Source organism: Pogoniulus pusillus, chromosome 25 (genome assembly GCF_015220805.1).
Source record: "Pogoniulus pusillus isolate bPogPus1 chromosome 25, bPogPus1.pri, whole genome shotgun sequence".
In the NCBI taxonomy this organism is placed as follows: Eukaryota; Metazoa; Chordata; class Aves; order Piciformes; family Lybiidae; genus Pogoniulus; species Pogoniulus pusillus.
In genome coordinates, this window is record NC_087288.1 from 18,402,574 (window position 1) to 18,679,284 (window position 276,711).

General features: G+C 53.6%; 9 protein-coding genes across 22 annotated transcripts in view; 1 reads left to right on the forward strand and 8 right to left on the reverse strand.

Moving 5' to 3' along the window:
• Nucleotides 1-3,762: 3,762 nt before the first annotated feature.
• Nucleotides 3,763-61,266, reverse strand: PARP1 (poly(ADP-ribose) polymerase 1). 2 transcript variants are annotated; one of them, XM_064164613.1, is made up of 23 exons: nucleotides 61,072-61,266; nucleotides 55,798-55,960; nucleotides 54,841-54,959; nucleotides 53,344-53,558; nucleotides 44,973-45,069; nucleotides 42,724-42,840; nucleotides 38,896-39,072; nucleotides 36,929-37,070; nucleotides 32,828-32,968; nucleotides 31,597-31,839; nucleotides 29,891-29,959; nucleotides 27,692-27,824; nucleotides 24,509-24,704; nucleotides 20,879-21,007; nucleotides 17,919-18,002; nucleotides 16,152-16,274; nucleotides 15,086-15,214; nucleotides 14,643-14,741; nucleotides 12,813-12,965; nucleotides 11,156-11,283; nucleotides 10,569-10,630; nucleotides 7,792-7,906; nucleotides 3,763-4,649 (listed from the first exon to the last, which is right to left on the reverse strand). In XM_064164613.1, the coding sequence occupies exons 1-23, from the start codon at nucleotides 61,189-61,191 to the stop codon at nucleotides 4,568-4,570; spliced, it is 3,036 nt and encodes a 1,011-aa protein (XP_064020683.1). In that variant the 5' UTR covers nucleotides 61,192-61,266; the 3' UTR covers nucleotides 3,763-4,567. The 2 variants fall into 2 exon arrangements, with proteins under 2 accessions (XP_064020683.1, XP_064020684.1); XM_064164614.1 differs by lacking the exon at nucleotides 61,072-61,266 and adding an exon at nucleotides 56,080-56,236.
• Nucleotides 61,267-66,652: 5,386 nt separating this feature from the next.
• LOC135186411 (hydrocephalus-inducing protein homolog) lies at nucleotides 66,653-126,998 on the reverse strand. Its single transcript, XM_064164056.1, has 66 exons — nucleotides 126,714-126,998; nucleotides 126,428-126,610; nucleotides 125,720-125,854; nucleotides 124,637-124,836; nucleotides 124,120-124,244; nucleotides 122,851-123,053; nucleotides 121,614-121,637; nucleotides 121,393-121,554; nucleotides 120,320-120,419; nucleotides 118,551-118,669; nucleotides 117,699-117,922; nucleotides 117,505-117,572; nucleotides 116,274-116,509; nucleotides 115,344-115,444; nucleotides 114,498-114,633; nucleotides 113,193-113,357; nucleotides 112,104-112,256; nucleotides 111,215-111,453; nucleotides 110,344-110,599; nucleotides 107,732-107,875; nucleotides 107,068-107,211; nucleotides 105,501-106,009; nucleotides 103,890-104,061; nucleotides 102,848-102,973; nucleotides 102,106-102,315; nucleotides 101,161-101,298; nucleotides 100,196-100,373; nucleotides 99,627-99,766; nucleotides 98,793-98,932; nucleotides 97,714-97,850; nucleotides 96,815-96,942; nucleotides 96,507-96,698; nucleotides 96,014-96,151; nucleotides 95,244-95,483; nucleotides 94,109-94,283; nucleotides 92,605-92,772; nucleotides 91,681-91,961; nucleotides 91,175-91,274; nucleotides 90,808-90,972; nucleotides 89,950-90,140; nucleotides 89,539-89,722; nucleotides 88,946-89,087; nucleotides 87,289-87,430; nucleotides 86,073-86,618; nucleotides 85,333-85,643; nucleotides 85,002-85,184; nucleotides 84,674-84,793; nucleotides 83,451-83,610; nucleotides 83,167-83,339; nucleotides 82,530-82,728; nucleotides 81,805-81,904; nucleotides 81,150-81,249; nucleotides 79,981-80,149; nucleotides 79,157-79,395; nucleotides 78,248-78,350; nucleotides 77,430-77,634; nucleotides 76,858-77,093; nucleotides 75,835-75,986; nucleotides 74,354-74,546; nucleotides 73,930-74,035; nucleotides 72,733-72,996; nucleotides 71,955-72,097; nucleotides 71,043-71,261; nucleotides 70,587-70,727; nucleotides 67,928-68,103; nucleotides 66,653-66,964 (listed from the first exon to the last, which is right to left on the reverse strand). Exons 1-66 carry the CDS (start codon nucleotides 126,996-126,998, stop codon nucleotides 66,775-66,777), a joined length of 11,826 nt encoding a protein of 3,941 aa, XP_064020126.1. The 3' UTR covers nucleotides 66,653-66,774.
• Nucleotides 126,999-134,756: 7,758 nt separating this feature from the next.
• On the reverse strand, nucleotides 134,757-137,935 carry SMIM26 (small integral membrane protein 26). Its single transcript, XM_064164074.1, has 2 exons — nucleotides 137,737-137,935; nucleotides 134,757-135,407 (listed from the first exon to the last, which is right to left on the reverse strand). Exons 1-2 carry the CDS (start codon nucleotides 137,852-137,854, stop codon nucleotides 135,226-135,228), a joined length of 300 nt encoding a protein of 99 aa, XP_064020144.1. The 5' UTR covers nucleotides 137,855-137,935; the 3' UTR covers nucleotides 134,757-135,225.
• A 2,592-nt stretch (nucleotides 137,936-140,527) lies between these two features.
• SEC23B (SEC23 homolog B, COPII coat complex component) lies at nucleotides 140,528-165,364 on the reverse strand. 5 transcript variants are annotated; one of them, XM_064164615.1, is made up of 20 exons: nucleotides 165,271-165,364; nucleotides 163,221-163,456; nucleotides 162,001-162,058; nucleotides 161,100-161,186; nucleotides 160,670-160,906; nucleotides 160,211-160,305; nucleotides 159,348-159,492; nucleotides 158,728-158,886; nucleotides 157,043-157,158; nucleotides 153,534-153,657; nucleotides 151,529-151,609; nucleotides 150,107-150,196; nucleotides 148,811-148,917; nucleotides 147,966-148,119; nucleotides 146,589-146,666; nucleotides 145,960-146,121; nucleotides 145,567-145,653; nucleotides 143,194-143,349; nucleotides 142,615-142,680; nucleotides 140,528-140,978 (listed from the first exon to the last, which is right to left on the reverse strand). In XM_064164615.1, exons 2-20 carry the CDS (start codon nucleotides 163,439-163,441, stop codon nucleotides 140,889-140,891), a joined length of 2,313 nt encoding a protein of 770 aa, XP_064020685.1. In that variant the 5' UTR covers nucleotides 163,442-163,456; nucleotides 165,271-165,364; the 3' UTR covers nucleotides 140,528-140,888. The 5 variants fall into 5 exon arrangements, with proteins under 5 accessions (XP_064020685.1, XP_064020687.1, XP_064020686.1 ...); XM_064164617.1 differs by having other exon boundaries at nucleotides 165,296-165,314; XM_064164616.1 differs by lacking the exon at nucleotides 165,271-165,364 and adding an exon at nucleotides 165,251-165,270.
• Nucleotides 165,365-172,265: 6,901 nt separating this feature from the next.
• On the reverse strand, nucleotides 172,266-195,136 carry POLR3F (RNA polymerase III subunit F). Of its 3 annotated transcripts, XM_064164075.1 has the most exons (9): nucleotides 195,028-195,136; nucleotides 194,042-194,159; nucleotides 192,124-192,191; nucleotides 187,832-187,899; nucleotides 184,845-184,957; nucleotides 182,191-182,334; nucleotides 178,407-178,514; nucleotides 176,054-176,245; nucleotides 172,266-172,961 (listed from the first exon to the last, which is right to left on the reverse strand). In XM_064164075.1, exons 1-9 carry the CDS (start codon nucleotides 195,099-195,101, stop codon nucleotides 172,884-172,886), a joined length of 963 nt encoding a protein of 320 aa, XP_064020145.1. In that variant the 5' UTR covers nucleotides 195,102-195,136; the 3' UTR covers nucleotides 172,266-172,883. The 3 variants fall into 3 exon arrangements, with proteins under 3 accessions (XP_064020145.1, XP_064020147.1, XP_064020146.1); XM_064164077.1 differs by lacking the exon at nucleotides 182,191-182,334; XM_064164076.1 differs by lacking the exon at nucleotides 178,407-178,514.
• A 5,115-nt stretch (nucleotides 195,137-200,251) lies between these two features.
• DZANK1 (double zinc ribbon and ankyrin repeat domains 1) lies at nucleotides 200,252-232,289 on the forward strand. 6 transcript variants are annotated; one of them, XM_064164621.1, is made up of 16 exons: nucleotides 200,252-200,554; nucleotides 201,412-201,565; nucleotides 202,945-203,062; nucleotides 204,003-204,099; nucleotides 205,059-205,183; nucleotides 206,852-206,937; nucleotides 208,709-208,826; nucleotides 210,623-210,736; nucleotides 214,659-214,751; nucleotides 217,489-217,611; nucleotides 218,841-219,005; nucleotides 220,467-220,695; nucleotides 222,778-222,881; nucleotides 226,749-226,820; nucleotides 227,903-227,999; nucleotides 232,234-232,289. In XM_064164621.1, the coding sequence occupies exons 1-16, from the start codon at nucleotides 200,344-200,346 to the stop codon at nucleotides 232,248-232,250; spliced, it is 1,923 nt and encodes a 640-aa protein (XP_064020691.1). In that variant the 5' UTR covers nucleotides 200,252-200,343; the 3' UTR covers nucleotides 232,251-232,289. The 6 variants fall into 6 exon arrangements, with proteins under 6 accessions (XP_064020691.1, XP_064020690.1, XP_064020693.1 ...); XM_064164620.1 differs by lacking the exon at nucleotides 232,234-232,289 and adding an exon at nucleotides 230,483-230,731; XM_064164623.1 differs by lacking the exons at nucleotides 227,903-227,999; nucleotides 232,234-232,289 and adding an exon at nucleotides 230,483-230,731.
• Nucleotides 232,290-232,768: 479 nt separating this feature from the next.
• BIRC5 (baculoviral IAP repeat containing 5) lies at nucleotides 232,769-235,370 on the reverse strand. Its single transcript, XM_064164627.1, has 4 exons — nucleotides 234,808-235,370; nucleotides 234,594-234,703; nucleotides 233,929-234,046; nucleotides 232,769-233,537 (listed from the first exon to the last, which is right to left on the reverse strand). The coding sequence occupies exons 1-4, from the start codon at nucleotides 234,922-234,924 to the stop codon at nucleotides 233,454-233,456; spliced, it is 429 nt and encodes a 142-aa protein (XP_064020697.1). The 5' UTR covers nucleotides 234,925-235,370; the 3' UTR covers nucleotides 232,769-233,453.
• An 8,106-nt stretch (nucleotides 235,371-243,476) lies between these two features.
• KAT14 (lysine acetyltransferase 14) lies at nucleotides 243,477-270,815 on the reverse strand. Of its 2 annotated transcripts, none has more exons than XM_064164629.1 (10): nucleotides 270,557-270,815; nucleotides 267,940-268,058; nucleotides 265,787-265,908; nucleotides 261,207-261,388; nucleotides 259,681-260,097; nucleotides 257,083-257,654; nucleotides 255,523-255,659; nucleotides 254,859-255,034; nucleotides 249,819-250,009; nucleotides 243,477-245,285 (listed from the first exon to the last, which is right to left on the reverse strand). In XM_064164629.1, the coding sequence occupies exons 1-10, from the start codon at nucleotides 270,810-270,812 to the stop codon at nucleotides 245,112-245,114; spliced, it is 2,346 nt and encodes a 781-aa protein (XP_064020699.1). In that variant the 5' UTR covers nucleotides 270,813-270,815; the 3' UTR covers nucleotides 243,477-245,111. The 2 variants fall into 2 exon arrangements, with proteins under 2 accessions (XP_064020699.1, XP_064020698.1); XM_064164628.1 differs by having other exon boundaries at nucleotides 259,681-260,100.
• Nucleotides 270,816-271,083: 268 nt separating this feature from the next.
• The window catches only part of LOC135186681 (protein PET117 homolog, mitochondrial), a 5,685-nt gene continuing 57 nt past the window's right edge, over nucleotides 271,084-276,711 (reverse strand). Inside the window, exons 1-2 of the mRNA XM_064164630.1 lie at nucleotides 276,607-276,711; nucleotides 271,084-271,235 (exon numbers count right to left, since the gene is read on the reverse strand). The exon at nucleotides 276,607-276,711 is cut by the window's right edge and continues 57 nt beyond it. Coding sequence (XP_064020700.1) covers nucleotides 271,086-271,235; nucleotides 276,607-276,702 — 246 coding nt within the window. The 5' untranslated portion in view covers nucleotides 276,703-276,711 and the 3' untranslated portion in view covers nucleotides 271,084-271,085. The remainder of the gene's footprint in view (nucleotides 271,236-276,606) is intronic.

The window sequence follows — 276,711 nt, forward strand, 5'->3', positions numbered from 1 at the left end:
CTATATTTCTCAATTCTTGCAAAGCTTTTTTTCAGAATGGGGAATTCGGCATGTCACTGGGATCCCACACTCCCCTACAGGGCAATCTATCATTGAGAGAGCACATCAGACTTTGAAATCTCTTTTGCAGAAACAAAAAGGGGGAGGAGGGATTTCAGTGACACCTGAAGAAAGATTACAAAAGGCTCTCTATGTTTACAACTTTTTGAATTGCACAAGGACAGATGATATTCCACCAATAGTGCGGCATTTTGCAAATAATCACCTTTTTGAGCTTCAGGAAAAGCCACCAGTTTTAATTCGTGATTTAGAATCAGGTAAAGTCAAAGGTCCTTATCCTTTGATAACATGGGGAAAAGGATATGCTTGTGTTTCCACAGAGTCAGGTCCTAGATGGATACCAGCAAAATATGTTCGTCCTTACAAGGGATCGATTCAAGAAGATCAGACGGACAAGGACAAAGTAACAGCTTTGACTCTAGGATGAAAGTTGCAGTTATTGTGATCTTGGGAATATGGGAGGTTGGATTAGTTGTTAGTTTACTTTAGTTAATTTCACTGAATTAGAATTGCTTTGTTGAGTTATGGTTACTTTTTAGAATTTCTTTTTGTAAAATCTTTTGTGGGATGGGGACTAATTGGATTTATTTGTAGTGTGTAAAAATGCTTTGTTATGTATTGCTTATAATATTCTTGCTACTTATATTGCTATTATGTATTTTGCTGTGTATTCAACGAATGATTGGTTGTGCTACTGTTAGGTTCTCCTTTGTATAACAAAAAGGGGGAGATGTAGGAATAAGGGAATGGCCTGTTAGCAGGGAACAGCTGCCCGAGACAAAACAAAATACAGTATAGACCTTGGGCATGCAATGTGTGGGTCAGACAGACCTCAGAAGAGTAAGATAAGTAAGATCCTGCGGTCAGGACTGCTCAGATAGTTGCATAGCAACTTATATCAAGGAGCAGAGAAGAAAGTAGAAACAGCGTCTTCGGCCTGAGCAGAGTATCAGCCAATCATATAGTAGTTACTAACTTTTACTGTAGTTCTATCCAATCAGTGAGTAACATGCTAGCCCTTCTGATACAATATATACCTGCCTATTTTTCTAATAAAGTGGATTTTTGGCTTGCATCAAGCCGTTGCCCCGTCCCTTCATTGTGGCACAGCCTGACATTTATTTGCAAGTAAAAAGACTCACAAGCTCTTGGTCAGATGCATCTACTCCACAACAGGGGAAATAAGCGTGGTGAGAGCCTAGAATGGGTTGCTCAGGGAGGTGGTTGATGCCCAGTCCCTGGAGGTGTTTAAGGCCAGGCTGGATGAGGCTGTGACCAGCGTGCTCTAGGGTAGGGTTTCCTGCCCATGGCAGGGAGTCTGTAGGTGACAGAAGTGTTGGGTAGAAGGTTGGACTTGATGATCTTGGAGGTCTTTGCCAACCTGAATGATTCTGTGGTATCTGTGATATCCTTGTGGTCCCTTCCAACCCTGAGTGATTCTAATGAACTCATTTGTTTTCAATGGGCGTAACAGGAAGAGTGAGAGCATAATGGACTAAGTTAGGGGCCTTACCACATATATAAAACCCACTTAAGCAGAACACTAAGTGGGATATAAATTGGCCACAGCAGCATATCAGCAGAAAATTATGCCCCCAGAACTCACAGAGGGAGGTCTGGAACAGTCTTCTAGATAGAAAGCCAAAGCAAAGGCCTCAGTAGTTACACTGCATGACTCATTTAAGAATATGAGTACAACTCTTCATGGTATTGAGAAAGTCTTTTTTACATATCAATATCATTTGGGTTCATTTTTTCCCCCTTTTGATTAAAACCAGAAGGGGGTGGCAGATTTCATTAAAGGCTGTGCCAATACAACTTGGTTTATAGACTTGGTTTGGTTGGAGACAACCTCTAAGATCATCAAGTCCAACCACTGACCCAAGACCACCGTGGCCATTAAACCATGTCCCTAAGTGCCATGTCCACACACTCCCTGAACACCTCCAGGGATGGTGACTCCACCACCTTCCCGTGCAACCTCATGACTGAAACAGAGGAATGGGTGACTTGTGCTGTACTTTCTCAGCAGGTCCTTTCCTGCATGAGCCTGGGCAAGTCACAAACAACAAAGAGACTGCCAATCAGCACGCCCTGGCTGGCTTCCTTTGGTTTACCCAGTTCATACAAACTGCATGGACTATCTCAGCATTCACCAGCCACTGTGCAACAGAGCCTGCAGCCATGCTAAGTAGAGATAAAATGGTTAAATATTTATACACTGCTGCTTTCTCTAGTTTAACATTTAGATCAGAACTCATTCCCCAGCATCCTTCCTCTGGAAAGAAAAAAAAGGCAGAGGATGTCATGGGACCCAATGTCTTCACAACTCATTCCTTTCAAGTAGCTTTGACAGAAATGGGGCTACCTGTTCATCCAGCTCTGCTTCATGCTCCAAAAGCAATGCCTCCAGTGCTTGTCACTGTGCTGCTCTTCTTGGCCTGGCCCCAGGGAGAGGCTGTCTGTACACTCAGTCACAGTGGCACCAGAGCCTGCTTTCAGCAGCAGAGCTGCTCTGCACTCAGACAAGCTGGCAGCAGAAGCTGCACCTTGAAGTCACATCAGATTTCACTGTGCAACAGTCACACCTATGCTCCTCAAAGGGCACCTGCTGCCTCTTCATAAAGTCCTGTCCCACTGTATCTTTTCTGCTGTACTGGTGGGGTTAGAGCCAGCTGGGGACACACTTGCCCATTCTAACTGGGCACTACATACACATTGTAAAGCACTGCTTGGGTTAGAGCAAAAGGGAACTGTGATCCACCTCTGGTACAAGTGACAGAGGGAACATCAAAAAGGATCTACATTTCATTCCTGGTCTCAAACTGAACTGTAAGCTGCTTTTTGGCAGGGAGTTTTTAAAACCCTAACCTGCCTCCCAAGTAAACTGAACCAGCTCTTGTGTTCTCTTGCAGAGACTGACAATATTGTATTTCAGTGACTTGCCACAAGGTTCTGTTGGAAGCAAAATGATTAGACACTGGTTAGGCTACTGAAGAACCAGAAGACTGTGCTGGTTTGAGGCTAATTGGAGTATTTCCACTCAAAATCCATTAGCACCTACCTCTATTGATTCTTTTGTGTTCAACTGTCCTCAAGCCATACAACTTACCCAGATCTTCCACATTTCCTTCTCTCCCCAACAGCAGCTTTGTTTTCCATCTACCATTCCTCTTCTTCAGTCATCCTGGAAACAGCTGCACCACAAGCAACCACTTTGGCTTTGGCTTCAAACTCCTTTTGTCAAAAGGCACTGGGACATGGCAATATTTAAGGAAGCCATTTGCTGGTTCCATGCAGGTTAGCAAAGACTGAAGCTGCTGCCATCAGAATAAGCTTGATCTGTCTCTTAGGAATGGAACTGTCTCAGTGGAGGAGATACTGAATGCACTGTCAGTACAGAGTCATCCCTGGGGATTTGCAACTTGCCCTAACAGCTCAGGGAAATCAGTAACTTTTGAAGAGAAAGAACTGATGTTGCTCTGTTGTCAAATACTTTTAACCTGCCCCATGACAAATTGAAAGTGAGAAGTAACAAACGTGACTAAATGATTTGCGTTTCGAGATAGGGAATTGAAGGCTACCCCCAGAGCGACTGTGAAACTCACTCCTGGCCATGCTAAGTGAAGCTTGAGCCCAAACACAACTTACAGCTTTGTTAGGACTTGAGTCTACAACAACCAACTTACATCACATTGAAGATAAGATATTTAAAGGAGGTTTATTTGGGCTAATGCTAAATCCAAACAGCCACAAGTTCCATTTTCCACAGTTACCGCACCAAGGGTTGACAGAAGTTTTGGTGGCCAAGTCCAAATGCTCATTTTTCACCATGACTTCCTGAAATGGGACTACAGAGTTCAACATTTGGCATTTAATCTGTGGAGATTATCATGTTTGAGAACATTCTACCAAACAGCAGGCAGATGACGGCTCAAAATCAAACCAATCTGGGAAGTTTGGAAACATAAAACTGTTAGTATGAAATTAGCTTTTATTTATTTAACATCTTTTCCTTTTTTAACCTGAAAATAAATGCACATTTAGCATTTTATTCAAATGAAAACTGAAAAGGGGAAAAAAAAAACAACCAAACAAACCACAAAACAAAAGCATCTTAAAGAAGAAAGAATCCTAACAGCTCAAACACCACAAACATCCTCAAGTTCTTTCTCCTGGCTGCTGTCCAGCTCTGTTTGGCTAAAAACACAAGCTTGGAGGGGGAGGGTTTGGGGGGGGGGTGTGTGGGGAGTCAGTTTAGTCAATTAAAAGAAAGTCCCCAAATTAGAAGTGGTATAAACCAAAAGCAGATACTTATTCCTACCAGAATTCAGGTCCATGTCTTGCCTCACAACTTTCACTAAGTGTTGTACTAAACAGGATTCAGTAACATCTTCCGCGGTTTAGCTCTTGGTATCTTGGTAAGAGAAGTCAATGCATAAGCATGTCAGAAGTCAACTCTATAGCATAACTACAGTATAACTCTAACAGGGCTTCTAAACAGTGTTCACCAGAGTGATGTCTTATAGTTGAATTTCAGTTTCAGCAGGTACTTCAGGTTTACCTGAGCGACATCATATACAATATATCTGGGGAGAACGTTAAGGAACAACTGCAGTGGTTACAACGCAGGAAAACCTCCTCACACAGTCAACCTTCACCTTTGCACTTAAGTTCCCACACAGATGCCTGTGTGGTTAAGCAGTTCTAACAGCTCAAACCACAACACTTTAGATTTTACTTTTCTTTTCAAATCTGAAGGTGTCCTGAACAAGAATAGTTAGAAACAAGCAGCTAACAGTCACCTGGAGAACTAAACGGTGGCACAGCATGAATCCATCCATTACCTGTGAAGCAGCATGAAAGGAGGTGAACAGATTCAGGGCTGCAGCTCTTGGAGATTTTTTTGACAGCCAGAGCTATAAAACACAACATCTCTCTTGCTCTCTAAGCAGTGAAGCAATGCAGCCTAGATGAGATCTGCAGTGACACACCTGGAACCTAAAATCTCTCTTGCTCTCTAAGCAGTGAAGCTATGCAGCCTAGATGAGATCTGCAGTTTCAGACCTGGAACCTAAAATCTCTCTTGCTCTCTAAGCAGTGAAGCTATGCAGCCTAGATGAGATCTGCAGTTTCAGACCTGGAACCTAAAATCTCTCTTGCTCTCTAAGCAGTGAAGCAATGCAGCCTAGATGAGATCTGCAGTTTCAGACCTGGAACCTAAAATCTCTCTTGCTCTCTAAGCAGTGAAGCTATGCAGCCTAGATGAGATCTGCAGTTATAGACCTGGAACCTACAATCTCTCTTGCTCTCTAAGCAGCGAAGCTATGCAGCCTAGATGAGATCTGCAGTTACAGACCTGGAACCTACAATCTCTCTTGCTCTCTAAGCAGTGAAGCAATGCAGCCTAGATGAGATCTGCAGTTTCAGACCTGGAACCTACAATCTCCCTTGCTCTCTAAGCAGTGAAGCTATGCAGCCTAGATGAGATCTGCAGTTTCAGACCTGGAACCTACAATCTCTCTTGCTCTCTAAGCAGTGAAGCTATGCAGCCTAGATGAGATCTGCAGTTTCAGACCTGGAACCTACAATCTCTCTTGCTCTCTAAGCAGTGAAGCTATGCAGCCTAGATGAGATCTGCAGTTTCAGGCCTGGAACCTACAATCTCCCTTGCTCTCTAAGCAGTGAAGCAATGCAGCCTAGATGAGATCTGCAGTTTCACACCTGGAACCTAAAATCTCTCTTGCTCTCTAAGCAGTGAAGCTATGCAGCCTAGATGAGATCTGCAGTTTCAGACCTGGAACCTACAATCTCTCTTGCTCTCTAAGCAGTGAAGCAATGCAGCCTAGATGAGATCTGCAGTGACAGACCTGGAACCTACAATCTCCCTTGCTCTCTAAGCAGTGAAGCAATGCAGCCTAGATGAGATCTGCAGTTTCAGACCTGGAACCTACAATCTCTCTTGCTCTCTAAGCAGTGAAGCAATGCAGCCTAGATGAGATCTGCAGTTTCAGACCTGGAACCTACAATCTCTCTTGCTCTCTAAGCAGTGAAGCAATGCAGCCTAGATGAGATCTGCAGTTACAGACCTGGAACCTACAATTTTAACTGTAGCTCTATGACTCCTTTCCAGCAAAGTCGTTAATGTCCTCTTAATTTCCCACTAAAAGCCCAAAGTGGAATCACAGCATGGCTGGCAGTGCTTGCACATTCTGTGACCACACTGCACCATCATCTTTTTTTCAGAGGGCAGTTACAGCTCACATATTTGTTTCTCAACGCTTTAGGCTTCAAACTTACCTCTAACCCAAATGTTAGATGGAAAGCATCCTCATTAAGCACAGTGAGGAACAAAACTAATGTACATCTTATTACCTCTCTTGGTTATTATTAACTCTACTATATTTTATTGTCTGATCAAGATACAGGTTATATTTAAGAGAACCCAGGATAAAACCAGCATCATTGTAAGTTCTGTTGCCAACACAGCTTGTAAGAAGCAAATGGCTTACCAAGAGAGAAGAGAGTTTCTACACAACTCAGAGGCTGTGTTAATGGGCCACTTGCTTCACTAGCACTGTGACCTCAGACATCACTCAACACCTTTTGGGAATGTTGAGCACAACAACATGAATTTGGGGCACTTCTGCCTACAAAGGCTCAGTGGCTGCACCTCTGATAGGCATCTGAGCTTTACTTCAATACTTGCAAAGGGTCTGGAGAACATAAACAGAAGTTATGTGGTGAAAGACTCCATCAAGCTGGCTCCCCTTACCTCCTTCTGGTCAAGCTGGCCAGCCAGAGCACCACAAGGGAAGAAAACAGACTGTGGCCATGTGAAGCAACCACAGGTTGCATTCCCCTTTCCTTGTGCTGACAGGTCTCTGAGCAAGACACTACTTTGGTCTCTACTCTCAGGCAACCAGTGACAGAACAAGACGATGCAGTCTCTAACTGTGCCAGAGTGTGCCAGTAGGGGAGGTTAGAAAGAAGTTGTTCATGGAAAGAGTGATTGGTGTTGGAATGGACTGCTCGAGGAGGTGGAGGAATCACCATCCCTGGAAGTGTTTAAAAGGAGATTGGCTGAGGCACTCCAGGGCAGATCTAAAAGAAACAAAAAACACAGCTTGCCAAAGCTCACAGTATCCCAGTATCACAGTATCATCAGGGTTGGAAGAGACCTCACAGATCATCAAGTCCAACCCTTTACCACAGAGCTCAAGGCCAGACCATGGCACCAAGTGCCACGTCCAGTCCTGCCTTGAACAGCTCCAGGGACGGCGACTCCACCACCTCCCCGGGCAGCCCATTCCAGTGTCCAATGACTCTCTCAGGGAAGAACTTTCTCCTCACCTCAAGCCTAAATCTCCCCTGGCACAGCCTGAGGCTGTGTCCTCTTGTTCTGGTGCTGGCCACCTGAGAGAAGAGAGCAACCTCCTCCTGGCCACAACCACCCCTCAGGTAGTTGTAGACAGCAATAAGGTCTCCCCTGAGCCTCCTCTTCTCCAGGCTAACCAATCCCAGCTCCCTCAGCCTCTCCTCGTAGGGCTGTGCTCAAGGCCTCTCCCCAGCCTCGTTGCCCTTCTCTGGACACGCTCAAGCATCTCAACGTCCCTTTTAAACTGGGGGGCCCAGAACTGAACCCCCAGCTCCTGACTGACGTTAAGGAGGTCCTCCTAAACTCAGCACCACTCAAACACAGCGTGCAGCCAACACAACAGCAAAGGATACTCATTATACAGAAGGCAGGTATCATTAATTCCTGTTGAGATCCCATTCCCTAGGGGAACCTCTACACCACCAAGGGTGGTGGTAGCTGTGGGATCAGGTGCAGTTTTGCCCAAGCCTAGAGAGGGAAAAAACATATGTTACAAATCTAGAAGGCAACACAGACTTTGCACACCAAGAAAATGACTCAGTCAGCCAAGTATCACTTCACTTACTTGCAACTGCTGACCAAGTGCAACAGTACCTTAAGAAGAACACTGATGATTCAAAGAATGGTTTGAGTTGGAAGGGACCTTAAATATCATCTAGTTCCAACCTCCTTGCCATGGGCTGGGACACCTTCCACTAGACCAAGTTGCTTAAGGCCCCATCTAACCTGGCCTTGAACACCTCCAGGGAGGGGGCATCCACAGCCTCCCCAGCAAGCTGCTCCAGTGTCTCTCCACCTTCACTGGAAAGAATTTTTTCCTAATACCCAGTCTAAATCTGCCTTCCTCAAGCTTCAGTCCATTCCCCCTTGTCCCATCACTACAAGCACTATCCTTGTAAAATGTCCCATCTTCCTTGCAGGCCCCCTTCAGGTAGTGCCAGGCTGCTCTAAGGTTTCCCTGGAGCCTTCTCTTCTCCAGACTGAACAGCCCCAACTCTCACAGCCTGTCTCCATTAAGGAGGTGCTCCAACCCTCTGATCATCTTCTCCTGGCCTTCCTCTGGACTTGCTCCAGCAGTCTGACATCCTTCTTATGCTGAGGGCAGCAGAACTGGATATAGCCTATTTAATTCAGCATCACCTTACTCAATGACATTTGTACTCTGCTACATGAGAAGTATGGACTTCAGAATTTTGCCTGTTCATTGTCTAACCTATATGATCAAAGCTAAACCAGGCCACACTTCCAGCTCTCCTATCCTAGGTCCAGATCTGGAAATAAGCACACTGCAGCACTTTCATAGAAGTGTAGCAAACCAATTCTCATTCTCTTTAAACTCTTCAATACAAATCTGATCTGCTGTCCATACCAGCATGAGTAGTGTGTAGTGAACGAGATGTTGAATCAAATTCTCTTCTACTTTGGGCAACTGATTGCTTTGTCAAAACAAGGAGCTTAAGCAAAACCACTCATTACTGAAAGTCACTGTTCTTCACTCTCCCATCTCAGCACAGAGGATGATTACCATTTCTTTTGCTTGAGTTACAGAGCTAAGTCTTTTCTGCCAGCTTCTTTTTCAGTGCAATACACTGATATTTTTGCAGACAGAAGTGTAATGAGAACAGCTGTTCCATTTGAACTTTTATTCTTAGCTTTTCCCTTCTCTCCAAGCTTCTAAGGCACTTTGAAAGCTAAACAATTATTCTTCTGATCTTCCCAGCCTCTCATCTTTCTTCTGAAGTACACAGTACTGCTATAATGAAAGTGAGAAGTTGGAAAATGCACCTTCCATTTCCTTTTCTGTCATACCAAAAGGAAGTTTTCTCCTTGACTTCAGACAAGATATTGACTTTAGCCTTAACATTCCAAGTGCACCAACTCCCACTCTGAAACACCATATACACACATACAGTTGCAACTACAGGGTAACACTGTGAAAACTCTTTGTGCTAGTTTGAAGCTAGCCAGAATGTTTTGGTGAGAAGAATTAGATTACAGGCTGTGAAAAGGACACAGTGGTGATGCCTGCTGCACTCACAGGCAAAGGACACAATGGTGATGCCTGCTGCACTCACAGGCAAAGGACACAATGGTGATGCCTGCTGCACTCACAGGCAAAGGACACAATGGTGATGCCTGCTGCACTCACAGGCAAAGGACACAATGGTGATGCCTGCTGCACTCACAGGCAAAGGACACAATGGTGATGCCTGCTGCACTCACAGGCAAAGGACACAATGGTGATGCCTGCTGCACTCACAGGCAAAGGACACAATGGTGATGCCTGCTGCACTCACAGGCAAAGGACACAATGGTGATGTCTGCTGCACTCACAGGCAAAGGACACAATGGTGATGTCTGCTGCACTCACAGGCAAAGGACACAATGGTGATGTCTGCTGCACTCATAGGCAAAGGACACAATGGTGATGTCTGTTGCATTCATAGGCAAAGGACACAATGGTGATGCCTGTTGCACTCACAGGCAAAGGACACAATGGTGATGCCTGCTGCACTCATAGGCAAAGGACACAATGGTGATGCCTGCTGCACTCATAGGCAAAGGACACAGTGGTGATGCCTGCTGCACTCATGGGCTTGCTGAGATGTGCAAGAACAAGAACATAAATATAGATAAAGAGAGTCACTGTCTGGGCTTTGGGCTGAACTTCTCTCTCACCTAACCTGCCGTCTGTGTGACTAATCCACCTGCTTCCTAACCCCCCTGACTGACCCTCCAAACTACCTTAAACATAAGGCAAGATCTAGGGTAAGATTGAGGGGTGGGAGAAGGTGGAAGGGTGGTTGGGAGCCCCTCCTGGGGACTCAGGTTTCTGGGAGGGCTGCTGTGTTTCTGTATTACCTTTTCCCTTGTCTATTTCTGTCTATAACTGTATATATTGTAACTATCTGCTTGTCTGTTGTGCCGAGCTGTGAAAACAAAGCTTCATTCAATTTCCAGAGCTGCTGAGTCTAGTCTGGGTGATTTTACAAAGTGTGGGGGGAACAGGGAAGACCCAAACCATCACACCCTTAAAGGAAGCAGAGCTTTGAAATTACTAGCACTCAGAGAGCCATAAAGTGAGTTTGCCAGCACTAGCAGATCACCCATGAAAACCACCAATGCTTACCTTTCACACTGTGCTTTCCCTTGGGCAATTTTGTTATGTGGGAAGCATTCTTTAGCTCATACCTAGACAGCACAAAGAACACACAACAGCATTTTACATTTGTCTTGAAACTATCTTGGTGAAGAAACACATTTTTTTTCAGGCTCCAGTTTATCCATAGACACACAGATCCACTGGATGGTTTGGGTTGGAAGGGACCTTAAAGATCATCCAGTTCCAACTCCCTGCCACGGGCAGGGACACCTTCCACTAGACCAGGTTGTTCAAGGTCCCATCCAGCCTAGCCTAGAACAGCTCCAGGGAGGAGGCATCCATAACATCCTTGGACAACCTGTTCCAGTGAGTTACTACAAAGTTATTTTAGATTCTAGTCTTCTGGAACTCAACAGCCTTCCTTCCTTGTCTCAGTTACTCTAGACCTGCAACACTGATTTTCCCACCCTCTCGCCTCAAACACCTCTCATGTTAAGAAATCTTGTTTCTAAAGACATACCATGTACTCCTTCTTCATTAAAGACTTGCAATTTCAGCACCCCTTTTTACCACCAGCTATTATGCAAGTTCCACAAATACTCTAAGTTACTTACATATTTCCAAGGGCAACTTCTCCCAGTAGTAGTAAGCCTATGGGATCAGCCTGAGATGTGTGACAGTAGTTGGCACTCTTGGATACCATGTCTGCAAAATAGATGCCCTTCCCAAACATGTAGCCAGTCTGCAAGCAGAGGGGAAAGGGAAAAAAAAGGGATTGAGACAATAACACAAAAGACAGCATCAAATCCACCTGGTAGAGCTCCCAGGAGAGCAGAGGCAGTGGAACAGGCTGCCCAGGGAAGTGGTGGAGTCACCATCCCTGGAGGTGTTCAAGAAACTTGTGGACATGGCACCTGGGGACATAGTTTAGTGGCCATGGTGGTGTTAGGTTGATGGTTGGACTCTCTTCCAACCAAAACAATTCACAGAATCACAGAATGTTAGGGGTTGGAAGGGACATCCAGAGATCACTGAGTCCAACCCCTCTGCCCAAGCAGGACCTCTTAGGGTGAGTCACACAGGAATGCATCCAAGTGTGGTTTGAAGACCTCAGTTCCATGATTCTATGATTCAAGCTCTCTTAGACACCAGCCAGCAACCCACTCTGCACACACAAGGTTGCCTGCATGCTGAGAGATGACACCAAGCCCTCCCCACACAGAAATTCTCCTACTTAGGTTGTCTCTGACTGTAGCTGTCACAGGTTGAGTCTGCTGCTATTCATTTAGTCTGCTGCCTCATGCCAACTTCAAACTGAAAAGTGCTGGCTGGAAGAAAGTACTGTGGAGCTTGAAGTTCAGACTCTAACATGGGAGGCTTCCTGTTCCCACTGCTGCTTTTGGGTTCTGTGTTTTTAGGTGTTGGCTCTTCTGCTGAGAGAGCAGTGGGACAGGGAGGGATGGGGGAGCAGCTCCCTGGCCTGGGTTTTTAGCTTGCTTGCTTCTGCTGTGCTGTTTCTGCAAGAAAGCTAAGGCAATTGTGCACCTGGATGATGATATCTGACTTGCTCAGTGAACTCTTACCTCACTCTTTGCCTCAATCATGATTTTTTTCACTTGCATGTTTGTGCTAGTTTGAAGCAGGGTAGAATGTTTTGGTGAGAAGAACTAGATCACAGGCTGTGAAAGGAAAACAGTGGTGATGTCTGCTCCCCTCAGAGTCTTGCTGAAGAAGAACTGAAAACATTAGATAACACTCTGGCCATTTTTTCACTCACTCTGGCTCAGCTCTGACTGAGCTGCATCTCTCTAACACACCTTCCACTCACCTTCGCTTCTTAACCTCTTGGCTGAACCTCTATTCTTCTTTAGGACTGGGGTAAGGTTGAGAGGGGCAGGGGGAAGGTGCAGGGGTGGTTGACAGCCCCTCCTGGGGACTCAGGTTTCTGGGAGGGGAGTTGTGTTTCTGTATTACCTTTTACCTTGTCTATTTCTGTCTATAACTGTATATACTGTAGCTATCTGCTTGCATATTGTGCCAGCTGTAAACAAATAGCTTCATTTATGTTCCCAGAGCCCGACTGAGTCTAGTCTGGGTAACTTCTAAAGTGTGTGTGTGGGGGGAGCACCCAAACCATCACAGCGTTGGTTTTCCCTCACTTCCACGTTAGGGGAGGCAGACAGGTTAACTCCTCGGTTTGCCTTAACCTGTTTTACAGCAGCCAGCACTGGGCAGAGGGCTGCAGGTAGGCAGAGAAGCTGCTTAACATACCACTGGGGCTTCGGGGGGGGCTATCCGGAGCCCCTGCGAGAGGATGCCGGCAAAGTTGGTGGTGCGGGAGCCGTGCCAGAGCAGCTGGCGGTTGTGGAGCTGCCTGAAGGGCTTGTAACGCTGGCTCTCGCCCTCGCGCTCAATCCGGAAGATCTTCGTGCAGCAGGGCACAGGGGCAGAAGGAACAAGCAAGGAAAACAAAACAGTTACCTTCATGCATCTGATCAGATGGGAAAGAAACAGGAAATCCAGGCTGGAATATGCAATAGTGACAGCTGGGAGCGTGCACCAGGGACGGCCGGGAGCGCGCACCAGGGACGGACTGCAGCGCGCACCAGGGACGGACTGCAGCGCGCACCAGGGACGGACTGCAGCGCGCACCAGGGACGGACTGCAGCGCGCACCAGGGACGGTCTGCAGCGCGCACCAGGGACGGTCTGCAGCGCGCACCAGGGACGGACTGCAGCGCGCACCAGGGACGGTCTGCAGCGCGCACCAGGGACGGACTGGAGCGCGCACCAGGGACGGACTGCAGCGCGCACCAGGGACGGTCTGCAGCGCGCACCAGGGACGGACTGCAGCGCGCACCAGGGACGGTCTGCAGCGCGCACCAGGGACGGACTGCAGCGCGCACCAGGGACGGACTGCAGCGCGCACCAGGGACGGTCTGCAGCGCGCACCAGGGACGGACTGCAGCGCGCACCAGGGACGGTCTGCAGCGCGCACCAGGGACGGTCTGCAGCGCGCACCAGGGACGGACTGCAGCGCGCACCAGGGACGGTCTGCAGCGCGCACCAGGGACGGACTGGAGCGCGCACCAGGGACGGACTGCAGCGCGCACCAGGGACGGTCTGCAGCGCGCACCAGGGACGGACTGCAGCGCGCACCAGGGACGGTCTGCAGCGCGCACCAGGGACGGACTGCAGCGCGCACCAGGGACGGTCTGCAGCGCGCACCAGGGACGGACTGCAGCGCGCACCAGGGACGGACTGCAGCGCGCACCAGGGACGGACTGCAGCGCGCACCAGGGACGGTCTGCAGCGCGCACCAGGGACGGTCTGCAGCGCGCACCAGGGACGGACTGCAGCGCGCACCAGGGACGGTCTGCAGCGCGCACCAGGGACGGACTGGAGCGCGCACCAGGGACGGACTGCAGCGCGCACCAGGGACGGTCTGCAGCGCGCACCAGGGACGGACTGCAGCGCGCACCAGGGACGGTCTGCAGCGCGCACCAGGGACGGACTGCAGCGCGCACCAGGGACGGTCTGCAGCGCGCACCAGGGACGGACTGCAGCGCGCACCAGGGACGGACTGCAGCGCGCACCAGGGACGGACTGCAGCGCGCACCAGGGACGGACTGGAGCGCGCACCAGGGACGGACTGGAGCGCGCACCAGGGACGGACTGGAGCGTGCACCAGGGACGGACTGGAATATGCACTCAGCTGCTAGGATGGGTTTTGGTGTTTGCAGCTTGCTCTGCCATACTAGAAGAAGAGGCAAGCACTGCTCACACAGTACTTGCTATTGACTTCTCCACCTTCTCTTTTGCATTTTCATGAGACCACAGTTTTCTGAAAAATGACTCAATGAGCTAAGGCTCCACCTAAGAAGAGGATGACCTCTCCACACTGCTTTGAAAACAAAACCACTGTCAAGGACATCTCAGGAAGGTTAGACTCAGCTCTGGACCTTAGTGATTGGCCTATGAAGCCATCCCTGCAGTGGTAACCAAGTAGCCTCCTCAAAAAGAAGAGGAAACTGCTAACAAGAAAGTTAACTTAGAAGAATCCAGCCTTCACCAACCCACTCCCCAGTACTGCCCAGCTTACTTCCATGACTTTGAGGTCGTAAGCGTTGTGAGTAGCAGCATGAGTGTTTTTCACATATTGTTTAATGATCTTGGCTTCTTCTGAGTCTTTGTCAACAACCTGCAAAGAGGCAAATGAGAGAGTGTTCTAGCAGCCAAACCAGCAGGCTTGCTACCACATGCTAACACCCAGCTTATGTTTGCAACTCTCCAGTTTAAGCCTCCTTTATCACTCAAGTGAAAATTTACTCCCATCTAGTGAAGATGTAGAAGTAAGCAGACAGCACTCAGGTCACAGAGTATGTGGGATGGGAAGTACCTTTGAAAACTCAAGATGACTTCCAAATCCCCTGCTCAAAGCAGGGTCAGCAAGAGGAGGCTGCCAAGGGCTAATTCCATCTGATTTGCTGCACTCTAATCCATCACCTTGCATTCACCTTCACTCCTCTCCTATATTTCCTTTACCTTAATATCAGTGCGAAGTTTCTCATAGTTGATGTCAATTGGGTCTTTATCTCCATCTTCATTTCCACCTCTGAGAAGGCTGTAAGCAACCTCAATATCAAGCAGGTTGTCCAACATCTGCACTTTAGCCTGAAGAAGTTAAATTGGTTATTTTACTTAAGCCTTTGACACGTTCAGAGTAACTCCAGAACACCCCAAATCCCAAGAGTATACATGAAGCACTGGGCCCCAGTCTGCCATCTCACAACACAACCACACTGCTTTTGCAACTAAATAACCCCAACCAACAACAAAAACAACCAAACCTCATAAGAACAATTGAAATGCACTAAAATATGCATGGGCAATAAAATCTATCTTCTAATATATTATATAATCATAGAATCAAGGAGGTTGGAAGAGACCTCCAAGCTCATCCAGTCCAACCTGGCACCCAGCCCTATCCAGTCAACCAGACCATGGCACCAAGTGGTAATTAACTTTTCTCCTGGTTTAGTTACTGACCATTTCCCAGGATAGCTTAGAAAGCCAAACTCTTCCACCCACAGCAGGCTTGTAGCCAGAGGTAAAACAGGACACTTAGACACAGCTAAGCCCTTCTGTCACCCTTTGGGAGAGGAAGGAGCCATGGATGCAGCAGGAACAATGCCTGCAGATCAGATGAATGTCTGCAGACAATCCTGTTTGGCAGAGGAGATCTGCACATTTCTTTGAACTGATATATTTATACCCTGCAAATTATTGGGAGCAAAGGCTCAGAGACCTTATCACAAAGACACTCAACACTAAGTTGGTGTCTTCCCCCTCCTCAGATCTAAGTTTCTTATTTAAAATATCACCCACACTTCAACATTTGCTTTCCCCAGTTTTATTTTCAGCCACATCTCTGCCCTGGTACCCACACAGAAACAAAAAGGTATTCTGAAGAAACCAAGCTTAACTTCCTGAGGCCATCAGGTTAAAGTAAGTCTTCAACTTACTTCAACAGATGCTCCCAAGTGCTCTTTGTTAGATGTCAGATACCAGACCTGCTGCCTGCACACAATATGCTTTTTCCAGTCATTACCTGAATGTATTCCAAGTTATTTAGCAGAGGTGGTTTCTTCATCCCAAAGTCATGAGGAATCAGAGTATAGAAGCGGTTGGAGAGGTCCAAGATCTGGGATTCTGAACCACTGTCAGAAACTGCCTAGACAAGACAACAAGCAGCAAAGAGAATCACTGCGTGGGAACTTGAGCACTGAAAAGGGCATTTTTCTTTTGTTGCTGTTTGTTTTTCACATCTAACTCACAGTACTTGCACAGAAATACACAGAATTCCTGGTACAAGAAAACTTTACTCACCTTTGTGATTCTGGAGGGCAGAATAAAGGCTTTTGAATATGGAAGGGGTCCACATCCTTGGCAAGGTTCTGATCTACTCAAACAACTGAAGTAAAACTGCCTATATCTATGCTTTGTCTGTGAGCCCGTGACAGACAACCATGGGGTGTGCTGGTTGGCTTTTGCAAGCTGCTCAGGCAAATCTATCCAGAGATTCTTGGAATGGTCCAGACTGTTGTGTGCAAATATAGCAAGGTCATCAGATCCCATTCTCTGTCAATTTAACTTCACTCACATCCTCAGACTCCTCTGGGGTGGAAAAAGCAGCTGGCTACTAGACCAAGACATTGGCTCCATTTGCTCAACTGCCATTTATATCTGGCTTGGCCTGAATGTTTTGCTATAGAAGTGTCAAAGACGCAAGCACTGCCCAAATTGATACAGTATGGTACTGAATGATTTGGCCTGGGAAGGACCTTAGAGATCATCTAGCTCAAAACTCCACGCCATGGGCAAGGACACCTTTCACTAGAGCAGGTTGCTCAATGCTTCATCCAACCTGGCCCTGAACATCTCACAGAATGACAGAATTAACCAGGTTGGAAGAGACCTCTAGGATCATCCAGTCCAACCTAGCACCTAACCCTTCTAATTAACTCAACCATGGCACTAAGTGCCTCATCCAGCCTCTCTCTAAACACCTCCAGGGATGGCGACTCCACCACCTCCCTGGGCAGCCCATTCCAATGCCAATCACTCTTTCCAGGGAGGGGACACTGGCAACCTCTCTGGACAACCTGTGCCAGTGTCTCACCCACTCTCACTGTAAAATATTTCTTCTTAATATCCAGTCTAAATTTCTCCTCTTCCAGCTTAAGCAGCACACTTCTCTCCAACAAGACAGAGAGAGCAGGTCTTTATACACTCCAAGCCCAAGACTTCCCAGTTCCCTTCTTGCTCTAACATCTCTTCCATGATATTGTAGTTTAAAACCAGCCAGTAGCTGAGCCTTATGCAGTCACTCACACACTGCCCCACACACCTCCAGTGGGATGGGAAGGAAAAAAACTTGGATCAAAATGCAAAACTTTGTGGGCTGAGAAAAGGACAACTTTATCAGACAACACTGAGAATGAAGGAGCAGCACAGAACTGTTTTGGTTGGGCAGCCTGTTCCAATGCCTGACTACTCTTGCCATAAAGAATTTGTTTCTAATAGCCAACCTAAACCTCCCCTGGCACAATTTCAGGCCATTTCCTCCCATTCTGTCACCTGATCATAAGAAAAGACCAACCCCAACCTCAATGCAACCTCCTTTCAGGTAGCTGTAGAGAGCAGTGAGGTCTCTCCTTAGCCTGCTCCTCTCCAGACTAAAATATCCCAGTTCCCTCAGCCTCTCCTCACAAGACCTGTTGTCCAGAGCCTTCAACAGTTTTGTTGCCCTAGTCTGGACACCCTCCAGCATGTCCATGCCCTTCTCCTAGTGAAGAGCCCCAGGATATGTGCTCACCTGCTGAACCTCGTTAAGGATGGAGTACGCGCTCTGGATCTGACGCTTGCTCAGCTTTCCTAACGGCATCTTCTGTAGGTCAATCTGAAGAAGATTTAAATGATTAAACCAGGATTTGGCTACACAGAAACAAGTGCAGCATTCTCTCTCTGGTGCCTAAGGAACACATCTGGTAGGAGTGATCTCGTGAAGAATGGAAACATTTCAGACTTGACATTAATCTCTGCAGATCAAGGAATGATGTCACAGAACGTTAGAGGTTGGAAGGGACCTCCAGAGATCATAGAGTGCAACTCCCCTGACAAAAGCAGGAGGACCTAGAGCAGTCCACACAGGGATGCACCCAGGCAGGTTTTGAAAGTCTCCAGAGGAGGAGACTCCACAGCCTCTCTGGGCAGCCTGTTCCAGTGCTCTGCCATCCTCACTGTACAGAAGTTTCTCCTCATGTTGAGGTGAAACCTTGTGTGTTCATGTTTGTATTCATTGCTCCTTGTCTCATTACTGTGCACCAGCAAAAAGAGAATGGCCCTCTCCACTTCACCTCAGGTATTTACAGACATTGAGCAGATCTCCTCTTGGTCTTCTCTTCTCCAGACTAAGCAACCCCAGGGCTCTCAGCCTCTCTCCAAAGTGGAGATGCTTAAGCCCCCCAGTCATCCTCGTGTCTCTTCACTGGCTTCTCTCCCTGTCTCTCTCAAACTGGGAAGCCCAAAATTGGACACCAGGCCAGAGCAGAGTGGAAGAAGGACCTCCCTAGACCTGCTGAACACACATTTCTTAATGCACCCCAGGATACCACTGGACCTCTTGGCCACAAGGGCACACTGCTGATCCAGTGCAGAACTTGCTGCCCACCAGACTCCAAGGTCTTTCTCTGTGGAGCTGTTCTGCAACAGGGCAAACCCTAATCTGTACTGGTTCTGCCCTTATTCCTCCCCCTGTTCAGGACCCTGCACTTGTCCTTATTGAATGTCATGAGGTTTGCCTTCACCCAGGTCTCCAGCCCCAACTCTTTCAGTCTGTGCTCACAGCAGAGCTGCTGCAGCCCTCTGAGCATCCCAGTGGCCCTGCTCTGGACACACTCCAGCATCTCCACATCCCTCTTGTCATGAGGGCTCCAGAGCTGGATGCAGTACTCCAGGTGGGGTCTCAGCAGAGTGCAGTAGAGGGGGAGAATCACCTCCCTGGCCCTGCTGGCCACACTCCTCCTGATGCAGCCCAGGCTCTGCTTGGCTTTCTGGCTGCAAGTGCACACTGCTGGCTCACGTTGAGCCTCTCATCCAGCAGCACCCCCAAGTCCCTCTCCTCAGGGCTGCTCTCCAGCCACTCACTGCCCAGCCTGCATTTGTGCTTGGCATTGCTCCGACTCAGATGCAGGACACTGCCCTTGGTCTTGTTGAACCTCCTGATCTTGGCTTGTGCCCACCTCTGCAGCCTGTCCAGCTCCCTCTGGATGGATCCCTGCCCTCCAGCCTGGCTGCTGCACCACACAGCTTGGTGTGGTCAGCAAACTTGCTGAGGCTGCACTCAATGCCTCTGTCCATGGCACCCACAAAGATGCTGAACAAGACTGGTCCCAGGACTGATCCCTGAAGGACTCCACTTGTCACTGGCCTCCACTTGGACATGGACCCTTTGACAGCCACTCTTTGGGTGTGGCCATCAAGCCAGTTCTTCATCCATCCAGTGGTGCACCCAACACACCCATGTGTCACCAGCTTGGAGACCAGGATGTGGTGTGGGACAGTGCCAAAGACCTTGCTCAGGTCCAGGTCAATGCCATCAGTTGCTGGCCCCTCAGCTCTGAATGTTTTAACCTGTTCATAGAAGGCCACCAGGTTCATCAGGCAGGATCTGCCCTTGGTGCAGCCATACTGATTGCAGCCAATCACCTCTTCACTGTTCTGTCTTAGTAGTGCCTCCAGGAGGATCTGCTCCATGACCTTACTGGGCACAGAGGTGAGCCAGACTGGCCTGGAGTTGCCTGGCTCCTCCTGCCTACCCCTTCTGAAAATGGGGGTTATGTTTCCTTCTTCCAGTCAGTGAGGACTGCACCAGACTGCCATCACTTTTGGAATAGAACAGAGAGGGGTTTAGCAACCTCATCTGCCATTAGTACCAACAGGAAGCATTTCTGAAGTCTGAGCTCATTCATTTGCCAGCTAAATTAGTGCAAGTGCTGCCCCATCCCAAAATGGGGCTCACCACACCACTCACAAAAAGAGAAGTGTTTCCAGCCTCTTATTGTCAGCAAATTGGTTAATCTGTGTTACTATTTTAAGAGCATTCAGCAAACAGTGCTCACCATGCATGTGCCACTGGAAAAACAAATAAAGCAGAATGATTACTGACCCCAGGCCTGGCAATGAGCTTCTCATAGGCTTATTAAATTGAAGACACTGATAAAGACATTCCTCACTGAAGGTACCACAACTAAGTTATTAGCTCCAGTGCTTGGCAGATTCTGATCAGACTCTTGCCTTATTTAAGGCTGATCTAAAACTTGTAATGACTTCAGGGAAGTGTGATGCACCTTGGAGTGCAGAGAAGGTGCTTCTAGCTCTGTAAAGTGTGATCACAGAAGCACAGAATGGTTTGGAAGAGACTTTAAACATCATCTAGTTCCAATCCCCCTGCCATGGCAACAACATCTGCCACAGCTACTGCACCTGCCACTAGATCAGGTTGCTCAAGGCCTTCAACTCTTCCAAGGAGGGGTCACCCACAACCTCCCTGGGCAATCTGTTCCAGTGTCTCACCACCCTCAGTGGAAACAATTTCTTCCTAATATCCAATCTAAATCTCTCTTCTAGCTTCAATCCATTCCCCCTCAACCTATCACTACAAGGCCTTGTAAACAAGTCCCTCAGCAGCTTTTTTGTAGGCCCACTACAGTAACTGGAAGGAGGGTCAGAAGTGATGGAAGGCCAGAAGTGAGAAACATGAATGTGTGGAGTCACCTCAAATTCCACCATTGCTTTCTTCATGCTCTCCACATCAAAGATCATCTTGATAAGGTCCTGGATTGGCTTAGCAAGCTTTGATTTTGTCCCAGCACTTACTGTCAGTTTTCTGACAGCTTCTTCATCCTGGGAAGTAAAAATAGCATCAGAATTAGCAAAATCACAAAAGGTAGAAGTAACAGGCTGGCTGCCATGGCAACAATTCCAAACCACCTTGGTGTGTGAATACTCTCCCTAGTCCCAAGCTCCTGGGGAGCGTGGGACACTGACATCCTGGAACAAAGTGCATTTAAAGATCCACCTATCCAGCAATTTGGCAGATGTTATTTCAAGAGGTGGCACTGTAAAATCTAAGTGCAATTAAGGGAACAGGAACACCTCAGCCAAGAGTATTAATTCCCTTTTCTGCAATCCTGCTGCTGCTGCTGCATTGAGACCTTGAGATGAAAAAAACCTATTGACTTGCACAACAGAGATGCAACAACTAGTTTCACTAAGATTCTATTAAAAAATCCCACCACACTGGCAAAGATGAGCAGAGGGATCATCACTTAGCCACACCATCTAGATGCTTTCATGGACAGCATCTGTCAGATGCTCCAGAGTATCACTGCACATCGCAGCGTGGCTGCTGCTTTGGTGCTGTGCTGTTCCAGGTGCCAGAAATAAAAAGCTAAGCCTTAGATTAGTCATAGAATCAACCAGGGTGGAAGAGACCTCCAAGCTCATCCAGGCCAACCTAGCACCCAGCCCTAGCCAGTCAACCAGACCATGGCACTAAGTGCCTCAACCAGGCTTTGCTTCAACACCTCCAGGTAACTCCACCACCTCCCTGGGCAGCCCATTCCAATGCCAATCACTCTCTCTGCCAACAACTTCCTCCTAACATCCAGCCTAGACCTACCCTGGAACAACTTGAGACTGTGTCCCCCCCTTCTTCTGTTGCTGGGTGCCTGGCAGAAGAGACCAACCCCACCTGGCTACAGCCTCCCTTCAGGTAGCTGTGGACAGCAATGAGCTCTGCCCTCAGCCTCCTCTTCTGCAGGCTGCACACCCCCAGCTCCCTCAGCCTCTCCTCACAGGGTTTATGTTCCAGGCTCCTCACCATCTTCGTTGCCCTTCTCTGGACACCTTCCAGCACCTCAACATCTCTCTTGAATTGAGGAGCCCAGAACTGGACACAGCACTCAAGGTGTGGCCTGAGCAGTGCTGAGCACAGGAGCAGAATAACCTCCCTTGTCCTGCTGGCCACACTGCTCCTGATGCAGGCCAGGATGCCATTGGCTCTCTTGGCCACATGGGCACACTGCTGCCTCATCTTCAGCTACTATCCACCAGTACTCCCAGGTCCCTTTCTGCCTGGCTGCTCTCAGCCACTCTGTCCTCAGCCTGTAGTGCTGCTTGGGGTTGTTGTGGCCAAAGTGCAGAACCCTGCACTTGGCCTTGTTCAGTCTCATCCCATTGGCCTCTGCCCACCCATCCAGCCTGGCCAGGTCCCTCTGCAGGGCTCTCCTACCCTCCAACAGCTCCACAGCTGCTCCTAGCTTGGTGTCATCTGCAGACTTACTGATGCTGGACTCAATCCCCTCATCCAGATCATCAATAAAGATACTGAACAGGACTGGGCCCAGCACTGATCCCTGGAGCACACCACTAGTGACAGCTGCCAGCTGGATGTGGCACCATTCACCACCACTCTCTGGGCTCTGCCATCCAGCCAGTTCTTGACTCCTTCACAGTGACAGGAGGTATCTGGTAATTTGGCCACAGGGTAAAAAAGCTGTGACAGCCTGGAAGTATTTTCCTCTGGTATCTTTATAGCTATGAACAGATTCAGCTACTTCATCTGAAAACAAAGCTCTGGATATGCCTTTAAATAAACACACAAAACCCCACGCTGGGCAGAAGGAAGAGGATTCTTATTTAGCTTAGCTGTTTAAATAGACAAAATCTTATTGGCAATGAGCAATTTGTCTTTCTCAGCCTGCTCAAGATGTGCATTAAGCAGAAGGCTGCAGAAGGAGTTGCTTCAGTAGGACAAGGGAGGTTATTCTGCCCCAGTGCTCAGCACTGGTCAGGCCACACCTCGAGTGCTGTGTCCAGTTCTGGGCTCCTCAAGGCAAGAGAGATGTTGAGGTGCTGGAAGGTGTCCAGAGAAGGGCAACAAAGCTGGTGAGGGGCCTGGAGCACAAAGCCTATGAGGAGAGGCTGAGGGAGCTGGAGGTGTGCAGCCTGCAGAAGAGGAGGCTCAGGGCAGACCTCATTGCTGTCTACAACTACCTGAAGGGAGGCTGTAGCCAGGTGGGGTTGGGCTCTTCTGCCAGGCAAGCAGCAACAGAACAAGGGGACACAGTCTGAAGTTGTGGCAGGGCAGGTCTAGGCTGGATGTTAGGAGGAAGTTGTTGTCAGAGAGAGTGATTGGCATTGGAATGGGCTGCCCAGGGAGGTGGTGGAGTCACCATCCCTGGAGGTGTTGAAGCCAAGCCTGGCTGAGGCACTTAGTGCCATGGTCTGGTTGACTGGCTAGGGCTGGGTTCTTGGTTGGATTGGATGAGCTTGGAGGTCTCTTCCAACCTGGTTGATTCTATGATTCTAACATCCTTAAAATTACAGAGGAAAGAGAAGAAGTACTTCAGACCTAACAAAAACTACTTTGTTTCCCAATGTGTCCACTTTAATGCAGGACATGCAGCCACCTACAGCACTGTCTCTGGCATGGAGAAGATGCAGTAGTTGCACCTGCACTTCATTCTGCAGGTCTGTCAAGTCTAAGTGATCACAGAATCACAGAATTAACCAGCTTGGAAAAGACCTTCAAGATCATCAAGTCCAACCTATCACCTAACACCTTCTAATTTACTAATCCATGGTGCTAAGTGCCTCACCCAGTCTCCTTCTAAACACCTCCAGGGATGGTGACTCCACCACCTCCCCAAGCAGCCTATTCTAATGCAAATCACTCCTTCTGTGAAGAACTTCCTAAAACCCAGCCTAAACCTGCCCTGGTACAGCTTCAGGCTGTGTCCTCCTGTTCTGTCACTGTTGCCTGGGAGACCAACCCCCACCTGGCTACAGTCTCCCTGCAGGTAGTTGTAGACAGCAATAATAATATATTAAAAAATATTCATAGAATCATAGAATCAACCAGGTTGGAAGAGACCTCCAAGATCATCCAGGCCAACCTAGCACCCAGCCCTAGCCAGGCAACCAGACCATGGCACTAAGTGCCTCAGCCAGGCTTTGCTTCAACACCTCCAGGGACGGTGCCTCCACCACCTCCCTGGGCAGCCCATTCCAATGCCAATCACTCTCTCTGACAACAACTTCCTCCTAACATCCAGCCTAGACCTCCCCTGATTGCACAACTTGAGACTGTGTCCCCTTGTTCTGTTGCTGCTTGCCTGGCAAGAGCCCAACCCCACCTGGCTACAGCTTCCCTTCAGGGAGTTGTAGACAGCAATGAGGTCTGATTGAACTCCATCATCTTAAAGGTCTATGCTCTTTTGCTCCTGAAGTCAAAGTGCCATGGGGCTAATGTTCATTCAGTACACCTGAGCAAATCTGAGTTGCTGAGCACTCCAGAACAGCTGGAGAGAGGCAGCTGGAAGTGGGACCCTTCAGTCTTACCTGTCCATAGTCGATTTCCAGCGGGTAGAATTTTTTGGGATACTTGGTGAAGTTCTTTGAGTGCCAGGAATTCCCAGTTTTCTCCTCATACAGATTCAGGAAGTGTTCCACAGCATCCTCCTTGGATGGCATCTGCTCCAGTTTGTTACTCCCGATGACGGTGCCCACGCGACCCCAAGACCTGAACACCCAGTACCTAGAGGGCAAAACAGAACTGGCTTAGGACACAGGACCTGGATCTCAGCTCACACAAAACTGACCCTGCCACAACCACATGACTGCATGAGAACCAGCCATTTGCCCACCATGGAAGGCATTCTCTATCAGAGACTGCAGGAGAGCAGCAGAATCACAGCATACACCAGCAGTCATGCAGCAGTACAGCTAAGGCTGTGCTGCCATTCACTGAGGTCTGGACAGGCTGAATTGCTGAGCCAAGGGCAGCTCAGTGAGGTTCAACACAAGTAAGTGCAGAGTCCTGCCCCTGGGGAGGAACAACACCATGCACCCCAACAGAGCAGGGGCTGAGCTGCTGGAAAGCAGCTCCGCAGAGAAGGACCTTGGAGTCCCGAGGGACAGTAACTTATCCACAGGACAGCAATGTGCCCTTGCAGCCAAGAAGGCCAAGGGCATCCTGGGGTGCATTAAGAAAAGTGTGGCCAGCAGATCTAGGGAGCTTCTCCTTCCCCTCTGCTCTGGTGAGACCACACCTGGAATACTGTATGCAGTTAGAGACTCCCCAGTTCAAGAGGAACAGAGATAGTCTAGAGAGGGTCCAATGGAGGGCTACAGAGGTGATTAAGAGACTTGAGCATCTGTCCTATGAAAGCAATCTGAAAGACCTGGGGCTGCTTAGGCTGGAGAAGTCTGAGAGGACATCTTGCTAATGTTTATAGAACCACAGAATCAACCAGGTTGGAAGAGACCTCCAAGATCAGCCAGGCCAACCTAGCACCCAGCCCTATCCAGTCAACCAGACCATGGCACTAAGTGCCTCAGCCAGGCTTTGCTTCAACACCTCCAGGCATGGTGACTCCACTACCTCCCTGGGCAGCCCATTCCAATGCCAATCACTCTCTGTGAAGAACTTCCTCCTAACACCCAGCCATATATACATATCTGAAGGTTGGGTGTCAAGGACAAGGAGCCAGTTTCTTTTCAGTAGTGTCCTGTGACAGGACAAGAGGCAGTGGATACAAACTGGAACACACAAAGTTCCACCTCAACCTGAGGAAAAACCTCATTCTTGTGAGGGTGCCAAAGCACTGGGACAGGCTGTGCAGAGAGGCTGTGGAGTCTTCTTCTCTGCAGACCTTCAAAACCAGTCTGGGATGTGTTCCTGTGTGGCCTGCCCTGGGTGACCCTGCTTTGGCAGGGGGGTTGGATTTGATCTTTAGAGGTCCCTTCCAACCCCTACCATTCTGAGTCTTTATTCAGTAAAGCAGCCACTGGGCAGCTCTGCAACACATCTGATAAGACTGGAAAGCCAAACACATGATCATCCCCTGACTGTTTCAGTGCCTTTTGTTAACCCCCAGGGCATGCAATTCACTGTGGTAGAACAACTAGAACCTGGTTTTGTTTCCCAAGCTTACAGCTCTGCAATTAGAAGAGGAAGCTGGAGAATATGGGAAAAATTCCCAGCATCACAGGCTTCATAGATGGAGTCCTGAGGTTAGACCAGAGGAAGCCCCATCAAATTCCACTTCTATATTCCCAGGGGCAGCCATCAGACACTGAACACTGTTAGACAGTTAACCCAGACACCAATCATATGTGCCTTGCTCTTTCCAGCATGTGGAAAGGAAGATTACCAGAAGCAGAACTGCAAACACAGTCACTTCCCAGCTCAGATTGGGCAGGCAGTGAGCTGGAATAGGAACTGGTTACAAGGTAGAGTTAAAAGAGTGGTGCAAGGTCCAGCTGGAGAGCTGCAACCAGTGGAGTCCCCCAAGGATCAGTGCTGGGACCAGTCCTGTTCAACATCTTCATCAATGCCATTGCTGAGGGCACAGACAGATAGAGTCTGCTCAGCAGGTTTGCTGCTGACACCAAGCTGGGAGGCTTGGCTGAGACAGCTGCAGGCTGTGCTGCCATCCAGAGAGCCCTGGGCACAGAGGAACCAGATGAGGTTCAACAAGGACAAGAGCAGAGTCCTGCACCTGGGGAGGAATAACAAACTGCAGCAGTACAGGCTGGGAGGTGACTGCTGGAGAGCAGCCCTGTGGAGAGGGAGCTGGGGGTGCTGGTGGCTAACAAGTTCCCCATGGCACAGCAATGTGCCCTTGTGGCCAAGAAGGCAAATGGCATCCTGGGGTGTTTTAGGAGGATGTGTCCAGCAGATCAAGGGAGGTTCTCCTCCCCCTCTACTCTGCCCTGCTGAGACCTCATCTTGAATACTGTGTTCAGTTTTGGGCTCCCCAGTTGAAGAGGGACAGGGATCTGCTGGAGAGGGCCCAGTGGAGAGCTAAGAGGATGATGAGGGGACTGGAGAGCATGGCTGATGAGGAGAGGCTGAGGGACCTGGGGCTGCTTAGTCTGGAGAAAACAAGACTTAGAGGGGATTGGATCAATGATTATAAAGATCTGGGGGCTGCAGGTCAGGAAGGGGGGGACAGGCTCTGCTCACTGCTCCCTGGGACAGGACAAGCAGCAATGGGTGTAAGCTGCAGCACAGGAGGTTCTGCCTCAACACAAGGGGGAATTTTACTGTAAGGGTCCCAGAGCACTGGCACAGGCTGCCCAGAGAGGCTGTGGAGTCTCCTTCTCTGGAGCCTTTCCAGGCCTGTCTGGATGCTTTCTGTGATCTGTGCTGGACTGTGTGGTCCTGCTGTGGCAGGGAGGTTGGACTCAATCTCCTTGGTTCCCTTCCAGCCCCTAACATCCTGTGAGCCTGTGATTTTGTCAACACCACAAAGAAATACCTCCACAAAGAGCAAAGATCTCCCCAGGGGTCATTTGTTGCCTGGCTGTTTTGTGAGTTTGGGGGTTATTTTTCCAGTGTTTGGTTGTTCTGTGGGTTTTATCTGTGTGTTCAGGTTTACTATTTAAGATAAATGTATCTGTCCATATCTCCTCAACAAGAGATTTGACTCATTTGCCTTTTAAGATTAAAAATGAAGTAAAATTCCAGTATTTACTGGGGAAAAATGAACAACTATTTGTAGTGAAAACCAAACTCACCTGTTTTCTCTGTCATCCTCTAGCAGCTGCAGTTTATAGTAAGAGTTTGTGCCTTTCACAATATCTACCAGGCCAAGAGTTGCACTGAAAATCTTTCCACCTTTTTCAAAGACATGAGCAGAGTCCTCCAAACCTACAGACAGGAAACAGCAGTTCATAGAATCATGGAATCAAGCAGGTTGGAAGAGACCTCCAAGCTCATCCAGTCCAACCTAGCACCCAGCCCTAGCCAGTCAAGCAGACCATGGCACCAAACAAATTAGAAGAGAGAGGAAGTTCCTGGTTTAGGTCTCCCCCCTAACATTTGTGCCCCTGCAAAGGTTTCATGACAAAGTGTGAACCTTAACAGAAGGACTACAAAAAGAGTGGCCCAGGTGCTCCTGCAAGACTACCTGAAGCATGTTTGCCTTTCAACTGATTGTGTGCACAGCCCTTTAGGCACACTGGAGTGAGCTTCAGTCCTAACTGAAGGGAAGGGAGGGAAGAGGGAAGAGGGAAGAGGGAAGAGGGAAGAGGGAAGAGGGAAGAGGGAAGAGGGAAGAGGGAAGAGGGAAGAGGGAAGAGGGAAGAGGGAAGAGGGAAGAGGGAAGAGGGAAGAGGGAAGAGGGAAGAGGGAAGAGGGAAGAGGGAAGAGGGAAGAGGGAAGAGGGAAGAGGGAAGAGGGAAGAGGGAAGAGGGAAGAGGGAAGAGGGAAGAGGGAAGAGGGAAGAGGGAAGAGGGAAGAGGGAAGAGGGAAGAGGGAAGAGGGAAGAGGGAAGAGGGAAGAGGGAAGAGGGAAGAGGGAAGAGGGAAGAGGGAAGAGGGAAGAGGGAAGAGGGAAGAGGGAAGAGGGAAGAGGGAAGAGGGAAGAGGGAAGAGGGAAGAGGGAAGAGGGAAGAGGGAAGAGGGAAGAGGGAAGAGGGAAGAGGGAAGAGGGAAGAGGGAAGAGGGAAGAGGGAAGAGGGAAGAGGGAAGAGGGAAGAGGGAAGAGGGAAGAGGGAAGAGGGAAGAGGGAAGAGGGAAGAGGGAAGAGGGAAGAGGGAAGAGGGAAGAGGGAAGAGGGAAGAGGGAAGAGGGAAGAGGGAAGAGGGAAGAGGGAAGAGGGAAGAGGGAAGAGGGAAGAGGGAAGAGGGAAGAGGGAAGAGGGAAGAGGGAAGAGGGAAGAGGGAAGAGGGAAGAGGGAAGAGGGAAGAGGGAAGAGGGAAGAGGGAAGAGGGAAGAGGGAAGAGGGAAGAGGGAAGAGGGAAGAGGGAAGAGGGAAGAGGGAAGAGGGAAGAGGGAAGAGGGAAGAGGGAAGAGGGAAGAGGGAAGAGGGAAGAGGGAAGAGGGAAGAGGGAAGAGGGAAGAGGGAAGAGGGAAGAGGGAAGAGGGAAGAGGGAAGAGGGAAGAGGGAAGAGGGAAGAGGGAAGAGGGAAGAGGGAAGAGGGAAGAGGGAAGAGGAAAGAGGAAAGAGGAAAGAGGGGAGGGAAGAGGAAAGAGGGGAGGGAAGAGGAAGAAAGTAACTTTGGATAAAGGATTATCTCTAATCTAATATTTAAGACTGGTGAGAGGGATTCTTGGGAGATAGACCTCCACAGGCACCAGGTTAGCAATGGACTGAGCAGCCAAAGGCTGGCCTTGGATGCAGTATGAATTCTCACAACCTCTGTGTATCCTAAGTTTGGAAAGCAGCATTAGCTGCCCCCAGAGGAGCCTGAAAGCCAGACCAGCATCCTCTGCTGGCTGAGCCCTCATTCACCTCACTGACATGCTCCTGAAGCACGGTTTAGGTTGGAAAGGACCTTAAATACCATCTAGCTCCAACCCCCCTGTCATGATCAGGGACACCTCCCTCTAGATCAGGTTGCTCAAGGCTTCATCTCACCTCGAGCACTTCCAGGGAGGGGGCATCCACAACAACCTCCCTGGGCAACTTCCTCCAGTGTCTCACCACCCTCAGTGGAAAGAATTTATTCCTCATCCCCAGTCTAAATCTCCTCTCTTCCAGTTTAAACCCATTCCCTCTTGTCCTACCACTAACTGAAATGGTCCTTGTAAAACCTGCAGCAGGAAATCCTGCAACACCCAGCACTGGAAGCCAAATCTTTCCTTTTGACAGGAAGAAAACAGAGGATGGTTTCAAAACTCATGTTACTGCTATGGAACTGTTACTCTTCCACAGAAGACTACTCTGCATCCAGGAGACTCTGTGGTGCAGGCACAACCACTGTTAGCACTCACCAGAATCAGGATCTACAGCAGCTCCACCCTTAACTGTGAGCTTCATTTTCTTTTCAGACTTGCTAGGTCCTGTGGAGAAAATGTTATTCTTCACTCCCAGGCAGGCATCACAGTCTGACATCAGTGAACATTTCAGATCTCACTTTGCATAATTATCACCCTAAGGAGGCTTCCAAACAGATTGCCAGAACATGAGAACAACTGCTTCAAGGGTTTTTTTATCACCTGGTTTTAACAGGCAGTTCAAAGTCTCCACCCTGCCAATCACATGAGAAATAAGACCTGCTCAGCTTCTGTAGCCTTCCTTTTGCAAGCAAGGAGTGGGACAGATCACTTCTTTCACCAGCACAGCAGATAAATGTCACAATTGTGGTTGTGTTTAAATGGTACTTAAAAACATGACAGTGTGTGGGGAGTGTTCAGGTCCCTTGGAGGTGCTGCTTATGAGAGACAGACTGAAAATAATCATAGAATCAACCAGGTTGGAAGAGACCTCCAAGCTCAGCCAGGCCAACCTAGCACCCAGCCCTAGCCAGTCAACCAGACCATGGCACTAAGTGCCTCAGCCAGGCTTTGCTTCAACACCTCCAGGCACGGTGACTCCACCACCTCCCTGGGCAGCCCATTCCAATGCCAATCACTCTCTCTGGCAACAACTTCCTCCTAACATCCAGCCTAGACCTCCCCTGATTGCACAACTTGAGACTGTGTCCCCTTGTTCTGTTGCCACTTGCCTGGCAGAAGAGACCAACTCCACCTGGCTACAGCCTCCCTTCAGGGAGTTGCAGACAGCAATGAGCTCTGCCCTGAGCCTCCTCTTCTCCAGGCTGCACACCCCCAGCTTCCTCAGCCTCTCCTCATAGAGTTTATGTTCCAGGCCCCTCACCAGCTTTGTTGCCCTTCTCTGGACACCTTCCAGCACCTCAGCATCTCTCTTGAATTGAGGAGCCCAGAACTGGACACAGCACTCAAGGTGTGGCCTGAGCAGTGCTGAGTACAGGGGAAGAATAACCTCCCTTGTCCTGCTGGCCACACTGCTCCCGATGCAGGCCAGGATGCCATTGGCTCTGCTGCCCACCTGGGCACACTGCTGGCTCATCTTCAGCTACTCTCTACCAGTACCCCCAGCTCTCTCTCTGCCTGGCTGCTCTCAGCCACTCTGTCCCCATCCTGTAGCACTGCTTGGGGTTGTTGTGGCCAAAGTGCAGAACCCTGCACTTGGCCTTGTTAAATCTATCTCCAGGGATGGGGCCTCCACATCTCTGGGCAACCTGTTTCAGTATTTCACTAGCCTCATTGTGAAGAGCTGTCCAAGACTACTTAAAGCCAGTCCTTCCCTAAGGTCTTATTATTTAACACCACCACCCACAAGAAAAAGAGGAGGGTAATTGTTAGTGGTGATTCCCTTCTGAAGGGAGCAGAGGGCCCCATATGCTGGCCAGACTCCCCCCCAGGGAACTCTGCTGCCTCCCTGGGGTCCGGGTCAGGGATGCTACCAGAAGGCTGCCTACTGTAGTGCAGCCCTTTGACTACTACACCTTGTTGGTTATACATGCAGGGAATGAAGAGGTTGAGACCAGAGGTCTTCTGTGCTAAGAACATTATTATGAGGAGGAGGACAGAGAGCTCAAGGACAGGGCAGGGGCAGTCTATACCCCAGTGTAGACTGAACAGGCCTGCAGAGAAACAGCCACTGTGCTCTTCACCTTGCTCTTCTTTGACTTTCCCAGCGCTCTTGGTGCTTGGGGGCTTGCTGCACTTCCCATCCACAGCCATTTCCTCATGCTCCAGTTTCACCTCTGCACCCCAAGGGGAAAGCACATGGAGAGACACAAGCTCCTGAAAGGCCTTGCTGGAGGATTTGACATCCTGCAGAAACTTCTCTGAGACCACACGGACTTTGGCCTCCTTCACCTCCTCCATCTTCTTGCTCATCTTCTCCACGTCCTCTGCAGAGCCAGGGTGGGAAAGACAGGGGAAAAAAAGCCACCAGTGAGGTCTCAGACTTTAGCTCTTCCCTCTGGCCATGACTCAAGGCTCTCTAAACACTTTGTGGCAGCACAACTTCACCACATTCTGAATTCACTGTGTCCTTTAGAAAGCAAAATCCTCACTGGCTCATAGAATCATAGAATCAAGCAGGTTGGAAGAGACCTCCAAGCTCAGCCAGCCCAACCTAGCACCCAGCCCTAGCCAGGCAACCAGACCATGGCACTAAGTGCCTCAGCCAGGCTTTGCTGGAACACCTCCAGGCACAGCAGCTCCACCACCTCCCTGGGCAGCCCATTCCAATGCCAATCACTCTCTCTGCCAACAACTTCCTCCTAACATCCAGCCTGGACCTGCCCTGGCACAACTTGAGACTGTGTCCCCTTGTTCTATCTCAAGGGTGCAGCTTGGGCTAGAGCAGCAATGCTTCTGTATTCCCTGTCTGGTCCAGCCCTCCGTTTCCTGGAGCTAGGCAGGGAGCTGCACAGTCAGTCCCTCTGGTAACCTCCTAGCAGGTGGGAGCAGATCTCCTAACTCAGTACACAGTTTGCAACTTAACTCCAACAGGGAGCAATGGCAGGCCCTAAGGTGTCAGCAGAGAAAACAACTGCCCTCAGGCAGCCAGAGTCAGTTGTGCAGCTGCTCCAAGGCAAGCAGGGACACAGCCTGCAGCACCACCCAATCAGGGTGGCCTGCACACCACCATGGACCCAAGCTCCAGATACTGCAGACCCAGCAGAGCCTCATGGAGCAACGTGCAGGGCTCAGGTGCTAGGTACACAAAACCTCAACAGCACACAAGTGTCTTCACCTTCCCAGGCACAGGAAGGCTACTGGTGCATGCAAAACACTCCTAATCCAAACACTGATCCCCAGACAACTCTGTGTGCTTTGTCACCTGCCCACTCTGTTAGCAGTGCCATGAGCAAACAGGGTACATCTGCTTACTCTGTGTGCTGATGCACAGGGTGGCCTTGTTAGCTGTTGTTGTCATCTTTCCTCCCAGGTCCTCCACGATGCCCTTCACTTCCTCCTTGTTCTTTGACAGCTTTCCAAGAACCAGGATCTTCATGTTGGTCAGAGGTTTGTCTGGAAGTTTGGAAACAACAGAGTGTGTTAGCAGTGGGGACAGAGCCCTCCAGACAAATAACAAGTACAGAGGGGCAGCATCCCCCACACTCAGGGCAGCTGGAAGAGAGACAAGTGTCAGGCAGGTCTGACCTGGGCTAAGCCACCAGGAGGAAGCTCCCCTCCTCCTAAGAAAGGCAACAAAGCTCAGCACCCACCCACAGACACGAGGTATGGAAGACAGGGGGCACAGACACATCTATGCAGCCATTCTTTGCCTGCCTTCTTTTGGTCTGAATGAGACAAAAAAGCCCCAAGCAATCAGTCTGCTTTGGCACTATTTTACCTGGAGACTGTGCTGTGCTTGCCTATCTTTTGATGCCTGGACAGCACAGGAGAAACTTGCTCTGAGATGAAAGCTCTTGCTTCCTCAAAAGAAATTGGTTTTTGAGGGGCTGGGGAAAGGGGATTGCCTCCCAAGCAACTGTGCTCATACACTGAGGCTTGATCTCACAGACAGTGCAGAGGTGTATTGAGAAAACCCCATCACAACTCAGGAGTGGGCTGGTAACCACCTCAGGCTCACACCATAGAATCACAGAATCAACCAGGTTGGAAGAGACCTCCCAGATCAGCCAGGCCAACCTAGCACCCAGCCCTAGCCAGGCAACCAGACCATGGCACTAAGTGCCTCAGCCAGGCTTTGCTTCAACACCTCCAGGCACGGTGACTCCACCACCTCCCTGGGCAGCCCATTCCAATGCCAATCACTCTCTCTGGCAACAACTTCCTCCTAACATCCAGCCTGGACCTGCCCTGCCACAACTTGAGGCTGTGTCCCCTTGTTCTGTTGCTGGTTGCCTGGCAGAAGAGCCCAACCCCACCTGGCTACAGCCTCCCTTCAGGGAGTTGCAGACAGCAATGAGCTCTGCCCTGAGCCTCCTCTTCTCCAGGCTGCACACCCCCAGCTCCCTCAGCCTCTCCTCATAGGCTTTGTGTTCCAGGCCCCTCACCAGCTTTGTTGCCCTTCTCTGGACACCTTCCAGCACCTCAGCATCTCTCTTGAATTGAGGAGCCCAGAACTGGACACAGCACTCAAGGTGTGGCCTGACCAGTGCTGAGTACAGGGGAAGAATAACCTCCCTTGTCCTGCTGGCCACACTGCTCCTGAGCCTGCCCAGGATGCCATTGGCTCTCTTGGCCACCTGGGCACACTGCTGCCTCATCTTCAGCTACTCTCTACCAGCACCCCCAGGTCCCTTTCCTCCTGGCTGCTTTCCAGCCACTCTGTCCCCAGCCTGTAGTGCTGCTTGGGGTTGTTGTGGCCAAAGTGCAGAACCCTGCACTTGGCCTTGTTCAGTCTCATCCCATTGGCCTCTGCCCACCCATCCAGCCTGGCCAGGTCCCTCTGCAGGGCTCTCCTACCCTCCAACAGCTCCACAGCTGCTCCTAGCTTGGTGTCATCTGCAAACTTACTGATGCAGGACTCATGTTAGTACCTTGCAGTGCAGCTGGGTCTGGGATGTGGCCTGTGTCTAAGAGCACATCTGCCCTGCTGCAGATAAATGCTGCTATCTCCAGCTGAGGGTTGTGTTTTCTCTTCTACTTCCAGCCCAGATTAAATTGCTTAGCAAGCTAAGAAACTCAGCCTTAATTTTAATCAATGTTTTGAACTTGCTTGCAGGGCACACTGGGGCTGGAACCAACTTGCCAACCACAGTCAAGACCTGGGTTACTTTGCCTCCATCACTATAATAATGCAACCTGGCTAAAATTAGCTCTGCAGAATTATTCCCACCTTTTTCACCAAGTAACAATAGCTCTTATTGGACAGGTTGTAACCACCAAAGCAGCCTACAGGGACCTTCCAGAGTCTAACTTTTTGCCAGCTTATGGACTAGAGACAGAGTATTTGCTCTGCATAAGGGATATCAGTATTGAGAAAGTCAAATCTCAGTGGAGGACTTCTTCCAGCAGCCTACAGGGACCTTCCAGAGTCCAACTTTTTGCCAGCTCATGGACTAGAGACAGAGTATTTGCTCTGCATAAGGGATGTCAGTACTTGGTAAAGTCAAATCTCAGTGGAGGATTTAAAAACCAAACCAGAGCTCTCCTGCCCTTAAACCCTGACATGATGTGGAATGTGGTGGCACTATGGAGGTCCCTAGATGTTGCCCAAGAATCCAAGCAAGAAGGTACCTCACAGCAGGTCCCCCCTTATGACACAGTTTGAAACATAGGCCCTTAAGTTTTTCCATTCACTGCAAACATCTCCTCACCATCAAGCACACAAAATTATTTGCTAGGAATCAACCAGCCTTGAAACCTCTGGGAAACAGCAGGCCTTGAGAGACCCCTTCTAGTGGGAGGTGTCCCTGCCTATGGCAGGGGCTTGGAACTAGATGAGCCTTGAGGTCCTTTCCAACCTAAACCATTCTATGAGTTCATGAACGAGGACCTCAAGCCTGTGTCCCAACCACTCCACCATAGAATCAACCAGGTTGGAAGGGACCTCCAAGGTCATCCAGTCCAACCTAGCACCCAGCCCTAGCCTGTCAACCAGACCATGGCACTAAGTGCCTCATCCTGATCCTCCTGCTTAGGGGCAGGAGAACTGCATATCTGTTCAGAGTGGCATATTTGTTAGGCTGGGAATGCCATTGCACACCGTCCCAAACTCACCTCCAGCTGGGAATGCCATTGCACACCGTCCCAAACTCACCTCCAGCTGGGAATGCCATTGCACACCGTCCCAAACCCATCTCCAGCTGGGAATGCCACTGCACACCATCCCAAACCCATCTCCAGCTGGGAATGCCATTGCACACCGTCCCAAACTCACCTCCAGCTGGGAATGCCATTGCACACCATCCCAAACCCATCTCCAGCTGGGAATGCCACTGCACACCGTCCCAAACTCACCTCCAGCTGGGAATGCCATTGCACACCGTCCCAAACCCATCTCCAGCTGGGAATGCCATTGCACACCGTCCCAAACTCACCTCCAGCTGGGAATGCCATTGCACACCATCCCAAACCCATCTCCAGCTGGGAATGCCATTGCACACCATCCCAAACTCACCTCCAGCTGGGAATGCCATTGCACACCATCCCAAACCCATCTCCAGCTGGGAATGCCATTGCACACCATCCCAAACTCACCTCCAGCTGGGAATGCCATTGCACACCGTCCCAAACTCACCTCCAGCTGGGAATGCCATTGCACACCATCCCAAACCCATCTCCAGCTGGGAATGCCATTGCACACCATCCCAAACTCATCTCCAGCTGGGAATGCCATTGCACACCATCCCAAACTCATCTCCAGCTGGGAATGCCACTGCACACCATCCCAAAGTCACCTCCAGCTGGGAATGTCACTGCACACCATCCCAAACCCATCTCCAGCTGGGAATGCCATTGCACACCATCCCAAACTCACCTCCAGCTGGGAATGCCATTGCACACCATCCCAAACCCATCTCCAGCTGGGAATGCCATTGCACACCATCCCAAACCCATCTCCAGCTGGGAATGCCATTGCACACCATCCCAAACCCATCTCCAGCTGGGAATGCCACTGCACACCATCCCAAAACCATCTCCAGCTGGGAATGCCACTGCACACCATCCCAAACTCACCTCCAGCTGGGAATGCCACTGCACACCATCCCAAACTCACCTCCAGCTGGGAATGCCATTGCACACCATCCCAAACTCATCTCCAGCTGGGAATGCCACTGCACACCATCCCAAACTCATCTCCAGCTGGGAATGCCACTGCACACCATCCCAAACCCATCTCCAGCTGGGAATGCCACTGCACACCATCCCAAACTCATCTCCAGCTGGGAATGCCACTGCACACCATCCCAAAGTCACCTCCAGCTGGGAATGCCACTGCACACCATCCCAAACTCATCTCCAGCTGGGAATGCCACTGCACACCATCCCAAACTCACCTCCAGGTAAGTTCCTCACCTCTAGGAGCAGAAACCGTTTCTGGCAGAGGAGCAGATGCAGAGGGAGGAGGCACAGAGTTGGCATTCCCAGTGTCTGGAGGGAACACTCTGTCCTGCCTCTTGCACTTAAATTTCTTCAGGTAAGGAATTTCCCGGAACTCCTGGGGGGTGGAAGGATAAGGAGAGGATAAAACCGAGACACTGCTATACAATAGGGAGGCTAAGTGGAGCACTGGCCAGGTGTTGGCATCTGTGCCAGGTCTTGGAATGGATTCTTGAGACCTTGATACTGAAGGCAGGCAAACAGCTACTTTAACAAGGGGGAGGGCAAAATAAAGGAGGGTAAATGATCAAACCAACAGCATAGAACCACAGAATGGTCTGAGTTGGAAGGGACCTCAAGGATCATCCAGCTCCAGCCCCCTGCCACAGGCAGGGACACCTCCCTCTAGAGCAGGTTGCTCAAGGCCTCATCCAACCTGGCCTTGAACATCTCCAGGGAGGAAGCAGCCACAACCTCCCTGGGCAACCTGTGCCAGTGTTTCACCACCCTCACTGCAAAGAACTTCCTCCTAACATCCAGTCTAAATCTCCCCTCTCCAGTTCAAACCCATTCCCCCTCATCCTGTCATTACCAGACCTTGTCAATAGTCCCTCCCCAGCCTTCTTGTAGCCCCCTTCAGATACTGGAAAGCCACTCTAAGGTCTCCTCAAAGCCTCCTCTTCTCCAGACTGCAGAGCCCCAACTCTCTCAGCCTGTCCTCATGGCAGAGCTGCTGCAGCCCTCTGAGCATCTTCATGGCCTCCTCTGGACTGGCTCAAACAGTTCCATGTCCCTCTTGTGTTGGGGGCTCCAGAACTACACCCAGGAGTGCAGGTGGGGTCTGAGGAGAGCAGAGCCAAGGGGCAGAATCCCCTCCCTTGCCCTGCTGCCCACACAGCTCTTGCTGCAGCCCAGCCCACAGTTGCTGTCTGGGCTGCACTCACACTGTCAGTTCATGTTGAGCTTTTCCTCACCCCAGACCCCCAGGTCCTTTTCCTCAGGGCTGCTCTCAGCCATTCCCCACCCAGCCTGTATCTGCGCCTGGGATTGCACCCACCCAGGTGCAGGACCTTACACTTGGCCTTGTTGAATATCATGAAGTTGGCCTGGGCCCACCTCTGCAGACTGGCCAGCTCCCTCTGGATGGATCCCTGCCCTCCAGCAAGTCGACAGTGCCACACAGCTTGGTGTCACCTGCAAACTTGCTGAGGGTGCACTGATTCCTCTGTCCATGTCACTGACAAAGATGTTAAACAGCACTGGTGGAGCCAGCACTGACCCCTGAGGGACACCCCTTGGCACTGCTCTGCAGGTGGACACTGTGCTGTTGATCACCACTCTCTGTCAATTTAGTGTTACTGGGAAAATGTTACTGGGTTATGCATTAGCTGCCCACACCCAATCACAGATGGGCAGGGGCTGGAAATCAGCAAATCTAGCTACCCTGCCAGGCAGGTCCACCTCCAGAAGGTCACACAGGAACACATCCAGGAGGGTTCTGAGTGTCTCCAGAGATGGAGACTCCACCACCTCTTTGGGCAGCCTGTTCCAGTGCTCCATTAGCTTAAAGAAGCTCCTCCTCATGTTTAGACAGAACTTCTTACGTTCAAGTTGGTGCCAGTTACCTCTTGTCCTGTCACTGGGTGCCACTGAAAAAGGCCTGGTCCTATCCTCCTGACACCCACCCTCTCAGTATTTATAGCATCCCCCACCTCAGCCTTCTTTCTGCAGACTAAAGAGACTCAATCCTCTGAGTCTTTCCTCATAAGAGGAAAGTCCCTCAGCACCTCTGCAGCCCTACCATGAGGGATGTAGCTGTGACAGGACCTCACTGCTGCTAAGCACACTCTGCTCGCTGGCACCTGACACTGACTTGCTTACTCCACCTCCTTGTAAGGTGCAACATCAGCCAAGCAATGTGCAGATCCACAGCAAACACTCACCTTTGGGATTACCCAGTCCTTCCTGTTGGGAGTCTGTGTTTTAGCAACACACTTGGTCCAGGCAGTGATATTCCCTGAGCAGTAATAGGAGTCACTCTTGAACACGAACTGCCCCTTGCACTCGTCGCAGGGAAGCAGAGCTCCGAACGCCATCCCGTCTGCTATGCGGTCCAGAATCTAGGAGCAACACAGAATGCAGACCAGGTTATGGCAGGAAGAGGCTGCAAGCCTCTGCACCACATCACACTGGGCTGCACAAGAAAGTAACTGGCAGGCAGATGTAGGTGCTCCCAGGGTTTGTCATACACACACACCAAGACTCTCACCACCACTGGTTCATTCATGACACCCCAAAGGACATGATGTGAATTGTCCCTGCTCACACCATGGCTCACAGTCTCATGTAGTCAGGTGCTGTGCTCAGCAGAACATATCTGCCACAAAGCACCTGAGCAGGCAGGGGACAGGCAAGGAGGAGATGAACTACTGCACCTGAGAACGTAAGTAGCAGGTAGGTGGGAATGTAGGCTCAGATCAGTCCTGGTTTTCCTGCCTAGTCTATTTCTTGGCCATTTTGAGGCTAGACACTTCCCACATCCCAGCCCAGACTCCTCACAAAGACTCTTAGTAAACTCTAATACTTAAAGCAAAGTGTGGCTCCAAAGAAGACTTCCACAAGTTACACAGACTGAAAAGTGACTGTTTTTAGGAAAGATACCAGGAAACAATTTGCCCATTTTCTTCCTCATCCTCCATAATTGAACAGCTGAGGGAGGCAACATAAAGTGTCATAATTAAACTGCTCTTGGAGGGCCAGCAACACAAAAAAACCCCAAAACACCCCAGGGTCTAGTTTAGGCACAGCAGAATACAGAGACTAAGATGCTGAATTTAGTATCACAAAACGTAGAATCAAGCAGGTTGGAAGAGACCTCCAAGATCATCCAGGCCAACCTAGCACCCAGCCCTAGCCAGTCAACCAGACCATGGCACTAAGTGCCTTAGCCAGGCTTGGCTTCAACACCTCCAGACACGGTGACTCCACCACCTCCCTGGGCAGCCCATTCCAGTGCCAATCACTCTCTCTGACAACAACTTCCTCCTAACATCCAGCCTAGACCTTCCCCAGCACAACTTGAGGCTGTGTCCCCTTGTTCTGTTGCTGGTTGCCTGTAGCCCACCTGGCTACAGCCTCCCTTCATGTAGTTGTAGACAGCAATGAGGTCTGCCCTGAGCCTCTTCTTCTGCAGGCTGCACACCCCCAGCTCCCTCAGCCTCTCCTCATAGGCTTTGTGTTCCAGGCCCCTCACCAGCTTTGTTGCCCTTCTCTGGACACCTTCCAGCACCTCAACATCTCTCTTGAATTGAGGGGTCCAGAACTGGACACAGCACTCAAGGTGTGGCCTGACCAGTGCTGAGCACTGGGGCAGAATAACCTCCCTTGTCCTGCTGGCCACACTGCTCCTGATCCAGGCCAGGAGGCCATTGGCTCTCTTGGCCACCTGGGCACACTGCTGGCTCATCATCAGAGTCATAGAATGGTTTAGGATCACAGACATTAGGGGTTGGAAGGGACCCAAGGAGACCATCCAGTCCATCCCCTCTGCCAGAGCACCCTTTGAAGTGGGCCAGGTCTGCATGTTGGGCCTTCTGCCCCTTCAGAAGGGAGTCTCCTATGACAATAACTCTTCTCTTTTTTTTGATGCAAGATGTTTGTGTGGAGGGCTTGGGCTGCTTTAATTTTGGGAACTCCTCCAAGCCATATGGTTCACCTTCCTGGCTGGCCAGCTGGACCTGCAGGACATCAAACCTGTTCTGCAAAGGCACCTGGGGAGCACTGTCAATAACTGAAGCCACACTCCCACCACGGCGGGTGGGAATTTGTTGCCACAGCCCCTTGATGATTTGGTTGGGAAGTTCAGAGGGTGGGAGATGGACAGGACAGGAGTTTCTTTACTGCCTTGACCATGGACTTGCCTCCCCTCCCTCTTTTCCTTTGAATTACTGGCTTCAGTCTGACAGGGGGTGGATACAGGGGGTACCTGGCCCTCAGTGTCTGATAATGGGTAGTGCTGTCTCTCCATTAGGGCTGCCAGAGCTTGGCACCACCTGTCTATCTCATCTTCTGCTTCTCTGACTTTTCTAAGCCTATGAACTTCACCCTTCCCTCCTTCAGCTTCGCCCTTCCCTCCTTCAGCTTCGCCCTTCCCTCCTTCAGCTTCGCCCTTCCCTCCTTCAGCTTCGCCCTTCCCTCCTTCAGCTTCGCCCTTCCCTCCTTCAGCTTCACCCTTCCATCCTTCAGCTTCACCCTTCCATCTTTCAGCTTCACCCTTCCATCTTTCAGCTTCATCCTTCAGCTGTGCTGCACTTCTGAGTAGCAAATCTACCTGTCCACAGTGTATACAATTGCCTGGCAGAGAGGAGAGACCGAGGCACACTGCAGCCTGTGGGCTGTGTCTTGGCCTATTTCATCTTTCACCTGTGTTTGCATTTCCATCCTAGCTGGCACCAGGAGCCTGCCCTTCCTCTGCCGGGTGGAGACCACTATGCTTACCGACTATGGTGATGCGGTTTTAGGCCAGCAGGCTAGGGGTGGGGTTGTGTGGCCTTTGGTTTCCCCCACCCCTCAGGCACTGCTCTCCTGGTCGCTGAGCTTGCCTGGGAATGAGAAGCTGGGCTACTGGGCCCTTTAAATTCCATGTGGTCCCCTGGCAACACCCCCCAGCCATGGCACTGTGTGAGCAGGTGTGCTGAGGACAGCTCTCACCGGTCCTGCCCTTTCCCTGGGCTTCTTCTGCCCACAGAAAGCCCCCAAGAAGCCTGCTGTGCTAGTTTGAAGCTAGCTAGAATGTTTTGGTGAGGAGGACTGGATTACAGGCTGTGGAAGGAACACCAAGGCTGATGTCTACTGCACTCACAGGCTTGCTGAGAGGTACAAAAACAAAAATGAAAACATAGATAACCACTTCCACTGGGGAGCTCTGAGCTGCATCTCTTTCTAAGCCCACCCTCTGTTTCTTTAATTCATCCACTCTGCTTCCTAACCCCCTGGCTGAACCTCCATTCTTCCTTGGGACTGGGGTAAGGTTGAGAGGGGCAGGGGAAGGTGAAGAGGCGGTTGGGAGCCCCTCCTGGGGACTCAGGTTTCTGGGAGGGCTGCTGTGTTTCTGTATTACCTTTTACCTTGTCTATGTCTGTCTATCACTGTATATCCTGTAACTATCTGCTTGTCTGTTGTGCTAAGCTGTAAATACAAAGCTTCATTCCATTTCCAGAGCTGGCTGAGTCTAGTCTGGGTGATTTCCAGAAGTGTGGGGGGTGGGGAACACCCAAACCATCACACCCAGGAAGCCCAAACAAACCAAACCACAGCACACCTCGGCTAGCCTGTACCGAGGCTCTCCCTCCGCTGATCTCACCTTGGAATGGAAGTTCGCATTTAGGTTGGAAGGGACCTCAAGGATCATCCAGTTCCAACCTCCTGCCATAGGCAGGGACACCTCCCACTAGAACAGGTAGCTCAAGGCCTCAAAGAGGACAAAAGGACTGGGCTTTGTCCTGAATTTCTTTCAGAAGTGTTAGGAACATTTCAGACTTGAAATCATAGAAGCACAGAATCAGGCAGGTTGGAAGAGACCTCCAAGCTCATCCAGTCCAACCTAGCACCCAGCCCTAGCCAGGCAACCAGACCATGGCACTAAGTGCCTCAGCCAGGCTTTGCTTCAACTCCTCCAGGTGACTCCACCACCTCTCTGGGCAGCCCATTCAGGTCAGCTTCACCAGTTCACAGACCCAGCACAAACACAAAGCAACTCCAGACCAACTCACAGCATTTTCCCCTGCAGGAACTTCCTGCTTGTTGGCGATCAGCAGCTCCTTCAGGTCATTAGTGGAGCAGACCTTCCTCAGCTCATCCTTGATGCCCCAGATCAGCTCTGTCTGTTCCTGTTGACAAAATCCAGCAGCTTAGCTACTTGCAATTGATTGTTAAGGACACTCCTGAAACTGTGGCATGTGGTCAAGGTTTTAGCAAGCCCATAGTACCTTAATACAGACTCTCAGATGAAGAGCACCACAAGCTTGACTAAAAAGGAGAGTCACAGATTTTACCCAAGGCCCTAGAAGAGATCTTTAGAGGCACAGGCTTCAGATTTCAGTATGCATACAGTAAGCATTCTGAGGCTTCAGCACACACTCTCTCAAGATTACATGCAGAAGGACATCCCTATGTGATTCTGGCTAAACAAAGGCTTCTTCACTGCATGTACATAAAGAAAGGCCACCCCCACAGCACTATCCCTCACAAGGAGGCACAAGCAGTGCTACTGTGCTAGTCTGAAGCTAGCTGGAATGTTTTGGTGAGAAGGACTAGATTACAGGCTGTGAAAGGAAAACAAGGGTGATGTCTACTGCACTCATAGGCTTGCTGAGATGTATAAGAAGAAGAATCCAAACATAGATAAGGCACTTCTCCTGCCAGGGGGCTCCAAGCTCCATCTCTCTTCCTAACCTCACCTCTGTTTTTTTTTCCTTTCCTAACCCACTTTGCTTCCTAACCCCCTGGCCAAACTTCCATTCTTCCTTGGGACTGGGGTAAGGTTGAGAGGGGTAGGGGCAAGGTGAAGGGGCAGTTGGGAGCCCCTCCTGGGGACTCAGGTTTCTGGGAGGGCTGTTGTGTTTCTGTATTACCTTTTACCTTGTCTATTTCTGTCTATAACTGCATATACTGTAACTATCTGCTTGTCTGTTGTGCTAAGCTGTAAATACAAAGCTTCATTCCATTTCCAGAGCTGGCTGAGTCTAGTCTGGGTGATTTCCAAAGTGTGGGGGGGTGGGGAACACCCAAACCATCCCAAGTACCAAGACTGATAGCTTTTAGATAGAGTGGACCCCAAGTTTCCATCACATTGCTACCCTTAAACTCCCAGCAGCCTCTGCCAGTGTCACCTAACTAGTGGGGATGTGGCTGCATTTCAGCCTTGCATTAAAACCACCCCAAGAAACGCCCATCAGCACTGCTCTTCTTTTAAGCCACCTAAGCACAAGAGGAATTTCTACCAGATCAGTCACCTGCAACAGTGCTGAGGAGCCTGTGCATTCTTTTGGGGCTTCCTACAAAAGGGGAAAAGGTTGGAGAGCAAAGAAGCATCCTGAAATATCTGAGATTAGCTTCTGAACGCTATTGACTGGCTACAGACACCACAGGCTGTGCTGGAAGAACTGGCTGCCTGTGTAACAGGGTTTAATTTCCATTGTTAACAACGATGCTTGCTGACATAGGGAATAAGTAATAGTAAACCCAATGTTAACCCTGATCCACAAATTGCCTCAATCTGCCCTAAGCATCTGCACCACAGCAGCAAAGCCTTGGTAAGCTCTCAGTTAAGTTGTGCTGAAAATGAAGGTGCTGCCATTCAACAAACCCAGGCCACTTTTGTTCAGAAGCAGGAATGCCATTTCTCTGCAGCTCAACTGCAGCAAAAACAATCTGTTAAGTAGTTTATGAGAAAGTCCCTATGCCAAACCTTCAGTAAATACAAAGTTTCTCATGTTCTATGGGGAACTCTTCCCACTACATCCTACAGAGTGAAAGGTAGAACGCTGTGATCTACCACACTTTGTGCCCAAGAACTGAGCACAGCTTCCCAGAGGGTGGGGAATAAAAAAAGGATGTGATTTCCCATTAATCTAGTTCTGCACTTCTGACTGACTTTCACATTGTGCAGTCCATTGGTTTCCAGGCTATTGTCCAGCAGTGCTCGGGCTCAGAGCATCATCTGTCACAAGCAGATGATAAGGAGGAAACACAGAAGCAGCCTCTCTGAGGGCAAAGGCACTGAACCTGAGCTATTTAAATCTAGTAAGCACCACTCCTAGAGAACAGGGTGAACTGCCCTCAGCAAAGCCTTACTGAGAGGGCATCTCCTGTGCCAGGACATGAGGACCAGCTGTGCTACAACTCTGCTTTGTCTGGACATGGGGTAGAGTCCTTCTCTAGGAACTACAACCCTGCAGTTAGTGCCTGACACGGCACTCTTCTACCCGAGCACGTTAAGATGCAATCAACTAAAACTCACCTTCAGCTGTTTCTCCTGCTTTGATTCTTTCTCTTTTTCTTTTTTCTGTTTCTTTTTCACAGTCACATTTCCATCTACCTCTTCTCCTTTTCTCTTTCTAACAGAGAGAAACAAAACAAAGCACAGATAGGACATGAAGTTATTCAAATGCCTGTCCAGGCGTTACCAGAGCTTGGTTTGCTGACAGCCACTATGTGCAGAGGCTTGAATATCCTCAGTTTTGGCAGGCAAACCCACTTTCCAAATTCCTTTGTGCTAGATTTGGCTCTGCAATGTGAGCTGCCTCAAGGCCAGGTGCACCTGAAGATAACTGCATGGTTTGAAAGAAGATCAGGAGTCACAGTGAGGTAGGGGTCAGTCTCTTCTCCCTAGTATCAGGTAACAGAATGAGAGGAAAGGGCCTGAAATTGTGCCAGGGGAGGTTTAAGGCTAGGTATCAGGAAAATACTCTTTACTGCATGAGTGGTCACTGGAACAGGCTGCCCAGGGAGGTGGCAGAGTCACCATCCCTAGAGGTATTCAAGAAACATGTGGACACGGCACTCTGGGATGTGGTTTAATGGCCATGGTGGTGTTAGGTTGATGGTTGGACTCAATGTTCTTAGAGGTCTTTTCTAACCAAAATAATTCAATGATTCTAAGAGCACAGAAAATACTGCAGCATTTTCAGGCATGTTCATCTGCACCTGCATGAGTTCAGCAAAGGCAGAGCTAAGAACCACTGAAGAGAAGCATCTCTCTCCAAATCTGGTGGGGCTAAAAGGCTGGGGTGTCTTTCAGCTGACCCAGCAGCTTCAAATATTTATCATAGAATCAACCAGGTTGGAAGAGACCTCCAAGCTCAGCCAGGCCAACCTAGCACCCAGCCCTAGCCAGGCAACCAGACCATGGCACTAAATGCCTCATCCAGGCTTTGCTTCAACACCTCCAGGGACAGCGACTCCACCACCTCCCTGGGCAGCCCATTCCAATGCCAATCACTCTCTCTGCCAACAACTTCCTCCTAACATCCAGCCTAGACCTCCCCTAGCACAACTTGAGACTGTGTCCCCTTGTTCTCTTGCTGGGTGCCTGGCAGCCTCCATTCAGGTAGTTGTAGACAGCAATGAGGTCACCTCTGAGCCTCCTCTGCTGCAGGCGGCACACCCCCAGCTCCCTCAGCCTCTCCTCATAGGCTTTGTGTTCCAGGCCCCTCACCAGCTTTGTTGCCCTTCTCTGGACACCTTCCAGCACCTCAACATCTCTCTTGAATTGAGGGGTCCAGAACTGGACACAGTACTCAAGGTGTGGCCTGACCAGTGCTGAGTACAGGGGCAGAATAACCTCCCTTGTCCTGCTGGCCACACTGCTCCTGATCCAGGCCAGGATGCCATTGGCTCTCTTGGCCACCTGGGCACACTGCTGCCTTATGTTCAGCTACTATCTACCAGTACCCTCAGGGCCCTCTCTGCCTGGTTGCTCTCAGCCACTCCGTCCCCATCCTGTAGCACTGCTTGGGGTTGTTGTGGCCAAAGTGCAGAACTGGCACTTGGCCTTGTTAAAACTCCTGGCATTGGACTGTGCTCATCTATGCAGCCTGACCAGGTCCCTCTGCAGAGCCTCTTCTACCTTTGCAGAAGAGTTCCTCTTCCAGCTGTCCCCCTGCCAGTGTTTTTCAGCCCAGCACTGGAAGATGCACTGCCTCAAGAGGGGCAGGAGCCACCCTGTGTTACCAGCAGCAGCTTTCATCTCTTGAGAAAACCTCTGTATTGATCTCTAGACAGACAAGCAGCAACCAGCATGGCAGGACTGGATACAGCACACACAGAGTCATGCTTTCAAAAGCCCCCAAGCCAAGCAAGTTCCCTCTCCTCCCTGGCTGCAGCTCCTGCAAGGGGCAAGACCAGGGGCAAGACCACTGAGCCCCACCACAAGGATAACAGCTTCTTAGGGTGACAAAGCTGGTGAGGGGCCTGGAGCACAGCCCTGTGAGGAGAGGCTGAGGGAGCTGGGGGTGTGCAGCCTGCAGAAGAGAAGGCTCAGAGCAGAGCTCATTGCTGTCTGCAACTACCTGAAGGGAGGCTGTAGCCAGGTGGGGTTGGGCTCTTCTGCCAGGCAACCAGCAACAGAACAAGGGGATAGAGTCTCAAGCTGTGCCAGGGGAGGTCTAGGCTGGATGTTAGGAGGAAGTTGTTGGCAGAGAGAGTGATTGGCATTGGAATGGGCTGCCCAGGGAGGTGGTGGAGTTGCTGTCCCTGGAGGTGTTGCAGCCAAACCTGGCTGAGGCACTTAGTGCCATGGTCTGGTTGCTTGGCCAGGGCTGGGTGCTAGGTTGGCCTGGCTGAGCTTGGAGGTCTCTTCTGACCTGCCTGATTCTGTGACACTGTATTTTTTAAAACAGAGTCAAAAGTACACAGCCTAAGGTGGGAAAAACATCTCCTCTGGAGTGCCAAGTGCTCTGCTGCCCCTTCCCAAGCCAGAGGGCTGAACAATGTAAGCATTTAGGACGAGTGCCCAAACGCTGCGCACCTGAAGTGCCTCTCCCTGGCGAGGCTGCTGCAGCAAGCCAGCACTCTCTGCCATGCTCTAACTTGTCTCCCTGTCTCCAAAAGGAGGAAAGCCTGTACATCAGCTTCTGCAAGGTGCTCACCCTGCTGAGAGGCCCCATGTCCCAGGGAAGCACACAAATTCCAGCAGGCACTCACACCTTTGGCAGCTTCTCCTCAGAGTCAGGATTGCTCTCCTGGCCAGAGGGTGTTACTCTACCTGTTCCAGCCACTTGGACAAAGCACAGAGCAGAAGGGATCAGCACAACTGCAGAGAGGCACAAACTTCTACACCACTTTCCCTTTCCTCCCTGATTTGGAGACTCCTCTTTTGTCCCTGGCCATGCCCATGGCTCAAAGCAAACACTAATCATCATTTTACACAGCCTGAAGAACAGCAAAGCTAAATTCATTTCCCACCTTCCCAGAAGAGCAAATTTTAGAGCAGCTGACAAAATACCCACACTGACAGATGCATTAACTTTACCTTCCATCCTTGGGATCAAACTCTGGGGGCTACTGTACACACTCTTCTCCCTGCTGGGGAAGAGACAGTCTTCCCACAGCCAACAGCTCCAGCCCAGCACTCTGCTCAGAAGGATCATTCCTGACCAGCCAACACAAAACACTTCTTTTCAGCCTCACAAAGATGCACAACTGTGAGATTTATTCCAGCTTTCAAGAAGATGGGGATGGAGGTGAACTGTCCCACTCTAGCCTGGTCCTTCCTTACCATCTACTCTCTATTTTTCATGCTCCCATCCCTACAATGAAAATGAAAGGTGGAAAGGGCAGCACAGCAACCCTGGATAAAGCAGGCAGCCATCACAGAGAGTAACAAGAGCTCTCCTTTCACCCTCACTCCTGTAAAGCAACACCAGATTTTTGCTGACTGCTTACCCTCTGCCTAAGGCAACCTCTGCAGCTGATCTGGTGCTGCAGGACACCTCCAGAATGACATTGCTCCTGTCCTGGGCAGCAATTCCACCCAAACAAGCAGAAAAGCATTACAGCTTGAAGCAGGAGGGTGAAACATATGCTGCCAGAGCAGCACAGCTGAAGGGAGCTCACAAGCTGCTACTGCATTTCATAGAACCATAGAATCAACCAGGTTGGAAGAGACCTCCAAGATCATCCAGTCCAACCTATTTCCTCCTGAAGTAGGTGAGCTCTCTCCATGGAGAAGCTGCTGGCAAGGACACCAAGCTAGGAGCAGGTGTGGAGCTGTTAGAGGGTAGGAGAGCCCTGCAGAGGGACCTGGCCAGGCTGGATGGGTGGGCAGAGGCCAATGGGATGAGACTGAACAAGGCCAAGTGCAGAGTTCTGCACTTTGTCCACAACAACCCCAAGCAGTGCTACAGGATGGGGACAGAGTGGCTGAGAGCAGCCAGGAGGAAAGGGACCTGGGGGTACTGATAGAGAGGAGCTGAAGATGAGGCAGCAGTGTGCCCAGGTGGGCAGCAGAGCCAGTGGCATCCTGGCCTGGATCAGGAACAGTGTGGCCAGCAGGACGAGGGAGGTTCTTCCTTCCCTCTACTCTGCCCTGCTGAGACCTCATCTTGAATACTGCATTTGGTTTTGGGCTCCCCAGTTGAAGAGGGACAGGGATCTGCTGGAGAGGGTCCAGCAGAGAGCTACAAGGATGATGAGGGGACTGGAGCACTGCCTGACAAAGAGAGGCTGAGGGACCTGGGGCTGTTTAAGTCTGGAGAAGACTGAGAGGGGATTTAATCAATGTTTATAAACATCTGAGGGCTGGGGGTCAGGGCAGGGGACAGGCTCTGCTCACTGCTCCCTGGGATAGGACAAGGAGCAATGGGTGTAAGCTGCAGCACAGGAGGTTCTGCCTCAACACAAGGGGGAACTTCTTTCCTGTAAGGGTCACAGAGCACTGGCACAGGCTGCCCAGGGAGGCTGTGGAGTCTCCTTCTCTGGAGCCTTTCCAGGCCTGTCTGGATGTGTTCCTGTGTGCTCTGTGTTAGATAGGATTGTCCTGCTCTGGCAGGGGGGTTGGACTGGATGATCTCCTTGGGTCCCTTCCAACCCCTAATATTCTGTGATCTCAAAAAGTCTCCTCCAAGCTCACAGTTCTATGAGCTATGAAGGCAATTACAGCTTCTGGGCTGTTCTTCTTTTGGCTTCTCCAGAACTTCTGTGCTTGCCTGGCAGCCAACCACCAGGTAGGAAACACATCATATCTCTCCACCCACTCACTCAGTTTGTTTGCCCTCTCAATTACTCAGCTTGCTTGAGAGACAACTATTTTTCCAGTTCACCCTTAATACCCCTGGCTCAAGCACACAGCTCAAACAGCAGAAGAAGGCCAGCACCTTCATGGCTGAGGGGCTTGTTCACACAGTGCTTGGAGGCTGAGATGTCCTGCTGCATTTCACACAATCACAGAGTGGTCTGGGTTGGAAGGGACCTCAAGGATCATCCAGCTCCAGCCCCCTGTCATAGGCAGGGACACCTCCCTCTAGAGCAGGTTGCTCAAGGCCTCATCCAGCCTGGCCTTGAACACCTTCAGGGAGGAAGCAGCCACAGCCTCCCTGGGCAACCTGTGCCAGTGTCTCACCACCCTCACTGCAAACAACTTCCTCCTAACATCCAGTCTCAATCTCCCCTCTGCCAGTTCAAACCCATTCCCCCTCATCCTGTCATTACCAGACCTTGTCAATAGTCCCTCCTCAGCCTTCCTGTAGCCCCCTTCAGATACTGGAAGGCCACTATAAGGTCTCCTCCAATCCTTCTCTTCTCCAGGCTGCACAGCCCCAACTCTCTCAGCCTGTCCTCATGGCAGAGCTGCTGCAGCCCTCTGAGCATCTTCATGGCCTCCTCTGGACTGGCTCCAACAGTTCCATGTCCCTCTTGTGTTGGGGGCTCCAGAACTGCACAGTACCCCAAGTGGGGTCTGAGGAGAGCAGATTCCCCACCTGGAGGGGATTTCTGGTTCACATTACCCTAGATCACCAGCCTCAGCTTTTTCCCCACTGTAATTCCAGGGTTTTATTTACAGAGTGACTTGGCAAAGCACTTTGTGGCCTATCTTTGCAAAGCCTTCATATTTTGCAGCATCCCAGAAGTGGCCCAGAGAAGCAGAGCCACGGCAGTCAAGAGAAAGACTTCAGACAGTCAAATCCTTAGAGCTCTGCTGAAGATATGGGAAAAAGCCCTACAGACAACCCTGTTAAACTCACACTGTGCCAGGACAAAATGGAGCACACAAAGCACACAGAGAGCACCAAAAGCAAAGGACTGCTTGAAAAGTTGAAAGTGCATCAAAGCACTGGGCTTCACAACCCCATCCAGAGGCATTTTTGCTCTGGATGCATGGATGCCTTTTACCTCTGCCTGCATGGAAAGGTGGCAGGCTGCTGGACAGCTCATCTCAGCCTCCAGCTGTGTGAGGTCAGCAACAGAGAACCTGACCAGCCTCCAACAGGAGCACTGCAGGACTCTCTCCACGTAAGCACCCACACCACTGCTGAATGCTTCTGGAGCAACTGCTTGCTAGCCAAGGAAGCAGTGTGGAAGTTTCTACTTCTTAATGACACATAGATCAGTTTAGGCTTGCTCTGCTTTGTTACCTGTGGCAGAGGATGATGTAGATTCATAGAATCAACCAAGCTGGAAGAGACCTCCAAGCTCATCCAGTCCAACCTAGCACCCAGCCCTAGCCAGTCAACCAGACCATGCTACTAAGTGCCTCAGCCAGGCTTTGCTTGAACACTTCCAGGGATGGCAACTCCACCTGGGCAGCCCATTCCAATGCCAATCACTCTCTCTGGGAATAACTTTTCTCTGTGAAAAGAACTTCTCTCTGTGAAGAACATTTATACACATGCAAAGCTTTGCCCATCAGCCACCCATCTGGAGAACCAATAAATAGTTTGGGTTGGAAGGCATCTTACAGGTCATCTAGTTCCAACCCCCCTGCCATGTGCAGGGACACCTCCCACTAGATCAGGTTGCTCAAGGCTCTGTCCAACCTGGTTTTGAACTCCTCCAGAGAAGGGGCACCCACAACCTCCCTGGGCAACCTGTTCCAGTGTCTCACCACTCTCACTGGAAAGAATTTCTTCCTAATAACCAGTCTAAATCTTTCCTCTTAAAGCCACTGCCCTCATCCTGTCACTACAAGCCCTTGCAAAAAGTCCCTCCCCAGTTTTCTTATAGATCACCCTCACATACTGGAAGACCACTCTAAGGTCTCCCTTGAGCTTTCTCTTCTCTGGGCTGAAAAGCCCAAACTTTTGCAGCCTGTCCCCACAGGGGAAGTGCTTTGGCCCTCTGATCATCTTTGTGGCTCTCCTCTGGATCCTCTCTAACAGTTCCACAGCCTTCTTGTGCTGTGGGCCCTAGAATGAGACACAGCACTCCAGGTGGGGTCTCATGAGATCAAAGTAAAAGAGGAAGAATCCCCTCCCTTGAGGGGATTTTGATGCTGCCCAGGACAGTTTGTCTTCTGGGCTGCACATTGCCAGCTCACGTTGAGTTTTACATCAACATTAATAAAGACTGTGAAGATTTGATATGGCTACAGCTCCTCTGAACCCAACATCAGTCTCACTGGACAGTTTCACAGTGAATCTTTGCAAAAGTAAAGCTGAATACAGCCTACAGCACCCACAGAGAAACCCAATGGTTTACAATGACAACATCTCTCCTACTTGTAGGACCTTCTTGTTCCTTGCTTCACGGGGACAGTGCAATACTGACTTGCATTATGAAGCATGGCTCTAGGCAAAGTGACTTCTAACAAAAGCCTTCACCAACACAGAAAGATTGACCAAAGCTAGCAAGTCACCTGGAAGCACTTCTCTGTAAGTACAAGTTCTGCCAAGAGCCTCCAGTAAAGTCTCCATGCAAGGTAAGGAAATTTCAGAGGCACCACAGGGATTCAGCAAACAAAAGCTTCCAAGTGTAAGCACTGCGTGGCCAGTAAGCACCATTATTAGACTAGGTGCCAGTCACAGATCAGCAGCTCACAGATAAGAGATGTCAAAGAAGTACTCTAACAGGTGGTTACAGCAGAGGAACCATGACTGATAAGAGCAGCACACGAGGAGGCACAGAGCCCAGTGCCCATTTGTATTAAGCATGCATTATTCTATGCCTGAAAGGCCTACAGCAGTTCTCCAAGCCACAGCTGCTAGCAGTGCCTGCATTTTCTCCAGGCAGCCACAGAGAGCATGTGGACATTGCTTGAGCATGTCCAGAGAAGGGCAACGAGGCTAGGGAGAGGCCTTGAGCACAGCCCTACGAGGAGAGGCTGAGGGAGCTGGGATTGGTTAGCCTGGAGAAGAGGAGGCTCAGGGCAGACCTTATTGCTGTCTACAGCTACCTGAGGGGAGGTTGTGGCCAGGAGGAGGTTGCTCTCTTCTCTCAGGTGGCCAGCACCAGAACAAGAGGACACAGCCTCAGGCTGTGCCAGGGGAGATTTAGGCTGGAGGTGAGGAGAAAGTTCTTCCCTGAGAGAGTCATTGGACACTGGAATGGGCTGCCCGGGGAGGTGGTGGAGTCACCGTCCCTGGAGCTGTTCAAGGCAGGATTGGACGTGGCACTTGGTGCCATGGTCTGGCCTTGAGCTCTGTGGTAAAGGGTTGGACTTGATGATCTGTGAGGTCTCTTCCAACCCTGATGATACTGTGATACTGTGACTGCATGCTACCAGAGCTGGGAAATGCCTGCTGTCATGTGCCTAAGGTCACAGAAGGACCAAACACTCCTACAACCAATGTTCTTTCAACAGAGCCAGCAATGCCACTAAACGTTTATCATGTACATATTGAAGGCAAGCAACGGCTCCCCCCTTGACAACACCATTTCTTATGTTGCCCACTTACCCTTCACTCTTGGTAGCTGGGAGCTGCTTCTTCAGAGTTTCTTTATCCTCAGCTTTCAAGATGCTGAAGCCCAGGAGCTGGGTGGCCCCATAGGCTGGGAGGAAGCCCAGCTCCGCTCGGCGGCTCACGAAGCAGTCCGGGTGGTACCAGTTATCTATCATTCCCAGCTGTGGCTTCTCAGGATGCACCATCTTCTTGGAAATTCGGATCTGGCCCTGAGGCAAGTTAAAACGACACAAAAGCAATCATTAGGCCACTCTGGAAAGAGTAGGATGTTAAGGAGTTAGCAATACGATGCTTCGTGATGCTCTACACCTGTAAAACAGCAACAATGCCTCTGTCAAAGACTGCAACTTCTGTTGAAGCCCTTTCACTGCACTTCTGCTTTCCTCAATGCTCTTTCTAGGCTGTGAAAACTCAGCTTTTGAGGTAATCTTCTGTTGAAAAAAGCACTCAACATCAGTAATCCTACAGGCTTCACTCCAACTCCCAGTAAGCTGGAACAAGTAAACTCACCTCATGCAGGCTTCTCTAAAAATGAACTTTATGTTCCTACCACTCAAGTGGCACTGCCAATATGGCCTCATCCCATCTTACCACAAATAACTTTTCAGACACCCAACCAAGTAGTAGGCTCAGGTGAAACAATTCATGCTCCAAGAAAGAAATGTCTCCACAACCATCACCAATGTTTCTGCAGAAGCAAGCATACCAGCACTTGATACTCAACTGGCACACATCTGTCAGAGGCTGACAGTTCCATTTTGCCAACTGTCTTTTAAAGCAGAGCACCAAAACAGCTGCATCACTGATGCTGTTCACTTTCACAGAGGTAACAGACTCATAGAATCATTAAGATTGGAAATGCCCTCTAAGTCCAACCATCAACCCAACACCACCACATCCACGTTTCTTGAACACCTCCAGGGATGGTGACTCCACCACCTCCCTGGGCAGCCCATTCCAATGCCAATCACTCTCTCTGACAACAACTTCCTCCTAACATCCAGCCTAGACCTACCCCAGCACAACTTCCAATGCCTGACCACTCTTTCAGTAAATAAATTCTTCCTAATATCCAACCTAAACCTCCCCTGGCACAGCTTAAGGCCGTAATACGGACACACTGCACACAAGCAGAACTGGCCTAGATGAGGTGGAGAAAGAAGCCATCACCTTTGTAGTGCTGCAACAGGCAGGAAAAGCTGCACTTAGTGCTGGCACTTTTGCCACAGAAATGCTGGTGAGTGGTGCTCCACCCTGCTCCAAGACCCAAGTGAAAGGAAGCATTGGCAGGTTTGAAGTCCACGCTACAATGCCCTAGGGATGCCTTTACTGTCAGCTGTCCAGGACAGTGCTCCTCAGACACAGAAATACAGGCTCTGCAAGTGCTCTCCACATGCAGGACAGACAGGAAGCAATTGTAGAAGTCACTGTTAGAACTGGAATCGGTGGGAAGAAAGACAAGAGATGGAGAACTAAGAAAAGCTTTATAACCTTTTCTATTTTCTGTTCACAGCCTTTGCAAGTACTTCTGTTAGACTTGGCATATTCTGCAGCAAAATCATTGAGGCTCTTCTCAGCCTTGCCACCTCCTTCCTGTTCCCCTCCTTTTCCTGGAGAACAAAGCAAATACAGAGTTTGGCTTTAAAAGGCATTCCTTTATTTTCTCATGCTCTGTCCCAGATTGTTAGCAGCCTGCATTAATAAACCTCTGTGTTCCAGCATCTCATCTGTCAAGAACTTGAACACAGAGCAAGATAAGCAGTCCACACTCAAAAGCACTTTCAATACAGAAAGAGTAGCAACTGTACAGGATTGCTTATTCCAAAAATGCAAGACACTTTTAAAGGTGCACTGAGCTAACCCTTTCTGCTTCTTTCCTGAAAGGGAGATCTTGTTAAAGAACTGACTGTAAGCACAGTGACAAATAGCTCTGCTTCAAAGCAAAGCTCCTCCTCCCCACTGCCAGCTCCCTTTTATTTCTTATTACTACATTTCAACAGGCAGACCTCAATCTAAAACTGCTCAGCACCCTTGGTTTACACAGAGATGCAGCAAGTTTAGTCTGCTCTGCATTCCACTCACTTGCTCCCCTGACTCACTAGCTCACGGTGTGGCAATTTCTGTGCGCTGCGGTGAAGGTATCATTAAACCAACATCCTGCAACAGCATTTGTTAGATACAGTATTAAATAACTCAAATTAAAACACACCAATAACTCAAAACACACCAATCCTGCTGCATTTCACAATGCATCTGCAACTGACTTGGATTTTGCCCTTGGTGACCTAACATGCTGGATCACACTGCCTAGTACTGGAGTGCAGAGACGCCACAACTTCCAGTACCACTAGCTGAAAGGACGTGGCAATCACATAACCACAATAACAGCCCAAAAGGAAGGAGCACAGTTCCAGGTGAACCTCTCTGCATTTGGAGGTCTCTGCTTACCTCCTCCAGGGCCTCCAGTTTCAATAGCTTTCTTGATTTTCTCCTGATCTTCCCACCGGAGCTCGGGGAAGCCGTCGATGTCTGCGTGGGACACGACTCGAGCCCGCTTCCAGAAGCAGCTGTAGTGGTGCCAATGAGGGATTTTGCCATCAAACATGGGTGACTGGGAAGAAAGCACATTAGGCAAGATGAAGTAACTCAGACAGAATCAAGGGGAAACAAAACCAACACCCCACTCCCCAAAAATCCCCAACCAGCCAAAATGAGGATAAAAAGGAGTACCTGGGTAAATAGAAGTGATTTCTAGGGGGTTTTTGTTCTTCTTTTCAGTATTCTTTTTCTCTCAAATTAAGAGATGGATGCTATTTAGGACAAAGTCTAAGAAGATCATCTCATATGACAGACAAGCTGCTGGAAAGAGGTCCCAAAGGGCACAGCCACGAAAGAAGCATTTACCTAGCTTAACCAGTTCATCACCCTGCTGCTTACTTGGCCCATCTGCTTTACTCAAACAAGAAGGTCATAGCCTCAGCATGGCTCTATCAACCCCAAGCAGACAATGAGAGGTTTCTGCCCTGTGAAACTCAGGCCATCTGCAGCCATAAGCAAAGTGAAGTAGAGGTTGTGGAAAAAGTAACATGATTCTGTTCATCTCCTCCGAGGCAGCTGGAGCGCGAGAGGCTGCTGCCCTTGCGCTGCAGGAGCCCAAGCACAGTGCACATCTGCTTCAGAGCCACGTCTCAAGCAAACTGCCCGTGCCCGAGAGCCTGCTTCCAGGCACGAGACAGGAGGTGCAGCTCCAAGGACTGTGGGCTGAAGGAATTGCCTCCTGAGGAGGCTGCAGGAGGCAGACACAAAATGCAAGGGAAAGGCAAGAGCCCAGTGAAAGTCCTGCGTCAGGACTGAAGTGTCATAGCATTATAGAAATGTTTTGGTTGGAAGAGACCTCTAAAACTGAGTGCAACTGTCAACCTACAACCATCATAGCCACTAAACCATGCACCACAGTGCCATGTCCACATGTTTCTTGACCACCTCCAGGGATGGTGATTCCATCACCTCCCTGGGCAGCCTGTTCCAATGCCTGACCATGCCCACAGGAAAGGAAATTTTCCTCATCTCCAGCCTAAAGCTCCCCAGCACAACTTCAGACCATTTCCTTCTCTTCCCTGATTCTAGGGAGACCAACCCCCACCTCACTCCAGCTTGTTTTCAGGTAGTTGTAGAGAGCACTGAGGTCTCTCCTTAGCCTCCTCTTCTCCAGACTAAACAACCCCAGTTCCCTCAGCTGCTCCTGGTAACACTTGTTCTCTAGGTCCTTCACATCACTCAGGACCTCCCTGAAGTGCAGCTCCAGGGTGCCCTGCCTTGCACCAGCTTTGCAATGGAAGGGCTCTGCTTGTTTATGACTCACATGTGAAGTACCAACCTGGTGTTATTCTGATTTCCTATCACACAAAATAACTGTACAGTGGTTTAGCTGCCAGTAATGCACACAAACAAATGCTGGACTAATAATATTCACCACTGCATCATTATTGTTATTGCTGATCCAGAATTAACAACCTAGGGAAGCATTTTCTGTGTCACTCATCAACAGGAGGAAGATCTCCAAGCTGAAAACAACAGCATTTTAGCAATGAAGAGAAAGGAGGAGGAAAGGGCTTCAAAGACCACAGAGTGAGACAAGGCTCTTCTCTCAGGTGGCCAGCACCAGAACAAGAGGACACAGCCTCAAGCTGTGCCAGGGGAAATTTAGGCTCGAGGTGAGGAGAAAGCTCTTCACTGAGAGAGTCATGGGACCTTGACTGCCTGGACAGATGGGCAGAGTCCAAGGGGATGGTGTTCAATAGCTCCAAGTGCAGGGTGCTGCACTTTGGCTACAACAACCCCATGCAGAGATACAGGCTGGGGTCGGAGTGGCTGAGAGCAGCCAGACAGAGAGGGATCTGGGGGTACTGATTGATACCCACCTGAACATGAGCCAGCAGTGTGCCCAGGTGGCCAAGAGAGCCAGTGGCATCCTGGCCTGCATCAGGAATGGTGTGGCCAGCAGGAGCAGGGAGGTCATTCTGCCCCTGTACTCTGCACTGGTTAGACCACACCTTGAGTCCTGTGTTCAGTTCTGGGCCCCCCAGTTTAGGAGGGACATTGAGATGCTTGAGCGTGTCCAGAGAAGGGCAACGAGGCTGGGGAGAGGCCTTGAGCACAGCCCTACGAGGAGAGGCTGAGGGAGCTGGGATTGGTTAGCCTGGAGAAGAGGAGGCTCAGGGGAGACCTCATTGCTGTCTACAACTACCTGAGGGGAGGTTGTGGCCAGGAGGAGGTTGCTGTCTTCTCTCAGGTGGCCAGCACCAGAACAAGAGGACACAGCCTCAGGCTGCACCAGGGGAGATTTAGGCTGGAGGTGAGGAGAAAGTTCTTCCCTGAGAGAGTCATTGGACACTGGAATGGGCTGCCCGGGGAGGTGGTGGAGTCGCCGTCCCTGGAGCTGTTCAAGGCAGGACTAGACGTGGCACTTGGTGCCATGGTCTGGCCTTGAGCTCTGTGGTGAAGGGTTGGACTTGATGATCTGTGAGGTCTCTTCCAACCTTGGTGATACTGTGAGAGCTGGGAGCCCCAATTAAAACTAACCATCAACCAAAGCTGTAAGGGGACATCTAAATTCCCAGCTAGATGCTTTCCATAAGCCAGGATTTGCATTACCTGGTTACACTCACAGCACCACAGCCACACAGAAGTCACCCTGGGGCTGCTCTCAATGTATCAGGCACCAAACATTGCTCACTCTTGACCTCTGGGCCCTGGAGAACTCCTCATGGCTCTGTCCCTGACACAAAAGCTGTGGGATCACAAGGTACTGGGATGCATGAAGGGCACACTGCTGCCACAATCCACAAGACAGCCATGCAACCAGCAGCAGATCTCTGCTACAGGGAGCTGTGCACCCACAGTGTGACTCCTCTCTGCATGCAAAACGAACCTCCAGGCAAGCCAGACCTTGTTGACACAACTTCTTTCTGCTCACCTATCTCTAGGACACAGTTTCCCAAACAAACTACGGGAAAAGGAGAGATCAATTCACTTTCACGTTGCATGTGCAGATAAGAGAAACTTAGTTCCAGTTGGAAGCAAAAGTTGAACCTGCTGGTTCTGCAGGGGCTGAGTGCGCACCCTGTGCCAAGCACCGAGCATCTCACTGTCATTCAGAGCCCAGCTAACATCCTGGTTTGGGCTTCCCTTTCATTTCTTCTGCACAATCTGTCAAAGACCTCGGTGCACTGAAGGCAGCACTGAGGCTGCTCTGCAGGGGACTTCCCCAAGAGGGAACAAGAGGCTTGGGTGCTCTGGGTTCTTGCAGGGGGGGATGCTCTGCAGCAGCGAGTGACAAGTGTTGTGTTGGCACAAAACCTGGCAGTGGGGAGAGTGAGCCCTCTGCATAAGAGATCAAGCAAATTCGAGACGTTGTGAGAAGGCAAAAATCAGAAATAAAGAAAGAACTGAAATCACAAACGGGTGATGCAAGACCAGCAGTTCTGGGGAGATGGATGGCTCAAAGGCAGCGGCTCTGCGAGAGATGCCATGGTCAGAGCTGTTCCCTCCACCTGCCCTCAGGAGATCGCTGAATAAACCCACCCCTGCAAAAGTAACACCGTCCCTGCGCTAAGGTATGCTGAGGGCCCACAGGCTCCTACGCTCCTGCCAGAAGGAAGGACAAAGCCTCCTCGCAGCAGCCTGACCTGCTGGGGAAGACAGCAAAGGACAACACGTGCGAGGGAGCCGGAGGAAAAGCAGCCGGAGCCGGGGAGGAGGAGCAGAGGAGAGCAGACATCTCCAGCGAGAAACAAAAGAGAGGCAGCAGGAACACGTGCGAGCAAATGCTGCAGCCTGGCACAGCCTGGCTAACAGGGATGGAGGCACTGAGAAACAGAAGCCAAACAGGTATTTCCCTTCCAGGGAGCCAGCCCCCGCTTCCAGCCCAGGCAGACCTGCCAGCCCTGCCCCGGCAGCCAGGCATCCCCCGGGGCAGTGCCAGCCGCCCGTCCTCCCGCAGCCTCTCTGCACGGTCTCCCCGGGCACAAGCCGAGCGCGTTCTCCAGAAACGACTTTTGGGCTTTGCAGAGCGCTGCTCCGGCGTTCGCACCCCGCGTCCTTGCTGCTTTTCCATAAACAAACGGGCAAACCTTCGCTGCCTTTCCCAGGACACCGCCACACACCCATATCCAGCCTGCTCCCGCCTGCACCACCCCTTCAGCCCCCTCGCTGAAGACACGCCAAGGTCCCAGCCCGGGATGGCAACTCCTCGCCCTTCCCCGAGCAACCCCCCCAGAGTCTCCCGAGAAAGCAGCGTTGGGCTCCCCTGCGCAGAGGGACTTCTCTCTCCCCAGCCCCCCGGAGCCGGGGGCAGACTCAGGCCGCGCAGAACACAAGCACAGCTCTGCGGACAATTTCCAGCCCTCCAACACCAGGCGGGGCCCACTCCGTGACCTTGCGAGCCTCTTCCCTAAAAGACAAACAATTCCAGGAGAGCTGGCTGCAGAAAACGCCTTCGCGTTCGGCTGACTGCGGTCCAGCTGCCCGTTCCGTGCCCGCAGTGTCCCGGGAAACACCGCCCGGCTGCTGCCAGCCCCAGCCTAGCCACCAGCCCTGCGGCAGCTCCGGGTGCTGGGCGGGGAAGCTGGGGGTGCTCACCACCCGCAGCCTCTTTTGCCTCTCTCGGTTTCTGTCTCGCATGCAAAACACGCCCCAAACGCAGACTCCTCTGCCTCGATGCGGAACCCCGCGGGTGACAGTCGGTCCCCAGGGCACGGCAAAGCCCAGCCACAGGGCTTGCCTCCCGCCGCCAGTCTCCCCGCTCTCTGCCCGCCGGGTGACAACAAAGAGCCTCCCTGAGCGCCTGAGCCGAGCCCTCCTCCTGCACAATCCGCGGCTAATGCACTTAACGGTGAACTCTGCACCGCTGCCCCTTCAGACACCTTTACAGCCCACCGACAGCTCCCCGGGGACCAGCACCCCCCAGACCGCACGGCGGAGGGCGGCAGGCAGAGGTGCCGAGGAGATCGCAGTGAACGGCAGGCGACGGCGCTTCTGCTAAAAATAGGCTGCCCCTGCCCCCGCAGCTGCGGCAGTGGAAAGAGGACGGGCTGAACAGCTCCGAAACAACGCGGCGGGCACCGGCAGGGGGTCCCCGGCCCGGCAGAGCTGCCCGCACCGCCGCCGCGGCGGCTGCCAAGCCGAGCGGCCAGCCCCGGCCCAGGCCTCGCCACGCGGTACCTGCACCATGAGGGCCAGGCGCAGCGAGTCCTTGGCGATGCTCTCGCCGCACTTCTTGCACGAAGCGCGGCCGCTCTTGGCGTACTCCGCCCGGTACAGCTTCTCCGCAGGCTCCGCCATCGCCGCCCCAGCTGGCGCCGCTACCCCCGCGGAGCCGCTCCGCGCTGCACAGCGGCCACGCCGCGCTGCTCCCCGCCGCCTGCGGCAGCACTAGCCGAGCACCGAGCTCCCACTCGCACTTCAGCAACCGGCCGGCTCTGTCGCTCGGGTATCGATTGGGTGCGCCTGGCGGTGCCTGGAACGTTCCGGTTCGCCGGAGGGTATCAGGAGGCGGCGGGGAGCGGCGCGGGGCTCAGGGCGGCGGGAGCCCGGCACGGTGCGAGGGCTCCTGCCGCCCACGGGACGGTGCCTGGGCCCGGCCACGGCAGCCCGGGCAAGGCCTCTCGCCACCCGTTCCCGTAGTCGGGATGGCCGGTTCCGCGGCCCGCGCTGAAGAACGGGTATCCCGCGAACAGCCCTGAGGAGAAATGAGCTCTGTAACAGAGAAGGGCTGTGGAGCGGTAACCGGCTCCTACCGGCTCCTCCCGGCGCCTCTGCCGGCGCCTCTGCCGCCCGCGCCCTCGGGCTGCGCTCAGGCCAGGCGCTGCAGCCAGCACAGCTCCACAGGCGGTACCGGCTCCTGCAGCACCCACACCGGGGTCAGAACAACCCCCGGCAGTGCCGCAGGTTTGGGGCAGAGTGGCTGGAAAGCTGCCTGGCGATGCTGGCTGAACATGAGCCATCAGTGTACCCGAGGGGCCAAGGCAGCCAGCAGCATCCTGGCCTGGGTCGGGAACAGTGTGGCCAGCAGGAGCAGGGAACTCATGCCCCTCTACTCAGCACTGGCGAGGCCACAGCTTGAATACTGCCTTCAGTTCTGAGACCCTGAGCACGAGAAAGACATTGGGGTGCTGAAACATGTCCAGGGAAGGGCAGGGAAGACAGTGAAGGGTCTAGAGAGTCTCAAGTTGTGCCGGGGAAAGTCTAGGCTGGATGTCAGGAGGAAGTTGTTGGCAGAGAGAGTGATTGGCATTGGAATGGGCTGCCCAGGGAGGTGGTGGAGTCACCATCCCTGGAGGTGTTGAAGCAAAGCCTGGCTGAGGCACTTAGTGCCATGGTCTGGTTGACTGGCTAGGGCTGGGTGCTAGGTTGGCCTGGCTCAGCTTGGAGGTCTCTTCCAACCTGGTTGATTCTATGATTCTTACAAGGAGCAGGTGAGGGAAGTGGGACTGTTTAGCCTGGAGAATGAGGAGGCTGAGACAAGCCTTCACTGCTCTCTAAAACCCCCTGAAAGCAGGCTGGAGTAAAATGGGAGTTGGACTCTTCTCCCTACTATCAGGTGACAGAATGAAAGCAAATGGCCTGAAATTGTGCCAGGGGAGGTTTAGGTTGGATATGAGGAAAAAAGGTCTTTGCTGCAAGAGTGGTCAGGCACTGGAACAGGCTGCCCAGGGAGGTGGTGGAGTCCCCATCCCTTGAAGGTAATTCAGGAAACATGTGGACAGGGCACTTTGGGATATAGTTTTGTGGCCATGATGGTCAGATTGACAGTTGGACTCAGTGATCTTAGAGGTCATCTCTAACCAAAACAATTCCATGGTTATATAAAAGGCCCAGCATTTGCCCCACCATGGGGCCTGACTTGCTCTCCAGTGCCAAGGTGGCCCTGACCAGTCGCTTTCCCCACCATGGGGACCCTCTTCAGGTGCTGTGGTCTGGAGTAACTCACCCCTGTGGGGAAATGCAGCACCCAGCTTTTGGAGAGATACCAGTAAGTCTACAGAGAGCCTGCACAGATGCCTCCTTTCCCTCCTTTCAGCTCCATGTAGAGAAAAAGTGGGGAGTTTGTGCCTGGACAGGTCTGGAGTATCCATGGAATCTTGGCTTTTTGTCTCCTGTAGCAGGTGATATCCTCTGGTGTCAGCAGAGGGCACTGGCTCCGTAGCTGCACTGGAGAGAGGAAGAGGAGAGCACTGAAGTTCTTCCAAACCTTTGCTAAGGACTTGCAATTATTTCACAGTGATTCTGGAATTAAGTTCAACTAAAGTGGGATGTTCAGTCCTGGATGGGCTTCAGACACCTCGCAGGTGTCAGTCTGAGCAGCATCCCAGCAAACCTGTGTGGCCTGAGATGTCAGTGCACCTCTGATGTCCTGCCTCCCATCTCCCAGATTGCTATGGGAGTTTGCAGTGTTTGCTTCACAGCGAGCCCACCAACAGCCTGCAGATTGACAGTGTGCTGGGGATGGACAGATGTACCCTGAAAGCATCCCTACAGTTTTGGGAGTGGGGAAGAAAGCTCTCTGCGGTGCACTAGATGGTGCTGCACACACAGAGTTGGGTGCAGGTGCTCAGCACAGCAGAGTCTTTGCTGTTTCCCATTGCTGTCTGCTTCAAGAACTTCTGCCCGGGGAGGTGGTGGAGTCGCCGTCCCTGGGGCAGTTCAAGGCAGGATTGGACGTGGCACTTGGTGCCATGGTCTGGCCTCAAGCTCTGTGGTAAAGGGTTGGACTTGATGATCTGTGAGGTCTCTTCCAACCCTGTTGATACTGTGTGTGATACTCTGTGTGATACTGTAAGAAGCAGTGGTTCTGAGGCCAATTTAATCTTGCACTGGAAAAAAAGGACCCAGGAGAGCTCATCTGGATGATCTGACCAGGAGCTGGGAGAGGATGCTCCCCATGCTGCCTGCCAGTAGGTTTCCTCAGTTTGAAGGTAATTTGTGTGGGCTTGCATTGCACCCATGTCAACAACCCTGCTGCTACCTTGCTCTGTCCCAAGATTTTCCAAGAAAAGAACCCCCAAGTGACACACAAATAAAGGTTGACTCACAAGAATTGTCCTGAGTCAAGTCAGTGACCTGTTTAACTTTGCTCCTGCCTCTCCCACTGACCATCTGCCATAAGAAAGGCCAAAGGACCACTACTTGCTCTCCCAAACATTTTCCACCCTCCTGGGATCTGTGGCTTAGAGATTTCCTGCATGTTATTATCCTGGGGGGGGGAATTTTTTCTTCCAAGAATTTGTGTCCAGTTTCTCTGAAAATACTCTGTGTTTATATGGTGTTTATTTATAGGCTTCAAGCAAAAGAGAAGAGGCTTCTTGTTCGTGTTTCTTCTGGCTGAGACCATTTTCACTACCAAGAAAAAGCCCTGTCTAAATACCACAGCACTGCTCTGCAGCCTAGAGACCAGCAGGGGACCTGTAAGATATCATGCAGTCCCCTACAGAACCACACACAGACATTCAGGGGTGTGCAGGCATGAAAACCAGCAAAGAAAGTGGTGGTAACAAATGGCTGTTTGAAGCTTAGCTTTTTTGTTGTTTTGGGTTTGGGGGTTTTTTATGGCTGGATGTGCAAGCCACTGAATTAACACCGTGCAAAAACCCAGAGGGACTTGAAGGGGCTGCAGAGGGTGGCCTCAGGAGGTCCAACAAGGCCAAGTGCAGAGTCCTGCACCTGGGTCAAGGCTGTGCAACAAGGCCAAGTGCAGAGTCCTGCACCTGGGTCAGGGCTGTGCAACAAGGCCAAGTGCAGAGTCCTGCACCTGGGTCAGGGCTGTGCAACAAAGCCAAATGCAGAGTCCTGCACCTGGGTAAGGGCTGTGCAACAAGGCCAAGTGCAGAGTCCTGCACCTGGGTAAGGGCTGTGCAACAAGGCCAAGTGCAGAGTCCTGCACCTGGGGTCAGGGCTGTGCAACAAGGCCAAGTGCAGAGTCCTGCACCTGGCTCAAGGCTGTGCAACAAGGCCAAGTGCAGAGTCCTGCACCTGGGTAAGGGCTGTGCAACAAGGCCAAGTGCAGAGTCCTGCACCTGGGTCAGTGCTGTGCAACAAGGCCAAGTGCAGAGTCCTGCACCTGGGGTCAGGGCTGTGCAACAAGGCCAAGTGCAGAGTCCTGCACCTGGGTCAGGGCTGTGCAACAAGGCCAAGTGCAGAGTCCTGCACCTGGGTCAGGGCTGTGCAACAAGGCCAAGTGCAGAGTCCTGCACCTGGGTCAGGGCTGTGCAACAAGGCTCGCCGCAGCCCTGCTCTGCTCCCCTCCCGTCCCACACAGCCCCCGCGGGCACTCAGCCGGCAGGGGCAGCACCCGGGGCAGGAGTGCCAGGGGCAGCGGCAGGGCTGCAGCCACGGCCCGGCGCCGAGCGCGTCCTGCCCTTCAAACCTGCCTTTCCCGAGCTGATTCTGCCCCCCTCGGCGGAGGGCAGAGCCTCTCTCCGGGCACACGCACAAGATGCAGCAGTGAGGGCAGAGCTGCTGTGCATGTGTCCTGCTGCCGGGGGCTGTGCCCTTCTTGCCACCCTGCCAGCCCTGCACGTGGGTCCCCGCTCCGTGCCCAGAGCCGCACCGAGGGCGCAGGGCAGCAGCGCTTTGCTCTGCAGCGAGCCCAGGCCTCAGCCAGCCGCCACCTAGAACGGCTGGGTCCGGCCGGCGGCAGGGCTGCGGCAGCAGCACAGCCCTCGGCACAGCAGGCTCTGGGGGCTGCCCTCCGGCACCCATCACTGCCCCCCGGGGCTGAGCAGCTTGCTCCAACCAGCACGGCGGAGGGGAGCGCCGCAAAGCGGCCGCCGCCACGGGGCCGGGCGAGAGGCGGCAGACAGGAGAGAAAGCGCCGAAGCTTTGCCCAGCAAAGTGATCTCAGTGTCCTGGAGCAGCTCCTCATGCTCCGCGTTCCGCTCCCCACGCTCCGCGCTCCGCGTTCCGCTGCCCGTGCTCTGCGTTCCGCTCCCCATGCTCTGCGTTCCGCTGCCCATGCTCTGCGTTCCGCTCCCCAAGCTCCATCCCTTTCTCTGGCCTCACTGTAGCCTCTGCCTGCGCACACGGCGCACAGTGCTGGTGCTCTCAGTACAAAGCCACTTGCAAAGACTGAACTCCCTGCTTCTCAGCATCAACTGCAAGGTGCTCCCCTCTGCTGCATGCTCCCATGAGATGTTTAGCAGCCTCTGAAGAGCAGTTTTAAGCAGCATCATTTGCTGTTATCCCCCCAAATCACTTCCTAGCCACCTAGTTCTAGAGAAGCCATCTAAGAGCAGCAGATGCCTGAGAGCAGTGCAAGAAGGAACCCAGCCTGGACTCAAATCCGTTTGCAAATGCATAGACAGACCTTTAGCCTGAGAGTATGACCATGGTATGCAGAAGTCCTGCTCCTCCTGCATGGGGAAAGGACATCACAACTGGACAAACCCCTAACTCTGGTTGTCAGCTCCTGCTTCAAATAAAAAGTCAACTCCTTTGAAACCTTGTGTTAAACACATTCCCGTGATCAGCACAGCTCTAGCAAACAGCCACGGGGGCAGTCCCATGCCCTGTGGGCAGAACACAAATGCCACAACAGGTTGTTCTCATAGAACAGCCAATTTTAGCAGACAGAAATCATCTCCTGCCAATGGTTAGGCATTGGCAAAGGGATCAAATGTCCCAAAGAGATCTCTGGCTCTGCAACATGGAAAACCAAACCAACCAGCCCCCTAAAAAGTCAGTGCAAATTGAACTTGCTCACCAGGATGGATTCTTAGTAAGCTGAGGATAAAGAAAGCAGAAGGACTTAAAGGAAGAAAACCAGCTAATTGCTTTTAATCAAAGATGAAGAAGAGGCAGTCCTGGCTCCTATGGCAGAAGCTTCTGTGCGTAGCTCTGCTGCCGCTGCCGAGGGGGTGCAGGCTCTGGTCACTCTGCAGCTGCTTGCTGGCTGCCTGCTACCTGTGGCAGAGCTATAGAGGATGAGCTGGAGCCTGGCACCTGGGACACATCAGCTCCAGCATTGCGAGACGTAGCAAGAAGGACAGCAGCAGCTGGGGAAATGGACCCCGAGGCCTGCTCAGAGGAAGTGTTGCCCTCAGCGGAGCCACCCCTGGCACTGCAAGAGAACAAAAGGACACCTGAGCGAGCCACCAAGCTACCAAGAGAGCAGCAAGCCCTTCTTCTGTCTCCTGCCCATCTGCAGGTCCACACAAACACCTCCTGCCTCTGGACACCTTCCATATTTCAGAGTGCAGCCACTGAACATTCTAATTCAAAGCCCAAATCAGATTTCAAGGCACCCAACACCCTCCCAGGGAGTTAAAGTGGACTGAGTCTGTAGTGCAGTTGGACCAGATGATCTCAAGTGTCCTTCCCAACCTCACTGCTTCTGTGAGATACCAGCTACTGTCCCCTGCACTGCTCAGAAACAGCAAAGCCCAGCCCTGTGAGACAGCAGCAGGACTCAGGGGCAGCAAGCAGAAACTCACTGCAGCACTCCAGGCTGTGCCTCCCCAGCTCGGGGGGACAGAGACTCACCAATGCTTTGGTAGCTCAGGATGGATCTTGGACTGGTTGGTGGGTAAGGAATGGGCTTGAAGGTTGCACTCAGAGAGTGTCAGTCACTAGCTCCATGTGGAAGTGGAGACCAGGGACAAGTGGTGCTCCTCAGGGGCCAGTGCTGGGCCCAGTGCTGTCTAACATCTCTGCCAGTGACATGGGCAGGGGCCTTGAGGCACCCTCAGTGAATTTGCCAGTGCCACCAAGCTGCGTGCTGTGGCTGAGAGGCTGGAGGGAAGGGATCCATCCAGAGGGACTTGGACAGGCTACAGAGGTGGGCCCAAGCCAACCTCACGAAGTTCAGCAAGGCTGCAGGTAAGGCCTTGAACCTGGGTCAGGGGAATGCCAACACAAATGCAGGCTGGACAGAGAGTGGGTAGAAGGCAGTGGTGAGGAGAAGGACTTGGGGGTGCTGGGTGAGGAAAAGCTCAGTGTGAGCTGGTAACCCTCTGGGCTGCAGGTCGAGGGAGAGGATTCTGCCCCTCTGCTCCACTCTGATAAGGCCCCACTTTAAAATTACTTTGTGCAGGATGACTGTGCAGGCTGAGCAGGCAGCACGGAGCTGCCAGATGCAGTCCCTGTGCCTCGGCCCTGAGAAGAGAGCTGGCCAGGAGGAAGGCTGCACCCTGGAACCTGGCCCGGCTGTGCACTCCCTGCCACCATGCGGGCACTGCCTTGAGCTTGCCCCGAAGAGACCTGGGAAGGTAAAGAAAGGCAAATTAAAATAGAGCTTGGGAGTTAGGGGCTGATTGGAGAGCCCAAGGATGCCTCTCAGCCTTTTCTTCTTTGAACAGAAGCCATCAGCCTGGCTCCTATTCAGTGCTGCAGCAGCAAACATCCCCAGGTGTTCAAAGGACACTGCTCCCATTCTACCCTCCAGGGTCAAAAAGGTCAAAGAATTCCCTGGAAGCTTTGTATTCCAAAGTTTAGTTCACTCTCACTCACACTCCTGAAGAGCTTCTGCTCCTGCCAGCACACAGGCACAGCTCTGAAGCAAGTGCCAAAGGGCAGCCCAGAGCAGACACTTTGTGAAGCTGTCACCAAGCAGAAGGCTGAGCTGGGAAGCCGAGAACCTGTGACTGTGTGGCCGAGGTCCCTCAGCACTGCCTGGGACTGCCACTGGGCAAGTGGCAGAGCAGGCCAGGAGGGAAAAGGAGCTCCTAAGAAAACGGCAGCTGAAGAGAAGGTCGAGTTTGACACCCAGCTAGGGCAAAAGCTTGTGGGGATCACAGAGTTGCAGAGTGTTAGGGGTTGGAAGGGACCTCTGGAGATCATCCAGTGCAAGCCCCTGCCAGAACAGCATCACCCAGGAACACATCCAGGTGGATTTGGAAAGTCTCCAGAGAAAGAGACTGCACAGCCTCTCTGGGCAGCCTGCTCCAGGGCTCCAGCACCCTCGCACCAAAGAAGTATCTCCTCATGCTGAGGCTGGACTTCTATGCTCCAGCTTGTAACTGTGGTTCCTGGTCCTGTCGCCTGGCACCTTCTTTCTGACACCCAACCCTTGTGTTTGGTATAAATACCCTTGGGTATTTATACACACTGATAAGGTCCTCTCACAGCCTTCTCTTCTCCAGACTAAACAGGCCCAAGGCTCTCAGTCTCTCTTAAAGGCAGAGATGTTTGAGTCTCTTCATTGTCCTCATAGATCTCTGCTGGGCTCTCCAGCAGAGTCACAGAACAGATTCATGGAATGGTTTGGGTTGGAAGGGACCCTTAAAGGTCACCAGCCCTACCCTGCAGCAGTGAGCAGGGACATCCTCAAGCAGATCAAATTGTTCAGAGCCCCATCAAGCCTGCCCTTAAACACCTCCAGGGATGGGGCCTCCAGCACCTGTTCCAGTTTTCCACCACGCTCTTAGTAAAGAACTTCTTGGTAATGTCCAATCCAAATCTACCCTTCAAAGCATTGCCTCCTGCCCTGGTGCTACAAGCCCTTGCAAACAGTCCCTTTCCCAGCTCTCCTGTAGCCTCCTTCAGGCACAACAAACAGCACCAAAAATCCTTTTACTTTGTACATCTTGGAAAAAACCTAAAATAGACAAGTGACAGAAACCTCTGTCTGGCAAAGGAGAGAGCTGCACAGAGCCCTGATGTGTTCTGGAGACAGGAAACCATCTCTCTGCTGAGTAACAGCAGCTACTGAGCTACTCTTCAAACCTGCCCCCTGAGGAATTCTTCTCTTCTGGTAGTCCAGCTCCAAATCTGAAGTTCAGAGCCATCCCAAATTAGCCACTTGAAAGAGATCCCTGCTCTGACAACGACTTCCACCTGCACCCAACAGCACTGAAGGCAGGAGGTACCCAGCAGAGATCACTGTGGCAGCAGGCACCAAAGCAGCTCATCTGTTCCAGCCTGCAGCACTGAAGTGTGACAGCTCAGCAGTTCTCTGCCACCCTAAAGGTGCCCACCACAACCCAGCACAACTCTGGGCCCTTAGCACAAGCAGCTTCGAATGCCCTGGGAACCATTAGAGCCTCCTCCCTGGAAATTCTGACTCACAACCTACACTTGGAGCTTCCTATTCCTCTTTGCACAGCCCTGAGTAAGGACTGACACCCATGCCGAGAGGCTGTGAGCACTGCTGGCTGCAGCAGTCAGTGCCTGTCTCTCCTGCACTGGGGAAATGGAAACGCAGCAATGGGAACTGAACTCACTGAACAATGCTGCTGGATGTTGTAAGCCCCTGAGGCTATCAGCACCTGAACAAGGGCATGGCTGACACACACAGCAGGAGCTTTCTCAGGTGATGTTTGGAGTGATTAAAAGCAGCTGAAGTGCAACCCAGTTCTAAAAGCATCAAAGGGTAAAAAGCAGCCAGGCAGAGACCCTTTGCAAAGTCTGCTCTGGAGAGAACTCTGCTGGCTCAAGGCAACACCACAGGAAAGTGATCAAAAACCACTTCTGAGCTGAGAGCTATCAAACAAAGAGCCCACAGCAGGCCAGGCCTATCTGGGTTGTGTGCAAGTGAAAAGTAACCCCGTGGTGGCTCCTCCTTAGCCCCAGGAAGGACAAGAAGCAGCCAGATGAAGGCTGCCTTAGAAATGATGCTGTGGGCACTTGAGCAACAAAGCAAGAGGTCAAAAGAGCAACCCCTGTGGAATCCCAGCGGGACAAAGCTGGAGGGCACCGGAAGGCAGAGCTGGGAGAAGACAGCTCAGCACATGCCAGCTGAGTACCTCCTGGGAGGAAGAGCTCTCAGGTCCCTCTGTGGCCAGCTGGAGCTCAGGGCAGCGGACAGCAGCGCTGAGCAGAAGCTGCACCTCGCGGCTGCTGCCCTCCAGGACGCTGTGAGCAGGCTCTGCCTCTGGCTCCAGCACCTGCAGAGAGAGGAGAGAAGAGTCACTGAGCAGAGCCCCGAGAGCCAGGCTGAGCAGGGAGCCTCCAGCAGCAGCCACACACAGGGCCAGGAAGGCCATTCCCATGCAGTGCCCTGCCGAGATGGCAGCAGGTGACTCTTCTGCTGTAGGCTGGGTGGCAGCTGCTGACCAAAGCCAGCAGCACCAGCGCTACAGACACACCCGTGGGCACTGCCACTGGGCACCAGTGCCTGCAGAGTGCCTGCCCTTGCTTCTACTGGCCCCTGCTGGAAAGCTTGTGAAAGCTGAAGGAGCTTTTGCTGCTGTGCTTCTCACCTGCTTCTTGACAGGCCACCTGGCACCTGGGGGCTTGGTGCTGTCCACCCACTTCACTCTGCCAAGGCAGTCATCCCAGTCAGGGACCTCCTCTGGGGGCAGCTGGAAGGAGATCCTGGACACCAGGCACTTCACAGGGTGTCTTCTGAAGGTGACCTCGACTTGTGACTGCAAGGTCACCCCAATGTCCTTGGCACAGCCGGCACGGAGGTGTCCTACCTGGAGAGAAGCAGAGAGCCAAGACCAAACTGGCATCACTGGCAAGGCCAGGCCAGGCTGTTGGTGTGGGGAGCAGCTGTGCCAGGAGCCTCTCTCTCTGTGAGGAGAGGTGAGAGCCATGGGGCTGTTGAGCCTGGGCAAGAGCAACCCCAGAGGGGATCTCTCCAAGCTTCTCAAGAGCTGAAGGTGGGGGCACAAGAGGATGGGCCCAGGGACAGGGCAAGGGGCACAAACTGGAAGCCAGGAGGTTCCATCTGGCCAGGAGGACAAACTCCTTTGGTGTGAGGGTGCCAGAGGCCTGGAGCAGGCTGCCCAGAGAGGTTGTGCAGTCTTCCTCTCTGCAGAGATTCCAGACCCCCCCTGGCCACGGGGATCCTGGGCAAGCAGCTGGAGGTGACCCTGCTGGAGCACTGGACTGGATGATCCCCAGAGATCCCTTCCAGCCCCCAGCGTGCTGGGACTGTGCCAAACTGCATCTCACTGAGGACTGCTCTGGGCTTTGCTAGAGAAGAACACCAGAAGGTGCCACCTCCTACAACACGGAGCCTCTTCTGGCCCAACCCAGCCAGGGATGGCATCTCCTAGGTGGCACTGAAAGGGCTCTCACTGCGCCGTGCTGGCTCCCTGCTTGCTGCCGGGAAGCTGCCAGGCAGGCTCTGAGCAGCAGGGAAGGGCAGACACAGCCATGCTCACCTGGGGGGAGAAGTGAAAGGGAGCCTCAGGCAGCCACTGGAAGCGCAGGGCCTGCCCCTTGCTGCGGTTGGTGACAGTGAAGGTCACGGTGCAGGGAGTGCCGAGGGGACAGTCCCCAAACTGGATGTGGTCCCCCTGGGCAGCTGCTGGCAAGGAGAGGGAGAGGTCTCAGCGTGCAGGGAGATCCACCTGCCCCCTGGCACCACAGACACACAGGGGCCAGCTCTGCCTCCTCCAAGCCTTCCTTCCTCTGGCCTCTGCAGCCCAGGACATGGCTGCACCTGGGCTGGTTGCTGATGGTGCCAGCTCATGTCCAGCTTGGCACCCACCTGCATCCCCAAGTCCTTCTCTGCAGGGCTACTCTGGGCCCAGCATGGACCCCTGAGGGACACCACTTGTCACCAGTCTCCATCTGGGCACTGAGCTCTTGACCACTACCCTCTGGATGTGACCATCCAGCCAAGTGCTTATCCACCAAGCAGCCCACCCAGAGAGGACACAAACGATCAGGTGTGCTCTTCACAGCACCCCATGGGCTGCAGACCTCCTTTGGAGGTCCTCAATTCAAAGCTGCTCTCTGTGAGCCCTCCCTGTTGGCCTGCAAACTTCTCCCTCCACAGGGCCCCTTCCCTGGTGCTGCCAAGCAAGGCTACTCTGCAGGCTACACAGGGGGGCAGAAGCTGCCTGCTAAATCTGGGCCAGCCCTGCGCTGGCACCAGCTGAGCCCAACCATGGAGGTTCCCATTCCTTGCTCCACCTTGGCAGCCTTTCCTCTTACCCTCAACCATGTCCTCCTCCAGGCTGCTCTCAGGGAGGTCCTGCTCCTCCCTGCCTGCCACCAGCCCCTGGACGTTGTCCAGGGTGAAGTCCTCATCGTGGCCTTCCCCCACCAGCCTGATGGTGGTCTCCTCACGGGGGTTGTCCAGCACCGACACGAGGATCTTCCCCTCCAGGCGCTGGGCCAGGCGCGGCTGGAAAACCACCTGGAACTCTGCTGCCTCCCCACGCCGCAGGAGCAGGCGAGCGGTGTGGAGCTGCCTCTCTGCACAGCCAGGGACAGCAGGGGCAAGGGGGACACAGGAGACATTGCCACGGGCAGAAAGGGAACAGGAGCTTGAACCCAGCTGCCTCTCTGCACAGCCAGGGACAGCAGGGGCAAGGGAGACACAGGAGACATTGCCACGGGCAGAAAGGGAACAGGAGCTTGAACCCAGCTGCCTCTCTGCACAGCCAGGGACAGCAGGGGCAAGGGAGACACAGGAGACATTGCCACGGGCAGAAAGGGAATGGGAGCTTGAACCCAGCTGCCTCTCAGCACAGCCAGGGACAGCAGGGGCAAGGGAGACACAGGAGACATTGCCACGGGCAGAAAGGGAACAGGAGCTTGAACCCAGCTGCCTCTCAGCACAGCCAGGGACAGCAGGGGCAAGGGAGACACAGAGACATTGCCACGGGCAGAAAGGGAACGGGAGCTTGAACCCAGCTGCCTCTCTGCACAGCTGGCCCCACCGATGCTTCCAGCCCCTCCTGCTCTGCTCATGGGGCTGTGACACCACCACAACATCCCTGGCACTTGTCCTAGGCTCAGCTCAGCTCTGGCTTCGGCTGCAGCCAGCCAGCCCCTGCCTTAAGCAGAGCTGAGTGCAAGAGCACTTCGGCTTTTGCTGGCTGCCTGTGGGCTCAGAGCTCCTCCCTTCAGCCTGCTGACTCCCCATATGCAGGCAAGACCTCAGATGGTCCCCTGAAGTGGTGACAGCCCCCAGGACTGAGCCCACCATGCCCAGAAGAAGAGAAAAGCTTCCTAGAGCTTGCTAGGAGGAAACCAACCCTGCAAAGAGTGCATGTGCAAGAGCGAGGGGACAGAGAGCCTCAGGACACAAACTGTGGCCAGTGTCTGGTGGCCTCTTGGCCAAGGCAGGAGTGGGAGACAGATTGCCCTGGGGGAGTGCCCACGTTTCAGGGCTGATGAATTCACCTTCTCCAGCAGAGTCCTTCATGCCCACGCCTTGGTAGAGGCACTTTGTGGTGGGCCCAGCTCTCAGAGAGAAAACTCCCTCCTCATCCAGCAGGTCCAGCAGCACCTGGCAAAAGAGCAGGAGCACCCTGGGGTGGGCACAGCATGGCACAGGGACTGTGCCACAGGGAGGTGGAGGCAGAAGGGCCCTTCCCGGAGGGAGCTGCTGAGGAAGGAGCCTCTGCCCACTGCTCTGCCCCAGCAGAAGCTCAGCAGGTTGCTGCGCTGCCCCAGGGGGGCTCTGAGCACAAGCCAAGGCTTTCCTCTGGGCTCCGAGGGCGCCCGCAGAGCAGTGGGGCACTGCCCAGCCCCGCGGCCGTGCCAGGACCGCTCCTGCCCAGCACAAGCCTCGCTGCCAGAGCAGCGCTCCCGGGCAGCTCCTCACCTGGGCAGGGACAGCGGCAGAGTTGCGCAGGACCAGCGGCAGCTCCTGGCGGGCGCCCAGCGGCAGCCTCCCGAAGCGCAGCAGGAGGCTCCCTCCGCGGCCGCGCAGCGCCGGGCGCAGCACCCGCACCGCAGGCAGCTTCCCTGCGCCGCTGATGCCAAAGCTCAGGCTGGCGGCTCCCACTGCGGCAGGCCTGCGGGACAGGGGCAGCAGACAGCGCTCGCTGGGCACGCAGGGCAGCCAGGGCCACCTGCTCGCCCCTCCTGCCTGGGGCTCCTGCCCCGGGACGCAGCTCCCTGCCCCTCTCCTCAGGGCTGTGCCCAGGAGGAAGCTGCTCTGCAGAGACAGAGCCTTCCAGAGCTCGCTGCAGCCCACTGCACTCAGTGGGGCTCCCCAGGGCAGCAGAGGCATAAGCAGGGCACAGGTGCCACGGGGCAGCTTCCCTGGCTGTGCTGAGCCCAGGCAGAAGCAAGCAGCACCAGCAGAGCCTGAAGAAGTGTCCAAGCCAGAAGGGACACATCAGTGGCCCCTGCAGTGAAGGGGATCTCCAGGGAGGCTCAGAGCAGGAATTACTCCTCAGGGCAGCAAACTGAGGCATCTTGGCCCAGCTCAGCCACTAAAGGGCAGGCCAGGCCCAGGACACACTCAGTGCCCAGGGCAGAGGAGCTGAGCTCCTCTTGTAGAGGGCATCCAACGGCTGCCTTAGCACCAAGTATCTTGAGGCACCCCAGCAGATCCACCAGGTCACCACCTCAGCACAGACAGGAGGAGGCCACAAGGGCAGGTGGCTTGGGGCACAGAACCCACTGCACCCAACCCTTTGTCCCTGGCAATCTCCAGCTCAGCTGGAGCTGCACAGCTCCACTGCTTCCTCATTCACCCACTCCCTGCTGGCTCCTTGCAATGGTTTGCTTTGGAAGGGACCTTGAAAGCTCATCCACTCCAACCTTGCAGTTGGCAGGGACATCTGCAGCTGGAGCAGGCTGCTCAGAGCCCCAGCCAAGCTGACCTGCAATGGCTCCCAGGATGGGGCAAGCTCCTACCGCTCTAAGCAACCTGGGCCAGTGCCAGTGCCCCACTGCCCTCACAGCCACTGCTGCAGGCTGCACCAGGACACTGCCCTGCTTGGCTGCATCTGAGAGCTACAGCTTTGGATTGCTTTGGAGCATCTCTGTGAGCAGGAGAGGCTGAGAGCCCTGCAGCTGCTGAGCCTGAAGAAAAGCAGCCCCAGAGGGGATCTGTGAGGTGAGGCTGCTGGAGCCCTGGAGCAGCTGCCCAGAGAGGTTCCAACCTCCCCTGGACACTGGGATCCTGGGCAAGCTGCTGTGGGTGCCCCTGCATAGGCAGGGGGGTTGGGCTGGGTGATCCCCAGAGCTCCCTTCCAAACCCCACCATGCTGGGATGCCAAGTACTCCACCTAAGGCGACGCAAAGGGTTAGGAGGCAGCAGGAAGGGCCTCTCCCAAGCTCTCCTGGAGTTACCTTGTGTGCACTTCAAGGGAGGCCTCAAAAGTGCAGCAGTAGCTCTGTGCCTTCTGTGGAGTGAAGGTCACAGTGGCAAAGGCATGGGAGCAGCTGGGCAGAGACATCCGGACAGGATCCACCGCAAAGATGTGCCCAGGGTGGCTCTTCAGCTTGGAGGAGCCCTGTGAGGGTGGCAGGAGGAAACTTCTCTCCATGTGCTGCTCTCTCAGCCATGCACGGAGCATGAGGAACAGCCCCAGACAGCGTGGCCCCCTTCCTGTTTCCCTGGGCAGGCTCCTTCCCTCTCAGGGGCTGAATCCAAAGCAGTGCTGACCCTGTGCCCAGGGGGCTGCCATCCACCCCAGGAGTGCAAAGCTTGCTGTGAGCTCTGGGCAGAGCCCCAGCACCGAGGGGAGGTAGGGACTGCATGGACAACCCTGCTGAGAACCTGCAGCTGGCCTTCAAAGAGGAGGGAGAAAGAGCAGAGAGCCCAAGGAAACCAGAGAGTGCCTTTGCTTGGAAGAGACCTTTTGGATCGTCAGGTCCAAGGCTGAAGCCAGCACTGCCAAGTCACCACTAAATCATGGCCCTCAGCACCACATCTCCTCATCTCTAAAAGCCCTCTGGAGATGGGGACTGCACCACTGTCCTGGGCAGCCTGGGCCAGGCCCTGACAGCCCTCAAGGGCAAGAAACTGCTCCTCCTGTCTGACCTAAGCTTTCCTTGGCACAACCTGAGGCCATGTCCTCTTGTCCTAGCACTTGTGCCCTGGGAGAGGACACTGATCTCCCCCCAAAAGGGTCTGCTTTGAGCCCTGGCTCAGAGTTGAGTAAAAGCTCCTCCTCTGCCTGTGAGAGCTGTTCAGAAGGGCCCAAAGCCCCAGGGGCCTTGAGCTCAAGCCTTGCCCGAGACAGGCTGAATCCAACCCAGCTGTCCCCTGCACTGAGCTGGACTGGGCTGGGCAAGAGGAAGCAGTGGAGCTGGAGAACGAGGCAGATGCCCCACGGCCTTCAGACAGCCACCAAGGCCTCCTGTTCTCACCTTCCTGGTGATGGGTCTGATGGAGAGGAGCACCTCACAGGGCACTTTGCTCACGTTGGAGATCTTGAACCGTGCCGTGGCCTGGTGCCCAACCAGGACGTGGGTGAAGAGGAACTTGTTGTCATCCCTGACAAACACCCCCTCAGCCTCCACTGTCTGCAGCACCTGGTGGAGGTTGCTGCTGCTGCAGATCTGGTACTCCTCAAAGATGGACTCCACATCATTGGTCACAAAGGCTGCGAGGAGAGCAGAGGGAGGGCTGAGGATGGAGAAGCCTTCCTGCCCGACCGACCCTGATGGGCTCTCAGCAGGGCTGAGCAGCCCTTTCTGCCCAGTGAGCTGCCAAAGTCAGCCTGGGGTAGGGCAGTTGGCTGTGAGGATGGAGCTCAGGCAGTCTCAGCCTGAAAGGGTTTCTTTTGATCCTTCCATGCCTCCCTGCCAGCCTCTCCCACTGGCGGACCTGGGAAGTGCCTCTGAGGACTCTGAGATGGGAGCTCAGGGTCAGGCTGTCCGCTCTGCCCCAGCACTGAGTTTGGTGCTGAGCAGCCACAGGAACCTGTGGGCAGCGCTACCTGGCAGGCAGGACTCGGCCACCAGGCTGTAGGGGATGCCCAGAGGGTTGTCCCTGGGGTCTCTGCCGCTGATGTCTATCAGCAGCTGCTCCTGGCACGGCCCTGGCACTCCCGCAGCGCACTCCACCGTCACCGCCTGCTGGTGCCCAGGAAGGATGCAGCCAAAGGCAGGGGACACCGTGAACATGCCCACAGTGAGGCGAGCCTGCAGAGAGAGTGCCAGCAGATCCTGAGGGCCAACAGCCTGCACCTGGAGCCTCTCAGCAAGGAGGACACCAGGCTTTGGCCTCCAGCAGGGCCCAGGGCGGGCAGGGATGACTCCATGGCCCAGAGCGCACCCCAGGAGGAACTGAGGGAGCCAAGAGGAGCTGCAGGCCTGTCCCAAGGGGCTTAAAGAAAGCACTTTGGCTGTAAAGGCTGAAGGTGGGAGCTGGGATCCTTCAGCCTCCAAGGGTCAAACAGGAGAACAGAGAGAACTGTGAGTGACAGCGGCAGAGGAGAGAGGGCACTGGGCAGAAGGCAAAGCAAGGTCAGCTCCTCTCCATGGACTGGGAGCTCAGTGGGGACATTGCACAGCTGTGGCACTCACAGCCCTCTTTTGGCCAGCAGCCACCAGAGGCAGGCTCTGCTCCTTCCTCTTGGCCCTGCAGCTCCAGCTCTGAGCCAGAGGTGCAGGGCACCCAGCAGCTGCTGGCTTTGCTTACGGCTGGCAGAGGGAGGGTCTCCACCATGCAGATCATATCCCATGCCATGGGGACTTGCTCCCGGCCTGGGCACAGCAGTGCAGGAGCCTGTGCTGGGGAGCAGGAGCCACTCACCTTGGCAGAGGGCTTGGTCTCCTCTGGCACCAATGGCCTGTCCTGCTTGGCTACAGCAGACCTCCCGTTGAGGCTCTGCTTCCTGTGGGACTGGGAGAGCCTCCTTTGGTGTGCACCCAGGGGAGAGAGCAGAGAGCAGCCCTCAGGCTGAGCTCCTCCAGCCCTTCTCCAAAGCCAAACCTTCCTCCTGCCCTTCACCCTCCCCTGCACCACCTGTGGCTATAGCTTATTGGCAGAAGGGCTCCGCCACCAGCTTCAGGAGGTTCATCAGGAGGATTCTGGGGCACCTTTCTATCCCCTGCTCAGCAGCCACTTGCACAGGCAGGCAATGACCCAGGTGGCACAGGACATGGCCTGGTTTGCTTGGCAGAGGCATTGGAGTCCAAGCCTGAAGCCAGCACTGCCAGCTCACCGCTGTCCGCTCGGCACCACAGATCGGTGCCTTTGAAAGCCCTCCAAGGACAGGGACTCCACCACTGTCCTGGGCAGCCTGGGCCAGGCCTTGGCAGCCCTCAAGGGGAAGAACTTGTTCCTCCTGTCCAACCTGGACCTCCCCTGGCACCACTTGAGGCTTTTTCCTCTGCTCCTATCGCTTGTTCCTCGGGAGAAGAGACCAAGCCCCACCTGGCTGCAGCCTCCCTTCAGGCAGTTGTAGAGAGCCAGAAGGGCTCCCCTCAGCCTCCTCTTCTCCAGGCTGAACAAGGCCACAGACCCTCTGCTCTAGAGCCCTCGGCAGCTTTGTTGCCCTTCTCTGGCCAGGCTCCAGCACCTCAATGGCCGTGGAGCAAGGGGCCCAAGCTGAGCCCAGGAGCCAGGGTGCAGCCTGGCTGTGTGTCCTGGCTGCCTGCCACACACCAGCCCTGCTGTGAGGCCTCCTCAAGCAGCAAGGCTGCCGCAGGTCTCTCTCACCTTTTCTTGGGCGCCTCAGCTGCAGCCTGCTCTGCTTTGCAGATGAGGAACTCCAAGGGCAGGAGGCCTCTGTTCTCCAGCAGGAAGCTGCAGGCTCTGCTGGTGCCGCTGACCATGGCCCCGCAGTCGAGCAGCGCAGCAGGGCTGATGCTGTACTGGCTGAACACAGCCTTGGCTGACAGCCTCACTGGGATGGTGGCCACAGGCTCAGCTCCCGCACGCCAGCCAGGCTCCAGCACCTGCAACCAGGGCAGGGACTGGCACCTCCAGCAGACACCAGCCCCTGCCTCTGTCCTCTGACCACAGCCCAGCTGCCCACCAGCTCTGAAGGCCTCCTCCACAGCTGCATTTTCAGCCTCTCTTACAACTATGCAATGCTTTGGCTTGGCACAGTCCTTTGTTTGAACTTCCTGCACTAGGCAGGAACATCTGAGACCAGAGCAGGTGCTCCAGAGCCCCAAATGAACTGACTTGGAATGCTTCCACAGTTGGGGCAATCACCACCTGCCTGGCCAGCCTGGGCCAGGGTCCCACCACTCTCAGTGTCAAACACTTCTCCCTTCTCTTCACTCTGACTCTCACCCTTGAGTTTCAAACCATCAGCCCTTGTTCTGTCACAAGAGGCCCTGATCAAAAGTCTGTGCCCAGCTTTCTCACCAGCCCCTTCCAGCACTGCAAGGAAGGGCCACAAATGGCTTCTGAAAGCCTCTGCTGTATCCAGAGAAGAGAAAATTCCCCAGCTAAAGCTCTCCTGCCAGCAAAGCCCTGTCCCCCTGACACCCTCAGCCCAGGGGTGCTGACCCCACCTGCCCCAGGCGGCTCACCTGGCACAGCAGGATGGGTTTGCCTTCAATTGTGATCTCCCTCTGGGGCTGGAAGAGCAGCTGCACGCTGACAGCCTGCTGAGAGGCAGGCAGCAGCCCCCGCTGGGGCTGCACAGTGAAGTGGGAGGCCACGTCGCGGGTGCTGGGGTCTGCAGGGTGGAGCCTGAACCTGGGCAGGGAGGGAAGGAGGCAGGAATGGAGAAGACCTCTGTGGTGAGCAGCCCAGGTGCCAGCAGCACGGCCAGCACGGTGTGTGGCACCAACAACAAAGGACAAAAGCAAAGAGGCCAGCTGTGCTTGGGAGCCCCAGGGCCTGGCAGAGCTGGGCACTGCTGAGTGCTGGCAGCTCCCCTCCACCCCTGTGATTTTCCTTCCTCCTCTAAAGAGTCTCCTGAAGAGAAAGGACTTGGCCCTGGAAGGACCAAGAGAGCTCAGCAGGGAGTGACCCCAACTTCGGGCTCACAAAATCCCAGCGTGGTGGCAGTTGGAAGGGGCCTCTGGGGACCATCCAGTGCAACCCCCATGCTAAAGCAGGGCACCCAGGGCAGCTTGCCCAGGATCCCAGTGCCCAGGGGCTTTGGCAGTTCTGCAGAGAAGGAGACTGCTCAATCTCTCTGGGCAGCCTGCCCCAAGCCTCCCAGCGTCTTAAGGCCAAACAGGTTTCTAGTCACGGCCACATGCCCCTTGTCCTGTCCCTGGGCACCACTGACAAGAGCCTGGCCTGGGCCTTCTGCCCCCCACAGGTCCTTTAGCTCTTGCTGAGCATTGCTCAGATCCCCTCCTTCTGGGGCTGCTCTTCTCCAGGTTCAACAGCTGCAGGGCTCTCAGCCTCTGCTCCTCCCAGAGAAGGTCCAGGCCCCTCAGCAGCTTTGCAGCCTCTCTGGGACCCTCTCCAGCAGCTCTCTGTCTCTCTTGCACTCTGGGGAGCCCAAAACTGGAGCCAGGACTCCAGATGTGGTCTCTCTAGGGCAGAGGAAAGGCAGAGAAGATCCCTCGACCTGCTGGCCACACTCTTCTCCCTGCACCCCAGTGCTCAGTGACTCTCCTGCTGCTGCCTGCTGAGCTCTGAAGAACTGCTGGGCTGTGGCTGCATTCTCCATGGCAAGGGAGACTGCAGCTCAGAACAGGCCCAGTGCTCACACCCCCCCGAGGCAGGCAGCAGGACCAACCTGTAAGCAATCTTGTAGCGCCCTCGGTTCTGCAGGGACAGCACTTGCTTGGCCCTCCCCAGGACCTTCACGACTCCAAAGTCCACGCAGCCACCTCCACCTGCAGGACACCCACGGAGCCAGGGAAGGAATGGGGAGGGTGTTGGAGCTGCTGCAGACTGCACCCAGTCAGGAGTCAGGAGGGACAAAGCCCTGCTCAGCAAGTTTCCAGCCTTGCAAGTTTCCTCTGGCTCCTTCACTGCCCTTTCTCTCCCTACTCAGAAAGGACCTGCAGGGCTTAGTGGCCAAGGAGTTCAGGCTCCACCTCCTTGCTTCCACACACAGATTCAATCCCTTGCTCTGCTGAGCTGAGCCTTCAAGAGCTGCCAGCTGCTTGTTCACACCCCTGGGCTTTCAAAGCCCCCACAGCAAACCAACATGAAGGTGCCCACTTCAAGGTGCAGAGATGAGTGGGACAGGGATCTGGGTGACCTGAGAGTGCAGCACTCCACACAGCTGGCAAGATTCTTGTGTCATGGATGCGTGCTAGGTCTGCACTGCTGTCTCATCCCATCCCATCCCATCCCATCCCATCCCATCCCATCCCATCCTGTTGTCCACTTGCCAATGTAATGCAATCCACCTGAACTACTCTGCTCTGGGGGCATCCACTGACCTCCAGGAAGGGTGATGTCCAGAGCAACTTCATAAGCCTTAGCAGAGACTTGGATATTCTCAATCTGGAGCACGCCCTGGACATCTTCTGCATCTGAAACCTGAGGCAGCAAGAAACAAACCCTGCTGAAGTCACTCTCCTCAGTGTTTCTGGCAGACAAGGCAGGAGCAGTTCTTGTCTCTCCCAGCTGTGTGTAAAGCACCCTGGCAGGCAGCCACAAGAATCTGAAGGTGTCCCAGAGCAGGTGGCAGTGAAACTCAACTCTCTTGCAGCATCCTCACTGCAATGCAGCTTGGAAAGCACAGGGAACAAAACCCCAGGAGAGATTTTTTTTGCTCTGCCTTAAGAGCCTGAGAAGGAGACTCCACTGCACAACCTCTCTGGGCAGCCTGCTCCAGGGCTCCAGCAGTCTGACCCCAAAGATGTGGGAACCTCCTGGGTTCTGCTTTCTGCCTCTTCCCCCTTGTCCTGTCGCTGGACACCTCTAAGAGCCTGGCCCCATCCTCTTGCCCTCATCCTTCCGCTCGTGCTCAGCACCAAGAGAGTTCTAAGCAGCATCCTCCAGGGAGGCTCTCTGGGTGCTAAGGGCCCTGACAATGTGGGGACAGAGGAGACTCCTGAGAGCTCCTCCTCTGGCCCTCTCTGCCCTCGGGCACAGCCTCCACCGCCCAGGGCAGGGCTGAGCACTCTGCCCAGCTCTGCCAGGGAGGGCCCTGGCCCCTCACCTCTAGGCGGAGCATCTTCTCCACGCTGAGAGGCTTGGTGGGCCTGAAGCACAGCTGCAGACCAAGCTCCGCCTGGGGCCCGACCGTGCCCTGGCACTGGCACACGGAGAAGCCCTCGCCCAGGCTCTCCAGGCCGCTGAGCCGCCAGGCCACGGGCAGGGGGCAGCTGTTGCGCAGCACCAGGCTCCTGCTGTGCTCCCTGCAGAGACACCAAGGCGCTCAGTGCCACCTGTCTGACAGGCACACCAGCAGCCATGCCACCTGCAGCAGCCCTAGCCACGGCTCTGAAGCCATCCCTCAGGCTTTGCTCTTGCCCACAAGCCTGAGAGGTGAGGCCCTCAGGGAGAGCTTGGTGGTGAAGGGGACCCAACAGAAGGCAGACCCAGAGCAGCCACTTGACTCTCTCTGCACCAGCAGAGCAGGGGCAAACCCACCAGGACACCCATTGCTGGGGGCTACAGCTGGGGGCTGGCATGGGACATGCAAGCCAGCCAGGAAGGGGCAGCAAGAGGCTAGCAAGTGCTGGCAGCAAGAGGGCTGCTGGCCCAGCCTCCAGTCTGAGTGGCCACAGGGCAGGGAAGGTGAAGGGGAGCTTCAGCAGGGCCACCCATGGCAGAGTGACCATGACCTGACTGACCTTTTCAGAAGCACCCTGCCAAAACTCAGCTGCTTGGGGCTGACCCCCAGCTTCAGCTGCACCCCCTGGCAGCACAGCTGGAAGACCACTGGCTCTGGATTGTCCTTGATGCAGCAGATAAGTCTGTCTTGCACCAGGCCAACTGCAGTGGGGTATGCACAGACCCTCAGCTCCTGGCCACATCCCCAGCAAGAGAAGAAACACAGAGGAACACTCAGTGAGCAGCAGGAAGGGCTCCTGGGCTCTGCTGCTGCTGCTGCTTGTCCCACCTGCCTGTCCCCTACCTGCTTCTCATAAGGCCCCAGCTTCATGCAGGCAGGTTCCAAGACAAAGGTGTTTCCACAGCCATCCTGCTCAAAGGAGAAGTGCACCTCTGCCTCCCAGGGGCTGACATTGCAGATGGTGAACTTCTCACAGTTGCCAGGCTGAAGCAGAGCCTTGGACCTGTCCAGAGAAAGGGCAAAGGCTGCAGGGGAGCTCTGACAAGCAGCCTAAGACAAAGGATCACACCCAGGGCGCCTTGCATGCTGCCTGTGGTCATTCCCTGCTTCCTTTCATGCCCACCCCACGCTTGCTGTCTCCACCCCAGAGCTGTGCACAGGCCACTTCAAGAGGCTTTCTACAAAGCAGGAATTCAAAGGTTCCTGCAAGAACAGAAGCACAGCAGGCACCTGGCTTCCTCCCCTTCTCTGCTGGCTTTCCTTCCCTGCAGGCTCCCCAGAAAAGCTTTTACAAGAGGTCTGAAACAGTTCAGCTGCTCTCTTCCAGAGGAGCCAGGAGACTGCTGTGGTCCAGCTCTTGGGTGAGCCTGAGGGATGGAAACTGAAAGGGTTTGTTCCCCAGAGGAGTCCCACAGCTAACAAATGCCTCTTGGCACGGCTGTGGGACACTGTTTGGAGGGAAAGGCTCAAAAAAGGCCAAATGCTCTTTTGGTTTTTAAACTAGAAAGATGTCTGCAGCTGCAGGCATAGACTTTAGCCAGTGGTGAGGATCAGGAAAATGAAAACCCCATTCTCCCTGCCCTGCAGCTGCCTGTGTCCCACACTGATGGCTCCAACCAACAAGCCTTGCTGACACTGCAGGTTCACGGAGGCTTTACAAAGCAGCAGCAGAAAAACTGCTCCTTCAGATTGTCCACAGAGCTCCCAGCACTAGAAACAAACACCACAGAGCTCACCACCCACCCACTGAAGCTGAGACAGGGGCTGACAGGTCACCCCAAGCTGCCTTCAGGCTGGAAGCAGCATGTGGCTTTGGCCACCAAAGCACCCAGCAGCCGGGAAGATCAGCTTCAGCCCTCCCCAGCTCCTCCAGCACTCCTGAGCCTGTTATGTGCTCAGGTTCCCACAGTTTTCATCCTTCAGAGCCACCAAACTCCCAGCTCTCTGCCTGGTCCTGCCCTGAATTGTGCCACGGGCAGCACCTTTCTGACAGCACCAGATCCTGCAGATCCCATCCCAATACCCTGCTGCAGGCCAGCAGCACAGCTCAGGGGGACAGCACCTACCAGTCTCTTGCCTTGCCACACAGCAGCGGCCCGAAGTGGAACACCCCCGTGCTCAGGACATACTCTTTGAAGATGATGTCCTCAGCTGCCTTGTTCTTCCTGCAGCGAGGAAACACCACCCTGGGCACAGAAAGCAGGCAAGGAGGAGCTGTGAGATGATCTGAGCCACAAAGCTGCTCCCAAAGCCCAAACTCTGAGTGCTGCTTGAGGCCCCAGCATTGTTTCTCAGCTCCATGCATGGCAAGAGATGCTGGCTGGCTCGGGCAGGAGGGCACAGGCCTAGCAGGGAGGGGCAGCAGAGTGGGGTGGCCCCAGGGGCCAGCCTTACCGTGGCTCCTGGCTGATGCTGGGGCACAGGCAGGTGCCCCTGCAGTGCAGCTGGTAGCAGCGCTGCGTCCCCAGCAGCTCGAAATGCAGCCTCTGCTCGAACTGGCCCCGCACACTGGAGCTGAAGCGGATCTGCAGCTCCACCTGGCCCTGAGCAGGCACTACCCAGCGGTAGGGGCTCCTCCTGGCAGGGAAAGAGGAACCTTCAGACACTGCTGGCAGCAAAGGAGAGCAGCAGGAGCTGGGGGACTTGCCATGGTGCAGCCGGGCTGAGAAAGCTCCTTGGCAAGCTGGCGGTGAAGCAGAGGCATCCCTCCTCCCTCTCAGCTCACCTGGCAGACCTCTCTGGAGGTGGCACCGTGCCCACGTGGCTTTGGTCCCGCTCAGGGGAACGTCTGGATGGTCTCCTGGAGCCTGGCCTATGGAGACGTCTCCTGCCGCGGCCAGAGCCCTGCCCTGGCACCTTCGCTGCGGAGGCATCCCTGACACCATCAGGAGCCTCCTCCTCTGGCACAAGCAGGACAAAGCGCTGGAGGCCTCCTGCTGCAGCCACCTCTCGCTTGGCTGGGTAGCGAACCACAGAGTAGAGAGCAGGGGGGGGAATGGGAGGCCCTGAGGGACCCAGGCCCAGCTCATCCAGCACCTAAAGCAGAAGAGCAAACCTTGGTCATGCTCCTGGCACCTCCATCCTTACACCTCCTTAAAGACACTGAGCTGTTGGGGAGCTCTGGTGGCTTGAGGTGCAGCACAGCCCCTCGCTCTGCCCAGGCTGCTGGGCAGGCTCCAGCGCAGTGCCAGGACCTACAGGTGGCACCTGCAGAGGAATCTCTGCTCTGAGCCACTCGGGTGAGCTGCCCTGGCACCACCTCTCTTTCCAACCTGGCAGAGCAACAGGCAGACAAGAGGCCTGCACAGAGAGCACTCCCTCTGTGCCCCCAGCCAAGCCATAGGGGTTGCTGTGGGACTGCAGCAGCAGCCCAGGCAAGGCTCTGTGGCACTGTCCCCTGGGGGGACAGCAGGCCCCAGGGCCCACCCGGGGCAGGCTCAGCAGCAGAGCCTCGCAGGGCTTTACCTGCTCTGCCCTTGGCAGCTTGCCGCTGCCCAGGATGGTGCTCGCCACCTCTGCAGAGCTCTGCACCTCCACGTCCAAGCAGGGCACCCCAACTTCTCTGCTGCTGCCTGCCCCTGCTGCCTCTGCCCCTGCCAGCTGCGACACCTCGGGGCACTCAGCAGAGTTCGCTCTGCTCAGGAGCTCTCTCTCCCGATGCTCCTTCTTCTTGGCCCTCTGCAGCCTCCATTTGGAGGGCAGCTGCAGCTCTGCCTGGCTGGAAGGGGACAGGACACCCTGCACCCTGTCCCAGCAGGACAAAACATGAGCCACAGCTGCCCGCGACGCCTCGTACGCCCGGAACCTCAAGGCCAAGTCCTTCTGGCTGCCACTCTGGCCTGGCTCTTTGGCATCTGGCCCTGAGCAGCTCTCTGCTAGGGCAGCCTTGCTCTGCTTCCTCTGCTCTTCCTTGCAAGCATCAGAGCCTGGGTGCTCCTTGACAGTTCCCTTCTTGGCTGCCTTCTGCTTGCTGCTGGAGACATTGGTGCTGCTGCTGGATGTGTTTGTGCCCTGTGCAGGAGGAGCAGGAGACAGCCGTGAGCATTTCCAGGCAGGGACTCAAATGCTGCAGGACACTGAGGAACTTCCCAACAGCAGCCCAAGCCTTGCCCCAGACCTGTGCCGAGTGCTCTACAAACCTGAGCAGAACACAGCTGCTACCCACTGTTTAGCTTGACTGAAAGCAAAGCCCTTGGTGCCAGACCCAGAAGGAGGCAGCAACAGCCACAGAGGAGCTGTCCCAAGCTAGGCAGGGAGCTCCAGAGCCCTCCTGAGCAGTCGCTGGAGCACTCCTGACTCTTTGGGAAGCCTGCTGCTAACGGACACCTGGGGCCTGCTGGACTCTCCTGCCAGACATACAGGGGCAGAGCCCATTTCCCAGACAGGCCCTGGCTCACAGCTGGAAGGCACATGCAGGCTGGGCAGAAACACTGGACCAAAGCCATGCAGGGCTTCACAGAGGCTGTCTGGAGCTGTGTGCAGCCAACGCTCAAAGGCAGCACCATCCCAGCAGAGCAGCTCACCCACAAAGCCCTGGCAAAGCCCCCGGGCAAGCAGCAGCAGCATCCAACACCAGCTGTGGTTCCCCAGCCCCAGCCTCCAGCAGGCTGCCCAGCACCCCCTAGGCCTGCTGCATCCTCAGCAGTGCTGGGCCCAGGGCTCTGCTCATACAGCCACCCACCTGCCCGACCAGAGACTGCCTTCTCCTTCCTTGGTCTCTTCCAGGCTTTCTCTTGTCCTGCTTCCTCACATCTGCCTCCTTCTGGTGCTGCAGCCCCTGCTGCTGCCTGTGCCCAGGCTCTCCAGCCAGCTGCCCCAGCACCCTGCAGCAAGGCAAAGGAGAAACATCTCTGAGAGCCACCAGCAGAGCCCTGGGCTCCTGCAGTGCCACTGCTCTTGCACTGCACTTGCTGACCCCGAACCCACACAGAGCCCTTAGCACCTTGCCATAGACCTCCCTCAAGCTGGGCAGGCTGGGAATATCCCCAGGGAGCCAAGCGAGGAGGGGGCCTGCAAGGCCAGCCACAAGGAGGCTTTGCTGTTGCAAGAGCTAAGTTGTGCTGCTGCTGCAGGAAGCTCCACCTAGACAATGGCCAAAGACCAGGCCAGCATCGCTCCACACTCGTGCCTGAAGCTCTCTTTTCACTTCTCACTGCAAAGCAGCTCTCAAATCACTTACACCTACTTGTCCCTGCACCAGTGCTTAGAAGCACAGACTCACAGACTCCTTTAGGGTGGAAGGAATCTTGTAGATCAAGCCCAAGCCAGAACCCAGCACTGCCAGGTCACCACTGAACCATGTAGTGCCCTCAGCACCACAGCTACAGGGCTTTTTCAGTCCCTTCAGGGGACTCCACCACCACCCTGGACAGCCTGGGCCAGGCCCTGACAACCCTTCTGGGGTGCAGAAATTCCTCATGTCCAACCTAAAGCTTCCCTGATGCAGCCTGAGGCCATATCCTCTTATACTGTTGCATATGCCTTGGGACAAGAGACCAACCCCCACTTGGCTCCCATCTCCTCTCAGGGAGTTGAGGAGAGCCAGAAGATCTCCCCTCACTCTCCTCTTCTCCATGACAAACACCCCCAGGGTGCTCAGATGCTTCTCCCTGGCCCTGTTCTCCAGACTCTTCCCATCTTCCTTGCCCTTCTCTGGACATGCTCCAGCTCTTCAATGTCTCTCCAAAACTGAATCTAGGCTTTGACATGAAGCCTCCCCAGTGCACAGCACTAGGGGACAATCACCTCCCTGCTCCTGCTGCCCACACTACTGCTGAGCCCACCCAGGATGCTCACTGATGACAACTCTCCTTGCCCTGCTCCCTGGGCACAGCCTGCTCCTTATGCAGGATGGTCCCAGCAGTCAGAAAACACAGGCTGCAGGAACTCCCCTCCTGCAAAACAGCCTCTCAACAGCCAGGATTCCTGCTGGAACCCGGTTGGGAGCATGGGAAACCTGTGCCAGCTGTCCTGGGAGTTGTGCCTCACACATGCCCTCTGCTTTGGTGAGGAAAGGGGTGAAGATGATGGGAATCAGCACGATGAACTCAGAGAGGCTCACAAGGGCATGGGCAAGGTAAGCACAGAGCCCAGCTGCCTGCAGCAGGCTCTGAGCCCCAGGCCTCAGCACTAGCACGAGTGGAAGTTCTCAGCTCCCTGCAGGAAGGTTCCTCCTCTGCTGGCAGTCAGGCAGCTGGCAGGCACCACCCTTGTGCCGCTCAACATGGACACTTTGGGCCTCATCTCTGGAACCCTCCTGAGCTCCACCAAGGTCCCCAGAACAGGGACACCTTCTGGGGATGCTGTGCTGGGCAGCTGCCCACAGCAGGCTTACAGACCTCTGCTTCCTCTGCCGCTGCAGCTGTCGGATCCTGCTCTCCAGCTGAGCTTTCTGCTCCTGCGGGAGAGCATCGAACTCCTCCTCACCAAGCTCCCAGAGCTGCGCTACCTCCCTCCTGGCCGCTTCTTCCTGCTCCCGGCCTGCAGCAGGGACCAGAGGAGAAAGCATCAGCAGAGCTGTGCTGGGGCAGCTGTGAGCAGCCCCAGCTCTGGCCAAGCATTCCCCCTGCCAGGAGACAGCTGGGAGCTCACGGCCCTGCTCCTGGCTCCAGAGAACCCCAAAACCAGCACCAGGCTGGGAGCTTGTCTGCCTGGCTGGGCTCACTGCACCAGCCTGGGGGACACCTGGCTGCTGCTCAGACACTGAGCCACAGCAGCTTGCCCCTGTGGCCCAAGCTTCAGCACTGCAGACTGACAGAAGTCTCACGGCCTCAGCTCTGCTGCCTGTGAAGCAGCAATGAGCTGCAGCGAGGCAGGAGGGCAAAGGCTCCTGAAAAACCTCCCTCCAGCTCTGCTGCTGACCCAGAGACAGTGGGCAGGGATGAGGGCTCTGGAGAGAAGCCTCAGGAGGCAGGAGGACACTGAGTCTCACCTGCCCGCTTCTCTGCAGCTCTCTGCCTGGCTTGCCAAGAGGCAAAGTCCTGGTGCAGGTTCACGAGGTAGATGTGGGGTCGGTTCCCCACAGCTCGCAGCAAGCAGAGCAGAGCAGAGGCTGTGCTGCCTGCAAAGGAGGTCTGCAGGCCATCAAACACCACTCCCTGGGAACAGTCACTCAGCTGTGAAGAGAGGCCAAGAGAAGGTTAGCTGTGGCATGCCTGCAGCTCTGGGCCAGTCGCTGAAGCCATCTGGCAAAGAACATCACCCAGCTGGCACAAGCTCTGAGCTTTCCCCACGGCCCTGCCAGCTGATGGCATCTGCAGCTTCCCCTGAGGAGCGCAGGACTCCTCCTCTCCCAGCCCTCCCCCTCCATCAGGAAGGTCTCCATTGCTCCCTGGCCACGCACCTGCAGCCTTTCGGACAGGATGGCCACCAGCAGCTCCTCGGGCAGCACGCAGCTCCCCAGGCCCAGCCCTGCTGCCACGCTGCCGCCGCGGCTCAGCCTGCCTTTGCCCCCAGAGCTGGACTGGCGCAGGGGGGAGCTGAGGATGGCCCTGGTGCTGCGCCGCCACCGGAGAGCAGCAGCTGCCCCTAGACCTGCAGAGGGCACAGAGAGCTCAGGGGGCTGCTGTGGGGTGCAGGCAGGCATCTTCCAGCCCAGCGGGCACCCTGGCATGGACACTGCACTCGTTGCTTTCCAGAAGCAGCTCTTTCCCTGCTCTCCTCTTAAGTGGCAGAACAGACCAACCTGGCACTGTATGTGCAAGCCAGAGAGGTTTGGATGCGTTGCCCAACTCCCACTGCGCATCGCCACCGCAGCTAAGACCTCCTCAGGAGACAACCCTGACGGGGACCCAGGACCTTCTCCCTCCCACCATCTTTCAACCCAACCAGGTTCAATGCTGAACCATGCAAAACAACCCAAGGCAGGGCCAAGCTCTGGCGTCACCCTGCAGAGCTCAGGGCACCACAAAGGCTCCTCAAAGTGTCTGGTCTAACGTGGAGAACAGCTCCATGTGAAAGAGCTGCCTGAGCTGCCAGCAGCTCCAGGGAAACCTCTGGAGGAAACACCTCAGCTCCAGCACAGCTCTCATCTCAGACTGCTCTGGGAGCTCCTGTCCTTCCTCTTGTGCTTGTCAAGCCACCAAGTCAGTCCCCTCATGCTTAAGGCTCCCCGAGAGCCCCTGCTCGAGGTTGTGCTCCTGCTCGGCAGCCCGCAGAGCAGGCAGCTACGATGGGCTTTGTGCCCAGCCAGTCTCCTTACGTCCATCCTTTGCCTGCTGCCGCCTGGCAGCCATGGCACACAGCGCCCGGGCACGACGCCCTGCCTGGCTGCTCCCGGCCGCCAGGGCCTCGCTCACCACGGCCTCCAGGGACAGGCAGGCAGCGCCATAGTGCTGGGCCACGGCAGGCGCTGCCGACGTCTTGCCTGCAGAGAGAGGAGGCTGCGTGAGGACACCTGCACCTGGAGGGTTTTCCAGGGACAGCTTCTGCCAGGCCCCAGATCAGCTGAGCTCTTCAGCCCCTCCGTAGCCACTTCAAGCCTGGGCCCAGGGGGCTGCTCACAGCCCTGTCCCACCACCACTCAGGCTGTCCCCTGGCCTATGCTGCTTGGCACAGCCTCAGCCAACCTCCGGGCACAGCTCGGGGGCAGTCGGGCTCGGGACTGCTCCACAAGGCCATGCGGACCCCAGGCACTGTGCTGCCGTGCAGCAGCGGGGACATGGTGTGCTGTAAGGTCCAAATCATGCCTAGAGCACATCTCCACCACAGGCCCCAAACACCTGCCCCAATACCCACCTTGGCCCCCCCTTCCCACTGCCTCTTCCCGGCTGGAAGAAGCAAGAAAGCAGACAAAAGCTTTGGCACCTCTCAGTCTATCACAGCCCCCATCTTTGGCCTTGTCTTGCAGCTTGGTTTGTGACAAACACAGGGCACGACCCTAGCCCTGTGCAGCCTCCTTGTGTTGAGAGCTAACTCCGGACTGCTTCCAGGGCTGCTGTTACCTGTCGCTGCTGGCCAAAGAGCCCCTCCAAGTGCTCCAGCGCCCAGCAGAGCTGCTTGTTTGCTGCTGCTGCTTTGTTTGCTGTGCGCCTCAAGTGCCTCTGTGTGCCACGGCTCTCTGCATCGTGCGTACCTGGGGGCTGCCCAGGGCCGGCAGCCTCGACCCTGCCTGATGGAGCCCGATCCAGGTAAGGCCTTGGTAACGACCCAGCAAGGAGCTGCGGCACCGGGAGCTGCCGGCTCGCCGCTCCGGCTGCCGCGCCAGCCCGAGGGGCTCCTTGGCATACCCAGCACTGGGTCGCAATGCTGCAGCCCGCAAGCCTGGAGCCTGCTTTGCCCAGGCTGCCGACCCTCCGATGGCTTCCCGAGTGCCACGGCAGACTCCTCTCGTCTGCGGCAGCCTCCTCAGACCACCTGCGCAGTGCGGAGCGAAGCAGCAGCCCAGCCCCGTCCCACCCTCCCCACCTGCAGCCGCCAGGTGCCTGCACTGCGCACGGCGCCGCTGGTGCTGGTGCAGCGCTGCCAGCGAGTCCTGAACCGGCACTCGCCCAATGCCTTCGCTGGGGCTTGGCAAAGCTCCTGCTCAGCCTTTCCAGCGGCACTCTGTGCTGCGAGGCTCGCTGGCTGTGACAAACGCTGGCTGAAGGCTTGCCCTGAGCCATGCATGTGGCTGTATGGATACCTTCTGCCAAGCAGCTGCAGCGAGTGCAGCGCAGGGTCTGGCTGTGCTAATTGTCACTAAGCTCGGGGACCTTTGCTTGGTGTAATTCATCAACTCTTGGGTAGTTTTTAGATCGGCCTCGTTGCAGTTCACTCCTAACCCAGATTCAAACCCTTTCTTAACACATGCTCACCCTGTCTGGGGGGATGAGAGCACAGCTGCATGGACACCAGAGGAGCCACACGCTGGCACCAGCTGCTGGAGCCCTGGGACCACATCAGCAGTGCTGTGCCTCAGCTTACGGCGCTTCAACTGGCCAACCAAGCACCACGGTGCACCAGGACACACCTCCCCTGCTTCCCCCCTCCTTGCAGCTCAGGGCTGTAGCTCAGGTACCTGTCAGGGGTGCCCCATGGATGATGACCACGATCCCTTTGCACTGTGGGGCTGCAGCTCCTGCACCAGGCACAGCAATGCCCAGGTGGTGGGCGAGTGCCCTATGGAATGGGCTGACCTCCAGCTCTTCTCTGGTCTTCTTGCTGCTCCTGGTGCTCTGCTGAAGCTCTGCTGTGCAGAAACAGGTACAAGAGTCAGCCTCCTGCCTCCCTGGGACTCTCATCATCCTCCTCACCAGTCCCTCACATCCAGGGAGAGGAGACTCTGCTGAAAGCAATGTCACAGCCCTGGGCTCACCAGCCCCTTCCTTCCAGCTTATGCAGCTCAGGCTCTGCCCTAGATGCTGCTGAAGCTGCCCAGACTGAAATGGGGTGGCAGGAAGAGGAAAGCAGAGCAGGCAGCAACACCTACAAGGACTGAGCCGAATCTCCTCCCATGAACTGTCTACGTGGTCCTCCTGGCAGTTTGCCCCCAGGCTCTGCTGTGTAAGGAGGGCACAGGAAGAAAGGGGCATCTGACATGTCCTAGGGAGAAGCTCCATCTGGGGATCACCCATGAGCTGGCTTCTGTAGAGATGTCCCTGCAGCAGATGTGGCTGGACTCTGAATTCCCCAGAGCAGCCCTTAGGTCACCCACAGCCACCTCAGCCTGCAGTGCCAGAGAGGACAGCAAAGGTGCTGCCCTGCCTAGGACAGCTTCACTGTCGTCCTGATGCCAGCAGCTCCTGGGGCAAAGGTGCTCATTTGGCAAAGCTGAGGAACACTTCTCAGGCCTCTCACTTGTCCCTGTCCTCCCTGCATGGGGACATTCTCATTCTTTCCCCAGACAAGCCAGAGAGGAGCTGGCTGTGTTAGTGTGAAGCTAGCTAGAATGTTTTGGTGAGAAGAAGTAGATGACAGGCTGTGAAACAGTGGTGATGTCTACTTCCCTCCTAGGCTTGCTGAGCTGGATAAGAACAAGACTGTATAGAATCATGGAATCATAGAATCAACCAGGTTGGAAGAGACCTCCAATAGATAAGGCAGATGCTCTCTCTTGGGGCTGTGGGCTGCATTTCTCTCTCTAACCTAACCTGCTGTCTCTCTGATTAAGCCACCTGCTGCCTAACCTCCCTGGCCAACCCTCCAATCTTCCTTGGGCATGAGGCAGTGTCTGGGCTAAGGTAGAGAGGGATGGGAGAAGGTGGAAGGGTGGTTGGGAGGAGGACTCAGGTTTCTGGGAGGGCTGTTGTGTTTCTGTATCACCTTTTAACTTGGGTATTTCTGTCTGTAACTGTACATACTGTAAATAGCTGCTGGTGTATTCTGCTAAGATGGCAATACAAAGCTTCATTCCATTTCCAGAGCCAGCTGAGTCTAGTCTGGGTGATATGCACAGTGTGTGGGGGCAGGGAACACTCAAACCATCACACTGGCTTTGGTTGCACTCATGGCTGCCGCAAGTCACAGAGTTTCACCCTGGACTTGTTCCACCAAGCTGGGCACTGAGGACAACAATGTCAAACCTTCAGCCTCGTCCTGGGCCGTTGGCTCCTCTGTCTTGGACTGGGCCTGCTGCTCCTGCAGCCTCTCCTGGGCCTGCCAGACCTCCAGCAGCTCTGGGGGCAGCTGCTCCCCTGGGCTCCGTGGAGGCAGCAGCAAGGTCCTGCAGCAGTCGTAGCCTTCCAGCGCCCGCAGGAGCTGTGCGTGGGGAAGGGAAAGCACAGGTGGGAGGCACTGCTGGAGCTGCAGCCCAGGAGCAGGCCCCCAGCCAAGCCATCTTCACAGCACCACACAATTGCCAGGGGGGGAAATGACCTCAAAGAGCCAGCTCCAAGCCCCCTGCCATGGGCAGGGACACCTCACACTACATCAGCTTGCCCAGGGCCACATGCAGCCTGGCCTTAAAAACTTCCAGGCATGAGGCTTCCAGCACCTCCCTGGGCAACCAGTTCCAGTGTCTCAGCACCCTCATGCTGAAGAGCTTTTCCCAACACCCAGTCTGAGTTGCCCCTCCTCTAGCCTAGAGACATCGCCCCCTCTCCTGTCACTGCCCAACACCCTAAAAAGGCCCTCCCCAGCTTTCCTGTAGCCCCCTTTGCATACTGGAAGGCCACAATAAGATCTCCTCGGAGCCTTCTCTTCTCCAAACTGAACAGGCCCCAACTCCAAGCCCAGAGCAGAGCAGTTCCAGCCCTCTGATCACCCATATGGCCCTTCTCTGGATACGTTTCAGCACCTCCAGCTCTTCCCTGTAACAGGGCTCCAGAAGTGGGCACAGTGCTCCAGCTGGGCTCTCACCAGAGCAGTGCAGAGGGGCAGAACCACCTCTCTCCACCTGCTGCCCACACTCCTCTTGATGCAGCCCAGGATCTGGTTGGCTCTCTGGGCTGCAAGTGCACACTGATGGCTCATGTTGAGCTTCTCAGCCACCAGCACCCCCCAAGTCCTTTTGTTCAGGGCATCTCCCTCATGCCCTCCTCTCAACACCACAGAGCAGCCAAGCCCCTCCACAGCCTGCCAGCACAACAGGCTGCCCCTGAAATGCCACCAGGTTTTTGCCCTGGCTTCTGTCTCCATCTCCCTGGCACAGGAAAGGCAATGCTGCAGTGCCCTGAGGCTCCAAAAAGTTGGCTATGGGCAGCAGAGCTCCTCTCTTACCTGCTCCTCAGCAAGGTACTCCTGGTCAAACTCCAGCGAGTAGAATTCAATGGGGAACTCACAGGGGTTCCTCACCACCACTGTCCCCTCTGTCCCAGGGCCAGAGGGCAGCACTGGCCCCAGGTCCAGCACTTGAGGCTGGAACTCCAGGCGTGGCTCCAGCCCACTTCCTGAGAGCAGCAGCTGCAGGTGCTGGCTGCTCTGGCAAACGCTGATCTTCAGCTTGCTGCTGTAGGGCTTCTGAAAAGAGAGAAGCACACAAAGCACCTCCGTGGTGAAGTGCCAGCTGGCAGAGCCTCCAATTCAGCCCTTGCCCCAAGGCCAGAGCTGGCAGCAGCACCTCTGAGGTGAATGGAGAACAGCAAAGAGGACAGGGAGGGGTGGCTGGGAACTGAAAAAGGGAGACTCAGACTCCAGGGATGCTGAGAGTGCTGAGCCTGTGTCCCAGGCTGCCCAGAGAGGTGGCAAACGCCCACCCCTGCAAGCCATGGCTGGAACACTGCACTGCTCAGGAGAAAGCCCCTCGGGGTTCTGTGGCCCAGACAGAGCAGCTGAACAAGAGGGGCACAGGACTCTCCCTGGCCAGACAGCAGCAGGGTCCTCTGCTCAGGGCTTGGCTCTCCAAACCCCCCCTGCACAGGCTGCGGCAGGGGAAGCTGAGCTGGCAGAAAGCTCCAGTGGAGGCAGAGCTCAGCTCCTGCTCTCTCCCTGGGCTCTCCTCACCACACTGCCCTGCCAGACCTCCTGGGGGTGACACCTGCCCAGCTCACCTCTTCCACGGGGGCAAACCTGACTTGCAGGTTGCACCACTGCCCGGGGGCCAGGACTCCAGCTGAGGGAAGCACCTCAAAGACAGGGGCCTCGGCCTTCAGCTCCTGACGCCTGCTGGCTGGGAAGTGCCTGTTCCCCTGTGCACAGAAAGCAGAGCTGGGAGCTCTCCCTGGGCTGGGAGGCCAGAGCTGGGCTCCTGCACTGCTGACAGTCACAGGCTGAGAGCACCCATCCCACCCAGGTGTGGCCACCGCTGGCCTACAGCTGCTGGCAAAGCACAGAGGCAGCACAGGCAGCTGGGGAGGCTGCTCCTCAGAAGAGGAGCGATGGCTGAAGAGGGCAGAGAAGTGAAGCAGCAGATGGTGACCAGGCCCAGGGGAGCCTCCAAGGCCTCCTCACACCAGCTGCAGCCCAAGGGCTCAAGCAGCCAGGGGAGCAGAGAGGGGAAGCAAAGGCAGCCAAGACTCCAGTTGCACCTTGGCTGTGCTTTACCTGCTGAGCAGCCCCAGCCCTGCTGACAAACCACCGACAGGGCACTTGCAGGGGATTGTAGAGCCGAGTGGTCTCCTCCCGGCACTGCCCACACTGCACCCTGGAGAACTCCAGCCTGTCCCTGGAGAGGCACAGGGATGGCACAACCCCCTTGGCACGGAGGAGGACGCGGAACGTGGGGCCTGCTGCCACCTGGGGAAGGACAGAGCAGACAGGTGAGGTCCCAGGGCACATCTGCTGCCATCCCAAACCTGCCACCTGCCCCAAAAGGTGGCGTAGGCACAGGGAGGGAAGGAGGCAGGTGGCACCTTGATGGGCAGCAGCACTTCCGTCTCTCCCAGGGGCAGAGTGGCACTTTGGGGGTCCAAGCACACAGTGAAGGTCCTGCTCTCAGAGCAGGGCAGCTGCTTCACGCACTCCAGGTCCACACTGAAGCCTTCAAGAGATGAAAAGGAAGCAGCTGAGGCACAAGTGACAGCAGATGGGGCACGAGCACCTCAAGGCCACACCAGTGTCCTGGCTGGCAGCTCTGGGAAGGATCCTTTGCGTCTCCAGAGAAGCTGCTGCTGCTCCTTCTTCCTTCTCACTGCTCCAGGACCAAAGCTTTGCACAGCCACAGCCCAAGGCCCACGGGGGAAAGGAAAACCTTTCAGGTGTGGAGCTGCAGCAAGGCCAGGCAAGGACACTCAGAGGAGAGCTCCAGCTGAGATTTCCCCATGCTGTGGTGCTCCCTGAAGGCAGCTGAGAGGAGACATCTGAGCACCCTTCAGACACAGTGAGGCACCGTTTGCTGCTGCTACAGCCCTGCCTCAAGGGCTCTGCCACCAGCCTCTTGTGATACACCAGAGACCCTCTCAGGCTCTTTCCTCAGGGCAGGCTGAGCACAAGTGCCATGAGCTCAGCAACTTCAGATGCAGCAGCTCACCACCACCAAAGCTTCAGCTCTTGGCAACACAAGGCAGGAGAGTGCAGAGAAACTCAGACAATGCTCCTGGCAGCCAAGAGCAGAAGGTGCCGAGAGGTGACTGAGGGCATCGCCCACCCAGCCCTTGCAGCCAAGAGTTAGGGCAGCCACAGGCAGGCCACAGCCAAGGAGGACAGAGCTGCACCAACAAGCACTCCAGAACTCTCCCTGGCCACTGGCTCAGGCTGAGCTGGCACAGGCAGCTCCTGCAAGCTCCCAGGCAGTGTGCCCAGCACTGCTTACCTGTGCCACGCAGGACCTGCCCGTGGACTTTGAAGGACACAGGTAACTGCCCCGGGTTGGTGACCTTCACAGTGCGCTTGTGGGTGCCACCAAGAGTGACACAGCCAAAGTCCAGGATGTACTCAGGCAGCTCAGCTCTGCTGGGAGGAGGGAGGGCACTCCTGAAACCACAGCCTGGCCACGCTGCCATGCAGATGGCAGATGCAAAGCCAGTGGCAAAACTCAGCTCCAGCCCCTAAGACCCAACAGCTGACCACCTGGGGACAAGACTTAGGCAAGTGCCCAGCGGCACCCTCCAGCACAGCTGCTTTCCAGTGCTCACTGCCCACAGCTCCTGTGCCACTGCACACAAGTCCTCTGCACCCCCACTGCTCTCGCTGGAACTGCTGAGGCTGGGCTGCAGCCCAAGCCTGAAACTGCTTCAGAGCCTTGTCAGAAGATTCTGACAAGGAAATCTTCCCCACTCTGCACCCAGCCCTGTCCCCACAGCCCCAGGGACCGCAGCCACCAACACCTGGGAGACCACAGGAACCTGCTGTCCAGAGCTGTCCCACTGGGAAACACAGCAAGGATCTGCTCTGCAGAGCATCTGCTGCCTGTGCTGGAGCAGGCCATGCCTGTGCCTCAGCATGGAGGGGCAGAGGGAAGCACCAAGCCACCCAGGACAGCCCTGCAGCGCCACCAGCAGCCGAGGCCTCTGGCTGAGCCTCTGCCACGCTGCTCTCTTGGCCGAGTGTGGTCTGCTGCAACCAAGAGGCCAGCTCCAAGCTGCCTCTTCTAGAGCTGCTCAGCAGAGATGATGTCTGTGCTGTCTGGAGGGGCCTCAAGGTCTGCACTGGGTCCCCTCAGCTCTCGGAACAGAGCCCAGCACCCCTGGGGAGCTGAGCTCACCCAAAGCTCAGGGAAGTGAGGACACTCAGCTGCTCACAGGGAGCATGGCAGAGCTCCAGGAGCAAAGCCTTTCTGATGCCCACGGCTGCTCCTAGCTCTGCAGACACCAACAGCTCCCAGCAGCAGGGGGGCACTGCTGCCTGGCACCCCCAGAGCACCTGCAGGTGGCTCTGGATGTCCCTACTCACTTGAGAAGCCTGCGGCGAGCAGAGCGCTGCTGCTCAGAGGCAGCTTCCTCTGGGGTGCTGCAGGCCAGAGCCTCCTGCTGCCCCAGGATGTGCTGCTTGAGCAGGAAGTCCTCCAGCTGCAGCTGCAGCCCAGTGTCCAGCTGAGGCAAGGGAAGAGAGAGGCTGCTCAGCAAAGTTTCTCAGCCTGCCCTTGTGGAGAGGGGGGATGGAGTCCTCCTGGCTCGCTGCTCACTGCCTGGGACACCTCCAGCTCTTCTTGCCAGGACTTGATCTCCAGAGCTACCAACCCCAGCATTTCCACCTGCCCAGGCACTGCTAGCAAAGCTCAGCTGGTCAGACACAGGCAGACCAGCCAGGACCTTCCCAGAGCTCCAGGTGTTTGCCTGCCCCCCAGGTAGGGCCAAAGTAGCTTGGATAAAAGCCTCCTTGAACAGGAGGCCTGGAGAGAGCCTCCTGGAGATGAACACTGAGAGCACAGGCCCAGGGCCAGCTCAGGTTGCTGCTAGCAAGCTCTGCAGAGCTGACAGGCCTTGGCCTGGGAGCAGCCCAGATGGCCTGCACCACTACCATGGGGCACCATCAGGTCACCCACTTGAGCATGGCCTGCAGGATCTGCCTCAGGCTGCCAGGAAGCTCATCCAGCTGCAGCAGGTACAGCTACCAGAGGTGCACAGCCCCTGGCACAACACCCAGCTGATGATGGGCACAGCTAAGTGTGGGCAGGGGGGTCTCACACAGTGTTAGCAGGGCACCAAGAGGCCTGTTGTGGGGTACAAGGGGATGGAGGGACACAAGGGCAAGAGGGTGGCCAAAAAGGGCAGCAGCTGTTCTCACCGTGGTGTCCAAGTCTGGGGGTGTTGCTGTGGCTGATGCCTCCACCAGGACAGCAGCTCCATCCCTCTCACTCTCCTCTGCCATCTCCTCTGCCAGCTTTCTCCTCAGATCCCTGAGGAGCTTCTCATACTTCTTGTTTCCTGAGGGCAGAACCCCCCCCCAAGATGGCAGCATGGGCATCTCAGCTGGGCAGCCCCACTCTGGACACCAGCTCTCCCAGAAACGCTCCTCCAGCAGCTCTGGGCACTGCCTGCTGCTCCTCTTGCCTGCATCCTCCTCTTTACCTCTACACATCTTCCTCCCACAGAGAGGCAGCTCAGCCCCTGCCAGCTGATGCAAAGCCAATCCTACCAAAACCCCTGCCTGCAGCTGCCCGGCAGCTTAGCAGGGCTGCAGCAGATCCGCTGCAAGCTCTCCAGGGTGGCTCCTGGGACACAGCCCACGGGGAATTCTGGAGACTCAGGAAGCAACCAGTGATGCTCTGACAGCCCTGGAACCTCCAGCCTTGCAGGTGTGACAGGGGGGAAGAAGCAGGGCAGCATCCCGAGGAGCAGACAGGCAGTGCTCACCTGAGATGTTCCTGGGCAGGTCCAGGCAGATCCTGGGAAAGCCTCCCTCTCCTCTCAGGGAGATTTCTTCTGTTTCCAGGTGGCCCACTTGGATCTGCAAAGTCTCACAGAAGACCCCAGGCACCTCTGGCAAGTAATAGATTTTCAGCACCTGCTGCTGGCCAGCTCCAACAGAACCCTGCAGGCAGAAGAAGGAGGCAATGCACCAAAGAGGCTTTGCTGGAGGCCTGGCTCAGACACTTTCTCCTCTACAAAACGATACCAGACAACAGCATCTCCCAGCTTTCCTCTTCCCAAAAGTTTATCTCCTGCTCCAGGATGCCAGAGATCCTGCAGAGGGCTGCTAGGGATCCCAGAGTGCCAGCACTGTGAGGCTTGCAAAGGATCTCTGAAGATCAGCCACTTCCACTTGCCTGCTAAAGCAGGGCACTCACAGCAACTTGCCCAGGGCCACCATGGCCAGCTGGGGCTGGAATCCTTCCACAGCAGCAGGGTGCATTCTCTCAGCACAGCTTGGCCTTTGCTCAGCACCAGCACAGTTCTGCTACTCACAGGCTTTGCCCTCAGCTAGCAGTAGCCAGGATTGAACCAGCCAAAGCTCTGGCATCAGCCCAAGGCAAGGCAAGGAAAACCAAATGCCCCAGCTCTCTGCAGGGCCAGCAGCTCCTGGCACAGCCCCTCAGTTCTGTCCACTGGACAGGGAACTACTGGAGAGAGTCCAGAGCAGACTACAAAGCCAGTGGTGACCTGGCAGTGCTGAGTTCACAGCTGGCCTTGAGGAGCTGGAAGCTCTCTCCCAGCCAAAAGGATTCTGTGATTCCATCACTCTCAGCAGAGGCAGCTCACAGCCCTGTCTGCTGCCCTGGCATTTTCCCTCCCTCTTCTTTCTCCCCACGTTTTTCTCTCCAAGCCCATCCAGGGCAGGCTGGCACAGGGTCGCTCCTGTCTGCTTTGCCCATGCTCACCGTGCTGGGCACCACCAGGGGCAGGCCGGGCAGGGGGCTGCGGGCAGTGGCTGTACAGGGACTCGGCACCATGAAGGTGAAGGGCAGCTTCCCGCTGTTGTGCAGCGTCACCTCCGCCTCCGTGACCGCCTCCCACGGCTGCAGAGAGGACAGAGGAGTGGGCAGTGAGACACAGGCCTGCCACTGGCAGGAGAGCACACAGAAGCAGCACAGCAGAGAAGCAGAGCAGAGGCAGGCACTTGACTCTCGCAGCTGCACCTGGGCAACCCCAGCCACAAGGGCACTCGTGACCCTGCACGGGACCTGAGCTTTGTGGCACCGTGCAGAGGGGCAGCACCAAACACCCAGAGATCAGGCAGGAAAGCAGAGAGGAGCAGAGCTCTTTGCACCCTCAGGTGGCACCAAACACTTGGCTGAAGCAAAGCAGGCAGCATCAAGACAGCACAGAGGCAAAGGCACCTGCAGAGCTTGCAGTGACAGCAATAGGGGAGATGGTAGAGGGCCAGCAGCTGGAAACAGCTGGGGGGTGAACTGAAAAGTGAACTGGGGGGGGACTCTGGGACATTGCCCACAGCTACAGCGACAGCCAAGCCCAAGGGAACTTCCTCTTGGCCTTCTGTGCTTGCTGAACCAAGAGCACTACAGCAGCAACCCCTGCAGCTCAGGCTCTGGCAGCAGAGCAGCAGTTGACTGGCTGAGGGGCACAGCCCTCTGGAGATCAGTGCTGGCATCCTGCTTGCCCCAGCAGGCACCTTTAGTTGCCTGCAAGAGGAGGACTTGACAGCTTTGCTGGGCTGCAGATGGCCATTCCAAAGCAGTTTGGGAGCAGAATGCATCCCTCAGAGGTTGTGCTTCCAAGCCAGGCAGCCAGCACAGCAGCTGGCCCCAGACCTCGGTGGACAGCCCCCAGCAGCGATGGCTGCAGGCAGGAGCAGCCTGCGGTACCTGCATCCCCACGTCCAGGTCTCTGCTCTCCAGGAGGTAGCTGATGAGTGAGGCCTCCCCACTCAGCTTCACCTCGTAGCTGGGGCCTCCCTGCACCTTGCAGAGGGCCCTGGCAGAGGCCACGATGTTGGGGTGGCCAAAGAAGCTGAAGGTGACCTGCTGGCTCTGGCCCGGCTGCAGGACCCCGTGCAGCGGCAAGACATCGAACACCTGCAGTGGGGAGCAGAGGGGCAGGTGGTGAGCATGAAGAAGAGCAGCCATGGCCTGGGGCAGAGGGCAGACCTGCCTGCAGGGGCCCCCAGCACAGGCAAAGTCATCCTGACCTCATCCTGCAGCCACTCCAGGCACCAGAGAAGATGCCATGCTTTCCCAAGCTCACCAATGAATGCATTAATTAATGCACCACACTAAAGTCATTTGGCAGCTCTCCTGGCAGGATGAAATTCTCACTGCTGCACAGCTTGGCTTTAAAACCTTTCTTCCTGCCTGCACAGCCACAGCAGCTGCTGGGCTGAGAGTCCTTGGAGCCAAGGGGCCCCTCCAGGCCAGCTCCTCTGGCTCCCGATGCTCCTCGCTCTCATTTGCTCTCTGCTGTCTCACCAGAAGCTACAGCAGCAGCTCCTGGCAAATGCCCTCTCCACTCATCAGGAGTGACAAAGGTGCTGAGGGCCACCAGTGGCAGTCACGGCTACAGACCTGCTGTCACACTGCAAAGCTGGAAGCCAGGCACAGTCCCACTTACCTCCTCCAACCCCAACCGCTGGGGCTCTGTCTCCTTCAGACCCACGAACTCCCTGATGCCAGTGTGGCTGGGAGCTGCCACAGCACCTTCCACAGCATCTCCCACGGGACTGGGCAGCAGCAGCAGCTGCAAAACAAGCACCGTGGGCTGCAGGGAGCAAGAGGCTGCTCTGGCTGAGACCACTCTGCTGCAGGCTCCACCACCTCCTCAAGCCAGGGACAGCTGAGATGGCAGCAAATCTAGTCCATGGCAGCTGCTGAGGGTGGCCCCAAGCCCACCCACACAGGAGGTGTGGGCTCCACCTTCACTTCCTACATGCAAGCTTGCAGCAGCAAGCTGAGAGTGCTGGCAGAGAGCTCCAAGGGGCATTCTGCGCCCTCAAGCCAGTCCAGCTTTGCTCCCTCCTGCCCAAAGGACATGTGGAGAGCCTCCTGCCTGGACAGCTTAGCTTCTCCACAGCCAAAGCAGGAAGACAGCTGCCAGTGTGACTGCCCAGAGCAGTCAGTGGAGCACTGAGGAAAGGCTTGGCCCAGCTCTCCAGTGTCAGATGCTGCTTTGGGTTTGTGCCGTGCACTCATCGCTGCTGCAGAGCTGAGGATCTCCATCAGCTCATTATTCTCCAGACACCTTCCTGCAGAAGGCAGCTGAGATGTTGCCAGACCTCAGGGAAGGCAGGGATGTGCAGATGGGTGGGGCTGAGAAGGTGGCCCATGGGCATCAGTGCTTGCCTTGCCTTGATCCAGAAGGCAGCTCAAAGCCTTCCCACCAGCATGCAGACAAAAGCCTCATCTGACACTAGCAAACGACCCCACCCAAATGAGCCCAAACTCTACAGAGCTCATCAGGAGCTGAGGGAGGCTTCTCCAAGTCAGACTCTCCTGTTTGCCCCTCGCCATGAGCCCTGTGCCCAGCTGCTGGCCATGCTGCCCATGCTGCTCTTGGAGCAGGTGGCTGCAGGGCATCAGAAGGGAGGGTGGCACCGAGACAGCTCCACGGGCAAAGTGGGAGGCAACACAAGGAGCAGGTGTCCCAGGAAATCTACCTCTGCTTCCAGGGACTCATCGGCATCTGCTGGCTCCTGGGCAGGATCCCCCACTGCCCCCAGGGCTTGGGCTGGCTCCTCCACACCTGCAGCCCTGCAGCTGCTCCCCGGAGACACCGAGCGCTGCCAGCAGGCTGCCTCCTGCTGCGCTGCCTGGGCTGGAAGGCTGCAGCTGGAACAGAAGAGCTCTGTGAGCAGGGACTGCAGGGCCAGGGAGGGCAGACTGCCCCAGCAGCTCCTCACTGGGCACTGCTGCTCTCAGCTCAGCAAGGGCTCTGGCCCAGCAGCTCCAGACCAGGATGGTCAAAGCCTGGGGCTGCTGAGAGGTAAGCTTGGCACAGCAGCGCTGCGGGCACCTGGCTGCAGGCAGACAGGGAAGAGGCCAGGGCTGGGTGCCCTGTGAGGAGGCAGAAAGGGCACCAGGAAAGGAAAGCAGACACACACTGTGCAAAAATGCAGACTGAGGAGCAAAGGGACGGAGCCCAGCAGAGACCTTCAGGTGCCCTTTCAGTACTTAGTGGCCTACAAGGAAGCTGGGAACAGACTTCTGAGCAGGGCTGCTTGTGACAAGACAAGGGGAGGTGATTTGAACTTGTAGAGAGAGATTCAGAGCAGATACCAGCAAGACAGTTTTGCTGCTGAGGACAGTGAGACACTGGCCCAGGTTGCCTGAGTAGGTGAGAGATACCCACCCCTGGAACCAGTCCAGCTCAGGGGAAGGTGGAACAGAAGCTAACAGACATGTGGCAATCAGGAGACGATTGAGCCCTCAACCTCTGTCCTGTCACTGCAAACCCCCTAAGTTCTGGGGCTCTGTCTCTAAAGAGACAAGGAGAAGAGCAGCTGGAGCCTGGAGAGAGAGGAGCAGCCCCAGAGGGCATCTTCTCATAGCTCAGCAAGAGCTAAGGGCTGAGGGGCAAGAGGACCCTGCGGTGTGGCAGTAGCAGAGCAGAACTTTGCTTGGGCTGGCACAGAAGTGGCCTCTGCTTTCCTGAAGGGAGAGGCTCTTGCAGTAGGGGCTGGGTGCTAGGCAGGCTTCACCTCTCAGTTGCCAGTCTAGCACCTTGACAGCAAAGAAGTTTCTCTTCTTGTTCAGCTGCAGCCTCCTGGCTTCCAGTTTGTGCTCATTGCCCCTTGTCCTGTCCCTGGGCACCACTGATGAGAGCCTGGGCACAGCCTCTTACTCCACCCCCTGCCCTTTAGCTCCTGCTGAGCACCGATCAGATCCCCTCTGGAGCTGCTCTTCTCCAGGCTCAAGAGCTGCAGGGCTCTCAGCCTTTGCTCCTCACAGAGGTCCAGGCCCCTCAGCAGCTTTACAGCCTCCCTGGGACTCTCCCCAGCAGGTCCCTTTCTCCCCTGAGCTGGGCAGACAGCACTGGACACAGCGTTCGGGGGGCACTACCTGTCTGGGCTCTTAGCACTGAAATGACACCAGCTGGGGCTGGCAGGGAAGGCACAGAGGTCACAATTTGTATCTGTGTGTGCCAGGGCCCAAGCATGGCTTGGGAGCTGCAGAGACAAAGCAGCACTCGAGGTTATGGCTACAGCCAAAGTGTTGGCAGTCACTCAGAGCCTCAGCTGGGTGGCAGAAGGGGGTCTGCTGCCCAGCACTAAAGTGCTGCAGGACACCTATGCCCTGAGCAGCCAGCCTGAGCACAGCTGGAGGGGTTGCTCCCACCAGGGCAAAGTGAAAGACATTGGTCAGAGCCCGGGGAAACAACCTTGCTCTTTGCAAAGCAGGAGCAGGACAGCAGGAAGAAGAGCTTCAAAGAGAGGGCAAGAGCTTCAAGGAGAGGGCAGAGGTGGCCATACCTCAGCTGGCTGCCCTGGCTGGCTGGCAGCAGCAGCCAGCAGTAGGACACAGGCAGAGGGCTGCAGTTGGTCATCTCCAGGCTGTGCACAGCTGCAGTGTGGTTCAGGATGCAGCCAAAGTCCACAGCCCTGCTCTGGAACTGCAGGCTGGGGACTTCTCCCCGCACCAGCACCTGCTCCTCATGAGGGTGCTCAAGGAACTTGATTGTCAGAGGCTGCTCCATCTGCCAGGCACTCAAACCCTCTTCCAAAGCAGGGTTAAAGCTGATGGAGAGCTGAAGCTCCTCCCCTGCCTCCAGCTTCAGGGGCTGCAAGGAGATGAAGAGCGTCCAGCCCCCTGGGATAACATCCCCAGCTCTCACACACCAACCACGGCAGTGCTGCAAGCAGGACCCCAGCAGGGCCTTCCTGGGCAAACCCCACACTGCTGCTGCCTCAGCCCACCCCAGGTTGCAGCAGAGGCACCAAACGCCCTCCCACAGCACCTCTCTGGCAGCCCAAGGCCCTTTGCCCTGACTCCAGAGGCACTCTCTGCTCCTCACAGCACGGGGGGCACAGCACCACAGCCTCGGCCTGGCAGGGGCTGGGCACTGGCACAGCACAGCAGCGGTGGCCATGCCCACACCAACACCTGTCTGGCACAGCATGTGCCCAACACCTGCCACTGACAAGGGGGCAGGCAGTGGCTGCAGAAGCATCCTCAGCCTTCTCAAAGGCAGAGCTGCCCTTGGAGCGAGCAAGCTGCTGCTGAGGAGCAGCCGCACAGCTGAGGGGGGCTGCTGCCAAGCTGGGAGGGTTTCCAGCACACAGCTTTCCTCCATAGCTTGCTCCAAAGTGGCCTGAGCCCTTCTGCTCACATTGTAGAGACAGGGCTCTGAAAGGAGGCTGCAACAAGGTGGGAGTCAGCCTCTTCTCCCAAAGTACGAGCCACAGGACAAGAGCAAAGGGCCTGAAATTGCCCCAGGGGAGGCTTAGGTTGGATGCCAGGAAGGAGTTCTTCCTCCACAGGCTTGTCAAGGCCTAGCCCAGGGCAGTGGTGGAGTCTCCATCCTTGGAGGGATTGCAGAGTCATGGAGCTACAGTGCTGAAGGCCATGCTTTAGTGGTGACCTGGCAGTGCTGAGTTATCAGCTGCCCTGGATGATTTGAAAGGTCTCTTCCAACCCAACCCATCCCATGGCTCTGTTCCCAATGCAGAGGAGATCTCCTTTCCTCCAGCAGGTTCTTTCAAAGCTGATGCAGCTCAGGCCAGCCCACTGCTGACTGCACAGAACAAAGCTCTCTCCTGGAGGCCCTCCCAACAGCAGCACAGCACCACACTCCTCCCTCTTCATAGCCCAGCAGCAGGAGGGCCCAGGGCTGCTCACCTGAGCCCCAGCAGGAAGGGGCTGCCGCTCCACGTCGCAGATGGAGAAGGGCTGCCCCAAGGACAGCACCATGCTGAGGGGCAGGGGGCAGACGTTCTTCAGAGAGAGAGCCTGCTCCTGAGGAGTCAGCACATCCCCTGCTTGCTGCAACAACAGCAGACAAGGATCAACTGACCTCAAGTGCCCATGGACCTCCTTCCCCTTGGGACACCTTTCAGAGCCTGCAGCCCCCAGAGCTCACAACAGCTCCTCCATACTCTCTGGATTCCTTTCTATGCCTCAGGAAGGTCCTTCTCTAAGCACAGAAGATGCTGCTCGTGGCTACAAAGCACAGCACTGCCCAGGGCACAGGGGAACAGGACCCCGAGGAAAGGCAGCTGCCACAAAGAGATCAAGCTCAGAACGGGAGCCCAGAGTGGCAGACTCCAGCTGTGTGGTTTCCAGTCAGCTACCCTCATTCCTCTAGGGGCCTCCTAAAAGCAGAAGAGAGCTGCTGGGGCTGCTCCTGGGAGCAGCCAGCAATGATCTCAGAGCTAATGGCAAAAGCTTGGTCCTGCTGCAAGCCACAGGCAAAACCCCGGGGGCTTGGAGCAGCTCTTTCCCCTCCTCCTCTGAAGCCAAGCATGCCCAGCCCACAGCTTCCAGTCAGCAGCTGGAGACTCACCTTCTCCACCCTGAAAGTGAGGGCTCTGGAGGACATCTGCAGAGCAGGAGCAACAAACTGGCAGCTGAGGGCCACTTGCATGATCTTGTTCTTCCTGCCCTCACTGCCCACTACAGAGTGGCACAGCAGCTGCTCCCTCACCACCTGCATGGAGAAGCCACATGGCACCTGAGGGCTGCCAGCAGGGTGGCCACAAGACAACCCACACTTGGCAGCCACCAGCCATGGCCTCTGGCACTGCCCTGCACAGCCCCAGAGAGAAGGGCTGAAGGCAGCAAACTCTGCCTCGGAAGCTCAGTGGAAATGCTTCCTGAGGAGGAAGGAGCCCTGCAGCAGTACAGCCGAGGCCTGGCCTGCTGGGAGGCAGCTCTGCAGACAAGGAGCTGGCAGTGCTGTTGGAGAACAAGTTGCCCACAGCCTGCAGTGTGCCCTCGTGTCCCAGAAGGCCAATGGCATTTGGTCAGGCACTGGAATGAGCTGCCCAGGGAGGTGGTTGAGTCACCCACCCAGGATGTGTTTAAGGGTCATTTGGATGGGATGCTTGGGGAGATGGCTTCAGGTGAATCTTGTAGAGTAGGGTTATAGGCTGGGCTTGGTGATCCTGAGGGGCTCTGCCAAGCTGCATGTGTCTGTGATTCTGTGACATGAAGGAGAGGGTGGCCAGCAGGGTCTCCTCCCCCTCTATCCTGCCCTAGTGAGGCCACAGCTGGGTCCAGTTCTGGGCTGCCCAGCTCAAAAGGGACAGGGAACTGCTGGAGAGAGGCCAGGGGAGGCCACAAAGATGCTGAGAGTCCTGGAGCATCTCTGTGAGGAGGAGAGGCTGAGAGCCCTGGGGCTGTCAAGCCTGGGGAAGAGCAGAATCACACAGAATGGTCCAAGTTGGAAGGAACCTCCAAAGGTCATCCAGTCCAAGCCCCTCAAAGCAGAGCAGCCCCAGAGGGGACCTTCTCAATGCTCAGCAAGATCTAAAGGGTGGAGGGCAAGAGGATGGAGCCAGTGGCAGGACAAGGGGCACAAACAGGAAGCCAGGAAGAGAAAATTCTTCTCTGTGAGAGTGCTGGAGGCCTGGGGCAGGCTGCCCAGAGAGGCTGTGGAGTCTCCTCTGCAGAGACTCAAACTCCCCAGACACTGGGATCCTGGGCAAGCTGCTGTGGGTGACCCTGCTTAGCAGGGGGGTTGGGCTGGATGATCTCCAGAGCTCCCTTCCAACCTCCACCATGCTGGGATTCTGTGACCCATGGGAAACTCCCCCCAGCCACCTGCCTTCAGGTGAAGGAGGGATCACTGCCCCCTAGAATGCCCCCTGCCCTCTGCTGTTCTGAACAGAGACTTCCCCAAGACTCATCTGCCTTACATTTCCCAGGAAAGCCTTCTGCTCCAGCTGGATGGGCTCACTTCCAAGACTTGTTCCTGACAGCTCCTGGCTTCACTTCCCCACAGGATTCCCTTCACTGCTCACTCTTCCCTTTGCTACAACACCACAATCCAACTCCTCCTCACAGCTCTTGGCTGTGATTGTAGGGCCAGGCAGGCACAGCTCAGCTCACAGATCCCCTGCCAGCTTCCCAGGAGGACATTCTCACCACTGCACTCAACAGCTCAGTGCCTTCTGCTCCTCTTCAGCAAAGCCTTTGGGCTCACAACTGCACAGGGGCAGCCCCATCACAGGCAGCCAACTGAGCAATGCAGCCTTTCCCAACCTACTCTTGAGGCAACCCTTCCAAATGGGAGGAGCAGCAGCAGCTTCATCCAGAGCTGTGCCACAGTGAATCACAGAGAATCATGGAATGGGTTGGAAGAGACCATTCAGGTCATTTAGTCCAATCCCTCTGCAGTCAGCAGGGACATCTGCTCAGAGCCCCACACAACCTGACCTGCAGTGGTTCAGGTTGGAGAATTCACTGCAACCTCTGTGCTCCTGGAGCTGAGGAATGTCCAACAGGGTGCAGCTCCTCTGCAGAGCTGGATGCCCCTGGAAAGAAGGCTCCAGGGAGGAGAAGATGCAGTGACCCTCCCAAGGGTGCTGGCAAGACATGGCTGCCCTCGGGACCCCGGGGCTGCCTGAGAGCCTAGGGCAAGCTGTCCTGGGGACAGTGACACAAACTGAGCTGTCAGGTCCAGTGGTCCCTGGGAACAGTTTCCCACGGGGATGAACGTCCCTGGTCACCAGAGCTGGCATGCTGGGCTCCTTCCTCTCCTCCATCTCTCTCTCTGCAGAGCAGCTGCTCCAGCGGCTCCAGCCGCTGCCTCCTCTCACAGGGCCTCTGACTTGCTGCTTCCCCCAGCCATGGGCAACCTGCCCTCCTGAGCTCCTTTCTGCCTCTGCTCCTAGGCTAAATCTCACTTCTTTGCTCTGCCCTTCCCTTCTCTCTCAGCATGGGGCACCTTGGCACTGCCCAAGCAGCAGCTGCCTTCAGCCTCTGTTTAGCCAGCGGTAAGTCAATTGGAGGATGGAACCCAAAGAAGCCTCAGCAGCTGATGGTGAACAGCAAGAACTGCAGCTGGCACTGCCACAGGCAACCTGTGGCCTTCAAACGACTCTCAGGCAAATGGCAGGGGGCTGCAAGACAGATGGTCTGATGGGAAGGCTCAGCCCTTGGGAGAGACCTCACCTGGGCAGTGCTGGAGAAGCCTTCCAGAGTCAGCTCCATTGTCTGGCCCGGGGCCAGCTCCATCCTCATGGGCCGAGGCCGAAACACAGGGCAGGCAGCTGTGGGGCTCTGCTGGCAAGCTTTGCCCCGGGAGCTGCTGGGGGCAGGGAGGTGCTGGCGCTGGCCAGGCTGGCAGCCCCCTGCCGTGCTCCAGTAGAGCCGCTGGGTGCGGCGCCCATGGTTGCTGACCTTGAAGCTGTAGCAGCAGGGAACCAGGCTGCAAAAGGAGCAGAGGTGGAGACCATCAGGGGAGCTGCTGCTGCCCAGCACTCACCCAGCTGCTGCTGCTGCTGCTGCCTGACCACACACCTGGCAAGGGAACCACCTCGGAAACACTGACCTAGCTCAGAGCTTTGGCAACAGCCAGCCCTTGGCTGCCCCTCAGCTTCTTCTCCGCACCCAGCAGCCCCTGGAGCAGCTTGCAGCCATCTCCTCTGCTCCTCTCACTTGTTCCTTGGGAGAAGAGACCAACCCCCACCTGGCTCCAACCTCCTTCCAGGGAGAAAGGAGCTCTCCCATCAGCCGCCTCCACACCCAACACCCCCTGCCCCCTCAGCTGCTCCTCACCAGCCCTGCTCTCCAGACCCTTCACCAGCTTTGTTGCCCTTCCCTGGACCTGCTCCAGTCCCTCAAGGGCCTTCTTGGAGGCAGGGGCCCAAACCTGACCCCAGGCTCAAGGTGCACCCCCGCCGGTGCCCAGCACAGGGGCACAATCCCTGCCCTGCTCCTGCTGGGCTTCAGCGTGGACAATCCAGGTGGCTGCCCTGGCAGAGCACTGCACAAACTGTTCCTGGCCCAGCCCCTGGCAGCAGCAGCAGCTGAGGGCCCCTACCTGAAGCGAGTGCCCAGGCTGAGCTGCGGAGCCAAGGGTCTGTCAGTGACGATGGTGGTGCCGATGCCCAGGGCCCGCACGGGGATGCCATAGCCTCGGCTGTGCTCCACCTGCAGCTGCACCTCTGCCTGGAACTGCTGCGTGTCAGCCAGGTTCGCTGTGATGCACACGGACGCCTCCCCCTCGGGGGGGATCACTCCCTGCCGGGGCTCGATCCTCCAGCAGGAGCCTTTGCCAGCCTGCAAGACAAGGCAAGCACCAGCTGAGCCTGGCAGCCACGGCCCTGGGGCTCTTGTGGCCTGAAGGAGCAAAGAGCTGAGGCCAACGAACCACAAAGGCTTCACCTGCCTACAGCTGAGCTGGGGGCTGCAGGCAGCTCCTCTGCACCAGCTCACACACCCCCTGGGGCACCCTCCTCTCCCAGGCTCCCCTCATCACCCCTGTGTCACCCAGCCAAGGGACACTCATCCTCAAGAGGAGGCTCTGTCCTCCCCCAGGTTCTTTGCACTGAGGGCCCAAGGAAGCCACTTTCTCTCTCTTGGCTTCCCTGCAGTGATGGCTTTGCACAGAGGCTGAAGGCCAGAGGAAGCCAGGACTGACCTAACCCCACTGCAGCAGCCACTTGCCTGGGGGATGCTGCTGGCAGCCTGCAGGGCAACTGCAAAATCACTTCTTCAAAGCTCAACCCCAAAGTCTCCTTGTCTGGGGGGTAGCAGTGCTGCTCCCCAGCTCCTGAAGGACTGCAGCATTCTGGCTCCCACCCAGCAGCAGCTGCAGTCAGGGGCCCCAGGGCCCTCTGCTGTGCCAGCTGGGAAAGCCTCAGATAAAAACCAAGCCCCAGGTGGCCACAGAGCAGTTGCTGCCATTGAAAGCCTCTCCAGACACTCACCACCTCCGCCTGGAAGGATGCAGGGATCGGGCTCTGATTACAGAGCCGCAGAGTCCGGGAGGCATCCTGCAGAACCTGGATGCTGCCAAAATCCACCTCGCTGGGCTGCACGGAGACCACTGGGCCCTCTCCAATGCTCACCAAACAGACTTCCTGCTCCAGGAAGCAGGCAGGAGAGAGGAGAAAAAAACACATCAAGGGAAGTGGACAATGGTCAGACATCTCTGAGGCTGCTCCTGGGTGAGGCAGAGTCCTGCAAGCTGGTAGTGTTGGCAGCCTGAAGCAGAAGGCCTGGAGCAAGTGTGGGCTCTGGAGGGACCCCAGCTGAAAGCCACAAGCTGCTGCTGTCAGGGGAGAGGAGCTAGTCTGCCCAGCTGGCTGGCTCACCAGCAGCCTGCCTGCCCTGGGCCTGTTGCTAGCCCTGCTACTGCTCAGCCTTGCCCCAGACCACACTCCCTGACTTCTGCTGCTGCACAGCTGACACTTGGGCAGCAACTTCCTGAACGCTGCCAGAGCTATGGCTTGAGAAGCAGCCCAAGATGCCAGGCAAGCAGCTCTGCACAGGTCAACTTGGTGAGCTCTGCTTGGGGCTCTGGGGCAATCCTGGCCCAGCCTGAAGAACACAACTGGTGACAGCATTCCAGCAGCATTCTCTTGCCCATCTGAGACCCAGCAGTGGTGCTCCCGCAGAAGGGGCACAGAGCACTGCAGGGAGAATGTGGATCCCTTTGCTCCAGCACCTTCTCCCTTCATTCCAAACCCAGCCTTTGCTCCAGCAGCACTCTGGGCTGTCCCTGTGTGCTCCTCACCAAGAGCCCCAAGGAAGCAGTAGCTGCTGTTGCTTTCCTAAAAGCAGAGGACAAGAGCCAGGGGCGGGACTGGCTCTTGCCCCCATCTGCCATGTGCCCAGGGCAATGCTGTGTCACTCTGACCACCACCCAAGAGGACACCTCCCTACCTCTCCTCTGGCTGTCACCCAGTGCCAGGGATCCCTAGGGCACAGGTGCCCCTTGCCTTGCAAGAAGCCCTCTGCACTCCAGGCCCCAGCCAGCCCCGTGGCACAGAGCAGACCTCTCCTCCAGCACTCACCAGCCAGTGCCTTGGACGCCCAAAGACAGCCACACGGGCACGAGTCTCCTGCCTCCCTGGCACCAGTGCCTCCAGTGTCAGTGGCACCTCCACGGAGCTGTGAGGCTGAATAATGCCACAGGGCACAGGACTGGAGTACAGCACAGCAGCAGCCTTCTGGTGCTTCTGCAAGAGGCAGGATCACAGCTTGGGATGGGCTGGAAGGGACCTTTCCAGCTCACCCAGTCCAAGCCCCTGCAGTCAGCAGGGACATCTGCAACTGGATCAGGCTGCTCAGAGTCCCAACCAGCCTCACCTGGAACAGTTGCAAGGATGAGGCATATCCCAGCTCTCTGGGCAGGCTCTTACCACCCTCACTGTACAAAAACCTCTTCCTCTTATCTGGTCTAAATCTCCCTCTTTTAGCTCAAACCATCACCTCTTGCCCTGTCTCAACAAGTGCTGCTCAAAAGCTGTCCCCAGCTTGAAGCACTCAAGGCTGCCAGAAGCTCTCCCTGGAGCCTTCTCCTCTGCAGGCTGAACAAGCACAACTCTCCCAGCCTGGCCCCACAGCAGAGGGCTTCCAGCCCTGCCAGCATTGCTGTGGCCTCCTCTGGCCCTGCTCCAACAGGTCCCTGTCTGTGCTGTGGACTCCAGAACTGGCCTTAACATCGTGTGTGGGGTGTCTCAGCAAAGCACAGCAGAGGGTCAGAATCCCCTCCCCTGCCCCTGCTGCCCATGCTGCTGGGGAGCAGCCCAGGACACAGCTGGATCTGGGCTGGCAGCACTTGGTGCCAGTTTGTGTCCAGCTTTGCACCTCCACTACCCTCAAGTCCTTCTCCACAGGGCTGCTCTCCAGCCTGGCTTGATCCTGCCAATCAAAGGTTACTGCAGAGGAAGCCTGGAGAGCAATTCCAGCTCCTTAACATGTCCTTAGCAGCAGCAACTCACCAAAGAATTTCAAATCCCTGGCAGAAAGACACAAAGCAAGAAGCAAGCCTGAGGCATGGCCTCAGCAGCCTCAGGGGAGCCCAAAGCTGCTGCACTCACAAACATCCATGCTTGGGCTGCCAGAGCAGCTTCTCACAAGCCTCTGAGTTGTGCTGCATGCCAGCACCCAAAGCCCACAACAGAAACTGCTTCCCTAGGAGCTGAAATAGCTGCCTGAGGTTGGTGTGCAGGAAGGTTCCCATTCATCTGCTTCCTAAGGTTACATTCGGGTGGGTTCTTGTTCTCAGCAAAGCGGCAGGGGCTCACCCAAAGCCCTTTTCTCCCAGCCACAGCCCTGGCTGACACCTGAGGGCAGCAGGTGGGTGTGATGCCAACCTGAGGCAGCAGCCCGTAGCAGCCTGGCAGGTCGCTGTCGTTCACCAGGGTCAGCGTCTGTTGGGCAGGCAACTGCAGGTAGCAGTGTCCAAATGTCACCACCGGGTTGGGCACATGCAGAGCAGGAACCACACACCTGGGCACAGAGATGGACAAAGGGACTGAGGTGCTGGCAGAGGAGAGGCCTTCTTGGCTCCTCCCATGATGTGGAAGGCAGCAGAACACATCTGCTTGGGGCAGAGGGGCTGCAAGGTGCTGCCAGCAGCTTGGCCTGCATCAGCAATGGTGTGGCCAGCAGGAGCTTGGCAGGGATTGTCCCTCTGGACTCAGCACCTCTGAGGCCATGCCTCAAATCCTGACATCACTTTTGGGGCCCTCACTCCAAGGATTTGGAGCCACTGAGGGGCTGGAGGGAGTCCAGAGAAGGGCAGCCAAGCTGCTGAAAGGTCTGCAGAACAGGGCTGGGGAGGAGCAGCTGAGGGACCTGAGATGCTTCAGCATGGAGAAAAGGAGGCAGGGCAGAGCCCTTCTGGCTTTCTGCAGGTCCCTGAAAGGAGGCTGGAGCCAGGCAGGCACTGGGCTCTTCTCCCAAGGAACAAGTGGTAGGACAAGAGAAATGGCCCCAAGCTGTGCCAGAGGAGGCTCAGTGCTCATCAGCAACAGAAGTGCTGCACCCTTTAGGAAAAGGCTGAGTGCCAGGCCTGTCCATTCTGGGCAGCTGCTCCTCAGGATGCTGCTTTCAAAGCCTGCTGTTCCCATCTCTGGCTGGGCAGAGCCAGCTCAGGGAGCAAGGCTGCTCCTGGGTGCAGGAGGGGAGAGGAGGAGCTGCCAGGGAAGTGCTGCTACCTGGCTGTGAGGGGCAGTGACAGCAGCTCCTGGCCCACACCATCCACATCCACCACCAGTGCCAGCTCGTAGGTGCCCAGGCTGTTGGAGCACAGAGTGACCTGTGGGGAGAGGAGAACACCAGACACTTCAGCACTCCCACCTCTGGCCTCCTTCCATTCCCAAACCATGGCAAGCAAAGGCAGGACTTGGCCCTAGTTCTGCTGCTGCTGCTGCATGTGCAGAGCACAGGCTCTGGGTGCACCAAAAGGCTGCTGGCAGCAGCTGCTTGGAGCAAGGCCCTTGGCAGCACCCAGGCTGTGTGTGAGACAAATGCCAGCACCAGCAGAGCCCTCTTCTGCTCAGCACTGCACAACAGTGAAGGGAGCAGGCTTTGGTCTCCACTGCAGCAGCAGAAAGGCAGGGCAAAGCTGCAGGCTTCACCAGAACCTCTTCAGCTTTGCAGTGGGAAGCTGCTGCAGAGGCTTGGCCCAGCAGCACCTGCTCAGCTCACAGCTGCTGCAGCTTCTGCAGTGCCACTGGAGAGCACTGCAGCGAATCCAACTAGTTCTGCCCACAGGGCAGGAGAAATCAGAGCAGGGAGAGAAGCCAACTGCTTCCTCCAACCACATCTGTCTTTGGAGCAGCCAGCTGCTGTCCTCAGCCTTCCTCTGCCCAGCTGCAGTCAGAGGAATGGCCCTAAGCAGCACTCAAACCCTGAGCAGAGCCTTCTGGGCTTGAGCCTGTGGGACAGGAGCTGCAGCCTCTGACTGCAGAGCCCAAAGGCTGCTCCTCCAGGCGAGTCCCAGAGCAGCCCAGCCAGCAGCCCAGTGCTGCTGCAGGGAGCCTCCAGGCCTCATGCTCCAACCAGCAGCACTGCAGGCCTCTGCCAGAGCAGGCAAGCTTCAGCTCCAGCTGCTGCTGGAGCCCCTCGGGCCCACGGCTCCCTACCTGGATGTCCACAAAGCTCCGGGAGCGGATGGTGCCGCTGCAAGGGCTGATGGTGAACTCGCGGGGCCCCAAGCGCCTCCTGACTCTCTTCCTCCAGGAGGGGCCAGAGCTGTCCAGCACCTGCACAGCGCTGGGCACGCTGGGCTCTGCCCTGCCGTCCCCGGGCACACGCAGGGTGAAGGCCACGGGCACCAAGGAGGCGTTGGTGAGGCGACAGCACAGGCTCTGAGGAAAGCCTAGGAGAGAGGACACAGCTCTGCAGCTCTGCACCACTTCCCCCTGACTCCTGCTGCCAGTGTCCTGGCATCCAACTGATCTTGGCCTTTGACTTGCTGCACTCTCAGCTACAGCTGCTGGAGAAGCCAAGCCAGGGGCAGCTCTGCGCAGCAGCACCTGCCACTGCCACACCACAAGGAGCTTCCCAGCTGGCAGCAGTGTGCCCTCATGGCCCAGAAGGCTGTGATGCCTCTTGCTGTGTCTGCTCACAGGGGAAGCAAGAGGCACAGCAGGGATGGAGGGAGGGCAGGATGCAGCTCAGCAAAGGCCAGCAGTGCTCTTAGGAAGTCCAGCAGCACGAAAACAGAGAGGCATCCTGGCCAGGCTGAGCACAGCTCTTCAGGCAGCCCAGAACTGTTTGCCCTGCAAACTGGAGACCACTTCAGGAAAAAGCCTGAGACTGTGAGACTCAGGTGAAGAACCACAACCTGCACTGCAGTGCTCAGGCAGCAGAGCTGGGCTTCTGCTGGGCAAGAAGAAGGAGCCCAGGGCTCTGGGGCAGAGCTATCTCTTGGCCACATTACCTGGCAGGTGGCAGCAAGGGAGCCTCCCAGCACTAATGAACACCCCCCACACTGCAGCTCAGGCAGGGAAAGGCTGTCCAAGCCTGGCAACAACAACAGTTACCCACGGCAGCTACTGCCTAGCCCATGGCTTCAGCTGCCTTCTCCTGCAGTCCCACCCCCTGGGTGCTCCTGGCACTATCACAGCCATCCTGCTGCCAAGAACAGGGGCCTGGGGCTGATCACACCATGAGGGACACCACAAGACACTGCTTTGCCAGTCCTTTGGGCCTTTTGGATCTCAGCAGGGCACAACGTTGCCCAAGCAACCTGCAGCCCAGCTTTAACCCCCTGAAGGCTGCTCTGCAGGCCCACGAGTGCTGGAGGCTCTGAGGCTCCATTGCTGCTGCACAGAGCCCTCAGGCAGTGCTCCAAGCCCAGGGCACACTCACCGAAGGAGACGTCCCCAAACTGCAGGCAAGGGACATCGAAGTGCAGAGTGGGTGCAGTGACACAGCCCCTGTGAGGACACAGCAGAGGAGCTGCTGGCTCAGCTGCAGAGCACTGCAGAGCCTGCAGCCTGCACTGCTGCTGCCAGGGAGCAAAGCAGCTCTCCAAGCACAGAGGCCCTTACTCAACCTCGCACCTGATAGTTGAAGTCACAGGCTCAGGGCATCCTTCCACTTGGAAGACGAATTCTTCTGTGAAGGGCCCCAGGGTGGTGGCACAGAAGCAGATCTCGAGTTCCTGGAACTTCTCTGGCTGGACGAGGCCTTGACAGGGGGAAAAGGTGAAGCAGGAGCCTACAGCTGTAGCTGGAGGGACCAGGCTGAAGAAAGCATCGATGGCTCCTTTGTTGTGCAGGACCATCTGCAAGACAGGACATGGAAACATGTCAGGACCCTTCCTTCCTTCCTTCCAGGAGCCTGACTGGGGTCCTGGGCAAACACCTCACAGCTGCCAAAGGCAGAAGATGCTGCCTGCTGCTGCTGGGCAGAAGCCAAAGGGAACTTCTGCCTTTGGGCTTCTCATGCAGAGCAGCCACAGCTTCAGGGAATGAATCCTAGAATGAGTTGGCTTGGAAGGCACCTTCCAGATCATTCCATTTCAAGCCCCAGCCATGGGCAGGGACACCTCCTGCTCCATCAGCTGCACAAGGCCTCAGCAAACCTAGCCTTCAACACCTCCAGGGAGGGGGCATCCTTCACTTCCCTGGGCAGCCTGTGCCAGTGTCTCCCCACCCTCACTCTCAAGAGTGTCTTCCTCATCTCCTCTCTCAATCTGCCCTCCTCAAGCTTCAAGCTGTTCCCTCTCATCCTGGCACTCCCAGCACTCCTCAAAATCCCTCCCCAGCTCTCCTGGAACCTTTTCAGCTACCAGAAGGCTGCTCCAAGCTCTGCCTGGAGCCTTCTCTTCTCCAGGCTGAGCAGCCCCATCTCTCACAGCCTGCCCCCACAGAGAGCCCTCAGCCCAGGCCCTGCCAGCCCCTGGCACTCACCTTATAGCGGTTGGTTGATCCAGCAAACACCTGCCCAATGTCCAGCTGGTCAAGCTGGAAGCAGAGCCAGGGCCCTAAGCCTTCCCCTCGGATGTGCAGAGGCAGCCTGGCCTCACGGCCTGGGGACAGAGTTCCAATGCAGGGACTCAGGGAGTGCTCCAGGGGGAAAGGGACCTCTCAAGCTCCGCCAGCCTAAGCCCTCTACACTCAGCAGCAACAGCTGCAAGCAGAGCAGGTGGCTCTGAGCCCCAGGCAACCTGACCTCAAGTGCTTCCATGGAGGGGGCACCTACCCCCTCTCTGGCCAGCCTGGGCCAGGCTGCTCGCACCACCCTCAGGGCCAAGCACTCCAGAGGTGCAAGGAGCTCAGCCAAGTTGCTGAGAGGAACCAAGCAGCAAAACTAATTGAGCCAGGGGCCATGACTCTGGGACAGTTGCCCCCCTGCCAGCGCAGTGGAACAGCTGCTCTGACATGCTCCTCTGCCAACAGTGGCTGCAAGAGTGAAGCTCTTCTCCAGGCCCAGCAGGCTCTCTGTCAGGAGTAGGCTTCTCTCTCTAAACACACAGCACTTGCCCAGCTCTGCTTCCTCAAGCCCCAGAGCAGCTCAAGAGCTGTGTGCAGGCAGCTCTCCATTGCTCTGCAAGGCAAAACCTCTTCTGGCACAAGGCCTGCAGATCCAGCCCTGCTGCAAAGGCATTGACATCTTCCTCACCAGAGCAGAAGGCCCAGAGCCAGCAGCTCAGCACTGGCAGCTTTGGCCAGCAAGCCTCCCCTTGCCCAGCTCTGACAAGTGCAGCTGGGGGCAGGAAGGCACTTTGCTGACACAGCCCCTGGGCTAGCAGTGGTGGAGGGGACCTGGCCCAATTCCTGCACAAGTCCAAAGCTGATCCCTGGCATCTGTGCCAGCTGGCTTGGAGCAGGAAGGAAAGCAACAAAGCAGCAGGCTTGCTGCTTCCAGCACCCTCCAGAACAGGAGCTGGGCTGCTGGACCTCCATGGGCCCTTGAGGCAGCAAACCCATCAGGTTCCCCGGGTGAAGCCTGGCAGTGAGCTGCCACCCTTGAGACACAGCCTGAGCAGCACTCTGCAGAGACCCAGAGGAAGGACAAGGCAGCCTGGATTTGGCTGCAAGCACTTCCTGCCCCATGCCAGCACGGCAAAGCCACCACCTCTGGAAGGGCAGAGATGGGGTCACTCAGGGGGCAAGCACAGCGAGCCCTGAGCAATGCCAGCCTCAGAGCTGCCAGGGGACACTTCCCAGGCAGGGAGAAGCACCTGCTGGCCACAGATGGTCCTTTGCTGGGCACCCTGCACTCAGCAGGCTTCCCCAGCCAAGCTTTGCCAGCGTCTGGGCAGCAGGAGGAGATGCAGGGGCCGGGAGCACCTCTGAAACTCGTCTCCTACCAGCTCAGGAGCACCATGGGGCCCCCAGGCAATGAAAACTCCTCTGGGGCTTAGGGCCCACTCGAACTGCTTTCTTCTCTAGCTCCTTGGCCTTCACAGAGACCTCACAGCACAGCAAATGCTGGCAAAGCCATGGCAGGGAAAATAAGCCCTGCACTGCCTCCCATCTTCTGGCAGCAGTGAGCCTGAGCCAGTGCCCTGAGCCCTGCCCTTGCACAGCAGAGCAGCTGCAAGCCACAGGCACAGCAGGCACCTGCCCTGCTGGCTACTGACCCTTCCTAGCAGCCAGAGCAGCACCAAGGGCTGGAAGGTTGCTTGTGCCTGGCCTTCAGCACAGGGGAGAGACATGGCAGAAAGCAGCTGTACCTGAGATGTCACAGTAGAGCCTGGCCTCATAGGCTCTGGCTGCCCGGGGGCTGAAGATCACCTGGACTTCAGCTGATGACTTTGGCCACACATCTCCCTCCTACAAGAGAAGATGGCAGCAACTCATTGATCTCCACACCTGCCACAGCCCTGCAGCCTTTCTTCAGAGCACCCAGGCAGAGCCAGCAGCAAACACCACATGTGCTGGGCTGGGGGAGCAGACAGACACAGGAAGAGCTCTCAAGGGGAACCTGCTCCACCAGGGATGTAATTCTTGCAAACCCAAAGTCTGAGAAAGCTGCACAAGGCAGAAGGCAAGAGACACATGCAGCAGCCCACTGCCAGGTGCTTCTAGAGGGCAGTGTGGGACAGAGCCACTCAGGAAAGGTTTCCACGCACAGGGCTTGAGGCTCTCCAGCGTTACCTGGAGCAGCAGGACTCAGCACTGCGGGCAGCCAGACTGCTGCTCCTCACCAGCTCAAGAGCAGCTTCAGCTGCTTGTGAAGACACAGTTCAGCTGTCCCCAAGCAGGAGCCCTGGGACACACTCCCAAAGCAGGATGCTCCCAGTGCTGCTCGGCTCCTACCCTCTCCAGCAGCCCTGCAGCTCTCACGCAGCCTTTGTCCCGTCCTGCTGCTGCCAGCTGCTCTGCTGTGACAGGGCAGTTGTGCTGCTGCTGGCTCTCAGCCTTATGTGGGCTGCAGAAGAAGTTGACCTCCTGCCCTCACACCAAGCTCATTTCACCTCTTTGGAAAGACAGAAGAGCTTGGCATTCCTGCAGGCTTTACTCCCAGAGGAGAAAGGCTCTTGCCCTGCTCAGGCAGCAGCATTCTCCACCTCAGACCACGCAAAGCCTCCCACTCAGGGCTCTGCTTGGCTGCAGGACGTGGGCTTTGGCTCACACAAACAGAGCAGCAAAGGCTGTAGCTGCAGCAGCACCAAGAGCTGCAGCTCCCCCTCCAGCCCTCACATCTTCCCTCTCAGCACAGCCAGCTGGCAGCAGCGCCTGCCAAGGGACCTCCCCCAGGGAGGAGGAGGAGGAGGAGGGATGGGGGCCCTCAGCTCTGGCTTACCAGCGGCTCGATGCTGAAGATCCCCTCAGGGCACAGCAGGGAGTCTTCTTGTGCCTTCTCCCTCTGCTGCTGGAAGATGCGGGAGAGCCAGGAGCTGCGTCCTCGCAGCGCAGACTGCGGCCTCTGCTCCTCGGGGGGATGTGGCCTGAGCTGCTCCTGCCCCTGCCCCTGCAGCCTGCAGCAGAGACAAGCCCAGGAGACAATGGCAGCAGCAGCAGCACTTGCCAGAGGCTCTCGCAGAAGCGCTCCGGCAGGAACAGCAGCAGCACAGCAAGGGGCAGACCCGAGCCAGCGGCTCCCACCTCCATCCCATCAGCCCTGCTTCTGCACGGCCACTTTCACTCCATGCTTCCCAGCTCCCAGGGGCTTTGGCCAAGCCAGCAAGCCTCCAGACAGCCTGCCTGCCTCCAAGCCCCTGCCACAGCTGAGGGAGGCTCCAGCAACAACCTCAGAGGGCTCTTCCTCCCCTACAGCTGCTGCTGGGGGCTGCTCTTTGCACAGCAGCCAGCCACTGGGCAAGGAGAACCAGGGAGCAAAGGGAGCCAGGGGCTGCCCTGCAGGGCCTGCCTCACCCAACCATTATCAGCTTGACTTGCTCAGAAGCCCCTCAGGAGCACTCCAGCTGAAAGCACTTTCCTCATCAGCTCTGGCTTCAGGCTAACTCTAGATCCCTTCCTGCACCCAGGGCTGAAAAGTCCCCCCAGGCTCCCCCAGAGCCCCCAGGCTCCCCAGTGCATTGCCCAGCTCAGCCCCTGGGCTCCACCGTTCCTCTGCTGCCTGAGGTGGCAACTGCAAAGCTGCACCCAAGACACCCTTTGGAGCACCTGCCCCATCCCTCACCACCATGAACCCCAGGGCACTTCCAAGGCCTGTGCTGCTCCACCTTCCCTGCACCTCCCAACTCTGCTCAGCCTCTAAGGAAGGCTGCAAGTAGCTCCTGCTGCTGGCAACTGGGCCAGCACCAGGCACTTGGCAGCTGCAGCAGCTTGGCCTCAACCTTCTGGGCCCCTGAAGCGCTCTGCCCCGCACAGGGCTGGCACAGGAGCCTGCCAGCTTATGGCAGCTGCAGCAGCAGAAGCTGCAGGGAGTAACAGCAGAGTTGTGCTGCCTGCAGCTGTGCTCAGGGCTGCTCCTCAGTGCAGCCCAGCACTGAGCCTGGCCTCAGCATCATGGACCCTCTGGAGCCCACAGATCTCTAGAGCTTAGTGCTCGGTGGCTCCCACAAAGGCAATTTACTCTCTGAGGAAATGCAGGCCCTGCACTTGCTCCCCAAAACACCATCCTCAGCTGGAGTGGGGATGCAGCTGGAAAGGGAAGTGCTGAGCTCCAGTCAGCCTGGCACCCTGGGTGCTGGGGGGGCTTTACTGGCCTCAACCACTGCAAGGCACCAAGGGCCCTTGAGGCCACACCTGAGTGCCACCCTTGGGCAGGGATCTTCCTGCAGTGCAGCTTTCCAACCAACCTCTGCTTCTGCTGCCCATCCTCCTGCTGGGCAGAAGCCTTCCACTGGAAGTGAGCCAGCACATCACTGCCATTGTGGATGAGCAGGGTCCTGCGGGTGCACAGGGACAGGTAGGTCTGCTCCATGGTCAGGGAGCTCCTCTCCAGCCTGACGTCCACATCCACGGCTGTGCCACGGAGCCTGCTGTGAACAGCTTCTCCTGGAACAAAGCAGAGGGCAGGCTTTGCTCATCTCTCTGGCAAGCCAGAGGAGCATGTGGATCGTTTCTACAAACTCCAGGCACCTCCAGTGCTCCCTGCAGGGCTGAAGCACCACAGCAGCACCTAGGAGAGGACATGAGGCTGGACAGGAGCCATGGGAGGGATGGGCACAACCCAAAGCTCTCCCGCAGGCAGAGAACACACAGCCAAAGGGCACCCAGGAGAAAGTATCTGCTGCAGTATCACAGGAGTCCCCTGCTGAACCAAGGCCTGCAGCATCTGCAGGTCACACCTTCACTCCCTCACGGGACTGATGAGGCTGACACTTCTCCTGGAGCCTCAGCTTGGCTTCTCCTACCTTAAGGTGAACTTGACACCTATCCAAGCACCTCCTGCCTAATGCCAAGAGCCTTTTGGTCCTGAAGCTGCCAGGTGTGTGATAGAGATGGGGAGAGGACAATGCAGAAAAAGGCTCCCAGGCAAGGTGGGGGAGGAGCAGAGCACAGGACAGAGGTGTGCAAGAGCACTGCAGAGTCTGACGGAGACCTGCCCTCCTCCTGGCATGCCTCAGGCACAGCCCTGCCTGGGAACCAGACCTCACCCACTGCCCCGGGCAGCCAAGCTCCCTCCAGGTTCCTCCTGCCTCCACTCAGCAACTCCCAGCTGAACAGGACCCCAAAACTCTCCCTTCTGCTGGAGGGGATCCACTTGGAGAGCCCCTTGGCCCTTCTTGGAGGGAAAGCTGGGGCAGAGGAGGTGCACCTGGAGAGGGCATTCAGGTGCTGGGGACAACTGGGAGCGATGGGACACGATGTGACAGCAGGCTGCTGGGTGGAGAGCAGCCTGCTGACACCGAGGTGCCCCAGGGATGGAGCAGCACACAGCCACCCAGCACAGGCAGAGCAGAGACAGGCTCAGCCTTGGCCCCTCAGCTGCTCCCTGCGGAGCACTGAAACGTGCAGAGGTTTGGGAAGCAAAGGCCTGAGGAGGAGCAGCAGCAAAGGGAGCTGCAGGCGACTGTGCTGGCAGGAGCACAGCTGCAGCCAGGCAGTGCCCACCACTGACCTGTGTCCCAGCGCAGGCTGAGGGAGCCGCAGTGGTCCCCGCGCTGCAGCGGCAGGAAGCCCACGGTCACCTGCGCCGCCTCACCGGCACCCAGAGCTCCCGCGGAGGGGGCGGCGGAGAAGGGGCTGCGGCAGAGAGAGGGACACAGCAGAGCTGCTGCAGGCCTCTGGCACCACAGGCCTGCTGCAGGGCTCTGCTCTTCAGCTGCCCGCTGCAAGCAAGCAGCAGGCAAGGCACAGGCAGCAGAGCCACAGAGCCTTTGTGGCTGCAGGACACCTACCAGGGCAAGGCCAGCCCCGGTCCCACTGCCAGCTCACCACTGGGCACCACACCAAAGCCCTCCAGGGCTGGCAGGAGCTGTTTGCACTCACAGCTTGCCCCTGGCTCCCTGCCACCCACAAACCTCCCCTCAAGAGCTGCCAAGGTCAGGGCAGCTCCCGGCCCGCCGAGATGCCAGCCCCGAGAGCAGGCAGGGCCAGGCCAAGCCTGCAGAGCAGAGCAGCTGCTGAGCTCTCACCTCTGGGTGCTGATGCTGTACTGCGCCTCCCGCTCGCCCACGTTGCGCAGCAGCAGAGTCCTCTGGCTGCTGTGCTTGACCGGGCAGCTGGAGAAGTCCAGCTGCTGGGGGAGGTCCAGCACAGCCTGGGCACCCACGGCGCGGATGGGCACAGTGAACTCCTCCCTCTCGGTGGTGCAGCGCAGCTGGTGGCAGTAGCCCTGCGGGGACAGCGACAGTGCTGCAGGCAGTGCAGCCCCAGGGCAGGAGGAAAGCTGCTGGGCTCCGTCTTGCTGCCACTGGTGGGCACCGATGCAGTAGCCCCTGGGCAGCACGGCTGGCACAGGACTGGCAAGGTGCAGAGCAGAGCCCTCCCCTCTGCCCCACCTGCTCTCGCAGCAGCCCAGCAGCACCAGAGCACATTCTTGACACCTGGACGCTGAGGCAGCACAACTGAGCCACTGCAGCCCAGGGCTGACAGCCCCCAGAGCCCCTGCAGCCTGGCGAAGCACCGCTGAGAGCCCAGCTCTGCCACAGCACCAGCTCCAGCCCCAGCAACACGGGCACCTCCTGGAAGCTGGGCAGGGATGCTCAGGCACACTGCCAGCAGCAGTGGCTGTCGGGGGAGCTGCTGAAACCGGACACAGGCCTGGCCCGAAGGGCAGGCGAGTGCAGGCTCCCTGGGTGCTGCCCACCCCCTCCCACTGCACCACAGGGACAGGGCTGGGACACCCCCTGAGCTCTGGCTCCTCACTGCAAGACAGACTTTGAGGGGCTGCAGTGGCACCAGAGCAGGGCAATGCAGCTCATTGAAGGCTCTGCAGAAGAGGTCTGCTGAGCAGTGACTGAGGGAACTGGGCTCAGTCAGCCTGGAGGAGAGGACGCTGGGGAAGACATTCTGGCTCTCTCCAAGTCCCTGAGAGGAGGTTGGAGCCAGGGGGGAGTCAGCATCTCAGAACCCAGCCCAGCTGCCCTGCTCTGCAGCTCCTCAGAACCCAGCCCAGCTGCCCTGCTCTGCAGCTCCTCAGAACCCAGCCCAGCTGCCCTGCTCTGCAGCTGCACCTTCCCCTGAAGGCAGCAACCTCTGCACACCCCCAGCCTCACCTTGTTCTCCTCGGGGCTGAAAAGGATGCTGTAAGTAGAGACCATGCCAGGTGCTACTTTCTGCCACACATCCTTGGGGCCAACCAGCTTGAAGTAAGGGGAGCTCTCCAGGGTGACCTTCAGCCGCTGAGGAGCCTGCAGCAAAGACAGAAGCCAGGATTGTGTCACCAATCCTTTCCAAGGACAGTGGAGACCTTCTAGAGGACCTGGCTCTGGACGTGCTGTGCTTCTGCAAAGGGAAAGCAGAGAGCCAGAAAAACCCCAGCAAGACTGAATTAAGCTTAGCAGCAGCTCCAGGCAGCTCCTAAAGGCTTCCTCCTGCTCCTGCTCCATCACTCTCTTCCACTGCCCTTTCCAAACACCTCTCCTGGAGCTTTAGTGCCACTCCCTAGGACTTATGCCAGCATCAAGTGGAGAAGACAAGCCCTGAGCTTTGTCAGGGAGCTGCAGAAGCAGCTAAGCAGGCCGTGAGAGGCAAAGATGCCCTCCCAGAAACCAGGACTGAGCAAGGAGCCATCAGGACGTGGTGCACACTGCAGGCACAGCACGAGAAGGAAGAATGACTGCAGAGCCCTCAGCCCAGGGCTGTCAGCGGCAAGGCTGAGATGCCACCAACACATAGCCACAGCCAGAGACAGTGCCCAGAAGGGGCCCATTTCCAGCCCCCTGCAGAGGCCAAGGGCTAAGCCTCCACGTTGCAGCACTCACCCTGCCCTTGTTGCGCAGAGCCAGCAGCATTTCATACACCCGGTGGGGGACGCAGTGCCGAAAGACCACCTCTGCTGGGCAGGGCTCAAAGCAGCTCTGCTCCAGGGCAGCTGCGGGGAGCTGCAGCTGCAAGGAGAGCAGGGAGAGCTTCAGCTGCTGGCAGCAGCACTCACCAGCCAGCACCTGGGCACCCAGCCACGGGGAGGAGCTGGAGGCAGGCCTGGCACAAGCAGGCCCTCCCCAAGTGCCTCATGGAACAGCAAGGCAAAGGGCAGGAACAGGCTACCTTTGGCCAGGGGACACCACTGGAAGCTGGAAGCTTGGCACCTGGGGGCAGCTTTCTCTCTCCAGGATTGCCCCTCCTGGTGAGCAGGGGCAGCTTCCCCTCCTGGCTGCTGCCACACGTGAGGGGAAGTGGGGGCAGCTTCCCCTCCTGGGTGCTGCCCCTCTTGGTGAGCACAGGGGGCAGCCACAGCTCCCGACTGCTGCCCAGCCTCTGGGCGACCCGGGGCAGCCTCCTCTCCTCAGCCCTGCCCTGCTGCTGGATGATGCGGGGCAGGCTCGGCTCCATCCCCTCGGACATCTCCTGCAGGCAGGAGGAGGCAGTCAGCTAAACACACAGCACCAGCATCAGCCACACAAACTCCTCTGCTCAGGAAGGTTCCTCTTGTTCAAGTGCCACTCAGGAAGAATTTGTGCTCACAGCTCCTGGGCAGCCCTGCAAGCCCTTGAGCTACCTGCTGCAGGATTTCACACCAGAGCGCTCAGGAGCCACAGCAGAAGGCACAAGCTCTAACCAGGGGCTCTGTCCCATGAGCCTCTGCCTGATTTGATGGGGCAGGCCTGGGCATTGCTGCTCTTGGGGCATTTGTTCCCTCTTTAGTGTTGCTGGGCAGAGCCAGGGAGCTCTGATGAGGGCAGGGCAAGAGTGCTCAGAGATCCCCCAGCTCTGCCCTTGCCCAGCGCTGCCCAGCAGGACACTGTGCAGATGGCACTGCTGAGGGGGGCAGGGGAGAGCAGAAAAGCAGCCTTGTGCCAGGGCTGAGGAGCAGAGGAAGGCTCTAAGGCCGACTTCTCTCTTTCATTAGCACTTTGCTCTCTGGCCTGATCTCCCAGACCCCTCTGCAGAAGCAGACAGAGATGTCTCCTTGACACACCCCCAGCACCAGGGCATCTCCAGCCAGGGGAGCTGCAGGCAGCAAAGGGACATTTGTGGGTAGCAGGGAAGAATTGCCCTGCCCCCACTGCTGTTTGCAGGGCTGCAGCTGTGCTCCACACTGGATACCCCAGCATGGCGAGGCTTGCAAGGGACCTCTGGGGATCACCCAGTCCAAGCCCCTTGCAAAACCAGGATCATCCACAGCAGTTTGCCCAGGATCACAATGCCCAGGTGGCTTTGGAATCTCTCCAGAGAAGGAGACTCCACAACCTCTCTGTGCAGCCTGCTCCCGGCCTCCTCCTTGACCGCCTCCTTGAGCTACTTACAGTCACAGGCTCCTTGGCCTCTCTGCCTGGCTTCAGCTGCCATGGGGCTCCCACTGTGCCCTGGAGTCCCTCACGCCTTTGGGAGAGCCTCACGGAGCGATGGCTCTGCTCAGAGGCCATGGTTCAGCTCACCTGGAAGGAGCAGCAGCACAACTTTGAGAAGCCACCCACAGCAAACCCACAGGCTCCAGCCATGGCTCCAGGCTGGGGCACCCTTCCTAAGGGCAGGACACCTGGGCTGCCCTGCTGCTGCTTCTGACTCAGGGAGCACACAGCTCCACACCCTGCCTAAGAGCCAGAGTGTCTCACGGCTGCTTGGCTTGGCTTCAGGGGCACAAAGGATCCAGCAGAGATGACTCCTGCCAGGCACCAAATCACCACAGAGCCCATGGAGAATGAGGGCCCTCATCTTCACTAACACCCAAGCTCCAGGCTCCCTGCAGGCATTACAGAGGCTGTCACAGCAGAAAGAAAAGCAGGACACCACTCAAGGAACAAGCTCAGAAAGAAGTGCAGCAGATGTGAAAGCAGAGCTGCTTCAGGCTCTACCCCACCTCCCAACAGCAGGTCTGCTCCAGCTTCCTCAGCCTGCAGGCAGCATGGCTTAACAGCTCCATCTGCCCTAACCAGGTTCAGGCTCACTTCTGCACTCCCCAGCCTGCTCCTCACCTCTCTTCTTCAGTGAACCCTATCGACAGTGACCTCTGCTCTGCTGAGAGGCCCCACAGAGCCACAGTCACCTGCACACCCAAGCTGGAACAAGGGGCACTGCCAGCAGCCCTAAAAACCTCCTCTCACCCTCTCTGAGCCACCTCCAGACTCTGCAGCAGCACTCCAGTGTCCAGCACAGGCTGCTTGACAGTCACACCCTGACCAGCTGCCTTCCCCAGCCAGGACCCTGACAGATCTGCAAACCCCAGTGCAAAGCAAGCTGCTTTAGTCTCCATCCTCCAAACCTTCTTGGGCAAACAACTCTGTGTGTGCCTGCCCCACTGCCACAACGGGCTGCAGTCTCTGCAAGGAGAGAAACACTCAGCTCGGAGACAGCCAACTCTGAGCTGGGAAGGGAACTGACCAGAAGCAGAAGCAGCAGTGCAGCCTACAACCTGACCTGGGCCAGCTCCAGCCCCATGCCCCATCCCCCAGCACACACCCCCTTTGCTGGCTGCCAGGGCAGGGAACACTCCACAGCTGCTGGACTGCTGCTGTGCCCAGGAAGCTTTGGCTGCGCCGAGTTGTTTGCCACCCCTCGGTCAGAGGCAAGGCTGCACAGCCTGTCCTGAGCTCCCTGCAGCCTCCTGGAGCAGCCCAGCCGCTGGGTTTCCCCAGATAGACGCAGCCATTGCTGCTGCTGCTGCTGCTGCTCAGAAAACCTCCTCTGGCTGGAAACACAAGGGAAGGAGAGCTGGGCTGGGGGAGCTTTGCAGCTGCTTCTGCCTGGGCACCTGCTGCAGTCTGCATCCTCAGCCTGGACAGCATTTTCCAGACAGAGAAGTAATCCTCTGCTCCCTCCCTTGCAACACAACTTGGGTTGTTGTGCGGGGCAAGGCAGGGGACAGCTGAAGGCCAAAGCACCCCAAAGCAAGGCGCAAGGTGAGGAGGAGGAGAGCAGCAGCAGTGAGGCAGGCAGGCAGCCTCTGTGCCCTTCCCCTTGAGCCAACAGCCTGCACGCAGACACAGCAGCATCCCGCGGCAAGAAAGGAGACCCAGAGGCAGTTGCTGACGCAGGGAGCAAAGTTTGCTGCCTGCCCAGCCGCGGGGGCAGGGAGTAGGGAAGGGGCTGCAGCTCCCCGGGGGTCCCCACCATGGCGAGTGCTGCAGCTGCGGCTGCCTCTGCCCCAGCACAAGAGCCTCCACTTGCTTCCAGGGGCAGCCTCCTCCCTCCAGCCTCCCCCAGACAGCAGCTCCGTGCAGGGAGTGTGCCCAGCAGTGCTGCGTGGCACAGGGGCTGCCAGCCCCCCAACCTCCCTGCTCAGCCCCGCTGCCAGCCCCCCCTCCTGAGGCACCCACAGCCAGCCCTGTGCTTCGGCCAGGGAGGGGACACAGCCAGCGTCACCTCAGCACCGGGGCCAGCACCGGGATCCACCGACAGCCACAGCAGCCACGGACAGCGATGGACAGCGACAACGGCCACGGACAGCCAGCAGCAGCCACGGACAGCGATGGACAGCGACAACGGCCACGGACAGCGACGGACAGCCACGGACAGCCAGCAGCAGCCACGGACAGCCACGGACAGCCACAACGGCCACGGACAGCGACGGACAGCCACGGACAGCCAGCAGCAGCCACGGACAGCGACGGACAGCGACGGACAGCCACAACAGTCACGGACAGCCAGCAGCAGCCACGGACAGCCACGGACAGCCAGCAGCAGCCACGGACAGCCACAACGGCCACGGACAGCCACGGACAGCCACAACGGCCACGGACAGCCACGGGCAGCCAGCAGCAGCCACGGATAGCCACAACAGCCACGGACAGCCAGCAGCAGCCACGGATAGCCAGCAGCAGCCACGGATAGCCAGCAGCAGCCACGGACAGCCAGCAGCAGCCACGGACAGCCAGCAGCAGCCACGGACAGCCAGCAGCAGCCACGGACAGCCAGCAGCAGCCACGGACAGCCACGGACAGCCAGCAGCAGCCACGGACAGCCAGCAGCAGCCACGGATAGCCACAACAGCCAGCAGCAGCCACGGACAGCCAGCAGCAGCCACGGATAGCCAGCAGCAGCCACGAACAGCCACGAATAGCCACGAACAGCCACGAACAGCCACGGACAGCCACAACAGCCAGCAGCAGCCACGAACAGCCACAGCAGCCAGCAGCAGCCACCAGCTCTTCGCCTCACCGACGCTCTGGCGGCTGCACTGCGCCCCGGCTGCTATAGCAACAGAGCCCCCGGACGCCCACCGGCATTGTGACACCAGCAGGGACAAAGAGGGGAGTGCCCAGGCTGGGACAGGAGAGCAGACCCGGGGCAGAGCCCACCCGGGCCCGCGGCAGAGCTGGGGCTGCCTGCGCACCCCTGCTGCAGCTCGGCCAGCCCAGGCCTGCAGCTGCTCTCCACCAGCACCCCCAGGGCTTGCCTGCAGCTGCTCTCCACCAGCACCCCCAGGGCTTGCCTGCAGCTGCTCTCCACCAGCACCCCCAGGGCTTGCCTGCAGGCTGCTCTCCACCAGCACCCCCAGGGCTTGCCTGCAGGCTGTGGATGCCTCCTCCCTGGGGGTGTTCAAGGCCACCTTGGGCAAGGCCTTGAGCAGCCGAGTCTAGTTGAGAGGCCTCCCTGCCCGTGGCCTCCCTGCTCGACCTCTGAGCTCCCTGTCAGCCATTCTGTGATGTGTAAAACACAACCCACCCTACAAAGCAGACCTGGTGTTTGACCAAAAGCTGCCAGCTCAGCTGCCCAAATCTCTACATGGCCGTTTGCAGTTCCTAATTAAGCTCCTTCCAGCTAAGGAGCTCCCTGTTCCCATCAGTGCTGTCCCTGCAGACGGCAGCAGATGACTCCCACCCTTGCCCCTGGTCAGGCTCTCTCATGCCGAGCCCTGCGCCTGCAGGTTTCAGTGGTTTCAGAAGCAGAGCAGGCTGCAGACAGGCAAATGCACCGCTGCAAGCTGCACCCTGCCCGGGAAAGCACTGGGTAAGGAGATCAGCTTCTCCAGCAGGTGAAGAACAGCTCAGCAGAGTCAGGAGCAGACAGAGCTCAACATCTCGATGGGCAAAGTCCACCCATCCTGTCGGTATCAAAGCCTGAAGTGGTTCCGCAGCAGAAGCAGCCACCAGCTCCCCGGGCTCTGTGCAGGCAGCACCCAGCCGCCAGCCCCTGCAAAGGGAAGAGACAAACTGCTGCACTGCCACCCCCTGCCGCTGCGCAGGGAGGCACGGCCAGGGCAGAGGGCACCGCAACAGCCAGCAGGGACAGAGCTCAGGCCAGTTCTGTGGCCGCCTTACAGCCCAAACCCAAAGCAGGTCCTGAGTGAAGACCTTTGCCTGATTCACTCCAGTTTCAGTATTGAATTAACAGCCCCCAGTAGGCTAACGAGAGAGAAAAGTCCATGTTAAACATCTGTGACTATACTCAACTCTCCTTCTAAATCATGCCTCAACATCACCTAGAAGGCAGGAGCAGCCTGGGTGTGGTATAAAACCCAGGAGGGGGACACCTCTTGGCACACTGCCTTTGGCACCAGTTTCAGGGCCAGTGGAGGGAGGAGTGCAGTGGGGGAGGCAGCAGCAGCAGCAGCAGCAGCACAAGCACCACCAGCAGCTGCAGCAGCAGGAGCCCAAGTGTGCCGGGTTAACCCTCTTGGGGGGAGTCATCTTGAACCTGACCCTAGGTGGCCCTGACCCCTCCCCAGGTGTGGGTCTGAACACTAACAGGTGATGGTGGTTTGGCCCTACCCCCTTCCTGTCCAAAGATCCCTAACAGCAGGGGGACTCCCTGTTCTCTCTGCCTGCCTGCATCACCACTGCTGTTTCCTGCTGCTTGTTGTTCCACCGCGTGGCCATCATCAGCGCCAGGGTACAAAGCCCATTGCCATCACATCTGGCTGTGTATTGACATGGTTTGTATCTTGTTGTACCTTCCCTGCCTCGTAGACTTTTTGTTTATTGTTAAACTTCTTTTCACTTCCAAATCGCAGTGAGGTGATTTATTGGGGCCTGCATCCCTTTTCTCTCTCTCCATCTAATTCCTTTTCTTCTGGGGGGGAAGAGGGAAGGGCATCCTATAAATTGTTATTGGTTCTGTCAACTACATTTGAGTCTCTGGGAAATTGATTATTAGAACTGAGACACCAAGGGAGAAGACAGAATGGCCGAAGGGCTGTGCTCCTTTGCCTCCTCTCAAGACTGGGACACCTTTCTTGGTGAGAACTGCACCTTCAACACACAGATGAACTTCTGTTGCACTTCTATCAGACCTGCTGCAAAGGTTTGAATCTCCAACTGTGTCAGATGTTACCCAGGACTTACTAATGCTGAGCACATCTTGCAGCCAGTGCCTCTAGCGCTGGCAGTCCCCAGCCTGCTGTCCCTTTGAACAACTAAACCATTTAGTTGCTTTAACTTTCTGCAGTGTGTCAGAGCAAGTCCTCACTGGAGCACTGCAAAGAGAGGCAACTCTTCACTTTGCCAGACAGTTCCAGTATGAGCCCTGGGCTCTGAGGCAGGCAGACAGTGGGGTTTAGGAGCACTGCCAGAGTGGTGCAGTGTGTCTGGCACAGCAGAGAGGGGTGCTGCCTGCAGCGGCTGCGCCTGTAGGAAGATAGAGCTGGACAGGCTGGAGAGCTGGGCAGAGGGCAACCTCATCTGGTTTAACAAAGGCAAGTGCAGTGTCCTGCACCCTGGGGGGAATATAAGCCCCTGCACCAGGACAGGTGAGGGTTGGCCTGCTGGAAAAGCAGCTCTGGGGAAAATGACCTGGGAATGTTGGTGGACAAGTTTGCCGTGAGCCAGCAATGTGCCCTCGTGGTCAAGAGCTCCAACGGTATTCTGGGGTGCATTAAAGAGTGTAGCCAGCAGGTGGAGGGAAGTTCTCCTCCCACTCAGTTCTGTCCTGGTGAGGCCACACCCAGAGTGCTGCCTCCAGTTCTGGGCTCCCCAGTTCCAGTGAGACAGGGATCTACTGGAGGAAGTCCAGCCACTAAGGTGGTGAGGGCACTGGAGCACCTACCTTACAAGGAGAGGCTGAGAGCTCAAGGAGACTGAGGGAGAATCTAATTAATGCTCACCAATAACTAAAGGGTGGATGTGGGAGGATGGGGCTGGACTCCTTCCAGTGGTGCCCAGTGACAGGACAAGGGGCAATGGACACAAACTGGAATACAGAAGGTTCCATGTAAACATCAGGAAACAAGGGGCTGAAAGTGACAGAGCACTGGACCAGGCTGCCCATCTCTGGAAGCATTCCAGACCCACCTGGCCATGATCCTGTGTGACTCCTGGGTAATGCTGCTCCAGCAGGGTGGGGTTGGACCTCTTCAGAGGTCTCACCCAACTTCTACCACTGTGTGAAATGTTGTGTGTGTGTGGAGGGGCTGCCTTCCTCTGAAGGGAGTCAGTACCTACAGGGTCACCTACAGAAAGGTGCCAACGCAGGTGACCACAGGGGCATCCTCTGTAGAAATGGCTATAGGGCCACGGGGAGGGGGAATACACACAAAAATTAATGCCTAGGAGGAGCCTTCTGGAGAAGGAGGTGCTGGCTGCAGGGGCCAGAGGAACTGGGTGTGTAGGTGCTGAGAGGGCTCATGGTACAAAAGCTCCTATTCCTATAGGTGCTGAGCTGCATGGGCAGAAGGGCTGGAGAAAGCTTTCTGCACAGCAAGGTGGCATCTGCAGGGACTGTGAGGTGACCTTACAGAGACCAAGGCTGGGGTAGGGTCCTAGAAAAGGCTACAGTGACTACAGGCAGCCCCTACAGAAGCAGGAGCAGGAGCAGGAGGGAAATCCCTATGGAAACATGTTTGTGCAGGACCTCAGGTCAGCTTCCTCCAGGCAGACTGTGTCACTGGGGACTGAGGCACATGTAGAAAGCAGGGGCTGGAGGCAGCCTCCCAGAACTGGAAGTGGTGGCTGCAAGGGATGCCCATGGCAATGCAGGCTGGCAGAAACACCCACAGAACACTCTGCTGTGGAAAGAGGCAGTGTCCAGCAGGACTAGGGAGAACGCTCCAGAATAAAAGGTTACTGTAGCCCAGCAGCTGGGCTGCAGTCATGCACCAGGGGAGGTAGCACACAGAAAGGGTTCATGGAAACCCCCATACACACAAGGGCCTGGTGGAGGGCAGGCAGCAGCCAAGTGAAGGTTTCAGCTTACAGCAAGACCTCTGCACTTGCATTTCATCTCTGGTAAGCTTTTATTTGAAGGACAATCAGCAGCTCTCATACCCAGGAGGTTAAACTACCTCCCTTCCCCGGCTTTTAATCAGTCTGCACCTAGCTGTTTCAGAGCTGGCCAGTGGAGGAGCTCTTCTGGTACATCCTGACTCATGCCAGCTGGAAAATCGACTTCATAACAACCCACCACAGCCACTAGGGTCGCCCTGTTGGACAGGAGACACCAGGCAGCGCACAGCTCCATCAACACCAGCTCAAACCCAGCTCACGTGTGGCAGTTTGACTGCACGTCCAAAGAACAGCAGTGGCCCAAGCAGAGGAGGTGTGGAAGTTCTGCAAGGCCAGAGATGAAGCTGCTCTTTCAGCAATGCCAAAAGGAAGCTTTCCACCAGTGGGCTGGTGCCACATGCCAGCACCACCTCCTTGGAGCAGCCACTCTGGCACAAGGTCCTGATGAGCTCCTGGAGCACTCAGTTGTCAGAAGGAGGATCATCAGTAGGATCAAAGAAGGACACCAGACGCCTGAGCAGTCGAGTCAGAGGAGGATGAGTTTCTTTGTATGTTATTACAGTTGTCACGTGAAATCCTAAGGTGTCTCTAGTGAACACTTCTGTCCGGGGTGCTTGCTTTGCTTGAGGGTCACTTTCATTCTCTAAGGAACAAAAAGGGCAAAGAGAGGGGTGAGGAGAGAGCAATAAAAGCCTTTTATCTACTCATCATGGCAAAACAGCAGCCAGAGGCATTAGGTCTTCTTTCTGTTTTTCCTTAAATTCTGAGAAATAGACAGCAAAGATCTGGTGAAGACAGAAGTGACTGACCACAGCAAGTTCAGTTGCTGCACTTACTGGACTGCTGCTACTAGGACAGCAGCAGCAAGGAGTAGCTCCCAAGGTATCCACTTCACTGCTAGCTCTGGGTTATTATGCTTAAGTAGGAGGCTGCTGAGGAAGAGCAAGATGAACAGAGCGAGCCAAGAGGATGGAATGAGGGGGGAAGAGAGGGAGGAAGAGGGAAGGGAGGAAGGGGAGAGGGAGGGTGGAGAGGGATAGAGACAGGAAAGAAATGGGAGACAGAGAGGGAAGAGACTATTTCAGCTGGAAGGGAGATAGGACAAGCACCTCGTCCCACTGCCTGAGCTAACTTAAAGCATGTTATTGAGGGCACTGAGCAGCTCCAGGCTTGGCACAGCGATCGCCTCTCTAACAAGCCTGCTGCAGTGTCTGACAACCCTCTTGGTAGAGAAACATTTCCTTGTGTCAAGTCTAAACCTCTCCAAGTGTAGCTCTGAGCTTTGAATGCTTCCCACGGTGCTAACAAAAGCACCAAGCTGGAAAGGGTCTCAGTCCTGTGCCTGTCACCAGAGACAAAGCACAGCTCTTCCCAGTCACACAGGATTTATCTTTCTTGATGGCAACATGTGAGGCTGCTGGGACCACACCAAGAGAGCAGAGCCCACACAGGGTGCTGTGCCAACTCATCTCTCCCACCTGCAGCCCTCACTCACATCATGCCACAGCTCTAAGAACAGGTGGCAGGCAGGCTGCCAGGCCAGGCCAGGCCAGTGCAGTCAGCATGGCTTATCAGTGATCTGGACAAGAGAACTGAGAGCACCCTCAGTAGGTTTGCAGATGACACTGAGCTGGGAGCCAGTGTTCATTTGCTTGAGGATAGGACAGGTTGGATCAATAGGCCACAGCAAACTCTATGAGACTGAACAAGGCCAAGTCCCAGGTCCTGCATTTGGGTCACAACGATGCCACGCAATGCTCCAGGCTTGGGGCAGAGTGGCTGGACAGCTGCCAAGCAGAGAAAGGCCTGTGGGGTTAAGCAGGGGCTGGCTGAAGATGAATCAGTGTGTCCAGGAGGCCAAGAAGGCCACCAGCATCCTGGCCTCTATCAGGAACAGCGTGGCCAGCAGGACCAGGAAAGGGATTGTTCCCCTGCACTCAGCACTGATGAGGCCACACCTTGAGCACTGGCTTCAGTGTTGGGGCCCTCTCTACAACAAAGGTGCTGGAGCAGGTCCAGAGGAGGACAAGGAAGCTGGTGAAGAGTCTGGAGAAGGTCTGGTGAGGAGCCACGGAGGGAACTGGCGTTGTTGAGTCCAAAGAAAAGGAGGCTGTCTGCACCTCCCTGAAAAGAGGCTGGAGTCAGCTGGGTGCTGGGCTTTTCCCCAGATAGGATGAAAGGAAAGGGCCTCAAATTGTGTCAGGAGAGGTTCAGCTCGGACTTTGGAAGGGAATTCTTGACTGAAAGGGTTTCCGAAGTGTGGAGATGTTTAACAGACACACAGATGTGGTGCCGAGGTGCACGGTTAGCAACCAGCCGTGGCACTTAGAGAACAGGTCCCACATTCGTGGATTGCACTGGGTTGGAAGCGACCCTCACAAGGCAACTTGTCCAGCCCCCTGCAGTGAGCAGGGACACCTCCAACTAGATCAGGATGCTCAGGGCCACATCGAGTCTCATCCTGAATGTCTCCAGGGACAGGGCCTCCCCGGGCAGCCTGAGCCTGTATTTCACCACCCTCACTGTAAAGAACTTCTTCCTCACGTCCAACCTAAATCCCCCCACTCTAGCTGCCCCTCGTCCCACCACTACAAGCGCTTCTAAGCAGCCCTTCCCCCGCCTTCCTGCAGGCCCCCTTCAGATACTGAAACGCAACTGCAAGGTCTCTTCAAAGCCTTTTCTTCTGCAGGCCGAGCAGCTCCAGTTCTCTCAGCCTGCCTCCACAGCAGAGGTGCTGCAGCCCTCGGCTCAGCTTTGCGGCCCTCCTACGGACCCCTTCCAGCAGGTTCACCTCTCTCATGTGCTGAGGCCCCCCCGGCTGGCCACAGCACTCCAAGCCTCGGGCCCCGGGCGCCGCTCTCGCCGCCCGCCCTCGGGCCCGCCTCTACCGCGTCACCCATGGCCGCCACAGCTGCGCCCTGCCGACCTGACCGCGGGCGGGGTGCCCGGCCCCGCGGCCCGCTCAGCCCTACCGGAGCCGCCGCCAGCGTCGCCGTCCTTGGAGCTGTAGTACATCAGGGCGCCCAGCGTCGTCCAGCCGCCCAGCGAGTACAGCAGCGCCGCCCGCGCCTTCCACCGCAGCGCCCGCATGGCCTCCCGGCGCCGCCCGCGCTCCCTGCTCGGCTCCGGCCGCGGCTCGGGCGGCGGCGGCGGCGCTCACTGCGCGCCTGCGTGCGGCAGCGCCTTCACGGGCAGCACTGCAGGGTGCCGCCTGGGCAGGACAGGAAGGGCAGCGGCAGTGGCTTCACGGGCAGCACTGCAGGGTGCCGCCTGGGCAGGACAGGAAGGGCAGCGGCAGCGGCTTCACGGGCAGCACTGCAGGGTGCCGCCTGGGCAGGAGAGGAGCGGCAGCGGCAGCCCGGGCCGCATGAGGAAGAACGCGGCCGGCAGCTGGCAGGAGCTTCTCCTCCGCCGTTGCTCTGCCCTGGGGAGGCCAGAGCTGGAGTATTGTATCTCACAGTATCACAGTATCATCAGGGTTGGAAGAGACCTCACAGATCATCAAGTCCAACCCTTGACCACAGAGCTCAAGGCCAGACCATGGCACCAAGTGCCACGTCCAGTCCTGCCTTGAACAGCTCCAGGGACGGCGACTCCACCACCTCCCCGGGCAGCCCATTCCAGTGTCCAATGACTCTCTCAGTGAGGAACTTTCTCCTCACCTCCAGCCTAAATCTCCCCTGGCACAGCCTGAGGCTGTGTCCTCTTGTTCTGGTGCTGGCCACCTGAGAGAAGAGAGCAACCTCCTCCTGGCCACAACCTCCCCTCAGGTAGTTGTAGACAGCAATAAGGTCTGCCCTGAGCCTCCTCTTCTCCAGGCTAACCAACCCCAGCTCCCTCAGCCTCTCCTCATAGGGCTGTGCTCAAGGCCTCTCACCAGCCTCGTCGCCCTTCTTCTCGCTGTAGACTCCTCAGCGGCAGAGACAGAGCTACTGCAGACACCCCCAGAGAGTTATTGAGATGCCAAGGGGGCCGAAATGCCTAGCTTAGAGGAGAGACTGGGAGAGCTGGGGCTGAGGAGCCCGGGGGAGACTGAGGGGGAGTCTCACTGGTGCTGATCCAGAGCTGCAGCGCAGATGGTGAGGGCAGGGCTGCTCTCCTCAGTGGTTTTGTAGCAGCAGGACAAAAAGCAGCGGGCACAAAACTGGAACCCAGGAGGTTCCATGTAAATGAACTCCGCTGAGGGTGGCAGAGCCCTAGCCCGGGCTGCCCACAGAACGTGTGGAGCCTTCTCCGGAGGCACTGCAAAGCCACCCGGACACGTCCCTGTGTGGCTGACTCCGGGCGACCCTGGGCTAGCAGGTGGGGCTGGACCAGATCTTCAGAGGTCTCTTTCAGCCCCCGCGGTTCTGGGAGAGAGCGGAGCTGCCTCTGCTCAGTCCCCGCCGCACGGCGACACACAGGCAGCACTGCGCTAAGGTGCGGGCAGCACTGCGCTAAGGTGCGGGCATCCCGAAGCACAGACTCTGTGTCCTGCCCCCCTGTGCTAGTTTGAAGCAAGCTGGAATGTTTTGGTACAAGAACTAGATAACGGGCAGTGAAATGAAAAACAATTGATGCCAACTTCTCTCACAGTCACGCTGAGAGCTCTGGGAAGAAGAAGTAAACATTCTCCATTTTGTTTTTCACTCTTGCTTTTGCCTTAGACCTGGTCACATCTCATTAACCCTGCTCCTGCTAACCTTGCTCCCTAACCTCTTGGCTGCACCTCTCTTCTTCCTGAGAACTGGGGTAAGGTTAAGAGGGCCGGGGGGAGGTGTTGGGGTGGTTTGAGAGTCCCTCCTGGGGACTCAGGTTTCTGGGAGGGGAGTTGTGCTTCTGTATTGTTTATCCTTTGTATATTTCTGTATATAATTGTATATAACTGTATATATTGTAAATAGCTGCTTGTAAATTCTGCTAGCTGTAAATAAATTGCTTCATCTATATTCCCAGGGTCCGTCTGAGTTAGCTGGGGCAAATTCAAAAGTGTGGGGGGGCGGGGTAACCCCCAAACCATCACACCCCCCCTCCCTCTGGCAGCAGATTCTCCAGGGTTTAATGTCCATTCTGCACTTCAGCGGCTCCTCAGAGTTACTTCAGTAACATCCTACCTGTGCTCTGCTGCCACGCTTCAGAAATGAAGGCAGTGTCACAGAGCCGCTTCTCTTGGGAAGGATCTGTAAGGTCATCGTGCCCAAACAATGTCTAAGTACCAAGGCTGGTGCTAAACCCTGTCCCTTAGCACATCTCTGTGTCTTTTACAGAGCTCCAGCCACGGAAACTTCACCACCTCCCTGCTGGTGCCTGATGGCTCTTGCAGCAAAGCAGTTTTTCCTAACCTATTAACCTCTAACCCAGTCTTACCCTGGTGCATCCTGATGCCATTTCCTCTCATCCTATCCCTGGTTACTACAGAGAAAAAAGCAGCACCCACTTGGCTGAAACCTCCCTTCAGGGAGTCGTAGAGAGTGAGGTCTCCCCTCAGCCTCTTCTCCAGGCTAAACAGCCCCAGTTCCCTCAGCCACGCCTCACCAGACCTGTTCTCCAGACCCTTCCCCAGCTTTGTTACCCTTCTTGGGCACGCTGCAGCACCTCAGTGCCCTTCTTGTCCTGAGGTGCACCCTGACCCATGCTGAGTACAGGGGGACAAGCCCTTTCCTGGTCCTGCTGGCCACCCTATTCCTCATACAGGCCAGGATGTTGGTGGCCTTCTTGGCCAACAGCAGGATAGGCCAAGTCCCTGGCACAGCCACCTGAAGAGAGGATATCACTAAACAGCAGTGCTCCTACCCAGGTTTATTTCTCACTAATCCAGGCCCTGGTTTCCAACAGACACCATTTTTAAAACATTCAACATTAAAAATGAGGCTTAAAGATTGTTAAAATCTAGGTGGGGCAAAACACCTCTTAGCCCTCCTCAGAAGGTATGCAAAAAGCAAACAGAATACGCACAGAAAAAGGAGTACAAATAAATTAACATCCGGAAGGGCCAAGTAAAAAACTCCCCCTGGATATGTATTTCATTGAATACTTAAGAGCCTCAGCCTGGAAAGAGAGAGAGAAGGAAATGTGTAGAAGTTGCCCCCCCTGTGTTATCAGCATGATCCACGTCATGCCTGTGGTGCTCTTGATCTCCCCCACGTCAGGATGCGCTCGACACCGCCAGCTTTTTCAGGTGGTCCATGAATACCTGGAGACTGACATCATCTGTCAGGATGGGAGCTCCAGGTTCCTGCACCAGAACAAACAAACAGTCAGCCCAGCACATTGGTAAGCCTGGGAACTGTGAGTGCTGTGTGCTAACTGCCTACTGAGTCAACCACCTCTTTTTGTTCAAGCGAGGCTGATCCAAGGGCTGCAGCACCTCTGCTTTGAGCATAGGCTGAGGAGGGGATGGAGGTGTTCAGCCTGGGGAAGAGAAGCCTCCCAGTGGAACTTAGAGCTGCCTCCCAGTATCAGAAGGGATCCTGCAGAAGGCCACAGAGGGACTTTCATAAGGGCATCTACAGGACAAGGGGGAATGGTCTTAAGCTGAGGGACAGTAGGTTTAGACTGGATCTTAGGAAGAAGTTCTTTGGTATGAGGGTGGAGAGACTCTGGAATCATTTGCCCAGAGTGCTTGGGAATGCCTCCTCCCTGGAGGTGTTCAAGGCCAGGTTGGGTCGGAGCCTGAGCAACCAAATCTAGTGGAGAAGCAGGCCCTGCCCGTGGCCAGGAGGTTGGAGTAGATGACCTCTAGAGCCCCTTCCAACCCAGGCCCTTCTGATTCTATGGTTCTCCTGCAGAGTGCAGCTATCTAATGGAAAGGTGCCACTTTCTGGCAGCAGCACTGATGCTGTCCTCTAGTGCAAGCTGAACTGCTGCAGGGGGGGCTGATGCCCTGGGCAGTGCTGCTGCCATCCAGCGAGACCTGGGCAGGCTGCAGAGCTGGGCCAAGTTCAGCAAGGACAAGCGCAGAGTCCTGCACCGGGGCAGGAAGCACAGCAGGCACCAGTCCCAACCAGGGCATGTCCTGCTGGACAGCAGCTCCATGGAGAAAGACCTTACAGCCCCAGTGGACAGTCAGCTACCCCCGAGACAGCAATGTGCCCTTGTGGCCAAGAGGGCAAATGGCATCACAGAGGCACAGAACATTAGTGGTTGGAATGAGCCTCAAAAGCTCTCCCAGTCCAATCCCTCTGCCACGGCAGGGTCAGCCCAGGTCTCAGCTGATAATTCCATCTCAGACCCTCTGGCACACAGCAGCACCTCGCTGCCCTGCACCACACAGCACTGCAAGGCTTGCACAGACTCACAGAGCACATCCCACTGGAAGAGACCTCGAAGATCTCCCAGCCCAGCTCTGACCCAGCACTGAGGGGTCAGCACTCAGCCATGTCTCCAAGCACCAGCTCCACACACTGCTTAAACACCTCCAGGGATGGTGACTGCACCACTGCCCTCCAGGGCTTGAGGACCATTTCAGTGAAGGAATATTTCCTAACACAGCCTGAGCCTCCCCTGCTGAGCTTGGAACTATTTCCTCTGCTCCTGTCGCTTGACACCAAGGCCAAGAGGCTGCCCCCTCCTCGCTCCAACCTCCCTTCAGAGAGTGGTAGAGAGCAAGGTCTCCCCTCAGCCTCCTCTGCCCCAGACTGAACAAGCTCAGCTCCCTCAACTGCTCCTCATAGGCCCTGTGATCTAGGCCCTTCACCAGCCTCTTTGCCCTTCTTGTCTGCTCATGCTCCAGGACCTCAATGTCCCTCCTGTAGCGAGGGGCCCAGGACTGAGCACACCACTTGTGGCCGTGAGCTGAACACACAGCCACTGCTGCACAGACAAACAGGGGAATGGACACTGCACACCTGAGGAGCTGCTCCACTGCTTACCTGTCCCCACGTGTAGAGGCTGTTGTGGGTCTGAGAAGGGTTCACTTTAGACAAGAGGAACCGAGCCTGCGAAGACAAAACATTAGTGAAATGGTTCTGCAGAATGGGAGAGCTGCCAGCTCCCTCCAGACCTGCCTAGGTGCACAAGTGGGATGCTCCTCTGCTTTTGCAAGCAAGCTGCTCATTGAACTTGCACAGGTGTCAAGCCTGGGAACAGCCATGCTGCACAGACAGCTGGCAGCTGCAGGCTGAGCAAGAGGAGGAGCTGCTTTGTGTCCTCACTTGGGCATTAGAGAGTAAAGCAACAGAGGGTCAATATTTAGCACAGCCTGACTGTGCTCCCTGCCTTAGGCCAAGTCACCTCTTTTCCCACTCCTTGGGGAACAAAAAGACATATAAGGAGGGGTTTTTGGTTGCTTTGCTCTTGTTGGGGTTTTCCCTTTCTCAGATTTCAAAAGCAAGTGATGGGCTTATGAAAAAAGCTCTTGAGAGCTCTGTAAATCATCACTGCCAGAAGCATCCTTCCAGGGGCAGCTATTCCTTCAAGGGCAGAAAGAGGCCCTTGGCAGCCCTCCTCACCTGACTGCCCCCGTGCTCCGTGTGGATGTAACGGGGCATTGGGAATCTGGTCTGCAAGAGCTCCTGGGCATCATCCAGTGGGGCCTGCAGCAGGTGCTGGAAGTGTTCATATTCAGGCATGTCTTGGTAGCCAGCTTTCTGCCACTGTGCAATGGTCTGTTGGCAGGGCAAGACAGGAGATGAAGGCAGAGATGTCAGCAAAACCCTTTCTAACCTGCAGGCAGCAGAATGCTCCATCGGCTGCTGCTGCCGGGGCAGGGCAAATGCAGGTTTGTGTCACTCTGGCACTTCACAGAAGCATAAAGGCTGGAAAAGACCTCCCAGATCAAGTCCAACTGCCAACACAATGCCACCATGTCCACCAAACCATGCCCCACAGTGCTCTGTCTGTGTGGGTTTTTGAACCCCTCCAGGGACAGGGATTCAACCATCTCCCCGGAGAGCCTAATCCAGTGTCTGAGAACCCTTCTAATACCCAACATAAAACTCCCTTGCTGCAACTTGAGGCCATGTCCTACTGCTTGTTACTAGGAAGGAGAGCAAGCCCTACCTCACTCCAACCTTTCAGGGAGTTGTAGAGAGGGAGAAAGTCTCTGCTCAGCCTCCTTTTCCCCAAACAAACCCAGCTCTCTCAGCTGCTCCTCACCAGACCTGTTCTCTGGACCCTTCACCAGCTTCACTGCCCTTCTTTGGCCCTCGGTGTCTTTCTTCTAGCGAGAGGCCCAGAACTGGTTTCTGTCCCTGAACTGAAGATCAGGCACTTGACACAGAAACTGGCAGCAGTCTGTGCAAGAACTACTCAGTGAGAGTCATCTTCAGCCTGTGCCAACACAGACACAGGTCCCAGCACAGAGAGTTCTGCCTCCACACGAGGAGACACTTCCTCACTGCCAGCGTGACAGAGCCCTGCAACAGGCTGCCCAGAGAGAGCTCTGCTGCCTCCTGCTCTGCGGCGTCTCCTGCGCTGCCTTCCTGTGCACCCTGCCCTAGGACATCCTGCTCTGGCACTCCATGATCTCTAGAGATCCCTACTCTACAGTTCCATGCAACTCATGCCCAGCCTCAGGCCTTCTAACAGCAGTTGTTAAGTATCAGTGACATGAGTTAATTCAAACCCAAGGGAAGACCTAAAAGGCCTCCCCATAAAGGTTTCACCAATGGAATGTTTGATCATAAACCAAGTGTGACTGGCAGGTCGAGGGAGGTTCTTGTCCTCCTCTCTTCTGCACTGCTGGGGCCACGCCCAGAGTATTGCATCCAGATCTGGGCTCCCCAGGTCGAGAGAGACAGGGAACTGCCAGAAAGAGTCCAGCAGAGAGCCACTGAGATGATTAGGAGAGCATCTCTCTTGCAAGGAGAAGCTGAGAGACCTGGGGCTGTTTAGCCTGGAGAAGAGAAGAGTGAGAGGGTATCTTATCAGTATCTGAAGAGTAAGGGTCACTGGGATGGGGACAGACTCTTTGCAGTGCCACCCAGTGACAGGACACGAGGCAATGGACACAAAGTAGGGCGCAGGAGCTTTCACTTCAACCCAAGAAAGTACTTCTTTACTGTGAGGGTGCTGGAGCACCAGACCAGGCCTGCTCACAGAGATGGTGGAGTCTCCTTCTCTGGAGAGATTCCAAACCCACCTGGATGCAATCCTGGGCAAGCTGCTCTAGGTGAACCTGCTTTAGCAGGGGAGCTGGACTAGGTCGTCTTCAGAGGTCCCTTCCAACCCCCACCATTCTGTGAAGATGAGTTTGTTTCAACTCCTCCCACCTGATGGCATGTTTAACAGAAACTGGTTGAAGGGCCCTCCCCAGCAGGACTAGAAAGGATAGGAGGGGAAAAAAGAAACAGGCAAAGAACAGGGAGATTGCGGAGAAAGGAGTGAAATGCAGCTGCCTCTTCACCCTCACCCCATAACTGCTCTGTGTCTCACAGCATTTCTGTTCTCCAGCTCTATCACAAAGCCTGACAAGACTGAAATACAGCTCTCCAGGCCTGCAAAGTGAAGAGGCACTGGAAAGGCAAGTCTGGATAGTGACATAAACCTGGGCACTTAGCTCAGCCACGACAAACACGACACAGGAGTGGCTGCTAACGACACCCAGTGTCTGAAATCAAACTGCTCTGCTTAGTCTCAAGCTTCCCTGGCCTTTTTCCAGGCATGGTATGGGACCACATTCACTGCCAAGCTACCATGAGAAATGTTACTCAGTGGAGAACACATCCTGAGGACAGTAGGACACTGTCTTAAACCTGGCAGCATGCAGATGATGCCACTGTGCTAAGGTGGGCTCTGCAAACACTTTACTTGATACTGGCAGTGATGCTGCATGGCAGGAGGGAGGGAATGCAAAGAGAGAAAGAGAACCTGTTTCACTGTACCTCACCAAGGTAGATAACTATCTGGAAGAAAGTATCCATCAGTAGGATTCTGTCAGGGAGAATGCTGCTGCTGTCCAGAAGCACTGGCTGGGAAAGATAAAAGCCAAAGAAGTTAGTGTTAATCTTCATGGTTGGCCAAAAGCCATCTCATGGCTTGGTATGGTGGGCTGGGGAGGCTGTTTTGGGGTGGGTTTTGCTGGTGTTTGGTTTTGTGTTGGGTTTGTTTCTAATCAAAGCTGCAAGCTCCTGCAGACATAACAGCTTGTCTCATCTCCTCCTTTAATAATCACCTCGCTTACAGATACAGAGCTGAGGTCTCTGTGCTGGAACAGTGCTGCTCTGATGAACATTCATTTGGATCCATCCTGCTCTTGCTCTTACACAGGGACTCACCTCAGGAGGTCCATGGAAGGAATATGCATAGAGGATGGGCTGGATCATGGTGAGAGAGTGGCTGAGCTCTTGCCTAGCAAAGTGGTGACGGTAATAAGAGGATTCATCTGGGCTGTTATTGAAGACCTGCAGGAATGGGGAGCGCCGCAGGTGGAACATGAACTGCACCAGAAAGGTGAGAGAAGACAAAAGTCAGTGTGCTGCCAAAACTTCTCCACCCCAGTCTCATCTTTCTGAATACTGACTGCTTTGGAAGGAAAAAGAAGAGTCCCCCCCTCGAGTGGCGAGACACTGGGAGGGGTTGCCCAGGGAGGCTGTGGATGCCCCATCCCTGGAGATGTTCAAGGCCAGGTTGGGTCTTCAACAAGCTGGTCTGGTGGGAGGTGTCCCTGCCCGAGACAGGGGGTTGGGACTAGCTAATCTTTAAGGTCCCTCCCAACAAATCCATTCTATGATTGTTAACTCCACCGAGTTCTTCCCTCATCAGCCATTTGTGGCACTGAACCCACCAAATGAAAAAGAATCTGCTCACTTCCTCTTGAACCTGATGAACAATCTGAGATATTTCACCATCATTCTCCCTCACCCTTCTACACTTCTATCATGGCTGTAGGAAGTGCAATTCTTACCTGGGGATACAGAGAAAATGATTCTGACAACCTGAAGGAGTTGGGATCATCTTTGTTGTACTGGCCAAATTTCTGGCACTGTTGGAAGTGAAACAGATACTTTGGTTATGTCTCTGCCTTTTCTGCTTTAAAGAATTAAGGTTTTGGCTCTGGTTGGTTGGTTTTTGCTTTGGGGGTTTTGTTAAGGAATGATCTTTTGGTTGTTTTCAAGCAAAACTCCCAAGACATGAACGTGACAACAACAAGTAGCACACAATCTACAGGCTCTGTGAGTCATTGCTGTGTCTTAGTGGAATGAGAAGGATGTTCTGATCTCTTCACTCAGTTTCACATAGAGGTGTGAAATGATCTAAGAATGAAGGAAACTATTTTTAGTACCACCCAAAGGTTTTACCATTAATTCAGGGTACTACACTACACTTAAGCTGCTCTGTGTGGTATGACAGGCTGAGGGAGCTGGGGTTAGTCAGCCAGGAGAAGAGAAGGCTCCGGGGAGAGCCAGCAGCAGCCTTCCAGTACCTGAAGGGGGTCTACAAGAAGGATGTAGAAAGATTGTTTGCAAAGGCCTGCAGTGACAGGACAAGGGACAAAGGCTGCAAAGCAGAGCAGAGCAGACTGAGATTGGATTGTAGGGAAAAGTTCTGCGCCGTGAGGGTGGTGGAGCAGGTTGCCCAGGGAAGCAGTTGAGGCTCCATATCCCTGCAGATATTCAAGGTGAAGCTTGACAGGGCTTTGGGCCACCTGATCTAGTTGAGGCTGACCCTGCTTACTGGAGGGAGGGTTGGACTGGATGACCATTGGAGATCCTTTCCAACCCAAACCATTCTGCCATTCCCTGAGCCACTTCTGCAGCAACCTGCTCCCCTCCAGAACAGCAGCAGCCTGGCACCTCACCAGCTGCCCACTGCAAATCAGGAGCATCAGTGGGTTTGGCTCTTTAACTGACTGCACAGCAAGGGTGGTGAAATTATTGTGCTCTGCTGCTCAGATCTTTGTTTGATACTGGCCCTGTGTCAGTCTCATCTTGGTGCCAAGGAAGGTCATGGAGAAGATCATCTTGAGTGCCAATACTCAGCACGTGCAGGGCAACCAGGTGATCCAGCCCAGTCAAGAAAGACAGACAGACAGACTGACTTCAAAGCTGGCCAGAGGCCCCTACCCACCCATTAGCCTGTGTTTCACTCTCACTTCTTCCAGCGTGAAGGATGTCTACCTATCCCCTCCCAGATTTGCTGCTCACAGCAGCTCTGGAGGTGCTGTGTGCAACAGCTCTGATCAGAGCACAAATGAAGCAGGTCAGTGTGGGAAAAGAACACTGCTTCCCTTTTTCAAAGGCCAGGTTTACTAAAGCTCAAGTCTGCAGCCTGTTGGTCTTACCAGTCTGATCAGCTGTCTGTCCAACCACCGCAGAACATCAGGTCCCTCCTCAGACTCAGCTCTGTGCACTCCCAGTCGTGCCATCAGCACAGCAGCTGCTTCCTGGTCAAACGCAGCTTCTATGTGCTGGAGCTGACTCTGTGCATCTGCCCAGCTAGAGGGTTAGTAAAGAGTTAGTGCTATGTGCATTCCTCAGCAAAACTCCTCCTCTGCTCTGGCCTGGTAAGGCCTCTGACATACTTCATCCAAATCTAGGCTCCCAAGTTCAAGAAGGACAAGGAACTGCTGGACACAGTCATCTGAGAGCCACTAAGATGCTGAGGGGAGTGAAGCATCTACCTTACAAGGAGAGGATGAGAGAACTGGGGCTGTGTAGGCTGAAGAAGAGACTGAGGAAGCATCTCGTTCATGCTGATCAATATCTAAAGGGCCAGATACCCAGAGTGTCTTCTCAGTGGTGTTCAGGGACAGGAAAAAGGGCAGTGAACACAAACTGGAACACAGAAGGCTCCACGGGAACAGAAGGAAAAAACTCTTCCCTTTGAAGGTGGCAGAGCACTGGAGCAGGCTGCCCAGAGAGGCTGTGGAGTCTCCATTTCCAGAGGCATTTCGAAACCACCTGCCCTGTTCATGTGTGATTTATTCTAGGTGATCCTGCCCTAGCAGGAGGCTTGTACTACATGACCTTCAGAGACCACTTCCAACCCCCTACCATTCTGTGAAAACCCAAACCAGATTCATCCTCCCTCTGCCAAAACACTCTACAATGAATGCATGGCAGTAAAAGCCAGAAAAGCCCCAGCAGAGACCAGAATCCTGCCCCAGCCCCAGCCTGAGATACTCACTTTCTGGCTATGGTGGTGACACGAATGCGTTTCTGCATACTGGAGTGTTGATACTGAGTCACAAACTGCACTGCCCCTCTGCCTCCCTGAGGCACTGGTGCGTTGTGCTGCAAGCAAAACAAGGCAAGCCTTCAGAACAGGCTGGCTTTGCCCTGACTCTGCACTGCAGAGCAGGCCAGGGCAGCCACTCAGCAAGCACAGCACAAGCACAAGCTAGAGTCGGACCAGAGAAGACAGCCATGGCTGGAAGTGGTTTTCCAGCAGCCCACAGCATCAGGGGTACTGGGCAGATTTAGTATTGGATGTGTTCCTCAAAGGATGGCAACAACTTGTCACCTCTTGCAGTCAACATAGGAATGCCAATAGGAGGTTTGTCCCCAAGATGACCGTCCTATTCCCAAAAGGAACAAGGGCACACAAGGGAGAAGAGACTTACACACACTGAAGTTCCTCTGGGGCACCCTTCCTAGTTTTTTGCTGCCACATGCTCAGAAACTCCTGTGCTTGCAGCCCAGAAGGCCACCTGTGTCCTGGGCTGCATCAAAAGAAGTGTGCCCAGCAGGACGAGGGAGGTGACTCTGCTCCTCTACTCTGCTCTCACAAGATCTCATCTGGAGTACTGTATCCAGTTCTGGGGCCCCCAACACAAGAAAGACATCATCAAACTGTTGAGGACTGGGAAGGGACTTTTTTCAAGGGCTTGCAGTGGTAAGAAAAGAGGAAATGGATGTAAGCTGAAAGAGGGGAGACTCAGACTGGATATTAGGAATAAATTCTTTCCACTGAGGGTGGTGAGGCACTGGCACAGGTTTCCCAGGGAAGTTGTGGATGCCCCCTCCCTGGAAGTGTTCAAGGCCATGTTGGACAGGGCCTTGAGCAATCTGGTCCAGTGGGAGGTGTCCCTGCCCTTGGCAAGGGAGTTAGAAGTAAATGATCTTTAAGACCCCTTCCACCCAAATCATTCTATGATTCCTCCAGGCAAAGGGTACTTCTAAGCCACCAAGTCATTGCAACTTGGAGTACAAATTCTCCAGGAATTGGAAGGAATTCATCCAGCACCTACTGGGAAGAAGACAATTTGCTCTTTGTTAAAGGAGAAATTTAAAGAAGACAGGGAAAGAACACAGGTTTTGTACAGAACCAAACGAGCAGGCAGTTTAGGAAAACAACCTCTGAGATTCCTTGTTTGACACAACACAACCAGTTGCCAGTGCATTTGTTTTGTCCCTGTAGAAAACAAGATGTTTATAGAGTGTAAAACAGATGACCAAAGCCAACAAAGGGGGCAGGACTGACCTGATTTACTACTTCAAAGTAAATGGCCAAAGTTGTGCTGGGATCCAGACTACACATTTTCCACTGAGATGTTCCTCCAATTCCAAGCTCCTGCAGAGAACAGAAGAGAAAGCAGCACTTTTGTACCCAGCAGCTGCACCGTAAGCAGTCTTGTTCAGTACTTCCACCAGTAACCTGGGTGGAGGCACAGAGTGGTCCCTCAGCAGGCTTGGTGACAACACCCCATCAGGCACTGCTGCCACTCAGCCAGGCCTGCAGAGCTGGGCAGGGGGGAACCTCGAGAAGCTCAGTAAAATGTAGAGTCCTGCACCTGGGCAGGAATAACCTGCACCAGAAAAGGCGAGGGGATGCCCTGCTGCAAAGCTGCTCTGTGGAGAAAGATGTGGGAGTGCTGGTGGACAGGTTTGTCGTGAGCCAGCAATGCACACTCACGGCCCAGAAGGCCAAAGGTCTTTGGGGTCCAGTTCTGGGCTCCCCAGTTCAAGGGAGGCAGAGAATTACTGGAGAGAGTCCAGCAGAAGGCCATAAAGATGATCAGGTGACACTGAGGTGTCTCTCTTATGTCTCAGTCTCTCTTATGAGGAGAGCCTGAGAGAGCTGGCACTCCTCAGCCTGGAGAAGACTCAGGTAGGACTTGCTCATGTTTCATTTAAACCTGAGGATAAACTTCTTTGCTTTTGAGGGTAGTGGAGCACTGGAAGAGCTGCCCAGAGAGGTTGCAGAGTCTCCTTCTCTGGAGGCTTTGTAATGCTAGGCAACCTGATCTAGGTGAACCTGCTTGGGCAGGGGGCTTGAGCTAGATGATCTCCAGAGGTCCCTTCCAAGCCACACCATTCTCTGGTTCTGTAAGGCAAGCTTGTATTAAATTCTGCTCAGAGGTACAGGTTACTTCAGGCTCTCTTCCTTGGACAGACACTGCTTACAAAGGCCTGCAGTGACAGGATGAGTAACAATGGTTTGAAAGTAGAGCAGGGGGAGATTTAGGATGGACATAAGGAAGAACTTCTTCACAGTTAAGGGTGGTGAGATACTGAAACAGGTTTCCAGAGGTGTGCTGGAGGCCCCATCCCTGGAGGTATTCATGGCGAGGCTCGACAGGGCTCTGGGCAACCTGATCTAGTTGAGAATGCCCCTGCTTACTGCAGAGGGGGTGGGACCAGATGACCTTTGGAGGTCCCTTCCAAATGTGATTCTACATCTCTTACTTCTCTGCTGTGAATGAAGTTACCAAAGGCCATACCATTAAAGGGCAGCAGGATGGGGAAAGAGCTCCTTCCAGAAGAGACTGTGCTTCCCTTGGAATGTTTCCAAACTGTTCCTCTCCTTGACAACCCTGACATCTATCTGAGCTGGAGGTCTAGACAGAAGCTCTGTGCCACTGTTTGGTTCCTCATTCGAGTCTTATCCAGGGCAGCAACTCACATTCTCTGAGACGCAGGGCCCTCTGGCGTTCAGCGACACGCAGGGTCCCACAGCTCCTGCCACCTTCAGCTCCCTCGATGTCTAGAAAAAGGTTACCAGAAAAGAAATGCAGAGCAGACATTAAAAAGCAAACTTCTTCGTTTTCTAAATCAAGTCAGTCAAACAGAGCACAGGCAGGCTGCACAGCTGCTCAGCTTTCAGCAGCACTGCGTGCGCACAGCTGGCAAGGAAAGCCTCTTGAGCACCTTCCCCCATCACAGAACGTGCTGGGTAGAAGGGACACTCAAAGGTCACCTTGTCCAAGCCCCCTGCAGTAAGCAGCGACATCTCCCAGTAGATCAGACTGCTGGGAGCCCCATCGAGGCTGACCTTGCATCCCTCCAGGGATGGGGCCTCCAGCACACCTCTGGAAACCTGTGCCAGTATTTCACCACCCTTGCTGTGAAGAACTTCTTCCTTACGTCCAACCTAAGTCTCCTCCCACTCTGGTTTCAAACCCTTGCTCCTCATCCTATCACTACAGGCCCTTCTAAACCCTTTCCCAACTTTCCTGTAGGTACCCTTCAGGTATCAAAATGCTGCTACAAGGTCTTCCCAGACCCTTCTCTTCTCCAGGCTGAACAACCTCAACTCTCTCAGCCTGTCTGCATAGGAGAAGGGCTCCAGCTCTGATCATCTCTGTGGCCCTTCTCTGGACCTGCTCCGGCAGGTCCACATCCTTCCTGTGTCGGGGTCCTCGAGCTGCACACAGTATTCCAGGTGAGGTCTCACCAGAGTGCAGTGGCAGTATCACCTCTCTCAGTCTGCTGGTCATACCTCTTTTGATGCAGCCCAAGATCCAACTGTCCTTCTGGGCTGCAAGTGCCCATTGATGGCTCATGGCCAGCTTGCCATGCACCAGTACCTGCAAGTCCTTTTCTGCAGGGCTGCTCTCAATCTGATTGTCTGCCAGCCTGGACTGATATCTAGGATTACCCTGACCTAGGTGCAGGACCCTGCACTTAGCCTTATTGAACCTGGTATTGTTCTTCTAGGCCCACCTCTCTAGCATGTCCAGGTTCCTCTGGATGACATCTCATCCTTCAGTCCTATCAACCACACCACACAGCTTAGTCTCATCAGAAAACTTGCTGAGGGTCTCCTCAATCTCGCTGTCCCTTTCTTCCTGGCTGCTCTCAGCCACTCTGTCCCCAGCCTGTAGTGCTGCTTGGGGTTGTTGTGGCCAAAGTGCAGAACCCTGCACTTGGCCTTGTTCAATCTCATCCCATTGGCCTCTGCCCACCCATCCAGCCTGCCTAGGTCCCTCTGCAGGGCTCTGCTACCCTCCAACAGCTCCACAGCTGCTCCTAGCTTGGTGTCATCTGCAAACTTACTGGTGCTGGACTCAATCCCCTCGTCCAGGTCATCAGTAAAGATGTTGAACAGGACTGGGCCCAGCACTGATCCTTGGGGAACACCACTAGTGACAGCTGCCAGCTGGGTGTGGCACCATTCACCACCACTCTCTGGGCCTGGCCTTCCAGCCGGTTCTTAACCCAGCACAGAGTGAATCTGTGCAAGCCACAAGCTGCCAGCTTGGCCAGGAGCTTTTTGTGGCAGACTGTGTCAAAGGCTTTTCTGCAGTCCAGGCAGACTCCATCCACAGCCTGCCCCACACTCACCAGGCAGGAACCTGATCATAAAAGGAGATCAGGTTGGTTAGGCAGGACCTGCCCTTCCTAAACCCCTGCTGGCTGGGCCTGATCCCTTGGCCATCCTGTAGGTGCTGTGTGATGGCACTCAAGATGACCTGTTCCATGACCTTGCCTGGCACTGAGGTCAGGCTCTGGAGACTTTCAAAGCCCACAGGAATGTGTTCCTATGTGATCTGCTTCAGGTGATCCTGCTCTGGCAGGGTGGCTGGACTCAATCTGCAGAGGTCTCTTCCAGCACCTAGTGTTCTGTGATGCTGTGAGCAGCGCTTGCATTGCCTCATCACTGCTGTGCAGTGAAACCAGCCTCTCACCTTCACCTCCAAACTCGCACCAAAGGCCATCCGAAATTCCCCGTTGAACCCTTTGCTGAACACCCGCTGGAAGGTCTGCTTGAAGAGAGAAGTGTTGAAGGAGTCTCCCATCACCATGTGTCCTCTGGGAAGAGAAAAACCCAGAAAGGATTAAAGGATACCCGAGGGACCACGAACAAGTGGGAAGCAGAAGTAAAGCAGCAAGGGTCTGTCCCTGCAGCTCTCAGACATGCAAGCACACGCAGCGGCGGTATGACAGCATGCCTTGGCGTGGGGCACAAGTCACGTCAGGGAGCACGGGCTCATGCACAGCTCCTCCAAAGCCAGGCAAGGTAATGCATCCACTTCTGGGCAAGCTGGTGCCAGAAGGACAGGGACTTGCTGGAGAGGGTAGAGAAAAGGGCTACGAGAATGCTGAGGGGACTGGAACATCCCTCTGATGAGGAAAACCAAGAGAGTTAGGTCTTTTTAGTCTGGAAAGAGAAGCCTGAGAGAAATACTTAGAGAAGTGGGTCAGGAGGATGGGAGCAGTCTTTTGCCAGTAGCCCCCAGTGATAGGACAAGGGGTAACTGGCACAAACTTGAACAACTACCTGAGGGGAGGTTGTAGCCAGGAGGAGGTTGCTCTCTTCTCTCAGGTGGCCAGCACCAGAACAAGAGGACACAGCCTCAAGCTACGCCTGGGGAGATTTAGGCTGGAGGTGAGGAGAAAGTTCTTCCCTGAGAGAGTCATTGGACACTGGAATGGGCTGCCCGGGGAGGTGGTGGAGTCGCCGTCCCTGGAGCTGTTCAAGGCAGGGTTGGACGTGGCACTTGGTGCCATGGTCTGGCCTTGAGCTCTGTGGTAAAGGGTTGGACTTGATGATCTATGAGGTCTCTTCCAACCTTGGTGATACTGTGATAAGAAGTTTCATCTAAACATGAGGAGAAACTTCTTTACTCTGAGGGTGGCAGAGCCCTGGAACAGGCTGTCCAGAGAGAGAGAATCTCTGGAGACATTAAAAACCCACCTGGATATGTTCCTGTGTGACCTGTCCCAGGTGAACCTGCCCCAGCAGAGGGGTTGAACTCCATCTCCAGAGGTCCCTCTCAATTCCTACCAGTCTGTAATGCTCCATCTTTGCCAGCTTTGCCTTCTCAATCAACCCTCTTTCTTGCAACCTGTTTAGTTGTTGAAAATGCTCCTGTTCCAGCAGTTAGATAGATCCCAGCTCAGGACACAGCTCTGCTCAGCCTGCACGGGTGCATGGCTCTGTGCTGTGCCTTGGTAAACCCAGAGCTGATCAGATAGAGCTTTGAAATGCAACCAAAGGGGCAAACAATCTCTCTTCTGCTCACTGAGCATTGTGTGACAACTTACTAACACCTTGAATTTGCTCAAACCTCAGAACCACAGAACCATTTTTGGTCAGAAAACTTTGTATCAGACCATTCTCTAACTCTACTAAGGCTGGCGCTAAACCGCGTCCCTCAGCACCACATCTCTGCCTGCTTTAAACACCTCCATGCATGGCAATTCAACCACCTCCTTGGAGAGCCTACTCCAGTGCTTCAGAACCCTTTCAGTCAAGAAGTTTCTTCTTATCTCCCACCTAGAACTCTCCTGGTGCAACTTGAGTCCATTTCCTCTCCTCTGTCACTTCTGCCTTGGGAGACCAACGTCCCCCTGGCTCCAACCTCCTTTCACTTCAGAGAGTTGTAGTGAGCCAGGTCTCCCCTCAGCCTCTTGTTCTCCAGACTGAACAGTCCCAGTTCCCTCAGCCACTCCTCGCCAGACCTGTTCTCCAGGCTTTTCACCAGCTCTTTGCCCTTCTCTGGACTTGCTCCAGTATCTCAGTCTCTTTCTTGGAGTGAGAATCCCAAAGTGAACCCAGTACTCAAGGTTTCGCCTCAGCTGTGTCAAGTACAGGACAGTTCATTCCCTGGTCCTGCTGGCCACATGATTCCTGATCCAGGCCAGGATGTTGTTGGCCTTCTTGGCCACCTGGGCACCTACTGACTCATCTTCACCCAGCAGTCGATCAACATCCACAGGTCTCTCCCTGCTGGACACCTTTCCAGCTCCAAGCTTCATGGGCTTGTTGTGATCCAAGTACAGGATCTGGCACTTGTTCTTGCTGAATCTCAGCCCATTTGCCTCAGCCCTTCAATCCAGCCTGTCCAGGGCCTTCTGCTGAGCTTTCCTATCCTCAAGCAGATCAACACTGTCCCAACTTGGTGTCATCTGCAAACTTACAGGGAGTGCACTCAACTCCCTCATCCATCATATTACAGAGAACTGGCCCCAGTACTGAGCCCTGGGGAACACCACTTGTGACCAACTCGATTTAGTTCCATTCTCCACTACTGTTTTGGCCTGGCCACCCAGCCAGTTTCTCACCCAGCATACCAAGGAAACCAGGCAGGGCTGATTTTAATGGCCGTGCAGACGTGTGGGGTCTCCAAAGGGCCCAGTTTAGCACACAGCCTTCCTCACAGAGACTCTAACATTTTCAGTCACATGGAACAGACATTTACCCCTTAAGACATGCCACTTAAAACTAGCTCCAGGGAAGCCAAGAATCCCTGGAGAAAGCACAAGTGAGCTGTTAAGCAGAGAAAATCTGTCCCCTACACTCACAGAATGTATTAGAGTAGAAGGGACCCTCAAAGCTCATCTTGTCCAATTCCCCTGCAGGGACATCTCCAACTAGATCAGGTTGTTCAAGGCCCCATCAGCGCTGACCTGGACACTGGAATGGGCTGCCCGGGGAGGTGGTGGAGTCGCCGTCCCTGGGGCACTTCAAGGCAAGGTTGGACGTGGCACTTGGTGCCATGGTCTAGCCTTGAGCTCTGTGGTAAAGGGTTGGACTTGATGATCTGTGAGGTCTCTTCCAACCCTGATGATACTGTGATACTGTAATAGACCTTGAATGTCTCCAGGGATGGAGCCTCCACCACCTCTCTGGGCAACCTGTTCCAGTACTTCACCACCCTCATTGTAAAGATCTTTCTCATTATTTCCATTCTAAATCTACCCTGCTCTAGTCTCAAACCATTGCCCCTTGCCCTACCACTACAAACCCTTTTAAACAGTCTTTTCCCAGCAAAGGGAAGGCTTCTAACCATTACACTCTTCTGATGACAATTTGATCATGCACAGGCCACCAAGCTCAGCATTTCTATCCCAGAGACTCTGGAAAGGATACTTGCCCCCAGGGAGGCAAGAAGCCACTTGCAAAACACATGTTGCACCATGCCATGCCTTAGAATAGCTCTCTGAAAGCAGGTGTCCTACCAGCAGTGCTAACTCACGTGCTGCTTTGAGACTTCAGAAATGGAGGCTGGGATCAGGAGAGGTTTGCCATGGAGCACTTCCTGGCAAATTCAAACCACAGTTTAGAAGCACAAGAACCAAAAGCTCACCCTTTGGCCCTGGCAGTAAAACTCACTGCTTTCTCCACTGGTTTCTCCTGAAAAAACCAAAAACCACAGGTGCCAGCTTTGTGCTGTCCTGCTAGGAAACATACCCAGTGAGGTTGGCACAGCACTTCATCTCCAGCAGCCCAGTCTGGTCCAGGGCGCAGGCGTAGATGTCGATGCAGTGCCCGCTGGCTGCGGCGCGGTGAGCCAGGCTCTCATAGTGCTGGGGAGACAGACAGGGCGCTCAGGGCGCTCCGGCAGGGCACTCCTCTGCTGCTCTTCAGCCGAGGCCAGCACGGCAAACACGAGGTGCCAACCAAGCAAGCACTGCTGCCATGGGAACTGAACAGCCACGGAGGGGGTACAGCAGCCCTGGATGAGTGACCGATCTCATCTGCCTGGACTTGTGGAAAGAGTGTGAAGCTCTCACACATGACATCCTGGTTCCCAAGCTGGAGAAACATGGATCTGAGGGATAGACCCCTCACTGGATAAGGGATTGCCTGAAGGGCTGCACTCAGAGTTGTGGTCGACGGCTCAGTGTCCAAATGGAGGCCAGCAGTGAGTGGCAAACCTCAGGGGGTGGTACTGGGACCGGTGCTGTTTAATAACTTTGTCAGCAACATGGACAGAGGGACTGAGCCACCCTCAGCAAGTCTGTGGATGACACCAAGCTGTGTGACCTGGCTGACACGCTGGAGGGCAGGGATGCCATACACAGGGACCTGGACAGGCTTAAAAGGTGGGCCCATGCCAACCTCATGAAGTTCAACAAGGCCAAATGCAAGGTTCTGCACCTGGGTCAGGGCAATCCCAAGCACAACTATAAGCTGGGTGAGGAGTGGCTTGAGAGCAGTCTCGAGGAGGAGGACTTGGGGGTGTCAGCTGATGAAAAACTCAACATAAGCCAGCAATGTGCACTTGCAGCTCAAAAGGGCAACTGTGTCCTCAGCTGCATCAAAAGAAATGTGACCATCAGGACTGGGGAGGTGATTCTGCCCTTCTACTCTGCACTCATCTCTCTCCACTAGTTCCTTGTCCTTCTTGAACTGGGGAGCCCAGAATTGGATGCAGCATTCCAGATGAGGTTTCCCTCAACCATTCTCACAATTTAATATACACAAGAGGTTCAGGCACTTGAGAACAGCCATGCAAATATCTGGACAAGCTGTTCCCACAGCAAGAGAATGGAGTATGTTTGTTCCCTGGAGAAGGACATTGGGCAGCTGTCAACAAAGCAGTATGTGAAAGTTTGTGTTATGTCCTTTCTCCTCCTCATTTAGGGCTCTGACACAGTATTTATCACCATCATAGAATAGTTTGGGTTGGAAGGGATTTTAAAAGCCTCCTAGTTCCAGCCCTCATGCCATGAGCAAGGACACCTTCCACTAGATCAGACTGCTCAAGAGCCTGTCCAATGCCTCCACAGCGAGGAGGCACCCACAGCCTCCCTGAGGAACCTGTTCCAGGCTCTCACAACCCTCACTGGAAGAACTGCTTCCTAACCTCCAGTCTAAATCTCCCCTCTTCCAGCTTAAAACCATTCCCCCTCATCCTGTCACTACAAGCCCTTGTAAAAAGTCCCTCCCCAGATTTCCTGTAGGCCCCTTCAGGTACTGGAAAGCCTCTATAGGGTCTCCCTGGAGCCTTCATTCTCCAGGCTGAACAGTCCCAACTCTCACAGCCTGTCCCCACAGAGGAAGCAATCCAGCCCTCTGATCATCTTTGTGGCCTTCCTCTGGATCTGCTCAGGTTCTGTCTGTAAACACAGCCAGCAAGCACTAGCACCTACTTTGGTGGCCTTCTTCGTGAACCTGGCGTTGTCCTTCTCTATGTCGTGCCAAGAACGGATGGGTGTTTTCAGTTCATCTCCTACTACCATGCCTGGTCCTTGTGTGGGTGGCCCCCCTGTAAACAGCATTATTCTGGCCCCCGTGTTTGGAAATGTACCCTACAATAAACACGAAGATTTGTATCAGAGAGAGAGGTAAACACAAGGGAAAAGAATAAAAAGGAGACTCAAAGGCTTCGATGCTAGAAGCCACCTTGATAAACAGCAATGCATTTCCTGGCAGCCACAGCACTCAACTTCAGACTGAAGCCACACCAAGTTTCAGGGCTTCAGAACAGGAAACAAGCAGTTTCTGTCCTTTTTACTTCTTAGATGACCCTGAGATAAACTCAGTGCACCCAGCAGCACATGGCGATACACACAAGAACCAGAGCCCTTTAAACACCTGCAGGTTTGGCCACTGAGGTGTAAACTACACCATCTCGAATGCCAGCAGAGAGAAATTACCACCTCTGCAGCCCAACCTAACTGGGCCACAGACACAGGCTGGACTGGCACCTGCAAAGTCTGCCAGGTGCTTACTTGGCCCAGCTCATCCCAGAAAAGAGCACCAAGAATACCTCCAGTAAGCCAACAGCAATTGAAAGAGCTATTCCAGTGGAGCGTAAAGGCCTCTTTCCCTGGGTCACTGGCCATGGGTCTCTCTGCAGCTCTCCAAGCAGGTCTGTTAAATTCATGTCAATCTTATGTACTGGCTGCAGAAACCTGCAAAAAATCCAAATGAAATGGTTCCCTGTGAGTTTAGAGAAGACTGAAAGTGCCTTGCTGCTCACAGCACACAGAAACTGCACTCAGGGTCAGAAGGAAAACCTCACATCACACGTTCCCTTTTTACATCCAGGGATGTAAGAAGGCTCTGAGGAGACCTTACAGCAGCATTCTGAGGGGGGCCTACAGGAAGGCTGGGGAGGGACTGTTTACAGCAGCCTGTGGGTATAGGAAGGTAGGCAATGCTTTGAAACTACAGCAGGGTAGATTTAGGTCGGACATTAGGAGGAATTTCTTCACAATGAGGGGGGCAAAATACTGGAACAGGTTGCCTGGAGATGTGGTGGCAACCCCATCCTTGGAGATATTCAAGGTGAAACTTGATGGGGCCCTGAGCAACCTGATCTAGTTGGAGATGTCCCTGCTCATTGCAGGGGGGCTGAACAAGATGATTTTTGAGGGTCCCTTCCAACCTGATGCGTCCTGTGATCCAAACTTCCCATGACAATAGGGCTGTGAAACATTAAAAAACCCCCAAACTGACCAACACATCAAAGAACTGACAAGAAGGCAAAGTCAAATAAAGCAGAGGAAAGAGCTTCACTGATGATTTAGTCTCCCAAAAGGTACAAGAGATTGAAAAGAGGAGCTGTGAAAGAGAAAGCTGCATTCACAGAAGCAAATACAGCTCTCCTGCAGTGCTGCTGCAACTGACCTGCTTGAAATAACTGAATAACCAGGCTGGTCTGGACTTTGAAGAGGTCTTCCCTGTTGAATGGGAACAGCTGGGCTTGAAAGCCCAAGCATATCCTAAAGGAAAAAGCAAAGAAGAGGCAGAGGAGCTGTGCTGTTCAAATACTAAACATACCTCTTGCTGTTACTGTACCCAGAGGCCTGCAATACTGCAGCATTAAACACATGACAGCCTGTGAGATTATTAATCTTTGCCCTCTCATAAGGAATGGATCAATGCATCCAACCTGTGACATGCACAAACTCTTCTCTTAGACAGGTTCCCAAGGAATTTACAAAGGACAGGACAGATACGGGGAAAGAAACAGGCTAAGGGTTAAGAGCACTGAGCCCTTCTTCCTTCCTGAGTGCCCAGCACCAGCAATGGTGTCAGTGGAGCCAAGAGGAACAAGCCCCTGGCCTAGGAGATGGCAGAAGATACCTGGATTTGCTTAGCTGTCAGTTCCTTTGTGCCCCTAAACACGTAGCTTTTGGAGATCCCCTCACAGCTCAGCTCGTGCACCTGGACCATTCTCCCGAAAGTGATGAGCCCCAGCAGAGCATCAGCAGGAAGCAGGCTCAGGGACATCTGGAGGGACTCCTTCAGCGCCTGCAAGTCCTCCTCTTCCAAGCATGTGTCAACCACGTACAGGAAGATCAGCGGCGTCTGCGGACCTCGCTGTTGTGAGGAGAGATGGACTGACTCGGCCAGCTCCCACTGCACAGGGCATCCAGCCCAGGGACAGAGGAAGCCCACCTGGAGCACCCTGCAGAAATGCTGCTTCTTTGCATTACCTTGTGCAAATCTGACATACAATCAGCAAAAACGAGGCCGTTCTAGGGGGCTCCAGACTTGCCTGGGACTCATTTACCTGCACTACATATTCGATTGTTGAGAACTGAGGCATGAGCTCTGCCGGCTGACTGACTTCAGAGATGCCTGCATATGCTGGAGGGAACTGAACAAGAGAACGGAAAGTTAGGACAAGGAAGTTGCAGGACAGAAATGCAGAGCTCTCAGAGTCTCAAGTTGTGCCAGGGGAGGTCTAGGCTGGATATTAGGAAGAAGTTCTTCACAGAGAGAGTGATTGGCATTGGAATGGGCTGCCCAGGGAGGTGGTGGAGGCACTGTCCCTGGGGGTCTTCAAGAAAAGCCTGGCTGAGGCACTTAGTGCCATGGTCTGGTTGATTGGTTAGGGCTGGGTGATAGGTTGGACTGGATGATCTTGGAGGTCTCTTCCAACCTGGTTGATTCTATGATTCTATGAATGGTAGGGGTTGGAAGAGACCTCTGAAGATCATCTAGTCCAACCCCCCTGCTACAGCAGGATCACCTAGAGTTAAACCACACAGGAATACAGCCAGACAGGCTTGGAATGCCTCCAGAGATGGTGACTCCAAAACCTCTCTGGGCAGCTTGGGCCAGCACTCTGTACCCTCAGAGGGAAGAACTTTTCTCCTCTGGGTTGCAGTTTGTGCCCACTGTCCCTTGCCCTGTCACTGGACACCACTGGCAAGAATCCGTCTCCATCGTCTTTTCCTCCACCCTTTAGCCATTGATAAGATCCCTCCCCAGTCTGTTCTCCAGGCTAAACAGCCCCAGGTGTCTCAGCCTCTCCTTGTAAGGCAGATGTTCCAGTCCTCTGGCCTAGGTTCAGCAAGAGAAAAGAGCCAAGGGAAAGTGGAATTCATGCTTAACTTTCTTAGCCAGGGGAGGTCAACAATAAAATGTTCACTGAGAAGATGGAAGGGCTGAAGCTGTTTCCAACGTACCTGGTTTCTCTGGAAGCAGAAATTACAAGCCCAGAGCTTGGCTCGGTAGTCAACCTGGCTGCAACAGGAAGGTGAGCAGTTAGTATAATTGCAGGAGCAATTTTACACTGCAGCTTCACCACCATGGCCAGAAATTGTGCCAGGAGAAGTTTAGGTTGAAGATTAGGAAAGATTTCTCTCCTGCAAGAGTGGTCAGGCATTGGAACAGGCTGCCCAAGGAGGTGGTGGAGTCACTATCCCCAGAGGTGTTCATGGTGGACGTGGCACTCTGGAACGTGGATCAATGGGCATAGTGGTGCTGAGCTGGTGGCTGGACTTGACCTTAAGAGGCCTTCTCCAACCAAAACAATTCTGTCATCATCTACACTGGTTCACAGCACTGAGGAAGTAACAGACTATCAGGCACTCCAAAGTGAATGGCAACTCAAACTCTTTCATTGCCAAAAAGTTAATACCTCATCCAGCCCTGATACTTTGAGGCCTCTGACAGCCCTCTGAGATCTCTCTGGCAGACAAAGAGTTGAGTCTAGTCATTCTTTCACTGCACTTGGACTTATCTTGGTCTGCTTATTGTTTGTGCAGCTGTGGCACACAAGTACTGCAGTCACAGAGCAACAGGAGCCGTTCATCCAGATCCTGTGTGAACACTGAACAAACAAGCTGCTCCCTGCCCCGCAGAGTTTACTCTTCTCAGCCCATTCCAACATCCTGTAACTAACTGCCTGGCCATGCTCGCCCTTCACAGGCTTCACCTCCTGCTGGCTTTGCCTGCTTTTCTCAGCCTTGAGATCATCACATGACTGTGGGACTGAGATTATGCTTCTTACATTCTGAGCGCAACCCAAAAGCAAACCTTGCTTCTCCTGCTGGAACTGACCACCAAGCAGCAGGGCCTGGAGGAAGCAGGAAATGAGTGACCATTACAGCTCAGAGAGCAACAGGAGTATAATCAGCAGCTTTGTTTGGTTTAGGCTTGGCCGTTACCACAACACTCCCTGGCCATTTCCACATCACCTCTGCCCCGACAGCCTGCCCAAAGGCTTCTCCCTCTCTTCTCTGTTTCTGGCAGCTCTAGTGACAGGCTGGCATTCATGTTAACAAACCCACCGTGTCTGAACGGAAGAGGTTGCCAGGCAGCAGGCAGAGAAAAAGGAGAAGTACTGAAGCTCAGACAAAAACTGTCCAGCTCCTCTTAACACCCCCAGCCCAGAAATCCATACCAGAGCGGGTTGAGCACCGCTTTGCAGGTCAGCCTGCTACAAAGCACCGGCTCATACTGCACAGGAGGCAGGTCGAGGCGCTCCTTCAGCGGGGTCAGAAGACAGGCCAGGGGCACAACCATCCTTGTGGCCTCCAGCCTGCTGGAGGGCCACACGTTCCAGCTGAAGCGCACTCCGTCACGCTCCTCGTTTTGCCGGATGAACTCCAGGAACGTCGCCATGGGACTGCAGGAGCCCTGAAGGGACATAAGCAATACACGGTCCAGCAGCCACCTCCCAGGTGGACAACAGTACTGCAAAGGCAGGCAGTAGACCAACTACCTGCAGACACAAGGAATTGCAGGGGAAAGGCAATACCTTAAGAATTAATTCATCCCATTATCAGCTGAGTCTGGGCTGGCAGCCCAGAAGGCCAACCCTGTCCTAGGCTGCATCAAAAGTGTGACCAGCAGGACGAGGGAGATGATTCTTATCCTCTGGTCTGCTCCTCTGAGACCCCAGCTGGAGCTCTGATGCCCCCAACACAAGAAGGGCATCAAACTGTTGGACCCCCTGATCCAGAGGAGGGCCACAAAGATCGTCAGAGGGCTGGAGCACCTCTCCTGTGGGGACAGGCTGCTTGTCAAAAGTTGGGGCTGTTCAGCCTGGAGAAGAGAAGGCTCCAGGAAGACTTTACAGCAGCCTTCCAATATCTGAAAGGAGCCCACAATAAGCTGGGGCAGTCTTCTTACAAGGGTTTGTAGTGATAGGACAAGGGGCAATGGCTTTAAGCTGAAAGAGGACAGAGGTAGACTCAATGTTAGGAAGAAATTCAGTCTGCCAGCCTGACCTGCTTGCAAATGGCAAGAGGAGGGCGTCAGTGGTGGGGACCATTTCAGCATCAGGTGCCTTAACCCCTCCAGCCCTGGTCCCAGTGATCACCAGGGCCCATGCCTGAAGGAGGGAGGTCCAGGAAAGGATGGACACCTGCAAAGCCTCAGCAGAGAGGTAATGGTAGTACTCCAGAATCCACAGAGGATCTGCTATAGGCTACACTGCTGACTCTCACTCCTTCCATTAGTGCTACAGGTGATGCTTCTGCTTCTTAGCAGGGCTATAGGGGACACCTCAGAGCCTCAGCTCTGCAGAAGAAAGCATGCAGAGGACACCACATATTCTTAACGCAGCCATAGGGACCACCTCTGGTCCCCACCGCTGACGCCCCCATCGTGCCCTTCTCATAGGAGGGTATCACAGACGCCCCCCTCGTGACCTTCTCATATGGGGACATCACAGGCCCCCTCGGGCCCTCCACACATGGGGACACCGCAGAGCCGCCCCCGCTTCCACTGCAGGGACACCACTGACTTCCCAGCTGCCCCCTGACAGGGGACGCCACCATTCTCTCTAGCCCCCTCACGAACCCAACGCCGCCCTCAGCCTCCTTTCACAAAGGACACTGCCAGCCCCACGGCGACCCCAGCGGACGGGAACTGATGAGGACCCCACTGGCAGCGACCCCCTTGGCGTACGCACAGCACCGCACCTCGCCGCACAGCACCGCACAGCACCGCACAGCACCGCACCTCACCGCACAGCACCGTACCACACCGCACCTCGCCGCACAGCACCGCACAGCACCGCACAGCACAGCACCTCACCGCACAGCACAGCACCGCATCGCACAGCACCGCACCGCACCTCGCCGCACAGCACCGCACCTCGCCGCACAGCACCGCACCTCACCGCACAGCACCGCACCTCACCGCACAGCACCGCACCTCGCCGCACAGCACCACACCTCACCGCACAGCACCGCACCTCGCCGCACAGCACCACACCTCACCGCACAGCACCGCACCTCGCCGCACAGCACCGCACAGCACAGCACCTCACCGCACCGCGCCGCACCTCACCGCACAGCACTGCACAGCACCGCACAGCCCCGCACAGCACCGCACAGCACCTCGCCGCACAGCATCGCACCTCACCGCACAGCACCGCACAGCACCTCGCCGCACAGCATCGCACCTCGCCGCACAGCATCGCACCTCGCCGCACAGCACCGCACCTCACCGCACAGCACAGCACAGCACCTCGCCGCACAGCACCGCACCGCACCGCACCGCTGACAGCCGCAGGCGCCGCCGCCGCTCTGTCCCAGCAGCCCCCGCGCCAGAGGCAGAGCCAGCTCAGCGCCGGCGGTGGCCGCTAGCCGGATGGCGGCAGCAGCTCGCCCCGCCCTGCTCCTGGCGAGGCTGCGCCCGACATTTTGACTAAGGGCACCCCCCCGCGGCGCTCGGAAGGGAGCGGTTTGCCCTTACCAGACGTGGCGGGCGGCGGTGCCGGGGAGGCCATCGTGGCCAAGGGTGCCAGGCGCAGCGCTGCGCTGGACACAGGCGCGGCGCCCTGCTGAACACGGAGCGGGGGCAAGGCGCTGTCTGTCTGCGCTGGCACAAGCTGGGGAGCTGCGGGACGGGGCCAGCGTTTCCTCGAGGGCGCACGGCGGCTGTAAGGCGCTGTGATGGTCAGCAGAGAGCGATCCTGGGCAAAGACGGATGCTGGTGGTAGCACACTGAGAGGAGTGGCTGGCACTCGACCAGCACCATGCAGTGCGACACAGGCGGGATAGAGAGCTGGGCAGGGGGGGACCTCATGAAGTTCAGCGAGGGCAAGTGTAGAGTCCTGCCCTGGGGAAGAACAGCCTCATGGAGCAGTGCAGGTGAGGTTTACCCTGCAGGAAAAGCAGCGCAGCAGAGAGGGCCCCTGGAGAGCCAGCAGTGTGCTCTCCTGTCCAGGAAGGCCAATGGCAGCCTGGGCTGCATCAAGAAGAGTGTGGCCAGCAAGTGAAGGGAGGTTCTTCTCCCTCTGTACTCCGTCCTGGTGAGACCACAGCTGAAGTCCCGTGTCCAGTTCCAGGATGACAGGAGAGAGCCCAGCAGAGAGCCAGAGGTGCTGAGGGAACTCTAACACCTACCCTATGAGGAAAGGCTGCGAGCTGCGGCTGTGTAGCCTGAAGGAGAGCAGACTGAGAGGGGATCTTCTCACAGGATCACAGTACCATCAGGGTTGGAAGAGACCTCACAGATCATCTAAGTCCAACCCTTTAGCACAGAGCTCAAGGCCAGACCATGGCACCAAGTGCCACGTCCAGTCCTGCCTTGAACAGCTCCAGGGACGGCGACTCCACCACCTCCCCGGGCAGCCCATTCCAGTGTCCAATGACTCTCTCAGGGAAGAACTTTCTCCTCACCTCCAGCCTAAATTTCCCCTGGCACAGCCTGAGGCTGTGTCCTCTTGTTCTGGTGCTGGCCACCTGAGAGAAGAGAGCAACCTCCTCCTGGCCACAACCTCCTCCTGGCCACAACCTCCCCTCAGGTAGTTGTAGACAGCAATAAGGTCTCCCCTGAGCCTCCTCTGCTCCAGGCTAACCAATCCCAGCTCCCTCAGCCTCTCCTCGTAGGGCTGTGCTCAAGGCCTCTCCCCAGCCTCGTCGCCCTTCTCTGGACACGCTCAAGCATCTCAATGTCCCTCCTAAACTGAGGGGCCCAGAACTGAACACAGCACTCAAGGTGTGGTCTAAGCAGTGCAGAGTACAGGGGCAGAATGACCTCCCTGCTCCTGCTGGCCACACCATTCCTGATGCAGTGTATCAGATGATAGTGTATCACTATCTAAAGCGTGGGGGGGGTCAAGAGAACAGAACCAGACTCTTCTCACTGGTTCCAGGGACAGGGTAAGGGGCAGTGAACACAACCTGTAACACCGGAGGATTCATGTGGACAAAGGAAACATTTCTTCTTCTTGATGGTGGCAGAGCACCGGACCAGGCTGCCCAGAGAGGCTATGGACTTCCCTTCTCTGGCAGCGTTCCACATCTACATGGATGTGTTCTTGTGCAGCTTAGTCTCGGTGGCCCTGCTCTAGCAGGGGGGGTTGGACTAGATGATCTTTTGATGTCCCTTCCAACCCTTATCCTTTTGGTTCTTTTGATTATATGAAAAGCTTTTCTGTGCTTCTGTTTCCCTGGAAGAACCACAAGCTTGCTCCAAAAGTGAGAGAAGGGAAAAAAGCCCCAACACAGGCTACCAACAAATGTCCCAACCCGTTTTGTGCATAAGAAGTGAAAGAGGGAAATGCTTTAAGCTCAGCTTGCCCTCTTCCCAAGCGTGTGGAAAGACAATCATGAACAGAGAGGAAGTGAACAGTTTCTCAACACCAACTTGGACACCACCCATGGAGCTTCTCCCAGGACCTTGTTGCCCCTTACAAGCTGTGCTCAGCAGGACCGAGTGCCTGTGTGCCCATTGCTCAGATAGGCAACGACAGAAAGTCCCAACCACGGGAAGCAGGAGAAGGTGGTCTGTGTGTGGTGGAGGACCATCAGAGGTAAGGTGCCTGTGCCCTGTTTGAAAGCATGAAGCATTTGGCAGGAACAGGAGATACAGCTGCCCCAGGTCAGCAGTGTTTCTTCCCCCAAACTGCTCTGCGTGTGGGGGAAAGGGAACCCCAGAGCAGGGTTTAAGAGCTTCGGTTTTGTTCCTGAGCTGTAGGGAGCCACGTTCCAGGGAGAGGACATCTTCCATAAGAGGAAAGGCTGAGGGAGGCAGGGCTCTTTAGCTTGGAGAAAAGAAGACGGAGAGGTCAAGATGTCAAGAGCCGTGTCAGGAGGACAGCGCCAGGCTCTTCCAGTGATGTCCAGTGACAGGACAAAGGGTGGTGTGTGCAAGCTGGAGCAGGGGAGGTTCCACATCAACATAAGGACAAACATGTTCACTGTGAGGGTGGTAAAACACTAAAACAGCCTGCCCAAAGAGGCTGCGGAGTCTCCCTCTCTGGAGGCATTCAAAATCCACCCGGACGCATTCCTGTGTGACCTTCTCTGGCGGGGGGGACTGGCTGAGCTCTGAGGTCTGCCGTTCTGTGCTATCAGGAGGAGGCAGAAAGTGGCGCTCGACCAGCACCAGACGAGCACAGGGCGAGCCCGAGGTCCCCTCGGGAGCAAGGAGCCAGGAGGACATGAGACCGTCAAAGGCGGGGATGAAGGAAGCTGCCACGGCTTACATGTTCTCACCAGCAGAGCCTCAGGTTGGCCACTGACGTTAACGGTTTAAACTCTGGGATGCACAAGGTGCGGGTTTCAGCCAGGACCTACCTCCGTGCTCTCTTCTCAGCAGCCGATGCAGCCTGGTGCTGCAGTTAATGTTCCTCTCGGACACAAACAGCAACCTTCCGCTTGATTCCACGTGAATTCCAGAGAGTGGTGGTGAATGGTGCCACACCCAGCTGGCGGCTGTCACTAGTGGTGTCCCTCAGGGATCAGTGCTGGGCCCCATCCTCTTTAACATCTTCATAGATGATCTGGATGAGGGCATGGAGTCAGTCATCAGCAAGTTTACAGATGACACCAAGCTGGGGGCAGATGTGATTGAGTTGGAGGGCAGAAGGGCTCTGCAGCAGGACCTTGACTGCCTGGACAGATGGGCAGAGTCCAAGGGGATGGCTTCAATAGCTCCAAGTGCAGGGTGCTGCACTTTGGCCACAGCAACCCCATGCAGAGATACAGGCTGGGGTCAGAGTGGCTGGAGAGCAGCCAGACAGAGAGGGATCTGTGGGTGCTGATTGATACCCACCTGAACATGAGCCAGCAGTGTGCCCAGGTGGCCAAGAGAGCCAGTGGCATCCTGGCCTGCATCAGGAATGGTGTGGCCAGCAGGAGCAGGGAGGTCATTCTGCCCCTGTACTCTGCACTGCTTAGACCACACCTTGAGTCCTGTGTTCAGTTCTGGGCCCCCCAGTTTAGGAGGGACACTGAGATGCTTCAGCGTGTCCAGAGAAGGGCAACGAGGCTGGGGAGAGGCCTTGAGCACAGCCCTACGAGGAGAGGCTGAGGGAGCTGGGATTGGTTAGCCTGGAGAAGAGGAGGCTCAGGGGAGACCTTATTGCTGTCTACAACTACCTGAGGGGAGGTTGTGGCCAGGAGGAGGTTGCTCTCTTCTCTCAGGTGGCCAGCACCAGAACAAGAGGACACAGCCTCAGGCTGCACCAGGGGAGATTTAGGCTGGAGGTGAGGAGAAAGTTCTTCCCTGAGAGAGTCATTGGACACTGGAATGGGCTGCCCGGGGAGGTGGTGGAGTCGCCGTCCCTGGAGCTGTTCAAGGCAGGACTGGACGTGGCACTTGGTGCCATGGTCTGGCCTTGAGCTCTGTGCTAAAGGGTTGGACTTGATGATCTATGAGGTCTCTTCCAACCTTGGTGATACTGTGTGATACTGTGTGTTTGGGTGTAACCACCCTCCAGCGGTTCTGCAGATGGGTGTCCCTCGGGTGACCACCACTCAGAAAGGCCTGGGAGGTTCCCAGGAGAGGCTGCACACTCTGACGGTCTCCCACCCAGCAGATGCTTCAAGGATCTGCTGAGCTGCTTGCTGTAAGAAACGAGCAGTGGTCATGCTGGCTTGGAAGTGTTTCCAGATTCGGAATGGGAGCTGTCTCCTAGCTGTCTCAAATTACTTTGGGAAAGGGACACCTCTGCCAGGCAGAAGACTGAAGAAACTTGGGGAAGAAAGCGAGACTGAATGTTACCTTGGGACGGTGACTCCCTTTTCTGACAGAGATTAGGCAGGTTCAGGAAGAGGCAGAGTGAGAAAAGGCTCATTCCTCTAATGTGCAGAGATCAGCTTCCTGGTTTACAAGCAGAAAGTGAGATTGTTCTGCTTCTCTCCTAGGCGTGGCTTCGGCTTTCTTCCAGATCTGAGAAGTCTTCATCTAGCTGCAACACTAAGAAGCTTCAGAGACCACAAAGGAGATCTAAACCAGACAAAGCCAGTAGGAATGTGCCAGAATTTTAAGAGCTTAATAAAACAGCTCTCTACTTCCTAAAATTGTTCACCGGCCACAAGTTGTCTCTCCTTTTCCTAGCTACCAGTGAATAGGGTTATACTGCCGAAAGCGAGGACATACCTGCATGATAAAGACCTGTTGTAGCCCTGAAAGCAAACTTCCAGCTGCAATAGAGCACAAAGTGTTATCTCTGCAGCGGGATCCAGGACCCCATTGTGCTAGGTTCTCTTTGAACACAGGAAGACAAAGGCATCCCCACAACTCAGGGCAGTTACCTTGAGGCCACTTAACTGATGCCTGCAGCTGACCTCAGTGCTCAAAGAGGTGAGCCGAGATTTTCCTCAAGCTACATCTGCTCGAGTGGTTCGAGGGGGCAGAGAAAGAACAAACAGCTGATCACTTCCCTCACAATCTCTTCTGTCTCTGTAGAGATAGATATTAGTTCCCTGTCATCTGGAGGCAACAAAGGAAACGCAGCTGTGGGTGCTCACACTGGCTAATGCAATCCAACTCCTTCCATGGACGTGCCAAGCTTATCAGTACTAATTGTTTGCTTTACTCGGACACAGCATGCCTGGCTGCTCCCAGACAAGGAGACTTTGCCTCCCTGAAAGAGACAAGAACCATCTTTGTGTCCTTTCTACAGCACTTAGCACCATTAGCTTTAGCTGCTCACAACTGTCCACAGGCTGAGAACTCTTGCTATAGTTGCACCACCAAGAAGTTTCAGAGACCACAACCCAGACTCCTTAAGTAGGAAGACAGCAATTGAGCAAGATTTGAACACTTTTGTATGTGACCCAGACTCCTTCTAGAAGGTGCAAACTCCTGGGTGTTACTGAAAAAGCTGGTGTAAAGTCTCCTGCTTTAGTGAGTCTCCTCAATAAAAGAAAGACACTGAGGTGCTGGAGGGGGTCCAGAGAAGGGCAACAAAGCTGGTGAAGGGTCTGGAGAAAAGGTCTTGTGTGAGAAGCAGCCGAGGAAACTGAGGTTATTTAGTCTGAAGCAAAGGAGGTTGAGGGGAGACCTCCTCACTCTAACACCCAGAAATGAGGTTGCTGGGCGGGGTGCTGGTCTCTCTCTAAATAACTAGTGTTAGAACAAGAGGACATGGCCACAAGTTGCACCAGGGGAGGTTTTGATTTGATACTAGGAGAATTTTCCTTGTTGAAAGAGTGGTCAGGCATTGGAATAGGCTTCCCAGGGGAGCAGTGGAGCCACGATGCCTCGAGATGTTCAGAAAGACAGGTAGGTGTGACACCTGGGGACATGGCTTAGTGGGCAGTGGTGCTGGGCTGATGGTTGGACCTGAGGAGCTTGGAAGTCTTTTCCAAACGTAATGATTCTGTGATTCTACCCTTATTGGGTAAACTGTCTTCCAACATCTGTTAACCCATGGACTGAAGCCAGCTCCTTCAGCTGCTCCTCACAGGCCATGTGCTCCAGGCCCTTTGCCAGCCTGCTGACCTGCTCTGCACATGCTCCAGCCTCTCAGTGTCCTTCCTGTAGTGAGGGACCCAGAACAGTACTTGAGGTTGGCCTCACCAGTGCTGAGTGCAGGGGGATGATCACCTCCCTGTGCCTGCTGGCCACTGTGCCTAATCCAAGCCAGGATGCCATTGACTTTCTTGGCCACCTGGGCAATGCTGACTCATACTTCATCAGCTGTCAACCAGCACCTTCAGATCCCTCTGCAAGGGGCAGCTTTCCAACCACACATCCCCAGGTCTGTAGTTTACCATGGGGTTGTTGTGACCCAGGTGGAGGACCTGGCACTTGGCCTTGTTGAACTTCACACAGTGAAGATGAGGACCACACCTCAGTCTGTAAGTTGTTGCAAATTCATCAGTCCAGTGTCACACAGAGGAGCCAGGGAGCTCACACCTGAGGAAAAGATGAGTTGTCTCCACACCAGAGGCAAGGGTGGTTGTGCTTTCTGACCATGTGCCACATAAATGTATTTGGGCTGTGCCCGGAGAGTATCCGGATAATCGCTCAATGTTGTCTCTGTAGCATCAGGCCAGAGGAACTCTTCTTCTCTGCTGGGAAACAGATCTGCCTAGAGGAAAAATCTTAGCTGCTCTCTGTGGAACGTGATGCAGCTGCCAGAACATACCAACACAGATTTAATGATCACCTTGTGGCTGTCTGATGAAGGAATACATGCAATAGCTGTAGCACCAGACAGTGGCAGTGAAGGAGGAAATGAAGCACGAGTGTACACAAGGAAAATCAGAGTGTAATGATAAATTAGCAGGTAAGAAAGAAAACAAAGAACCAGGGAGTTCTGGTTGGCATATTTGGGATCTTTGCCACATCGGAATCCTACTCTTCAATTAGATGGCAGCCATGAGGGGGGAAAAGTCCTGGCTCCAGGACTTAAAACACCTACCAGGAGATCAGGAGACACTAAACCAAATTCTACAATCTTTAGAATGTGTCAGAATTCTAAACCCCAGTTCAGAATCTCATCCTTGGTGACACTGATTGGCAAGTTTTCCTGATCAGCTAAGAACTTCATTCCTTTCCTCCTGTGGAGTACTCCATAGTGCCCTTGGAAGCGATGCTTCATCACCACTCAGCTGTGCCGTGGCACTTCTCAGATGGCACAACCCATTCTTGGTCCCAGAACAGATCTGTGTTTCCACTTCAGCTCTGATCTTCAGCACTGACTCAGTTCACACAACTGAGAGGCTGCTGCTTCGTAAAGGCAAGGCTGCATTTAACGCAAAGCCTCTCCACGTCCTGCAGTTGCTCACAAATGTAGAGTTCACTGTTTTTGAAAAGCAAGCTTGTCACCTTGGTCCTGAAGAACAAATCCAGCTTGCAGTTCTCTTTCACTTTAAAACTCCAGCCACTCTGTCATATAAATACAGTTTGATGGAGAAATCTCACCCCCTTCATGGCAGTCATCAAAAACCTGCAAAAGAAAGCCCTGTGTCAGTAATTGTGTGCAGCAAGCATGATCTCACTGCAAGTAACATGCTCACATGGGTTTTTGCTCCTTTCCCAGCAGTAACACAGCAGTCTAACAGAGGCCAAAACCTAGAAAGTCCAATGGCAGCTCTGAGGAAGAGCAATCACAGAATCACAGAATTATTTTGGTTGGAAAACATCTTTAAAATCCTCAAGTCCAACCATTCTCTAACTCTGCCAAGTCTGGTGCAAAACCATGACCCTTTGCACCACATCTCTGCCTCTTAGAAATACTTGCAGGGAGGGGGATTCAGCCACCTCCCTGGGGAGCCTCTTCCAGTCTTTGAGAGCCCTTTCAGTCAAGAAGTTTCTTCTAATATCCAACCTAAGCATCCCCTGGTGCAACATGATGCCATCTCCTCTCATTCTGTCACTCCTTTCAGGGAGTTGGAGAGAGCAAGAAGGTCTCCCCTGAGCCTCCTTTTCTCCAGGCAAAACAACCCCATCTCCCTCAGTTGCTCCTCACCAGACCTGTTCTCCACACCCTTCACCAGTTCTGTTACCCTTCTCTGGACCTATTCCATCCCCTCAATGTCTTTGTTGGAGTGAGGGCCCCAAAACTGAACCCAGTCCTCAAGATGTGGCCTCACCAGTGCTGAGAGCAAATCAGATCCCACCATAGTGAATGATCCAAATGAACACCCAGGCAAGTTTTTCCTACTTAGCAGTTTACAACCCAAGCAGGAGACACCAAAAGCTAGACAAAAATAAGTTTGCTTGTTAAAAAACCATAAACAGCTAAATCTGGTATCAGAAAATGTAATAGCATTGCTTGGACATTGATAGAACCTGTCCACCACCAGTCTAGTAAAGAGACAGGATAGAGGGTGGGAAACATCCTGGTCTAAACTAAGGGCCCTGTCTCTTAGACCACAGCAGAGGCATCACACAGAACAGAACCACAGAAATGTTCAGCTTGGAGAAGACCCTCAGGATCACCAAGTCCAACCTGAAGGGAGGTTGTAGCCAGGTAGGGTTGGTCTCTTCTCTCAGGCAACCAGCAATAGAACAAGGGGACACAGTCTCAAGCTGTGCCAGGGGAAAGTACAGGCTGGATGTTAGGAGGAAGTTCTTCCCATAGAGAGTGATTGGCATTGGAATGGGCTGCCCAGGAGGGTGGTGGAGTCACCATCCCTGAGGGTATCACAGTATCACAGTATCACCAAGGTTGGAAGAGACCTCACAGATCATCAAGTCCAACCCTTTACCACAGTGCCCAAGGCTAGACCATGGCACCAAGTGCCACATCCAACCTTGCCTTGAACTGCCCCAGGGACGACGACTCCACCACCTCCCCAGGCAGCCCATTCCAGTGCCTAATGACTCTCTCAGTGAAGAACTTTCTCCTCACCTCGAGCCGAAATTTCCCCTGGCGCAGCCTGAGGCTGTGTCCTCTTGTTCTGGAGCTGGCCACCTGAGAGAAGAGAGCAACCTCCTCCTGGCCACAACCGCCCCTCAGGTAGTTGTAGACAGCAATAAGGTCACCCCTGAGCCTCCTCTTCTCCAGGCTAAACAACCCCAGCTCCCTAAGCCTCTCCTCGTAGGGCTTGTGCTCAAGGCCTCTCACCAGCCTCGTCGCCCTTCTCTGGACACGCTCAAGCATCTCAGTGTCCTTCCTAAACTGGGGGGCCCAGAACTGAACGCAGTACTCGAGGTGTGGTCTGACCAGTGCAGAGTACAGGGGCAGAATGACCTCCCTGCTCCTGCTGACCACACCACTCCTGATACAAGCCAGGATGCCACTGGCTCTCTTGGCCACCTGGGCACACTGCTGGCTCATGTTCAGGCGGGTATCAATCAGTACCCCCAGATCCCTCTCTGTCTGGCTGCTCTCCAGCCACTCCGACCCCAGCCTGTATCTCTGCATGGGGTTGTTGTGGCCAAAGTGCAGCACCCTGCACTTTGAGCTATTGAACCCCATCCCATTGGCCTCTGCCCATCTGTGCAGGCGGTCAAGGTCCCGCTGCAGAGCCCTGTTCCAGAAAAGCCTGGATGAGGCACTTGGTGCCATGGTCTGATTGATTGGCCAGGGCTGGGGGATAGGTTGGCCTGGATGAGCTTGGAGGTCTCTTCCAACCTGGTTGATTCTATGATTATCCCTACTCTACAAGGTGCACCTTAAACCATACTCCCAAGCACCACATCCAGATGACTTTGAAGCACATCCAGGGTCGGTGACTCAGCCACCTCCCTGGGCAGCCCATTCCAGTGCCTGACCACTCTTGCTGGGAAAAATACTTTCCTAATCCCAGTCTAAACCTACCCAGTTGCAGCCTGAGGCCATTCCCTCTTGTCCTATCACCTGTGAGAAGAGACCAGCACCAGCCTGTCCACAACACCCTTTCAGGTAGCTGTAGACAGGCCACACCTTGAGTAATCAGGCCACACCTTGAGTACTGTGTCCAGTTCTGGGCCCCTCAATTCAAGAAAGATGTTGAGGTGCTGGAACATGTCCAGAGAAGGGCAACAAAGCTGGTGAGGGGCCTGGAGCACAAACCCTATGAGGAGAGGCTGAGGGAGCTGGGCCTGTTTAGCCTGGAGAAGAGGAGGCTCAGGGGTGATCTTATTACTGTCTACAACTACCTGAAGGGGCATTGTAGCCAGGTGGGGGTTGGCCTCTTCTCCCAGGCAAGCAGCAATAGAACAAGGGGACACAGTCTCAAGTTGTGCCAGGGTAGGTATAGGCTGGATGTTAGGAAGAAGTTCTTCACAGAGAGAGTGATTGGCATTGGAATGGGCTGCCCAGGGAGGTGGTGGAGGCACCGTCCCTGGGGGTGTTCAAGAAAAGACTGGATGAGGCACTCAGTGCCATGGTCTGGTTGACTGGCTAGGGCTGGGTGCTAGGTTGGACTCGATGATCTTGGAGGTCTCTTCCAACCTGGTTGATTCTATGATTCTATGATTCTATGAGGTCTGCCCTCAGCCTCCTCTTCGTCGAACTAACCATCCCCAGCTCCTTTGGTCGCTCCTCCTAAGGTTCATTCTAGGAGCCCTGAAAGCATTCATCCCTATTCATGCAGAGAATTAGCTACTCACAGGGCAGAGCCCACAGGGCGTCCTGACTAGGCCAGTGGGTTGCATGAGAGGGCTGACAGCTCTGTACAGCTTCATCTGCCCATCCACACTGCCCACCGTCCCTTCCTTCGCAGCAATGATTGTCATCTCCACCTTGCCGTCGTAGATCAGCGTATTCAGGATGGTTTCGATGTCTTCCATCGACAGCTCCACCTAAGAAACAATTTGTACAAGGAGTGTGAGGACAGATGGGTGCCACCAAGGCTTGCAAGGAGATAACCAACAAGCCCTTGGAGTAACAGCTGCTTTGGAGTTCTGACCTAGCCCAGGTAGTTCACAGAGTTCTGCAGATAGCATAAATTCCTTCCACCTCTCTGGATTGCAGCAGCCTCGGGTCACTAAAAAAGCTTCCCTAAGCACCTCAAGTGTCTCCACCCTCCTAGCATGATGTGGTTCCACTGTGACAAGAAAATGGCCAGGAAAGAAGACAAAGACAAGGCTGCTGAAGAGACGCCACTTGATGCTGACTGTTTCCTCCTGGTTTTCTTCTTTTGTTCTCTTGCTGGGGGGTGCTTAGCTCCCCTAAAACTGCCTGAGGCACATAGGCAAATGTGAGAGAAATCCTAGAGCCACAGAATGTTTTGAGTTAGAAGGGTTTGCCCAAACATCATTTAGTCCTGACCCTGCTGCCCTGGGCAGGGACACCTTCCACCAGACCAGTTTGTCAAGGCCCTGTCCAACTCGGCTACCTCAAGGGAGGGGGCATCTACAGCCTCCCTGGGCAACCTCTTCCAATGTCTCACCTCTCTCACTGTAAAGAATGTCTTCCCAATAGCCAGTCAAAATTTCCCCTCTTCCAGCTTCCATGCATTTCCCCTCATCCTGTCACTACAAGCCCTTGTCAAAAGCCCCTCCCCAGCATATTGTAGGGCTCCTTCAGGTACTGGAAGGCTGCTTTAAGGTCTCCCTGGAGCCTCCTCTTCTCCAGGCTGGACAGCCCCAACTCTCACAGCCTGTCACAGAATCAGTCAGGGTTGGAAGGCATCACAAGGATCATCAAGTTCTAACCCGCTTACCCTAGAGCAGGCTGCTCACAGCCCCATCCAGCCTGGCCTTAAACAGCTCCTGGGCTGGGGTCTCAACCACCTCCCTGGGCAACCCATTCCAGCCTCTCTCCACTCATGCTCAACAACTTCCTCCTCATGTCCAGTCTGAACCTATCCATCTCCAGCTTTGCTCCATTCCCCCCAATCCTCTCACTCCCTGAGAGCCTAAAAAATCCTTCCCGAGCTTTTTTGTAGCCCCCTTCAGATCCTGGAAGGCCACAAGAAGGTCACCTGGGAGCCTCCTCTTCTCCAGCCTGCACAGCCCCAACTCTTTCAGTCTGTGCTCACAGCAGAGCTGCTGCAGCCTCTGAGCATCCTCCTGGCCCTGCTCTGGACACTCTCCAGCATCTCCACAGCCCTCTTGTCCCAGGGGCTCCAGAGCTGGATGCAGTACTCCAGGTGGGGTCTCAGCAGAGTGGAGCAGAGGGGGAGAATCACCTCCCTGGCCCTGCTGGCCACACTGCTCCTGTGCTCATAAGGAAGCTGCACCAGCCCTTCGATTGTCTCCATGGCCCTCCTGCCCCAACAGTTCCAGGCCCTTCTTGTGCTGGGGGCCCCAGAACTGGATGCAATACTCCAGCTGGAGTCTCATGAGAGCAGAGGGGGAGAACCACCTGCCTTGTCCTGCTGCTCACACTTCACAGTATCACAGTATCACAGTATCATCAGGGTTGGAAGAGACCTCACAGATCATCAAGTCCAACCCTTTACCACAGAGCTCAAGGCTAGACCATGGCACCAAGTGCCACATCCAACCTTGCCTTGAAGTGCAAGCCTGGGATGCAGCTGGCCTTCTGGGCTGCAAGTGCACATTGCTGCCTCATGTTGAGTTTTAATTCAGCTGACACCCCCAAACCCTCCTCAAGACTTCTCTGAAGCTACTCCTCACCCAGCCTATATTTGTGCATGGGACTGCCCCAACCCAGGTGCAGGACCTTGCACTTGGCCTTGTTGAACTTCATGAGGTTGGCATGGGGCCACCTTTTAAGCCTGTGCAGGTCCCCGTGGATGGCATATCCATGTGGCACATAAATGATAAAGTGGTTGGAACTGTGGATGGCCAACTGACTGCCAGTGACTTTTACTCCATCAGCAGGGCTGTGAATGCTTTCTTTTATCCAGCTTTGAAACCCACATGTATGAAGTGTCCTGGGATCCCCATGGCCCTCCCCAGAAAGCCATCCAGCAGCAGAGCCCACCTCCACTGCAGGAACTGGAGCTAGTCATGCACTGATACTTTAAAGAGTAGGAAGATGAATGTTTCTGACCTTGCTGATGCCCAGTTCACAGATGTATTTCCACACCTCATGGGATGAGGCAAATGAGCTGTTCCTCTGTATCATGGGATTCTGTTTGCTCTCTCGAGCTGCCTCTGCCTGAGAAAACAAGCAGAGATGAGCTAGTCTAGTCAGTGCTCACTGCCAAGAGTCTCCTTCATGCTTCAGTTTCAGGCAGACTGAAGTCTAAAAGTGGATTTCCAAACTTTCTGTGGCACATGTTTTTTACTCAGCATTTAAAGCTATGTCCTTAAGACTGACAGATGTGAGACAATGCAGTGCACAGCTGTGCTAGTCTGAGGCTAACTGGAAGATTTTAGTGAGAGGAATCAGATTCTAGGCTGTGAAAAGGAACCAATGGTGATGGCTACTGCACTCACAGGCTTGCTGAGATGGCTAAGAACAAGAACACAGACACAGATAAGACAGAGCAGGAGAGTCAGTGTGTGTGGGTCTCTGTTGCAGTCAGTGCCTGTGTTTTGCTCCCTGGGCTGCTTCTGCGTAACAAATCCTTCTGCTTTCTAACCCCAATGAGGTCACCCCTGAGCCTGTTCCAGGCCCCTCACCAGCTTTGTTGCCCTTCTCTGGACACCTTCCAGCACCTCAACATCTCTCTTGAATTGAGGAGCCCAGAACTGGACACAGCACTCAAGGTGTGGCCTGAGCAGTGCTGAGTACAGGGGCAGAATAACCTCCCTTGTCCTGCTGGCCACACTGCTCCTGATGCAGGCCAGGATGTCATTGGCTCTCTTGGCCACCTGGGCACACTGCTGGCTCATCTTTAGCCTACTATCTATCAGTACCCCCAGGTCCCTCTCTGCCTGGCTGCTCTCAGCCACTCTGTCCCCAGCCTGTAGTTCTGCTTGGGGTTGTTGTGGCCAAAGTGCAGAACCCTGCACTTGGCCTTGTTCAATCTCATCCCATTGGCCTCTGCCCACCCATCCAGCCTGGCCAGGTCCCTCTGCAGGGCTCTCCTACCCTCCAACAGATCAATACCTGCTCCTAGCACTAAACATGACACAACATCACAGAACAGTGGGGGCTGGAGGGGACCTCTGGAGATCACCTAGTCCAATCCCACCACTAGGTCAACATCACCTACAGCAGGTTGCCCAGGACTGCAATATCCAGTCAGGTTTTGAAGTTCTCCAGAGAAGGAGACTCCACAGTCTCTATGGGCAGCCTCGTCCAGTGCTTTGGTGCTCTCAAAGGGAAGTTTTTTTTCCTCCTGTTTACATGGAACCTCCTGAGCTCCAGTTTGTGTCCACTGCCCCTTGTCCTGTCACTGGCCACATCTGAAAAGAGCCCAGCACATTCTCCTGACCCTTCAGATACTGATGGACATGAAGAAGATCTCCTCTCAGTCATCTTTTCTCCAAACTAAACAGCCCCAGCTCCCTCAGGCTCTCCTTGTGAAGCAGATGCCTCAGTCTGCTCTACAGCTTTGTGACCTTCCCTTGGACTCCCTCCAGTAGTTCTCTGTCCTTCTGGAACTGGGGAGCCCAGAACTGGACACAGTATGTCAGATGAGGCCTCCCACGGCAGAGCAGAGAGGGAGCACTTCCCTCAATCTGCTGGCCACATTCTTGATGCACCTCAGAATACCCTTGGCCTTCTTGGCCACAAGGACAGATTGCTGCCTCATGGTGAGCCTGCTGTCCCCCAGCACTCCCTGGTTCTTCTCCACACAGCTGCTTTTCCAGCAGGTCAGCCCCTCACCTGTATTGGTGCAGGGAGTTACTCCTCCCCAGGTGCAGGCCTCTACACTTACCCTTGCTGACCTTCATGAGGTTCCCCTCTGCCCAGCTCTGCAGCCTGTCCAGGTCTGGCTGAATGGCAGCAGTGCCTGATGGGCTCTCAGCCACTCCTCCACTTTGGTATCCACCAAACCTGCTGAGGGGCCACTCTGTCCCTTCATCCAGGGTGCTGGTGAAGAGGCTGAAAAAGATCAGACCCAGTACTGCCTGCTGGGGGACTCCAATAGCTACAGGCCTCCAACTAGATCATAACACTGAATCATAGAATCAACCAGGCTGGAAGAGAGCTGCAAGATCATTCAGTGCTCTCTCTTTCAGTCAGTTTTCCATCCACCTCACTGTCCTCTCATCTGACACTTCCTGAGTTTACCTCTGAATCATTTACACAATGATTTAGAGGACATGAAGGTCTCCCAGCACCTGGCCTTTTTTTGGCCCAGAAGCTTCTGCTGCATCTGGTGCTAGTTAAAATAAGTTTTAATGGGATGGAGGAATGCTGCAGTCTTTGCAGGGCTCATTTCATGGAAAGCAGGCTTCTCCTGCATTTCTGCTAGAGAAAACTGTCTTCTAGGCAGAGCTGACTGGCTGCTTCCTCTGAAATCAGAAGCTCTGCAGGGAAAACAGTGACTTCTGCTTGCTTTTTTTGGTCTTGTATTCTTTGCTACCCAACATGGTCATTGGACCTTGGAGACAGAAAGCTTTATTCTCTTTACAGGGGGTGAAACTGCAACAGCAGGCTGGGACAGACTCAGCCCAGCACAGGTTTGCCAGTACAGTTATAACAATGTGTTTGATCTTGATTTCAGTACAGTATTTGGCACTGTCTCCTGCAGCATCCTCACAGCTAACCTGAGGCAGTGTGGTCTGGAGGATCAGGCAGTGAGGTTGATTGGGAACTGGTTGAAGGGAAGAAGCCAGAGAGTTGTGCTCAGTGGGGTGGAGTCTAGTTGGAGGCCTGTGACTAGTGGAGTCCCACAGGGGTCAGTACTGGCACCAGTTCTGTTCAATATATTCATCAATGACCTGGGTGAGGGCACAGAGTGCACTGTCAGCAGGTTGCTGATGACACCAAACTGGGTGCAGTGGCTGCCACACCAGGAGGCTGTGCTGCCATTCAGCCAGACTGGGACAGGCTGGAGGGGTGGGCAGGGAGAAACTGAATGAAATTCAACAAGGGCAAGTGCAGAGTCTGGCACCTGGGAAAGAACAGCCCCAGGGAGCAGTACGGGCTGGGGACTGACCTGTCGGATATCAGTGCCAAGGACAGGGACTCAAGGGCCATGGTGGACAGGATGCCATGAGCCAGCAATGTGCTCTTGTGGCCAGTGGCATCCTGGGGTGTGTTAGAAGGGCTGTGGTTAGTAGGTCAAGAGAGGTTCTCCTCCCACTCCACTCTGCCCTGGTGAGGCCACATCTAAAATACTGTGTTCAGTTCTGGGGCCCTCAGTACAAGAAGAGCCTCAGGGAACTGCTTTAAAGAGTCCAGTGCAGAGCCACAAAGACAGTGGAGTGGAACACCTTCCATAGGAGGAAAGGCTGAGGGAGCTGGGGCTCTTCAGCTTGGAGAGGAGACTGAGGGGTGACCTCATTTGTAAAGATGTGAAGGGCAGTGTCAGAAAGATGGAGCCAGGCTCTGCTCCGGGATGTCCAGTGACAGGACAAGGGACAGTGAGAGCAAGCTGGAGCAGAGGAGGCTTCACATGAACATAAGGAAAACTTTCTCTGTGAGGGTGAGAGAGCACTGTAACATGCTGCCCAGAGAGGCTGTGGAGTCTCCTTCCCTGGAGACATTCAAACCCACCAGGACGTGTTCTTGTGTGACCTGCTCCAGGCGATCCTGCTCCAGCAGTGGGCTTGGACTGGAAGATCTTTTGCGTTCCCTTACAGCCCCTAACACTCTGTGATTCTGCAGCAGAGCCAACACTGTGGCAGCTGAAGCCTTGCCTGGCACTGGCTTTACAGCATGACTAATTACTTTCAGAAACCAAAGGGAAGGAGATTTCAGAGGTGGTGCTCACCTTGCTCTGTAGAAATTTAAAGCACTGCTGGTTTAACACCTCCACGAACTCAGACTCAAAGTCTTGGTCACTGTACCAAGCCCCACCAGTCACAGAGCGGTCAGGCTGCAGGTTGTACAGCATGTACACCTTCTTCTTGGATGCCTGTTGGAAACAAAGGCACAGCTCTTCAAGTCCCCCTTCAGAGGAGGAAGATTTAAGAAGCTATATGTGAAACACAGAGGGTTTAACTCCTACAACATAGGGCCCAGTCATTCAGCTGACTCAAGCTACCCTTAATGTGTTTGACCCTCATTTAACTTGGAGAATATTTAGAGTCCTGATCATTGTATAACACAGCATTAGGAGACAGGATCCTACCAACAATGTAGGATCTTCTTCCCTGAAGATCTCAGTCTGATTTTAACTTGTTGCCTATAATCTCCCACCAGAGTTGAGGGATGGAAAAAACCCTGATTTGAGCGGACGGCAGAACCAAACTTGACAGAGAAGCCTTCAACTGTTTCTGCAGCTCTCAAGCCATGCACTAATGACAGCAGGACCCTTAGTGATTAAACCCTGCAGCTCAACTCAGCCCTTATGAGTCCACTCCTTACTCTCACCCCTAGGCAGAGTGAAAGGGAATGCTTCAGCCCTGCTATCAGTGGGCAGTTGAAGGATAATGGTCAGCCAAAGGGCTTCTCAGCAGTCACTCAAGCAGTGTCAGCAGTTCTGTCCCCCATATGACTCGGGGAGTCCAGCATCACTCAAAAGAACAGGAAAATCCAATGCTTCTCCATGTCCAACTCTTTGTCTCCATTTTGGAGCAGAGTGGCTGGAAAGCTGCCCAGCAGAAAGACCTGGGGGTGTTGGTGGACAGCCAGCTGAACATGAGCCAGTGTGTGCACAGGTGGCCAAGAAGGCCAGCAGCAGCCTGTCCTGGATCAGGAATAGCTGAGCAGCAGGAACAGGGAAATGTTTGTCTCCCTGTGCTCAGCAGTGGTGAGGCCACACCTTGAGGACTGGGCTCAGTTTTGAAGTGCTCACTACAAGAAAAACATGGGGAGGATGGAGTGGGTCTGGAGAAAGAGAATGAAGCTGGTGAAGGGTCTGGAGAACAGGTCTGGTGAGGAGCAGCTGAGGGAGCTGGGATTGCTTTGCCTGGAGAAAAGGAGGCTGGAAGGAGACCTTCTCATTCTACAGCTCCCTGAAATGAAAGAAGGCTTGAGCCAGGTGAGTGTTGGTCTCCTCCCTAGGAAGAAGCAATAGGATGAGAGGAAATGGATTCAAGTTGCATCAAAGGAGGTTTAGGTTGGAAATCAGAAGAAACTTATTCCCTGAATGAGTTCTCAATGGCTGGAACAGGCTCCCCAAGGAGGTGATTGAGTCCCCATTCCTGGAGGTGTTTCAAAGACACAGAGATGTGCTGCCAAGGGGCATGGTTTAGCACCAGCCTTGGCAGAGTTAGAGGATGCTTGCACTTGACAATCTTGAAGGTCTGTTCCAAACAAAAGGAGTCTATCATTTCATTTAAGGAGTCACTGAAATAAAGTAGAGGAATCAAGAGCAAACCAGAATCAAAGGTCTTAGAAACTGTTCAAAAACACAAATCCAGTATGTGAACTAGATAACTGAAAAAAACTTCAGGATCTCTGGGGGGAAAGAAAAAGGCTGAGATTGCTTCCAAATCAGAAACACAGCAAACTGAGACCAGTGGAGAAAAAGTAATTAGAAGCACATTGCTTATGTCAGTGGAGACTGAGGAGAAAGGAGAAAGTGGTGGGAGAAAAGAGAGCTGAGGAAGAAACCAAAACTGTAAGAGAATAAGGTCTAAAAATGGGAGGACAAGAGAGGGCAAGATCTGCAAACAGCAGGAGTGTGTATGAGTACAGACAGCAGAGGAGCTGATCCCTGGCCCCACACTCACTGGGATGCTGGAATGAAACCTCTCAGACTCCTCCTAAGCTTTGTGTCCTTAAGACTGGGCACGGAAGGGAGGAAAAATGGTGGGAACTGCAGAGCAGCAGCAAGCAGCCCAAGAGCTTTGGGAAGGGTAACAGAACTGCTACACCAGTGGTGTGCAGTAAATCATGGAGAGAACAAAACCTGCAACTGGATAGCAATGCTGTGTGGTTAGGCGTGGTGGGATGAGGACTGTGTGATAGTAGTGATGCAGTTATTAATGAGGTTATTAAGCAGCTAATCAGTTTGCTAGTGGAATGATATGGATGGATTTAAGATGGAGGAGGGCAGATTTAGACTAGATACTAGGAAGAAGTTCTTTCCTGTGAGGGTGGTGAGACACTGGAACAGGCTGCCCAGGGAGGCTGTGGCTGCTCCCTCCCTGGAGGTGTTCAAGCCCAGGCTGGATGATGCCTTGAGCAGCCTGTTCTAGTGGAGTGTCCCTGTTCATGGCAAGGGAGATGGAATTAGATGATCTTCAAGGTCCCTTCCAACCCAAGCCACCCAACGATCCTATGACATAATAAACATTCTAGCCTCTCTGCTGCACCTCAAACCTGCAACACAAAGGCAAAGAGTCAAACACTGGTACAGAGCCAGTGAGAAAGCTGGAGGCAGAATGAGGCTTCTCTTGCTTCCAAGTCCTCTGCTCAACCACACAGAGCACACAGCAAAGACCTGAAACAGTTGAACAGAAGCTACAAAATACTCACTGCCACAGATTTAACTGCTTTGATTAGCTTCTTGCTTTCCAAGTTTTTCAGTATCTTGTTGATCTCTGTTAAAGGCAAATTACTTTTGTATCTAATGTCTCTGCTCCAGATACCTGGTTAAAAATCAGAGAAGAAAACAGAAATGAATAGGAGGAACCATTTCTTTCTGTACACACCCAAAAGCCTCAGCACAACATCGCTTGACTTGTAAGCCAGTTGTAAGTATCCTTGCTCCTGTCACTCCTGGTCAAAGCTAGAAGATGAAACAAAGAAAACTGACCCAAACAAGAAAAAAAAGGAAGAAATACATCCCACAGCAACCACACTGCCACAGAATCACAGAATGGTAGAGGCTGGAAGGGACATCCAGAGATCACTGAGTCCAACCTCCCTGCCAAAAGCAGGATCACCCAAGGCAGTCTGCACAGAAATGCATCCAGACAGGTTTTGAAAGTCTCCAGAGAAGGAGACTCCACAGCCTGTTCCAGGGCTCCATCACACACACTGTAAAGCTTCTCCTCATCTTGAGGTGAAAGCTTCTATGCTCAATTTGGTGTCCATTGTTCCTTGTCTTATTGCTGTGCACCACCAAAACGAGATTGGCCCCATCCGCTTGACACCCACCCCTCAGGTATTTATAGACACTGATCAGGTCCCCTCTCAGTCTTCTCTAGACTAAACAGCCCAGGTCTCTCAGTCTCTCTTCACAGGAGAAATGCTCAAGTCCCCCAGTCACAGAATCACAGGATGTTTGAGGCTGGAAGGGGCCCTGAAAGCTCATCCAGTCGGAGCAGGAGCACCTAGAGCAGATCACACAGGAGCAGGCCTGTCTTGAATACCACCAGAGAGGAAGACTCCACAACTCACCTGAGCAGCCTGTGACAGTGTTCTGTCACACTCAGAGTAGAAAAGATTCTCATGTTTCCATGGAACTTCCTATACTTCAACTTCCACACATTGCCCCTTGTCCTGTCATTGGGCATCACCCAGCAGAGCCACAGAGCCTGGCTCCAGCCTCCTGGCACTCACCCTTTACATCTTTATCAGCATTAACCAGCTCGCCCCTCAGTCTCCTCCTCTCCAAGCTAGAGAGCCCCAGCTGCCTCAGTCTCTCTTCATAAGAGAGATGTTCCACTCCCATAATCATCTTTGTGGCTCTGTGCTGGACTCTTTCAAGCAGCTCCCTGAGGTCCTTCTTGAACTGGACACAGTATTCCAGACGTCGCCTCACCAGGGCAGAGCGGAGTGGGAGGAGAACCTCTCTTGCCTTGCACAGCCCATCTCATCCACCTCAGAATGGCACTGGCCTTCTTGGCCACAAGAGCACACTGCTGGCTCACGGTCAACCTTCCATCCACCAGGCCCCCCAGGTCCTTTTCCCCTTGGCTGCACTCCAGCAGGTCAGTCTCCAGCCTGTACTGCTCCCTGGGGTTGTTCTTTCCCAGGTGCAAGACTCTACACTTGCCCTGTTGAGACACATTCAGTCTCTCCCTGCCCAACTCTGCAGCTTGTCAGAGTCTTGCCCTTCAGCCATCCTTGTGCCTCTCTGTTGGACTCTCTCCAGCAGGTCCCTGTCTCTCTTGAACTGGGGGGGGCAAAACTGGACACAGTGCTACAGCTGTGGTCTCACCCGTGCAGAGTAGAGGGCCATACTCTCTCTCACAAGAGGCCCCTGTTTCACTGCTGACATAAACACATCACAGAATTTTCCCAGAGAGGCTGTGGAGCCTCCTTCTCCAGGGACATTTAAATCCCACCTGGGTACACTCCTGCGTGACCTACTCCAGACGATCCTGCCCTGGACGGGGGACTGGACCAGACGATCTTTGTGAGGTCACATCCAGCCCCCAATGTGCTGTGATTCTGTGAGTGAGACATTCTTGCAGCTTCAGCAAACCAGTGTTTGCTTCCACCCACAGCAGACAGCCAGCTCTACCTGCCATCTCTGCACCACATTGTGCCATGACTGCTGGAACAGCCTAGTTACTGGGAGTGCCTGCATCTCTTAAACCTGACTGAGATGAGTCCCTTCTCTTGGAGCCTGCCAGTGTTCTGTGCTGCCTCTGCCTGACAGCCCCACAGCCAGCTCACAGGCTGCATCCCACACATTCTGAAAGAGCTCTCCTCAACAGTTGGCCAGGACAGGTTGGTGGTGTAAAAAAGAAAGGAGGCATCTTCTCTTTTTCCTCTGTTCTTACAGACCTTGGGCATAGACCTGACATGGGCACTCTGGAGTTCAGCTCTGTACTGCCTGGAAAAGCATTTACAAGTCTGCACAGGAACAGCTGCATTAAGTAAGAAGAGTTAGTACCACTCACAGTTATCATCCATTAGATCACAGGATCCATCAGGTTGGGAGGGACACTCAAAGGTCATCTTGTCCAAGTGCCCAGCAGTGAGCAGGGACAGCACCAACCAGGTCAGGCTGCTCAGGGGCCCATCAGCTTTGACTTTGCGTGTCTGCCGGGATGCGACCTCAGCCACATCTCCCTGTTCCAGCATTTCACCACCCTCCTTGTGAAGAGCTTCCTCCTAATCCCTGGCCTGAATCTCCCTCCTCCAGTTCCAAACCATCACCTCTCACCCTCTTGCTACAAGTCCTTCCAAACAGTCCCTCCCCAGCCTTCCTGTGGCTTCCCTTTAGAAGTGAAATGTAGCTCTGAGGTCTCCCCAGAGATTTTTCTTCTCCAGGCTGTACAACCCCCAACTCTCTCAGCCTGTTTTCATAGGAGAGATGCTCCAAGCCCTCTGATCACCTTTACTGTCCTCCTCTGGACCTGCTTCAGCAGGTCTATGTCCTTTCTGAGTTGATGAAGACTTCAGAACTGGAGGCAGTACTCCAGCTGAGGTATCACCAGAGCAGAGTGGCAGAATCACTTCTGATCTGTTGGCCACACTTCTTTTGATGCAGCCTGCACACTGCTGCAACTGCACACTGTAGGCTAAGGTCCAGCTTCCCACCAGTCACCTTTTCTGCAGGGACCTACCTTTGCTGCCTGCATCTTCTATAATTTGGTAAACCAGCTTCTCTTGGTTGTCAGAGCCTTTCATTTTGCTATAAAATAAGACAGCAACCAGGGTTTGTTTGAAACTGAAACCAAGTACCATGAACCCCCCCAACAATGCACGAAGGAAAAAGAACCCCACACAACAAGCCAGCTGTTGGCAAATGCACTCCATAGAATCACAGCAGGACAGGGCTTGGGAAGGACCTCTGAAGAACATCTAGTCCAAACCCCCTGCTAAAGCAGGTAGGCCCAGAGGAGGTTGACAAGGAACATGCCCAGGCAAGATGACCTGCAGACTGAGCTGCTCCATCACCTTCCCAAGGGTGGAGGTGTCAGACTGGACTGTAGTTTCCTGGGTTCTCCTTCTTGCCCTTTTGGAAGAGTGGAGTGACAATGGCTTTGCTCCAATGCTCAGCCACTTCTTTCCTCTAAAAAATCACAGTCTCACAGTATCATCAGGGTTGGAAGAGACCTCACAGATCAAGTCCAACCCTTTACCACAGAGCTCAAGGCCAGACCATGGCACCAAGTGCCACGTCCAGTCCTGCCTTGAACAGCTCCAGGGACGGCGACTCCACCACCTCCCCGGGCAGCCCATTCCAGTGTCCAATGACTCTCTCAGGGAAGAACTTTCTCCTCACCTCCAGCCTAAATCTCCCCTGGTGCAGCCTGAGGCTGTGTCCTCTCGTTCTGGTGCTGGCCATCTGAGAGAAGATAGCAACCTCCTCCTGGCCACAACCTCCCCTCAGGTAGTTGTAGACAGCAATAAGGTGGAGCCTGTAGATCTGTGGGTGCCCAGCCTGCCTAGGTGATCTCTAAGCCCATCCTCCTTGTAGAAGGGAGAGGATTCCTTCCTCCAGATTCTCTTTTACCTCCAGGCAGGGAGGGCCAGCCTCAGCAGAAGAGGCATGGCAACAAACCTCTCTAGATGTAGCCAAGCTTGCCAGCAAGAAGCCCCAGTGAAGAAAAAAGGGCATGGTCTGAAAGAGAAGTAAGCAGCCAGGAGCAGCTCCACTCGTGGCGGCAGTGAGCAGTCTGGGGTCAGGGCTCAAGACACCGGGCAGCAAGGTGGCCTCTGCAGCTCCTCGGGCTGCTGGTGTGCTCAGAGCACCCGAGCACAGTGTACCTGCACTGAGCTGAGACAGCCTACACTCAGCAGCAACTTCCTACACCATTTGGAAGAGAGGATGGCACCCCTGCCCTGCGCTTTGAAGGGTCTTTCTCTCCAGAAGCTGTGCCTAGCTGTGTCACAGAATATTTGTGCTTGGAAGAGACCTCTCAGATCACCCAATCCAGCCCCTGAACCAGCCCTGAAGGGCCAACACTAAACCATGGCCCCAAGCACCAGCTCCACAGGCTGCTTAAACACCTCCAGGCATGGTGACTCCACCACTGCCCTGGGCAGACCATTCCAGTGGTCGAGAACCCTTTGTGAAGAAGTATTTCCTAGCATCCAGCCTGAGCCTTCTCTGGTGCAGTCTGAAACCATTTCCTCTGCTCCTGTCAATTGATACCAAGGAGAAGAGCTTGGGCCCCTCCTTGCTCCAACCTCCCTTCAGGGAGTTGTAGAGAGCAATGAGGTCTCCCCTCAGCCTCCTCTTCTCCAGACTGAACAAGCCCAGCTCCCTCAGCTGCTCCTCACAGGCTAGGTGCTCCAGGTCCTTCATGAGCCTCATTGCCCTTCTCTGGGCATGCTCCAGTCCCTCAATGTCCTTCCTGTAGTGAAGGGCCCAGAACTGAACACAGGACTCGTGGTGTGGCCTCACCAGTGCTGAGTGCAGGGGGATGGCCTGCTGGCCACTGTGCCTAATCCAAGCCAGGATGCCACTGGCTTTCTTGGCCACCTGGGCACTGCTGACTCACGTTCACTCAACCGTCAACCAATACCTTCAGACCCCCCTGCAAGTGGCAGCTTGCCAACCACACACCCCCAGCTCTGTAGCTTACCATGGAGTGGCTGTGACCCAGATGGAGGACCTGGGATGGAGGTGAGGCTGCCTGGTCTACAGCTCCCTGGAACCTCTTTCTTGCCCTGTTTGAAGACTGCAGTGCCATTGGCTCTGCTCCAGCCCTCAGGCACCTCTCCTGTCTGCCACGAGTTGGCAAAGATAATGGAGAGTGGCAGAGTAATAACCTCAGGCAGCTCTCTCAACTTCAGTTCCAGGAGGGCTTTGGCCTTCCTCGTTGCCTTCCTACACGCCCTGACTACTCCTCTATAGTTCTCCCAAGTGAGCAATCCCATCTGCCATCAATTGTAAGATTCCTTCTTCCCTGAGAGTTCCTTCAGGAGCTCCTTGCTCAGCCATGCAGCTCTCCTAGCACAGCTACCTGATGTTTCCCTCAGGGGCACACAGCTGGCTTGAGCTGGGAGGAAGTGGTCTTTAAACGTTAGCCAACTTTCCTGGGCTCCTTTCCCCTCCAGAGCCTTAGCCATGGGGTTGCTGCCAGCATGGCCCTGAAGAGCACAAAGTCAGCTCTGCAGAAGCCCAGGGTTGCAATGCTACTTGTTGCTCTGATGCTGCCCTGTAGAACACTAAACTCCACCATGTCATGGTCACTGTCCCCAAGGCTGTGCCCCACCTTAATGTCCTCAAGCAGTGCCTCTTGGTCAGTTAATGCAGGGTCCAGCAGTGCAGCTCTCCTTGTTGGCTCCTCCACTGCCTGCAGCAGGAAGCTATCACTGATGCACTGCAAGAGCCTTTGGGACTGCCTGTGCCTGGCTGTGTGAGCTGCCCAGTGAACATCAGGGTGGTTGAAGCCTCCCCTGAGCACCAAGACGTTTACTCCAGAGGCTACCTCCAGCTGTAGAAGGCCTCATCAACATCTTCCTCTTGGTCTGGTGGTCTACAGTAGACCCCTACAACAATTCCATCTCCTTTTCCACATCCCCTAATTCTTACCCACAAGCCTGCAACCTATTCTGCCCCCTGCCTTGGGCAGAACTCAGCACATTTCAGTTGCTCTTGCACACAGAGGGCAACTCCCCCACCTCATCTTGCTGGTCTGTCTTTGCTGAGCAGTCCAGAGCCATCCAGGACAACATTCCAGCCGTGGGAGCTGTCCCACCATGTCCCAGGGGTGGCAATAATATCAGTCATTCAGCCTGACACAGATCTCCAGCTCCTCCTGCTCATTCCCCATGCTCCCTGCATTGGTGTGTGAGCATTTCAGGAGGGAGTCAGTCCATCAGCTTCCTCTCCTGCTGTCCTGCCGTTCCCAGCCCCTTCCATGGCTCCCTGCATTGGTGTGTAAGCATTTCAGGAGGGAGTCAGTCCATCAGCTTCCACTCCTGCTGTCCTGCCATTCCCAGCCCCTTCCATGGCTCCCTGCATTGGTGTGTAAGCATTTCAGGAGGGAGTCAGTCCATCAGCTTCCTCTCCTGCTGTCCTGCCATTCCCAGCCCCTCCATGGCCCTAGCAGTAAGCTCTGCGTGTGCTGATTCCTCATTCCTTGATCCTGTGGCCCATCCCTGCAAGATTTAAGGAGTTCTTGTGTGTCCCCAGGGTGCTGCAGGGTACCAGGCTGAAGGCTCCTGTTAGCCTCCCTCCCCGATATGCCTCTCTTGCCTCTTCTCCAGCACACAGCTCACTGTTACCTACCTCCCCCGAGCCACCAGTGGAGCTGCCACATGGCCCCACAGCTGTCTCAGGCTTGCTTGCAGCAAGCCTGGTTTGATGATGACAGGACTGGAGCATCTTCCCTATCAAGACAGGCTGAAAGAGTTGGGGCTGTTCAGCCTGGAGAAGAGAAGGCTCTGGGGATACCTTAGAGCAGCCTTCCAGAACTTGAAAGGAGCCTACAAGAAAGCTGGGGAGGGACTTTTCACAAGGGTGAAAAGTGACAGTGATAGGATATGGGGAAATGCCTTTAAGATGGAAGAAGGGAGATTTAGACTGGAGATTAGGAAGAAATTCTTTCCAGTGAGGGTGGTAAGACACTGGCACAGGTTTACCAAGGGGGCTGTGGATGCCCCCTCCTTTTGAAGTGCTCAAGGCCAGGCTGGACAAAGCCTTGAGCAAGCTGCTCTAGTGCAAGGTGTCCCTGGTCACCACAGCGGGGTGAGAACAAGATCTTCTTTCAGGTCCTTCCCAACCCAACCCATTCTGTGACTCTGTGCTGGTTTGAGGCCAATTCAAGTATTTTAATAGGAGAAATTGGATCATTGGTTGTGAAAATAGTCATGAATTCATTGGTTTGCTGAGAGGGGTAAAAAGCCAAAATGTCATCAGTTTGTCCCAGACCAGAGTCTCTCCAGCCAACATGAGGCTTACCTTGCATTTTGGGATTCTTTGATTCTGTAAAGGAGGCCTGCATTGCTCCTGAGAAGATCCAACTGCCCCTAGGAGAGATAAGCACAACACAGCTCTTTCACATAGCTTGTTTAAAGACTGTGGCAAAAGTCTTCAGCTCTCTAACCTAATGAAACCCTTTACTTCATGCCAGCTGGAGACAGAAAAGGGAAAAGCAGCATTTCCAGCTGAATACAGAAATAGGAAATTAACATTTCTAGCGGGATGTAGGAAGGGGAAAACGAACATTTCTAACCACTGGAAACCAAGAGGAGGATGTTTCTTCCCTGTAAGTACAGCAATACTCTTGAGGGTAGCTTTCCCCTGACAAGTATCCAGTTAGCACTGGTTTCAGAAATAAGAAATACACTTCCCAACCCTTCCCACAATACCTCTGCATTTCTGATAGTTCTCCTAACTTTTACACTGGTGCCACACCCAGCTGGCAGCTGTCACTAGTGGTGTCCCTCAGGGATCAGTGCTGGGCCCCATCCTCTTTAACATCTTCATTGATGATCTGGATGAGGGCATGGAGTCAGTCATCAGCAAGTTTGCAGATGACATCAAGCTGGGGGCAGATGTGGCTGGGTTGGAGGGCAGAAGGGCTCTGCAGCAGGACCTTGACTGCCTGGACAGATGGGCAGAGTCCAAGGGGATGGTGTTCAATAGCTCCAAGTGCAGGGTGCTGCACTTTGGCCACAGCAATCCCATGCAGAGATACAGGCTGGGGTCAGAGTGGCTGGAGAGCAGCCAGACAGAGAGGGATCTGGGGGTGCTGATTGATACCCACCTGAACATGAGCCAGCAGTGTGCCCAGGTGGCCAAGAGAGCCAGTGGCATCCTGGCCTGCATCAGGAATGGTGTGGCCAGCAGGAGCAGGGAGGTCATTCTGCCCCTGGACTCTGCACTGGTTAGACCTCACCTTGAGTGCTGTGTTCAGTTCTGGGCCCCCCAGTTTAGGAGGGACATTGAGATGCTTGAGTGTGTCCAGAGAAGGGCAACGAGGCTGGGGAGAGGCCTTGAGCACAGCCCTACGAGGAGAGGCTGAGGGAGCTGGGATTGGTTAGCCTGGAGAAGAGGAGGCTCAGGGCAGACCTCATTGCTGTCTACAGCTACCTGAGGGGTGGTTGTGGCCAGGAGGAGGTTGCTCTCTTCTCTCAGGTGGCCAGCACCAGAATGAGAGGACACAGCCTCAGGCTGTGCCAGGGGAGATTTAGGCTGGAGGTGAGGAGAAAGTTCTTCCCTGAGAGAGTCATTGGACACTGGAATGGGCTGCCCGGGGAGGTGGTGGAGTCGCCGTCCCTGAAGCTGTTCAAGGCAGGACTGGACATGGCACTTGGTGCCATGGTCTGGCCTTGAGCTCTGTGGTAAAGGGTTGGACTTGATGGTCTGTGAGGTCTCTTCCAACCTTGGTGATACTGTGATACTGTGAAGGTCACCAAGTTCTTCACCACTCTGCTCTCCCTTGCCACTAAAAGGCTCATGTGCATGGCTGCCCAGAAATGGCACAGCTCTGCTGCACAAGCTTTGAATCAGTTTGGATAATGACCTCAGGTGAAGTAATACCCAGGGAAAACCAAAGCAAAGAGCTCTGGACATATCCCCAGAAACCCAAACATGACACTTCTCAGTGGGAGCTTCTTCAGCTAGGGGTACACACACTCAGGTAAACATTCTCTGATGGAATGGGAAGAGTAAGCTGGGTTCTGTCTTACTGGGCTTTGGCAGCCATCAGTGCTCCTGGCAACCACAAGTACCTTCTGCTAGATGCAGGTTATGTCAAATGCTGCTAAGTCCAAAAGCATTCATTTGCCAGCCCTTCCTAACAGGTGGCTACCACCTGTGTGTGCAGGGTGCTCCTGCTGGCTGAGCCAGCATGAGGAAGGTGGGATCACCCTACCATGGAGAGCAGCCTGTTGATGGCCACGGCTCGCTGCTGGGCGTCCATGTGAGGCATGTCGTTTTGGATCACCTGGTCTGTGATGCCGTGAGGGAACTGATGGCACAGCTCAATAATCCTGGGGGGAGGAGAAAAGGAGGCTTAAAAATCACATGTTGTCACAGCCAAACACGAACCTAAAGAGTACTGGAAGCAGAATGGAAGAGAGGGAAAAGAGCAACCTCGGAGGAAAAGTACCCAACTTGCTTCCTGGGTCCTGTCTGCTGAGAGGAGTGAGCATCTGCTGCCTGTGCTGACAAACATGCTCCTACAGACTGCCTCCTCTGTGCCAACACCGAGTGTGCTGCCCGTTTTACTCAGCTGTTGTCTTCGTTGTTAACAACCGAGATTTAGAGCTCCCGGTAGAGGAGGCTCCGACGGGAAGGAGCTGTTCTAGAGGCAGAGAATGCAAATCCTGATGAAACAGCTCTGGAGAGTGAAAAGTACTGCAGGCAGAAAAGCCACAATGTGCATTCCCAGGAGCAGAAAGCCACCCGCAGAGTTAAAGGTAACCCGAGCCCATCGCTCACCGCACCTAGGATCCCAGAACTGCTTTGCTTGGGAAAGCTCTCTAAGACCACCGAGGGCAGACGCCAGCCTAAGGCCGCCACGGCCACTCGGCCGTGCCTCGGAGCGCCCTGTCCGCACGCTGCTGGCACACCTCCGGCGGTGGTGACTGCACCACCCCCCTGGGCAAGCTGTTCCAATGCGCCTCCCATCCCCAGCACGAAACGCAAACTGTCCCCAACAACAGCAAACGTCTCCTTCAGCGCCTGTTTCACGGCAACCAGCCTGGCCTCCGCCAGCTCCCCAGCGACGCAGCTGTGCTTCCCTCACCGCTCAGCTCACCTCCCCTCCGGCCCTGCCAACTCCCACAGCGCCCACAGCGCCTCCGGCCCTCCCCACCCAGCAGCCTGCCCCTCAGCAGCCACAAGGCCGCCCCGCACCTGCTCTCTATGTCCATGAGGTCGGGAGCCTCCGCCTTCACCTTCGCCTCCGCCTTCACCTTCGCCTCCGCCATGGCTCCGGCAGCCGCGCGCCGCTTCCCGCTGGCGCGGAGAGATGACGTCGGAGCCGCGCGGGGACCGGCGGGGTGGGCGGGGCCAGTTGCTACGCAATGGGACGCGGAGCAGTGGGCGGGGCTGGGCCGGAGCGCACCGAGCGGGGCTGGCACCGGGGGAGCACCGAGCGCAGGCGAGCGGCACCGAGCGGGGCTGGCACCGGGGGAGCACCGAGCGCAGGCGAGCGGCACCGAGCGGGGCTGGCACCGGGGGAGCACCGAGCGCGGGCGAGCGGCACCGAGCGGGGCGGGCCGCGGGCTGCGCCGGGAGTGAGTCGGGCGGGCAGGGCCGTGGGCCGGCAGCCAACGAAGTGCGCAGGGCTCCATAGCAGGGAATGAGCGGGGAGGGCAGGACCGGGTGAGGAGGGCAGAGCTGGGGGGTGGGATCGAGTGCGGTGCGCAGGGACCCCAGGAGCAGGGATCGAGTGGGGAGGGTGGGGCTGGGAGCGAGGCTCTGTATGAGGGATCCAGTGGGAAGGGCAGGGACTGGGTGGGGACAGCAGGGCTGTGGGCTGGGGTCGAGTGGGGTGAGCAAGGCCGTGGGGGAAAGTGGGAATCAGGTAGGGTGGGCCAGGGAGCGAGCGGAGCGGGCAGGGCTGTGCAGCAGGGTGGAGCAGGGCGCCGGCGGCTGTCCCGCAGCAACGGCTTGGCTTGGGCTGTCACATGAAGTGATCTGGCAGGGCAAGGGTAGGCAGGAGAAAGCCCGTTCTAGGGCAGAGTCCAACATGCTGGGGACACTGGTAGGGCGAGTTGTGTCCCGCCAGGGATGGGCTCTCTGAAGGCTGAAATAGGTGCTGTGCTTTTGGCACAGGGGGGCCAAGCGCAGGCGGCTCCCTAAGGAGAGCCATTCCCTGTGCCCTCCTGCCAGGTAACAGCCTCTGGCCCACGCAGAGCAGGAGACGCTGGCTGAGAACTGCCCACACTCCCAAAGCGCTGCTGTGGGCAGCCAAGAACATCGCAGCTTCAGGCAGCCCTGTGGCCAGCAGGTCGAGGGAGGTTATCCTCCCTGTCTGCTCTGCCCTGAGGAGGCTTCATCTGGAATACTGTGTCCAGTTCTGGGCTCCCCAGTTCGGGAGGGATGGGAAACTACTGGAAAGAACCCCTCAGAGACCCATGAAGATGCTGAGGTGCCTGGAGCATCCCTCTTACTAGGCAACACTGAGAGACCTGGGGCTGTTAAGCCTGGAGAAGAGCAGAACAGAGGGGATCCCATCGATGCTGATCAATAGCTAAAGAGGGTGTGTGGATGGAGCACAGGACCAAGGGACAATAGGCACAGACTGGAATACAGGAAGTTTCATTTCAACATGAGGGGAAACTTCTGTGCAGGTGCTGGAGCTCTGGAACAGGCTGCCCAGAGGAGTGGTGGAGTCTCTTTCTCTGGAGCTTTTCAAACCCCTGCTCCCTGTAGCCTGCTCTGGGTGAACCTATTCTAGTAGGGGAGGTGGAATTGATGATCTCCAGAGGCCTCTTGCAACTGTTGTGGAGGGGGTTCTCTGTGCCTGCACCTTTGAGCCAGCAGTGTGCCCAGGTGGCCAAGAGAGCCAGTGGCATCCTGGCCTGCATCAGGAATGGTGTGGCCAGCAGGAGCAGGGAGGTCATTCTGCCCCTGTACTCTGCACTGCTTAGACCACACCTTGAGTCCTGTGTTCAGTTCTGGGCCCCCCAGTTTAGGAGGGACATTGAGATGCTTGAGCGTGTCCAGAGAAGGGCGACGAGGCTGGGGAGAGGCCTTGAGCACAGCCCTATGAGGAGAGGCTGAGGGAGCTGGGATTGGTTAGCCTGGAGAAGAGGAGGCTCAGGGCAGACCTTATTGCTGTCTACCTGAGGGGAGGTTGTGGCCAGGAGGAGGTTGCTCTCTTCTCTCAGGTGGCCAGCACCAGAACAAGAGGACACAGCCTCAGGCTGTGCCAGGGGAAGTTTAGGCTGGAGGTGAGGAGAAAGTTCTTCCCTGAGAGAGTCATTGGACACTGGAATGGGCTGCCCGGGGAGGTGGTGGAGTCGCCGTCCCTGGAGCTGTTCAAGGCAGGACTGGACGTGGCACTTGGTGCCATGGTCTGGCCTTGAGCTCTGTGGTAAAGGGTTGGACTTGATGATCTGTGAGGTCTCTTCCAACCCTGATGATACTGTGAGACTGTGATGCTGTGACACTGTGATACTGTGATACTGTTTGGCGGAGGTGAGGAATTAATTTGAGGTGGTATTAATTTTATATAAAAATCTAGTTTATTAACATTAATATTTATGAATTCTTGCCACCCCCAACCACTGCGTATCAATATTTAGTTCTAGTGCAAGGCTGTGAAAACAATTTAGAAATATAATATAATATATACAGGGATTTGGTCAGTAACTATTTCAAACTATTCACAGAGAGAGACTTCCCTTCTGGCTTAATGCTGCTTGGGAGCTTATTGCTGTTAGCCCAGCAGGGGCTAAAACTCTGTCTGCTCTAAGGCAGAGGTAACTTATATTACAGAGGAATCAAAGCTTACATAGAAGTGTTGCTATTAATTATTAATCACCCTCCTGGGGCTGTGTCACAGCCTGTGCCCTGTGTCTGGACTTCCAGGGGCTCTGCCTGTGGACTCTGTGAGGCTGGAATCTTCCCAGCTTGAGAGGGAAATAGTAAATCTTCCCAGGCTCTGGGGTAAACAGGTTCTTTCTCTAACCTTTGTTCTCCTGGCGAGGGACAGTCTCTGCCTCGATGCTGCTGCTTCTTCTGCACTATCAGCTGCCAGGATCCCAGGAACAGGAGGAGAATGTCCATGCTGGCTCTTGGCACGGTCTTTCACAGCTAGCAGGCTGTGTGTGTGGGCAGACAATCCAGAAGGTCTGCTCTCCTGGTTCTCTTACCAGGCAAGAAGCAGCGGGCATGCAGTGTGCCAGGCTGCTGGGAGACTGAGCTCCGTAGATAAATCAAGATCAGGATCAGGTCCTAACAGTAATACAGCTTGCAGATATGCACAGCAGGTCTTTAGGCTTAGGAGGCTATCAGCTCCCTATATATATAAATGGGTGCAGGCTTGAATGAGCTCTGCTTCTAAAGTATGCAGACAGGTTAGCTGTGAATTATCACAGTGTCATCAGGCTTGGAAGAGACCTCACAGATCATCAAGTCCAACCCTTTACCACAGAGCTCAAGGCCAGACCATGGCACCAAGTGCCACGTCCAGTCCTGCCTTGAACAGCTCCAGGGACGGCGACTCCACCACCTCCCCGGGCAGCCCATTCCAGTGTCCAATGACTCTCTCAGGGAAGAACTTTCTCCTCACCTCCAGCCTAAATTTTCCCTGGCGCAGCCTGAGGCTGTGTCCTCTTGTTCTGGTGCTGGCCACCTGAGAGAAGAGAGCAACCTCCTCCTGGCCACAACCACCCCTCAGGTAGTTGTAGACAGCAATAAGGTCACCTCTGAGCCTCCTCTTCTCCAGGCTAACCAATCCCAGCTCCCTCAGCCTCTCCTCGTAGGGCTGTGCTCAAGGCACAAAGTAAGAGGTCTGTGCCTCAGAAAGCATCAGAGCAGTGCTTTGGCTTCTGAGCATGTGGGTATGAGAGGCTGAGTGCTTCAGGTGCAGGTCAGAACTTAGCTGATCCTTGCAGGTGGGTCAGAGAGCTGAGCTCCGCTGCAGGCAGGGTCAGAGAGCTGGTCTGAACACGTGGGGCTCTTGTGCACCCCTCTTTATAGACTGTGGAGCGAGATTAATGTGCCCCTTTGGCCACCAGAGTGACCAATCAGGTTGGCAGTCAGCCAAACCTTGCCATAATAGGCAGAAGCTCTTTGCCTGGACTCTCCCAAATGTGGGGATCACATGGGCGGACCCCAGGGATGCACAAGTTGGGTATGTTTGTTACACAACCTGTTTACTACCAGGGGTCCTGGCACAAAAGCATGTCCAGGCATGTAGAGGCATAAAGAAGCCTCTGTTCGGGCGTACAGGCCCCCCACAACACCAACCTCTACCATTCAGTGCTACCTGAGCGTGGCCCCAGTGAGAGCAGGGTGTAACCAACACCTCCCCCTGTGAATCACTACTGCCTGCTTTGATGAGCTGTGCCAGAGTCGGTGCTGGAGAATGGAAGGCTTGGTTATGAAACTAGCTCCTTCTAGTGCAGACATGTCTCCTGGCCCTGAGTGTCAACCCTCAAGATCTGTAGTGTGTGCTGTATGGTAGAATGCTGCCGTGTCCAAAGGCAGTTTTTCACTCTCGAGCTGTGTGAGATGATAATGGCTGTGTAAATGATGATAAATTGTGCTTGGCTCCTGCTTTGGAGGTAGTTCTGAGCACATAAGGGAGCTGGGATAAGCTTCCACAAGAGCTGTCCTGCTTTAGTCCTTTTCAGGACATCTTGTGGCCGCAGTGAAGCAAGAGGCTGCTTCCACGTCTGCCGTGATGAGGGTGGAAAGCACTTCACTGCCACTGACTTCTGTCATCTGTTGCTGCTGCTGTTAAATCTGTTTCGTTTGAATCCACTGCAATGAGAATAGAGCAGGGAAGGCTGAAGCAGGCTGAAAGTGATGGAGCACATCTCAGGCTTTGCTCACAGTTCTGAAACAGGAGAATAAGGTGGAGGTGTGATGGTCATCAGGCTCTCCTTTCCAATGCAAAACTCATGCAAAGAGATAGGACAGCTTAAAGAATGGAGTGTTCACGTGTTTAAGAGAAAGACATGGGTGTGCTGGCTGAGAGCTGGCTGAGCAGGAGTGAGCCAGTGTAAGCCCAGGTGGCCGAGAAAGCCACCGCGTGCTGGCCTGGATCAGGAATTGTGTGGACCAGGGAAGGGTTCTCAGCACTGTTATGGCCACACCTTGAGTCTCAGATTGAGTTTTGGGGCCCTCACTCCAAGAAGGCCATTGAGGCCCTGGAACATGTCCAGAGAAGATGACAAAGCTGGAGATGGGTCTGGAGAACAGGCCTGGTGAGAAGCAGCTGAGGGGTTGCTTAGCCTGGAGAAGAAGGGGCTGAGCGGAGATGTCATTGCTCATTGCTCTCTACAACTCCCTTCTTCACTGAAACAGTTCTCAATCAGTGGAACAGGAGCCAGGGAGGTGGTTTGGATCCCCATCCCGAGAGGTGTCTCCATGACATAGAGATGTGCTGAGGGACATGGTTTGGCACCAGCCCTGGTAGAGGTAGAGAGCGGTTGGGCTCGGCAACCTCGAAGGTCTTTTACAGATGAGAGAATCCCACGAGTCTGTAACTAAATGAAGGGAAGCTCTCTGATGGGAAGCCCACATTGCTCAGTGCATTCTTCTGCTGAGGATTATTATTGCCTTTTTGTTGTCCAGAGGTCTCTGCTGAGTGAAATGACAGCTGGCTCCGTCTCCGTCCCCCAGGTCATACCACTTCGCATCCCTCTCCCAGGGCAGGCTAAATGTGACATAGACACCAATACCTTCATAGCAATGAAGTCAGGTAGGAATCAGAGCTCTGGCTCTATGTGAACCCTTCTCTTACCTGTTCTCCTGAAACTTTCTGCCCCTGTACTTCTGTTTCCATCTAATTACAGGCTTTAGCAGTGTCCATTTGATGGAGGAACTTACACAGTCAGCCATGGTTTGAAACACTGAATGTACCTGCCCTCACTTTCCTGCTTTCAGACACAGGACTTGCTTCATATATTGCCAGCAGCCTTAATCGCTTCTGTGACCAAGCTCTTGAAGCTGTTGCAGTTTGCTTTGGGCTGTGCTTGAATGTAGCTCACCCCAAAGTTTTCCCTCAGTTTTTGGCACGTCACTTTTCAGCGTGGAAGAGGAAAAGACCTTTGCTGTCATCAGGAGCAACTGGCTGCTGCCACGTTCTCAGCAAAGCCACTTCACAGCTACCTGAGGAAAGGAACTATTGCTTGGCCTGAAGCTGTGTTCCTCAAAGAAATAACTTTTCACAGGAGGCACTGCTTGGTGCCAAACATTCAATCACTACTGGAGCTGCTTTAAGTGGAGGAAATAAAAATCTACTAGAAGCAGCTAGATTCAGATCAGATGTTAGGAAGGAATTCTTCACCTTGAGGGGGGTGAGACCCTGGAACAGGTTGCCCAGGGAGGTGGTGGAAGCCCCATCCTTGGAGATCCTTAAGGCCAGACTGGATGGGGCTCTGAGCAATCTGATCTAGTGAGGTGTGCCTGCCCATTGCAGGGGGGGTGGAACTAGGTGATCCTTGAGGTCCCTTCCAGGCCTGACAATTCAATGATTCTATGACTACTTGGAGGCATATAGGTTGTCTTTCACATATTGAATGCAGTTTGGCTAATTGCTTTCTCTGTGTCTTTCAGATACACCTGAGGTCTCTATTTATTACACTTTAGATGGAAGTAAGCCAGAACTCATCAGGAAACCTGGCTATGGAGAGCATAACACTTTTAAGTATCAAGGTCCTATCATATTACCAGTTGGGAAAATAATGGTCAAGGCACTGGCAGTTACAAAGTAAGTGTCCTGGGTTATTTCAGTCATGTTTCCCATCACAACACCTCCATGAATGCTCCAGGCTTGGGGAAGAGCAGCTGGAGAGATGCTGAGCCAAGAAAGGTGTAGGGCTATTGGTCTATGGTCAGCTGAACATGGCCAAGAAAGCCAACAGCATCCTGGCCTGCATCAGCAATAGTGTGGCCAGCAGGATCAGGGAAGGGATTGTCTCCCTGTGCTCAGCACTGGTGAGAACATGCCTCAAGTCCTGGGTTCAGTTTGGGGGCACTCATTACAAGAAAGACATTGAGGTGCTAGAGTGGGTCTGGAGAAGAGCAATGAAGCTGGTGTGAAGGGTCTGGAGGACAGGTCTGGTGAGGAGCAGCTGAGGGAACTGGGGTTGTTTAGTCTGGAGAAAAGGAGGCTGAGGGTAGACCTCATTGCTGTCTACAGCTCCCTGAAAGGAAGTTAGAGCCAGGTGGGTGCTGGTCTTTTGTCCTTAGGATCAAGTGATAGGATGAGAAAAAAGGGCTTGCAGTTGCAGGAGGGGAGGCCTAGTTTGGAGATTACAGGAAACTTCTTGACTGAAAGGGTTCTCAAAACCTGGGACAAGCTCCTTGGGGAGGTGGTTGAATCTCCATCCTTGGGGGTGTTGGAAAGACACAGATGTGGTGCTGATGAACAGGATTTTCCACAAGACTCTCTCCTCCTTCCCCTTCTCCCTCTGGAGCTGTTCAGCCTGGAGAAGAGAAGACTCCAGGGGGACTTCATAGCTGCCTTCCAATACCTTTGGGGATCCTACAGGAGGGCTGGAGAGGGACTTTTCCTAAGTGTGTTTAGCAGTGTGAGAAGGAGAAATGGTTTTGAGCTGAGAGAGAGGAGGTTTAGCTTGGATCTTAGGAATAAGTTCTTCAGTACAAGGGTGGTGAGACACTGGAACAGACTGCCCAGGAGGCTGTGCATGTCCCCTTCCTGGAGGTGTTCAGGGCCAGGTTGGATGAGGCCTTGAGCAGCCTGGTATCACAGTATCACAGTATCATCAGGGTTGGAAGAGACCAACAGGTCTAGTGCCTGTGGCAGGGGAACCTGGAACTAGATGATGATTAAGGTCTCACCCAACCCAAACCATTCTGTGACTCTGTGATTTTTCTGTGATCCAAAAAAACCCAACCCAAAACAAAGACAGCAAACTGCAAAACCTCCTAAGCCTCTTCCTTAAAACAAAAAAGAAACCCTGGATTTCCTGAGAGTATTTCCCAGGATTTATACTTCCCACTTGTCACAAAGACTTGCAGGCTTGGAAGCGATGCTCTAGCAGATGAGCCACGGTCACCAGGGGCTTCTTTCTGCTGTTGATGGCTTTGTGCCCTGCTTATAGCTTTGTGAGCATTGCTTTGCAGGGACCGCAGGAGGAGCACAGTTGTAACAAAGGTGTTTCTGGTCGAGGACAAGCAACCAGGCATCCTTTGCTCTGTTCAAGAGAGTGACAAGAGTGTGCTACAAGATGTCACCATGCAGGTAAGTTTCAGTGATCATAGCCCCCGAGGGGAACATAAAGCATTGCAGATGTTACTTAAAGATGGGGCTTTGACTGCTTAGGCTCTGCATGTTTTTATGTGCTCTGTCTGCCTGGGTCCTTTTATAGTATGAAAACTTCTGGGGAACTCATTCTGTTTTTTCTTGGTTTTCACTGGTCTTTTGCAATAGGCTGTGGCCAGAGCCCATGTGGGCATGCCTGCAGGCCTCTGATGTCATTGGCACTGCTGAGACAGGGTGGGACGGCTCCTGTGACTGGAGTGTGGCATTAGAATGGTGTGAGCCCTTTAGGGCAGACAGGCAGGGGAGAGAGGGAGGAGGTGCTCTGCAGCAAAACCTAACTAGAGTCCGTGGAGTTCCACCTGGGGATAGAAGAGGAGGTGACAGAGAGCTTATGGGTGGGAATTAAAGGGAAGGCAAGGCAAAATGGTATCATAGTGGGGGTCTGCTACAGGCCACCTGAGCAAGAAGACCGAGTGGATGAGGCCCTCTATAAACAGAGAGGAGCAGCTTTGCACTCGGAAGCCACTGTCATGGGAGTGTTCAGCCACCCTGATGTCTGTTGGCAGGACAACACAGCAGGGCATCAGCAATCTAAGAGGTTCCTGGAATGCACTCATGGCAGCTTCCTCCTCCAGGTGGTAAAGGAACCCACAAGAAGAGCTGCTCTGCTGGGCCTTGAGCAACCTGGTCTAGCAGAAGGTGTGGAACTAGATGATCTTTAAGGTCCTTTCCAAATCAAACCGCTCTATGAATCTCTGAATTCAAGTCCAGCATTGAAAGAATATGTTTCTGATGGAAGCTTTTCAAGTGCTTGCATGGGAACCTTGTTCTTTCAAAACCATAAGAAACAGATACAGCAACAGAGAATTAGAGCAAGCCCAAAAGCTGTGCTGGGAATTAAAGTGGAATTTCTTTTTAGGAGAGGGAAGGTGGAATGTTGACTGCAAAACCAAAGAAGAACCGAGTGAATTTGCAAATCAAGCCTGCCTGGAGTGAAGCACCCCAAGATGTCCAAGGTATACTACTAGCTCAGAAAACTGAATTAGCCTTCTGTCTGAGCTAAGAATGGTGTCAAGTTTTCCTTTTATAGCACTGGTAACGTATGGAGAATTTGGAAACCATCTCAGAAGGCAGAGCATCCTCTGGGAATTCCAATCTCAGTTCCTTAACACTGCTAAGAGAGGATAAAAATTACCTTCCCCACATTTCACATTAGCTCTTAAACACCTACTGAAATGTCATTCATGTCTTCAGCAGCACAAAAATGCCCAGGCTGTGTTTCCCTTTGTGCCAGAACATGCTGGGACACAGCCTCAAGTTGTGCCAGGGGAGGTCTAGGCTGGATGTTAGGAGGAAGTTGTTGGCAGAGAGAGTGATTGGCATTGGAATGGGCTGCCCAGGGAGGTGGTGGAGGCACCATCCCTGGAGGTCTTCAAGCAAAGCCTGGATGAGGCACTTAGTGCCATGGTCTGGTTGACTGGCTAGGGCTGGGTGCTAGGTTGGACTGGCTGAGCTTGGAGGTCTCTTCCAACCTGGTTGATTCTATGATGATTCTACAGAGTTCTTGACTGGTGTTTGCTTGCAGTGCAGCTCCACTGTAAATACACAAAGCAGAAATGAAGCTTAACCCAGGTTCTCTCTGCAGATAAAGCCTGGTATTCCCTGCTAACAGCAATGGCACTGACTCAAGAGCAGGGAATTACCTTAGTGGTTGCAAATTAATTTACTTTTAGGTGCTGGGGGTTTGCTTGCAGGAAGGAATTCAAAGGTAAAGACAAATAAGTAGGGATGAGAGGTTTTTCTAGTTCCATTCCCTGTAATTCCATGCAGTGTGTTTGAATCCAAAATCTGGTTGTCAAATAAATGTTTTTGCATATGCTGAGCTATTGGAATTTAAGCCAAGAGGATGTAATGGAGATGTATGTTAACTGTATGAAGTGAATGACAGTATAACACAAGAGGATTGTGATTTTAGCCTTGGAAACGGAAAGAAAGATGACTCACAAGTCCCTGCATGGACCAAAGCTCCTTGCCAGTCATTTGGATGCAACAGAGCACAGAGATGAATCCCTCTCAGCACTACCAACAGAGTCACTACAGGTAAGCAAAGGGGTGTTGAAGGCAGCTGTAAAAGGCTGTCATCAGAACTGAGCTCCAAAAACACCCCAGAACTTTGTGATCATTCTGATGTAATCTCTCAGAAATGAATGCTTTGGGGCTGTGTTAGACAGTACCAATGGACATCCACACACTGGAACAGGAATACCCAAAGCAGCACAGGGCTATCAGTCAGGACAAAAGCAGAGAAGGCAAATGAAGGATGCCTGCCTTCCTACCCATTCTCTCCCATTAGGTTACTGGATCTGCAGTTAGCAAACACTTATGGCTATGTGTTGGCAAGCGTATCACAGAAGGGTAGGGGTTGGAAGGGACTACCAGAGATCATCTAGTCCAACCCCCCTGCTAGAGAAGGGTCATCCAAAAGGCTCAGGATCACAGCCAGGCAGGTTCTGAAAGCCTCCAGAGAAGAAGACTCCATAATCTCTCTGGGCAGCCTGCTCCAGGGTACCAGCACCCTTGAAGGGAAAAAGTTTTTCCTTAGGTTTAAGTGAAACCTCCTGTGTTCTGCTTTGTACCCATTGCCCCATGTCCTTTTGCTGGACACCACTGAAAAGAGCCCAGCCCCATCCTCTTGGCCTCCACCCTTTAGATAGTGATGAGACCACCATTCAGTCTTCTCCAGGCTAAACAGCTCCAGATCTCTCAGCCTCCCCTTGTAAGGCAGATGCTCCAATCCTCCTTGTATGCTCATGGCCTTCCATTGGACTCTCTTCAGTAGTTTCCTGTCTCTCCTGAACTGGGGAGCCCAGAACTGGACACAATTACTCTAGGAGTGGCCTCACCAGGGCAGAGTGAAGAGGGAAGAGAACCTTGTGCTGGCATCACTTTTAAAGTACCCCAGGACACCCTTAGCCTTTCTGGTCACCAGGGCATGCTACTGGCTCAAGCTGATAGTTAGAACTTAATAATCATTATTTCAAACTTAACATTCATTAACTGAAAGTAAACAGTGAGACACTGGTTTAGTTTTCCTGGAAGAAGCCTGGATTCTTAATGCAGCTAATGTCACTGTCCCTGGAGGTGTTCAAGAAACATTTGGGAGTGGCCCTCTGGGACATGGTTTCATGGCCATGGTGGTGTTATCACAGCATCACAGTATCACCAAGGCTGGAAGAGACCTCACAGATCATCAAGCCCAACCCTTTACCACAGAGCTCAAGGCCAGACCATGGCACCAAGTGCCACGTCCAGTCCTGCCTTGAACAGCTCCAGGGACGGCGACTCCACCACCTCCCCGGGCAGCCCATTCCAGTGCCCAATGACTCTCTCAGTGAAGAACTTTCTCCTCACCTTGAGCCTAAATTTCCCCTGGCACAGCCTGAGGCTGTGTCCTCTTGTTCTGGTGCTGGCCACCTGGTCTGTGGGCTTGGTTACCGCGGTCCCGCAGCAAGCAGAGATAGCAGCAGTGCAGCCTGCAACTCTTTAAGGCTTGTCTAGTCCAACCCTGCTACAGCAAGCAGGAACATCTTCAACTAGATCAAGTTGCTCAGGGACCTGTCCAACCTGACCTGGAATGTTTCCAGGGATGAGGAAGGTCCTTGAGCAGCCTGGCCCAGCGCTTTAACCACTCTGGTTGCAGAAGAGCTGCCACTCTTCCATGCACTTTGCAAATGCTCACTCCAGGCTAAAGAGTTGCCTTTATTGCAGGTTGCCAGTCCTCCTGCCCTGACTGCTCGGAGAAGTTTAGCAAGCACACAGCTGTCAAGGATCCAGAGGGAAACAGATTTCCTCAGGTAAGTGACTTCTCCTTTGAACATACTTCTCCTTGGGAAATACCTGAAGAGTGGCCTTTGGTAACTGAGTTGATGATGCTGTGGGGCTCTGCAAAAGTGACAACAGCAAAGACACCCTGGTTTGTAACTGGAGATGATGATTAGGTAGGGCTTTGAAAATTCTCCTCTGTATAGTTTGACTTCCACTTCACCATACAAAGTTTTCATCTGTCTTCTCTTTTGGTGTTCTTAATAATTCCTAATAGCTGTAAAACGGCAGAGCCCAGAGAGTGGTGGTGAATGGTGCCACATCCAGCTAGCAGCTGGCACTAGTGGTGTGCCCCAAGGATCAGTGCTGGGCCCAGTCCTGTTCAATATCTTTATTGATGATCTGGACGAGGGCATTGAGTCCAGCATCAGTAAGTTTGCAGATGACACCAAGCTAGGAGCAGGTGTGGAGCTGTTGGAAGGTAGGAGAGCCCTGCAGAGAGACCTGGCCAGGCTGGATGGGTGGGCAGAGGCCAATGGGATGAGATTGAACAAGGCCAAGTGCAGGGTTCTGCACTTTGGCCACAACAACCCCAAGCGGCACTACAGGCTGGGGACAGAGTGGCTGGAAAGCAGCTAGGAGGAAAGGGACCTGGGGGTGTTGGTGGATAGTAGCTGAAGATGAGCCAGCAGTGTGCCCAGGTGGCCAAGAGAGCCAATGGCATCCTGGCCTGCATCAGGAGCAGTGTGGCCAGCAGGACAAGGGAGGTTCTTCTGCCCCTGTGCTCAGCACTGCTCAGGCCACACCTTGAGTGCTGTGTCCAGTTCTGGGCTCCTCAATTCAAGAGAGATGTTGAGGTGCTGGAAGGTGTCCAGAGAAGGGCAACAAAGCTGGTGAGGGGCCTGGAACACAAACCCTATGAGGAGAGGCTGAGGGAGCTGGGGGTGTGCAGCCTGGAGAAGAGGAGGCTCAGGGCAGAGCTTGTTGCTGTCTACAACTACCTGAAGGGAGGCTGTAGCCAGGTGGGGTTGGTCTCTTCTCCCAGGTAACCAGCAACACAACAAGGGGACACAGTCTCAAGCTGTGCCAGGGCAGGTCTAGGCTGGATGTTAGGAGGAAGTTGTTGGCAGAGAGAGTGATTGGCATTGGAATAGGCTGCACAGGGAGGTGGTGGAGTCACCGTGCCTGGAGGTGTTGAAGCAAAGCCTGGCTGAGGCACTTAGTGCCATGGTCTGGTTGCCTGAGTAGGGCTGGGTGCTAGGTTGGCCTGGATGATCATGGAGGTCTCTTCCACCCTGGTTGATTCTGTGATTCTATGAGAGGACAAGCTGCCATTTCAAATTAGAGTACAGCCCTTACTGCTGTGGGTGAAACCTGCTCCCTAGAGTAGTTTCACCAAATGATTATCAGTACTGAAAGATGGATGTGCTCTCCAGCAGTGGGTTCCCCTGTTGCAGCTGTGGGTTCCCCTGCTGCAGCTCTGGGTTCCCCTGTTGCAGCTGTGGGTTCCCCTGCTGCAGCAGTAAGGCCTGACACAGCTTGTGTGTCAGGAGACACACCTGGTGAGGAAGGAAGAATGAAGCTCCACGGCGGCCAGAGAGCTTTCTACCCGGCAAAGCTGGTGAGAGTTCAGAGTGTTGGAGGGAGCTCCTGGATGCTAGGACACAGCCTGGTGTGCCAGCACAGCTTGGAAACCCCAAGTGAGAACTCAGTGGCCTAAGTCCTGTCACCACAAGCCCCAGATTGCTACTGTGCAGCAGAGCAAAGGCAAAACAAGCTCACCCAGTTTGCTCCTCTTTTCAGGTGTCCACGCTGTTCGGCACCTCGCCTGTCTGACCCCCTGGCTCACTTCTGCCAGGAGTGTGGATCTCCTGTCCCAGCCGTGCCAGTCCATCGCTTCCCATCCCCTGAGGGAGCACAGGTAGCAAGACACACAGTATCACAGTATCACACAGTATCACCAAGGTTGGAAGAGACCTCACAGATCATCAAGTCCAACCCTTTACCACAGAGCTCAAGGCCAGACCATGGCACCAAGTGCCACGTCCAGTCCTGCCTTGAACAGCTCCAGGGACGGCGACTCCACCACCTCCCCGGGCAGCCCATTCCAGTGTCCAATGACTCTCTCAGGGAAGAACTTTCTCCTCACCTCCAGCCTAAATCTCCCCTGGCACAGCTTGAGGCTGTGTCCTCTTGTTCTGGTGCTGGCCACCTGAGAGAAGAGAGCAACCTTCTCCTGGCCACAACCACCCCTCAGGTAGTTGTAGACAGCAATAAGGTCTCCCCTGAGCCTCCTCTTCTCCAGGCTAACCAATCCCAGCTCCCTCAGCCTCTCCTCGTAGGGCTGTGCTCAAGGCCTCTCCCCAGCCTCGTTGCCCTTCTCTGGACACGCTCAAGCATCTCAATGTCCCTCCTAAACTGGGGGGCCCAGCTCACCTTTGGAGAACCCAGCTTCTGTAGCTAACTGTGCACTGAGTGCTGGCAAACCCATGGTTAAATCATGCTTCCATTTTGGAAGTTCTGCTCTGGATTTTTTCTCTTATCATAGAGTCATAAAATTGTTTCAGGTAGAAGACCTTTAAGATCATCAGGTCCATCCATTCTCTAACTCTACCAGGTGTGGTGCTACAAACCACATCCCTCAGCACCACATCTCTGTGTCATCAAGACACTTCCAGGGATGAGGACTCAACCACCTCCCTGGGAACCTTTTCAGTGAAGAAGTTTCTTCCAACACCCTGTGTCAAGAAACATTGCCAAATTCAGCTTTCCCCTCTTCCTGCAACAACAAGCACCACGTCTTCAGGACCTTCATGTGCATCTTATTCCACCCCTTTAGATCAGGTTCATAATTAGGAGGATTTTGTCTACCAAAAATTAACTTAGCACCTTTCTGGCATGTTTGAATATTCAGTAAAGCCTTCTCTTTCCAATTGGCTTCACATTGGCTCAACAGCTTTTGATCTTTGAAGATCAACATCAGCATTTCTTGCTGTCAGTTGCTATGTTTCCAGTGACAGCCCTGCAGATGGAGATTGCATCAGGAGCAGTGTGGCCAGTAGGATGAGGGAGGTTATTCTGCCCTTGTACTTAACACTGGTCAGGCCATACCTTGAGTGCTGTGTCCAGTTCTGGGCCCCTCAATTCAAGAGAGATGTTGAGGTGCTGGAACATGTCCAGAGAAGGGCAACAAAGCTGGTGAAGGGCCTGGGACACAAACCCTATGAGGAGAGGCTGAGGGAGCTGGGGGTGTGTAGCCTGGAGAAGAGGAGGCTCAGAGGTGACCTCATTGCTGTCTACAACTACCTGAAGGGGCATTGTAGCCAGGTGGGGGGTGGCCTCTTCTCCCAGGCAACCAGCAACAGAACAAGGGGACACAGTCTCAAGTTGTGCTGGGGTAAGTATAGGCTGGATGTGAGGAGGAAGTTGTTGGCAGAGAGAGTGATTGGCATTGGAATGGGCTGCCCAGGGAGGTGGTGGAGTCACCATCCCTGGAGGTGTTCAAGTAAAGCCTGGCTGAGGCACTTAGTGCCATGGTCTGGTTGACTGGCTAGGGCTGGGTGCTAGGTTGGACTGGCTGAGCTTGGAGGTCTCTTCCAGCCTGGTTCACTCTATGATACTACGATGGTACTAACCAGGAGAATATCAAATGTCTCATGGTAACCTCAATGACCTCATTATGATCCTTAATGTGCTGCCATGTGATTTTCTCTTCAGATGGCGCCGTGTCTGGAGTGCAAGCACCTTGTGCCAACGAATACACCCACGTGCATTGTCTGTGAGTCACCAAAAGCTCCACAGCTGCAGCCCCCAGCCAACAGCTGCATCAAGGTAATGGAGCAGGAATGCAGCAAAGTGTCTGCCTGCCTTCTGGCATGCTGCCCTCTAGCAGATGGCTTCATTGCAAATACTCTGATTCAGCTTGGGTTCATATCATGGAATTGCAGAACTGTAGGGGTTGGAAGTGACCTCTGGAGATGATCTAATGCAGCCCTCCCTGCTAGAGCAGGGTCACCTAGAGTAAAGTGCACAGGACCGTGTCCAGGTGGGTATTGTCAGCAAACCTCCTGAGGGTTGGCTTCATCCCTTCATCCAGCTCAGTGAATGGTAGGGGTTGGAAGGGACCTTTGGAGATCACTGAGTCCAACGCCCCTGCCCAAGCAGGATCACCTAGGGCAGGTCACACAGGAAAGCATCCAGAGAGGTCTTGAAAGCCTTCAGAGAAGGAGGCTCCACACCCTCTCTGGGCAGCCTGCTCCAGCGCTCCATCACCCTACAGTGATGAAGTTTTTCCTCATCTTGAGGTGGAACTCCCTGTGCTCCAGTGTGTGTGTCCATTGCCCCTTGTCCTATCACAGCACACCATTGAAAAGAGACTGGCACCTTCCTCTTGACATCTACCCTTCAGGTATTTGTGAACATCAGTAAGATCTCCTTTCAGTCTTCTCTTTTCCAAAGTAAACAGCCCCAGGTCTCTCAGCCTTTCCTCATTAGACAGATGGTCCAGTCCCTTTGCCATCCTCATAGCCACAGCCTCCCTTGGACACTCTCTTGAACTCTCTTGGACTCCCTCTTGAACTTGGGGGCAGAGAACTGGTCACAGTCATAGTCATTACAGATTCACAGACTGTCAGGGGCTGGAAGGGACCTTGAAAGATGATCCAGTCCCTGCAAAGCAGGATCCCCTACACCAGATCATACAGGAATGCATGCAGGCAGGATGCATTAGGAGAAATGGGATCCATCTCACAGGGCAAAGGCATCTTTGTGAGCAGGAGTTAGTGAGAAGGGTTTCAAGTACGAAACAAGAGAGGAGGGAGGGTTACTGGCAGGCCTGTGGCTGACAAGCAAAGGGTGGTGTGGACAAAGGGAACACTTAATCAACAAAACAGGGGCTAGGTATGGTTGCCTCAAATGTCTGTATGTAAGCAAGGAAGTGCCTCTGAGGCAGCATGGAGGGGCAGCCACTTTTCTTTAGAGTGGGCACTCTGAGCTTCCTCTCTGAAGTGCCTGCACAAAAGCAGTACAGGAGATGAGCTCCAGGAGTTGCAGATGTGTGTGCAGCTGCAGGGCCATGATCTTGGTGGGACCACAGAGACGTGGAGAATGGCTTGCCTGACTGTATGGGTGCCAGGGTAGTGTGTGTCTACTCTGCACCACTGACCAGTAAGAACCAGTGCATGAGGCCTGCAGAGAGCTAGAAGTAGGCTCATATTTGCAGGTCCTGGTCCTCACAGGGGACTTCAAGCACTCCCATATCTGCTGGAGGAACAATGTGACAGGGCATAAAAAAATCCAGAGGTTCCTGGAAGGGACTGATAACAACTGCTTGATTCAAGTGAAGAAGGATGCTCTGCTGAGTCTCATACTTACACAGAAGGAAGAGCTTCTTGGGTGTTTAGAGTCATATAATCAGTCAGGGTTGGAAGGGACCACAAGGATCATCTAGTTCCAACCCCTCTGCCATGGGCAGGGACAGCCTACCCCAGATCAGGAAGGTCAAAGACAGCCTTGGCTGCCAGTGGCCATGAGATGATGGAATTCAGGACCCTGAAAGGAAGGAACATGAGTGAAATGCAGGATCACAGCCCCTGGCTTCAGGAGAGCAGACTTTGACATTGTCAGGGATCTGCTCAAAAAAACTGAATGATATGCTGGGCTGCATGTAACAAGAGTGGTGCCAGCAGGGAAAGAGAAGTGATCTTTCCCCTGTCCTCAGCACTAGTGAGGCTGCATCTGGAGTACAGTGTCCAGCTTGGGGCCCTCCAGTACAAGAGAGACACGAATATAATAGAGAAGGAAGCATTAAGATGAGTAAGGGAGTATGTGGAGGAGAGACTGAGAGAGCTGAGGATGTTTAGGGAAGGGAAAAGAAGACTTGTGGGAATCTCATCAATATAAAAGAATATGTGAAGGGAAGGTGTAAAGAAGACAGAGTCAGGCTCTTTTCAGTGGTGCCCAGCAATGGGACCAGAGGCAATGGGCACAAACTGAAATGCAGGAGGTTCTCTCTAGGTACCATAAAGGAAACACTTATTCACTGTGAGGGTGACCAAGCACTGGCATAGGTTGCCTAGACAGGTTGTGGAACCTCCATCCTTGAAGATATGGTCCTGGGTAACCTGCTCTGGGTATCAGGGTGGGGTTGGACCTAGAGGTCCTTTGCAGTCTCAACCATTCTGTGGTTCTGTGATAATTGCAAGGGAATATTTTTGGAAAGCAAAGGGTGCTGAAAGGAAGATATTGACTGAAGACTATCAGATGATAAAGGGCATCCACATCTGAAGCCAGTCACCAGCTTGATGTCAAATGAGACATTGCCCCAGTTTCATGTTTTGTGCAAAGTTTCGTGTTGGTGCAAAGACAAACATGGACACAGTGGTGGCAGCAATCAAAAAACTAGACTCATTACCCTGGTAAAAAGTCACTTGTTGGTAGTGGCTGTGCTAAGAAGTTTTAGTGGACTCCCATGGTGTATAAGAGCAACCATTAATAATAACAACAGCAAAGAGAGACTCTCTCGCAGATACTGCTCTGTCTGTGAGTGCAGTGACTAAGCACACTGATGCTAAGCCCTATAAAAGATCTGGAGGTATTGGTGCTCTGTCTCCTGAGGGAACTGTGCCACACTTTCCAAACAAACTGTCAGCAAGATGAGGATGAGGGCATGGAGTCAGTCATCAGCAAGTTTGCAGATGACACTAAGCTGGGGGCAGATGTGATTGAGTTGGAGGGCAGAAGGGCTCTGCAGTGGGACCTTGACCGCCTGGACAGATGGGCAGAGTCCAAGGGGATGGCTTCAATAGCTCCAAGTGCAGGGTGCTGCACTTTGGCCACAACAACCCCATGCAGAGACACAGGCTGGGGTGGGAGTGGCTGGAGAGCAGCCAGACAGAGAGGGATCTGGGGGTGCTGATTGATACCTGCCTGAACATGAGCCAGCAGTGTGCCCAGGTGGCCAAGAGAGCCAGTGGCATCCTGGCCTGCATCAGGAATGGTGTGGCCAGCAGGAGCAGGGAGGTCATTCTGCCCCTGTACTCTGCACTGCTTAGACCACACCTTGAGTGCTGTGTTCAGTTCTGGGCCCCCCAGTTTAGGAGGGACATTGAGATGCTTGAGCGTGTCCAGAGAAGGGCAACGAGGCTGGGGAGAGGCCTTGAGCACAGCCCTACGAGGAGAGGCTGAGGGAGCTGGGATTGGTTAGCCTGGAGAAGAGGAGGCTCAGGGGAGACCTTATTGCTGTCTACAACTACCTGAGGGGAGGTTGTGGCCAGGAGAAGGTTGCTCTCTTCTCTCAGGTGGCCAGCACCAGAACAAGAGGACACAGCCTCAGGCTGTGCCAGGGGAGATTTAGGCTGGAGGTGAGGAGAAAGTTCTTCCCTGAGAGAGTCATTGGACACTGGAATGGGCTGCCCGGGGAGGTGGTGGAGTCGCCGTCCCTGGAGCTGTTCAAGGCAGGACTGGACGTGGCACTTGGTGCCATGGTCTGGCCTTGAGCTCTGTGGTAAAGGGTTGGACTTGATGATCTGTGAGGTCTCTTCCAACCCTGATGACACTGTGGTACTGTGATACTGTGACATTTGTGGTGACCAGGCAACATGGCCCAACCAAGGTCTGGAGCCCACAGCACAGGCGTGAAGGAGCTCTTCTATCTGCAGGGCTGAACAACCACAGCACTTTGTAGCATCGAGTTCTCTTCTCCTTGTTCACAGTTTTCAAATACCATGTGAAATATATTCTTTCTCTCTTCAAGGGCAAAGTCATTTGTCAGGTGTGTGGCACAGGAAATCCCCTTCACCACAGACACTGTGTGACTTGTGAAAGCAAACTGCCTGAACTACAGACGGTAAGGCTGCTTGCATCAGTAACACCACAGTAACTCAAATCAAATCAAATCAAATGCTTTTGCTCTGGAAAACTAGTCAGATCCCTGTCTGCCTGTGTTACAAAAGCAGAGAGTCCTTCCTTCTTGTCATATTCAAGCCCTGTACTCCCACAGATGCTCCATCACAAACACCCAACTGAACATTAAGTGTCTCATATCCCTTCAGGTTTCTCCAGTGGTGGTAAGGATTGCAAATACCATTGTGAAAGCTCAGGAGGCTCTTAGACAGCAACAAGTCTTGGCTCCAGGGGAGCCTTCTTTGTGTTCAGATTATTTTCAGTTGCAAAGAAAACTTCAGTATGCACATCAGGAAGATCACTCTCAGATATTTTGTAAAAGTAAAAGACTCTTTGACATGCTTTTTCTTATCTCCATTGGCTGCTTTCTCTGCATGCATACAGCTACTGTGCTTGTATTTGGCTGTGACTCTGCAGAGAGGTGAGCAAAGCAACAATACATGTGTGTGGGTCCACAAAATCACTGTCTGTTTCAACTCCACATTTAGCTTGCTCACTTGACTCCTTAGATTAATTTTGCTGCCACCTCTGAAAAGTCTTGACACATACAGAAATGAGAAGAATGTTGATTTGAAAGTTGAAACCTTCTTATTACAGTAGCAACAGCCTGAGTTTTAAAAGCTGCTACTAGCTAGAGGCAAAGTTCTCTTGTGTAGAATCATAGAATTCTTTTGGCTGGAAACCATCTCTGACATCATGGAATCCACCCATAGGATCATAGAATCACAGAATCAACCAGGTTGGAAGAGACCTCCAAGCTCAGCCAGTCCAACCTAGCACCCAGCCCTAGCCAGTCAACCAGACCATGGCACTAAGTGCCTCAGCCAGTCTCTTCTTGAACACCTCCAGGGACAGTGCCTCCACCACCTCCCTGGGCAGCCCATTCCAATGCCAATCACTCTCTCTGCCAACAACTTCCTCCTAACATCCAGCCTAGACCTCCCCTAGCACAACTTGAGGCTGTGTCCCCTTGTTCTGTTGCTGGTTGCCTGGGAGAAGAGCCCAACCCCACCTGGCTACAACTTCCCTTCAGGTAGTTGTAGACAGCAATGAGCTCTGCCCTGAGCCTCCTCTTCTCCAGGCTGCACACCCCCAGCTCCCTCAGCCTCTCCTCACAGGGCTGTGCTCCAGGCCCCTCACCAGCTTTGTTGCCCTTCTCTGGACACCTTCCAGCACCTCAACATCTCTCTTGAATTGAGGGGCCCAGAACTGGACACAGCACTCAAGGTGTGGCCTGAGCAGTGCTGAGCACAGGGGCAGAATAACCTCCCTTGTCCTGCTGGCCACACTGTTCCTGATCCAGGCCAGGATGCCATTGGCTCTCTTGGCCACCTGGATCATAGGCTCACAGGATGTTAGGGGTTGGAAGGACCCAAAGAGATCATCGAGTCCAAACCCCCTGCTGGAGCAGGACAATCCTATCTAACACAGATCATAGAGAAACACATCCAGACAAGTCTTGAAAGGCTCCCGAGAAGGAGACTGCAGGACCTCCCTGGGGAGCCTGTTCTGGTGCTCTGTGACCCACCGTGGCTGTTAAACCCTGTCCCCAGGGTGCCACGTGGCTACCGAGGTGTCATTGCAAAGTGAAGGTCAGTGGGAATCTCTGCTTACCTGCCATCCATGTACATTGAGTTGCCTGACTGGATGTAGGCATGAATAGGCAGCTGCATGTGGAGATCCACATGGATGGTGAGACCTCTGCTAAGGGAGAAAGTTAAATGTTCACAAAGGAGTCAGTTGTACTAATGAGTGATTTGTTGTGGTTCGATAACAGTTACCTAGGGGTAATTCCTGAATAAATGGTACCAATACTGATGGTACTGGGAATGGCTACTGAAGAATCTAGATTTAGGACATCCTTCACCTGTGTCCTCTTCCAAAGGAACCCTCACTTTACATCATTCAAACTGCAGCACAGGCAGAGGTTTAAAATGGGCTCCTTGGTGTTCGCTTACTGCTGTGTTGTCTGTGATCAATAGAATTGTCCTCAGCTTCTCTTCCTTACCCAGATTCCTGACTTGCACAGAAAAGCAGCTGCCTAAGCCTGAAGGCAAAACCTAACAAATTGTTTGTCCCAACAAGACCCTTCTGTCCTAAGTAACTCAATCTCCAGACATGTCAGCTGCAAAATCTGTTTCCTTTCACCTGGCTGAGTTAATTGTAGTAGGAAAGCTTGGGAATCTACAGCTTCTGTGAGGTAAAAGGGGATTAGAAATGTTTGCCCAGCAAACACAAAGCCAAGAGAAAACTCACCCTCTGAACACACTTTGCCTGCCATACTACAACAACAATAACCACAAAGCTGTTGTATGTTGGGTTTGAACACAAAAATTCATCAGCAGAGAACCCTTCCTTTGAATATCTTTAGATGTGAGCTGTATTAATAAATGCTCAGCACAAAATGGTACCAGTGGTAGGGAAATACATCTATTTTTGGCACTAATCCTGAAAATAAATTAAACTAAATAATGTCCTATTTCAGTGTGGTCTCATAATGAAACAAACCAAAACCCCCAAACTCAGAACCATTAGATCCAGGTCAGTCTGTTGCTTATTTGAAAGGGAAAGAATTCTTCTTGGCTGAATGTTATTGGAAGTCTCAAAGCAGCTTGCTTGCCTCTTGTGAACTTTTCTTCACGAGAAGTATTTTCTCTCTAATGCTTAGTTTGTTTTATCAGCCAGGGTTTGGAGGAAACACTCCACCACCTTACCATGGCCAGCAACAGAAGACAGTTCCGTGCTCCAAATGCCATCGTGCTAACCAGCGTGCTGCGCGCTTCTGTGACTGGTGTGGGGCCAAGGTACGTGCCCTCGGCGGTTCATGGGCTCAGAGAATGGTTTGGGATGGAAGAGACCTCCAAAGGTCGTCTTCTGCAGGCAGCAGGGACATCCTCACCTAGGTCAGGTTGCCCAGAGCCCTGCTGAGCCTTACCTTGAATATCTCCAGGGATGGAGCTCCAACCACCTCCCTGGGCAACCCGTTCCAGTGTTCGCTACCCTCATGGTAAAGAACTTGTTCCTAACATCCAACCTAAATCTACTCTTCTATAGTTTGAAACCAGTGTCCCTTGTGTTGACAAACTGGGCTTTACTCAGCTGTGCCTTGCAGTCATTGCAACCTTCTCCTTGCAGAACTGTTGGTTAGCACCCAGCTTATTCTCGAAACACTTGCTTAGAGAACACAGGATTGTGTGAGGAAAGATGCAAGGCTCAGATGCCATCCTGACCCCACATCAGTCCATGGCTTAAGGGTTCAGACATGTAAACAAATTACCATGTGTCAGTGAGCATCAGCTGAGGAATGGTAGAGGCTGGAAGGGACCTCTAGAGTTCATTCAGGCTCATGCTGCTGCCAAAGCAGGATCACGTAGGGCAGGTCACACAGGAACACATCCAGATGGGCCTTGGAAGTCTCCAAAGGAGACTCCACCACCTCTCTGAGCATGGCTGCAGTGCTTTTCCACCTATACAGTGATGAAGTTTTGCCTTGTGTTGGAGTGGAACTTGCTGTGTTCCAGTTTGTGTCACCACTCTTGTGCTGTCCTCAGCACCCCTGAAAAGAGACTCCTGCTGCCTTCTTGGCACCCACGCATCAGAACTTCACAAACATTGGTAACAGCTCTCAACCTTCTCTGTGCCAGACTAAACAGCCTCTGGCCTCTCAGCCTTCCTGCAGTGGGGTAAGCGGCCCCAGGTCCCTCAGCCACTGTCTTCTCCTAGCCCTTATTGCCCTTCTCTGGACTCACTCCAGCAACAAAATATCTTTCTTGGAGCGAGGGCCTCAAAACTGAACCTCAAGGTGTGGCCTCACCAGTGCCAAGTACAGGAGGGCAAACCCTTCCCTGGTCCTGCTAGCCACACTGTTCCTGATCCAGTCCAGGATGCTGCTGGCCTTCTGTGCCATCTGGGCACACACTGGCTGGGGTTCAGTGCTGGTTTACTGTCTTTTCATTTGTGCCACTGCCTTTTTGCCTCCTGAAGCCTGCGTGGTACATTTCTGTAGTGACAGCTGTTTCACTGAACTTTCCAGCCCGGACCTCCTCCCTCCTATTTCGCTTGTTTCAAGTGTGGTGCCAGCAACCAGCCCTACGCCCGCTTCTGTGGGTCCTGTGGTGTCTACATAGAGCCTCCATCAAGGGTGGGTTCTCCCAGCAGCAGTCTCGTGGATACTGGGAACTCGCTGGAGGTGTCTGAGGTAAGACACACAGCACAGCAAAAGCTAGCTCTGAACACAAGTTAATCCAGACTTATTCTCAACCACAAAGTGAGGAGCAATCACTTTCTCCAAAGCCTTAGCTCCTCAAGAACTTTTATCCCATTGCTTGTGACTTGTATGTGTCCTGCTGCTTGTCTTTCATGCCTATGTTTCTAAAACTCTGTTACAAGAAAGACCATACACCTGCAGTCCTGGGTGCTGCTCTGGAGCCCCCAGCACAAGGAGGACATGGAACTGCTGGAGCCAGTCCAGAGGAGGCCACCAAGATGCTCAGAGGGCTGCAGCAGCTCTGCTCTGAGGACAGGCTGAGAGAGTTGAGGCTGTGCAGCCTGGAGAAGAGAAGGCTTTGACAAAACCTTTGGATACCTTCCAGTATCCAAAGGTGCCTACAGGAGGGCTGGGGAGAGACTATATACAAGGTCTATAGGCTATATAGGACGAGGACTAAGGGGCTTAAACTGGCAGAGGACAGGTTCAAATTAGATGTTAGGAAGAAGTTCCTTACATTGAGGGTGGTGAGACACTGGCACAGGCTGCCCAGGGAGGTTGTGGCTGCTCCCTCCCTGGATGTGTTCAAGGCCAGGTTGGATGAGGCCTTCAGCGACCTGCTCTAGTGGGAGGTGTCCCTGCCTATGGCAGGGGGTTGGAACTGGATGAGCTTTGAGCTCCCTTCCAACCTAAACCATTCTGTGATTCTAAGATTCTTCAATCACAGAATTGTAGAGGTTGGAAGGAACCTCCAGAGATCATCCAGTCCAACCTCCCTGACAAGGCAGGATCCCCTAAGGTAGTTCACACAGGAATGCATCCAGGCAATCCAGGCAGGTTTTGAAAGGCTCCAGAGAAGGAGACTCCACAACCTCTCTGAGCAGCCTGTTCCAGTCCTCTGTCACCCTCACTGTAAAGAAGTTTTTCCTCATGTTGAGATGAAACCTTCTGTGTTCCAGTTTGTAGCCTTTGCTCCTTGTCTTCTTGCTGCTGACCACCGAAAAAGCCACTTGGCCCCCACCCCTCAGATGTTTGTACCCAGTGAGCAGCTCCCCTCTCAGTCTCTTCTCCAGACTAAACAGCCCCAGCACTCTCAGTCTTTCTTCATAGGGGAGATGCTCAATCCCCCAATCACCCTTCTGGCTCTTCACTGACTCTTCCCAGCAGATCCCTGTCTCTCCTGCACTGGGGAGCCCCAACCTGGACACAGTATTCCAGGCCACTTAGCCAGGCCAGCCTTTGTCCTTCAAAAACATAGATGCCATTCTGCTGGCAGTCATAGAGCCACAGAATGCACCTGAAGAGATTTGTTTCAGCTTGAGCATGTGTGAGGTAAGTCAGATTCAGTCCTGTCCCATTCTGTACATTGTTCCAGTTGGTTTCTGTTTGTAAGCCAGTTACTGATACCCAATTATCTTACCTTCACTTCTCCTTTCCCTGCGCCCCCCGCAGGCTACACAATTTCAAGCTCCACTTGCCTGGCAACCTCTTCCTCATTCCTTGCCCAAAACAAGGACAGAACTGAAAGAAAGAGAAGAGAAAGGAACCCAAACCATTGGACTTTTTTACCCATCTAGCAAACTCTTGGAAAAGAAGGAACTTGAGCTGATTTCAGAGAAGGAAAAGCTGGAGAAGATGAGCGATCGAAAGCCTCTCCTGACAGCCGTTAGCCCCGGAAAAGGTTGGCAGCTTTTCACAGTGTCACAGTGTCACAGTGTCATCAGGGTTGGAAGAGACCTCATACATCATCAAGTCCAACCCTTTACCACAGAGCTCAAGGCCAGACCATGGCACCAAGTGCCATGTCCAATCCTGCCTTGAACAGCTCCAGGGACGGCGACTCCACCACCTCCCCGGGCAGCCCATTCCAGTGTCCAATGACTCTCTCAGGGAAGAACTTTCTCCTCACCTCCAGCCTAAATCTCCCCTGGCACAGCCTGAGGCTGTGTCCTCTTGTTCTGGTGCTGGCCACCTGAGAGAAGAGAGCAACCTCCTCCTGGCCACAACCTCCCCTCAGGTAGTTGTAGACAGCAATAAGGTCTCCCCTGAGCCTCCTCTTCTCCAGGCTAACCAATCCCAGCTCCCTCAGCCTCTCCTCGTAGGGCTGTGCTCAAGGCCTCTCCCCAGCCTCGTTGCCCTTCTCTGGACACGCTCAAGCATCTCAATGTCCCTCCTAAACTGGGGGGCCCAGAACTGAACACAGCACTCAAGGTGAGGTCTAAGCAGTGCAGAGTACAGGGGCAGAATGACCTCCCTGCTCCTGCTGGCCACACCATTCCTGATGCAGGCCAGGATGCCACTGGCTCTCTTGGCCACCTGGGCACACTGCTGGCTCATGTTCAGGTGGGTATCAATCAGCACCCCCAGATCCCTCTCTGTCTGGCTTCTCTCAGCCACTCCGACCCCAGCCTGTATCTCTGCATGGGGTTGTTGTGGCCCAAGTGCAGTGTTTCCTAAACAGAGCTGCAAGGTACAACCTTGGCTCTTCCTTAGTCTGCAATGTGCCATTAGGAGGATGCTGATTTACATCTTTACAAGACTTGTCCTCCTAGCAGCCACTTGTAAATGCAGTTCTTCAGAACTCAAACATTGCTCACCAGCAACAGCTAAAAGAAAGTTTACCAGTATAGGAAGAATTTGGTTATGACCTGTTTTGCAGCCTTGCTCATTTGCTAATAGCTTGATTTCCTCAGATCCTACAGAATATGGGGCAGTTGTCCTATAAAGGGCTTGTCCCAACCCTACTGGGCACTGGTGACGGCACACCTTGAGTACTGGGCTCAGTTCTGGGGCTGTAACTACAATGAAGATGTTGAGGTGCTGGAGCTGGTGAAGGGTCTGTAGGGCAGATCTTGTTAGGAGTAGCTGAAGGAACTGAGGCTGTTTAGTCTGGAGAGGAGGAGCCTGAGGGGAGACCTTCTCCCTCTCTACAAATCCCTGAAAGGAGGTTGGAGTAAGATGCTTGTTAGTCTCCTCTCCCTGGTAAAAAGTGACAGGACAAGAGGAAATGGCCTCAAATTGCACTAGGGGAGGTTAAATCAGCTGTTAGAAACCCCCCACCTCACTCCATTCTCCTTTCAAGGGAGTTGTAGAGAGCAATGAGGTCTCCTCCCAGTCTCCTCTTCCCCAGACTGAACAACCCCAGCTCCCTCAGCCACGCCTCACCAAGAGCTTTGTTACCCTTCTCTGGACTCACTCCAGCACCTCAATGTGAGGAGCACAAAACTGAACCCAGTATTTGAGGTGTGGCCTCCCCAGTGCTGAGTAGAGGGGCACAATCACTTCCCTACTCCTGCTGGCCACACTACTCCTGATCCAGGCCAGAATGCTGTTGGCCTTCTTGTCCCTCTGAGCACACTGAGCTCTTGTTCAGTTGGCTGTCAGCCAACACCCCCAGGTCCTTTTCTGTTGGGCAGCTTTCCAGCCACTGTGCTCCAAGTCTGTAGTGCTGCATGGGGTCGTTGTGACCCAAGTGCCGGAGCTGACCCTTGGCTTTCTTGAATCTTCTACAACTGACCTCAGCCTGCCCAGATTCCTCTGCAGAGCTTCCCTACCCTCCAGCAGATCAAGACTCCCACCCAGTTTAGTGTCATTTGCAAGATCATTGAGGGTACACTTGATCCCAGGGTATGCCTTGCTTCATATTGCCTTCATCAGGTGAATCTTCTAACGATGCTGTCTTTTAAAGCATCCAGCACTTGGGCAGGAAAGATGTTAATCACAACTCCAGGGATTCTTTTCCTGCTCAATTGTCTCTGATCAGGTTACTGGAGAAAACAGCTGGATCATGTCTGTGCTCACCTTAGAAGCTACGCTCAGAACAACCTCCATTTCAGAGCACTGATTGGAGAACCTCGAATGGGAAAGGTAGGAAGGAGCTTGTGATGAGTTTCTGTGTTGTGAAAAGATGATTGTGGCTGCTAGATGGAAACTGGAATACGAAGTGCCTCCCTTCTCCTCACACCTTGGCCTGTTTCTGATTCATCTGCTGCTGTTACCTCATTTTTTAAATCAGTCTCTTAGTGAAGATTTTTTTTCCTGCTTTCTTTTCTATGTAGTTTCTATTCTTTTGTCTCACAGCTATCAGAGGATTGATAGAAGTATCAGAAGAATCATAGAATCATAGAATCAACCAGGTTGGAAGAGACCTCCAAGCTCATCCAGTCCAACCTATCCCCCAGCCCTAGCCAGTCAACCAGACCATGGCACTAAGTGCCTCAGCCAGGCTTTGCTTCAACACCTCCAGGGACGGTGCCTCCACCACCTCCCTGGGCAGCCCATTAGAAGAGACAGAAGACAGAAGAGAAGTGACAGAAGCAAGAAAACCCTTGCTCAGCTGCTTTCATAACATCCCACAGTGGGCAAGCAAAAAACCAACCAACCAACCCAAAAACTGACAGCTGGGCAGTTCAACAAGCCCTGCTAGAAATGGGATTTAGCTCATATGCTTACCTCTGCTCTGGGATGGATAATAGCAGCCTTGGGGTACCTCTCTGGGGATATAGTAACTTTCTAATGTAAACCAGACCAGTACTATAGGAACAGGGTATTGCTTTCCTTACTGGAGATGTAGGCTCCATGGTATCACCAAACTGTCTTAAAATGGTTGAAGGGATGTTAGCAAGAAGGTGAAAACTGAACATTCTTCCTCAGAAGTCATGGACAACAGGGTTGGCATGACTGGGAGGCTATTTGGTGCCAGTTCTAAAGGAGGATCAACTGTGCCTAAACTGTCCTTGACAGCTGTTTGTCTTCAAGCTTTTCAAACTGACCAACAATGGATATTTCACAACTGCTCAGGCAGTCCATTTCTGCATTCAGTTATCCTTGCTGTACAGCTGCAGCACTGCATTGTTCTCTTTGGCAGCCCTGATGGGTTACAGAGCTGCGTGCCCTCATGTTGCTTCTCAGGTTCTACCAGCACAGCTGCTTGTGGCAGTGTCCCGTGGGCTGGACCAGTGACTAACCCAAGCTAAAGGTAGCATCGGAGGCAAAAAACAGACAGGCATTAGTGATAGTACAAATGGAGGTTGGGAGTGAGCAGCTAGAAGCAAGATGCAGGCAGAAGTAGGGTTGAGAACTCCTAGAACTGGCAGAGCTGGAGAGTCTTACCCAAGTCTTCCTTGTTACAATTCAAGCTCATGATTGTTTAGCCTATTCTGATGTAACACTGCAGCCAAAAAAGACCCAACAAGTAAATAATTACAGCACATAGACACAGCTACAGAAAAGTTTGTGAGTACTGGGGGTGAGGAAGCTAATTGTCACCTGGCAGATGATGCATTGGAGAGGTATGACACTCCAGATCTTCTGCACCTGAATGTAATAGCTACTGGCTCCACCAACATGTGCAGAAGCTGTATACATCTGCTAGGAGGAGTTGAGCTCTAGGTCCACTGGAATTTGTTTCCTTTACTAGAAGATTGAAAATTATATGCCTGAAAACTATTAAATGGGCTAGAAAAGGCTATGCTCCTGCTGCTGCCTGCCTTCTTGCCATCCTGTCAGCTTGAAAACAACTGCTGCCCCCCAAAAAGTAACAGAAGAGGCTCCAGGTAGTTGCCAACTATCTGGGCTTAATGCAGCCTTCCCAGGTCTCATGGGGATCAGAAATACAACCACCCCTGTCTCAAGATTCTCAACCTGCTGTACTGTCAGCCTGCTTCTTCATAACCTCCTGTGCAGATGCCAGAGCCTGTTCAAAGAAGGGCAAAAAAGCTGGTGAAGAGTCTGGAGAAGAGGCTGAGGGAGCTGGGCTTGTTTGGGCTGCAGAAGAGAAGGCTCAGGAGAGACCTCGTTGCTCTCTACAGCTCCCTGAAAGGAGGCTGCAGTGAAATGGGGGTTGGTCTCTTCTCCCTACTATCAGGGGATAGGAGGAGAGGAAATGGCCTGAAATTGCATCAAGGGGGTTTAGGTTGGATATTAGGACAAGAATTCTTTCCTGAAAGAGCAGAACAGGCTGCCCAGGGAGGCAGTGGAGTCACCAGCACTGGAGGTGTTCAGCAAATGCGTGGCCATGGCACTTTGGACATGGTTTAAGGGTCATGCTGGTGTTGGGATGGTGGTTGGACTCTGTGACCTTAGAAGTCTTTTCCAACTGAAACAATTCTGTGATTCTCTGACTTCAGCAGTCTTCCTAGCAGAAAAGCTACAGAAAGCTACCCATGTTTTACTACAGACTGGTGCAAGCAAAGCAGCAACCCCTTATCCTAGAGCAGTGAGTCCTAAAAATAGCAGCCTTTCGTGCTGCTGCAAAGTCTGGGTGGAGAAGGAGCAAACTCAGGCACTGTGCATCTTGTGGATTCATTCGGCATTGCAGTCACAGAACTGCAGAATCACAGATTGCACTGGGTGGGAAGGGACCCTCAGAGGTCATCTTGTCCAACATCCTGCAGTAAGCAGGAACATCTCCAACTATATCAGGTTCTTCAGGGCCTCAACTCCTGGGATGGGGCCTCAACCACATCTCCAGGCAACATGTTCCAGTATTTAAACACTGTCATGGTGAAAAAACTTCCTTCTGTCCAACCTAAGTCTCCCCTGCCCTAGTTCCAAACCACTGCCCCTCTTCCTGTTGCTACAGACCCTTCTAAACAGTTCCTCCCAAGCCTTCCTGTAGGTCCCCTTCAGATATTGAAATGCAGCTCTAAGGTCTCCCTGGAGCCTTCTCTTCTCCAGGCTGAGCAGACCCTGCCCTTTCAGCCTGTCCCTGCGAGGTGAGGTGCTCCAGCCCTCCAGCCATCCTTGTGGCCCTCCCTTGGGCCCACTCTAGCAGGTCTGTCTCCTTTCCATGGTGATGAAGACTCCAGAGATGAATGCATTGCCCCGGGTGAGGTCTTACCAGAGCAGAGCTCCATCACATCTCTTGATCTGCTGGCCACACTTCTTTTGGTGCAGCCCAGCATGGGATTGGCCTTCCGGGCTGCAAGTGCACATTGTTGGCTCATGTCCAGCTTCTTATCCACCAGCATCCCCAAATCCAGTTTTCTGCAGGGCTGCTCCTGATCTCATCATCCCCAGCCTGATATCGGGGACTGCCCCCACCTAGGTACAGAACCTTGCACTTCATTCTGGCATTTCCAGTTCCTCAAAATCATAGAATCATAGAATCATAGAATCAAGCAGGTTGGAAGAGACCTCCAAGATCAGCCAGTCCAACCTAGCACCCAGCCCTATCCAATCAACCAGACCATGGCACTAAGTGCCTCAGCCAGGCTTTGCTTGAAGACCCCCAGGGACGGTGCCTCCACCACCTCCCTGGGCAGCCCATTCCAATGCCAATCACTCTCTCTGTGAAGAACTTCTTCCTAATATCCAGCCTAGACCTACCCTGGCACAACTTGAGGCTGTGTCCCCTTGTTCTATTGCTGGTTGCCTGGCAGCAGAGCCCAACCCCACCTGGCTACAGCCTCTCTTCAGGTAGTTGTAGACAGCAATGAGCTCTGCCCTGAGCCTCCTCTTCTGCAGGCTGCACACCCCCAGCTCCCTCAGCCTCTCCTCATAGGATTTGTGCTCCAGGCCCCTCACCAGCTTTGTTGCCCTTCTCTGGACATGTTCCAGCACCTCAACATCTTTCTTGAATTGAGGGGCCCAGAACCCTCTTGCTCAGTTGGGTATAATGTCACAAGTAGGCCACAGGTGTGATTGTGTGTTGGCTCCATTTTAAACACCAGCAGCAATGCTTTTTGCTGTACTTGTTGTAAGAGATGGTAACCAGCTGCTCTTTGCCTCTAGATGAATTCTGCTGCCATCTCTGAGAGCGACTATGAAGTCACTATTACACTGAGCTACGCTCTTGTCAAAAAGGTGAGTTCAGGGGAGGAGGCAGCTGCTGATCAGTCAGTGTGTAATGCTGAGTTTACATTCAGGGCCAGACAAGAAATCCTTTTGTTCAGAGGTGGCTGACTCATCACTCCAGAAAAAGGAGTATTTCTCTGTTGGAGCTGGCTGAACTTTATCTGATCAAACCAGGCTTCGTGAGGGTGTCACTGCTACCTTGCATTTCATTAGTCTGCTGTTAGTATTGACATTATCACAGTATCACCAAGGTTGGAAGAGACCTCACAGATCATCAAGTCCAACCCTTTACCACAGAGCTCAAGGCCAGACCATGGCACCAAGTGCCACGTCCAGTCCTGCCTTGAACAGCCCCAGGGACGGCGACTCCACCACCTCCCCGGGCAGCCCATTCCAGTGTCCAATGACTCTCTCAGGGAAGAACTTTCTCCTCACCTCCAGCCTAAATCTCCCCTGGCACAGCTTGAGGCTGTGTCCTCTTGTTCTGGTGCTGGCCACCTGAGAGAAGAGAGCAACCTCCTCCTGGCCACAACCACCCCTCAGGTAGTTGCAGACAGCAATAAGGTCTCCCCTGAGCCTCCTCTTCTCCAGGCTAACCAATCCCAGCTCCCTCAGCCTCTCCTCGTAGGGCTGTGCTCAAGGCCTCTCCCCAGCCTCGTTGCCCTTCTCTGGACATCAGATGGAAAAATCTCACATTCCATAGATCCAGAATTCAGACTGCACCTCTTGGGTAGGATTCTAACAAGCCTACCCTCCCCTGTAGCATCTGAAAAGGTCTATCATGTCAATCCACAACTGAGCACTCTGAGGACTTGATTACATCTTCCATTTGGATGAGAATTTCTGTTTAAGTGACATTGTGCCTGGCTTTTTTTTTTTAACCGAAACAACTACTTAACACAAGTTTTAGACCAGGAAATGCTAATTACTTTGCCTCCTAACAGAACTTAATATCATAATTTGTCTTGTGTTAATCTGAGATTGATATAAGCCTACCTACATTTTTTGTCCATAAACACCATCACTGTTGTGTGCTATGAAGACTTTAACAGCACCACACAATTAACTGCCTGCATTTGATGATTCTACAGGACACTCCTGCTAATAAACCAGGGCAGTTCAATGGTCATGACCTGAATGCTCCAGCAGAAGGCAGAGATGGACAGGATGGCAGGCAAACCAGTTTGGGTGAGATTTCCCCTGCACCTCAGGCTTTGTGAAAGACTGCTTCAAGTACTGGGTTCAACTTTGGGCCTCTCACTACGAGGAAGACATTGAGGTACTGGAGTGTGTCCAGAGAAGGGCAACAAAGCTGGTGAAGGGTCTGGAGACTCTGCTCCAGACCTCTGGAGAGGAGCAGCTGAGGGAGCTGGGGTTGTTTAGTCTGGAGAAGAGGAGCTGAGGGGAGACCTCACTGCTTTCTACAACTACATTGACAGGAGGTTGGAGTGGGGTAGGGTTTGGTCTCTTGTCTCTACTACCAGGTGATGGGAGGAAATAGGCTCAAGTTATGCCAGGGGAGGTTTAGGTTGGATATTGGGGAACATTTCTTTTCTGCATTGGACCAGGCTGCCCAGGGAGGTGAAGAGTCAGGAACACAGCAGTAATACTTGGAAGGTTAACCAGAGAGACAGGCAGACTAATCCAGTGGCACATTCTGTGCCTACTTATGTTGATCTTTACGTGCCCAAGAGGAGATTCAAGGAATGTACAGACTGTCAACAGCTCATGGGAGTGCTTCATCTCTAAAGGAGAGATGAGGAGGCAGCAAACTGCAGCCACAGCTCAGAGCAGTGTATTTATAGACTCACAGAACCATTTTCATTGGAAAGGACATTTAAGATGGAGCCCAAGCATTCTCAAGTCTCCCAAGGCTGGTGCTGAACCATGTCCCCTCAGCACCACATCTCTGCATCTTTGAAACCACCTCCCTGGGGAGACTGTTCCGTTGAGACCAACACTCACCCACCTCCAAACTCCTTTCAGGGAGTCATAGGGAGTGAGGTGGTCTCCCCTCAGCCTCCTCTTCTCCAGACTAAACAACCTCAGTTCCTTCAGCTGCTCCTCACCAGAGGAATGAACCTCTGTTATGAAGAGAGCCATCCAGGAGGGGAGAACAACAGGCCAAGCAGCCTATGGTTGGCAAAGTCCCCTGCCTTTGATGAAGATGGGCAAATGGAGGCTAACTGCAGTGACAGCTGTGCCCACAAGCTGGAAGTCAATCAACCTAAGACTGATCATATGCTATGATCAATCTCAGACTGATCCCATGTATAATGAGATCAGAAAACATCTGAATTAGAATTGAATACCGTGATTGCCATGGACTCAAAAAACAAAGAGGGGGGAGATGTGAGAACCCAAAAGGAGGAGCTAACAGAATCAAAGAATGGTTTAGGTTGGAAGGGACCTAAAAAAATCATCCAGTTCCAACCCCCCCATGATAGGCAGGGACACCTCCCACTAGAACAGGTTGCTCAAGGCCTCATCCAACCTGACCTGGAACACCTCCAGGAAGGGAGCATCCACAACCTCCCTGAGCAACCCCTTCCAGTGTCTCACCACCTTCACTGTAAAGAACTTCTCCCTAACATCCAGTTTAAATCTCCCCCTGCCAGTTTAAACCCATTACTCCTTGTCCTGTCATTACAAGACCTTGTCAGTAGTTCCAACCCAGCCTTCTTGTAGGCCCCCTTTAGATAGTGGAAGGTCACTACAAGGTTTCCTAAAAGCCTTCTCCAGGCTGAAGAGCCCCAACTCTCATAGCCTGCCTTCATTGGAGAGGTGCTCCAGCCTTCTGATCATCTTCGTGACCCTCCTCTGGACTCACTGCAACAGTTCCATGTCCCTCATGTCTATGTCAGAATCCCAGAGGTCAATAAGCAATGGGACCTTTGGTACACCTCAAATCAAGGAGCAAAAAAATAATAACAAAGTGCTGCATCCTTGAAGGGGACAGGAAAGGCAACTGGAGAGAAAAGCACCTGCTAAAATAAAGATGAAGCAGTGGGCTTCAGAGGGGTGAGCTGTGGGAATGTGAATCACACCATGAAGGCAGGCCTCAGCAGATGGGGGCCATTGGGGGCACTCTGTGGCTCTGGGCAGCTGGGTCAGTGTGACTCTGTGTGGAGCCTGGGTGGTCTGGGATCAGCACATCACCCGACACGCTCAGGAAAGCCCACACCCGGAGCATCAGCTGGCATAGTTCAGCTCAGCTCTAAGGTTTGGTCACTTTGTGCTTCCAGCCTGAGACATGGGAAGAGGCAGCCATGGCACCAGGGCTTGGTTTGTTTAGTGTCAGCTGTGCTGCCAGGCACTCCAGTAACGCCAGCACAGAGGGACCCCACATGCTGCCTAATGTCAGCCTGCCCAGCTGAGGTTTAGGTTGAAGATTAGAAGGTTGTCAAAATGGGTTCCCCAGGGAGGTGGCTGAATCTCCAGCTCTGGAGGTGTTGAAAAGACTCAGGATGTGGTGCTGAGGGACATGATTTAACACTGGACTTGGAGAATGGTTGGACTTGATCTTAAAAGGTCTTTTCCAGCCAAAAGGATTCTGTAGCTTATGTCTCTCAAAAACACAAGGGATACAGGTCTATGAAAAGTCTTTTAGTCTCATTCTGAAGTATTTGGGAGCCAAAGAACCTTGAAAAACTAAAGGTTTTGATAAACAGGTCCTGAATCCAAGTCAAGCCTGCTGAATAGCTGCAACTAAAGAGATGCAACCCTTCAAAAGTCACATTTCATTGAATCTTCATTTCCAAACATCAAGTTTTGAAGCCTGCCTGAGTGTAAACCTTTTGTTACAACCAGCCTGATCTGCAACAAACATTTCATTGCTTTTTCTTGTAGAAGAGTTGCTTTGATGTCAACACAAAACACACTCTTTTTGTGAATAAATTCTTTCCAGATCTCTCCCACAAGTTCTTGTCAGGATACTCACTTGGCTTTGAATTAACCTGTGTTTCCCTTTCTGGTAGGCAAAGAGGATCATCCTGGTTTTCATCCAAGAGGTGAAATAGAGAGAGCAAAGCTGAGAACACAAGCAGAAAAAGATTATAAGCTCCTAGTACCTAAAAAAACTACCTTTAGAGGAGCACCAACAAGAGCAAAAATAGAAAGCTTTTAACACTCACTGTGGGTGAGGGAAGGGAACGAAACTCCAACTTAATACAAAACCTGAACACTGGTAACTGCCATTTGTTACTGGAAATCATACAAGCATAGAATGGTAGGGGTTGAAGAGGACCTCTAAAGATCAAGTCCAATCCCCCCTGCCAAAGCAGGATCACCTAGGGCAGGCCACACAGGAGTACAACCTTTGGTCATTAGATGTAGTACAGTTGCTTCACTCTCAATGACTAAACTTTGTTCCTTCCAAGAGCTTTCCCTCATGCAACTTACATCAATTTCCTCTTGTCCAATCACTTGTTACTAGGAAGAAAAGACCAACACTCACCTGCTCCAGTGTCCTGTCAGAGTTGTAGAGAGGGAGAAGGTCTCCCCTCAGCCTCCTTTCCTCCAGACTAAACGAGCCAAGTTCTCTCAACTGCCCCTCATGAGATCTGTTCTCCAGACCTTTCACACCAGCTTCATTGCCCATCTCTGAACCTGCTCCAACACCTCAATGTTGGAGTGAGGACCCCAAAACTGAACCCAGATCTCAAAGTATGGCCTCACCAGTGCTGAGTACAGGTACTCAGTACAATCACTTCCATTGTCCTACTGGTCACACTATTAGTGATCCATGCCAGGTGGCTGCTGGCTCAGCTTCTGCTGTCAGTCAACACCCCCAGGCCTTTCTCTGCTGGGCAATTTCCAACCATTCTTCCCCAAGCCTTGAGCATTCATGGGGCTGTTGTAACCCACGTGCACTTGACTTTGTTGAATCTCAGAGCTGGTCTCAGGCCATCAGTCCACTCTGTCCAGGTCTCTCTGCAGAGCCTTCCTACCCTCCTGCAGATCAACACTCCCTCCCCCAGCTCAGTGTCATCTGCAAGCTTGCTGAGCATGCACTCCATTTCTGTTAGGAAAGTTGCTGTTCTGTTCAAGTCTTTCTCCCATCACCTTCAACTTATCATACACAACACAAAAGCCTACTCCAAAAACATCAGTGCAATACCAAACATGTTTTACAGCCTTCCATTCATAGAATTACATTAAGGTTGGAAAAGACCTCTTAAGGTCCATCAACCCAACACCACCCCCCCTGGTTTAATCTGGTAGATGTCTCCACTTCCCATCCCAGTTTCCTTAAGCTCGTATTGCTCATTCCTCCTTTGCAAGCACAACACCACTGCTCTCCACGAGGCAGTTCTGCTTGAACCAAAAAGTTACTCTGCATGAACACTAACCTACAAGCCACTTTATTCATTCCTCTAATATGGAATCATGAAGCTGAAAACAATCTGTTCTTCATTTCCAGCTGCCATGCAAGCCTGAAAAGAGCAGAATGCAGAAGGGCAGCTGGCCTATGATTTGTCTCTCACAGCTGGAAATAACAGCTTGGACAGGGAACGCCAGACAAACTTCAGTGTGTGTTTGCAGCTGCCTCTTCACCCTGGTGGCACCAGAGGTTCTCTGAGATTGGGAGCACCACAAAGCATGCAGCCATTTGTCTGCAGACTTCACAGCCCTGTAAGAGCAGCTCAGGGCCCATCACCGCCAAGTGTGTTGTGCAAGATTCCACCCCCTGCTCCCTCCTGGCAGCTCAGAGCACAGTTCCTCACCAACTGCACTCTGTCCTGATACACTTCCTTTGCTTTCCAAACTCCTGCAAGGAGAGGACCAACCAACTCTTTCAAGGCACAGGGACTTTTGAAGGAGATCTGATGGACACTGCTTATGACAGCTTGACCCTTGAACTCAACAGCCCTGCAAGCCACATTTCAAATAGCTTGGTTTCCATTTGGAAGGTAAAACTGCATGCAGTGCAGCTCAGGTTCACAGACTGCATTGGGTTGGAAAAGACTCTCAAAGGTCACCTTGCCCAGCACCCCTGCAAGTCAGCAGAGACACCTCCAACTAGATCAGGCTGTGCAGGGCCACAGGAAGTCTGATCCTGAATGTCTCCAGGGACCACAGGTCAAAATATTTTTCCTCCAGAAAACAAAGTAGATTTGCTTTGCTGTTTTTTCTTCAGCTTTTATTTACAAACACAGCAGCGGCAAGCAGCAGCCAACTACAAAGAAAAGGTTACAAGGATACCAGGCACACCAAGATTTAACTAAGACATCAGCCCCAATCCCAACCCCCTGAAGAAGTTTTGTACACTCTTTACAGATTTCTACAGGCATTGACATATCAAATACCAAAACTGAAATGTCTGTTAGCTTTTGCAAGAGAAAAGTTTTTTGCACCAGAGCTACCTGCATCTCCGAAACCAGAAACAGCAGAGTTTAAAAACAAAGAGCAAACAAAACCACAAGTATCAATCCTTAGGAAAACCAAGAGAATCCCAGCAGGACAAAATGGGCCCATAGGCAGTGTGCTGAATCCCAGGTACTTCCCAGGTAGGTTCAGGGGAGTGAGACAGAGAACAGTCTGCTTCTCACAGAGACATCTGGAATGCAGTCTTGGATGGAAAGGGCAGTGGCAGAGATCACATCCCAGGCAGGTGTGACCAGCAAGGGAGAAGCTAGAGTCCTAGGAGGCCAGGTTCTTTATCTGACGACGCACATTTGCAGCCTCATCTTCAATGCTGGTCACCTTCTGGAAAACACTTCTTTTCTGCAAAAAACAGCAGTAAAACATTACTGTCTGCTAGTGAAGAGAGCATCCTTCAACTGTCTACAAAGAATCATTGAATCATTTGGGTTGGAAATGAACTTTAAGATCAAGTCCAACCATTCTCCAGCTCCACTAAGGTCAGTGCTAAACCATGTCCCTCAGAACCACATCTCTGTCTCTTTGAAACACCTCCAGGGATGGTGACTCCACCACCTCCCGGAGCAGCCTGTTCCAATGTCTGACCATCCCCTCAGGAAAGAATTTCTTCCTAATCTCTAACAAGCCTCCCCTGGTGTAACTTGTGTCCATTCCCTCTCATCCTAGTGGATTCTCACGGTCTTCCCAAATCACGGGGGTGTAGAAAAACATGATGGTGCCCACATGTACATACAATTAAGTTTTTCATTCGTTCTTTGTCCAGCTTCAGGAACTCCTGCAGCGTCAGGCCAGTGGCATCTTTCTGAAGGTTAAGGAAAGCACAGCCTGCAGAGTGTTTTTTGTGTTCCTCCCTGGCAGGAAAAAAAAAAGAGGGAGAATAAAATAGCAATTAAAAGAACGAAAGGCAGCTCACAACACCACAAGCAGCTGCTCTTCTCCGCAGAGCACCCCGGCTGCCAGCACTAGAATCAGTCACTCGTGTCGGGAAGAGCCTTCGAGCGTTACCCGCCCTGTGCAAGCCCTCAGCCACATCCCCGAGCAGCACAGCCACACACGTTTTGGAGCGGTCCAGGGGTGGTGATTCCAGTACCTCCCTGGGCAGTCCCTTCCAACGCCTCACAACCCCTTCAGCGAAAAACAGTTTTCTAACGTCCAGCTTTACCCTGCCCTGGTGCAGCTTGAGACCGTTCCCTCTTGTCTGTCACCTGTTACTCGAGAGAAGAGGCCGACTCCCGGCTTGCTTCGACCGCATTTCAGGTAGCCGTAGAGAGCAAGAACGTCTCAGCCTCCTGCAGGCTAAGCAACCCAGTTCCACCTCAGCCACTACCTCCTGGCCCGGCTCACCCTAGGCAGCTCCGTAGAGAGGGAGAGGGCCGGGGGAACCCCCTGCGTACTCACAGAGGGTCATCGTCGGGCTCCCATCCCTCCAGCTCCTTGAAGCAGAAGAAGCACTGTGCCACGTCGGGGCTGTTCTCGCTGGGGCAATGGACGAAACCTGCCGCCGCCATCTGCGAGCAGAGGAGCGCGGGAAGCCACCGTCAGCGCCCCCCGCACCGCGGCCGGACCCAGCCGTGCCGCCGCTCCCCAGCCTCCGCTACCCCACCGGACTCACCCGCTCGGGGGTGCAGGCGCAGCCCTCAGTGAACGGCCAGTTGCAGAAGGTGGCAATGCGAGCGGACACGAAGTAGAGTCGCCATTCCTCGGGCACGGCGTCTGGGGCGGCCGCCATGGCTGGGTTCAAATGGCGGCGCAGGGCAGGACGGGAGCGGGGCGGCAGTCACAGCCGGGTTCAAATGGCGGCGGCAGGGCAGGACGGGAGCGGGGCGGCAGTCACAGCACCGTTCAAACGGCGGCAGGGCAGGACGGGAGCGGGGCGGCAGCCGCAGCCGGGTTCAAATGGCGGCGGCAGGGCAGGACGGGAGCGGGGCGGCAGTCACAGCACCGTTCAAACGGCGGCAGGGCAGGACGGGAGCGGGGCGGCAGCCGCAGCCGGGTTCAAATGGCGGCGGCAGGGCAGGACGGGAGCGGGGCGGCAGTCACAGCACCGTTCAAACGGCGGCAGGGCAGGACGGGAGCGGGGCGGCAGCCGCAGCCGGGTTCAAATGGCGGCAGGGCAGGACGGGAGCGGGGCGGCAGTCACAGCACCGTTCAAATGGCGGCAGGGCAGGACGGGAGCGGGGCGGCAGTCACAGCACCGTTCAAACGGCGGCAGGGCAGGACGGGAGCGGGGCGGCAGCCGCAGCCGGGTTCAAATGGCGGCAGGGCAGGACGGGAGCGGGGCGGCAGTCACAGCACCGTTCAAATGGCGGCAGGGCAGGACGGGAGCGGGGCGGCAGTCACAGCACCGTTCAAATGGCGGCAGGGCAGGACGGGAGCGGGGCGGCAGTCACAGCACCGTTCAAATGGCGGCAGGGCAGGACGGGAGCGGGGCGGCAGTCACAGCACCGTTCAAATGGCGGCAGGGCAGGACGGGAGCGGGGCGGCAGCCGCAGCCGCAGCCGCAGCCGGGTTCAAATGGCGGCGGCAGGGCGCGCAGGGCAGTCGTGCTTCCGCCGAGAGCCGGCAGGAGGTGTCGTGTCTGGGCGCGCAGGGCAGAATCACAGAATCAGCCAGGCTGGAAGAGACCTCCAAGATCATCCAGACCAACCTAGCACCCAGCCCTAGCCAATCAACCAGACCATGGCACTAAGTGCCTCAGCCAGGCTTGGCTTCAACACCTCCAGGCACACAGACTCCACCACCTCCCTGGGCAGCCCATTCCAATGCCAATCACTCTCTCTGCCAACAACTTCCTCCTAACATCCAGCCTAGACCTCCCCTGATGGCACAACTTGAGGCTGTGTCCCCTTGTTCTGTTGCTGGTTGCCTGGGAGAAGAGCCCAACCCCACCTGGCTACAACCTCCCTGCAGGTAGCTGCAGACAGCAATGAGCTCTGCCCTGAGCCTCCTCTTCTGCAGGCTGCACACCCCCAGCTCCCTCAGCCTCTCCTCACAGGGTTTGTGTTCCAGGCCCCTCCCCAGCTTTGTTGCCCTTCTCTGGACACCTTCCAGCACCTCAACATCTCTCTTGAATTGAGGAGCCCAGAACTGGACACAGCACTCAAGGTGTGGCCTGATCAGTGCTGAGTACAGGGGCAGAATAACCTCCCTTGTCCTGCTGGCTACACTGCTCCTGATGCAGGCCAGGATGCCATTGGCTCTCTTGGCCACCTGGGCACACTGCTGGCTCCTCTTCAGCTACTCTCTCCCAGCACCCCCAGGTCCCTTTCCTCCTGGCTGCTCTCAGCCACTCAGTCCCCAGCCTGTAGTGCTGCTTGGGGTTGTTGTGGCCAAAGTGCAGAACCCTGCACTTGGCCTTGTTAAATCTCATCCCATTGGCCTCTGCCCACCCATCCAGCCTGGCCATGTCCCTCTGCAGGGCTCTCCTACCCTCCAACAGCTCCACAGCTGCTCCTAGCTTGGTGTCATCTGCAAACTTACTGATGCAGGACTCAATCCCTTGCTCCACATCATCAATAAAGATGTTGAACAGGACTGGGCCCAGCACTGATCCCTGGGGCACACCACTAGTGCCAGCTGCCAGCTGGATGTGGCACCATTCACCACCACTCTCTGAGCTCTGCCATCAAGCCAGTTCCTGACCCAGCACAGAGTGAATCTGTCCAAGCCATGAGCTGCCAGCTTGGCCAGGAGCTTCTTGTGGCAGACAGTGTCAAAGGCTTTGCTGCAGTCCAGGCAGACTCCATCCACAGCCTGCCCCACACTCACCAGGCAGGAACCTGATGATAAAGGGAGATGAGGTTGGTGAGAACACTCTCACCCAAGCTGTGACGAGGCCTCATTTCGAGAGCTGCCTCCAGCTCTGGGCCCTCACTACAAGGAAGACATTGCCAGTGAGGTGCCGAGGGGACTGGAATGTCTGTGAGAGGCTGAGGCTGTCCAGCGTGCAGGAGAGGACACTGAGGGGGATCTTTTCAGTGTTGATCATAGAATGGTTTGGGTTATAAGGGACCTGAAAGATCAGCTAGTTCCAACTCCTCTGCTACAGGCAGGGATACCTTCCACTAGACCAGGTTGCTCAAGGCCTTCTTCTTGACTGCCAGGAGGGCAGAGACAGACTCTTCTTGGTGGTGCCCATGGAGAGGACATGAGGCAGTGGACACAAACTGCAACACAGGAGGTTCCATGCAAGCATATGCAAAAAGTAGGCTTGAGGTGCTGGAGCAGCTCCAAAGAAGGGCAGTGGAGCTGAGAAAGGGCCTGGAGAACAGGTCAGGTGGGGAGCAGCTGAGGGAACTGGGCTTGCTGAGTCTGGAAGAGGCTGAGGGAAGACCTCACTCCCTGCTAACTCCTGAGAGGAGGTTGTAGTGAGCTGGGGCTGGGTCTCTTCTGGGTCTTTTCCCTAGTAACAAGTGTTAGGACAAGAGGAAAGAGCCTCAAGCTGTACCACGGGAGGTTTAGGCTGGCTCTCAAAGACTAGAACAGGCTCCCCAGGGAGGTGGTTGAACCTTCATCTCTGAAGGTGTTGGAAACAGGCAGAAATGTGGTGCTGAGGGACATGGTTTAGCACTAGACTTGATAGATAAGAGCTGGATTAGATGATCTTAAAGGTCTTTTCCAAGCAAAGCAGTTGTGTGATGCTGTGGGGCTGGTGTGCCAGCAGGCATGCCCAGCCCAGCAGCAGGTCACTCAGCCCTAAGCCCCAGTGTTCTTGCACCTAATGGGATGAACTGTGCCAGCCCAAAGCCTCCCTCTGGGCCTTGTGCCTGCAGCAGGCCCAGGTCTGATAGCTGCTGCCTGTGCTCTCAGTACCGCAGTCTCCCTGTCCCACCCTGGGAAGAGGCACTAAGCCCTGCTGCCACACACCACTGCACGTCAGTGACACAACGGGAGGGGCTGGAAGGCACCGCTGAACATCATCAAGTCCAACCCTGCTGCCAGAGCAGGATGTCCAGGCAGGTTTTGAAAGCCTCCAGGGTTTGAAAGTCTCTTCTCCAGGCAGCCTGTTCCAGTGCTCTGCCACCCTCGGAGAGAGGAAGCTCCTTCTCATGTTCAGGTGGGATTTCCTGTGTCCAAGTTTATGCAGCAGCCCTGGCAAAGACAGGCAAGAAGCACCTCTGTAACTCCTGAGGAGCCTGTCACAGGGTGTGAGGCAGCAGGAAAAGGATGCTTTGTTTTTTAAAGCTTCCATCACAAATCCAAGGGGAAGAGAACAATTTACTCAGTTCAACTGTTTTGGTGTTTTGAACTTGCACCCATAAGGTGGTGTGGTGTTGACAGAGATGGTAGAGCACAGTGGGTCTGTGCCTGTGGAGGCAGGACCTGCAGAGAGATGCTCCCACTGCTCTGTGGTAGTGGCTGCCCGTTCTTGCCGCAGGCAGCTGCCCTTCCCCTCCTGCAGGCACAGGAGTGACTGAACTGAACTCCCCATCTCTGCCTGGCTAATGCTGCCTGCCTGCTTGCCTGGAGAAGGAAGCAAGACCTGGCAATCTGGCTCCCTGTTGCAGGGAGAGGCAGCAGTTGGGTTTGTGGTGAAGAACTGACTGCTCATCCACCATAGTGGCTGGGGCTCAGCTTCCTATGCTGCCTGATGCAGCAGGCAGTGTTTGCTCAGAGAGGCTCCTCCAGAAAAAACATGGGGGCTAGAGAGAAACAACTCTAAGGACCAGGTTACATTCTGGAGTGAGCTGATGCCAACAAAGTAGTCAACAAAAAGGTCCTGATGGTGGCTTAGCTCAACCAGCTGCTAGGAGACTGTGGTCTAAAGCAGGTGGGTCTGCAAAGAAGCACATCCTCACACCATGGAGAGCAGTGAATGGACTGAGCAGACTTACTGGACCAGGAGTGGAACACTGTAACTGATGATAAGGAAAAGGCTGAGGTCCTGAATGCCTTCTTCGCCTCAGTTTTCAACAGTAAGGAGGGAGGAGTTCAGGGCAAGTGGCCTCTTGAACTGGGGGATGGGGTTGGGGAGCAGTGTGTTCCCCTGGAAATTCATGAAGAATTAGTTCAGGACCTGCTGAGCCATCTGGACACCCACAAGTCCATGGGACCAGATGGGATCCATCCCAGGGTGCTGAGAGAGCTGGCAGCTGAGCTGGCCAAGCTGCTCTCCATCATTTTCCAGCAGTCCTGGCTCACCAGAGAGGTCCCAGGAGACTGGAAACTGCCAACGTGGTCCCCATCCACAAGAAGGGTGGGATGGAGGAACCTGGGAACTACAGACCTGTCAGCCTGACCTCAGTGCCAGGGAAACTGATGGAGCAGGTTAGCTTGGGGGTGATAAGAGCGCACCTGAGGGATGGCAAAGAGCTCAGGTCCAGCCAGCATGGGTTTAGGAAGGGCAGATCCTGCCTTTCTAACCTGATCTCCTTCTATGATCAGGTGACTGCTTGGTGGATGTGGGGAGGCCTGTGGATGTGGTCTGTCTGGACTTCAGCAAGGCCTTTGACACTGTCCCCCACAGCAAACTGCTGGCTAAGCTGTCAGCCCATGGCTTGGATGGCAACACTCTGTGCTGGGTTAGGAACTGGCTGGAGGGCCGGACCCAGAGAGTGGTGGTGAATGGTGCCACATGCAGCTGGCAGCTGTCACTAGTGGTGTCCCTCAGGGATCTGTGCTGGGCCCCATCCTCTTTAACATCTTCATAGATGATCTGGATGAGGGCATGGAGTCAGTCATCAGCAAGTGTGCAGATGACACCAAGCTGGGGGCAGATGTGGCTGGGTTGGAGGGCAGAAGGGCTCTGCAGCAGGACCTTGACCGCCTGGACAGATGGGCAGAGTCCAAGGGGATGGTGTTCAATAGCTCCAAGTGCAGGGTGCTGCACTTTGGCCACAGCAACCCCATGCAGAGATACAGGCTGGGGTGGGAGTGGCTGGAGAGCAGCCAGACAGAGAGGGATCTGGGGGTGCTGATTGATACCCACCTGAACATGAGCCAGCAGTGTGCCCAGGTGGCCAAGAGAGCCAGTGGCATCCTGGCCTGCATCAGGAATGGTGTGGCCAGCAGGAGCAGGGAGGTCATTCTGCCCCTGTACTCTGCACTGGTTAGACCACACCTTGAGTCCTGTGTTCAGTTCTGGGCCCCCCAGTTTAGGAGGGACATTGAGATGCTTGAGTGTGTCCAGAGAAGGGCGACGAGGCTGGGGAGAGGCCTTGAGCACAGCCCTACGAGGAGAGGCTGAGGGAGCTGGGATTGGTTAGCCTGGAGAAGAGGAGGCTCAGAGGTGACCTTATTGCTGTCTACAACTACCTGAGGGGAGGTTGTGGCCAGGAGGAGGTTGCTCTCTTCTCTCAGGTGGCCAGCACCAGAACAAGAGGACACAGCCTCAAGCTACACCAGGGGAAATTTAGGCTTGAGGTGAGGAGAAAGTTCTTCCCTGAGAGAGTCATTGGACACTGGAATGGGCTGCCCGGGGAGGTGGTGGAGTCGCCGTCCCTGGAGCTGTTCAAGGCAGGATTGGACGTGGCACTTGGTGCCATGGTCTGGCCTTGAGCTCTGTGGTAAAGGGTTGGACTTGATGATCTGTGAGGTCTCTTCCAACCTTGGTGATACTGTGATGCTGTGATACTGTGGAATCACATCATGAAGCAGAATGGAGGCTGGCTTTGTAATTGCAGCTAATGTCACTCCTCACACTGGTGTCTAAGGCACAAAGGATGGAAGCAGAGGGCTCAGAGCATGTTTCACCTCCTGCCTTGCCAAGAGCCTTATCCATTGCAGAGAAGGCCATTTGTATGGGACTGTTCAAGCAATGCATTTCAGCTGCTAAGCTTAAGAGCCATTTGAGCTTCTCACTATTCAACATTTTGGGGAGGCTGGAAATGGTCCCTGCATGGCCCACAAGAGAGAGAGCTGCAGCAGCTCTTCTACAGCTATTTCAAGGCCTGCCTGAGTCTGGTGCTGACCTAGTGAGGACAGGCAGAGCTCCCTGGTGACACATTTCCCCAGGGCCTCCAGCCCCTACCAGTTTACACATCTGACTTCATATTGTGTCTGTTAGGAGGCTGGCCTTAGCCTCCTGTCCTCAGAAGACTCTTGCAGAAAGAGGGCAGGGATTCCTGCTCACTGAGCAGTGCCTGTGTGCTCACCCAGAGTGCCATCAGAGCAGTGCCCTGTGCTCACCCACGCAGCCACTCGAGTGAAACTGTCCCTTGTGGGCAGATGGAGTAGCCAACAGGAAATGATACATGGAGTCACAGATCACAGATTGCATCAGGTTGGAAAGGACTCTCAAAGGTTATCTTGTCCAACATCCCTTTAGTGAGCAGAACATCTTAACTAGATCAGGCTGCCTGTGGCCCCATCAAGTCTGCCCTTGAATGTCTCTAGGGATGGGCCCTCAGCCACCTCTCCATCAACTGTTCCAGTATTTCATCACTCACATTGTGAAGAGCTTCCTCCTGATGTCCAGCTTAAGTCTCCCCTGCTACAGTTTCAAACCACTGCTCTTTATTCTATCACTACAGGCTCTTCTAAACAGTCCCTCCCCAGCCTTCATTAGGTCCCCTTCAGATGTTGAAATGCCTCCCCAGAGCCTTCTCTTCTCCATGCTGAACAGCCCCCAATCTTTCATCCCGTCCTTGTGAGGTGAGGTGCTCCAGCCTTCTGATCATCTTCATGGCCCTCCTCTGAAGCCACTCCAGTAGATCTGTGTCTCTCTTGTGTGGAGGCCCCAGAGCTGGACACAGCACTCCAGCTGACAGCTGACCAGAGCAGAGCAGAGTGAGAGAACTGCCTCTCTTGATCTGCTGGTCAGGGCAGTCCAGGATGCCATTGGCCTTCTGGGCTGCAAGTGCACATTGCTGGCTCATGTCCAGCTTCTCAGCCAACAGGCACCACAGGCTTCACCACTGTCCTGCAGATCTGGCTTGTCAAGAAGGTCTATTTTGGGTCACAGCCATTGATCTTTGCCCAGACCATCAGCAAAGTAATCCTCAAAGCCATCCACACTTGCACTCACCAAAGCTATTAGGATCAACAGGGAATGATCTGATGGCAAACAATTCAAAGGCAGCACTGAGGAACAGGGTGTGGAGTTTAGGAAAGCACAGATGACACTAAGGGGTCAAAACTTAAACCTGCAGTCCTGGGAGTGGGATATAAAATAGGTATAGTTATTAACTGTCTGCTTTAGAAAGAAAATCTGTTAAAAATGGGTAAATTGTCCAAAAAAAAGGAGCCATGGCCACATAAATGCTGGCAGGCCTGCCAAGTTGCAGAGCTGCTTCATGTTTCTGCAGCCTGCAGATCAGCAGTGTTGCTCTCCATGTCCTCTGTAACCTTCCATGAGCTCCCTCTAGCCAGTATTCCTGGAGAGGGAAGCTCGTCCACGTAGCAGACATGCACAAACGGCTGAGGTACACAGGTTCAAAGCTCTTTAGCTACTCCATTGCCTTTGAGGATCTGGGGGTAAATGGACTACCTTTCTCACTACAAGAGAGGTGCTGGAGTGAACCCAGGGCAGGGCCATCAAAGCTGGCAAAGGGTCTGGAGAAGGTCATGTGAGGAGCAGCTGAGGGAACTGGGGCAGTTTAGTCTGGAGAAGAGGAGGTTGAAGGGAGACCTCACTGCTCTCTACAACTCCCTGAAAGGACGTTGGAGTGAGGTGGGGGTTGGTCTCTTCTCCCTAGTAACAAGTGATAGGAGGTGGTGCAATGGCCTCAAGGTTCACCAGGGGAGGTTTAGGTTGGACATTAGAAGAAACTCCTTGACTGAAAGGATTCTCAACACCTGGAACAGGCTCCCCAGGATGGTGGTTGAAATTCCCATCGCTGGAAGTGTTTCAGAGGCCCAGAAATGTGGTGCTGAGGGGCATGGTTTAGCAGCAACCTTTGCAGAGCCAGAGAACAGTTGGACTCCATGCTCCTGAAGGTCTTTTCCAACCAAAAGGTTTCTGTGATAAAACAAGTGGTCTGCAGCACTGCAGGAATCCCAGGCTGCTGCAACACCTTCGCTTGGCATCCTCCCACCGAGGAACGAGGCCACAGAGGTGTAAGCAAACAACATCAAGCTTCCCAAAATCTTCACTGCTACCTTTGCAAATGTGATGCAGAACTGATCACCTTCAGACTACCTTTTATCTCCTCATCCTGGCGGGCAAGGATAGAGCCTGCATATCTGTGGCATCTGCATGGACGCCCAGCAGAGAGAGGAGGCATTTCTTGCCATGCTCTGCTGCCCGGCCACACGCCTTGCACCCTCTAATCATCCACGTTTGAAGTTGCTGGATTTCCATTAAGTAAGACAGCTGAATGAACAGTGTGACTACAGGCAGGCTTTTCCTAGGGAAGGCTTTAATTCCATTCATCAAGACAGATAAATTGTTCTTTTTTCCTTTCCAAGTAACATCACAAACTTTTCATGCGGCCAAAAGCAGGCAGAGAGGTGCACAAATGCTTGGGGAACACCGCACTTGGATGGGTTCTTCTTCCCCTCCCACTGACACTGCTTTTGTTTTGGTGAGCATGGACACTGCCTACACAAAAACATACTTGGTGATCCTCTCTTGAAAACTCCATTAAGGCAACTACCACTACAGCAAGGTACCCAAGAGGTATAGGTGGATAAGAACAGTCACGTCTGTGGTGCAGCTCTCTGTGGGGTTTTGGTGTGAAAGGAACAGCACAGTGGGTGTGACTTGTACTCAAATGAACCGACCAACCTTTGGCCAGGCAGCAGAGCAAACTGGCAGCTTGCTCTTCAGCTACGAGAGAAGTTAGGGAGAGAGGAAGTCCTAAACTGTGTCAAAAGACTAGACCCCACTACCAGAGAAACTGTGTGGGGATTGTATTTTTGGGTTGCTTCTATTTATTCTTTGCGCTTCTCTTAGGGCTAGAGCCATGAGATCATAGCCTAGATGCCTCCAAGAACCAGAACTGGCCCACCTCTATCCTCTCCTCCCTCCAACCTGCAGAGATTGCTTCTACAAACCAGAGCCTTCATTTCACACGTCACTGCTGACTTCTGTTCTGGGTTTCTTCTAGCCAGAGCATCTGTAGCAGGAGGAGGTGGATGTTGGAGCCTGTGAGGCTGGCTCTGTGGTTAGAAGTGTGCCCAAAAGGCTGATCTGCAGCATCAACGACTGGCAGAGAGGTTGTAAGACTTCAAAGAGCTGATCTGGCAGCTGTTGTGTCCTACCTCACCTAGTTGCAAACCCACTTGACACCTTGTTCCTGAACACAAAACACTGCACGCTACAAGAACTTCACATTGAGCACGGGGTCAATGAGGGGAAAGGAAGGCAGTAGGCATGGGGAAGGAGAAAGACATCTCCCTCTGAGCCTTGCCTTCAGGATCACAGGAGTTCATGCTGAGCTCTTCCTTATGCCTATAACATGGTTCCAGTATTGCTGTTCTGGCATGTACAGAGCTTTCCTAAAGTTAGCATTCAGCTAAATGCACCAATATCTATTTTTTTTCCTTCACAGATTCAAGACATGGATCCTAACGATGCAATCAAATCACAGAAACACTGCAGACCACTTCAATTTAGATGTTCATTTCCTAGAAACAAACAAAGACCAACCCAGAAACAAAAACCCCTGCAACAGGTTTCAAACTCTGAAATCCATGGGCTCCCTCTGAAATGACTATTCATCTGTTTGTTTCTTTCTTTACTGGCTTATCAACGAGGCTTCTCCAAAGTGAGAGCGGCAGGAAAACTCCCCATAAAGAATTTCTGTTTCCCAGTGGTTTCAGCATGTCCCAGTTGGCATTTCCAGGCCTCTCCCTTTGGAATATAGGACTCAATCCTCCTGGCTTGTATTTTCAGCACCCACCGTAGCAGTGTTGAAGCCCTAGGGACAAAGGCATCGGTGTGTTGCAGCTCTCAGGTGGCAGCCAGTGGCCTCTGCTGGAAGCCGCAGCAGATGTCTCCTCGGCGGCAGGGGCTCGGGGCAGCGGGGCAGCGGGTCAGCGGCGCAGCCTGAGGAAGAAGGCATGCTTGCACTCCTTGCTGTCCAAGGGGTAGTACTTGTCATAGAAGTCCAAAATGTATTCTTCAGTCTTAAATCCAAACTTCTGGTAGAGCAGCATAGCAGGATTGCTCGCAGAGACGTGAAGGGTTACGTCTTTGCCCATGCAGGTCTGCCAGGGGAAAAGGACACAAAACAAACCAGAGGAGTAGCAGCAAGAGAACAGGACAGCCTCTGGGGGAAGGTGGAGGTGAGGAGAGTCAGCACTGCAGGTTCTCAAGGTACTAAGGAAATGTGAGAAAATCACAGGCCTTGGGACAGGAGTTACCACCCATAGCAACAGCTGAAGGGTGAATCATAGCACTATCAAGGTTGGAAAAGACCTTTAAGGTCACTGAGTCCAACTCTAACCCAACACCACCATGACCACTAACCTACATCCTGAAGCGCCGCATCTCCAAACGTCTCCAGGAGGATGACTCCACCACCTCTCTGGACAGCCTCTTCCAATGCCTGGCCACTCTTTTCACAGTATCACCAAGGTTGGAAGAGACCTCACAGATCATCAAGTCCAACCCTTTACCACAGAGCTCAAGGCTAGACCATGGCACCAAGTGCCACGTCCAGTCCTGCCTTGAAAAGCTCCAGGGACGGCGACTCCACCACCTCCCCAGGCAGCCCATTCCAGTGTCCAATGACTCTCTCAGGGAAGAACTTTCTCCTCATCTCAAGCCTAAACTTCCCCTGGCACAGCCTGAGGCTGTGTCCTCTTGTTCTGGTGCTGGCCACCTGAAAGAAGAGAGCAACCTCCTGACCACAACCTCCCCTCAGGTAGTTGTAGACAGCAATAAGGTCTCCCCTGAGCCTCCTCTTCTCCAGGCTAACCAATCCCAGCTCCCTCAGCCTCTCCTCGTAGGGCTGTGCTCAAGGCCTCTCCCCAGCCTCGTTGCCCTTCTCTGGACACGCTCAAGCATCTCAATGTCCCTCCTAAACTGGGGGGCCCAGAACTGAACCTTTCTTTTTAGCAAAGAAAGGTTTCTTAATCTCCAATCCAAAGGGAAGGGAACACTACTGCTGCTCCTCCAAGCCTCTGCTGCTGGGAAATGTTTGCCCTCTGACAACCAAGGCAGGTTTTGGATTATAATTTGTCATCTTTCTGTTGTCAATTGCTAAGTAATTGTTAATTAAGAATCACCTGGATCCTCAAAGATCTGCTAACAATGGCCCAAAGAAAAGCCAAAGCACGTCAGAGGATCAGGCGCTGTGCTCCTCCCCGTTAGCAAACAGAGCTGAGCTCTCTGGGACCACGGAGCAGCCCAAGCACAGCTCTGGGCTCTCAGGTTGGAATTCCTCTCTATCTCACCCAGCTCCTCTCCCATCCTTCAGGGCACAGCACTCAGGAAATTCAGTTCAGATAGCAAATGACATAGCTAAAGCTACCTTCAAGATCCCAGATAACCAGCAGATCCCACTCCAACCAGCAGCTCTCTGATGAAGATGCCAATATAATACCTTATCTTTCCTGCTTCAATAGCATTCCATGTGTATTGGACTTATGGTCACTCCAAGTGGGAACAGTTAACACCCTTTAGGAAATTTCCAAGGTAGACCATTCAAAGGGAAAGCTCTCAGAGGGATTTAAGGAGGAAAAAAAAGTATAATCTGGGACCATTTGGCGGAAAAAGATGTTGCAATCAGATCATTGAGAGAGAGCTATTTGGTTCTGTGGGCCGCATGCATCAGAGGGCATCTTCATAGAATCATGGAATGGTTTGGGGGACCTTAAAGATCACCTAGTTCTGACCTCCTGCCATAGGCAGGGACACCAGCCACTAGACCAGGCTGCTCAAGGCCCTGTCCAACCTGGCCTTGAATACCCCCAGGGAAGAGGCATCCACAGCCTTCCTGGGCAACCTGTCTCAGCATCTCACCACCCTCTCTGTAGAGAATTTCAGCTATCCACTCTGAATCATAGAATCACAGAATCAACCATGTTGGAAGAGACCTTCAAGATCATGCAGTCCAACCTAGCACCCAGCCCTGTCCAGTCATCTAGACCACAGCACTATATGCCTCATCCAGGCTTTTCTTGAACACCTCCAGGGATGGTGACTCCACCACCTCCCTGGGCAGCCCCAGGGAGAATCTCCCCTCTTCTGACAACAAACCCATCATCGAGGGACCATTTGCATCAACACATTCTCTATTAGGTTATGTTGTCCCCATCACTTCATCTCCAAGCTCAGCACACTGAGCCAAGAGACAGAGAATTACCCTTCATCCAGTGTCTGGAAGTGGCTCTGGCTACAGAGAGCCAACTCCAGTGTTAGCTCAAGCAGGCTGTAAAGCAGCACATACAATCTGATGACCAAGGACGAGAAGGTCACAACCACCATTTCTTCTACATGACCAAATGCCTTCTACCACTGACAGAAAGACAGCAGTGGAAAAAGAAATTCTTTCAGAGAATCACAGAAGGGTAGGGATTGGAAGAGACCTTTGAAGATCATCTAGTCCAACCCCTCAGACCTAACATGAGCCAAACATATGATGGTAGTCAGCCTCAAACCTGCCTGTCCTCAACAGGATCATTTTACACTAGCCTACCTGCAAGCAGAATGAGGCTAACTGGCTGTGATACATCCTAGAGACAGGGATGGAGGTTTTCCAAAGCTGACTTGCCAACGGACTCCAATGCTCCTGAACAACCATGAAGACAGCCTCTGGGTCCCTGCAAACCTTGGCTCATCGTTTGCTTCTGTTCTCACTAGGTGTTAACATCCCACATCAACACACTACAGCTGAGGGCAATTTACTTGAATGTTTCACGCAGAGATGCTCAGGAAATGTACAGGAGGTCTTTAAAGGAGATTGGTTAGTGGCCTGGGTCAAGATAGCAGAGGGCTGGACGCTGCAGAGAGCTGCAAAGGTGCAAGAGTTACCCTCAGGTAGCCCAGAAGAGCAACTCTGAGTGGAAACAAGATAATGGTTTGACTTAATGATCTTAAAGGCCTTTTCCAACCAATCTTTTCTAAGATTCAAAAGGTATGGATCATTGTTCCCAGGGCTCTGCAAGCACCTCCTCCCTCTCTCCAGCCAAATGAGGGCAAGGAAAAACAAAGGTGCATTTTTGCTGGTGCAGCTCATCTTGCCTAAAACAAGCTCTGCCAAGAGAGTTCAGGGAGTGGTAGAACTGTGGGCCCTAAAGAGGCAGAGCTGGGCTCTGAAAAGGACACCTGTCTGCACTTGGGCTGCCTTTCCTGCAGTTTAATGCAAGAAAATGAATGGAATTCTGGCCACCTCAAGTTCACTCAGAGATTTAACAACCTCTAACTATTTTAAAAGCACTCACTGAGTTAGCACAGATTAGTTTTCCAAAACGTTCTGTAGAACAAAGCTCAGCACAAACCAGTCTGAACGAGGCTGCAAACAGTTCTTTGTCATCCAGGAACGACTGGAGGGAGTCCAACAGAGAGCCACTAAGATGCTGAGAGAACTGGAACATCTACCTTAGGAGGAAAGGCTGAAAGAGCTGGGGCTGTCTAGCCTGGAGAAAAGCAGACTGAGGAAGGATCTCATTCATGCTGATCAATATATCCAGGACAAGTGTCAGGAGGATGCAGCCTGACTCCTCTCAGTGCTGTCCAGTGACAGGGCAATGAGCAGTCGATACAAATTGGAACACAGGAGGTTCAGCATAAACATCAGGAAAAAAATCTTCCCTTTGAGGGTGGAAGAGAACTGGACCAGGCTGCCCAGAGAGGTTGTGGAGTCTCCTTCTCTAGGGGCATTCCAAACCCTTTTGGATGTGTTCCTGTGTGATTTACTGTAGGTAGTCCTGCTCTACCAGAGGCAGGGACTGGAGGATCTTCAGAGGTCACTTCCAACCCCTACCGTTCTGTGACTTTGTGATCTTCAGCTCAGCAGGATTTGAACCAGAGCATTAAAAGTGAAAGAGAATTATTAAGATCAGTAAGTGACTTGATGCACTGGCTCTGGTTCATTGAATGAACAACCAGGTGCAGCCAAGAAAAGCTCCAACAGATTCTTACTGAACCTTCCCACTATTATTTCATTTACTACTTTAAACTCCAAGATTAGTCTCACTGTTACATGAACTATTGGCCAGCAAAGAACAGAAAGATAATCCCGAGGCAATCTAAAGCTACAGCACCTTGCTAATTCTGAGGACCTGACCAGTCTGGTTATTCTCAACTAATTTAATTTCCTGCTTCTGAAGTGATTTCCCCTTATAAATATTAACATAGGCAACAGACAGTCTGTGCAGATGTAAGGGGAAAAAAAGGGCAAGTGGAAAGAAAGGTAAAAAGGAAGTAGTTAGCAGGTGACAGAATGAGAGGAAATGGCCTAAAATTGTGCTGGGGAGGTTTAGGTTGGATGTTAGGAAAAATTTCTTTCCTGAGGGAGTGGTCAAGGCATTGGAAGAGGCTTCCCAGGGAGGTGGTGGAGTCACTGCCCCTGGAGGTGTTGAAGAAATGTGTGGACATGGTACTTCAGGACATGGTTTAATGGCCGTGGTGGTGTTTGGATGATGGCTGCACTCAACGATCTTAATGACCTTTTCCAACCAAAACAATTCTATGACTGGAACACAACACTATTTACTTTCTAATATTTGCCTGTGTGCACAAGAGAAGGGAGAACCAGTTCTTTAGCAGAGATGTGGGGTTTGTTATTTCATTACCTGGATGAGGTGGTAAATCATGAAGGTTGCTATCCCAGCTCTTCTCCACTCAGGGTGAACTAACAGAAAAGAGATGTAAGCTTCATTGTACTTCACATCTGGCACCATGAAGCCAAAGGCAATGATAACTTTCTTGTAAAGGACCACGACGCTGAAGTCTGGATACTGCAGGCATTCTGACAGATCAATTCCTACAGAAAAAGAGAGAACCAGCACTTGGAAGTGTTGCCAACCAATAGGAAAGTGTCACACCTGCACAGAAGCTCAGGGCTTTACCAGCGCTCAGCCTCGATCCATTCCTTTTACCTCTGTTTCAAAGCTTTGATACTGAGAGATGCTTCAACAAAACACACAGGGCAGAGGAGAGCTGCTTACTAAGGGGTGGTTCTTGTATGCACAGTATCACAGTATCACCAAGGTTGGAAGAGACCTCACAGATCATCAAGTCCAACCCTTTACCACAGAGCTCAAGGCCAGACCATGGCACCAAGTGCCACGTCCAATCCTGCCTTGAACAGCTCCAGGGACGGCGACTCCACCACCTCCCCGGGCAGCCCATTCCAGTGTCCAATGACTCTCTCAGGGAAGAACTTTCTCCTCACCTCCAGCTTAAATTTCCCCTGGTGCAGCTTGAGGCTGTGTCCTCTTGTTCTGGTGCTGGCCACCTGAGAGAAGAGAGCAACCTCCTCCTGGCCACAACCACCCCTCAGGTAGTTGTAGACAGACAGAAGTTGTATGGAGAAACTAACAAAAGCTGATTTGCTCCCAAATGACTCAAGGATGAAAGTGAAGCCCAAAAAGCATGTTCTTTAAAGCAAGGTGGCTTTAAAAAACACCAAAGAGTAAATGAAAAATCACATGGTCTCAGCACACAGCTCATCTGTCCCTGGATTGCATCTTCAGCCACGGCAGCAGACTCTGCTGAAGGACTCAGTTCCAAATATGCACGGAGATAGATACTTGCACCTGGAAAAGTTTGCACACTGGGCCCTACTAAGTTTGTGTCCCTTGCCTGGGGCTCCTAAGGGCTGTCTGTAGTGACGTTAATGCATGTGGGTTTGCTTCTTCATTTCCCTTGAGCTGGGTCAGCACCAGGTTGGTAGGCACCAATCCTATTCGAGTTGGCAAATGCCAAGGACCTTCCTGTAGATAATCAAAGTGGGGCAGATGAGAATGTATCAGCCTGACAGATGGGGTGGACCATCCTGTTCTTCCTGTAAACCTTTCTCCAGATGCAGCAGACATGAAACCAGCCTTCAGCTTTGGTAGCATTACCTGCCTAAGATTCCTCTCTCTTTTCTCTACCTGGTCTTGAGCTCCTGCTGCTTCCTCTTGTGCATACTCAGCTGCTGGTGTAGCTATCTGTGGACCTGACTCTATCAAGACACTTGCTTTTAGCATGCAAATTCTCTAATCCAGGGTGTGAAGCTGCTCTCAGGGCAGAGGTGCTTGTGTGAGTCAGACCCTGCCTAGAACTGCCTGAGGCTGGTGACTTCTGAGTAGCGTTTGTTAGCTTGCTTGATCAGATTGCTGCTGTTGCTGCAGCCTCAGATCATCCACGCAGCATGTCAGGGCCAAGCAGTGCAGCTCGAGACAGAGAAGGTGGTAATTTTTGTGGACAAGCCCTAAATGAGGTGCAAGGTGTAGCAAAGCTGGGCCATAACTGTTAGTTTCTGCCTCAATCCAGGTACATTTGGCACACGAGATAACAGAGGAGCAGAGTAAATTCTCCAGTAATGTTTATCACTCTCGATGAGATGCAAGACTTCTTAAGGCACCAGACGTCAATAAGCAGGGAAATTATTTTCCTGCTCCAGAGTAAGGAGGGTGGAGTAAGACGTGGGAGGAATCGATTTGCAATAAGGAGCCAACTTAATTATCTCCAGGCTGCAACTGACTGTGAAGTGCCTTACATCATGTCTGTGCAGGAACTGCTGCATTGCCCTGAGCACGCTGGTGTCTAGGAGATGGTGCCGTCCTCTCAGCAGATGCTTAGCTGGGCATGGTTTTACCACTCCTCTGCTCAGGAGATGTTTCCCTTTAGGGCGTGAAGGCACCAGATACCCTGACAGACAACAAAGGGGGAATCTTGCTTCACAGCAGCTCATTTGCAGTAACTACCTGCAAACTATTTCTGCCTCGTGAGAAACAAGAAGAGCTCTGATGGGAAAGCTTTACAAGCAATTACTGGAGAGAGTCGAACAGAGAACCACTAAGACGCTGAGGGACTGGGAACATCTCTGAGGAGAGACTGAGCGAGCTGTGACTGTTTAGCCTGGAGAAGAGGAGACTGAAGGGGTTCTCATTTATGCTGATCAATATCTACAGGGCAAGCATCAGGAGGATGGAGCCTGACTCTTCTGAGTGGTGTCTCCTGAGAGGACGAGCGGCAGTGGACACAGATCGGAACACAGAAGGCTCCTCATAAGCACCAGGAAAAACTTCTTCCCTTCGAGGGTGGCGAAGCCTTGGACCAGGCTGCCCACAGTTTGTGAAGCCTTTGTCTCTGGAGGCATTTCACATCTGCCTGAACACGTTCCTGTGTGATTTACTCTGGGTGCTCCTGTTCTAGCAGGGGGGTTGGACTAGATGATCTTCAGAGGCCTCTTCCAACCCCCACCATCTGTGATGAGGGGAGGCAGGGGAACTAAGGCCTAGGCTCACCCCAGCTGGTGACACTGGTTCAGCCAGTGAGAGCATCACTAGTAGAAGGGAGCTAAGCCCGTCCAACCTGCCATGCTCTGAGCACAGTATCCCTCGAGCACGGATGCTTCAGACACCAAAACTCAGGCAGAGTTACCGTTACCTCTCTCAACAAGTGGTAGCTAAATGATGCCTTCCCAGCTGCGTATCCCACCCCCTCCCCGGTTACACCAGCCCACTGGGAAGCTCAGTTCTTCCCATCCACAAAGATACTGTGCTTCATCTCCTGGATCATGACCTCCTCCTTTTAGAGCAGAAGGCAGGAGTGATTAATCACAGCCCCAGCCTCACAAAATGCACACCGGGTCTGGAGCCTGCTGGGAGCGGCAGCTTTGTGAGTTAATGACAAGCAGTTCACAGCAGAGCGGAACACACCCATGCTCCTTGCGTTAAATAAACCAGGGTGAGTCCTGGAGAACTTAATGATGGTGTGACCCGGCTTGGCCCGAACTTCAAACACATTATCAGAAGCAGAGAGACTGCAGCAAAGTGCTTCAGCCTCTGCTGGGATTGCAACTGCCTCTCCTGAGCTGCAGAACGGCTTGTGAAAGAAAAGGTACACCACATTAGCTCCTCCCCGTTGTACAATTTGGACAACGAGTAGCACAAAGAGCACCGATCCTGACTGTGCTGCTGACCTACAAACGCTGTTGACTCACTAATCTGCGAACCAAAACGTACAGCAGTTAGCTGGACTGAAGCTCTGTACTGTTTGTGCCGCTCTGCCAGCCTAATCAGCGCTGTTTGCTGATTAGAACCTGATCCGTGCCGCAGGCAAACATCAGCATTACCAGTTCAGAAGAACCAACGACTACAGCCTTCCAACTGCCCCCATGAAGGACAGCCAGTGTCCTCAAGGAGCCTACACTTCAAGGAATGACACATAAAACCCACCACTCCAAGCTCTCCTGCACCTTGCAGGTACTGAGGCTTGAAGAAATAAAGGACATTCCAGGGAAACTTGCAGCTCTAAATGCAATTCCTGAATCTCATTCCAACATATGCAGCTTGTGACTGCTAGAAAGAAACCTTCTCATGAAAGGCTTGGGAGGGACCTTAAATATCATCTAGTTCCAAGCCCCCTGCCCTGGGCAGGGACACCTTGCACTATGCCAGGTTGCTCAAGGCCAACCCAGCCTTGAACACCTCTGGGGAAGGAGCATCCACAACTCCCCTGGGCAACCTGTTCTGGCCTCTCACCACCCTTATTGTAGAGGATTTCTTCCCAATATTCAGTCTAAATCTCCCCTCCTCGACCTTCAATCCATACTCTTTCACTACAAGCCCTTGGCTTTCCTGTAGGCCCCCTTCAGGTACTGGAAGGCCACTATAAAGTCTCCCTGAAGCCTTCTCTCTTCTAGGCTGAGCAGCCCCAACTCTGGCAGCTTGTCCCCTTAAGGGAGGTGAAGGTAATGAGATTTCTGGTGTGAAACTGCTTACTTCAGCCTCTGATTCTGCAAAATCATTTCACGGGATGCTTAGTTTGGGTAACTGACTAATCCTGTTGGCATCAGTGGTTGTACCCAAACCGACCTGTTCCTTCAAATACTGTGCTAATTAGGGCCTAATTGCCCACTTCTAAATAATCTCCAAAGACAGGCACCAAACCTATGTCTCCATCTCAGCTGCGTTCCTAGGACATCAGGTCAGCAGGAGCAGGGAGGTCATTCTGCCCCTGTACTCTGCACTGGTTAGACCTCACCTTGAGTACTGTGTTCAGTTCCGGGCCCCCCAGTTTAGGAGGGACATTGAGATGCTTGAGCGTGTCCAGAGAAGGGCAACGAGGCTGGGGAGAGGCCTTGAGCACAGCCCTACGAGGAGAGGCTGAGGGAGCTGGGATTGGTTAGCCTGGAGAAGAGGAGGCTCAGGGGTGACCTTATTGCTGTCTGCAACTACCTGAGGGGAGGTTGTGGCCAGGAGGAGGTTGCTCTCTTCTCTCAGGTGGCCAGCACCAGAACAAGAGGACACAGCCTCAGGCTGTGCCAGGGGAGATTTAGGCTGGAGGTGAGGAGAAAGTTCTTCCCTGAGAGAGTCATTGGACACTGGAATGGGCTGCCCGGGGAGGTGGTGGAGTCGCCGTCCCTGGAGCTGTTCAAGGCAGGATTGGACGTGGCACTTGGTGCCATGGTCTGGCCTTGAGCTCTGTGGTAAAGGGTTGGACTTGATGATCTGTGAGGTCTCTTCCAACCTTGGTGATACTGTGATACTGTGTAATCATCTTCTAAGAACCCACCCAGACACCAACTGAATCAAAACTAGGCCCACCAATACTTCTTTCCTTTTTTCCTGAGCAAACCCATTTCTTTCTTAGAACACCAAGTGCTGAAGGAATCTTACCTGGCCAGAAGAATTCATGGCACATGGAGTTTATAGTGGGGATGTGATTAGGACGAACATAGCAGTAATCAATAGGTGCTTCTGGCTCAGCTTTCCAGTTGAGATTACTCCTGTGTGGATAGGCCCGGATTTCTGCCAGCAGCCTGAGTTTTGGGGGCTTTGTCTCGTAATCACGCCTGCCAACAAGGTGAAAAGCAAACACAACAAGCCGGTGAGCAACACTGACTGCCACTGCCCATGAAATACTTGATGAGGTGCTCAGCTTGGAACAAAAGAGTAGTCCTTCATTCATGCGGGAAGGCAGAGCCCAGCTCAGCAAATCAGCCTTGTGCCAGAGGCCAGGACACTTCTCAGATCCACAGCACACCAAGCCAGCCCCTCCTTACACCAACGGTAAGGAAATCACGGTTCCCCCCCAAGAGCAGCTGCAACTGGTGACTGTGGTGATGACCCCTCTCTGCCCTGCCCTCTCTTGGAGTTTCCCCTTCCCCAAGCAGAAGCAGCTCAACTACTCAGCTAAACCAAGTGCTGTCCTTTCAGGGTTACCATAAGATACTGAGTCGTACTTCAGGGATGGGTGGGGAGCACTGCCCAAGAAAGGCATCCTATCCATGGGCTGTCAGTTCACAAGCCAAGAGCAAGTTAAACCTCTGCCCATCTGTACCTGATGTAAGGTTTCAGGACACGGGATGTGTAGGGACTGACAATGCTGTGGTCTGTCAGCAGGTCTTCTGAGCCTACCAGTCGATACAGAAACTTTGTTGTCTGCTGTCGATATCCCTTCATGGCAGGCAGCATTGTCTGGATACACAAAAACGTGCACAACATTTCAGGGAGACTAATCCATGACTTAGCAGAGGGGAATCACATCAACGGAGGAGGGAAAACAAGGCCCTTTCAACGTGGCAGGATGGATGAATACACAGCCCGACAGTCCCACCTTGAAGAATCATAGAATCAACCAGGTTGGAAGAGACCTCCAAGATCATCCAGTCCAACACAGAACCCAGCCCTAGCCAGTCAACCAGACCATGGCACCAAGTGCCCCAGCCAGGCTTTGCTTCAACACCTCCAGGGACAGTGAATCCACCACCTCCCTGGGCAGCCCATTCCAATGCCAATCACTCTCTCTGCCAACAACTTCCTCCTAACATCCAGCCTAGACCTACCGCGGCACAATTTGAGACTGTGTCCCCTTGTTCTATTGCTGGTTGCCTGGCAGAAGAGGCCACCCCCACCTGGCTACAGCCTCCCTGCAGGTAGTTGTAGACAGTAATAAGATCAGCCCTGAGCCTCCTCTTCTCCAGGCTAAACAACCCCAGCTCCCTCAGCCTCTCCTCATAGGGTTTATGTTCCAGGCCCCTCACCAGCTTTGTTGCCCTTCTCTGGACATGCTCCAGCACCTCAACATCTCTCTTGAATTAAGGGGCCCAGAACTGGACACAGTACTCAAAGAACTCTGCTGTGAGACCTGTCAGCTTGAGCATCCAAGCCTATGAGCCACCGACATCACTCAGAAAAGGGCCACAGGTGATCTCCCTTCTAGACTGCATGAAAGAGCAACCACCTGCCTGCAGGCATCCACCATCACCATTCTCCTATGGGGGCAGGCTGTGAGAGCTGGGACCGTTCAGCCTGGAGAAGGCTCTGGAAGGCTGCTAGGGGATGGACAAGAAAGTTGGGGAGAGACTTTTGACAAGGGCTTGTAGTGATAGGACAAGGGGCAACAGATTAGAGCTGGAATAGGGCAGATTTAAATCACATATTAGAAAGAAATTCATCACAGTGAGTGTGGTGAAGACACTGGAACAGGTGCTCAGGGAGGCTGTGGATGTCCCCTCCCTGAAGGTGTTCAAAGCCAGGCTGGATGAGGCCTTGAGCAATCTGGTCTGGTGGGAGGTGTCGTTGCACATGGGAGGTTGGAACTAGATGATCATTAAGGTCCTGTTCCATGACTCTATGATCAGTGCTTGGGCAGGGCTGGAGCACAAACAACTTAGACATTTGTAGTGCTGACACTGACAGACAGTTGTGTTGTACAAGCATGTCCCAAGCAGAAAGGGGCTTGTGAGAGCACTGGTGGAGACACAGCCCCAGGTGAAAATAAATCTTGTTCACATAACCCTGTTTGCTTTGAGAGTCAGATAACCTCAAGATGCCACTGCTGTCTGCAGTCTTTGTAATAACCAGTGCCAAAAGTTCACAGAGATTTGGAAATACTCACCTGGTATCTGTCCAAGATCCTGAAGTCCTGGCTAGTAGTTCTATATGTTGCTTGCCCTGCTGGAGACCTGGAAACACTTCCTTCTTTGGCTCCATAAATGCCGTCAACCAAGAGCAGTGCCGCGTTCACAACCTGGTCCAGGTCGAAGAGCGGCAGCCCTCTTTCCCTTTTGGCCTGCCTAACTATCAGCTTGCGCCTCAGCCTCCGGGCCTCTGGGTTCATGCTCATGGCATTGGGGCAGGCTTCCAGTCTCTTCAGCAGCAGCTTCTCCTCATAGATGCTAACAGAGGTATGCTTTGGAGTTCTAGGGTTAGCATCCTTCTCCAGTTGTGGCTTCCTCTTGTCTCGCCCTCTCACCTGCAGCGATGTGTTTGAATCATCAGGATCTTCACTGTCTCCTTCCATCCTTTCTGGCTTTTCTTCTTCACTCTCCACCTCTTGCTTGATCTGCTCCACTGTCTTCACTTTTTTTCTACTTGCTATCACAGTGCCAGCACCAGCTGTCCCACTGGGAGGGGGCACATACTCTATTCCTGGGTCTATGACTCCATCTCCTTCCATCTCCTCATCATCTGCTCAACAGATCAAAATAATCCAGTAAAAAAGGTAAACATCAAAGTCTCATTTCAAATAGGGTTGTCAGATGACTTTTCAGCTAAGAATAAATGATGCAGGTTTACTCCCCCCACTCCATTTATTATAAACTTCTGGAGGTCCTGATTTTGGACAGGAGACACCGTAAGGAGCCAATTTCAGGACATGGAATCAGTCCTGCTCCTGGCCTCAGGCTGCACGAAGAGAGGGTCAGATTGGACAGTGAAAAAAACTTCTTCACTGAAAGGGTTCACAACCACTGGAGCAGGCTACTGATGGTGGTGGTTGCACCCCTGTCTCTGGAAGTGTTTAAAAGACAGAGGTGTGGTGCTGAGGGATGTGGTTTAGCACCAGACTTGGCAGAGCTGGAGAATGGTTGGATTCAATGATCATAAAGGTCTTTTCCTACCAAAATGATTCTATGATGTGCCTTGCAGTTTGGCATCTGGAGCCACAGCACTGCTGAGCTGCAGGCTCCTGTTCTTTGACACATGATAAATGGTTGAAAAAGACTGGAGATCACATGGTGAAGCTGGTGAGCTGTACCTTCAGCTAGCACACCCTGGAGAAGCTCTGGGTAATCTGAGGCAACAAAGAGGAGACTGAGGGGGGATCTCATTCACAGTGACCAACATCTAAAGCGTGTGTCTCAGGACGATGGTGCCAGACTCTTCTCAGTAGTGTCCAGTGACAGGACACTAAACTGGACACAGAAGTTCCACAGATACATAAGGAAAAAAGCCCTTCCCTTAGAGGGTGACAGAGTAGAGGACCAGGCTGCCCAGAGAGGTTGTGGAGTCTCTGTCTCTGGAGGCATTCCAAACCCACCTGGACATCTTCCTGTGTGATTTACTGTAGGTGACCCTGCTCTAGCAAGTGGGTTGGACTAAATGATCTTCAGAGTTCCCCTCCACCCCTACCACTCTGTGATTTGGGCTTACAGAAGCACAGGCTCTGTCCCCTCTACAGAACCTGACTATTCTTCTTGTCATCCTCTGCTTTACCAACTAGCTTGAGGCCTGGCTCCTCAAGCCACTAACAGCATTCCTCCTGCTTTGCAACCTGACTGAAATTTACTGTTTGTTATTCTCAGACTCCTTTTGGTAGGAAAAAGCCTTCTAAGACCATCGAGTCCAACCATTCTCTAACTACTGGAACATTACTATGACAGTAACATTTTCCCATTGGCAAACAGTCGATGCAAAATCAGAGTTGATACCTAACAGTGTCATCTGTGTGGTAGTGAACCTGTCTCTCACTACAAGAAGGAAATCGAGGTGATGGAGCCTGTCCAAAAAGAAAGGCAATGAAGCTGGTGTGGAATCTTGAACATCTATGAGGAGTGCTTGAGGGAGCTGGGGCTGTTCAGCCTTGAGAAGTGAAGACTGAGGGGAGACCTCATTGCTGTCTACAACTCCCTGAGATCAGGTTGTAGAAAGGTGGATGTTAGTCACTTCTCTCTAGTGATGACAGGACAAGAGGAAACAGCCTCAAGTTGCACCAGGTTGGCTATGAGGACACTGGGAAAAATTTCTTCACTGAAAGGGTCATCAGGCACTGAAGCAGGCTGCCCAGGGAGGTGGTTAAATCCCCATCCCTGCAGGGGGTTAGAAAAACATTTGGATGAGGCATCTGGGGACACTATCTAACAGCTGTGTACAAGGAGATGTCAGGTCGTGGTCGGACTCAGTGATCTTAAGGTCTTTTCCAACCAGTTGATTCTGTGATTCTAAGAAATGTTTAGACCCAGTCATGCAGCAGTTGCTGGGTGAAATCTTCAACTCACTGCTTTTATCCAGGATCCCTCGGAAGATAATAATGGCCTTTTTTTCCAGGCCTTGGAAGCCAGTAATAGAACTATGGGAAACTAAACAGGACTTACACGCAGCTAACACCGACAGAACACGACCAGTTCCATTCCGTCTTACCTTGAGATCCTGCAGCTCACCCGCCTAGAGAACCGTGTGTGGCTCATTAATAAACCAAACAGGTGGTGTCTCTTACCATGAAACAGAGCCTGTGGTGGCATGACATCTGGGATGAGGTCTGCTTCCGAGAGGAGGCTGGGAGTAGCTGAATGGGAGGCTGGAGTGCCGGGCGCAGAGAAGTCCAGCGATGGGGAAGGGGAAGGGCTCGTCAGAGGAGTGCGATCGGAGGAGCTCAAGGAGGAGAAGTCAATCACCTCTCCCTTCTCAAGGACCATATCTGGTCGGCGGCCTCGGCTGGTGAACTTCACAGGGGTGGAGGATGTGCTCCTGTCCAGGAAGCCAGCTGCCTCCTTCTGGGCTCTACGAATATCCTTGGCTTCCTGAGTGCGAGACCTCTTCTCCTTCAGCTCCATGGCCGACTCCACCGGGTTGCGGCTCACTCGCTTCCTGAGGCCCTCCACAGTAATGATGGGATCGAGAGGTGGCTTTGAGGCTGCTAAAGAAGTAGTCTGCTTATAGACACTCTGCTCCTGCAGCCACTGGATACACACCACAGTCAGAAACCCACACTGCTTACAGATCTTACAAGATGCATTTTCAGTGTTGCCTGGAGGTGTGGTTGAGACCCCATCCCTGGAGGTCAAACCTGATGGGACCCTTAGCAACCTGATCTAGTTTGGAGAATCTATGGTCACAGGGCTGGAGCACCTCCCCTGTGGGGACAGGCTAAGAGAGTTGGGTCTGTTCAGCCTGAGGAAGAGAAGGCTGCTCCAAGGAGACCTCATAGCAACCTTCCAGATCCTGAAAGGGGTCTACAAGAAAACCAGGAGGGACTTTTTAGAAGGGCTTGCTGTGGTAGAATGAGAGGGAATGGACTGAAAACTTGAGGAGGGCACTTTTAGATTACATATTAAAAATCAATTCTTTACAATAATTATGGTGAGACACCAGAACAGGTTGCCCAAGGAAGTTATGGATGCCCCCTCCCTACAGGTGTTCAAGGCCAGGCTGGATGAGGCCTTGAGCAACCTGATCAAGCCATCCCTTGGCAGTGGGGCTGGAACTAGATGATCTTTAAGGTCCCTTCCAACCCAACCCATTCTAAGAATTTCCTTGCCCACTGCAGGGGAGCTGGACAAGGTGACCTTTGAGGGTCCCTTCCAAGCTGATGCATTCTGTGTGTGAATATACCCAAGGAATTCAACCCAGGACATAGAGCATAAACTAAATGCACACGCAAAGCCTCATTGAAGGCCCAGTCTTGCTCCTCTTCACAGGAGAAAATTTGCACCTAGCAACACAAGATAAAAAACCTGCCCTGGGGCACAGAGAAGCAGAGGAATTGCAGATTGCAGCTAAAAAAGTATCCCCACGCTAACTGCAAAAGCCTCTGGATTGCTCAGCACGATCCCAAAAGGTAATGAAACATGACAAGCTTCTCATGTGACAGTGTAAGCACCAAAGTCCTCTGAGGCACCCACTACAACAGAGTGTACCCAAGGAACTGCCCCTGCACACAACTCAGGGGGGTAGCTCAGCTGTTCCAGTGCCTCCCAGCTCTGCCCCAGCTAGGAGCACACAGACCATCAGGGCAAGAGTTACCTTTCGCCTTTAGTGCGGACGCAGACAATTTCTCTCCTTCGGGTTTCATTGTTGGGGGTTTATTATGAACCAGCTTCCACCACCCTGGTTCTCCAAATTCCTGTGCCCCTGAGCGGAAAAACAAAGGGCTCCCCACAGAAAGACACCCAGCAACTGTGCTCCACCATGTTGAGGTCTTTTTCCTGTAGAGGGAAGAGGAGAAAAGCAACTGGTATGTCCTCTCTCACAGAACCTTAGAGGTTGGAAGGGACCTCCAGAGATCGTTGAGTCCAACCCCCCTGCCAAGGCAGGATCCCCTAGGGTAGTTTGCACAGGAATGCATCCAGGCGGGTTTTGAAACTCTCTGGAGAAGGAGACTCCACAACCTTTCTGGGCAGCCTGCTCCACTTTTCTTGATGCACCCCAGGATGCCACTCGCTCTCTTGGCCACCAGGGCACATTGCTGTCCCATGCAGGACTTGCTGCCCACTGGCATTTCAACGTCTTTCTCCACTGAGCTGCTTTCCAGCAGGGCAGCCCCAGCCTGTACTGGTGCCTACTGTTAATCCCCCCCCAGAGACAGGACCCTGCACATGTCCTTATTGGACTTCCTGTGGTTAGCCTTTGTCCAGCACTCCAGCCTGTTCAGATCTTGCTGGATGGCAGCACAGTTGGGCTTTCATCCTGGATGGAAGGGGTAGAGTGCTTCTGCCACTGGCACTGATGCAAGGGTATGACACTCATAGAGGGTTTCTTTACTGCAGTAGTGGTCAGGCATGGGAACAGGCTGCCCAGGGAGGTGGTGCAGTCACCATCTCTGGAGGTGTTCAAGAAATGTGTGGACATGACACTTTGGACATGGTTTGATGGCCACAGTGGTGTTAGGTTGAAGGCTGGACTCAACGGCCTTAGAGGTCATTTCCAACTGAAACAATTCTATGATTCTGAGGATGAATTAATTTCTCCTCAAACAGAGAACCACTCTGCATGGCACTCTGGGTACTAGTGATAGCTGTGTGGACCTGACACTGCATATAACATTACTGAAGACAGCAAACAGGACTCGGTGTACAGGATGGGCAAGGCAAGGCAGAGGTCACCACAAGGATGCCACTGACAAGGAAGGTAAGAAAAACTTCATTTGGATGCCTGCCTTGACTACTTGGAACTTCATGTAGCAAAAGCACACTCCCAAAGCTGCATTACAGGTGCCCTAAGTCTGAATTCACAAAGGAGGTTTGGATCTGGCCATTCTGCCTTCTGCAGCTGCGCCCTTGTCAAGCACTGCAGAGAAGCAGAGGGGTCTGAGAAACAACCAACCTAAGACAAGGGAGCTGCAGCAAGTGGCAAGGTAAGAATATGTACACTTGTCACACAGACACGTGCAGTATATGTCTTTGCTCAGGGTTTTCTGTCAGAAAAACTGCCCTGGAGCACGGGGAAGAGAGTCAGTGCACCACCCAGCCACACTCCCTGCGCTCGCTCTGAAAGATCCTGCTCACGTGGAGGCAGGCAGCTGCTGCACCATGCAGGGCACTGTGCTCTCCTGGGCACCTGAGCACTCCTTGTCCTCTAAGGACTGCTCAGAAGGCTAACTAAAACCTAGCTTAGAAAAGAATCACAGAACCAATCATAGAATGGTTTGGGTTGGAAGAGACCTTAAAGATCATCTAGTTCCAACCTCCTTCCATGGGCAGGAACACCTTCCACTAGATCATGTGGCTCAAGGTCCTGTTCAACCTGGGCTTGAACACCTCCAGGGTGGGGACATCCACAACCTCCCTGGACAGCCTGTTTCAGTGCTTCAGCACTCTCACTGTAAAGAATTTCTTTCTAATATCCAGTCTAAATCCATCCTCCTCAAGCTTAAGGAGTGAGAATCTGAAGCTTCAAGAAGGAAGAAGAAATATTAAAACTTTGTGGCCAAAATCTGAGGTGCTCCTTTGACTACTGGAGAATTAGATTCATGGTGTAGAGTTAAAATTCATATTTGTACAAGATCTGGATCCTTCTTCTGGCCTTCCCACACCTCCACTGGCAAAGGCAGTCACTGCTGAGCGTTGCAGTTACACACCTTGGGGTACCAACCCTCAGCTGTGGCAGGGGTTAAACTCAGATGCCCCACATCAAAGTCCAGTGTGTGACTGTAAGTTGGACAAACTGTACTTCAAGGACATAAAGCACTGCCACACTTTGAACAGCTACAGGTATGGTTCAGTAGACTCTGCTCCATCAGTGCCTTGTCCAGGCAAGTGGGGAAACTGTCTGAGGCCAGTAATTGCTTCATCTGAATCTTAATCAGAGCAGAGTGCCTCCCTCCCAGAGCAGGTCTGAAAAGGCAGCAGCAAAGCCTGGGAGGTGATGCTTTCCTGAGCAAGGGACATCAGGCCATCAGCTACCTTTCCTTTCAGGGCACCCACGATTTTCCAGATGGGACAAATCCTAACGTTTCTGAGAACAGAGGAAGGAGGCTATCTCAAAGGAGGCTGCAACAAGGCAGAGGGCCGTCACTTCTCACACACAAGTGACAGGACTGCAGGAAATGGCCTCAAGTTATGCCAAGCAAGGTTCAGGTTGGATATTAGGAAAGATTTCTTCACAGAAAGGGTTATCAACCTTTGGAACAGGCTGCCCAGGGAGGTGAAGTCACCATCCCTGGAGGTATTTAAATGATGCATGGATATGGTGCTGAGGGACCTGGTTGAGTAGTAGTAGCTTAGCAGTGGGGAGATTCTGAGCTCTGGCAGAGCAGTTGGGCTTGATGACTTGGAAGGTCTGTTCCAGCATCAGTTCTATGACTCTCTATGAGGCACGGACAGGCAATGCCAGCAGAGATAGTGAGCTCCCTAAGCTCAGGGAGAACAGACAGGTCTTACAGCAGAGAAATTCTTGGGGAAGTAAAAACCTAAAGTCAATCAAATCTACAACTTGCTCAGTTCCTTTCCTGCATCCATAGAACATGCATCAACATTGGGACTGAGGTTTGACAGTTTGTGCACTCAGGAAAAAACCAAGTGTCATTTGCCTGCAGGGCACACAGCTCATGCTGCTGCCTTTCACGGGAGGAGTTCTTACACTAAGAACCTCTTGCTTTCTCTACACACACGGCAGAACGTTTCAGTGGTTTCCAACACCTGCTATGCAAAATCTGTCTTACTGAGACCCAAAACAATCTAAAAGACGAGGCCAAATGTTCCTTTTTTTGAGATGCTGCTCCCTGCAAGCTTTATAGCCAGTTAAGGTAGACCTTTACTGTGCCTCTTTATGAAGCCCAGCAACATCAGGACAAGTGTGCCTGTTCTGACTGGTTCTGTATCAGCAATAGCATGGCAAGCAGGAGCAGGGCAGTGATTATGCCCATGTACACAGCACTGGTGAGGCAGCACCTCCAATACTGGGTTGAGTTTTGGGCTCCTCACTACAAGAAGGACATTGAGGTGCTGGAGTGTGTCTAGAGAAGGGCAATGAAGCTAATGAAGGGTCTAAAGAATAGGTCTTGTGAGGAGTGGCTGAGGGAACTGGGGTGGTTTGGTGTGGAGGAGGCTGAGGGGAGACCTCATTGCTCTCTACAACTCCTTGAAAGGAGGCTGGAGTGAGGTAGGAGTCAGTCTCTTCTCTCTACTATGATGTGATAAAAGGAAAGGAAGTAGCCTCAAGCTGCTCTAGGAGAGGTTTAGGTTGGAGATTAGGAAAAATTCCCTTCCTGCAAGAGTGGTCAGGCATTGGAACAGGCTGCTCAGGGAGGTGGTGGAGTCTCTGCAGGTGTTCAAGAAACGTGTGGATGTGACTCTTTGGGACATGGATTAATGGTCATGGTGGTGTGAGGTTGACAGCTGGACTTGATCTTGGAGGGCTTTTCCAACTAAAACAACTCTTAGATTCTGTTTAGAAACTCAAAGGCTTTGCAGGTTCATATGCTACCTAGAGGAAGAGAAGAAATAACCCAAAGTACTTGCATGTACATTGGTTTTGTGTGACACTCCTGGGCTGGTTTTGCCTTCTAAGAAATGCCTCCCTCACAAGAGCATCCTCATGCCTACATTCAGGTTCCCAGTCTTTCCATTTTCTCACTAGTGAGGCTCAACAGAGACATCATCAAATTAACCAGGATTCTTTGCTATCTGTATCATAGAATCATAGAATCAACCAGGTTGGAAGAGACCTCCAAGATCATCCAGTCCAACCTAGCACCCTGCCCTATCCAATCAACCAGACCATGGCACTAAGTGCCTCAGCCAGGCTTTTCTTGAAGACCCCCAGGGACGGTGCCTCCACCACCTCCCTGGGCAGCCCATTCCAATGCCAATCACTCTCTCTGTGAAGAACTTCTTCCTAATATCCAGCCTAGACCTACCCTGACACAACTTGAGACTGTGTCCCCTTGTTCTATTGCTGGTTACCTGGGAGAAGAGGCCACCCCTCACCTGGCTACAATGCCCTTTCGGGTAGTTGTAGACAGCAATAAGATCACCCCTGAGCCTCCTCTTCTCCAGGCTAAACAAGCCCAGCTCCCTCAACCTCTCCTCCAGGCCCCTGTAGAACAGGCCTGAATTCTTTTGGCTCACCAAGCAGACTTCCAAGGACACGTATCCTGTCTTTACCTGTTCCCCAGTAAGAAAGTCCAGTGTTTCTCAATGAAAGCACAGATATCTTCTTTCCACCTGAAGTAGCCCTGGCGGCCTGTTCCTTCCAGAGACAAATTGTACATTGCCAGCATGACAACCTGCAACAGGAAGTGTGGGATACAAGTGAATCTCTTCTGCTTCATCTGCTCAGCTGTCCCCTCCCCTGCTGCCACATATACAAATTATAGGAGCACAGAATGGTTTGTGTTGGAAGGGACCTCCAAAGCTCATCTGGCTCAACCCCCTCTGCAGCAAGCATGTCTTTGCTTGCTCAGAACTATCTTATTTTTGACACATCTCACAGGCAACTTCCACAAACCATCTTCTTCCTGCTTCCATGCTGTCTGCAGTTGTCTTTCTGTTGTCAGACACACATTCACCAGGAGATTTCTCATCCCAAGAAAATCACAAGCTGCCTAGTTAGGCAGGTTTTTATACTGAGATACAGGATTTCTCAGCAGTTGTGTAAATCAGTTACATCACAACCAAGGTCTGAATGTAGTCTGGAGGTAGTGAAAAGGTCTCTCAAAAAGAAAAGAAAAGAGTCAGAAGTAATGCCACTAATCTAACCCATCAGAAATGTCGTGACAACAGTCCTGGATAGGTGCATCTCACATCACAGAATCACAGACTGGTCTGCTTTGGAACAGACCTCAAAACCAAGGCTCTTTTCAACCAGACAAAGACCTGCTGAGGCCACATACTTTAAAAAAACATCCAGAAATCACTGTCTCCATTTTAACTCCTTCAAGTAAACTGATTTGACCACTTGCTTCAGTTTCATTCACCCAGAAGCAGCAGCAGCAGCAGCTCTGGCTGCTGGAAGCCTGGGGAGATAGTCTTTTCACTAGTCAGTTTTCTTCCTCACCTATTTGATTTTGTCTGTCACTTCCCCATGCCACATCTGGGTGAAATGCTAGCAGCCTTTGCTCTCCAGATCTGTAACTCTGTCAGTTTGCCTCAGACTGCTATGCCAACCTTCCCTCCTGCCCAGCCCAACATGAGAAACCACTTTACAAGTTACAACTGATGTTTTACATGATCTGTTATGAGACAACAGGGCACTGCTGTCCCAAAGGTTGCAAACAGATGTGTCACACACATTGCTCAGTGCTCAGCACAAAACAGCTAGCGCCTGATTCAGTTCACTTCATGCAGAGGCAGCCAGCACCACCTGCTTGCCCCTCCAGCACCCTGCTTAGAGCAATATGACGCCACTCAGGCTGCCCATAGGGTGGCAAATTATTCCAACTTGTCAGGCATGCAAGTGACTGGAATAACAAATTTGAGCAAGGACTGCTGCTGGTGGGCAAGCAGCCAGACTGCAGCTCTCTGTGCAGGCAGCTGCCAAGCCTTCTGCTCGTGTGTTGCACCTCACTAGCTTTGCATTTCGCTTGCAAACCTAAAAACAACTGTTTGTGCCCAGCAGCCAAACATTTTGCTTTTCCTAACCTGCCTGAAGCTATGCATTTGTGAGCAACACAAGGGGAAGCCAGAAAAAAAAGAGGGAAAAGGGAAAAAATGGGGGGAGAAAATGAGGGGGAGGAAAGAGGAGGGGGAAAGTGGAGGTAAAGGTGTGTGTGTGGGAAAAGCTTCTTGCTCTCTACAACTCCATGGAAGAAGGTTGGAGCCAGGTGGGTGTTGGGCTCTTTTCCCTAGTAACAAATGACAGGAAAAAATGGCTTCAAGATGCATTAGAGGAAGTGTAGGTTGGATATCAGAAGAAACTTCTTCCTTGAAAGGGTTCTTCAGCACTGGAACAGGCTTCCCAGGGAGATGGCTGAATCCCCATCCCTGGAGGTGTTTCAAAGACTCAGAGATATGGTGCTGAGGGACATGGTTTAGCACCAGCCTTGGTGTAGTTAGAGAATGGTTGGACTCAGTGATCTCACAGATCTTTTCCAACCAAAATGATTCTCAGTTCCATGGCTTTGATGATTACTTTTCCATTTCCCTGCCAACAGCCCAACTTCTAACAAGCAGGCAACTGTTAGCTCATTCATTTCTGGATTTCATGCAGACATTTGTCACCTACACCTGATCCTCCTCCTCTAGGTAGCAAGGCATACAACAAACTGGAGCCCTGGAAAGCCCTGTGGCTGTCCTGCAGGCACAAGCATTTCCCTTACCTGTTGCCAGGTTAACCTCAGCCGTTCAAACTGCTCCTTCCCATCTTCCGAGCAGTCGGAGCATGTGAATCTGAAGAAGTTATCTCCTTTGAGGTAGCTGAGCTGTTCTCTCAACTGACCTAAAACCAACAGGCAAAAATCACTTTCTTGGTCCTTTTATAGCAGGAATCTCCTGCTGCAAAGGAGATTTGAACTAAGCTACAACACTAGGCAGAAAAGTACTTTTTTGCTTTTTTTCCCCAGCACCCCAACAGTTCCCAGGAAGGGTCAGAAGTTGCTGAGAGGGAAGGCACAGATTCCTTGCAGCAGACAGCGCAAAGGCAAGGATTTCCTTCCTTCTGCTGCACTTCTCATTCCTTCTTGCTTCCCCAAGATAACCTCTCTACTACAATAAATGGTTTCCCACTCCAGTCTTAAAAAACCAAACCAAAGTGGACCTGTTAAACAAAGGTACTGCAAAGGCTCTCGGGAACACAGAGGGGTTCTCCTCCACCTCATCTTTCTATTCACTGCTACCTGTCTTTGCAGCTCTCTTTTTTTCCCTGTCCACAAATCATCCCTGAAGTAAGGTTGCCAGTTCCTGTTGACAGCAGCCTCCAGGATGCAGGGCAGCAGACACAGTGTGAAACTTTAAGGTACTCAGTTCTCCTGACAGGGGAAGATCTTCTTTCCTTGGGACTGAAAGCCAACACAGTGGCCCAGCATTATCAAGAAGCACTCCTTCTTCACTGCAGTTTGATGCACTAGAACTCAAACCAGCAAAGCACTTCAGCCTATGTCTCCCTGCTGCGTAAAGCTAACCCTGCCTTAAAGTTTGTCTGTAATAGAAGTGACCTGCTGGGGTACAGCCACCTGTAAAACTCTGGGCCCAAGTTACAGGCTCTAATTCAAGAAAAGAAACAAACATCCTATGAACCAGGTTGGAGGGCAGGGGTGCCATCCAGAGGAACTTGGACAGGCTTAAAAGGTGGGCCCATGCCAACCTCATGAAGTTCAACAAGACCAAGTGCAAGGTCCTGCACCTGGCTCAGGGCAATCCCAAGCACAAACACAGGCTAGGCAAGGAGTGGCTTGAGAGCAGTCTCAAGGACCTAGGGGTGTCAGTTAGTGCCATGGTCTAGTTGCTTGGCTAGGGCTGGGTGACAGGTTGGACTGGATGATCTTAGAGGTCTCTTCCAACCTGGCTGATTCTATGATTCTATGAGCTGGCAATGTGCACTGGCAGCCCAGAGGGCAACTCTCCGCTGAGCTATATCAAAAGCAGTGTGACTGGCAGGACAAGCAGATGATCATCCCCTTCTACTCTGCTCTCCTGAGACCCCATCTGCAGTACTGCATTCAGTTCTGGGGTTCCCCAACACAAGGACATGTAACTGCTGGAGCAGGTCCAGAGGAGGGCCACAAAGATGATCAGAGGGCTGAAGCACCTCCCATGTGGAGACAGGCTGTGTGAGCTGGGATTGCTCAGCCTGAAGAACAGAAGGTGCCAGGGAGACCTTACAGCAGCCTTCCAGAACCTGAAGGGGGCCTACACGAAAGCTGGGGAAGGACTTTCTAAAACAGCTGCCACATGAAGAGGTCACTGTTCCTAGCTACGAAAAAACCCAACCCAACAAACAACAAAACAAACAAAGCCCAACCAACCAGTGCTTAGCAGTGTCTTGCTTTTGGATCTAATGAGGGTGGTGGAGGAACCAGGCTGCCCAGAGAGGTTGTGGAGTCTCCATCTCTGGATGCATTCCATCTCTGGATGCATTCCAAGCCAACTTGGACATGTTCCTGTGCGATTTGGTCTGGGTGATCCTGCTCTAGCAGGGTGGGGGTGGACTAGATGATCTTAAAGGTCTTTTCCAAGCACTGATTTGAGGCTCCTTCTGGGATGTCAGCAGCCTTAATGTCTTGAGGAACTCGCTCAGCTGTCCCTGCCTGAATATCATCCTCCCCTCCATCAGGAGGCTGAGAGATCTGAGGCTTTTTAGCCCAGAGGAGACTGAGGTGGTATCTGATAATGCTCATCAGTATCTAAAAGGAGTTCAAAAGGAAATAGGCTAGGCTTTTCTCATTGGTGAAAGGGGAGGCAGTGAAGACAAAGTGGGACTCTGAAGGTTTCACTTAAACATAAAGAAAAGCTTTAGGACTTGGAGGGTGCCAGAGCACTGGACCAGGCTACCTACACAGCCTGCAGAGTTTCCTTCTCTGGAGACTTTCAAAACCCACCTGAACACATTTTTGTGCAACCAGATCTAGGTTGGCCTGCTCTAGCAGGAGGCTTGGTGGCTCTCCCACACAGCTGAACAAGATGACCTCCAGAGGTCCCTTTCAGTCCCTATCATTCAGGGATTCTGTTCTCTACTCATTAAAGAAGACAAACTGATTTCTTCACAGGTAATGCCAGCTTCAGGCATCCGTGCAGCTCACAGATCCAAGTGCCTAACACACACCAGTGGGACCAGGCAGCGAAGCTTCATGCAGTGCCAAGACAGCCTTTCTCCTCCAACAGAAGACAGACTTCAGCTAAACAAGGCCTGCCTCAGCAGACAGGTATGAAGGACAGAGTAACCACCTTGCAAACGACCACAACAAGGCAAGCAAGACAAAACACAACTGGCAGGCTTACTTGCTGGAATCCACTTCTGGCACTTCTCACAGTAATAGGACATCTCCTCCATCCAGGAAGCATCACCTTCGTCGCTATTCAGAGAGTCTCCACTCTGATCGTGCGATAAATCCACCGAAGCCTGGTCCTCAGACTCAACAATCAGGAGGGTTTCTCCCTCCACCTCACCCTCCTCCAGACCCTCCGAGGTGGAGGTCCTAGTGGCTTCATCATCGTGGCGGCTCAGCAGCCCACTCATGTGAACGTTATTGGCCATCCTAGATGCTGTTTGGCTAACAGGGAGCTGTTCCTCCCCACATTGACAAGTCTATCCACACTGGATGTGTCAGCCAAGTCTCTACAGTCAAAGTAGGGACGACAGAGAAAATGTTTTGTGTCCACCTCACAGCTTCTGGAACTGGATTATAACCTATACAAAAGAAACCGTCTTTCACAGATTACCTCTGCTTGCTGAAACACTTGCAAGCAGTTAAGCCACCAGTGACCTCAGAACATCTTTAATCAAACCTCTAAGGACCCAGTTCTGTGCCTAGGACTGCTGGGACCCTTTTTCCATTAGTGCCTTGTCTCTTTCTTCCATAAGCTGCTTGGTCAAAGCTATCTGCTCTTCTAGAAGGCGAATATTCTCCTTTTTCTGGTGTTGACGCTCAAGATCTCTGAGAACTCCACTGTGCAGTCTCTGAAAACACAAAGGACAGCGTTTATCACAGCGTGTTGCATGCTGAAAGTGATTAACACCCACCCAGACTCCAATCCCTGCTGCAGGGCTCTTTACCACGCTCTCTTTGCAAGTCCTCCGCCAGCACCTGCAGCCACAGCCACCTGACCTGCAGAGCACAGCTGGAGGAGGCCACAAAAGTGATTGGAGGGCTGGAGCATCTCCCCTGTGGGACAGGCTGGGGTTGGGGCTGTTCAGCCTGGAGAAGAGAAGGCTCTGGGGAGACCTTATAGTAGCCTTCCAGTACCTGAAGTGGGCTACAAGAAAACTGGGGAGGGACTCTTGACAAGGGCTTATAGTGACAGGACAAAGGAGAATGGATTAAGTTGGAAGAGAGGAGATTTAGCCTAGGAAGAAATTCTTTGCAGTGAAGGTGGTGAGACACTGGACAAGTGGATCCCCCCTCCCTGGAAGTGTTTAAGGCCGGGTTGGACAGCAGAGAGGTTGGAACTAGATGATCTTTAAGATCCCTTCCAACCTAAACTGTTCTATGATTCTATGACTCCTTCCCCCAGTACGCCCGTGATGAGAAGCAGGAGGACAAAGAAGCGAGGAGGGAACAGGTTGCTCAGGGAAGCTGTGGATGTCCCCTCCCTGGATGTGTTAAAGGCCAAGCTGGACAGGGCCTTAAGCAAGCTGGTCTGGTGGGAGGTGTCCCTGCCCATGGCAGGGGAGTTTGAACTAGATGATCTTTAAGGTCCCTTCCAGACAAAAATGTTCTATGATTCCCTGATAATGGTGCTGCACCAAAAAGTGCTTTATTTCTGTTGCACAGTGAAGCAACTGAGCACATAAATGGTAGGCACACATAATTCCTGTGCCACGCAGGACAGACACATGCTAGAAACCCTGCTATCTTTGCCCTAAATATCTACCAAACTGAACTCATCTCCCCAGAACTTTTGCTCTGCTCAGAGAGAATTTGGCGGCAAATTGGAAATGGATTTCCAAAAGAAGACCTGCCACGTGTCCTTGTCTGCTTCCTGCTGCTCACATCTCATTCTTCAAATATTACCTTGTAGACATCTGCTGCAAGGCTGGCAGAAATCCCACAGCCTGTGTGTGCCAAGCTCTTGCGAAAAGGCAGGGCACTCATTCAGAAAGATCCCCTCTCCCTGAAACTGTCTGTTAGAAATAACACATAGTAACGCAGAGGAGCAGTTCGCACACCAGTGGGTAAGGCCCACAGAGGGTTTAAAAAGCCCCTAAGGAAATCCCAGATGCTCTTTTTTTCCTCTATAGACCTCTCTCTCTCAATTTCTCTCTCTCTCTCTCCCTCTTTGCTACCTGCAAGTTGTTTTTTCCCCACTCTGACGATCAGGCTAAATGTTTAAACTTTACCTCTTAACCAGGGGAATGGAAAATAAGTGAAAAACAAACTTGTGACATGGGCTGAGGAGGGGAGGCACTGGCTTGGAGCCAGGTGTTAAACTCCAGATGCACATGGGTGACGAGACTGGACAGTGGACAGAGGAGACTGCAAGGCTGTCACTAACTCTGGAAGGAAGCAGGGACCACATGAAGCGTTTAATCGGTCATGTACGTGACAGAGAGCTGAGACAGAGTGACCCTGCAACTCTGACCCACTGCAGCTGGTGCTGCTGCCCTCCCTCTAGCTCCACACTGCCTGCACTGCTCATCTCATCCCTGGGGCAGCAAAGGGTGCAGCCAGCAGAAAACAAAGCTCTCTCTTTTGGCTTTGGTTTTTCTTTTCTTCACAAAGCAAGTCGTACTCTGCTGTTTTAACTCCCTGAACTGGGTAACAAGTGTCAGTGCAAAGGAGAATGTGGGATGTCCAGTCATAGAATCATAGAATCAACCAGGTTGGAAGAGACCTCCAAGATCATCCAGTCCAACCTAGCACCCAGCCCTAGCCAGTCAACCAGACCATGGCACTAAGTGCCTCAGCCAGGCTTGGCTTGAAGACCTCAAGGGACAGTGACTCCACCACCTCCCTGGGCAGCTCATTCCAATGCAAATCACTCTCTCTGCCAACAACTTCCTCCTAACATCCAGCCTAGACCTCCCCTGGCACAACTTGAGACTGTGTCCCCTTGTTCTATTGCTGGTTGCCTGGCAGAAAAGCCCAACCCCACCTGGCTACAGCCTCCCTTCAGGTAGTTGTAGACAATAATGTGGTCACCTCTGAGCCTCCTCTTCTGCAGGCTGCACACCCCCAGCTCCCTCAGCCTCTCCTCATAGGCTTTGTGTTCCAGGCCCCTCACCAGCTTTGTTGCCCTTCTCTGGACACCTTCCAGCACCTCAACATCTCTCTTGAATTGTGTGGCCCAGAACTGGACACAGCACTCAAGGTGTGGCCTGACCAGTGCTGAGTACAGGGGTGCCCTGGCCTGAGCTCCTCTGGCAGACAGTATGCTTTGAGACGCTCAGAGAGCTACTAGATTTCAAAGCAATAGTCAGAAGCTTCTTTAAAAGTACAATAAATGAGGACTGAGATATTATCAACAAGCAAAACCAGGAAATGATTCCTGAGAGCCAACCCTGACTCAAAACTAAATCAAGCTGGGTGGTAGTGGTGGCAGTCATGTTTTAACCCAACTGAACATGAGAATCTTCACTTGAAATTAAGTTTAGTTGAAGATAGGTTTAACTGAAGCTAGGTTTAGTTGAAGTTTAGTAGAAGAAGTTGTAAGTTGAAGTTTAGTAGAAGAAGTTGTAAGCTGAAGTTTAGTTGAAGCTAGTTTAGTTGAGGTTTAGTTGAAGCTAGGTTTAGTTGAATTTTAATTGAAGCTAGGTTTAAAGTTAGGTTTAGTTGAAGCTAAGTTTAATGGAAGCTAACTTTAGTTGAAGCTAACTTTAGTCAAACTGAAGTTTAAAGAATTATCCACCTGCCCAATTTACCCTCTCATGCTCAGCTTGGCTCAGGAATGAGAGGGTTTCACAGGCACCAAGGTTTGCCATGGGATACTGAAGATAGGAATAAAGTATTTAACCTGATGGCCAAAACAGGAGAGAATAATCTTAATGATGCAAATAATTTATTTGAAAGCTGACCCTGAAGTCATTTTAGAGGAGGTTTGTGGTTATTATTTGACAAGTTCTCACAGGATTTTATCCCTCACCTACAATGCCAATAACTTCACATTGTGTAGCCAAATATTTCTCCTGTAAAGGTTAAAAGAGAAAGGTTTTGTTTACTATTTTATCCTGGCATGAAAATGCAGAGAGAGATTTGTCAGCCAACCATCAAAGCTCTCTCTGGAAATTAAGCTACTAAAACCATTGGCCTTCTTATCCATCTCCAGCAGCTGAAGTCAGGTCACAAATCAGTAACTGCTGAAGACAGAGGTCAACTTAATATTTCATTACTATTCATTACTAACAAAGAAACTGTGTGGGCAGAATGGTGTAGTTGCAAAGCATTCCCTCACCAAACTCAGTTATTCTGTGATCTGTCAGGTATCGAAGACATTAGCTTTGAAAACGCAGTCTGCAAAAGACACCTTCAGAACTGCAGCAAAGAGCCACAAAGAAGTGAACTCTTCTCACTTGTCTCTATTCACTGAGTCGAGGGCTGTTTGTCTTCTGCATTGGCTTAGATAGATCACAGAACCATAGAACTGCTTGGGTTGGAAAAGACCTTTAAGATCTTGAGTCCAACCATTCTCTGACTCTGCCAGTGCTGGACCATGTGCCTCAGCATCACATCTCTGCCTCTTTGAAATGCCTCCAGGGAAAACAGGCATTCAACCATCTATCTGGAGAGCCTGATCCAGTCTTTAAGAACCTTTTCAGTCAAGCAGTTTCTTCTAATGTCCAACCTAAACCTCTCCTGGTGCACTCTGAAGCCATTTCCTCTTGTCCTATCACTTGATACTAGGGAGAAGGGACTGACACCCACCTGGCTCCAACCTTTCAGGAAGCTGCAGAGAGCCAGAAGGTCTCCCCTCAGCCTTCTTTTCTCCAAGCAAAATAAGCCCAGCTCCCTCAGCTGCTCCTCACAAGACCTGTTCTTCAGACCCTTCACCAGCTCCATTGCCTTTCTCTAGACCTGCTCCAGCACCTCAAAATCATCCTTGAACCGAAGGCCTCAAAATTAAACACAGGTCTTCAAGTTGCACCAAGGGAGCTTTACATTGGAGATCAGAACAAACTTCTTGACTGAAAGGGTTCTCAAAGACTGCAACAGGTTCTCTAGGGAGGTGGTTGAAGCCTCATCCCTGAAGATGTTTCAAAGACACAAAGATGTGGTGCTGAGGAACATGGTTTAGCAGCAGCCTTGGCAGAGGTAGGTAATGGTTGGACTCAATGATCTAAAAGGCCTTTTCCAACCAAAACGATTCTGTGATTCTCAAGCACTGACAATCTCTTGTGGGGGTAAAATTACAGCCTGCATGGCAAACTCCATGCAGCAGGCTGGCCTGGGGCATGAACTACCTGCCCCATCAGTTCCATGTCCTTCCTGTATTGAGGGCTCCAGAGCAGGACACGGTACTCCAGATGAGGTCTCACCACAGCAGAGTCAAGTGGCAGAACCACCTCTCTGGATCTGCTGACAGTGCTGCCTTTGATGCAGCCCAGGATGTGACTGGCCTTGTGGGCTGCAAGCTCACACCATCTGCTCACGTTCAGCTTCTCATCCATCAAAATCCCCAAGCCCCTTTCCCCAGGGCTTCTTTTCATCACCTCATCCCCCAGTCTGTACTGATAGCAACGAACTTCCTAAGATCGAGTTTGCATCCATTGCCGCTCGTCCTATCACAGGACAGCACTAAAAGGAGAGTGGCATTTTCCTCCTGACACCCACCCCTCGAATATCTACAAACATGAACAAGATCTCCTCTTAGCCTTCTCTTCTCCAGACTAAACAGCCCCAGGTCTCTCAGCCTTTCCTCATCAGACAGTTGGTCTGGTCCCTTAACCATCCTTGTAGCCTCTCTCGGACACTCTGTTGTATGTCCCTGTCCGTCTTGAACTGGGGAACCCGGGACTGGACGCGGTACTGCAGATGTGGACTCACTAGGGCAGCGCAGAGGGGGCCAGGAACCTCCCTAGAAGGAGGACGTGAGCAGGCAGGCAGGCAGGGGGGCGGAGGGCCGGCGGGAAGTGGGGCCGGGAAGCGGGGCCGGGAAGCGGGGCCGGGGGCTCCCCCGTGCAGCGGCCGCGGCGCCCGGAGCGGCCGCGAGGGGCACGGGGCGCGGCGCGGGCGGGGCCGCAGCCACCTCAGGCTGGGCCCGCAGGTGAGGGGCGGCGCCGGGGGCCGGGCCTGCTCTGCCGGGGCGGGACCGGCGGCTCGGGGCCGCGGTGCGAGGCGGGGCACGGACCCGCTCTTCCTCCCCCTGCCCCCCTCGCCCGTTTCGAGCCCACTCACCTCCCGCTCCCGCCGCTGCTGGACGTGCACGCCCACCACCGTGGCGGTGGAGAGCAGCGCGGAGATGGCCAGTACCGCCCAGGAGCTCCTGGACATCGCGGCCGC

What these genes read in the sequence shown, in the direction of transcription:
- POLR3F (XM_064164075.1), bottom strand. Translation starts at nt 195,101, where the DNA reads ATGGCGGAGGCGAAGGTGAAGGCGGAGGCGAAGGTGAAGGCGGAGGCT. An exon ending in GTGAACTGGGCATCAGCAAG is followed by an intron (nt 176,246 to 178,406) that starts GTCAGAAACATT and finishes ATTGTTTCTTAG; the next exon opens with GTGGAGCTGTCGATGGAAGA. An exon ending in CGCCCTGTGGGCTCTGCCCT is followed by an intron (nt 172,962 to 176,053) that starts GTGAGTAGCTAA and finishes TTTCTTTTGCAG; the next exon opens with GTTTTTGATGACTGCCATGA.
- PARP1 (XM_064164613.1), bottom strand. Translation starts at nt 61,191, where the DNA reads ATGGCGGAGCCTGCGGAGAAGCTGTACCGGGCGGAGTACGCCAAGAGC. An exon ending in AGGACTGGGTAATCCCAAAG is followed by an intron (nt 37,071 to 38,895) that starts GTGAGTGTTTGC and finishes TCCACCCCCCAG; the next exon opens with GAGTTCCGGGAAATTCCTTA. An exon ending in TGGAAATCGACTATGGACAG is followed by an intron (nt 21,008 to 24,508) that starts GTAAGACTGAAG and finishes TTTACTTCCCAG; the next exon opens with GATGAAGAAGCTGTCAGAAA.
- SEC23B (XM_064164615.1), bottom strand. Translation starts at nt 163,441, where the DNA reads ATGGCGACGTTCCTGGAGTTCATCCGGCAAAACGAGGAGCGTGACGGA. An exon ending in CAATCGAATATGTAGTGCAG is followed by an intron (nt 160,907 to 161,099) that starts GTAAATGAGTCC and finishes TCCTCACAACAG; the next exon opens with CGAGGTCCGCAGACGCCGCT. An exon ending in TCACGAAGAAGGCCACCAAA is followed by an intron (nt 157,159 to 158,727) that starts GTAGGTGCTAGT and finishes CTGTCTCCCCAG; the next exon opens with CACTATGAGAGCCTGGCTCA.
- LOC135186411 (XM_064164056.1), bottom strand. Translation starts at nt 126,998, where the DNA reads ATGGAGCCGAGCCTGCCCCGCATCATCCAGCAGCAGGGCAGGGCTGAG. An exon ending in AGCTGCAGAGAAGCGGGCAG is followed by an intron (nt 89,088 to 89,538) that starts GTGAGACTCAGT and finishes TCCCTGCTGCAG; the next exon opens with GCCGGGAGCAGGAAGAAGCG. An exon ending in GGCCGAGTCCTGCCTGCCAG is followed by an intron (nt 77,094 to 77,429) that starts GTAGCGCTGCCC and finishes CTCTCCTCGCAG; the next exon opens with CCTTTGTGACCAATGATGTG.
- BIRC5 (XM_064164627.1), bottom strand. Translation starts at nt 234,924, where the DNA reads ATGGCGGCCGCCCCAGACGCCGTGCCCGAGGAATGGCGACTCTACTTC. An exon ending in GCGCCTGCACCCCCGAGCGG is followed by an intron (nt 234,704 to 234,807) that starts GTGAGTCCGGTG and finishes CTCTGCTCGCAG; the next exon opens with ATGGCGGCGGCAGGTTTCGT. An exon ending in AACGAATGAAAAACTTAATT is followed by an intron (nt 233,538 to 233,928) that starts GTATGTACATGT and finishes TGTTTTTTGCAG; the next exon opens with AAAAGAAGTGTTTTCCAGAA.
- SMIM26 (XM_064164074.1), bottom strand. Translation starts at nt 137,854, where the DNA reads ATGCGGGCGCTGCGGTGGAAGGCGCGGGCGGCGCTGCTGTACTCGCTG. An exon ending in CGACGCTGGCGGCGGCTCCG is followed by an intron (nt 135,408 to 137,736) that starts GTAGGGCTGAGC and finishes TTTGTTCCTTAG; the next exon opens with AGAATGAAAGTGACCCTCAA.
- DZANK1 (XM_064164620.1), top strand. Translation starts at nt 200,344, where the DNA reads ATGAAGGGAAGCTCTCTGATGGGAAGCCCACATTGCTCAGTGCATTCT. An exon ending in GAGAACCTCGAATGGGAAAG is followed by an intron (nt 222,882 to 226,748) that starts GTAGGAAGGAGC and finishes CTTTGCCTCTAG; the next exon opens with ATGAATTCTGCTGCCATCTC. An exon ending in GCTACGCTCTTGTCAAAAAG is followed by an intron (nt 226,821 to 227,902) that starts GTGAGTTCAGGG and finishes ATGATTCTACAG; the next exon opens with GACACTCCTGCTAATAAACC.
- KAT14 (XM_064164628.1), bottom strand. Translation starts at nt 270,812, where the DNA reads ATGGCCAATAACGTTCACATGAGTGGGCTGCTGAGCCGCCACGATGAT. An exon ending in GGATCTTGGACAGATACCAG is followed by an intron (nt 255,660 to 257,082) that starts GTGAGTATTTCC and finishes TTGTGTATCCAG; the next exon opens with ACAATGCTGCCTGCCATGAA. An exon ending in TGATTTACCACCTCATCCAG is followed by an intron (nt 245,286 to 249,818) that starts GTAATGAAATAA and finishes TTCCCCTGGCAG; the next exon opens with ACCTGCATGGGCAAAGACGT.